Source organism: Buteo buteo, chromosome 10 (genome assembly GCF_964188355.1).
Source record: "Buteo buteo chromosome 10, bButBut1.hap1.1, whole genome shotgun sequence".
NCBI lineage: Eukaryota > Metazoa > Chordata > Aves > Accipitriformes > Accipitridae > Buteo > Buteo buteo.
This window is the reverse complement of record NC_134180.1, coordinates 7,281,842-7,561,605: the sequence shown is the minus strand read 5'-3', so window position 1 is coordinate 7,561,605 and position 279,764 is coordinate 7,281,842. Positions and strand designations below refer to the sequence as shown.

The following is a 279,764-nucleotide window of genomic DNA, read 5'->3' as shown; positions in this document are numbered from 1 at the left end:
GAGTGCAGAATTACCTTTTCATCTAACCTGCAGCTATGGATCCTTGTAGCTCTAAAAATCAGAGTCCAGCATCTCAAGTCAGAGAATGAGGAATGTGCAATTAGCAGCCACTTTCAAAAGGTTTGAGTTTTGTTATTTGCTTAACATCACACAAATATGCTGTTGGCAGAAGAAGGGACAAAAGTAAAATGATCAAATCATCCCTAAGTCATCTATCTGTAAGGTTACCATCCATCAGCTTGCAGTCTTCTGTTCTGTGCCCCATGTATGTCCCAATTTCTGTAGCAAATACAACAGAACTTAGATGGACTAGATCTTCCTTTCTTACAGGATCAGATCCACCCCTAATGGATGTAACTGCTGTGCAGAAAATGAGACCTGGTGCTGTGAGACTGTGCCATGACATGTCTTGGTGCACATGCACACAAATAGCTAGAACTATGATTAGCATTTGCAAAGCAGTTTACATTCTGATATTTTCTAAACTTTGAATACTTGAGCTGATGACATGAAAATACTGCCTTTTAAAATGTTTTCTTTGTGCCCCTCTGTTAATGGTGAAGGGAGGCAGAACAGGACTCGGGTCCTGAGGCATTCATTAAATTGAAATAAGGTGTCAAAATCCCAAAGTGGGCCCCTGAAACTCTTTTTCTGCAGCCTCCTGCAGTGCAGGGAGGGAGAGGCTGCCTGAGCCAGTCTCCAAACTGGAGGTCCCCCAAGCTCTCCTTGGGTTTGTGCCTAGGGTGGCCCAGTCTGGACAATATTCGGCACAATGCTGCATTGCTCCCTGGCAGTCCTGGGGCAGAGGAGAACCTGCCTTCTGGCTGCCAGTTTCTCCAGTGGGCTTCATCCAGTCAGTATTTTCAGGATCTTAATAGAAGTGAATTTTGGCCAAGTGAAGAGACAGCAGCTAATTCTGCCTGCAGTAAAAGACAGCAGTGGCCCTCTTTTGCTATCAGCTCTGCTCTGGAAAAGCTACACAGTCACCACCATAAGCCATGGCAAAAGGTGAACAGGAAAGCCCCAAGAAGGCACATCTCTAGTTCAGTGCCTTTTCCTCACTTGTGGGCATTTTTGTTGCCAATGTGAAACAGCCACAGGCATTCAGAAGAATTGATTGTCCACTTTAAATTATTTTCCTAGGAAAAATTATGAGGTAGACTTACAGAATCTCTTGTTTATATGCTTTGCTCATAAAGTTCAGCCAAGTGGAAACAGACCCATATATATGCTTAAGTAGGAGTTAAAACTGGGAAAATCTGATGACTTATTCCAAACACGCAGCCCCAACAGACTGTGCACAAAGGTATGTAATGGTAACACAGAGATGAAAAGGAGACCCAAGCACTGCTCTGAAGGGACAAATCATCTAAATGTCTTTATCACAAGGGATTTGGGTCTTCTCAAAGCAGCTTGACATTCCCACTCTGCTAGTTTTGAGTGCCACAGCAGGTGGCAGGAAAGTCACACTCTGGAAGATGTGGCCTTTGTTGCTTAGTATTATCCAAAAGGGATTTATGGCTAGGCTAGATGCAGGGTGCTGCAGCGATCACAGCTTCTGTATATTCATGGCTATACCTGAAAATTGGACATCCACGTTATTTACATGTCCCCATATTTTTCTCCACCTCCAAACAAATGAGATAAAGAATCATGTTATCCAGATCTTTGAGGGGAAGCGGACAGAGAGGGGAAAGCCATCCTCATATCATTAAAGTCCTGGTTCAGGAATCAAGGCAGAGGTACTGTAATCCCACATCTCTCCCAGGCTCATCTGACTTTATGTTCATCACTTAACCACTTTGTGCTTTGTTTCCCTGCATTAATAAACAACTAGTGGTAGAGTAACCAGGTGGCTTCATGTGTGCTCTGCAAGGGAAATAACTTCCCACAAAGCACGCTCCCTCCAGGCACATCAGGAACTGTTCCAGGCAGAGCTAATATGAAGTATGTAGGTGAATTCCAGTAATGGAATAGTACTTTCCTGAGCACTCTTTGAAAACATCTCCTGGGTCTCAGTTCTCATGTTAATAGCATCTGTCCGAGTTCATCGGGGCAGAGCCAGGAGAGCTCCATTGTCCTGTGTTTTGGGATGCATGGAGGGCTGCATGACTCCAATAGGATTCCAGAAAATAACGACAAAGTAATCTGAATCATATTTTTATTGCATTTCTTTGCTGATCTAATTAATGATAACAATTAATTATTTAATAGTTAATACTAAACAATTAGTCGAGCCTTTGTCCCTAGAGGCATACTTAAATCCCTGCTCCTATTGAAGTTATCCAAATCAACTGTCAACAGAAAGCTTAGGATGATCATTGCTAAGGGCAGGATGGTGTCCTCAGCCCCCACATATTAAAAGGTCAAATGACTAAGCAGGAGATGTTACTATATTGGACTTATGTCCTCGGTCTCCCCCACTTACAGAGGAGTTACTATAAACAGTTAAAGATCAACTGTTTATTGGATTTCCCCAACAAATAATATTAGTATATAACTGGACTTGTGTTTTCGAAGCCAAGGCTGTTGTGCAACCATCTGAATTTCAGCACATAAACAAAAACAATATTTAAAAAGCATGCATATAAACATGTTGACAGCTGGCAAAATATTTCCTTATATATTTTCATCAACAGTTAAAACAAATTGTTTCACTTATACTGATGATAAGCAAGGATAAGCCAGCCTGTTCTGATTCCTTGTTATTCTCCCTTTCCTTCTCAGTAGCCCAGCTGTGTGTTGGGTTGAGGTCCGTACTTGGCTAGCTCCAGCCCAGCAGGGTTTGGATGTCCTCCCTATGGTTGGAGCCTGAATGTTTTGAAAGCCTGTGGCACCTGGTAGCATTTTCGTGTCCATAATAAACAAAATCCATACTGATTTGGATCAAATTCTGCTGTAGGTATGCTCCCTAGGGTGGTCTTTTTTCAGTGCTGTTTTGTCAAAATTGTTTTGTTGTCTCTGCTGATCTTATGCAGGTATTGGCCCATCTTGGAGGTAGAGGTTCCATCCAAGGGAGGGCATAAGCAGGACTGAATTTCTTTTGAGGCTCATCTAATGGCTTGTATCTCTGTTGTCTGATGTAGCAGCTTCATCTAAGCACATTCTTTGTGGAACACTCCAAATGAGGGATAAGAATCTTATCCCTGAACACTGGTCATGTCCTTCCAGAGAGGATGCAAACATTTTTACTGTGGTCTCCTGTGTACCTGCTACCACTGCTGGGCAATATCACAGTATCCTGTGTACAGCACTGAGGTCCATCAGGTGGGTGAGAGACAAGATCTGCTCTTTTTCCAGTGGCAGGAAAAGCTCATTGCAGAGGGGTTTCAGGTCTTTGTCCCAGTCTGGTTTCCAACTTAGATTCTTGTCTAGACCATTATCTGCAGTGAGAAGAGAGTGAAGCTGACTTCTCTGGATCCATCTCTGCTGTGTTTATCAGTAAACTAAGCAGTTGTTCCAGTGGCTCTGGGACAAAAGGAGATAGCACAGAGAAGCTCTGTGTCATGGGATTGAGACATTGTTAAGGTAGATAGGACATATGTTAATGTACGAATACAAACGGAATGTAAGTATGGGAGAATATAAATATGATTGTGAGCAGCAGGACTGGAGCAGAGTGACTGCAGGTCATTTGAAGTCTTCCAAGCCAAACAGAGCTTCTCCAGAGGGGCGAGATGACAATTGCTTGCAGGGTTTTTGTTGCAGACACGGAGCAACAAAAGGAATTTATTCTGAAATTGATGTGAACTTTGCTGTTAATGTTAATCAGTCTTCAGACCGTAATGGAGGCTTCATGGAGCATTATGTTTAACAATAAATAGCTAACTTCCTGTTCCCACTGATAGGTGATCCTGTGCATGGTTCCTAAACGTTGTAAAGATTTTGTACATTTTGTCCGCTGTTGACTTGAGAGGTTATTCTGACATACGGAGTATGAAGATGGTTATATTCACTTCAATATACCATGCAGTTTTGCCTGAACAGCAAAAGAAAATCCCATACCACAAAACAGAATAGAACAGTTCATCATAAAGCATGTGGCTGAATAATAAATTTTGGTAAATGTTGTTCTAGACCACCAAATGTTCTATCTTTTGATGTGTTTCTTCATGGCCTATGGGAAGGCTAAGCTACTATAAATTGTCATCTTTCCAATGTAAAGGGGAACATCAGATCAAAAGGCATATGTATGCTGAGATTAAGATTATAAAAGTGTCAAACTGCCAGGAAAGATTTCAACACCAGTTACGTGAAAAAGCTGCTTGGGGTTAATTCTTTATGGTTAGGAAAAGTCTGAGATCAGGCTGTTTCTCTGCATGCATCTGTGTATCTTCTGTACCCACACTAACCCCTCCATCTGTTTTGTAAAGCTAGTATCAGCTAAACGGGGAAGGGAAATCATCTCAAATTACTACAGTTTTGATGTGGGTGGGCTGACTAGTACAAGAGAGGGATCAGGGAATGGTTGAACCCCACCACACAGGACAGTGTAAGCTCCAAGCCCTGGGAGGGCTTCTTTCAGAGCTGTATCTATTTTCAACAGTAGATTATCCAAGCACAAAATCAAGGTTTATGGAAGAAGTAAACTTTGTTCATCTCACTGCTTATCAAGCTGTGTGGCTATACCCGTTCAGTGATGGCTGTAAATACTGGCAATAAACGGGAAGTTCTGAGTTACTATCCCTTCTCCTGAAAAGCAAATACTGAAAGAAAGAAGAGATCCAAGCTGCTGTTGCCGCAGTCCAAAGCTTCCCCCATGCCCAAAGGGGAAAGGATTCAGCCATCTCTAGTTCCTCACTGCGCACTGTGAGATTTTCCAGCTTTTTCTTGAAAAGAGTAGTGCCAAAAAAGACTTACTGTTACAGATTCACCCCTGGTTTCCATCCCCACTAGTTTTCCCATAGTCCCTTTTCAGAAAAGTACCTAAACACATACCTAAATTTCCACTCTGCTGTTTAGGCAAATACTTAAATGAATGGCTAGTTCATCAGGTGCTGTGAGCTGCATTTCCACTTATGGCCCTGATCTGAATAATGAAGGAGGAAAGAAAAGCTACAAAGATGAGTTGCACTAGAGACCTGCAGAAAGGCAGAGTTTGAAGAGCTGCCTGCACCCACTCTAACTTTCTCAGATTAAAGCCTTCAGTACTCAAAGAAAGCTGCCTAAATTTATAAATAGGAGCTGCAGAGGCCTGTCAGGGTTCACTAGTATATGGTTTGCTTCCTCATCCGTTCAAAGGCCTTTTCTTGACTTACAGCTCAGAGGCTGCTCAGGTGGTTTGTCTCCCTCATATGAGAGAGTACATGTTGCTGCTTCACTTCACTTATCATGGGTGTATGTGAAGGGAATGTCTAGGAGGGTCTCTCCCTTTCCTATGGGAAGATATATTGGATACTATTGATATTGGAGAGAAATTTTGCCTTTAAAGTTTACAATGACCCTTCAGGAGCAGGGCTTCACATGCAATTAACTTGATGTGAAAACATTTTAAAACTTTGAACCTGATGGTCATCAAAAGCCAGTGGTGTTAATCATCCTGGCTTTGAGCTGCAAGTTTAGGGATCAGCTTTAGATCTGGAATTTGAAAGCTCTTCCCAACATTCAGCTCCAGCTGTACAGTTTTGACTCACATTTGAAAGCATTTGAGATAAATACCAGTCATGAAAAAGAAACAAGGTCTTCTCTGTAAGTTCATGGGCTGCTGAGATGAGCACAAACCCACCCCAAATTGGAACTTGCTGTTGTATTCCTCCCCACCATGTCATGCAACACTTCTTCCATGCATCTCAAAAGTTTGTATAGGTTTTCCTAAGTTAAATCTCATAATGTGGTCCACGGCATGTAACACAAGTAAACTGTGGCTTGTTGACAGTGCTGTAATGGCTTCCATACAGCTCAGATTGTTAGTATTTTTTTAATACGGTTTACTTGATCTTCCATTATTGCTAGTCTCAAATATTAAAAAAATTTGACTGAGACCTCAAATATTTTGAAACCGGCTATAAAATCTGAAGATTAACAGAAGCAAAACGCTTAGTTTCTTTTACCTTGGAACTTTTTGATACCTTTGGTTTCTTTTTATTTTTTCACTTTTCCTCCAAAACCTCTCAGGAAAAGAGCAAACCCTTTAACTGAAACTTGCATTTCTGGTATCTGGTGCTGTGAGAAAGCCACTGGCAAGGCTTGTGATGAAAGTTTTGGGGCACTGTTTGAGGAGAGGTGGCAGTGAGCTGTCAGTATTGTAGGAGAGTTAAGATGAGGGAGGGAAAGGAGCACTGGGAGCAAAAGCCTTGTATGTAGAGGAAAGGCTATCAACCAGTCAGAACTTATTTCAGGTTGGAAATGTTTGAAGGGCTTGAGATGACCCAAAGCCTTCCAGAGGAAAGATGAGTGCCAGGGAACCTACAGGGATGGGGCTGGAGGAAGGTGTTGCCTGTGATAGCAAGAAGTGAGGTTGGGATTGCAGGATGAAACAGCACCCAGCTCTCACCTCTTAGGCTATCATGTAACAAAATACTTTGTGATTTTATACCAGGAGTGAGTCATACCCCTGTGACTTCCCTTCCGCGGCTCTTCTGTGAATTGTTTACTTTGCAAAGACAGGACTTGTTGCTTCCAAATCCTTCCTACTTCTTCAGAGGTTTGCCAGAGGGCCACGCAGGGTGCTGGGCAGCATCAGCAAATGTCTTCTGCAGCAGCATGGCCATACCATGAGGCAGTTTCTCCAACACCATTTGGTGGCTGAGTCCTTGTGCTGTTTATCAAAAGGTCTAAAAGCAAATGTGTTTTCTGCTTTGTGCATAAAGCCTGTGCTAGCAGTACCCAGTGATTGCTCTGCAGGCACTGGGAGCTGAGGTGCTATGGGATCTTTCTGTGTAGGGATGGCATGAAATCAGAATTTTTTCCCCACAGATTAATGTTGTATGTCAAAGGAAAAAAATGCTGTTGTGTTCTTTCATCTCAAATGAGATGAAAGGTGGGACTTGCCAAATTTACGCTGCAGGGCTGTTCAATACAAAATCCTATTTCAAAAGACATAAAGCAGAAATGGGTTTCTGCTTTCCAGCTTGCCAAAGCCCAGGGATCCATAGCACAGGCAGGTGTCCAACAAGGCCAAAGGAAACGGTAGGTGAGCACTGTGCTGGCCAGCTTGCTAACGCCACCGTACTCTGCACCACAGTCACATTTCTGGCATTTGGAAGCTTTTTTTTTGTCCACTTCTGGGATATTGTGAATGTATTATATTGTTTTCTTCAAAAGAGGAAAAAAAATAAATTGATAATTGAATCCAAATGTGGCGCTTTCTGGGTTTATTTCCTCACTGCTCTTACCGCTGCTTCTACTGTCTGCCATGAGGATGTTTGGTTTATACCTTCCCCTGAGTCGCATGATAAATTCTCAACTCTGTGTGTCTAGACTTCTGGTAACCCTAAGGAAATCACATCATCTTGCTGTGCCTTTCTTCCCTATCTCCAAAGTGCTGATAATACTTTCTTCAGCTCTAAGATATATTTGGTTTATTAGGCTAAAATCTGTGATGATACAGGCTGTCATTTGCTATATGTGGAAGTGAAATGCCCAGCAGAGTGGACCCCTGAAATCAGGAGGTACTAGAGCACACAGAAACCTGGATATGGATGGGGGCGTGATTCTTCCCAAAGCATCTGCTAGTGCCACCTCACATGGTGAGGCAGCCTTTGGTGTGCCTGGGAGGTGAAGAGGCTGGGCATGATGCAAACTCTTCCCTAACTTGGAAGAAGAGAGCAGGAAACCAGAGTGCTGCACCTCAGCTGGGGTGTCTGACTTGTCACCAGAAGCCTGGTGCCTAAGGCCTTTTGAGTTGCACCATTAAATCTCCACCCAGCTGAGAAACAAGAGGGGTAAGACCACCACAAGACCCTGTCTCACTAAGAGGATTTATGAGAAATATAACTGTAAAAGCAGTTGTCACTCTGCAGGGATAGGAATAACAAAAATACTTCTGTACTGGTTCTCTTGGCAGACTGTTTTCAGCAGTTTTGAGCTTCCCGTGCACTCATCTTTAGAGCTGAAATTGCCAGTGCAGAGGTTTTGTGCCAGGCTGAAATTTTTCCCTAGAAAATTTCCATCAGGACTGTTCTTTCTTGCCCAGGAAGCACAGGTTATGGTGTCCAGAGGAAAGGCTTTTCGGAGCACCCTGCTTAGGTAACCATCCTTCTGCCAGGACCAAAGCCAGCTTCCTTAGCTCCAATGTCCTAAGCTGCATTACCTCATTGGACTGATTTGCAGAAGTCTTGAGCACTGGAAATTACAACCAAAATTAATGATAGTTCTGCTCATACAATAGAAGCTACTCTGAAAAATGAGGTCTTTATGTAGCTTGCTTCAAGCAACCCAAATTAAAGGTTGTTATTTATCTTTCCTCCGTGATTGGTCTCCCTGTTTGTGAAGAGAGGACAGCATCATCTACTCATTTCACCAATCAGAATGATTACCTTGTTTTTGAGATGTATGCATATATACTATATAATGTGTACCTCATCTTCAGAACAGGGTTCTGCATGACAGAAATGAGGACAGAAAAACTCTCAATGCACAGTACATTTATTAACCAGCACAAGCAGAGAATGTGTGGGAGCTGTGCTGGGGCAGGTTTTCAGGCACTACTACTGCATGTGGTATCACCTGTCCTCAGACAGCCAGTGATGGCTCTGGACATGGGATGCTCTCAACATATCGTCAGCTTAGGCAGAAGCCACTGTGTCTTTGGGCAGTTCAAAACCGGGACTGCTTTGCCCCAAGGTCTGCTGGCTACTCCATCTGACTGGCCAGGCCCAGTAGTGACTTTCAAAGCAGCCTGAGAAGCCCCTGTAATGGTGGTTTTCTAAACAATGTGTGCTTGTGCAACATCATCTGAAGTGTCTCTGTGCCTGCTTAGAGGAAAGGCCATGCTGGTTTTGATGTGCTTTGTGGCACGTTTTGCCTGAAAGTCCAAATTAAATTTTCAAATTGTGCTAGAACAAAAAAATAGGCAACCTCTGTTGTCTATGGAGAGCATAGTGTACTGAGGTGTGGTGATGATAGGTGGCTTGTGGCTGTTTGTTGGACAGAAAAACTGCTGAATACATTGTGGTTCCTTGTATTCAAGCTTTGGTTTTGTGCTTTTTTTAATCTGATTATTCCTTTTATAGGGCCACATTATGGCTGATTTCTGAAGACACAGAACTCTGTACTTCAGGGGCCATTTGCATCTCTGATCCTGTGGGGGGCTGTGCAGTGTACTAAGCTTCTGGGAAAGCAGAAACTCCCCGAGTCCCGTAAAAAAAAAAAAAAAAGGCATTTTTTTCCTGGTTGAAGGCACATGACTAGCTATCTCATGATGCATTCACTCTCCTTTAAATCATACTTCCCGTAGATTATAAAGCACATGTAATTAAAAGGCATCATGGCACAGAGAAATATATGACTTTTTCATAACCCCAGATCTCAGTGAAAACACTCTCCAAGTGGCAAGTGATTATTTCAAAATGCCAAAAAAAAGGAAAGTTTTTTATGTAAATGACTTTTTGACACTGCATTGATTTGATAATTCTGTGTAACAGTTTTCAGAAAGGCAGGATGTCCAGCCCGAGGGAACCTTGTCTTTTAGGTCTGCTACACATTCCTGGGTGCCAGGGGCAAGGCAAGGAGACACATTTAAATTTTCAAGGAATCTGAACAGTTTGGTTACTGGCAGGTTGGGGAGGAAGGGCTGGAGCACTCCTATTATTTCTTGACATTCATGATGCTGGCACCATTGAATATGAGTACCATTGTGTGAAGGGCTTTATAGGCATGTCATGGGCACAGCCTGACTCAAAGAGGGAAACAGACTGATTTTCCTATTTATTTCTGAAGTGTGGGGCAGGGCTGGGAGGACCAACAGCTTGCATAAGAATCCATGGGAAGCACTGTTGTGGTCATCCATCATCTCTGCTCTGAGCGACCTTCTGATGGGCATGTTGAAAACATCCCATGGAGCAAGGAGGCCTCCAGGCAGTTTCAGTGCAGTGGCATTTCCACATCTGTCTTCTGCTTTCATCCCTGTTTTGGGTGCCTGGGTCTTGGAGCCGGATCTTGAGGCCAGGGTGTTGCAGGGTCTGGGATTTTGCTAGTCGGACATGTAGAACAAGGAGTCCTTCATCCCCAGTGGGCCATTTGGGGCTTGTTTTGTGTCTCAGAAAGTAACTGGGGAGGGTGGTGGGGTGTGTGTCTTGACATAACAGCTTCTGCCAAATGCCGAAGCTTTATTGCTTGCTTCTCCTGCCTGTTGCTTTTCTTGCCTGCATCCAAGGCTTAATGTGCTTTGGTGTGTGGCGTGCCCTGGGTACACACATCCCCCCTCCTCCCCATCCCCATGGGGTTGGGCCACATGCAGCTCCCCTGCGTGCTGGGAAGAGGACTGGGTTCGGCACTGCCTCAGCACTGTGCAGCTCAAACTAATCTTACTCCGTGCCGATACTGCCAACCTCTCAAAGCAGAAGAGGCAGTTTAGTGAAAGTAGATGAAGGGTAGAGAAATGTGTCAGTTATCTTCTCGGTCTGTATCAAAGAAGTGAGATACACTTGCGGTTTGTAAGTTTTTTTTTATTATTTTAAACTAAGGGAAATCAACAAAGCGAAGTAAGAACAAGAGTAACATTTTAATCGGTAGCAGCTTGTATGAAGCAAAACACAAAACTGCTGACGTCTCTGCAAAAAGTTGACTCCAGTTCTTTAGAGTTACAATACACAGAATACAAAATTATAAGAGCAAATAGCACCCCTAACTGCCCCAACCAAGACCAAATCACTATTTATTTCCAGACAGCTTCTCAGTTGCTTTGCTTTCCCATGAAAATCCATCCACAAGGCTGTGACGTGCTCTGAGGAATGGTGGAGGAGTTTTCACCCATGAAGGTCTGGGTGGCAGGAAAGCAAAGCACAGGGCCCTTGGGAGAGCTTGCCCAGGCAAGGGAGAGGAACCACGCCATGGTGCAGCTGGGCTGTCCTGCAGCCACAGCAGCCTGCTTTGCCAAGAGCACTCTGCCTTTGCTGAGGTCTTGAGACCTTCCTGTGATCTGCAGGTGGTTCAATGCTCATCCCAGGAAGCACAGCAGATAGCCATGGCCTTGAAGCAAACAGCATTTCAGTACCTGCTGGTTCCCCAAGCTGGTGAACGGTGTGCTGCTCCACTGCTAGCTCATGTTTTCCACCTCCCTGCTGCAGTACTGGCACAGTTTGTGCTTTGTGCTGGATATCTAAGCTGTGCCTGTTGCGGGGAGGTGATAGGGAGGGATGCTCAGCCCTTTCCCATTTCATGTCAGGACTGTGTCTGCCCTGCCCTGCTTGCAACACCCACTATCCACTACAGAGCATAGTAAAAAATGCTGGCAACCGTTCTCCAACTCTCCATCCTCTGCTCTCTACTCCATGCCCACTCTCCTCATGTGCATCTTTCTATCATTATCTCTTCTCCACAATCTCTACTTACATACACAACTTTCATTGCATTTCTGTGCTATTCGGCCAGCAGTGATGCATCCTTTATGGCAGCTGTATGCGAAGCAGCTGCATTGGCTGGATCTACAAGCTCACTGTGGTGTGCGTGTCTGGACCATGGCAGGGAGCGGACATGAATTCACAGAGGTGCAGTGCTGCTTGTGCTTGACTGGAAAGGCCCTTGTGCTCTGAACTACCCATGAAGGTGAAGCTTCCCTGGGTAAGCTCCTGCATGGTGTTTCTTTTGCTAGTGGCAAGGCTGTGGATGGGGCTGAGAAGCTTTCCTTCCATCACAGACTGCTTCTGAACTATTTTGTCCCTCTGCTCTAGACACATCGGTTCACGGGCAGGTTGTGCAGGAAGGATATAGAATACCTTAGCTTTACATAGCACCTTTTGTTAGAAGAGACCCAAGGTACTGACGTACCCAGCTCTGAAATGCATCCTGCTGCAGAGCAGAACTCCTCCCCAGCTCAGAAGAGACTGAATATAGTGACTTGGTTTTCCAGGATCTCAGAGTCAACCCCATAAGGCATCAAGAAATTTTCCTCCCAGAAGCATCTTTCTCTCCTACTTTGTGATGATCAGGTGTCATCCATTATTACCAAAGTTTGCTATTCGCTTTGTTTTACACCTTAATCTGTCACTGCAGGATACCAGCCTACTATGGCACATACTCTAGGAAGTTGAAATTCATACAAAGAGAAATTGCAGACTCTTCACCCATGCCCTAAGGTTTCCTGTAGAGAATAAGGGAGGAGATGACTCGGAGCAGAATCCTGCTATATTTTATACAGACCCCAATAAGTCTGATTCCCTACCAGCGTATAGTTAAGACTATTCATTCCCTGGCAGTACAGCTTATCTCCCTTCTGCAGGAAAAAGGGTCTCCCAAAATTTACTGTGCCCTTGTCGTCTCCCATATTTGATCCCACAACCTTGTTGAGGAGGATTTCTGGCTCTTTCCACAGCATCAGTGTAAAAGACTCTTTCACAGTTTGTTTGCGGTAGACCTGAGCGTAGATGAAGTAGTTGCCGCTCTGCTTGATTATGAGGTACTGGTCACGGTCCTGCACAAATCCGTCGCAGTGCTCTAAGTTCCACTCCCAGCTCATGGTACCTCTGGTGTTTGGTGTAGAAGACTCTTTTACTGAAGAAAACACAGAAAAAATGGGTATGGTGATTAATTATGTTTAAGGGCAACCTTGTCCTGTATATGAGCCTGTTTTTTATGGTTTCCCATGGGTGCATCTCACTCCTCACTCCCTTCCTAACTTGTTTTGGTTTTTTAAATTATAATTATTAATCTTTTTGAGTTTACTAACTCCTCAGAAGTGCTAGGAAGGGGTCTCAATCTGCCAGGAGAGGCTGCGAAGGACCTCTATGGCCATAGGTAGCTTGGAAGGACTCCCCGCCAGGACAGGTTAGCTGCTGAAAGCACCCTGGAGACGGGGAACCATCAGGGCTGAGCATTGGGTCCGAGCTGGTCTCTAATAAGAAAAAATTCATGGGCAGAACTTCAGCCGGAACTGCGGATGATGAGGGCGGTTACAGTAATATTCTGCTCACTGGCTGCTGTGGCTATAGCCCTTCACGAGAGTTGAGCCTGCAGGATCTTCCCAGATTTCCCCCCTCTCTCTGTGCTGGATGAACAAATACTGTCATCATTAAAGCTAACGATGGGTGGCAGCTGTCATACCCCTTGCTGTGCGCACTGACAAACTAGGTAAGGAGACAGCAACGCGTGACAATGTTAGACTGTGCATGCCATGAGGGCATGTGTATCTATGGTACATAATGCGGGTCTCCATGCAGAATGGATCAAATACCATATAATGGGGACACCCAGCTCACACCACAGTGCTGGTCAGTACCTTCAGCCACTGCGTCTGCCTGGGGGAGCTTCTGGCTGGTTAGAGTCTTGCAAGAGTCAGCATTCATTAGCTGAAGTTTTATGCATGCAGTTTTTCACTGATTTAATTAAATCTCTCTGAGGGTCTAAGCTGGTATATGGGGCAATACTTTAGGACTGCCCTAGGTTGACCTTAGGCAACTGATGACTAACACTTGACAGCAATAAATCTGACCCTTATGACACTGATTTTACTGGCCATTTTCAGTGAGGTGCAGGTGGCTGATTCAGGCAGAGACAGACAGTTGCTGGCTGACAGCCCTGGATGAGGAGCTGAGGAGCTCCATTTGTCGTAGCCACAGTGCCCTATGGGCTCTATATTTCTGCAGTCAGAACTCACGCCTGTCCTTGGAGCAGTTGTAACCAGGCATGAGGGCTGTGACACAGTCATCTTTGTCACAGTACAAGTCTGACAAAACCAGAAAGCGGGTCTATCATCTCCATACTTACAAATTCCATGTGCCCAGCACAACCCTGGTGCCTGTGGAAAGAAGCAGTGCTTAGTCAGTGTTTTCTGCTGCAATTTTTCCATCTATCAGTGAGCTCAACAGAGTAGCATTATCATTACAAGAGCACAAAAGCATTCTCCCAGGAATGGAAATAACCTTTTTATCCATCATTACAAACACAAAGAATGATTTGTTGTGAATTGTTCTCCAACAAAGTTTGAAATGTTTAAAATAGATCTGTATTTTTCATATCTATTTTGGTGGTATTTTCACAAAATAAAAAAGACAACCATCAGCAGTGCCTAGAGGAGATCTACGGTCCTCTTGGGTGACAGGACTTCCATATCATCCCTGGACTCAGCTATTGCAGACTGTCAGAAGTGACGTCTCTGTGGACAACTTAAAGCCAGTGCATATACATAGGGAACTGCAATGTTGTGCGAATTCACCCTCCTTAAAACCATCAGCCTTTCCTCCTGTGCATCATAGTTTGAAATCATTTAGCACTGATTCGGTGCATGGCAGAGCCATGTAGTAGCCATGCAATGCAACACTCGCACATGCTGCTTTTCTGTGGCACTTTGTGCTCTGGGAGCAGCAAAGGCATGCTGACAGTGGTCACCTCTTCCTTGGAGTCGCTCTCAGGCTTTGTAGCCCCTGTGCAAGGAGGAAGAAGGAAACATGGAGACCTGAAGTGATGCCCTCCAGGTCACACTTGATAAGCAAAACGGGGAGGACAGCTTCTAACTTCTAAGCCTACTTTTCTTTAACTGCTACACCATGCTTAGCTTGGGGTGACAGGCACGGTGCTTTCTCATCCACTAGTCAGACCAGCTTTCCAGTGCCCTTCCAGCCAAGGGAAGGGCATTTCTGTGGGTGCCCAGGTGGTAAACTCTCAGTGGCAAGAGATTTCAGTCTGTTCCTGTGACTCATGGCTCAGTGTTTGCTTATGGAGGTCATGCTCTTCCTACACAGCAGCTGTTCTCTCTCTGGCCAGAGCCCATAAAAAGCAGACTTGGGATCAACTTGCAGACCCAATTCTGTCTCACATCTTAATGGATGCAAGCTCTGAAATGCCTAAAATCTTTATTGAAGCACAACCTTATCTGTTTCTTAGGAAGTTGCTGTCCTGAGTGCTGGGGAGGTCGTCAGCTCCCTTGCGGTGAAAGGCTTTCATTACCGGGTCCTGCTTTCCCCAATTAATATGAATCAACAGGACTAAAGGCAGTTCTTTTATCTTTCACTTACTAAAGTAACTTTCTGCAATATGAAAAAAAGAAGGTGAGGAATGGAATATGTGTAAAATGCTGCCTGCATCCGTGTGCTCATTGCCATCAGAAAGATGCAGCTGTGACTGCAGGTCACCAGAGCTGCTGCTTCACAGCTCCCAAATAGATGAAAAAGGCTGTGGGAGCAGGACTAAAAGTACCAAAGCAATTAATTATTTTTTTTATATTGCCTGCTAAATGGTAGTGTTGTAAGGTGCAGAGCAGGCTCCTTTCTTATGGCAATTTAGCAGTTTTCATATTTTACAAAAACAATCAGTGCCTTGTAGGATCAGTCCTCAGAGGGCTTCCTGGCGTCATTATGACACAAGAAGCTAGCAGACCATGAGTACAAGCCATCCTGCCTCTTAACAGAAGGGGACTTTTTCCTTGTCCCCTTCCTCCTCAGAACTGGAACCAGAGGGACCTACGTCACATCGGGATATATAAACCGGCATACCAAAATAGCACTTGGATCCTCCAGGAGACTGATTCACAGTTTGGAAGCCAGAAAATAAAAATCTGGCCTTCAGCAAATTAGTCACATGTCTCACTCCTGTATTTCTGCTCAATACTACACATACAGATATAAACAGAAAAAGTCCATTTAAATCTGCTAATGAAACGCAGAAGACAACTTGACTCCGTAACCGCTATTTGGGCTAGATTGTATTAGCACTTGGTAAAACCAAGACTGAAAAGACTTCGTGCCTGGTGAAATACCAGGACTCCTCAGCCTCTCCTGTCTGTACAGAACATCATCAGTTGATATTACATTAGGACAGCGTATATCATTGGTGCAGGAGAGGAAACAAAAGAGAAATAAAAACTGGTTGGTTTTTTTTTTAAACTTACAGAAATGAAAGCAAAATGCTGAAGACATTTACACAAGGAATTGATGGAAATATTATCAGCTGAAATCTTGGAAAGTAAAAGCATTAGCTGTCTCCAAAAGAGAAAGAATGACTAGGTTGCAGTTAGTTGATAGCATCAACACAGCAATGTTAATCATTAGGAATAATATGCGTGTTGTATACTCCAGAGTTAGGAATTTTGCTTTGTCCTTACCTGCTTATGATGGAGCAAACAGAAAACTACAGAAACCATGGCTGAAATAATAATCAAAACAAATATTAAAGTATAAAAAGCCACTTGACAAGACGTGACTTTCTTTTCCTGTGGAATATTTCCATTCTCCAGCAACTTTGGTGCCTCCATGATGGTTATCCTCGAGACAGCTAGGGGTGAGGATGCCAACAGCACCACGGTTGAGAAAGGTACTGTCAGAATTCCTGAGGTCCGTATTGCCACAGCGGAGCATGGACACGATTATATGCTGGAGATTTCCCCATGCTAATAAAGCCAAGAGGAGGAGCCATGGTGTGTTTCATCACCAGCTGGGGCTAAGAGGCAATGAGCTAACATTTCCTCATGAAACTGAGGCAGAGAACTTTCATTTGGCTCCTGGCCCAGGACGACCAAAATGAAACTCCGGCAACAGGCTGCAAGGGCTCTGAGAAGCACCTTGGACTTTCATGCAAGGAGTTAAGTTTACAAACTCTCCAGCAAACACAAAGTGAAGGGACGAGGTGCCCAAGCACAGGAACCTCCCCATGGCTGCATGTGATCAGCTTCTGTCTATGGAGGTGCCAGTGTTTTTTATGGCTAAGTTGGCACCAGATTAAATCTGCTTCTCATTTTGACAGCACAGATCTGAGCACTGGCGATGGAAGGGCATTTTTTTTGCAGTTCTCTGAGGACATGATTCATGCAGTAAAAGTGAAACTACACACACTTAAAAATGTGGCTGCGAGCAAGCACTGATGTGGAGCCACAAGTATAGCCTTAGCGGCAAATGGAAACAGTTGCATGCAACCGCCAGCCTTGACTTCCACACTGATGCCATATGAGGAGAAGGAGGGAGAGTAGGAGAAGAGTTGCAATTTTGTAAATAGCTTTCAATTTGCAGACTCTCAAAGGCTTTTCAAAGTCTTCCCAAAATAATTTTTAGTTTTGCCCTTTTTATTTTTTTACCTGCCTTTTGAATTCCTTACTGTGGGAACAAAATTGTGATTTAGGAGCTGTGTGTGGGAGGCAAAAAAACCAAAAAGGTAAGAAAAAGCAGATAGGCATGAGAAGTAAAAAAACAAGGAAAACTAAACAACACCTAGGAGAAATATAACTTTAATTGTCAACCATTAAAGTAGTTTTTATTTTTACATTCTGCACATTCTTTTCAATTTTCTTTCAATATGAAAAAGTGTTCTTTGTTGGTGTTTATTTAAAAAAGAAACTCTGACACATAGGGATGTCACTTAGAGATCTCTGCCAGCTCTGCTGCACTCCCTTGCTGGGGATGGGATGCATGGAAAATGTCCTTTATAACTTTAGTCTCACTTCTGCTCTTCCCTCTCCTCTTCCCAACCTGTGGAAGAAGCCTCAACTCTTCCAGCTGCACAGAACCAAAGTTAAATATCTGTGTGTTGCAGAGGGGTGGGATGGAAGCAGAAATTTGGAAGGGGCACAAGAACAAAACTAAAAAACCTGAACTGTTGTTTTAATACTCTGCTTCATCTTTTGAATTCTCACTTAGTGGTATAGTGGGTCTTCAGCACGCATTTAATTCAGGGTGAGATAGAGGGAAACCTGCTTGTGCTGCCTCCAGAAAACTGCTGAGCTGAGCTGCTGGGGAGCTCCTAGCCATGCTGCTGCTGGTACAGGAGGACACGCTGTCCTGGTTTCAGCCGGGATAGACTTAACTGTCTTCCTAGTAGCTGGTACAGTGCTATGTTTTGAGTTCAGTATGAGAAGAATGTTGATAACACTGAAGTTTTCAGTTGTTGCTCAGTAGTGTTTAGACTAAAGTCAAGGATTTTTCAGCTTCTCATGCCCAGCCAGCGAGAAGGCTGGAGGGGCACAAGAAGTTGGCACAGGACACAGCCAGGGCACCTGACCCAAACTGGCCAACAGGGTATTCCATACCATGTGATGTCCCATCTAGTTTAGGAACTGGGAAGGGGGGGGCAGGGAATCACCGCTCGGGGACTGGCTGGGTGTCGGTTGGCGGGTGGTGAGCAATTGCCCTGCGCATCATTTGTACATTCCAATCCTTTTATTACTACTGTTGTCATTTTATTAGTGTTATCATTATCATTATTAATTTCTTCTTTTCTGTTCTATTAAACCGTTCTTATCTCAACCCAGGAGTTTTACTTCTTTTCCCGATTTTCTCCCCCATCCCACTGGATGGGGGGGAGTGAGTGAGCGGCTGCGTGGTGCTTAGTTGCTGGCTGGGGTTAAACCACGACACACACCATTGCCAGCTCAAAGCCACCCACCACTCTCCTGGCTTTTTGCAGTCCAACCTGGAGCTTCTCAGAGGAAAGGTAGGAGGGAGTTACTCAGAGTAAAGCCAAACATGCAAGGGCAGTGATGGAGGCAGCAGCAAGCTGCCTGCTCGGGGCTGGCCTCTGGCAGTGTTGTGTGCGTGCCCCTCGGGGCACGCTTTGGGGCAGGTTCAGGGCAAGAGGCAGGAAAGCCCCAGAGAGCCTCAGAGCAACTTTCCTGTGCCCCCCTCCCAGAGCCCCTATAGGTTTTCTGCCTGCCTTAGTAGTGACTCCACATGACTAATGTCAAGGAGACAGGGTACTTTCCACAAACTGCTTCCTAAAAAAAAGCGATTAAGGTCTTGGCCTGTGTGGAGAGACCTATTAGCCTCTATGACACATGCCTTCCTCTGCACCCTGCCCTGGAGTGACACCAGGGAAGAGGAAATGGCTGTCCCTGCATGAGCTCCTTTCCTCTCTCCCTTAAATAATTGCTTCATTTAAGCCATGTGTGTAAGAGCCCCTAATGATCCAGCTGTTCTTCTGAGCTGGACCAAACCCTGCAGTCACCCTGAAATACAGCAATGCCAGTATGGCAGATATATACCACCAGCTGCAAACAGGCATTGTTTATGGACAGAGACCCTGCTTCTCCCTGCGCACTCCTGCAGGCTGGTTTAGAAGCCCCGTTTTGACCCCAGAACAGCATTGGCCTGCAGTTCCAAGCCCACAGCCCCAGATTCTAAGCTTGCCACTTGTTATACTCCCGGCTCTGACCACAAAAAAAGACCTAAGCAATCTTCATTTTAAAGCACGCAAATGAGACTTCCTGTAACATCCCATATAGCGCAGAGGCAGCAATGGGTTGTTGTGGTTTAACCTCTGCCAGCAACTGAGCAACACGCAGCCACTCACTCACTCCTTCCCCCTCCCAGTGGGATGGGGAGGAGAATCAAAAAAAAAAAAGTAAAACTCATGGGTTGAGATAAGAACAATTTAATAAGTAAAGTAAAATAAAATGTAATGCTAACAATAAAATATAGTAATAATAATAATAGTAGTAGTAGTAGTAGTAATGAAAAGGAATATTAAAAAAAAACCCAACAAACAAACAGACAAACAAAAACCCAAGAAAAGACAAGTGATGCACAATGCAATTGCTCACCACCCACTGACCGATGCCCAAGCCATGATCAGTGCCTCCTGTTATATACTGAGCATCATGTCCTATGGTATGGAATATCCCTTTGGCTTGTTTGGGTCAGCTGTCGTGGCCATGCTCCCTCCCAGGTTCTTGTGCACCTGCTTGCTGGCAGAGCATGGGAAACTGAAAAATCCTTAACTTAGGTTAAGCACTACTTAGCAACAACTAAAACATCCGTGTGTTATCAACATTATTCTCACACCAAATCCAAAACACACTGTACCAGCTACTAAGAAGAAAATTAACTCTATGCCAGCCGAAACCAGGACAAGGGTCTAAAAAGAAGTATATTTAAAAAGAGCCAAACCCAAACAAGAAAATACCGCAAGAAGATAAGATGATCTACCAACAGTAATTTCGGCAATTTTTTTTAACCTGCAAAACAACCACTTTTTTTGTTCAAACAAAAAATTATCATTACTACCACAAATAGAGCTCAGGGGCAGAAAATGTCAGTCCTGGTACCCAAAATTTGCCAGTTACTTAGATGAATACAGGGTTAAAATGGGAAGGATCGTACAGGGGAGGGATTGTACAGGGTCAGAAAGGGACTGGAGTTGAAAACTTCCAGACTTCAAAGAGGCATTTCACTTGGTGGAGGCAGAGTCCAGCTAGTACTATGTTTATTTCATGTTAATTATATCATATTTATATTATGTTAAGCATGGATACGGTGGCTTGCATGACTCACTGAACGACTGTAAATCTGCCTTTCCATCACGTTATCTGTAAATATACTGCCTGGTGCATGGAGGGGAGAGCGCCCCAGCGCTGCAGTGCTGTGCCAGGATCCCAGTGATGCCGCAAGCCCTGTGCAGGGCTGGAGGAGCCCTGGCAGGAGTCAGCAAGCGGCAGCATTTTGTTCTGCAGTTCCCACCAGCCTCAGCCAGGCTTGGGAGCAGTGAAAGTAATGTTTAAGTTAAGGCTTAAAAATGTTTGCAAGAATATTTATGGCTGCATCTCAACTGTATTTTCCCTATAGACCCCAGCAGTTTTTGTTCAGCCAGTGTTTAACCATGTTACCCCCAGTTAAAACACAGACTCAGACTAAGCCCAGGAGTGCAGAGAATGCAATCACCACCACATTTGGGCTCATTTTCTTCCTCATTTCTCAGCACTTCTCAAAAGTAGCCTCAGCTCTCGGAATATGATTTTGCAATGAATGTGTTTATTGACAAGGCGCTCACTGTATACTGGTCTTGTCCTTCCTTTTCTTTCCTTTCTCTCTCCTAACAGCCTGTTAGGAAGGTATGGAAACAAATCCAGTGTAGAAGCAACCATGCTTCGTATGAAGGAGCAGGATGTGATTCTTGCCTGCCTTTTCTCCCTAGCTTCCCTTCCCTGGTTTCTTTAAAAGGCAAGTGTTTGACAGGCTTCACACTAGCAATGCCGCAGCTCGAAATACAAAAAGTTTATAATCTCTAGCCTTTGAATTTCCATTGTGTGGGAGTGCACTGTTGGAGGCATTTGACTCTTTGCCAGTTTTTAAATATGAAATATCTGTTAAGACAAAGCAGAATGGGAATTTCACATGCTCAAGTGCTGTGCAGTCCTAACTGCATTTCCTCTGCCTAAGCCTAGCCCTGGGGACTTTGGTAATTTCACGGCTCAAGCACAGATTGGGATTTGCAGATTTACCACCCACATATTCAGGCAGGAGCTTTCCTTTACCCTGCTTGACGCTATGTGACGACTTTCGTTAGCATGTTTGTCCCAGCCCCTCTCACTCAGACACCGGACTGTGCTTTGCAGCCTGTCCCTGGGGAGCTGCTTTTCAAAGTCTCAGCAGTCACAGAAGCCTGTGCATTTTTTGTCATCAAATATAGCACCACCCAATATAAGTATGAAGTTTGCTTTAACCCTGGGGAAAGTTTTCCAAGTCCTGACGAGCTTGTTTTCAGTGACAACAAAGGTTGCCCCATCTTTACTTTGCAGTACAGCCTTTCTTTATGTGTGTTTGTGGGAGGATTGGCGTGTTTCTAGTTGCCACAGCTTTCCAGGGATATGAGAGTCTTAAGAAGCATAGAAAAGCCCTAGGAGGGTTTCAAACCCAGTCTGCAGGAGTAGAGAAAAATAAAGATTGATTCACTTGAATTCCAGATCTATCTGTTGCACTGTGTGTCCAGGCATTACTGCTGTCTTTGTTTCCCTCAAACTGAATGTCGGGGGGGGCAAAAAAATCAATGGGCAAAACTGGAAAAAATTGGCTGCCATTGGGAAAAAGGCAGTAGGCAACCGTGACAAGAAATGCCTTGTTGGGGCAGCCCATGGGCACTGGTCAGTCCCACATCTCAGGGCCATGGGCTCTGCAGTTGGCATGGAGCCGGAGCAGGGACCATGGTGGTGAGTCCTCCAGAATGAATCCCTGGCATCAGGCACAAAGGAAGCGATCAGACCACGCTGGCACCCTGTCCTGGCAGCCAGTGCAGGCAGCTGCCAGTGCTGCTGCCGGTGCTGCTCTCGCTGAAGCAGGCTGAAACGCCTGCATGGCTTGGTGTGTGTTGCCTTCTGGTACCTGCAACCACTGCACGCCAAAAGTACTCTTCTAAAATGTGAGCGAGCTGCAGTGAAATCTCTAATGTTGGGTAGCTGCCACAAACACCTAATGCATCTCTCTGATTCAGGCTTCATTTGCTCTAAGGCCTAAACATTGCTAGAAGTGCGTGACTCCACGCCTGACTGAAAATACCTTGCTTTGATTAGGCTGCACTAAGGGTACACACCAGAACCCACGGAGGCTCAGTGGAAAGCTTGCCTCTGCAGCCATGTGCTTCAGACCCCGCCATGCGACAAACAGCCACTGGGTGGTCCACCCAAGCTAGCACAAGCCAGGCTCCACAACAAGGGTGCAGAGCAGGGAGGTGGGGGTGATAATCTGACAAGGAGCACTTTTTGCACCAGTGTTGGCCAAAGGCCCCAGCTGGTGTTGGGAGGACAGCAGTAGTTACCAGAAAAGCCCTTAGTGTTTCCTGCTGCAGGTTTTTTCCAAAACGCAGTTCTTTGCCTGAGTACAACAGACTAATTCTCAACCTAGCAAACTCTCTCTCCTTAAATGCTGCTTGCAGTCTCCCTGGGGCACAGCCTTCTCCCAGGCGTTTGGGAGATTCCTCTGATTTTGCCTTATGCTGTCAGCAAAGCAGTGGCGCTTCTGAGATTGACGGCAGGGCTGAGCGCTGCAGGAGGGACCACGACGCCCGTGCAGTGCAGCTGCCTGCAGAGGAGGGGGAGATTCCTCTGGGGCCTTGGAGGGAGCCCAGGCACATGAGCCTCCCCAGAGCACAGCTGTTGGAGAGATGCCTGTGCTTGAGCTGAGGACTACAGGCTGTGCCAAATTTGTGACATACCTACCTATGCTTTTCCCTCGGAAAAGCACTCTCAGTGTTAAAGACTTGTGTTTTGCACATTGTTTGCCTTCAGTTTCTATCCACTGTATTTCATTTCACCACTAGCTGCCAGGTTAGTGAGTGGTATGATCTGAAGAGTGACTGATTTCGGGAGGGGATGAAGCAATGGCTGCATAATAAATGGGAGCTTAGACAGAAAGTTGTCCTCTGTGTAGTTGATGCTGTGACCGGTGATTGGAGCCTTAATCCAGCAAAGCCAGCAGCTCTTGGAAGAAGGCTGAAGGCAGCTCCAGGCCATGAGGTCATGGGCAGTGTGCTATCCTCTGAGGAGAGCTGTGGGAATGGGAGAAGCGTGAAGAGGGGCCAAGTCCAATCCCAACCTGACATCCACAGCACGTTCTAATAACTCCAGGGGGCCTACTGACACAGAGAAATGTTTTGTGCTTGAAACGTTCCATTGCCCAACAGATGCTTCTGGTTTTAGCTTTCCAGAAGTTGTGATTCCTTATTCCCGTTCAGAGCTTTTGATCTGAGGTCACAGAGCATTTGTTCTGACGCACAGTATCAGCACTGCTCCTACATCTTTTCATGGAGCCAGAGCAGGTTAAGGGCTGGAGGCACCTCCCAACAGCAGCTGGGCTGGCCCAGGGTTTTATCTGGCTCCCCAGCCACGCTGAGCTCACCTCCTTGCTGTGTTGTTAGGTGTCAGAAGGGCTAAGGCAGAAGCTGGCTGTCAGTTCAGGCTGACTTGCAGTGTTGACTACAAGATGGCAAAGTCATCTTGTGTTAGTGGTAAGCTCCCAAGAATGCGGGGAAAGGGGATGGCGGTGCGTGATGCCTTTTTGCATCAAGTAAAATGTCTCACTGCTGCAATGTGAGCAAGGTGGGCATGCCCTGCCTGGCCTGCCTTTCACCTGCTGGCAGTTGAATATATCACAAAATTTGCAAGGTGCAGCATATGTGGGTGGTGGAAAAGGGAGAGCATTATGCTGGCCTTTGACAAACTGCATTTATTTGTAACTAGGAACGAGCTGTTGCGGGTCTCCCAGCTTCATGCAGTTCATCTGTCCCCTGCGTTTTCTCTTTCCACATCTTTTCTTTTTACTGGTGCCAGGTGTGAGTGTCAGGTTGGCCAGCTCACAAAACAGGGCTGCACTGCTGAGCTCACCCCTCTACTCCTGCACTCATCATCTCTCCCAGTAGCCTCCTTCACTTTCCATCTCTGCACTATCATCTCAGAGTTAATGTTCACTTCCTCTTGGTCTCCCTTAACCAGCAGCCATGTAGGATGGTGTTGTCATACATAAACACCACAGATGACATGTCCTCTACCCTCCTCTTCCTTTCCTTGTGCCAACTTTCCTCTGCTTTCCCTCCCAAACATTTTTCCATTTTGTATTTTCCAGTTGTGAGCATTTTAGCATTGTAAAGCCAGATCTGCCAATGGTGCTCCACTGAAGGTAACCACTCTCCTCTGATGCAGCTGATAGAGCTACCATGATGAACTTGTGTGAGGCATAGGTGGTCCCATACCATGGTGTTTCCCAGCAGGGATTTCACCAAGTGGTGGGAAATTCCATGTTCTCTATTACATGTGCAGGCAGATCAGAGTGCCAGCTTCTGTGAACCTAATGTTTGCTGGTTGTCAGTACTTGTGCTGATGTGGTGAGGTTCTCTTTGATATACATCAGTGTTTTGTTTCTTTAAGAGGTGTTTGTACTGGGTCGGTTCCTCCTGCTTCTCCCAAACCATTATGCAGCATGCATTTTGCCAGGTCACACACTTACCTTGGGCCGTGTGTCCAGGCTGCTGTGATTACTCTTCTAGGTAGAAGTGAGCATGCAACAAAACCAAGAAGAAAAGTTTTCTGCAGTAATATGTTCAGGATAAGCAGCAGGAGTGCAGGCTCTGCTTCCTCCATGCTGCTGTAGGCTTTACTCCTCTAAATAGCAGAGAGAAGCAAGCCTTGCTTTATACCTGCTTCTAAGTCTGGACTGAGCATGTAGGGTCCCTGAGATACAGTGGTGTCACCCAAAGCAAACTGCAAGAAGAGCAGCCCTGTATCTCTTCTCCATAGGAGACCAGATCACTACCACTAATGCAATGACTGGTGTGAAGACTAGGTCTGTTCCTCCCGGGTCACCTCTCTCAGAGTCACTGGGCCAGGCTTTCTGCAGAATCATCTCCATTCATCGCTGAGACTCTTCCATGACCACAGACATTAGGGTTTCTTTTTCTTCCCTGCAAGTCCAAAGGTAAAAGAGAGAGATGCTTGAGAGGATCCTGTCTCATCTCAAGCATCCTCACCAGTTTCCCTCTAGGCTTAAACCAAGAAAGTGTCCCAGCAAGTCTCTGGGTTTCCTACTTGCTTCTTCAGTTTTCTCCCCTCACAGCAATCATAAATGTGGCCTAAATGCTGGAAGCCGACTCTCCTCTTGCACCATTTGAGAAGAGATTTTCAGAAGTGCTTCTTGTGATCCTTGCAGATGCTAGCTGAGAGCTGAAGGGCAGACTTAAACATGCTTGCTGGTCTGGAGCTGAAAAGCAGCAAGCTCTGCTTGGCTGCTCTGGAGCTGAAATATTTCAGAACTGAGTAAGCATTTTAAAACTTGGGGCTTTTCACCAGAATTTATTCAGGAAAATTTTTCAGAAACATCTGGAGTCCTGTGGTATCATATGAATTACTCCAGAATCACATTGTATATAGGTACACAGTCTGTTGGATTTCTGTGCAAGAGGCTTCTTGCATTTCCTTGTATGGTTCTTGACTGCTCTGTGCATGTTTTTGAATAGCGTAGTTAAGCATTAGTAATTGACAACTTAGAAACTTATCTGAAAATTAGACTTGCTTCTGATATCCTTGAAAAATCTAAAAGAGTAAAATAAGAGTAATCTGAGGAACACTAGAAAATCTTGGTTATAGTGTCTTCTCTAGAATTATCTTTTCTCATGTGAGTTTAGAACCACTTTTTTCCTGGTGTCTGATGAAATTACGCATTGTGTGTTGTGACAGATAGGATACCCTCCAGCTGTGATGCTTTTACCAGAAGCCACTAGCCTGCAAAGCCTTCCTCCGGAGTGACAGCATTTTGCTGTCATCTTTCCTTCCCCTACCAGCTTTAGTCTGATTCTCCCTGCTCTGCTTCCTGCTGAGTGCAGCAGCAACAGCAGCTGTGCAGGAGCCGAAATGGAAGCTTTTGAAGGAACTTTGCCACAGATCCAAGTATGAGGGGGCATGGCTGAGTCTGTCCTAGACTGAGCCCATGAAATGATGCCAGCTTTCCCTGGGAGCTGTCTCCTTCCCCCCACACTTTTTCCCCCCTCAGCAGCCCATGGTGAGAGGAGTGTGCTAACCTGGAGCTGGGCAGTATCCACAAATATCCCCTAGCAGCAAGATAAAAGATGTGTCTGAGGAAGAGAAGGAGCCTGTAACTCTGACCAGTTTCCATTCAGTAGGAAGAATGAAAAGCACTTGCGTTGTTTCATGTCCACTCTGTTCTCCTAGTCTTTCATGTGAAGATGTCTGATGGTGGAGTTATATTTAGCCACTTTCTTTTCCTTGTTCTCTAATTAACTCTTCTGTTTCCTTCAGTGGTAATGCCTGTAAACACTAACTGTTAAAGTAGCTAATTTGCAAGCTATCAGAAACCATAACAGGAAGAAATCTCACCAAAGGAAGCAGCACAAAGGCAGTGGCAGCACCATGTGGTTTGGATACCACTACATTGCGACAAGGCTTGAGTGTCTTCATCAACATAATGAAAAGGACTAAAACACAGAGAAACCATGGAGCAATATTAATTATCTTTGAATGTGTTTTCAGTGTGTGCCAGTAGTTAGATACTGGTAAGTGTTGCCCTTTGGGCCAGGGATGCAGGTCCAAGCTTGGTGATACACCTTGTAGGGAGACGTCTCCAGGGCCTTGGAAGTACTTGCTCAGAGCTAAGGGTGTCGGGGCCATCTAAGCTGTTGGTGCTCTTTGAGGAGGGCTGAAGGGATAACAGTTTGAGTCTCATGTTGCAAATGTTATTTTGTGAAGAGATCGAGAGTCTCCATCACAAAGCCCACTCATTCCCCTTGCCCAAGTCCTGCATTCAAACCAAAACACGAGCAGGGGACTCCAGATAGGGACATACTTCTCTGTCTGAAACCCTGTAGTAAAATGGTGGTTTGTCTAGTTCAAAAGGCTACAAAGTCCTTCCCGATCCCTCAGCTGTTGTCACTTGGATTGGAAAAGGCGGTGCAACCTCACTCTCCGCTCTGCTTCCTCTTGCTGCAGAAGCTGGGCAGCTGTAGCTTGAGACTGTGAGCATTAGCAGAAATAGCGTGAATAGGACAGGGTGAAAGAGTTCTAATTACAGCACAAGGGCTTCTAAAGAGGCCAGATAGAGAAGTGTTGATATCATGTTTGTGCTATCCTCACCCAGTGAGTACCAGTGGTTTTGGTTTAGCTAGAAAATCCCAGTGGTTCTGCACCGCCCGTGGAAAGACTGTTTGACTCAGTTCTTTTGCAGACAGATGGGTGAGTTAGTTTTCAAAGTCTTAGTAAAGCTGTCCCCAAAAGTTTGTGCTTGTTCTCTCCTTCAGATGTAAGCATCGCATGCTCCAGGGAGGTCCTCTGCCCCCTCACCTCATTCCATAGCAGGAGCACTGGTACTTGCATGGTACCTAAAAGGAATTTATCTAAACTGCTCTTAAAGACCTCAAAGAGGGTCTCTGTTCTACAGCTCTGGTCTCCTTAAAAATGTGGAGCCTCTCCTCAGTCTTCCATGGGCTCCCAGATTAAGCCTGTGGCCTCTTTCATATCCACCATGGGCACAGAGAACAGGTTATTCCTTTTTCTTTGCATCAGTCATTTACAGAGCTGAAATCTGTCCAGAGGACAACAGGACTTCTTGGGAGATGTTTTCTATACCTCCAAATGTCCCAGTTTTCCTTTGGATTATGTGTGCCTGATTCATGCCCTTTCTGGAAGGGGGATATTTAGGACTAGACACAGCCCTCCCATGCATGCCTTCAAGCTTTTATGTACAGCATGATGTCTGCCTTTTCCAGTGAGTGTCATCTTCAGCCTGGTCACAGCACACTGTAGCCCCCAGATGCATTTCTCCCAAACTGTTTGTTCCTTATTGCATTTCTACTGCAGATCATTCTTGCTTAGGCAGAGTATAAACTTGAATGTTCTTCTCTCTGAATTGCATCTCATTTTTTCAGATCCTCGCTCCAGACATCCAGATCACTTGAACTTCACCCGGCCCTTTCGTAACACTCCTGGTTTTGTGTCAACGCTTGAGATCCTATACTTGTTCTTCTATACCCAGCCCCTCACATACCACAGTAATCTGAATCAATTGTGGGGTCTCACTGTAGGAAAGCATTCACCTTGGCTCCAGCGGGACTTAAACTAGGCCCATGTGAAACTCATGAGGTTCAACAGGGCCAAGAGCAAGATGCTGCACCTGGGTCGGGGTAACCCTCAGTATCAATACAGGCTGGGGGATGAATGAATTGAGAGCAGCCTTGCAGAGAAGGACTTGGGGATACTGGTGGATAAAAAACTGGATATCAGCTGGCAATGTGCACTTGCAGCCCAGAAGGCCAACCATATCCTGGGCTGCATCCAAGGCAGGGTGGCCAGCAGGTCAATTCTTCCCCTCTGCTCCGCTCTGGTGAGACCCCACCTGGAGTACTGTGGCCAGGTCTGGGACCCTCAGCACAGGAAACACATGGACCTGTTGGAGCAGGTCCAGAGGAGGGACACAAAAATGATCAGAGGGATGGAATACCTCTCCGATGAAGAAAGGCTGAGAGAGTTGGGGTTGTTCAGCCTAGAGAAGGCTCCAGGGAGACCTTATTGTAGCCTTTCAGTACTTAAAGGGGGCTTATAAGAAAGATGGGGACAGACTTTTAGTAGGGCCTGTAGCGACAGGACAAGGGCTAATGGCTTTAAACTAAAAAAGGGTAGATTCAGACTAGATATAAGGAAGAAATGTTTACAATGAGGGTAGTGGAACACTGGAATAGGTTGCCCAGAGGCGTGGTAGATGCCCCATGCCTGGGAACATTCAAGGTCAGGCTGGATGGGGCTTTGAGTGACCTGACCTAGTTGAAGATGTCCCTGCTTATTGCAGGGGGGGATTGGATTAGATGACCTTTAAAGGTCCCTTCCAACCCAAACCATTCTGTGATTCTATGATTCTGTGATATCAGCTTGGTCCATATTCATTACTGGAGCTGCTGGGATTTCTGTCAGCAGAGTGGTCAGGTGATTGGTTTAGATGGATTCACTTCAGTTACAGACTTGTCCCATCTTTTTTTTCTTTTTTTTTTTCCCCTCTTCTTTCACATGCTGTCTCTTTAACAGCAGAATTTGGCTCCTTTGTGCAAAATTCAGACGCTCCTGGCGTGGAACAAGTATGGAGCAATGTTCCTTCTAGCAGCGTGGGATGTTGCGTACAGAAGGATGGGATCTGGTTTTCATGTGTAATCACTGAGCCCTTGGGGATGCTATGGAGTGTGTGGAGTAGTCCCTGCGCACTGGCATACCCAGAGCACGTTATAGGAAGGAGCTGAGAGAGAGGAGTGGAGGAAAAAGAGCAGTTGTTATCTCATTCAGCTCTTTCACTTTCCCCCGAATTGCTTTAAGAAAGTGAAGTGCTGTTTGTTTACTCATTCATCCTACTCCTCATCTGGCAGAGATCCCAGCTCACTGAGATGTGAAAGAAGAAATCCTTCCGAAGGCTGTGAAACATTGGTGTGGTTCTTCCCCAGCCCAGGGCTGGGAGGCTTGCATCACCCGCCCCCAAACACTGAAATTCTCCTTCTAATCCTTCAGAGAGACTTACATCTTGCATTGCGTCACCATCTGGCAGCCTGCCTCTCTCCGCTTCTGCCTTCACTAGTAAAACGAAACTATGGCCCTCCTGTTGTCTGTTGCCCAGCTTGGAGCCACGTGTCCGTTCTGGGCCAGCCTGCCAAGACACCCTGCTCCAAAAACCTTGGCAGTGCTGGGCTGCTTGTTAGCTCAGCAGTGGCAGCGTGCTACACAGCGTGAGCCATGCAGGCTGAATGACCCTGTGTGAGAGGTGGCTCCTGCCTTCCCCGATGCTTCCCACTGGGCAGAGCCTAGCTGTGAGCAAAAGCCCCCCAGCCCCTGCACTGCCCACCCCTGCCCTGGTCTGTCCCTGCTTCCCACAGCATTGCTCAATGGTGGCTGCGCAAATTGTATTCTCATGGCCTTGTGCATGCATGTTTTTTAAAGTTTCCCACTCCTGACTTCCTTCACATTACATTGTCAGGCACTGATTTGATTTCCTCCGTTCATTTGAAGAACCACTGCCTTACCAGCAAAGCCATTAGGAAACGATGGAGACAGGGCTGCGCGAGCAGCCTCTCATGCCATGCCTTGCACAACTCCCTTCCGTTGATCACATGAGCTTTGCAAGAGGGAATTTCTTCCTCTGCAAGGGCAGCGGGTGGCTAGTGCTGCTGCAGGGGCAGCCAGCCCCAGCACACCAAAGTGAGCCTGCCCACACAGGGCACGTGGGCACACAAGGGGAGGCAGCCTGGGCTTGCAGTGCTGTGGTTTGGGTACTAAGCTCTGGGGACCTGATTTTCAAAGTATTTACCTTTCCATTCAACCTTGTATAACAGCGGACAAGCTGAGTGGGCTCAGAGGCCCATCCAGCATGGTAACCTGCCTTACACATCAGGACTGCAATGTATTCTGTTTCTTTGTATTTAGTAGTTTGTGAGGGATTTCTCTTGTGTGAATCTGCTGCATTCTGAGCCTATCCAACCTTTCAGCTCCCTCATATGGCAATGACTTCCACAAGTCATTTACCTATTGCATGAAAAAAACCTAGAAGTCCTTGTTTTCCATTTAAACCTGCTATCTGTCCATTTAATGAGATGCTCACCTCTACCTGAGCTTGCTTTGTAAGGAGCAGTAAGCATCACTCCTAGCTCACCCTCCTGCCACTCATGGCTCCGAGGGTCCATGCCAGGTCCTGCACCTGCAGGGCTCTCTGTTCTTCCTGGAGTGGTGCAGCTCAGGGTATCCCCTTTTTCCTCTGACCATCTGTGATCCTGGGACGGAGTCAGGGATGTGGTGGAGAAAAGCCTTCTGAGAGAGGAGTTGCCAAACCCCTATACCACTTCTGAGGATATCCCAGCGCAGGGGTTTTTGAGAGTTTGTGGCATTGAGCCAGAAAAGCAAATGGTGTCTCCTGTGTAGTTTGTGGTGAGCAAGCCAAATAGTAAATGTCTGCTGCAACAGCAGCCACACTGTGCTGCGGCCCACGCATCCACAAACACACTCCAAGAGGACCGCAGGCTTGAGCGGGCATGTGTTGGGCGCCCATCCCTGGACCTGCCTCTGCTCCCTGGGGACAGGATGCACACACGCATGGCCAATAACTGAGATGCCGTGACCTGCCCCTGGCTGGCTCAGCTAATGGGCCAGGACCTGCAGCAGCCTCTCCTGCTAGGATCTGTTTCTACTTGGCGGTTTGCAAACCCACTGTGCTGCTAGAAACCCTGTGGCTCTGTATTGAAAGCTCCTCTGCAGGAATTTCCTTCCCATGTTTACTTAGCAGATGGTTTCTGAGTTCTGTCCAGAGGAAGGGGAGCAGGGTGGAAATGCCATGAAGAAAAGCAGGCTGAGGATCTCCATCGTGCATCCAAGGCAACCCTTTCCCCTTTCATGCTGGGCTTGTCAAGAAGCTGGGGGAGCAACAGCCAAGCGCTGACCTAGGGCTCAGCCAGGGGCCGGTTCTGCCATCCAACACCCCACAGCCTTTCCATGGAGCTGGGTTGCTGCCTACCATCTCCATTTATTTGCTTTTTGCCTTCCCAGAGCTGAGCTTCTGTTACTGCTATCTCAAGCAAGGTTTAGGAAAACATAAGTCATCCTCAGCCTGGACCAGAAGTGAGTCAAAAATGCAGCCCTCCAACTCCTTCATGCATTATCACTGTCAAGTTCCCTGGGTTGTGCTTCCTCAGGCAGACTTCCCAGTGCCTGGGAGATGTCCTGGACAGGCCCCGTGGCTTGTTTGAAACACCAGTGGAAGGTTCCCTGGAACCGTGTGAGTGTCTGGTTTATTAATTCACTGAAAATTTGTAAAGAACAAGAAGGAAAAACATCTTCCTCTGTTCCTCTTTGCAGACAAAAATATCAGAAGTTCAGTCATCCCCATATGACATGTTTTGTTTTGCTCTCAGGGTCTTTATTTATTTGGCTTTGAAACAACCACTGTTAGTTTTGAAATGAAGCCTTATTTTGACATGAAACATGGAAACATTTAATCTTGAAATGAATTAACAGAAAGTTACTGCTTGTGGGAATATGCCTGCTGTAATTTGAATCCAAATTATGTTAACATGACTTGGTCCAACCCCTTAACTGATTTTATTGAACCACAGAATTGCATTCAGGGGGAAGAGGTTTTGGCAGAAATTAAGGGATTTTCACCCAAATCAAGTATGTTTGCTCAGATTAAGAACAGTCACAAGCCTTTTCCTACAACCTAACCCTGAGCGGATCTTTCAAGGGCATGATGCTTGAGAGACTGCGTCAAGAGCCGCCACTTCCCATATGCTCAAACCCCTGCTCACAGCCCAGCACACCCAGCCTCTCCCTGCAACTGGGCTCATCTCCCTCCACTTGCCAAGTCCCAGGCCCCTTTCCCCATCACCTCCTCCGTTGCCTCTCTATCGCTGTATTCACCCTTATTGTCCCATCTGAGCTGCTCCACAGCTCTGTAGCTCAGTGTGTCAGGACTCCAGTGGGGATTTAAACATTTGAATTGCATGTTTTCCAGGTGTGCTGGGAGCTGCTGTGTAGGACACGGCCATCTGAAGACTGTCATTTTGGCGGTGTTAGCATTGCCGAGCTGCAGTGTGGGTGGGTGATTGGGCAGCAGCAGTTAACAGCTTTCTCCTGAGGTTCACCCCCAGGAAAGGCACACCGTCCTATCCCACCGGCTTTTATTTGATAGGTTTTAGCTTGCAGTGTTTAGTTGGTGGGACAGAAGGGTACAGAGATTATGTGTCAGGAATGTCAAATGGATGATCAGTTGAACTTTCAAGTTAATTGTCCTTTTCCCCTGTGACAGCAGTCACAGCAGCCCGTGCTTGGCTTCTGCATGCCCTTACCACGACACAGGCATGAGTGAATTTGTTTCAGTAGAGAGCTAGGAAAACAAGGCAATTCCCTCAAGCACAGCACACGAGAGAATACAGCCAGTGGTTGAAGCGCAGCTTACCTGATGTTTCACAGCCCACTGGTGCGTGGAGGGTTGAGAGTGAAAACTGACACTCTACTTACTTATCTGCCTTCTCTGTTTACTTTCAGAACAGAAAAGCTGATTGAGAGAGCCAGAAATAAAAAGACTTAAGTCAGTTTTGTAGCCATAGTGAGGGTTTTTTGCCCAGCCCAGAAACTGATGATCTGGCATTACCAGTTGGCACCTGCTGCATCCCTGTTTAATTATTAACCTCCTTTGGAAGCCTCTCCCATCAATCTCCCCTGGCAAAAGGACAGAAACCTCTTCTCCTGCTCCCCTTGGCTAAAGGAGATGTCATTTATGAGCTCGCAGAAGTGGGCAGGTTGCTGACAGATCCCAGCTGCCCACCCAACACCTGGCAGGATGATCTCATGTGGCGCAGTGCTCTTCTGAGGGGAAAGCAAGGAGAGGAGGAGCAGGCAGGGAAGGTGCAGCCGGAAGGGGGGCGTATTTTCGTTTGCAAACTTTCTGACTTCAGGGCATCCCAGGAAAATGATACGAGAAAGGTCTTGTGATGACAGGGCAGCCTTGCAGGGCTGCAACATGCCCCCTCACTCCTGCTGTGGTGCAATCCCTCAGGAGCTCCTGCCTCTGCATCCATGTAGGGCTTATTTTCTTTACAAAGATCCAGATGTTTCCCCCACACATACGAGCTGCCACTCACCATGTTTACACCACCTGCCAGCATATCAGGCAATATCCAGTCCTCATAAATGTAGGGACATCCCATGCATCTTTTTCCCTCATGACTGTCCGAGCTCATTGGGCCATATTGTAGTTAGGAGCCTCTCTATTCAGCCTGAAGCTCTCTAATTTTCTCATCCTGATGTGACTCAGTGTGCCTGTTCTCAGAAAATGCCTGTTTCTTCTCACCCTGTTCAAGTTCTGTTGCAATGCAGATGGAGGCAGGAAATCACCTAAACCTCCATCTCCAGGGAAGCTTGAAAAATCAGGGAAAGACCAGAATTTAGCTAGTGATATTGGCTTGCTTTTGCATGGTGATTTACACTGATGTGGAAGACAAGCAGCAGGCATCACTCAGCCTGTGAGAGAACCTGCACGCTGAATGAGGCCTCCCTCACTGCTGTATGACAGCTAGCTGCAACCTTTCTGTTGAGTTCATGTCACCATGCAAAGGTGATGGGACAGGGAGAAGAATAAACCAGAGGGACCCCAACTCCAGCTGAAAGGCTGTGATGGGTGGGACATTCTTCATGAATTTTGATTTAGGCCCTTTTTTGGATAAGCACCAAAACCAGGTCCAGGAACAGAGACCAGAACTCCAATCCTAACCTCTCCTTACTCATACCTCTTAGCTTAGGGCCACAACAGCATACTAGGTAGCAAGAGGAACGCTTCAACATGGCTTTGCCTGCAGTATCCCATGGCCTGCTGGTTGGAGATGACTGACCTCCAAATTAGTAGGACCCGAACACTGGTCTCCAATGGTGTTGACACACAAAGGACGGGCACCCTGAAGCCCATGTGGCCTGTGGAGATCTTGAGGGCTGTCTGGGGAAGGGAAGAAAAGATGATGGCTTCCTCCTGGCCCTCTCCAGCCTCCTAGAGGAGAAGGAGTTGTGGGAGCAAGGCAGACTGGATTGCCCTCTGCAGGGCTTCATAGGCACCTACCTCTCCATCACTCACAGAGGGGGAGCAAGGTTGCCCTCTTGGGGCCAGGGGCCTGGCGTTTGGGGCAGAATGCCACCGAGAAGAGTCTGGGCTCCATGGTCACCAACTCGGTTGGGAGACCCCAAGTTAGGCAGAAGTCCAATGCGCTCCTTTAGTCCTGTCTTCCACCTGTCCTACCCTGTGGTCCCAAAGTCCTAAGCACAATTCATGGACCTGCTATGAGCATCACATCTCTTCTGAGCTCTCCTTCTCTGTGCTTGCCTGGGCTTTCTGCCCAGTGCCCTTCCCTGCACTCAGCTCCCCACTGCCCCCTCCTGCCTTGGCCTGTGGGTTTTCTAGTCCTGAGGCTCCTGCTGCCTGGTGCGGTGAGCGCAGTGAGGCCTTGCTGGCACAGCACGTGGGGTGCTGCTGGGATATCTTTTGCCTGGGGATGCTAAGCAGCTGCCAGCAAGTGAGCTCACTGCTTGGCACCTTAATGGGGAGACATGCCTTCAGCCTCTGCTCTGCTTGCCCGGGTTGCTAGCTCTTTACAGCCTTCCTCATCAGCTTAGAGAACTGAGCAAATAAGCTTTCCGATCCTCCCTAGCCTTAGGGCATACAAGGCTGCTAATGGCAAACGACAAATCCTTCTGCAGCTCTCTTGCCACTGTCCCTTTCTGGTCTGGTACCAACTCCCATTCTCCCAGTCCTCAGTGAGTATTACTCAGTTTGGTTCACTTGGTGGATCACCACATAGCTGGAAGCAAGCATCCCTGGGGCTGGTCTGGATCACTTGGAAAACAATAATCATCAGCTCAGAGAACAGTTCTACTGGCTGAAGTTATGGATGTTGCTGAGAAAAGTCTAGTAGGTCAAACTTTCCCAACCAGTTACTGTAGGAGACCATTGGATTTTGTATCATACTTTCCCATTTTGATGCTTGAATATGGAAACTAAATTCCTGTGCTTTCTGCCGTCTGAGCTGGACAGTGCTAGCTTTACAGCAGTGGGATCGATTGCACTTTGCTAAGCACACTCCAGCTTTCTTGTTCTCTCTTGTTAGTGAAGGGGACAGGCAATAGCTGTGACTCATGCTTGCTGATGACATGTAAGTGGTATCTAAAAACCACAGGCTCATTATCCACCATTACTAGTAACCATTTGTGGTAGAAAAGGAGATGACTTTTGAAGGGACGTGAATGGAATTTAAATTAAATGTTTCCCATCATTTGTTCTTGTACCCGTGTAAAGAAAAGGAGCCCCCATCCATTCTGCGCTGCCTTCAGTAGTTTCTTCTCGGCTGGAGAGCAAGAGCCCTCCGGCTCTGATGGGTGCAGTGAAGCCAGCTCCTTCACCAGGGGTGACCATGGCTCTTACATCAGGTTTGTCACCCTGTCCCCTTGCTTTACATGAGTGGGGAGGTTGGAAAGAGGAGAGAGAAGGGAAGGAATACACCATGGCCACCTCATGGTAGTTTATGCAGTAGCATGTGTTAAACACAAGTCACAGCAGCAGTGGAGATTGCTTTAAAATCATGGAGGAGTCAGTAATCTCCGGTTGACTACTGTATTCTTTGAAATGGGTCTTGTGAAAAGCCCTGTGAGGGACAGACCATGAGGTCCTGTTTCAGTGGCCGTAAGCATGGGAAGGGGAACACACTGTCCCTCCAGAGTTAAGGATTGTCTCCAGAAACTGCCTAGTCCAGCCTTGCACTTCAACACCTCCAGCTGTAATGAGCTTTGAGGGGTGACCTAAAACTTCAATGCACTGACCTGGTTGAACAGAGCTGTATGATGTGACTTTAGCACCATCTACAAGCTCCCACAAAGCCTTAACAACTCCAATAACAAAAACTAATGTTTCTCATATCAAAGAGACTTTTAACCTTGTGGAGGAAGGGGTCACTAAATACAAACAGAAGCTGATAGTGTGGAACCTTAGTGGTGAGGATAGTCAGTCCCAAAGGTAACTAATCTCAGGAATTGAATTATTTCAAACTTTATTTCAAGACAAGTGCATGATGTACATGTATATGTGTAGGTCAGTCTAGTTCAGCCTGAAAGTGCAGGGGAATCAGTGTGTGAAATGCCCTCTCCTGCTCTAAGCAAGAAGAAAGGGTGCACCCTTCTGAGGTACAAATCCATTTGTGTTGTTTAGGTTTAATCTTTCTTGCTGTCCTGTGCACCCCTGTCCACACCACTGACAGGGCCTGCCCTGCCTGTGTTAGCCGACATTGGGAAGCACCAGCCCTGCATGCCCTTGGGGGGAGCTGAAACTGAAGCTGAACTGTAAAAAAAAAGAAAGTATTTGAAAATTTCATTTAGCTTTCATACCAGTGAAAATGTCTGCAAACACAGACCCCTACTCCCGAGGGACACTGCAAGCCTGAAGGTTACAAAGGAAAGTTTTATTGGCTTTTAGGAAGGGAAACACATTCTCACTTCAGCTGGGGAGTGTGACAGTCCCCAGCTTGGGGGCAGGGTCCAGCTGCCTTCGATCCCTGTGGTGGACAGAGTGGCCAGAGGTAAAAGCCCAAAACGCCCCTTGCAGCTGGGGAGGAGCATCCTGTGGGTGCAAGTCAGCCCACAGCTTCTCAGTCCTGAGATGAGAAAAAGCTCCTTCTGGGCACTGCATGAATAACTGCTTCGGCCACGGCGGTTTCCCCTGGGGCTGTGGCCTGGCCCCAGGTAGGGAAGTTCATAAAGCCTATAACAATAGCATAAAGCATATAGAAAAGCTCACCAAGGCCTGAAAGATTTCCTTAGATACCTTTGGCACCTGAGCCCACAGGAGTGCTCAGCCCGGAGCGGGTCAGCTGGGGAGCCAAGGCAGGCGGCAGCACTGTGCCCATGTACCAGGGATGCTCCGCGGCATTGGGAGCATCTGCAAAGAGGAGCTTAGTGCTGACAACCCAAAGTCTGAACCCTTCGCAGTGTTTCTAAGAAATCTGAAGTAACATTCTTATGCCTATAGTATAAATACATAAATACTTTTAACAAAAGCAGTGAGAGGCTGAAATGTTGCTGGAGTTCGTTGGAGCCAGGTAGTCAACTTGCCCTTGAAATCTACCGCACTTCAACCAAAAATACAACAGTTGCTGGCTGTGCTCAGGTCACGTGCTGCCTGCAGCGCAGGCAGAGCAGGACTTGTCCTCAGCAGCCACAAGCTGTAATGAGAAGAGGGATGCACAGCCCAGGATTGCTGAGAGCAGTCTGAGTTCAGCAGGAGCCAGGCAGGGTGTGCATGGGTACACAGGTGCATCGTGGAGGTTGTGCCTGTGAATCTCTCTGTGGTGCATACCTGTATGACAAGATCTACTGCGAGGCTCATGAGAACCATCTCAGTCCTCCCAGAGGAAAGGATGCTCGGACCTGCAGGTTTCACTTGGTCCATTAGAGAGAACCCACCAAATCCAGAGTCTTCATGTTTTTCCAAATTTTCGTGTGCCTGGATCATTTTGGGGTCAAGCCAGTCTGTGTGTGTGCGCTTGAAGAAGATTCTCCTTCAACTTAACACCGCCAAGAGCTTGTGTCAAGATGTAAATGTCCCACCAGATATTCCCTCAGCTCAGGCTTCAGTAGCCTGCAGATAGCTGGAACAGCCAGTGGGCCTCTACTCTCAAAAGCTGCTCCTAAAAACCTCATAGTCACTGCAGGACCTGTGTTTCTGCTGTCCAATGCAGTCCTGTTAGCTCATTTTGAAATACCACCTTCTTTTTGTGGCCTTTAACTCTCAGAGAGCATTTATCTGGACCACTGCAAAGGAAGTTGCTTGCCGCCTCTTCCCTGTCTTCTGCCTTGCCAGGCAAAGGGCTGTTGAGCAGGTCTGTTCTCCTCCTTCTCCAAATGGCTTCAAGACACTTGAGGTATCTTCCCAATTTACCAGACTTTTATTTTAGCAAATATACAGCGCATTTGTACTATATACGGATACTGTCAAGTAAGTAGAGAAATCCAGGGTTTCTCTGAATATGAGCTAAGCTTAGGTGATTTTCTTTGGCTTTCATTTCTGTTCCCCTCAAGGGCTTCGCGCATCCCTTTCTCCACTGTTAGAAAGATCCATCCGAGGTAGCAAAACAGCTGCGCAGAGCTCCAAAGAGATGAACACGGCATGCACTATATAAAGCCCATTTGCACTGTGATTTATCTGCACTCCAGCTGAGGCCTTCCGCAGCCCCAAGGAGGGAGGCTAGAGCAGTCTGCCTGTACAAGTACAGCCTGTGAGAACAAGCCTCCCACATGCAAATGGATTGGTAGGAAAGGCTATAATTTACATGTTACATTTCATACATCATCTTCTACGAGCAAATGAAGGGACTTAGTAACACAAGGCTAAACGACAAATCCCCAATGGTGGCATTGGAGCTGGTCCCCAGGGTGATGTTATCTTCAGAAAACAAGTAGAGCACTATGGTGAGATTTACTGCATTGCCACTGACCCAGACAGGTTGCTCCCAGAGAGCCGTGCTCCTCATCTTGTCCGTCTTCCACAGTGTCAGCTTCAGCAAGTCCTTTTCTGAGTCAGGCAAAAAGATAATGCCCTTCAAGGACAATAGGTAGAGGCCATCACAGGTGATTATGATGGAACCATTTCTGACCTGAATAGAGCCTACTTCAGCAGTGAGATTCACAGCTGCTCCTTTGATGCTTTCACCTGGAATGGAAGAAAGCAAAGATGATCCCATGAGGACAAATGTCTTCTTGGAAATGGGTTGTTTTATACAGACTGACTGCAGGAAAGGTGGAAAAATATAGGAAAGGAAGAGAGCGAACTAGAGAATAGGGCAGACCAGAGCTAGAATATCATCTACTCTAGACAGGCATCATCTACAGTGGAAGTTTCCAGGTTCCCACTCCTGAGCGAGATGTGCCTTTTGGACTACAACTCCAGTTTATATGAATTATTCCTCCAAGTTTCTATTTATGCTTGTCTTTCTTAAATGTCTTTCTTAAAATACAGACATGTGAGTTTAGGAAGAACAGGTTTCTAAAGAGAACAGATAATAAAGACAGTAAATAAGAAGAGGAAAAGGTGTTCAGAGCTGGAAGGAAGAGAAAAAGTGCTTTCTGTGGAGATGCTAGTAACATAAGTCCTTAACTCTGGGTTTGTTTGGGGGTTTTTTTAACAGGAGACAGCATAAAAGAGCGGCGTAGAGACAGAAACAGAAGAAACAAATTAATACAGAGCAGGGTCAGGAGAAATTAAACTAGAACTTAGCATGAAAGATTTCCTCTTGGAACGGGCAGTAACAGTTGCCAGGGCTATGGTGGAAATGTTTCCCTGCCATGCTCCCGGGTTTTCAGCACACCAGCTGAAACCCCTGGGACCAGGGGACCCAGAAGGTCTCCTGGCAGGCAGCACAGCCCCTCCGGGCTGAGGCCAAATTTCTCAAGCTTTTTCTCTAAGAACATGGGTTTCTATTAGGTTACACTAATTGCTACCTTACAATATTAACTGTAAGTAAAGCCGTCAACAATATTTTTAGTACAATTTAAAAATTTTAGTATTTGCTTCTATCATTGAGATATGTCATCGGACAAAACATCCGACGTAGTCAGCACACAAAGCATTGCTATTTCTGCTACCGTGTGTACGCTCACTTGCTCTTCCCCAGGAAATCATTTACATTTTTCATAAATCAGGAAATCATTGACTTGTTTCAGAAATACCCCAAGAGCACACCACACGTATTCAGTAAATTCTCAAAAATACTTTTCTCGTTCTTTCGCAGAGTGAAAGCTTGGTTTAGTAGATAGGTAAGGTTTGCAGAAATCCACGCTGGTTTTCAGGTTTTTTCTTCTGCTCTGGGAAAACCCTTTTGTTTGGTTTTGGCACCTTGCAGCACTGGGTCAGATTTGGCCTCTCTCCCCCAGACAGCTCTCCTGGCACCTTCCTCCACCAGAAGAAATAGCCATTGCAGTAACACAAAGCGCGTTATTAACAGCCTCCAGCACTTTAGGGGCCACCGGCTGCCACGACAGTGCCCGGGGACCGCGGGTCGGTGCGGGGCACGGCGAGGAGCCGGGAGCCCTCCCGGCTACCGGGGGGAGCCTTCCGGCGGCACCGGAGTACTGGGGGGAGTTGCAACGTGGGGAAGCCGGGAGCCGCCGCCGGGTACCGGAGGAGCCTTCCGGGGGTACCGGTATCCCGGGAGCCCCCCCCCCCCCTCCGCAGGAAACGCTCCGGAGAGCCAGCCGGGAGCCGCCCGGTAAGCGGCGCAGCGCTCCGGCGGACCCGGGAGCCCTCCCGGGGTGCCAGGGCAACGTAGCGGCTGCTGTACGGGGGCAGCGGGCCGAGGGTACCGGCGCTCGTCGAGGGGCCGGCGGCAGCGCTGCGGGACCCCGGGAGCCCTCCCGGGGTGCCCCCTGCCCCGACGCCCACCCACCTGTGTAGCGGATGTGGGTCCACAGCACTTGGTCGCTCCGAGGCTGAAAAAAACAGAAGAGAAATCCTCGTTAACGCACCCGGCGAGCCCCTCGCTGCTGCCGCGATGGCTCTCGTTTCCCGACCGGGACCGCGCCTCCAAAAGCACCTCGGGTAGCCTCAGCTGGCACGGCTGCTGCTAGCCAGCTATGCTCTTTACCTGCTTTTATATCATTATTCTAAAATATGATTTTAAAGTGGTTCCTAGCTCGTCCGACTTCCAACCCGGTGCTGAGCCCTCCAGAGCACGCCAGGTAGCGTTTGTCCTGTTTAGAAAAACATCCTGGTGAATGTAATCGAGGCAGACCAAACAGTAAGAAAGGACCTCGGGGTGCAGAGCCTCTTCTGCATGACGCCCTCGAGTCTGACTTACAGCTGGGGGTGCCTGTTTGCAGAGCTGGGACCCACACATGCCCCCGCTGTCTCACTCTCCTCCTGCAGGGCACTAAGACGTGGGTCCGGCTTTATGGTTTTCTGCACTTTGGGTCAGGCTGTTACTGCATGTGTGGCTCCCTTAGAAGTGCATTAAGACACGTTTAAGATTGATTTGCATTTTATGAGTGTAACAGAAAAAGTGAATGCAAATACAGAAATGTGTATCTTACTGATCAGATACGCCCAACACCAAGCTTCTGTATTAGATTTTTAAATCTGAACTTTGCATCTCAAACCCATCTCTCATCTTAACCACAGGAGGCCCAAGTCTGCAGTCTCTTCACAACCACAAGTCTTCAGCAATTTGCCTGATTAAAGAGTGAAAGGTTAGGCTGGCTGCTCCGTGTTCTTCTCTTTACCTATGCCAGCGGTTTCCTAAGGGAGAAGGTGAGATGATGAGATGTATGTTGGGCTGACTTTCATATATTTGGCTTTGTGTTACAGGAGCAGAGCAGCCCCTTCACTCTGAGCACACAGAAAGTGTTGAACAGAGAGTGAGCACAGACATGCAAATCTGCAGGTTCAGTGCTGCGCCCTGGTAAAGGCAAGCCGCAAGGGAAGGAGGTTGGAGTCGGGCTGCCATGTGCAGTCTGTGCCGGAGGGTGAGGTGGGTGCTGCGTGCTGGTGGTGGGAAAGGTCTGCTCTGGCACCCTCTAGTGCTGTCACAGCTGATGCTTTGCCACTTGCTCCACTGGCAAGGGTGGATTCTTCTATCAAATACAAGCCTTTATTGCACACTGGCTCTGGTGCAACTATCTATCTCCCCCAGCGTTACTGATCCTATCCTAAGCCTCAGCAGCTTGAGTTTTACACTTACTCTTTTTCTAGACACCTAAACTCACGAGCATTTCACTCTTTGGCTCAGGCAGCTGGGATTTCCAGGTAGTTTCCCAACAAGTTGATAGTTAAGCATAGGACCCAACGAGATGATAGCTAAGCACAGGACTGCTGAGCTTCTGAGGTCAAACGACACCTACCGCAGTATGTCCTGATCTGACCACTGGTGGACATCTTAGGGCATCTTAGACACAGACAGGTTGGGTGACAAACTTGTAGCAATGGTAAGAATATCAGCCCCGTTGTCACTAATGGACATTACCCATTTTACATATCTCTGCCAGTTATTGCACAATCTCAAAGCACTTTGCAATTCTCTACTAGTAAATTCTGCTGAGGAGAGAACATATCAGTAGGACTGGAAGGATGTCTGCGAGCTAGTAACAAAGTTAGTCACCCTCTTTCTCTGTTCTTATGGTGTGTGGGAATGGATGCCAGGAGGGCTGAGGGCACAGAGGTGCTCCTTACTTACCGCTTCGCATTTCCCCATATCATTTACATGCAGTTTCTACATCATTTTTGCCTGTTCTGGATTCCCAAACATGAATCATAGAATGGTTTGGGTTGGAAGAGACCTTAAAGATCATCTAGTTCCAACCCCCCTGCCACGGGCAGGGACACCTTCCACTAGACCAGGTTGCTCAAAGCCCCATCTGACCTGGCCTTGAACACTTCCAGGGATGGGACATCCTCAGCCTCTCTGGGAAACCTGTTCCAGTGCCTCACCACCCTCTTTCAGTTTGAAGCCATTAACCCTTGTCCTGTCACTACATGCCCTTGTAAAAAGTCCCTCTCCAGCTTTCTTGTAGCCCCTCTTTAGGCACTAGAAGGCTGCTATAAGGTTTCCCTGGCGCCTTCTCTTTCCCAGGCTGAACAACCCCAATTCTCTCAACCTGTCTTCATGGGAGACTTCATATAAGACTTCCTCCTATCTGGGACATTGTGTCTAGAGCCATGCCACATGGCAGAAGTTTCAGGAATAGGTTTGCACTGCACAAAGTGCACATCTCAGGGGACTGTAGCAATACATGCTGCTTGAGAGGACCGTTACAATCATGTGCCTGACTCCCTGTGTCATACAGATTGCAGATGGCTGTGCACTGGAAGTGGTTTGTACCATCTCCACACCGGGAGATATTAAGATTATGGCCATATTTTCCTTATCTACATTAAAAATGCACGATTACTCCTCCTGCACCTTTTCTTGCCCTGTTCAGCCAAAACCTTCCTGCAACATATCATTAGAAGCCTTTGAACTCCCAACAGCTGCTCAAGGCTTTTACCTCCCATGTGTTTGCCATTGGGGGGTTGCACAGCCCCTGATCACACCTGTAAGTGGCTTGCCCGTGGCCTGATCACAGCCAGTGTGGCAAGAGCAGGTAATTCCAGCAGAGTTGGGAACTCACAAGCCTTGCAGATGCAAAAGCAGACTAGCACTACGTTTTTTTAAAACTTGCTCATTTGGAAATGAGAGCTGAGGCTTGCTTTCCAGGCAGCATGATGACAGAGACTGGAACATTGCCCCTTTTTGTTAAGCGTGGTCTGGGCTGCAGATGCTAACTTTCCTGAGCATGTGCCATGATATTATTTGCACTGTGTTTTCACAGAACGGGCCAGGTTTTTTCAGGAGCTGTGAGGACCATGGAAAGTAATCAAATACGGTCTTGCTATTAAAGTTAGTGTGGCACTCTCCAGCCCTGGAGAGCAGGAGGAGACTCATCCCAAGAACAGGGACAGCCTCTCAGTTGCTCCCATGGACCAGCGCTCCCAGCCTGCTGCTCTGATGCTGCTGTGCCCCTACTTCCATAAAGTCTGTCTCCCTAAACTGCCCCGAGAGTCAAGTCAGATTAGCACTGCTGCCTCTTCTGTAGACAATTATATGGTCAGCTTATGGTTATCCTACTGAGCCCTGTAATTCCAGTGCAATGAAACCCCCCCATGTACAGCCTCTGAGACTGCTCCTGCACAGCATGGTGCAGTCAGAACAGGACACGATAGTTATCTGGTTAAAATAATATAAACCAGTTCTGAGCCTGCAGTTAGCAAGTGTTTAAAACTGAAAAGGTCCTCTGGTGATTCCCAGGGCCTGGACTTTTCATTTGCTGCAGCTGCTGCTCCTTGAGCACCCTGTTTCAGTTGTTTCTGTTGAGGAAGGGAAACTCCAGACACATACTGTGTCCCCTGCTCAGCTGCTGCTGCTCTCTTGGGTTTGTAAGGCTCACAGGCAGCAATGCCAGCCCCTGCCATCTTCCTCTGGAGGAGAATTTGAGTTAACATTTTTACAGAAGAGAGATACTAAGAGAAGAGGATTCACAACCCGAGTGTGACCCAGGAGAGGTTTCTGCATCTTGAGCAGTGTGATAGCTTCCCCTTCTCTGTTGGCTTCCAGTGGGACTTCTCTCTCCCAAAGTAGTGGAAGGAGAAGAGGACTGAACTGAATGAAAAGTGTTATCTTTCAGTGTTATCAGGGTCATCATTCTGCAGTTTAATAACCACTGTAAGACTCAGGTCGGTGAAACTTGTGCAGAGCACGAGGGTTTTCATTAAACAGCAGAGGACCCAGAGCACGAGGCCATCCCCCCCTTGCATTGTTACATGCCTGGCTTGCTTCTCTGCCAGGTCAAAGTGGGAGGAAAGAATGAACTCTGAAAAGATGAAGCACAACAAGCTTTAAAGTAGTACACAGCTCCTGGAGAAGATGTGGGAGGAGAAGTAGCTAGCGCGTAAGTGGCAGTGAAAGGTTGTTGACAATCCACCAGCCTGCAAACACGTGAAAGAGGCAAATGTATTTGCTGCAATTTTTGCTAAAGTATTCTGAGTTTCAAGCATCTCTGTTGCTTATATCTTGTTTGCAGTGCTGTTAATATGTACACAAAACTCTCTCTGGCCACATCAGTCTTTCTCTCTCTCATGTACGCGTGCACACACACACACACAGGTTGTCCTCTGCAGATATAGATGACTACTCCTAAAGCCCAGTACATGTGCAGACTGAGAGTGCTGAAACATTTCAGGGGGTCTTGCTAGAGTTGTCACAAGCTAGCTTGCTTTCTCACATGTCTGCCTGCACATGTAGTATATTTTAAAAGTTTAGGAGGTGTTTATGAGAACCTGGGTTCTCATTCTTCCACATGCACTTGTTGAAAGCAAACATGCACCCAGATGATCCCATTTAATTAAATGGAAATACACAGGAGTCACTGCAAATAGGGGAGGGAGCAGGAGGGAGGCAGACCTCCGTCCCCCAGAGGCCAGTGCAAAGAGCATTCTTGGAATGATCCCTGTTCCAGACAACCTGTCCCCAAACCCTGCACTGGGCAATACTGGATGTTGTTTTGAGGACAGGCAAGGTAAAAAAACAGAATGACAATCATTAAGGAAAGGATTAAAAACTTGTGGTTTGAATAGGGATAAACCTAAATGCTTTTTTCTTTTCTAAAAAGATAAATAATAAAGCCCATAGAAAGCTTTACAGGCCAACAGACAATGGGTTGAACATGAGCTCTTACCGTTGAGGGTTGCAGAGAACCTATACCAATGTAAATCAAGCAGGCAAGCAGTAATATCCACTGAGCAGCCGCGGACACGAGGTGCAGCGTGTTCCTAACCTGTCGTCTTTGCCAGCTCTTCCACTCATCCTCTGCATGTTCCCTATTGCGATCCATCTGGTCCTGATTTCTTGACTCTACATCTGGCTGTCTTTCCATCTCAGCTGCACTGCCAGCAACTGCTGGGGAAGGGGCTAGGAGCACAGCAGGAGCCTGGAGGAGCAGGGGCAGATGAGCTAGGTGCTCCTGTCCCGGGACCAGAGATGAAGTGAGGACAGTGCCTTCAGGAGACCGCTTTATGCACACAGAGAAGCAGGCGGGGGAACTTCTTTGTGACTAATCTGAATTTCCCCTTTCTTCCTTTCTTTCTTTCTTTCTTTTCTTTTTTTTCTTTTTTTTTTTTTGTATGTGTGTGTGTGTGTGAATGTGGGGGCTGATTTATTGCATCCCAGTTCAGTTTTGAGTAAGGGCCTTTGAAAGTAGATGTGTTTATGTCTTTCATAGCTTCAGCTGTGGATGTCTTGGTATGTGATGTTTCCAACAATAGCTAAGAGTTGGGTGGACAGGGCTTGTCTTCACTCAGTCTTTTGTCAGTAAAAGCTCTCATCTTTCTGTTCAGCCTCAGGTGGGGGCTTTACAGGGCTAGCTCCCTCCCTTGTTAGCAGCATATAATGCTGCTGAAATCTGTTTTCTGTAAAGAAGCAATGAATAGGAAGGGATGTGGGACAGGTGGACAGCATAAAGAGCTGGAGAGAAAACAGGCATTTTCTATTTCTCTTCCCTTTTGACTTCTGGCTTTAAAGCCATGGGAAGCTGCATGAAGCCTACGAGGGAGAAAATGGAGAACTGCTCAAGGAACATCCTTTTTTGCATACAGTGAAACCTGCGGTCCAGGGAATGCACTTGGAGGGGCACCCCCAGGCCGTCCACGCTTCCCTCCTGGAAGAGGACTGCCTGTCCCTTGGGACACCAGCACCTCCCTTTCGCTCGGTCTCCTTGTGACATTTGCTTGTGATGCACAGAGCTGCTAAATGTCAGTTGTCTGCAGCAGGGACCATCTTCTGTGCTTATTTTGGGTGACAGGCTTTGCATCCTTTTCGGGGGCAGTCCAGCACTGCTCTTTCCACCGCTCTTTTAGCCAGAATTTTTTCTGTTGCAAATTAGCATATCATGACTGAAGTCAAGCGCTGCCTCCTCCTGGTCATGATCGAGCCCATTGGGAGTGTTATCGTCTGTCTGTCTTTCAGGGATGAGTTGTCAGAAAGTTTCCCTTCCCCAAAATGTGCTCTCTCAACCTGTCACAAGGCACATGTCCTGACAAATATGCACTCTGCATGCAGAGGAGGCAAGAATGATGTTCTTTCATGTGTTTTTCCATCTAGGCAGGGATATTTCCTATAAGCATAACATAAACCAAACGAAGCGGGGGGGGGTACAGCAGCTGGGCAAGCAACCTTCTATGAGGACACCCCACCTTCACCACCCTTGCTCTTGAAAAATAACCTTGAGTTGCCAGTACCTGGTGGATTGAGTCAGGAATACACCCTGGTGTTTGTCTCGAGAGCAAACCAAAAGTCATGGAAACTTACTGAAGAAGGTTCAGCTTTCACATTTTTCCATTGGCTTTTGAGTCCGTGGTCATTCTCATCCTGTTTTCACCGGTGGCCACTTGCCAGGGCATGCTGGAGCCCCCAGCTGAACTCCAGCCTGATGAGAGGCCCCGGGAACAACCCTAACCCTCCTTCCTCATCCAGAAATATGACTGGAGCAGCAGCAAGGAGAGTTTGTGCTGCCTCTGAGCAGTTCCTTCTGACCTAGACCATGAGTGTGGAGGCAGGACTTTGATGCCTAGTGGTCACACAGCACCTGGGAGCCCGTGTGGCCCCACACCAAGCTCAGCATCAGCTGTGACCAGGCTCAGGCTTGGCCAAGTACTGTAGAGGAGTGAAGTGATGCCTTGGGGTGCTGCGGAGGCCTGCTGAGGCTGGGGGATGTAGGGAAGGAGATTGTTTGCTCTCGTGGATCTGCAATATCTTGCCATGTCTAGGTGCTTGCTTAAAAGGTCCCCAGAAAAACATTCAGCCCTGGTGTCCATCCATAAGGGGCTTGGTGGTGTGTGGGAGCCCACGGAGACTCTGGAGACGAGGAAAGCTCAAATGTGGCTTCAGAGCAGCTTCCTGGTGGGGAACAAATCCAGCTCTGGGTCCTTCCCCCATGGGCAGGGGCTCCTGCATTCCTACCTGTAATGAGAGCAGCCAGCGAGTGACTGCAGAGGCAACCAGCTGCAGGTCTTGCACAGCCTGCCAACGAACTTGTCAGTGTTTCAGTGGGGAATCACAGAACGAGAGTGCGCGATCATCACGCCACAGCTGCCTTCCTGGAAGAGCAGGCAGTGCTGTGTATCAGAGCAGCTCTGTTGAGCGCAGACAGCCTGGGCTGTTCTGCCCTGCACCCTTCCTCCCTTGCTCCCTCCAGGAAGGGAAAGTTGGTTTTGCCGTTTGCTGCTTAGTTTCTGCAAAAATACCAGGACACTGAGCTAAGATGTTCCAAACTCATGTGATCCCAGAATTCTCACATTTTGAGTACATGCCTTTGAACCAGACACAAGCTCTCACCCATCTCCATCTCCTCCCTCTCCGACTCTGGATCTTGTGCTGGTTTTGTTTCTAAAACCCTAAAAAAAAATGTGGGTGGAAGTTGTGCATATGTATTTCTGAAATTGCTTCGTCATTTCTGTACTCCCCCAGTGCAAGTGTTGCTCAGCCTGGATTAACAACACTGGTAGCACTGAGGATCGAAAGCTACATTTCAAGTAATGTATCTGGCATTGTGTCCGAAACAGGAAAGAGGACAGCTCATTCAGAGGCATCATAAACACCTATGCACAGACTGTCTTTCGCAGTTTTAATTGCCTTCAGCTTGTCCTCCTGCCTTGCATATGAAAACCCAAGTGCACGCAAATTCATTGGCTTTAGACATGTGCTGTCTAAATTGGCTTTAGACACGTGCTGCTCTCCCTCCTAGAGGAAACCTTCCTGGCCTTCGAAACCCCGCCGCATCACAGGCTTGCTGGACACATCCAGCAGTTGCCAGAATTTGCTGCATTGATCAAAATTATTTTGGTCCCTCTTCCACAGGGACCCTAAAGCTGGAGTCTCTTGAGGCTTTTCTCAGCCCTTTGCAGTCATCCTGCCATTCTAGTGACGGGGCAAGCAGGTAGGCTGAGGTGGCTCTGTGAGCCTGTTGGCGCTCTGCAGCAGACCCTGATTACTTGGTCATCTCAGTAGTTTTCAAAAAAAATGCCTCTCGGTGGCACATGCAGCAACATTATTCCAACAAGGACTGAAGGAAACCAGAGTTAGTTGGCAGTATGTCTTGCTGGTTTTGGGGTTTTTTTTGACAACAGTATCTCTTACTTTAGGCTGTCATTTCTGGGCTTTCCCAGACTGGGGAGCTGAGTGTTTTAAAACCTTGGCTGAAGAGTGTCAGTCAAAGTCCAGGCTAAGTCCTGCAGTGTCATTGCTGTACCAGCTCAGAGCCCCATCCTGCTGGTGCCCCTGTGCCACGAGGCTGCTGCGCTCCAGTTGGCGGGATGGGGCAAAGAGCATTCTCACCAGGGACCACAGCCCCTGGCCCGCAGGGAGCACCCCGTGTGTGGGAGTCACAGGGCAGGGCCTCTTGCCTGAGGCCTGGCAGCCCTTGCTGGCACCCTCCTCGATTTAGTTCCCATTTCCTGGGAAAGTGTCCTCACCACCCCAAAAGGAGGAATTGGGGAATTATATAGGCGAGTTTAACTTTACTTCTCAGAAAAACGGTAGAACAACTGATTGAACTGTTTGTAAACATCTAGAAGGAAAAAGGAAATGAGTAGCAACCCGTATGGGTTTCCAAGAATAAAACCTAATGTCTTGCAGGGCAAGGAAGCCTCTTGGGCAGAGGAGTAGCTGTGGGTATTCACTGTGCCTTCAGTAATAGCTTTGACTCTCTATTTCATAGTATTCATGAAGCATGGTCTGTACAAAACCGCTGCTCAGCAGAAGCTGAGCTAGTTAAGTGATTATTGATGGTTTGTTGTCAAAATGGAAGGACATACCTTGTCCTCCTGGGGCCTGCCCTTCTGCAATGTGCCCTTCACCTTGGGGATCCTCTGGACCCTCTGACAAGCCAAGAAGGAATGAGGACACTAATGTGTGACTTCATAGGCTCCCCGCCCCGGCTTTTGCCAGCTCTTTGGGATGCACAATGGGGACAGATGTTGCTTGCCCTGGTGGTGCCTTTGGTGGCCAATGCAGTGGAGCTTCTCCTGGGAGCTGGGGTTTCGTGGCTGGCCCCTCACACCAGGGCATTACTTGGACAGGCAAACCCAGGCAGTAACACCGCACACCACTGCTGCCCGAGATGGCTGCCGCTATCGGCAATGGGAGCTGGAGGGCAGCTGCGACGGTCTGCGTACCCTCTCTCCACAACCACCACAGGCAATGTTGGAGCACAAGCGCCATGCTCACAGGCGAGATCTGGCCTCTTGGGTCTTGCCGGTAGTCTTTGCCTGTAATTTAAAGGTTTGGCCTCCGTTTGGAATAAATTACTAGGAGAGCAGTACTGTTGCTCTCGTGGCTGCAGTAAAGTAATAAAACTTACACCTGGTGTTGGGCTGTCTACTTGTGTGTGGTTGCTTATTTTCCACAAAGGCTGTCTTTGCCTCCAGAATAACTGGTCGCATGGTTTGATTTAGTAAAACAGTGGGTAATAGCAAAGGAAGCCTTGCAGTTATGTAGGAGGGGGAAAAAAGCAAAGTGTTACAAAGGCAAGATTTTCATCCAGGTCCTGCTGCTCAGTGTGTGCTCCAGCTATTGCCATTTAATGTTTCTATCCATTCCAGAAATAAAATATTTGTAACTAAGCCAGATTTATTTATCAAAGCTAATGAGCTGTGGACTCCTGCTCGCTCCAGTGTCTCTGAACCACATGGACTATTTCTCACCCTTGATTTTAATTCCATGTGGCTTTTTCTTGCTCCTTGCTTACAGGCACTCTTTGGCTGATGTGTGCATCAAGGATTTCTGCCAGCAGAGGCACAGAGCCAGTAGGAAGGAGTTACGTTAGTCAGGCTACTTTTGGCAGTGTAAAATATGGAAGGAAATTGTGAAAAAGCTGTGAAATCACAAATAAAAATATTGACATTTATGTGGAGCCAGGATTTTGTGGGGCGATCCCAAAAGAGGAATGTCAGCATCAAGTAAACCCCGCTGTGCCTCATCCCAGAGTGCTGCGCTGTGATTTTTCTGAGCGAGCTCCTTTATGGGAGCAGTGGGGTGAGCGGCAGATGTGTTCCCCGGGGCACACATCCAGCAGCTGCTGGTTCCTCACTGCTGCACACAGAGTCATTTTCCTCGGCTGTCACCATCCTCGGGCCAAGAGGAGCTTTTTTTCCAAGATGACCCAATGCTGCGCTCCAGCTGCCCTGGGCATGGCAAAGCCAGGCAGGATTAGGAACTGCCCCTCTCATAGTGGTGGCAGCTTTTCTTGGTGTTCAGGGACTGCGGCATGCCCAGCACCCTGGGACAAGCTAGGTGGCATCTGTAAGCAGGTACAGTGACTGGCAAAGAGCTGTGTGTTTAATGGCAGGTTTTAACGGCAGTGTCATGTTGTTCAGCACAGACCCCAATGGGCAGCAGTTTTAGACCTCTGAGCAAGCTGAAGTTGGCATTCCCTCAGCTGGCAGCCACTGCATTTCACACCAGAGTTGTTAGGTTTCTAAAGGTCAGCTGCTGCCCCCTTTTTGACGTAACAGATTTTCCATTGGTGGTGGTAACCTTTGCCCTCAGCGTTATCTCTTTTCAGTGAGCCCCTGTGGACTGTGCTGTTCTGTTCCTCAGAGTAGACTTCATTTACCACGGTATCAGCTGAGTGGGTAGGGGCTAAGCGTTCGCTGTGACACATTTAAAATGTCAAGGTGAACTTAGTCATACCAATCTCCCTTCCTTTTCCTCAGTAGCTGCTTCAGTCAGAAATCCTACCATACCATACCATCACACCATAAGATATCAGGAGAGAAAATCAAATACATCTTTTGCCATTTTTCTGGTAAAGAGGAATAACAATCTACGAAAAAACTGAAGTAATTCTACAGCTGACATTCTGAAATGCAGCTTATCTTGCAGAGCTCCCTGGCTCAGCCAGCTCCATTCCCAGTCACTCCTGTGGCATTAGAAACCCCTGGGAGGGACATGAAGCTAGTGATACTCCACATACACCTCTGCCGCGCATTAAGGAAGTGGTTTCTCTTGCCTATCTGGCACTGTCATCATTGACCTGTCTCCTTCCCCTCACAACCCCCGTGGGAGTTTTTTGGCCAACAAAGATGCTCCCAAAATCATCTCTCCTGAAAATGAGATTTTATTGCAGCTCTCGATTATTCCTGTGGTTCTCTAACCTGTTCACTTTTTTTAAACATGATGATAGGAATTGCAAGCAGGGTTTGGGGGAAGATTTGCAGGCAGAGGTACTACCTCTTACTAGCTCCCTTAAATAGCTGTAGTGGAGCATGAGCAGATGGTCGGTGGGCAAACAGAGACTGCAGTAAGAAGGGGAGGCATTAAGAGCTGCTGACCTTTCTAGGACAGAGACAGGATGGAGATTACAACAGCTCTGTCTACAAACCCCAGCCTCTACCATGTGTCCCTCTATCTTGGGGTGACTTGTGCTTTTTAAATCAGTGGTGATGGTCTTACATTTACTTCCAACTGTTGCATTAAAGAGGTAGAGAAGGGTTAGACATCATTCCTGCCACAGCAAGCCCAGCAAGAAAGACCCACATGCAGCACCATTTCCTACTTGATGAGTGAATTCATCCCTTTGCAGGTGTTTTATTGGGATGACATGCTCATCCTTTTCTAATCAGGATGATGCATGCAATACTGCTTCCCCTGCCTCTCACATCAGCTTCATCAACAAAGATTTATCCATTAGTTATAGAACTCCAGAGACTCAATGAAGATCTGTTGTCAACAAAAGCACATTGACCAGCATGATGTTTCATAGCATCTCCCTCATAGACAATATGAACTCTTTTGTTTTCTTGTTTTCCGAATATTGTTTTCTTATTTTTTAACAGCTATCAGGTTAAACTTCTGGTTAAATTGTTTCCTTCACTGTTTCTTAAACACTTCTTAAAGAGCTCTTTAACTTTCCATTCACAGTCATTTAGTTATTGTTTTTTCCACCTGGTCAGTTTTGCTCATCATTTCCCCTAATTTCTATTAGCCCTTTTGAAACATCTAATAGCTGTATTACTGGCTGGGGCTGCCCTCTGTTTGCTCATACTGACTATAATCAGATTGTGGTCACTACTCCTCAAGCCCTGACCATTTCTTCAACAATTAAATCATATTTACTCACTGTAAAAGCACCAAATATAGCATTTGCATCGAGCTTAACAGTTTCTATATCAGGAAATGTCCATCTGAAACCTTTGGAAACTCTCCTGACACTCACCCTGGTCACGCACGAGCCCCGATAGAGATCTTCCCCACAGCATCACTGTTTCCTTCTTTGGACCCTGCGTGAGGGAGGTTGCTGGGACCTGGTGGCAATCTCTGCTTTAAAGTGACAGACAGAAACAACCTGCTCTCAGTTTTCTCTTTTTAGTCTTTATTCCTTTTGTTTGCAAAAGACTGAATTGTCTAGATGCAGCTTGAATGAATGATTGAAAAGTTCTTATTACAACAGGGTTTCCATAGGTTTAAACTTTTACCTTTGGGTGAGATGAGAAAAGGCCCATATCTCCAAAATACAAGCAGTCCTTGGCCTGTTCTCCCAGGGTGCCCCAGCAGATAGTCCTTGAGGCTTTCAGCCCCATCTAATGCTGATTGCACTGTCTTTGTGACATGAGCCAGTAACACAGCAGGGGCAGGAAATGTTTCCCAGCTGCTGTATAATTCTCCTACAACTAAAAGAAGCGGCCAGGCCCTGTTTACCTAAGGGCTGCACATCGTAGCAGGCAGGAGGCCATGTGCACTTGCAGGAGCAGCCAGCCCACGGGTGCCGTGGATGGGGACACTCACAGCCATCATGCTGCATATTTCGGTATGCGCAGGGGCTCTACAGATGAGTCCGTCCAGCCTCTCCGCAGCGCCAGTTCAGAGGGCTGCGAGGCAGTATCGAGAGCCTCAAATGACTAACCCCGGCCGGAGGTTTTCTCTGTATTACACACAGCAGCACTTGTGCTCCGTCAGGCTTTAAAGAGGGGGACAGCAGGATGGCTGTGGATGCAGCCAGAGCCCCCAGAGACTCTGGCTCCCTGCCCTTCCCATGCAGCCATCACACTGCCAGCCCTGAGGGACGCAGGCAGAAGTACAAGGGGTGCAGCAGTGTGAAACCCAGGGGGCCGAGCAGTCAGCCCCTCAACACCAATATTTGCAGTTGACCTGTTTGTTTTCTTTTTCACCTACCACTTTCACTAGTCCCTAAATGAAATATAAACAGCCCTGCCTAGTTTCTCCCATAGACATATGAACACAGCTGGGCTTCAGGGGCATGTTTGGGGCTCCATTGCCTGCAGCCAGCACCCCCTGGCCACCCTGGGGAGGGGCTTGAGAGGGGACACTTCTCTGAAGGCAGGCAAGCAGCTATGGGTTCATACCAATGTACCGCTGGAGAAGCCTGCACTGAGGTTGGTTTGTGCTAGGGTTTGCCAAATCTGGCAGCACGACAGAGGTAAGGCTGCCACAGCTCCTACTCCCTGGGCCCAGCTAGCAGCAAGGCTGAGTGCGCATGCACACAGTACATACGTACATGCACCCACCCACAGTACGTATATACATAAACACATATACACGTAGTCAGCCAGGCAGATCAGCATGGGCAGAAAATGCCTAGCCCTCGTGCAAACAGCACCAGTGGGCTCATCCTGTTTCCTTCCCTGGCTAATCAGGATGAAAGCCCATTAGCAGAAAATATATACCTATATACACACAATATAGATTCCTTCAGCTGCTGGTCTCAGACATACAGTGACTCCAGTCTATCCTCCAGATTCCTGAGCCTTTTATCCTAGTGTCCCGCTGGCCTGGCTTCCTGTTTGCTAGTGATCGCACACACCAACATACCCACCCTCACCACCATCTCTCTGGCTGCTGCCATCCCAGCACACTAGCTGCTGGGCCCCATGATGCCTCTGCCATCACTGGCACTCCGACATCCATAGACACCTGTGCACACCAAGCAGACACCCTTACCAGGAAAACAGCTAAAGAGAGTTTAATAAGCAGACAGGACACACCACAGTGATCAGGCACAGGGCATGACCAGACATCCAAGCAGTCCCTTTTGTCCCCTTTTCCCTCTGTTTTCCCACACTGGTTCCTCCCCAAACTGCTTTGATCTCTCCCTTTCCCCCGTTTGCTCCTTCCCCTAGACATCCCACAATAAGTCCTGTACAGCCTCAGAAGGCTCTTCCCAGCATCCCACAGTAAGCCGCACATGCCTTTGGGCAATCACCCTCTTTGCTAGGCAGATGGGGAGAGTCTTCCAGATCCTCACCAAGGCAGATAAAGTAACCCACAGGGTGTATGACTACCTGCCCCCCCCCGAGCAGCATCATCTCCCCCTCAGTGCCACCAGAGCTCACATGTTATACAGATACTTGGAGCTTTTCATTTTCTTTCAGATACCTACAACCCTCCAGACAGGCTCCCACACTGCTGAATATTTTCACTGCAAGACTGCAAAAACAGTAAGGTATAGCTCATGCATTTGGTGACATCTTTTTCTTGTTAAATCATCTCTTCCTCATCCAGTGTTTAAGGATTCTTTGCTTTTTTAGTGTATGCAATTTTTTTAGAACCTTAAAAGACTGATTTTTTTCAGTTGCATCTTCAGTACATATCCAACAGGTAACTCAGATCTGAGCAAGGAAGAAAGTTTATTCCCCTGAGACTACTTTTCCTTGCCAACATGCTCAGCTCACTTCAAGATGATAGGGGAAAGAGCCCAGATTACCTTGGTTTTTTACAGCATTTCTTCTCCTTTTGCAGAGTCTGTCCTGGGCATGGTGGGAGCTGTGGTGGCCGATCCACCAGCTCACATGGAAATACACAGCAGCATCGCTGCTGGGATTCACCTGCAGCACCTCAACAGGTAAAGTCAAGTCTCACTGTCCCAGCTCTGCCTTGGGCAAACCCCCAGGTAGAGAGACCCCCAGGTAGAGAGGCCCCCAGCCCCGCTTCCTTTATAGCTGGAGAGAGCCTCAGCTGGCCCCAGGGATGTTCCCCTGATGCATAATGAGCTGAGGCTGTCTCCAGCCTCTGCAGCCCTGCCCTGCAGGTCCAGCTCTTAATGCTGTTTTCCAGCCCACAACATGCCAAACCCGAGTCCAGCTCTCCCATGTGCGGAGGTTTTTTCTTTTTGATCCTCTTCTCTGCAAAAAAAGGTCTGCACACAAATAAAAGACTTTTCAGGAAAAAAAAAAAAAAAGTCTGCCAAATAAAGCCTGCCTCTGCCTTTCTGTCCCAATTCTGAGTAACCTTTAGTGCCAAAAATAATAATAAATCTGTATTTTCCCCAAGGAAAGGCTTTCTGTGCCACAGCCCGCCTGAGGATGCAGAGAGGGCCACAGCCAGTGGCAGCACTGCCTGCTTCCCACTGCTCTGGGTTCAGCAGCCCCGGGAGGACGGTCAAACACATGTCCTGACCCCATGGGGCTCCCCAGGTCTGCCTGGGATGGTTCCCATGCAGGGGCAGTGATCAGATAAGACACACCAACTCAAGCAAGAAAAGCACTTGCAAGCAGTGAACTCATCTGAACACGCTTAATGTGTCTGAACTGGCGTTTAGCACCCAGCCAGGTCCCTTCAGGAGCTTACCCAGAGCCCGTCTCCTTTCCCCACCACCCAACCTGTGCCTTCAGCTTGTCCCATCTCTCCCACACATCAGCTGGGAGAGAGGCACCAGCAATGTCCCTTGCTCTGGCCAGAGGAAGAGAAATCAGCTTTTCCCTTTGGACTGCAGCATGGAGAAAAGGGCCAGGCTGGCATGACATGGGTGTAGGCGAGAGCCAGCCCTTTCCACCGGCCCTGCCTTGGGGCACTCACCTCTTGGCCCTGCTCCCCCTGCCTACGTGGGGCAGGGACCGACCCTCAGGAGAAGCACCTTTTTCTCCCCGGGCAGTGTCAGTGCCAACCACAGCGCAGGATGTCTCTCACTCACCATCTCCCCGTGACTCAACTAGGTCAACTGAAGGCAGGCAGCAAGCGAGCAGGGAGGCAGCCGTGGTGCAAGTGGGGTTTTCTCTTCTCTTCTCTTAATGCCACAGGCTCTCATCAATTTGGGACATTTTCCAGCCCCAGTTTGAAGACAGGAGCGATGGGAAATCTGTCCACACTGTCCTGGTTTCAGCTGGGATAGAGTTAACTGTCTTCCTAGTAGCTGGTACAGTGCTATGTTTTGAGTTCAGTATGTGAAGAATGCTGATAACACTGATGTTTTCAGTTGTTGCTCAGTAGTGTTTAGACTATAGTCAAGGATTTTTCAGCTTCTCATGCCCAGCCAGGGCACCTGACCCAAACTGGCCAACGGTGTATTCCATACCATGTGACGTCCCACCTAGTTTAGGAACTGGGAAGGGGGGGCAGGGATTTGGCCGCTCAGGGACTGGCTGGGTGTTGGTCGGCGGGTGGTGAGCAATTGCCCTGCGCATCATTTGTACATTTCAATCCTTTTATTACTACTGCTGTCATTTTATTAGTGTTATCATTATCATTATTAGTTTCTTCTTTTCTGTTCTATTAAACCGTTCTTATCTCAACCCAGGAGTTTTACTTCTTTTCCTGATTTTCTCCCCCATCCCACTGGGTGGGGGGGGAGTGAGTGAGCAGCTGCGTGGTGCTTAGTTGCTGGCTGGGGTTAAACCACGACACACACTTAGGTCCAATCTTGCACATACCCTTGACAGCTCCCCACGGGCACTGAAACCCACATGAACCCCAATGGGGGCAAGCCCACCGGCTTGCCAGGCTGGGGTGCTTGGCCAGGCAGGCTGGGACAGAGGGGAAAGTGGACCACTGCCTCCAAGCTGGTGTCCCATCCTGCTTTGATGGTGGAGCATGGAGGTACCCGTAAGAAACCTAGCTGTGAGGTACCATCAAATCTCAAATGGTTTGTGGTGTGCTTTGCCAGGTTTCATGCCCACTTTCCCATCTTTCGGGCAAAGGTTCTTCCAGTCATTTTTCTACTTCCTCTGCTAATTTCTCTGTGGTTGTGTTACTTCTGGCAGGCTTAGCGCTATAATTGTGCAAATGGATAAGTAATATTTCTGGTTATGACTCATCAATTGTACCATTACCGTCTACAAAATTAGTGTAGATCTGGGTAAAGATGCTGGCTAGTGCTGGAAAATAAAGCCCCTATGGCTTTATGCGGCACCCACACTTGTCTCAAAGTTGTGATGCACTAGCCCTGCCTGGTGGGCCCCCCTCTCCTGCAGTGACACTGGAGTGAAGGGGGGACTTTCTAAAGCCACTGTCCCCATGGCATTTCAACAGGCCAGCAGGAGCATTTGAAGAGATGCCTTTTGATCCACTTCACTTTCCATCATTTGCTTGATATGGGTTTGTTGTAGTTTAACTGCAAAGAAATCAGCATTTTTTCTGGAAAAAGACTTCTGGTATTTGGTGGCTGAAGAAAAAAAAAAAAAATCCCAGAGAAGTTCAGCTGATAACGTGGTGGAGTCATCTGCGTAGTGCTAGGAGCGAGTGCAGTCATGTCTCTCCACCTAGCGATATTATCAATACTGCTATGACTTGTGTAGAATATAGGATGGAAAAAACAAAAGTGCTCGAGTCAGCTGGAAATTTTCAGGTGGAGTGTGTGTCTGCAGGCAGCGCCACTGCCCACCAGGAGCCCACCATGACCGGCAGCCCCAGCCGCACAACGGCCCCCGTCCGAGAGCCACACTCGGGTGCAAAAACTCCCCCAGCAGCCAGAGAGAGCCCCAACCCCGACACAGTGACCCTGGCATGGAGAAAGCAGAGGTGGAGGGGCTGCTCCAGCCTCCGAAATGGAGATGGCTGGTTCTCCTTCAGCCGTGTGGCCTGCTGAAATGGGGGCTTGGGATTTGTGGGGCTGGCTGAGAGGCAGATCCAGGGCAGGAGCTTTGTCAACCTCCGGCTAGCTCCAGTTGCAGGTAGCTAAATGAACACTGCTGTGCAGAGCTCCCCGTACCTTCTCACTAAAATTATTGACCCAGGCTGACTTAGACACATAGTAGGAGCCTGGGAGCCTCTACACCTGATGTCCCAAGCCTGGGGCAGCGTTGGTCCCCTAAGGCAGATGCCTCAGAGCTAGTGAGTGCCGGCCGGTCCCTGTCATCTCGGCACAGGGTCCCTCAAGATGAGCAGGGTTGTTTGATGCTGGGCATTGTGGACTGGTGGCTCTTCTTCACCCCACACAGAGCCCTGTGTCGGCTTTTAATAATACAGTATGTCTGTACTCAGACATGGGGTAAAAATGCACTACTTAAGATTGTCCCAGGGTTAAAGCAATCCGACACTTGCATCCCCAAGACTTCTGTAACTCTTCTAAGATGAATAACCAACTCTTTGAAGATGAATAACCAAAACCCCAGCTATCAGAGGCTGACAGGCTCCTAGGGTGGAGGGTTGCTCTCAGTGCTGGACACCAGGTCCTTGAGAGGAGCACTGCCTGCAGAGCAGAGACACAGCCTTGTCCCCGGGATTCCATCCTCCATCCCACCCTCACTGCAGGAGCTACTCGAGGGTAGCTTCACAGCCTGGCTAGAAACCCCAGCACTGCTCTGAGGCTGCAGAAAGGAGCCAAGCAGCTGAGACAGTTGTGTGTCCATGCCTCAGAGGATCGGAGAGCTGAGAGCACCCAAGCTGCAGCTCTCTGGCACCATGGGCAGCTGGTGTGCCACAAATCGCTAGTTGCTTGGGCAGATCTTATTTTCGAGCATTTCTTGCCTTTGCAGGGAATGACAGTCCCTCTGTCTCTGTGCTGGGTTTGTCAAGAGCCGTAGGGAAGATAACAAGATGGTTTCCTCGATGGGCAGTTTTGCCACGCTGATAGGAAGCAGGGAGGAATTTCTCTGGAGTCATCACCCGGTGTCATGGTTTAACCCCAGCCAGAAACTAACCACCATGCAGCAGCTCACTCACTCCCCCCTACCCAGTGGGATGGGGGAGAGAATTGGAAAAGAAAAAGTAAAACTTGTGGGTTGAGATAAGAACAGTTTAATAGAACAGAAAGGAAGAAATTAATAATAATAATAATAACAATATTACAATTACAATAATAATAAAAGGGTTGGAATATACAAGTGATGCACAATGCAGTTGCTCATCACCTGCCAACCGATGCCCATTTAGTACGCAAGCGGCGATCCCTCCCAGCCCCACTGCCCCCAGTGTCCCATGTCCCATGGTATGGAATACCCCTTTGGCTACTTTGGGTCAGCTGCCCTGGCTGAGTCCCCTCCCAACTTCTCATGCCCCTCCAGCCTTCTTGCTGGCTGGGCATGAGAAGCTGAAAAATCCTTGACTTGGTCTAAACATTACTTAGCAACAACTGAAAACATCAGTGTGTTATCACCATTCTTCTCATACTGAACCCAAAACATAACACTATACCAGCTACTGGGAAGACAATTAACTCTATCGCAGCCGAAACCAGGACACCCAGCAATGCCCCTAAAAGCAAAACAGAGATCGCTGTGACAGGGGAAACCACTGGAGTGAGCCCTGCAAGCTGTGTCCCATCCATCTCACCACAAGCTGGCAGTGAGGCAGTGCCAAGCCTGCTCCAACCACCACCTGTCTTCCCTTCTCCTCCCCGCCAGTACAGATTTTCAGGCATCTTTTAGACCTCTTTCAAACTGACGCCTTCTGGGCTCAAAAAAATCTCTTGGCAATCTGCTGGCTGTCAGCTAATCCAGCGGATGATAAGTTTAAGCAAACTTAATCACTGCTAAGTGCTGCAAAGTATCACTCATCGTTGGGAAACCTTGGCCATGGGAAGGCTGGATTGCTTGCTGGGCTGCCTCCCTGCCTGCAGCCTTCCCCTGGCTCAAAATCAGCCCCACTGCAAGCTGCTAAATATTGGGATCCTGTTCCCAGCTTAACTCGCCTTCTGGTGACTGCCTCGTCAGCGAGGTGTGATTTGCTCCAAGAGGCCATATGGGAGGAATGGAGGGAATAAAGTTAATAAATCGGTTTTCAGACTACTGGGAGCAGGGAAGCTAATAGATGGGAGCTACCATTTGGGAAGCCAGCTCATTTATAGTAGATCTCTGCAGTGAGTAATGATTTAAACCCCTAAGTGAGCAGCGTTTCACTGCTCTTTGATGCTTATGTATGCCATCACTCAGCGTTAGGCCACATGGCCCAGTTGGTGCCGACTCCAGGAGAAATAAGTTTGCATTTCTCAAGTTTCCTGTGGGTTCCTGCAACATTAATTCCTTTGAGTTACTGGATCTGAAGTTTCTCTCAGTCTTATGCTCTCATTTACAGCATGCAAGTCATCCAAAAGAGGATAAACCACAGGAAATGCACGTGCAGAGAGGCTGCGGTGGGATGGCAACTGCCCTGTCATGCGTCTGCCTGGTGAGATCTGCTATGGACCATATTCATGGAGGTCAGGTCAGTGAGGGTGCTCCGAGTGCAGCCTGGGGTAGATACTGCTTCCCATGCACTCCCCATGTTACTGGAAGCAGTGGCATGTTCCCATATTAGCGGTGACTATTTGCATGTGGTGCAAAGCCCTAACCAGCAGCGAGGGGCTGGGGACTACACTGTACCGTTGTGCTGAAATTGTGCCTCTCATCAGGCTTTTACATGGGTTTCTTTTCTTTTCCTATTTGACAAGATCCTCCCCACCATAAAGTTCCTCTTGCCATTGCAGCTGCCTTTGGGAGTCAAGAAAATGATCCATTAAGACCCTTTATATTTTTTTTTAAAAAAAGGAAATTGTCTTCAACCATATCAGCTGCAGGGCACAGCATGTGCCTCAGGGCAGACAATGGTCACAGGATGCGAGGTGGGGACACAGGCTGGAGCTGGTCTCACCATCATCCCCCCTCCTCAACAATGTGCTGCCCAGAGCGGTGCCAGCCCAGGGCTCCAGCCTCCTGGCTGGGTGCGGGGCGCTTGGAGAAGCTTTCAGCTGCATGTAGCATCCCCTTTTCAGCCCATTCCCCCTCAAGTATCCTCGCCGTCACTTCCAGCTCTCTGCCCACACACAGTTGCAGTGAGGTCCTGGTGAGCTGCATTTAACCTTGTGCTCTAGAGATGGGCTGCAAGAGTGGGCCAGAAGGAATCCCCCCATTATCTTGCTGGTATTTGCGTCATTGCTTCATCAGGCTTTGGAGGAGTGTTTCCTACTGCGTGTGGCTGCCCAAGGGCTGCGTGGGCACCCACTGGGGGCTGGGACCGTGGCCTCAGCCAGGCTGGCATGGGGCTGCAGTGAAGGATCTCCTGTGCTCCGCTGTTCTCTGACTCACCAAGATGAGTCTGAACCAAAGTGCTCACAAAAACTCTATAGGAGGAAGCACACAAAAATCGAGATCTCCTTTACACCACTGAGTCCTCTCGGTTTTTCATGGACACATAATTCACTGGACCCAACCCACAACAAGGGGAAAAGCAGCAACCTCGTGCCGAATGAGACCCCCGGACCCCCTCCCCAGGCAAGCTCTTAGCCGGGGGCTGGTGGGGACTGGGACATGCCAACGACATATATCAGAACTTTGTGCTCGAAGAGCGGTGCGCTTCTGTCTGGTAATCCCAGGAAGGAATTAGACTTTAGATTATGTGCTTTAAATAGAAAACTCACTTCTGAAGTGAGCAGAAAACCACAGATAAGAATGGTGCAAAGATGTGGCTAAACTAACAAGGAATTCCCCCGACAGACCAAGCCGTGGCAGCAGCCCCAGCCCTCCCCTATCTCCCCGCTATGCCCCAGCCTCAGCCAGCCCCACGCAGCCACGACAGATTAGCTGAGGCACCAGGGGCTTTCTGAAAACCTCCCGCAGCAGTGCACCATGGGCTGGTCCCATGCCTGGCCCATGGCACCACAGCCATTTGTTTGCACAGAGGCAGTGATGGTCCCACAGCGCCCACCCAGCAAGCCACGCACAATGGGGAGTGGACACTGGTCCCTGGCTCCCAGCCATACGCCGGCATCTACAGGGCCTGAGAGGAGATGGAACGTGGTGTCGGCATCCTGTCAGCTGCTTCTTGGCAGTCATGCTCAGCCTGTATAGCCCAGTATTTCCCCCGCTGTTCAGTGAAGGCAACAGGGCAGCTGCTGCGTGGTGCTCCCTCCCTCTCCCTTTGTGGCCAGCTGTGGTGTGCGCTTGGCTCGGGCTGGGCTCCCTGCTGCTTCCCTGGCCCCTGCAGCTCTGGATTTGGTAGCGATGCCAAATGGGGCTGCTATGCCCCTCCCCAGGCTTTTTTTGGGTTGATGCAGCTGCGAAGCACTGCCCAGCTGCTGGGAGCCCCAGGGACCGCAGCTGCGAGCAAGGGCAGCATTGGCCCAGCTGAGGCCTGCGGCTCTGGTAACACACCTGCTCCACAGGGACAGGCTGAGCCCCATTTCCCAACTGGGCAGCGCAGCAAAAGGGGGTTTTTGGACCCCCCCCATCTGTGCCACAGGACGATGGCCACTGCTCCCCAGCCCCCCAGCTCTTTGTGAGCCCCCCAAGAGGCATGGAGACTGGCCACAGCCTTTTCCTGTATGGCTGCAGTTCTTCCTGCTCACCTGGCCCCTTCCCGGCCATGCTGTAACACTGAATTTCTCCAGACTTTAAGCAAGCCAGGGAACAGCGTGCTCCTGCCCCACTGTAGTAGGCAGGCAGGCAGCACCGTTACCCTGGCCTGAGGGAGCAAACGTGCCTCAGACATGCATCAGACATGCCTCAGACATGCCCCAGACATGCCTCCATGCTCTGTTCTTTAAAATAAATCCTTAGTGCTTCTCTCCCTCCCCAGTTTCGATTTGAAAAACAGCTACAGCTCCTCTCGCCTGTGACACCAACAGGAAACACGGACCCGTGGCCAGGGCATGCTCGTGCCCCAGGGCACCAGGCTCACACGCGCACAGGGCATGCGGTGCCCTTGCTGCCTGGCCACGCGGCGAGCCTGGCCCCGTGGCACAAACATCACACAACGAGGGGAGCACAAGTCTGAGGACAGGTTTCTGCAGGGACTGGAAATTTTCTTACAAAAATCTGCGATTGCCAGAGTCATCCCCACCGCTTCAGCTCAGCCTCTGGCTAGGGACCACTTTTTCACCTGTGGTTGCCATTTTCAGAAAACATTAATGAATAAACCAGCAAAAGCCCAAAACAGAAGCCATGACTAATGGTCTTGGAGCTTCCCCCAGGTTTAATATCAGAATACCAATACAGGAATGGAAGTGACACCAGGCAGTGAGTAAGCAGTCACTGGGAGCACGAAGCTGCTCTTCCATCACCTGGACAATGTAGTATTTGGGCAGTCAGGCCCATGCTTTCATTTTTTTTTTACATATTCCCTTTTACTAGTAACAAAAGCAATAGCCATTAAGTGCCTGGGGAGCATTAATGTGTTAGGAGCACCAGGAGGGTGCAGTGTGCCCTTGCTGTGATGCCAGCAAAGGTACACATGGGAGCCATGCTCTGCCTGCTTCTCTCCTGGTCTCCAGCAATGCCTCAGGACCATGGAGGACATGCTTCCACAGTGCTGGGCCCACGCTTGACCTGACAACCCCTGCCCCGATGGTGAGGCCAAAGCCGTGGGGTAGACCACACAAGCACCTCTGAGCTGCTACAAGAAACTTCAGAAAGGAGAACCATCGGCTTATTCCCACAGCACATGCAAAAGCACAGCTGTGGTTAGGCACCAGCTCTGAGGTATTGCTCATTTGCATCATGCACTTACCTCAGCCGCTTTGATGTCGCACATGAGGTTATGGTGCCCGGGGTGCCTGGAGCTCCCGTTTACCCCAGGAGGACATGTATGCCCACACTACTCTCTGATGAACACAACCACCACCATCCAGGCAGCCTGGCTAGCTGCAGGCTCATCCCTGCTCTTGCTCTGTCCCCGCCGTGGCCAGCTGAGCCAGCAGCAGCATGGCACCCAGGGGACCTGGCCCCGCTCGCACATCACCACCTTCCAAGGAAGGAGCAAGGGCTTGCCAGGGTGAATGAGGGAGGACGCAGGCCAGGAGGGTGCCTGCACCTCTTTAGGAGGCTGCTCTTGCCTTTGTGTCATTTCTGCAAGATGGGGCACGTCACTGTGTGCTACATGGTCAGTGCCACCACTCAGCAGCCCCTATACCATCAAAGCTGGCAAGTTTGCAAAAGGCACCTCTCGGAGTTCGCCCAGCGCGATGGCGAGGTGAGCTCAGGCTGCTTAAACCTGGCGGCACACAGGGTGAAGAAGCAGCCACCAGCTGAGGGGCTCCTTGGGTGACCGCAGCACATAAGGGCAAGACAGGCATTAAGGGGGGTGATGCCAGCAATGCTGATACCTCTCTGGGGTGAGAGAGACAGAGCTGACCTCGATGGGCCCCAAACAGCGCCCAGACTGGGGGTTTGTCCCTTGGCATCACTGCAGATGCCATTAGGTATAAGCCAGCTCCACTGGCTGCTTACCAGGTGACTGGCTGCTTAAAGGTGTGATCTCCAGATGGCTGTGGCTGCTCTGTATTAACGATGCTCTTCAGCCTTTGCTTGCTTGCTTGGTTTTTCTGGTTGCAGATGCAGAAGTTTAGTTTTAATGGGATCAGCTGTGTGCAGGGGCCAGCACCTCCCTTGAGCATCGTGGTGGAGGAAGCCAGTTTAGATAACCCAGGATATAGACTTGTTCTCTACAATGCCAAAGCCACAAATATATCCACTACTCGCACACTTGGGAACTGGAGATAGGTGACTGGGGTGAGCTGTAACACCCACCAGGCAGCAGGGAATAGCCAGGCTGAGGAACAGGCTGCAAAAAGCAACGCCTTCACAGTGGCAGCTCCCGGCATGAGCACGGTGGCCATTTGTCACCAACAGCCAGCGACTGTGGCTGGGCTGTGCTCAGGTAGTTTATGTATCTGTGTGTGCACGCTACTGGGTGTTCGTCTCTTTTGTTTTTTTCCACCCGTGGGCGTCCTGAAGACTCAAATAATGCAAATCACCCCCGTCACTGTCCAAGTGGGGCAAGGGGAGCTGGAGCCCACAAAACCTCAGGGAGCACGCAAGCCCAGAGGGTGCAGCTGCCCCAACAGGCACCAACATGTCCCTCCGGCACCGGCTGCACCCACTGCATGAGGCTGGCCCAAGGGATCTCATCCAAAAGCTCATCTGAAAAAAACACCACCACCTAAATCAAGCCCTGCATGTTGTTTTTTACCAGAAAGCTCCAGGAAAAGGCAGGAGGGCTGTTCTGGGGCCAGGGGGGAGGTGTGTGAAGCCTTGGCAGTGGTGATGGGCTTCCTGGCTGTCCTGGTTTCAGCTGGGATAGAGTTAACTGTCTTCCTAGTAGCTGGTGCAGTGCTATGTTTTGAGTTCAGTATGCGAAGAATGTTGATAACACACTGATGTTTTCAGTTGTTGCTAAGTTTAGACTAAAGTCAAGGATTTTTCAGCTTCTCATGCCCAGCCAGTGAGAAAGTTGGAGGGGCACAAGAAGTTGGCACAGGACACAGCCAGGACACCTGACACAAACTAGCCAGAGGGATATTCCATACCATGGGACATCACATCTAGTATATAAACTGGGGAGTGGGGGCAGGGAATTGCCGCTCGGGGGCTAGCTGGGTGTCAGTCGGCGGGTGGTGAGCAATTGCACTGCGCATCATTTGTACAGTCCAATCTTTTTATTATTGCTGTTGTCATTTTATTAGTGGTATTATTATCATTATTAGTTTCTTTTTTTCTGTTCTATTAAACCGTTCTTATCTCAACCCACAGGTTTTGCTTCTTTTCCCGATTTTCTCCGCCATCCCACTGGATGGGGGGGAGTGAGTGAGCGGCTGCGTGGTGCTTAGTTGCTGGCTGGGGTTAAACCACGACACCGGCCATCCCCATACCCTTCAGGGGGAAGGGGCTCATGGTGCCAGGAAACCACAGGAGCTGCTGCACAACCACACACTGCTCCCTGCACCCAGCTGGCTGAACAAAGGCTGTCCCCAAAGCCTCTTGGGATTTGGAGACTGCGTTCTACCATTCCTTCCTGTTGGATTCCCAAATTGGCTTTTTTCTCATTTAAAAAAGAAGGGGAGGGGAGCATATGGGAATATTCCCACCCTCCTGTTTTCTCCCCTTCTGCCTTGCCTCTCAAGCTCTCCATGTTTTCCCCTTGGGAACAAAGATGCTGAAGACTACGGCATTACACTGACTGTTTTGGAAACAGGATGCCTGTGCTCGGGTACAGCGCAAGATCTGCTTGACTGCGTCAGCATCGCTGGCTTTTGCAGCCTGCAGGAGTGAAACTGAGAAAGCTGAAGTGGAGGGATAACACAGCCAGCGTACGAACAGCCCCAGGACGTACGGCTCAGCCACGCATGGGGGCGTGGGGACAAGTGGTGGTACCCCCCTTGCCATTCAAATGTGGGTTGGCAAAGGGAGCTGTACCTCAGCAAGGCAGACAGCGAGGGGGGTACAGGCTGCCCCACGCGGGGCCTCGTACTCCAGCCACGCTGGCAAGGGTCCACAGCCACAGGCAGATGTGAGGCAGTGGCAGCTGGCAAGCGGCAGCCAGCCAGCACAGACGCAGCAGCAGCAGGAGCACAGGGAGCAGTGCCACGTGCAGCCAGCCCACGCTGCGGTATGCCACAAAGGGCCCTGCTGCCCTGGAGCAAGGACAGGGCTGTTTGCCTCGATGCCAACATGATTTATGACTCACTGCATCAGCATGTACAAGTTGGTTTTGGGCAGGAGAGTAAATACTTGATTTTTTCACCCCAAGGGCTTTTTTTCCCCTTTTTTCAGCACCAAGAGTTTTCAATATCAAGAGTTTTCTGAACTGCAGCTGCTGACCCCCAGGATGACTCCCAGGGCTGTGTGCAGTGCCTGTTGCAGCTCCAGAAGGGTCGCCAAGCTCTGCTCCATGTCCCTGGCTTAGGGACAGACACACACCTTGCCTCCCTCCTCTCATGATGGATGGTCCTTGCAGACCAAGGGCCACCACACCGTGTGATGTCTGCTGCCTGTGATGGGAGTCCAGCCCCCGCTCTCGCACTTCCCTTGCTCAAAGGCATGAGGAAAAGCCAGGGAGTCCAGCTGAGACATTTTGCAGGGCAGGAGGGATTCATACAGATGAACCTCCAACACATCAGAAAGGAGAAAACCTGCTAACACCCCTGAAGCACCAAACCTCTGGTGCAAGCCATTGGCCACCTGCAAAACAGCAGGGCTACATCTCCACTGAGCACTCCCAGGGCACAGAAGCAAAGCCGACAGACAGCCTTGCTCTTGCTTCCCCTCTTCCTATCTCTAAGGAGCACAGTAGAGAGTGGATGAGGACAGAGGAGTGGCTGGTAGATAAGCATTATTCTGAAGCCATTTATTATGAAGTTAATAAATAACTATTTATTAGAGAGTTAAAAACCAGATTTGACAACTTGGAACAATCTTCTCGTGAATATTTTGGAGAGGTTGGGGGCAGAGGCAAAAATAAAGTAGGCTGAGCTGCCTTGTGATTTCTTTCTGGTGGGAAAATAGTGTTTTAGTGAGAAATGAAAGTTTCAGTGGAAAAACGTCTGAAATCTTTGCTTTTCCCTAAAGCAACAGAGAGTATCTGCTACCATCAGCATTTCATATAGTCTAATAACAAAATATTAATATCTGAAAATCAAGCCTACAGTTCACAGAAGGGCTTTGCGCGAACCTCCTACAGCACACAGACAAGCACCTGCTGATGGCTCTGCCAAACCCTCTCTGTAGTATCTGCTTCCAACATAGAAATAAAACCATCTGGGGAGACTGTTCCCTGCAGTATCTTTACCACTGCAGTCCAGCCCACACTGAGACAGAAAGACCTAAAAAAGGCTTGTCTGTAATTACCTGTGGCAGGATAACAACCTCAAGAACTGCTGGGGATGACTGCTCAGCCCCAGCCAGCCTCCAGGGATGCAAGAGCAAGCTGGCCAGCTGTGCACGTGGAAGGAGGAGTAAGGAAGGAAAAGAGGAACAGGCCCTTGCCCACATGCAGCACTGCCAGAACTTGGACAGGAGCACTGCCTCCACACTCCAAAACAAGGTCTAAAACCTTCAAAGGGTTTAAAGAGGTTACAGGCTGCTCCATGGCAAGGCCAGCAGCCCTTCCTGTGAGACAAAAGCAACCCAGCTCCTCTTTCTTCTTATCGAAGTGGAGTTTCAGAAGTGGCTGTCATTGCACAGAAGCAGATATCTGATTCTGGGAGCTTTTAAATTTAACAAAGACATAACAAAACCTACCAACGGGAAACTGGTTTCAGATATTCAAATGGAAACAATACTTTTTAATGATAACCAACAACACACCCCCAGCAAGGCAGTCACTAAGCCGATGCCTGCCATCTTTCTGAGGGAGCTCTCTTCAGAGACAATTCCTCCAGGGCTTATCCAGGCATCAGATCCAGATGGAGCAGAGCAAGCTGCCAAGCACCCTCCCAGCTGGGCACCCAAGCCCTGCTCCCAGGCACAGCTCCCCAGCAGCTGGCCCCCCAAGGCGAGGGTAAGTGCTAGACATGTGGCAAAGGGTCTGCTCACAGGATGTGTGATCGGAATGGCTCTGCTAGGCACACCTGAGCCGGCAAGGGGGCCGCAAACACTCACTGCAGTCGCAGTTTCTTTTCCATGCACTGTACCCATTGCAGGGACGTCAAGGGTCCAAGCAGAGCCCCAGGTGCTGCTTGTACACTCAAATGCAGAAACTTCTTGTCCTCACTTAAATGGCCCTCAGGCAGAACAAGAGCCCAAGTCCAGGCCTCCAATACTGCACCCGAGCATCCTCAGACTGAGGATACTCCGCAGTCATAAAACCCCCATTGGCCAGATGTTATCTGGAGACAAACTCATTTCCTGGCAAGAAATGAATCAAAAAGGCTACAAAAAGCTTCACTTGGATGCAATTCTTGGTGAAAAATTATTCTTACACAAGTCTTCTGTCCAGTTACCTCTGCCTTTTGTGATCTAGGAAAAAAAAAAAATAATCATCTAATCAGGACCTTGGACCATAATCAAACTCAGGGCTGGAAGTGGGTTACAGCAGCAGCTCGGTGGTAACCAGCAGCCTGTGCTTGACCCAGAAGAAATCTGCACCATGTTCCTGTCATTGCTGTACAACCCCACCCAGAGCTGGGGCTGCATGGGGATGCCCAGGACACTTAACAGGACTCCTCAGAAGATGCAAAGTCTTGGAGGCAGCTGAGGTGCCCTGATCTCAGTGTGAACTATGGTCTCTGTACACCTGAGGAAGGCACACAGTAGTGTTTGTGCCCTGACTTTGCAGGCATTGTTAACCGTTTGCTGCTGGGCAAACAAGCCCGAGGGGTGCCAAGCCTGCAACAGTCCCTTCAGCCTGCAGTGTCTAGAGCACACAGAGCTGTGCTTGCCTCAAGGTTTGGCGAATACTGACCTCAGGGACACAAAGGGTGCACTTGCCTGAGCTGCCTGGTTTCCCTGCCTGCCCCAGGCTACAGCCACAGCTACACATAAAGCTCTTTTCTGCAGTAACTGCAAGGCAGGCTAGTGAATGCGTCCTCTCCTCCTGCCAACCAGACCAGACCACACCAGTAACCACACTGGTGAAGAAAGGCAACGCCACAAGGAAACCTTTCGGCTCTGAGAAATTATTTACTTCTTAGGAGCCTGTTGAAGTTACACTGCCGAAGCCCTCCTCTAGCAGCACGAGCCGTGCCTCTCACTGGGAGAAGAGCTTGCTGGCATCATGCTACTGCTGCAGCACTGCTGCAAACCCTTCTGCACATGACTTCAGGCCAGCAAGACACATCCATTATCACCTACAAGTCCCTGACAGGGAACAGCCACTACCACCCCTCTCTGCAGCTGCATTCTCAGAACTGGGGAGGCAGCCCCTCTTCTGTGGAGACTTTCTTCTTTGACAACATCAGACTGCAGCAACAGGTCACATGCTTCCTTCCACCCCAGGAGCACAAAAGGAGGTCTCCTTTCTTGGTATTGTTTTCGCTTGGCTGGACAGCAGATCATTTTTGCAAACCCAGTTTGGGGCTCTTGGGCATTCACGGTTAAGGACAGAAATGCAGTGCATGTGGTTTCTTCTTAAATGCAAGCAGTCTCATTTCCTCATTTTCCTCTCTTTGCCAGAAGTCTCCTAGAGGTCGAGTAGGAAGAAGGTGGTACAAAGTCACTAGTTTAGATTTTTCTCTATTGAGAAACCAGAATCTGTATTTTTAGGCACTGCTGGCACACAAGTTTCTGGACCTCAAACAGAGGACCCACTCTTTGCATCACACCCAATCCCAGCTTCCTACAACAGGGGGATTTTCTGCTAGGAAGGAAGAACTGGGACAACAACCAAAAAAGTCCACCTCAGCTGCAGAAGAGTGGGAAGGCTGGGAAGGGATACATGAGCAGTTAAGCTAAGAGAAAGGCAGTGCAGTCCATGTTTGATAGCAAGTGCTATGCTCCAGGCTTCTGCTGTGAACCAGCAATGAGAAAAATCTTTCCTGGTCACCAGTCTTGGCAGCAAGAGTTTGGTTATTTAGGGGTGTTGAGGAGGGCTACATTCACATCTCTAGGATCCTTGGCACCCAGTTGTAAAGGCTTGGTCAGACTTAAGCCAGGTCTGACAGCTGGAACTGTCTGAAAAGTAAAAATAAGAGATTGCCTTTCTGCATCCAACACTCCCAGAGGCATTGACCACATCCTGAGATCAGATGGCCATCTTCACCCAAACTCAGCCCATGAAGTAAGCCTGGTGAAGCTCTCAAGCACTTTTTTCCCCTCTCCATGTGGTGGCTAATGGTTTTCCACTGCAAACCTAGAAATGGAAGCTAGAAGCACTAGAAGCTCCCGAGTGGCAACTTTCAGTACATTGCATAGTTCCTACTGGATTAAGAACATAAGATGCAATTCTTACTACTACGGATGTGACAGATGATCTCTCATTCCTTGCCTACTCTCTCTCCATACAATACTCTGGGGTGAATATGACAAGGTCTAGGCCTAAGCCGCCACAAGAGGCACAGGACTGTGGAAAAAGCCTTCAGTGGTGAAGACTGCTAAACAGCACAACAGGTTGCCTAAGAAAACTCTGAAAGCTTCCATTTTAAGTTTTTCAGGCTAACATCTGTCAGGAAGTTTTGGTCAAGCTCAGCTTGCCATAGACCTGGCAGGTTCTTGGTGGATCTTGGGGTAGAAAACAGACCCTTCCAAACTAATTTCAGTGCTACTTTGAGCTGCTGCTTTGAAATTCAGTAATCTCACTCATTTTAGAGGGCTGATCATTGTAGTGAAGACAGACATATGTCATGTCGCAGTGAAAACCACCAGCCTAACAGCAATAAGTATCAGTACCATAACCCTGCTTTCAGGGCAGGTCTCCAAGAGCACTGGTCAGCAATTCAGAGTCCAGCTGGCTGCTGGTTACTAGTGGCACTCAATACTGGGACCAACACATAGGAGTCTAAACTGGGGCTTCTTATGTTTTAATATCTTTGCTACCGACCTGGATGATAGGATGGACCATATGGGCAGCAAGTCTGGAGATGACACCAAATTGGGAGGAGTGGTTCATACACCAAAGGGCAGAGCTGCTATTCAGAGGAACCTAGACAGGTTGGAGAAACAGGCTGAGAGGAACCTCAAGAAGTTCAGTGGCAAATGTACAGCCCTGCCACTGGGATAGAGTAACCCCCTGCAGCAGAACAGGCTGGAGACAACAGGCAAGAAAGCAGCTTCACAGGAAGAGACCTGGAAGTGCGGGTGGACAAGCAACCCAGCAGTCAGGAGTACACCCGTGCAGCAGAGGCCGAACGCTAGCAGGAGTACAGCCAGCAGGACAAGGGGAGGGATCCTGCTCAGCACTCGTGAGACCATCTGGAGAGCTGGTTCTGGTTTGGGTTCCCCAGCACAAGGACAGTGACACACCAGAGCAAGTTCAGTGGAGGCTATCTTGATAATAATTTGGTATAAGGAGAAGCTGAGCAAGCTGCGTTTGTTCAGCCTGGAGAGAAGGCAAAAGGGAGATCTTACTGTTATCTGCTACTCTCTGATGGGGAGCCACAGACAGACTCAGGAAAAGCTGAAAGGCAACAGGCACAGGCACAACATGAGAAATTCTGACAGGATGCAAAGAAAACCTTCACTGTCAGCATGGTCACACACTGGAATAGAAGATGTCACCACTTCTCTGGTCTCATCTCCGGAGACAGACAACCTGCTCTAACTTTGAACTTGTCCCCTTCTTTCAGCACAGGGTTGACAAAGCAGCCTCCGGACATCCCTTCCAGCTAAATTACCCCAGAAGAGACCTCAGACTGTGGGAAAGTGCATTGAGAACGTGTGCCTTTCAGTTTTCCGATCTGTGAAATGGGGCTGACAGGATTTCCTTATTCAAGACTTTGTTGTCTAGCAGGTGTCCCAAATAACCCACTTTTTTCAGTGTGGAATAGATGACTCAGCTCTTCAGAATATGAGGCTCCGTCTGCAGAGCCTTCCCCCCCAGCACATGCAAACAGAAGAAAGAGGCACTTCTTGTGCCATACTTAGTATTTTGTTTCAGAACTCACTTGTGATGCTGTCGGAGGCTGCGTGCTTTCTTCAGATCTGAAATCGTCAGAGCTGCCCCAAAGTTTCTAGCAAACAAACTTAATGCTTTCATTTTACACCAGAAGCATAACAATTATCTGGGAAATCCCCCTCCCACACCCCAGAGTCCGTACTTTGGGTGACTTGATGATCTTACCACATAGTTACTCAGGTTCAATGTTGCTTTTAAAAACTGTCATGTAGAAGCCACTGGGGTCAACTTTAAAGCTAAGGCTTGCTCCGAACAGCTATGTATGCTTAAAATACAGGAAAAATGGCAGTTGAGAGAAAGGGACCAAAAGAAATCTTGCATCTCCTCTCTCCCATTTCCCTCTTAACCACACACTGCCATACCCTAAGAGACATGACTTACCAAGTACAATTGCTCTCATCCTGCCAGGCCCTGCTGTAGCCTTTCCCAGCTTCTTCACAATCCTAAAATGGTCTTCTCATGATGAGAGCCACTGATATCTGCACGGACACTGCCTCTTGCTATGCCTAACTCCACAGCACATCCCACAAGGGCACGCAGGACAGCCAGGAACACAGTGACAGCTGCACAGCCCCTTGCTACAACACTGATCCAAAATGAACAGTCATGGGGGTCAAGAAAGGAAGTTATAAAAAAAAAAATGTAACTGGGAGGAAACATCAGGGACCTGCACCCTCTTCAGTCCTGGGGGTGCAGTAGAGACGGAAACTGCACAGGAAAGGGGAAAGATGACAGCTCTCCTATCCAAATACTTCCCAAACAGAGGAAAACTAAAATGGAGGGGAACCATGAGCTTCCCCTTTCATATTGCCTCAGAGGAAGCTGTTTCAATTCCACTATCTGCAGGTACAATAAGCCAAGTCATCCATCAGCAGGTACCTCCACAGGTGTGGTTAAAACCAGGTAATATAGTAATTAAGACACTTTAATAGAATTCTCGTGTTATAATAAGCCTGTTCCCTTCAGCATCCGAGGAGCACACAGCTGACAGAGAGACAGTAGAGTACCTGAAACACAGCAGGTGGAATTTCCCCTTTTACAGCGATCTGCACGCCTCCCCATGTGGAAAGGGGTGTGGCTGCATATTTTTTACAGTGAAGTAATACGAGACATCTTGCTCATGCTGCAAATCCAAGGAGTCTGCAACACTAAAACAGTTGATTAGTATCTGTATTCGGGAGTTGCTGTCCCACCTCAGTGATGGTCAAGCTGCCTGCTGGGATGGCTAAATCGTTAGCTGTACTGACAGGCACAGAGGTTGCCTCTTGTCATTGGTCCAACAACTCCTAGAACATCTGATCGCTACTACTACAAGACAGAGGTGAGTCAAGGACTAGGCTGATATGAAAACATTACTCACGACCCTGATTTTATTGCGCATTTTGGTAACTGGTGAGAGATTCCTATGACAGTGCACACCTTCATGTTTTGTGATGCAAAACAGTTCAAAAGACAGGCTAGAAAGGACTTTTCCCTTTTTACCTTGTTTTCTCAGAGTTTCTAAACAGAAGTTCCCCTGGTAGAAGAGGAACAATGTCAGCCTACAGAATTGGTCATCTTCACAAGAGCCCACCCTGTTTCCAGTTAAATGAATGGAAAAGGATCCCACCAACTGCAACAGAAGTTGGACAAGGCCCTTGGAGACTGAGCTCAGAAGGGAAACTACCAGAGGGGAGGGCGAGGAGGCAGATTCCCCATGCTCACAAAAGAAAACACAAATACACCTTATTTAAAACCAGCGCTTTCCACCCTCACGTTTATTTTTCCTAAAAAACAGTCTTTGCAAACAAATCTTGTTTCTCCTTTCCAATTCAGTGGGATTGCTGCAAGCACTCCATGGCACATGACTCTGGGGAAGCAGAGAAAGCGTACCACAACTCAGTCATATTTCCATAGGAAAAGTTGACTCATAACTTACGTCATCCTTGAAATGCTGACACAGGTTTGCAAAAAGCATCTGAATGTCAAGTCCAAGGAATAGCACCGTAGCCACCTGAGGCCTGACACAGCTGCCTAGCTCTAGCAGAGTAGAAGGCCCTCCTTTGCTGCCAGGCGCTGGCGATGGATTTTATCCTGCTGTAGCTCCTCGTGGTTTGGATGCCAAAGTTTCATGACAATTCTCTCAATGTTTAGAGCATAGACAGTGTGCGCAGGAATAACTTCTTTGTGCACCTGGAAATACATGTCAGAAAACAAGTTTAATGCTTTCATACACATTTCCCCATATTGCCCATGGAAGAACCTCCCTCTACTACAGGATGATCAGAGCACCAGCCCTGCAGAGCAGGGATGCAGGCTGTCACACATGAGGAGAGCTGCAACTTGCCAGCACTGCCACAGCAGCCAGCACAGAACAACTGCCTGTTACGCCATTTTGTAAGGAAGTGGCACGGTAAGGAAACTGCCATTTTGCTCTTGCGATGACAAAAAAATTGCCATCAAAATCTTACAAACAAGTCTATCCGACTAAACACGTGAGATGAATGCTTGTTTACAGCTCTTACAATGAATGGTCTGCCCCTGCAGCCTTGAGACAAAATCTCAAGGCCTGTTCACAATAGCAGTGATCAAGGGGCAATTTCTCACAGCTAATTTTAGACATTCTAAGTAGCCTGAATGTCCCCAGAGCTGCCAGAGAGGGAGGGAACCACAGGCACACATCTCCACAGGAAGATTCATCCAGCCTACCTTAAACACCTCCCCAGGGTTAGGGTGATCCTAGCTAACCCACCACAGCAGCCTGCATGCCAGGACCAAGTATTCCTCCAAGTACCCAGGTGGAATGTGACGAGTAAGAAGGGACATGCGAGGCAAGTCATTTTGCTGCATCACTGTCAAAATCTCAGTCTAGCTCAAGTTCCGATATAATTGCTGCAGCCTTGCTAGAGAGGAAGAGTTACACAGCCTTCTTACATAGTGAGAAGAGACGGGGATTTCCTCACCAACTCTCTGACCAAGGGGAGAAGAACAGGCATTAAATGATGAGCTGACCATATATTAACCATTACCTAACAGTGGGATCAAGTCAAAGCCAAAGAATTGTACATTTGAGAAGGAAAGAAGGAAACAGACTGTAGGAGGAGAAATCAAATCCCCCGCCATGCATGTAACCAAATCTGAGACTGGTAGCTGGTACTCAGGGCAGCGCTGCCTGTGACACGACAGTGTAACATGAACAGCTTACCTGTAATGCCTCAAAAAGGTCATACATGTTCACTGGCGGGAGAGACGCTGGCAAGGTGTCTCCAGAGCACGCTAGGAGTAGAGCTGCCTGCTGCTCAGCATCATCAGGCGGGGGCTGGGGAGTTAGACTCTGACCGGCAGAAGGTGTCGCACAGTTTGGAGGGCTATAGAAAGAACAGGCAGTAAAACTTTCCAGTCAAGAAAACAGCACCAGCTTTGGAAGTCACAGAGCAGGGGCTTAGCCCCAGAATTTGCTTTTCTGTGTCAGTTGACTTATCCCTTCTGTGCATAATATTATTTCAGCTGTAATTAAAATATCTTTAAAATTCCAGTTTAATAAAAATAGTGTAAAATGATCCTCAACATGCTTCAAACCTGCTTAACTGATCTCAATTGGGCAACTTGTGTTATTTACAGCTGACAGTTTCTACCCAGCACAAAAATTAGGGCACCCACAACATTAAATTGAAAGACATTAGCCGTTACGCAGAGTTGTTTGGAGTGGATTGTGTTTGTAGTATTTGTAGTGCTACAATCAAATCTCAGAACACCCACGACCTCCTGTCAACTTCTAGAAGCTGCCATAGACAAACACAACTGCCTTCTCATACGCACATTCTACCAGAGGCACAGCACAAGCTGTTTGACATTGAGACTTTGGAGAACAAGATGACCCTGAAGCTCTGCTAGCTGTAAAGGCATGCCAAGGAACCATAAATACATTTGGATGCAGGAAAAGACCGGGATGGCAGTGTCCTGCAGGTCCTCACTGACATTTCACTCCTGTGGCACAACAGCGGTGCCCCCACAAAAGAAGGGCTCTTCTGCCTTTCAGGCAGTTTCCCTGAGAGCAGCAAAATTCCCATGTCACTCACTACAGCTTCCAAAAAACAATAATTACTGAGGACATTCAGAGGGCCAGGGGTAACCTTCATGAATTGATGGACAAGCACAGGCAAGGAAGAGAGACTTAACACTGTCATGAACTCCACTGCTGAGAAATCCCCATATTCTCCCTCTCTGTTTAGCCATACACTCCTCTGTACTGATACCTTCCTAGTGTGTGAAAGCTAAACTCCATTATTAACAGATTCTACTAAGTAAAAAGAGAAACTGAACCATGGAGTGACTTCGGGACTAGCAAATTGCATTTGAAATGAGCAGTGTGCTGAGAGCTCCTTACCACTCAATTAAATTGTTATAAGCCACAACACTGTTCTTCAGATACGGCTGCGGGTTAACATTGCTTCCAAAGGCATACTTGAAATGGCCATCTCTCAGACGATAGGCTTTCCGCCTGGATATCACAGATGTCAGAATATCCTTAAGATGGTTCTGCAATGAAAAACAGTCTTATTACACATGCCGATTTATTCACTCTACCAAGCCACAGCTGTGAGAAGTGCCTCACCTATTGGCAAGACAGAAGTAGTGCTGCTACAACCACAAGGACCTAAAGACGAAGGGAACCAAGATCTGGACAAGTTACAGTATGTTTTCACATACTGTATCTGATATAGTTGGATACAGAGAACATGGCACTGTGCAAGTACTTTTATGTGTTAGCCTGTGAACTGTACTTTAATATGTGATGTGATGCGCTGCTTCAGATGTCAGAAGAGGTTTCTTAAATGCTAGGAAGCTCCCAACCTCTGATCCCTTTGATAAAGACTTAAGAGATTTCATAACTGGCACTAGATGGTACACCTGTACTGAAATACTGGCCCTAAAACTACAATGAAAAGCCACTCACTCCTCTTTTTCAGACTGTTCAGTTGCCTGGAAAGTGCTGGAGAAGCAACTGCCTGAAAAAACAAGCAGACAACTGCTTCTTAATTTGGCCTCACCCCCAGATGGGGAGTTCAGGTTGGCCACCACATCCTCACTCCAAAAAAACATCCACACATCAAGGCTGCAAGTCATGGCTGTATCATTCCTGGGATATGTCAGGTAATGCACCACTGATGGCCAAAACCAGCAACAGCACGCACTTCACCTGCGGGTATTACCAGATTCTGTCACCTCACCCCCATGCCAGATACTTGTGCCTATAATGGATTATTTTTCATGGAACTGTTTAAACTGGAGTTCCCGTTCTGTCCCTGCTTTTAAGTGACAAGAACAGCATTTTCCAAAACAGCTACTTAAGCATACCTGGAGTTCTTCATATGCAAGTACTCCAAAATTAACACTTGCAAGCAGAAATCCAAGACTTTACATCTATAACGCCACCAATCTGGAAGCCCTTTGGTTCTCATCTTATTCCTCCCAAGGCAAACGGGCAATTAGAGAAGCAGGTTTCCTCTCCCCACTGAGGGACGCTACCCCATGCTGCACACAGATCCTTTTGTTGCTGCTATAATGAGACGACCACTGCTGCCCAGCCCAGTCTCACCTCCACAGCATAAACAACTGCGGTCACTGCCTCCTCTGTGACATTGTCTAGGCCGTGCTCATACGCAGTTACAATCATCCTTCCTTCTAACTGGCCACGTGTAGGAAGCATCATGGTGTGAGAACACAGCTTCAAGTCATCATCCTCCTGAGGATCCTTTGCCACAAATTGCTGGGCTCCAGAGAGCGGATTCTGAGGCTGGAACCGGTGCTGTTATGAACACATTAGAGCATCAGCTGATAAATACTCAGTCAGACCCTTTGGTTCATCAAGCCAAACATCCCTTCTCCAGTCGGAAAGCAAACACCTATAAAAACATATCACAGTAGGACAAGCAGAGTGATATTCCTCCCCAGGATACTCTCCCAACCCCCAACAATTTGTGACTGAAGAAATTTCTGAGCCAGTGTTGGTGTCCTTTCATTAAACAGCCCATTAACTTGTCCAGTAGCACCCTGAACCGCCTAAACCTTGGGTCTCCACAACATCCTGCAGCAAGAAACAACACACCACATGAAGAGTCACCTCCTCTGGTTTGCTCTGTACTTCCCACCTGCTAGATTCTTTTGATTCTCCTGTACGTCTCAAGTGTGGTCAGTCATTGTCCCTTTTATCTCTGTTCACGCTATCTGGGCCAGTGATGATTTTATGGACTTTCACATCTCTCATTCACCTCCTTCTACACTGAAGAGTCCTTGTCTATTTAGTCATTTCTTGTACAGAAGGGTGTATTTTTAGTTACTAACTGTACTGTTTCCATCAAGATTAAAAAACATGATCCTAAGCTTGTGTGATGAAGTGCTTCTTACATTTCTTTAAGGCTTCAAATGCAACAACTTAGCCAAATTCCTGTTCTCAATTTCATACTGTAGTCTCCCCCATGCACTTTCAATACTCAAAGCAGAGCTGTGTTACTGAGCAGCCACTGATTCTGAGATAGATTATGGCTATTTTTCAGAACTGACTCAGTTATTTAGAAAAAAAAAAAAAAACCATCACAGAACAGGAATTCATACCAGAAGGTGGCAACCCCCATTTCCCAGAACATGGTTATTCCAGCACAATTCCCTTGCTGTGCTGGTGTCTCAAGCTCTGAGTGCTTGTGGTGACTCCCGGAAAGCCTCAGTCCCCAGGTAAAGGGGGAGGAAAAAGCAGACAGGAATGACTGATCCTTGAGCCCAGACATGTGCTTGGCCCAGCCCCAACCCACAAGGGAACAACATGACCCTGGTTCATCGAGTGCTCCCACAACTCCTGGACAGTCCCTCAACTCTCCAAGCCACAAATCCAGTGGCTCTGGAATGAAGATTGCTGCAAGGCTTTTATGGGGCATCAAGACAAACACATACTTTAAATATAAACAATGAATATACAGCAAAATGGATTTCTCACATCTTCGTTTCAGGAGAGGAAGGGGGGCTGCTTCATTCAAAGGACAGTGTGGCATTTAACTCAGAGTGAAAAACCAATCCACCCACTAATGATGTGAAAACAGTTTTCCCTCCCCGTAATTCTGAAGACTTATGTTTTCATTACAGGAAAGCTGGAAAAGACAACCTTCAAAATGTAAGCAACTCAAGAGGAATGTGGTTTGGGACAGCAGAAGCCAATTGGAATGAATCTGTGGTCATTCACAACTGTTACTCTGACCAGTGAGGGAAACATCAGGAAATATCAAGGCACTTCAAGTTCACACTACTCAGGAATTCCACTAATAATAGACAAGCTTGTTAATCATAACATACACTTCATACAGTACTTACTATCAAGCATTCCAGGAACACATGTATAAACACACACTAGAAATGTGGCGTAACACAGGGGTATCTGAATAAACCAAATTCCACGACTTCCACTACATCACAACTTGCTTCTCAAACTCTCCTCTACTTGGTACTGAAAAGTTATGGTTAAGTTTGAAAACAAAAAGATAACACAGACTGCCAGCAGAATTCGGGTTGCAGCTGTGAACACTGCAAAGTATTTCAGCAGTTTCTAAACACAATGAGCCTTCAGCTGGACTTGCATCCCTTTGAAACACTGCTCTCTGAAGCACACACACAGTGCCTAATTATAGTCCCTAGGAGCGCGGTATGCACTTCGGCTGAGCCAAGCTAACCTTTCACAGCGTAAGAGCGGGAGGTTTCACAGCCCCACCTTTCTCCCCTATCCCCAGCCCCTTCTTCCTTTGTGTTGGCTTTGGCATTCATCCAACCGCAAAGAAAGCTGATCCAGCTGAATAAACCAGCAAGAAAAACTTGGGGTTTGGGGTCTTTTGTGATTGGTTAGTTTTCTGCCTTGTCAGAGAACTGAACTGGATCACAATGTGCTCAGACACCTGATAAATCTGGCTCAGTAAGAGACAGACACTCTCCCTTTCAACAAACTGTTACTTCAGTTTGAACAGTCTTATCAAACTCCATCCCTGGAAGACAGTGCCCCACCCCAATCCTCTTTCACACCAGGCCCCCTCCACACCGGTCTGGCAGCACAGAAACAACTGTAGAACAGATGCATGACAGTACCAGATCCACATACAGAGCCTTCGCTGCAAAGCGAACCGGATCTTGCGCATTTCTCTGCCACCTGTGAGAAGACAACATCTTTGCAAAGCTTTTTCAATTCTGAAACAACTTGACCCTCTAGAACATTCCAGCCGAGGAACATCTTCTAACACTTTGGACTGCAGTCATGTGGAGGGGTTCATACAATCACGGAATTCTGCCTGACTGCCTGAATAAATAGGCAATCACTTTTGCTTCAAGAAGGCAGCAGATGTGTGAAGTGAACAAGATATTACAGAGAACATGAAAGGTGAATGAGACCATGAAAGACCTGCCCAAGCGTTACTGCAGTGACCACAGAGCTAAAGGTACTCCTCGATGGTCCCAGGAACACAAGCTTTTGCAACTTTGACATTTAGATGTTCTTCCATGTGTTCTCTGGTGTCTAACAAAGCCAGGTCACACCGTAGCCTTTCTCCCAAGAGGTTTCCATGAGACAGACAGCAGCCACTAACCCTCAGCTCTTGCCCCAGTGCAGAACTCAAAACAAATATGACGTACATCACTGCACGTGTTGAACTTCCATCATCCCTGGTAGTAACAAAAACTACATGCTGTGCAGAGCTCTTCACCCCCAACAGAACATCAGAGAGCCATGACTATTTGACTGTGGAGACTTACATCAAACTTTTGTCGAACCGAAGAAATCTTTTTCTTTCCTTTGGGTTTTCCAGGTTTAGTTGCAGAGCCACCTGGCCATGGCAGAGATCCAGCACCTTCTACGAATTGAAAAGAAAAAAACCCACTTGATAGGTGTTGCTGATTTAGGGCCAGGATGAAACTGTCCACACAGAAAAACCCTTAACATTTGGCCTCCTGCTAAGCTTTAACCCAAAATCAACAGCCATGGCCCAGAGGAAGGACTTCTCAGGGGAGAATGCTTTTGGCAGCCCTTCCCTTCGTCAGACCCCTGCTAGCTTGACTTACTTATGACCCATTACTTAAGTAGAACTTTCCGTCCACACACCACACAAAAACCCATGGCCGAAGGAGAGAGATAAGCACAGCCTCCAAGGAAAGCCACACAGAAGGAACAAGTCATTTGTTCCATCAGGAAGACGACAGCAGCTTACCTGCAGGGGGATTCTCCTCCCACCAACTCCTGGATCAGATCAGACATTAACCAGCAGGATCAAGCAGTCTGACTCATTACATCTGCCTTTACAGTCCTCATCAGCTTTAGCAAGCATTGTCTCAGACCCTTGTTAAACATCATGACTGATTGTTCTCGTCACACTGAGGGGAAAGGCGAGGGGTGAAAAAAGTGCAAAGCTCCACTGAGCCCAGGAGCAGGACAACACCAACATAAGCAGTGAGCTTGTGACTGACCAGAACTGACAAGCAGCTAAAAAAGAGATTACTGTGTAGTACCAAGAAATAATTACATTTGGCCATATCAGCTTGAGGAGACTGCTCAGAAGTCCACTGTATGCTGTTTTGACAGCTACACCTACAGTAGGCCAAACCACATCCTGATAATCACACAGCTCTTGGCAAGGACAGCCTAGCAGATTTCCTGCCAACGGGTTTACAGGATCCGTGCACAATTCCTTTAGGCACACTAGGGCTTAAGATAACACTGCATTGGATGCATATGCACTTGCTGACAGTGAACAAGAAGTGCAACCCAAAGACTGGACAGCCCTCTCACGGCTACAGAGGCAGCCTCTGCTTTGTGTCACCAGTATCCTCCTTCCTTGGTTTGGCACAGCAAATGAGTTATACTACAGCCCTCTTTACAGGGAACGAAGCTGGCTGTAAATCCTTGGCTATGGGGAACTTCCCACACTCATAGCTGGAGCATGTGCGCAGTGTCCTCTGCCATGAAAAAAAACTTCTAACACATGACTTTATGGATCAAGCTAAACCAGAGAATTCAGGTGAAGTTTTTGAACGGTCAGCTGCTGAGAAGGGGTTAGAAACAACCTACATTCACACAGAAAGATGGCATATTCTCCTTATAAAAAAAGTTTACCAAAAAGTTTAGCTACATCCTGTTAGTGAGGTGAAAACCAATAGTCTACAACAACCCCTGTTATCAAAATCCACTGGTCAATTATAGGAAATGAAGAGATAATAAAGCCTCTCCAGAAAATCATAAAGCTGGTGTCACTACTCATGACTACAGCATTGCAGTAGAGGCCCTAACAAGGGGGTGTGGGAAAGAACCATGAACAATCGTCTCAAGGACAACTCTTGCCCTTCATCGAGATCTCCAGACCTACATCTTAGATGTATCAAAATAATGCTACTTCTCCCACAAGATGTTTTGCTTTTTACAGACGAGTCCTCTCCTCCTCTTCCTCCTCTCTTCCATAGCAGGTCAGACCCCTTCCAGGCAGGAGGGGGATTAGGTGTGTTAAGGACAGACACAGAAATCACCTGGCCCATTTCAAACCTTTCAATAAAAGCACATCTCTCTAGTTTGCAATGTCACCCCACTTGAGGCCCTTCCTCCTTGTCAAAAGTGTCATACAGCTCCTTCGCAGCTTCGCTTAACAAACATATCCGTAGTTAACTATGTGACCAGCTGGTGGAGACAGAGAAAGTGGAACAGATGGAGACAGAAATAGTAAACACTACCCTTTTATCCAACAATGTATTACAGATTAATAGGTTATAGCACATGCTGAATTTTTTAAATGCCTTATTTTAAAATATAAGATAGTAACTTTTAAAGTAAATGGCAGCTAAATTTGGAGGCTTTGACAGTAGTTCTGAAAGATGCAACTCAATTGAATCTCAACCTGCACATTTAACAAACTTAGCCAGACTTGGCTTAGAACAAGGAAAAGATGAGACACTATCTCCTATTCCCCATTATAACGAGCCCAGAGCAGAATTTTTTTGGCTCCTTTTCTAGGTTTTCATATTAGCAAGACTGACTTGCACTACATGAAGAAAGCAAAATTTCCCTCTTGTATTCTAAGAAAACCAATACTTGCCTTCCTGGCCACAAATGACAAGGCTGGGTTGGCTCAGACATGAAACTTCAGAGACGTTAGCAGCTTTTATTTAATCTTGCTAGTAAGAGAATTAGATGTTAACAAGCCACAGCAATGGCTGCTGATAGGCCTTCAAAGATGAGCAACAGATAAGAATGTTTTTCTAAGAGCTGCCACATCCCTGCAGTGATGGCACCAGCCAGTCCAGACAGTGTGTCAGGTTTTCCTGACGTGCTGTTCCAGCACTGCACAGGAGGAAAGGACAAAGATACAGAGAAAGTCACGACAGAGAAAAGCAGCCAGGCACAGGAAACATGCATGTTCCCACCCTCGTTTATTTATCTTCAGTTGTTTTGGTTGGGTTTTTTTTTAATCTTCTTGCAGGGACAAGGGTTTGGTCAAATATATTCTGAAGACCCTCCTCTGTCAACAACTGACACTTCCATTTTCTTCCTTTTCCTCCCTTCCCAGCTCGCTAGAGAGAAGTGGAACATGAGCAACCTGATCCCATCTCACAGCTGGCAGCCCTTCAAGCAAAGTCTGTGGGCAACCCTGATATAACAAAATGCTCCTGCTATCCCAGCAAGAGTTCTAATTCGCTGAACCATCTCTTAGTTAGCTCCAGATTACTAGTAAATAAATTAAATCCTTACAGCACTAACTCAAGTGCTTGCAATTGTCTTAGTTTTGTTGTTAACATTTAGCTAAGGAGGGAAGTAACAGTTCAAGTAAGATATGTATTAACTCAAGAAACCTTGCTACCTTGACTGCTTGCAATCATCCAACAAACAAGATAAGCTTAGCAAGCAAGTTCATGCAAGGTTAAGAAAGGCTTTAAACTGGAGTTTCTCTTGATGGAATTTTTTGGGGAAGAAAAACCCCAGATGCAAAAATTCAGAAAAGCACTTCTGAAAATATTGGTAAAAAGAGAATACCAAGAGAAAGCCATTTTCTTGTAATGGGAAGTGCACCACTGCTCAGGCTGGTACAGCCAACCTAAAATCACCATTAAGGCACTCTCTAGTATTTTGGGTAGCATGTTTCTGGGAGGTTCCTCTCTTCAGGCACTTTCACAACTTCCCAGCTACATTACAGCTGGGTGCCACTCGAGTACTTATGGATGTCTTTACAAACATGACTACCAGAAGGAACATCATCACCCATTTTTAAAAAGGACAGAGAATTCAGATTTAGGATTACTCAGGATCCTGCTGTGCCCTCAGTGGGAGCTCAGCAGGAATTAAAGCAACTGGTCATTCTTCACATCGGAACAGATATGAACTTCCTTCCCTCTCCACCACCAAGGCCTAAACATCCTGTACCACACAGGCTGTTGAACCAGAATTTGAAGTTTGTGTGACCAACAGCCTAAGCAGATGAGAGCGGGAAATGGAAAGCCTTCTCACAAAGGGTCACATTCACCCTGTCTTCCCCTATAAGCCCAGGTGGAACCACTACTACCAGGGGCAGCAAAATTTGAATCAGATGGGTTTGTTTGCATGGTTCAACAAATGTTATAATCACCCCTTAAAAATACCTTCCCCAAGGTTTCCTATTCCAAATGCCACAATATGAAGTACACTTTTAACACTGACCACACATTTTGTTTTTTTTTTTTAATACAAAATAGCATTTTAAAGATGGTTCTTTACCCCTTGTCTCTCTCACACGAAGGTGGAAAGTACATGCATCAGTAACCCATGTGATGGCGTGACAAGTGCATGAAGCACACTTCTTTAAAGTTACTTGTTTCCATGAATCATGAAGTAAACACCTTCTACCCAAAAGACAGTGGTGGAGACAAAAGCCTGTTAGCTTTCCATTCTTACATGGGGGGAAAAAAAAAAGAAAAAAAACAACAGAAAACTAGCAGGTGTCAGACTGGCACCTAGGAAGAAAAAAAGAAATCTAGACATACAATCTAGTATTCCACCTTCCTGGGCTTGCATGTACAATCCGCTATGCCACACACAGCACACTGGCAAGTAAAATGCATGTGTAATAGATCTACCAGTCAGTGGCCCAGAAAGACGTATCTCCTTACAGATTAGCTCCAAAATCATTGGGAGACTCTGCACTGATCTGAGGAGAGCAAAACAGACTCTAAAAGGGACTAGCAGTACGTACTGTTAGCTGTTAGAGCACTAAACCATGTCTTTAAGAACACACACACACAATTAAACTGATTTTTTTCAAGCTGGCATATGCAGATCTGTGGACACAGAGCCAACAAAAGCCTGCCTGAAAGCACTGAAGGTGACCAGCTGGTCAGCAAGCACTCCGTTACATGCTGTCACAGATCTGCACCACAAAGAAGGGTTCTTCAAAGGCTCTTAAAGAGAATTAGCTTCAATGGGACAAGAGGAAAAGTCCTTACAAGGACTTGAAATGAAAAAAGCTCAGGCAGGAAATAACGGGCATATGGAAAGCAGCTGTGGAGCACCACACTGCTCTGTGTTGGGGCTCATACTTTTAATACATTCCTAGACAGCCTTGAAAAAAGGGGGTACTGGGGAGCTGTCAGAGTTTGCTGACAAATCTGAGCTATTCAAGCTGGGAAGATGAAGCCTGACTGGACGGCTGCAGAAGAGCTGCACAATACTAAGTGACTGGATAAAGAGACAAATGAAATTCAACACAGTTAAGCACAGTGGTGCACATGGGAATAAACAACCCCAACTTTAGTCACACAGCGATGGGCTCTAACCTGACTACTGCTGCGCAGAAGCAAGACCTCTGAGCTATGATCTCTGCTCCAACATGCACATCAGCTCAGTGCTGAGCTCAGAGAATGCAGGTACTCTCTCCCTCCCCCTCCTAATTTAGACTCTGCTACTTCAGGTAATACTCACAGGGGAATCACTGCTCTTGTGCTCTTTTTATAATCCAGCTGTAAGTACTCCAAGTCAAAAGCAAGGAGCAGCAAGATTTAGACATAAGTCTTCCAAATTACATGAGTGTAGACCACTAAAGAGGACAAGTCTGGGACTCAAAAGGTATTTGTAAAGTTCAAGACCAAACAAAGCAAGTTCAGAGGTGGGGGAGGTTAGCATTTAATTAGCACAGCTGGTATAGTTAAGGACCTGCTACGACACAAAAAGCTGTGGTTATCCATAAGTTTTGCACTTTTTCCTTCCTCGAACTACATCAGGTACCCTAATAACAGGTATTCTCTCCTTGCAAAAAACTCATCTCTCCGGTCTCAGCCCTTCAGGGCAGTAACAGTTTTCGTTCCCTTACTACACAGCAGTTTCATGTCTTGAATTGCAGCTCAGTTCTCCTTCCTATCAGATCTCTAGATTGAGAGTGCTTCTGAAGACCAAATAAAACATACCTTGCAACCCTGACGACAGCCTTTCTAAATGCTTACAAAGTTAAAAGGTTAACTATCTGCAGAAGGTTGGGTTAATTGGCCATAGCTCAATCAAGACTCACGTAAGCATTCCCAGTAAGCATCTTTCTATGATATACATACTCGATTTCAAGATCAGTCAGGAATATCCATCTCCTCAAAATGATATCCCCAGCAGAGAGAAGAACAAAGAGTATCACCAAGTTCAGAAGAGAGAGGCACAGCAGTAAGCAAAGCAGATCAAAGACAAAGCAGCATCTCCCTTTACACTTCAGCTCACAGCACGCACCCAGTCCAGAAATCAAACCAGCTTATCGCACGCAGCAATCCAGCGTTAGCTTCTAACCAAGCACATGCAGCTTGTTGATAAAGACATCTCTGCTGAAATCAGCTGGATCGCTACTTTGCTACCCTTTTGCCTATGTGGCAAAAAGAACATGAATATTAAGGCCCAGAAAATTGGAGTGTTTTGTACAAAACCCACCAAACACACACGCAGCAAAGCGTTACTACCCAATAGTTTTTCATGAAGCTTCTCAGGACTTACCTGGTGCAGAAACCAAGATCTGGCATCGGGTAAGAATAGCCAGGAGGAAATCATTGTGAGAGTGGACTGCATAAAGACAGACAGTTCATTAGCAACACGTCAGTGCCCAGCAGCACCCCCTCAAAGCGATCTTAAAGTAGCTCACTATGCCTTTCCACAGTCGTGTTTTCCCCACGTGCTTAGCTACATACAAACTTTCAATTTAAGTTTTTTTGAGAGTTTTCTTCTACTGGACCCAGAATCTGCTACTACCACACTAACAAAAAGGATACTACATCTGGCATGGAAACAAGTTAGGTCACTTCTCAGCATGCCACACACACAAACCCAGCCCTACAGCACACAACGTGAAACGTCTGGTGTATTAGGCCAGTCCAAGGAGGATCAGTTGTCCCTCCTGCCATGCAGACTTCTGGTAGCAAGACTTTTGTTTTTTCTAGAAAAGGACCAGTAAGAGCCAGCCTCAGGAAGGTGAAGTTAACTCAAAGAGGTTCTAGATAAAATGCAACTTCCTCACAGAAGGGTTACAGGAACACAGAGTGAGTAATTGCACGTTAGAAAGAGCAAAGACAAACTTCATAAGCAGGGTCAGAGGGTTACAGGATGCCCTTTGGCCTTTGAGTCCAAGCACCAACAAACTCCCTGCCCCTCCCTGCAGGGATCACAAATGTGGAAGCTGGGAACCTCCACAAAGCTCCCAGCGATGCTCGTCAATGTTTGCAGACCCATGCGGAGGCGATACGAAGGAATCTCACCCTTCAGCGCTCCAGTCTGCCACCCCCCGCCCCAAAGGCCAGGAAGGGGATCTCCCGGCTGCACAATCACCTAGGTGAATTCGGGGGTCCCTCCCCCACTTCAGCCACACCACCAATTCAGTCCCAACCAAAGGGAGAGCGCAATACAGAAAGGACTGGGTCTCTACGGTGACATAAAAAATGGCTTTTTGGTTGCTGAGACAGCATATTTTACCTTTTTAGCGTATTTACACAGAGCCAAATTGTCTGTCAGTGCCGGAGCCACAACGGTACTTCCCCCTGCAGGCCAGGGCACCTCCCACCTTTTTTAACTCTACTGCTGCTTAACGGAGCCCCGGCCATTCTTACTTCCCTCACTGCAATTTCCCTGTTCGGGAAGCAACATGCAGCAGGGAGGAGCTCCCCACAGGCCTGGCTGGGGCAAGCGAGCACTAGAACCGGCAGGAAAACAAACACAGGATGGCTTTTTACCATTGTCTTGCGTGAGAAGCCTGCGTGCTTCCAGGTCAAACTCCTCCTTACTGATCTTTTGCTTGAACCAGAGCTTCAAGTTGGCCCAGTACCTAGGGAAGAGCAGAGAAGTGCAGACACCAAACGAAAAGCGTTGTTCCTAAAACCACTGCTTTCTCCCACCAGCGCAAAGGGGCCCGGGGCCAGGCCAGCGCTGAGGCTGCCGCACAGACACGACCCTTTGAAGGCCCGGAGGAGAGGAACGGGCCACGCAGCAACCAGGCCCGGCCCGGCAGGACACCGCTGCTCGGCCTCGGCCGCCCCCCCCCCTCGCACTCACTGCTTCACATTCTCGCCCAGCGCCTCGCTCAGGCTCTTCTTGGCCGCCTCCAGCTCGCTCACGTACGTCGCCATCACCGCTCCCTGTGAGAGCGACAACCGACACACCCCCCCCCCAACGCCGCAAAGCGCGGCGGCAGCCGTAAAGCACGACGGGCCTCCGTCAGGTGACAGCCCGCTGGAGGAAGGGGGGGGGGGGTGGCCTCACGCATGCGCAGAGCCGGCGGCGGTCCCGGTAGCGAAGGGGAGCGGGAGCCATGCCGGGGCTGCTGCTGGGCGACGAGGCGCCCAACTTTGAGGCGGAGACCACGCAGGGCCGCATCCGCTTCCACGATTTCCTGGGAGACTCGTAAGCACCGTAGGGGGGAGCCGGGGCGGGGGGAAGGGGCCGCTTACCGGGCAGCAGCGAGGGGCACGGCCCCCGGGGGCCGGTTGTCCTCCCGGGCCGGGCCGCCGAGGGCGAAGGCTCTCCTTCCAGACGAGCACGGCGGTGAATTGCGTGTGGGAACCTTGCGGGCCGTGTCACTCCCACGGCGTGAGGAGGCAGAGTCGGGCCAGTCCGTGCCAGGGGCTTGTTCCAAAAATCGCCTTTTTTTTTTTTTTTTTTTTTTTTTTTCCCCCCTCCACTTCGAGGCGCAGCGGCAGCCCCCCCGGGGGGACACACTGCTGTTTTCCAGGGGAGTGCGGTGGCGAGGTGGCCGCAGGTCCCTGCGAGCGGGCAGAGCCCCTCTCCCCATCGCCCCCACGGTCCCCTCCCGGGGACAAGAGGGCGAGCCGAGCTGGCTGCGGGTCAGCCGAGCCCTGGAGGGGAGGGAAGAGAAGAGGTGCTCTGGAAAGGGCAAAGCCAGGCTTGCCAGAGTCCAGGCCGGTCGCAGAGATCAGCCCGTGTGTCACGTACGTCCCTCGTGGGTGAGCCCAGGCGTGCAAAGGTGTGTAAGGGAGCGGTGGCAAAGGGGTCTGGTCCTGTTTGAGCCTCATGTGTTTCCCCCCAAAGCCTGTCGCTTCGTTTCTGGTGCAAGCAGGAGGGTGCTGGCACAGCATGTTTGGGACTTGGCAGCGTTTGGCAGGCTTGAATCGGTGTTTGAGTCCGCTTCTGTCAGCATTGTGAGCTTGGGCAAATGGGGAAAAAAGGATCCCTCTTAGTGAGAAAATAAGCTGCAGGGCTTCTTAAAACTGGCTGTTCCAGCCTGGTCACCCACATGGCAGCTTTCTTGGCCAGCTTCTACTCCGTGGTTTGCTGCCTTTTTATTCAAGTAGTATACTTATTGTATAAAGAGGCTTGTAGCACCAGTGGCCAGGTAGCAGCCCCATAACTTCATGGTGAGCCGTGGCAATCACACGGCTCTGGCAGAGCAGCAGGGTGCCTCACTTGATCCCTCCAGCTCCGTTCCCAGATCTCTAAGACAGGACTTTCCCCAGCTGCTGTGCCATGTGGCTGTATTTACTGGGTGCTGGAGGCCAGGTGAAGAGTGGTGCAGTAAGACGAAAAATGGTGCAACAAGTCCCTCGCAGGGAATTTTAAGGCTTTGCATTAGCCTCTGGAAACTCCTGAGAGCTGGGAGCCATTTTGCCATAAGCCCATCTTGCTGCTGGGCTGCCTTTCTCCCTGCACCAGTTGCCTTACCTGTAGAGTGGGATGACTAGTATTTGCCTGCTCTAACGACTGCAGGATCCACTGATGGGAAGTGGTGGGCAAAAGCGAGGTGGCAGTATTGTTGTAACTGTAGCCATAATGTGATGTTAACTTCTGGCCTCCCCCAGTAGTTGATTAATTCTTATTTTTTCATTATGTTTGGCAGCTCATGGCAGCGGTTGGGTTAAGGCTTGGTCCTATCCCATTCTTTTAAGCTGCATGCTATGCATGGGTGTTTCTCCTCACGGTAGTTGATGAGGTGATGGCAGGATAGTGAATAGCCTTGTAAATCAGGAACGATCTCCGCAATAACGCAGCTGGCAGGTTGGCGTCTACATCCCCTCGCACCTGTGGTCTCTGGGGTACAGAGTGTACATGCAGCTCCCCCAAACTTCCTCACGTGGCATGGTGTCTACCTCCACATCAAGAACCGTGGGCTATTCCAGCATCCCCTTGGGATCCTGGAGGGAGAGGGGGAGTGAGGTGCAGGGAGTTTCTCAGAGCATGATGAACAGGGCTCGTCTCTTGAAGGCTTCTAGTGATAGCGAAGGAAGAGTTCCCAGGACAGGATTTCCACTTAGAGAGATGAGCCGTTCCCACACTAGTCTCCGTGCAGTGCAATCCATACAAGTTTTTGTCTGAAGCACAAACTGGAATGACATCTCACCCTAACGCCATCTCCTGCCCTCTTCTTTCAGATGGGGCATTCTCTTCTCCCACCCACGGGACTTCACACCCGTCTGCACCACAGAGCTTGGCCGGGCAGCGAAGCTGGCGCCTGAGTTCAGCAAGCGCAATGTGAAGATGATCGCGCTCTCCATTGACAGTGTCCAAGACCACCTCTCCTGGAGCAAGGTACGGCGCATGGGGAGGCGCAAGGGGAGCTTGCACTGCTGCCTTGCTCTGAAGGCCAGAGGAAAAGCCCAGACAGAACAGAGCACAGGCTTGGAACTACATATCTCGAATCCCAAAGTGTGTAGGATAGGAGGTGCTAAAATTCAGAGCAGGAACAGGAAGGTCTGCTTCATCTTCATGGAGTGCTCCACAAAGTCCAGGGCACTCTGTGCACTGACACTTTGACACAAGAGGAAAACAGTACTACTGCTCTCCTACCAACACCTGAAAGGGTAAAACATATGTGAAGGTGGTGCTAAAAGCTCAGAGGAAGGCAGTCTATCCACAGACGCTCAAAAAGTCCGGTAATAAAACAGGAAAGGAAAGGAGGCATTAGAAGGGAACAGGCAGTCTTCAAAGGGTGCGATTCACGCCCAGGCAGGAAAAAGAGAACAAACATATTAAACGTAAAACCACAAACAGGAGAATATTCAATATAAAACTATCATGAGGGAGTATAAAAAAAGATCGGAACAAAACAGCTTGCTGAACTAACATAAAAGGAACTAATGAAAAAGTTCAAATGCAGTCTCAGCAATGGTGTGCTGCCAGGGAGTATGACTCCAGGGTTCATAGGTGGTAGGGGTGTAAAAAGAGCATTTCAGACAGATAGGGCCAGAGTGTAAAAATCCCTGGGTGAACTTTCTTTGCTGGGCCTCTTTCTTTGCTGTTAAAATGAGGAATGCTTTCATGCATTTTCCAGGGGTGAGACATGCATGCATTAAGAAGTAGTAAAAGTGAGAAATTTCCACACTCAAAACATTGTTTCATGGCTGACTGGCTTTAGAAATTACCCAATTGCCTTATTGCTTAAATTGACCTCTGTACCTGCCATGCACGGCCGATGTCCCACGAAGCCTCAGAAGGGCCTGGGAAAAACAGTGTACAGATGCCACACCAGTAAATGTCATTTCTGTGCTGGTCAAACTGGCAGAAACTACCAGTCAAATTAGGAGATAACATCCCATTAAATATAACAGAAAGTCTGGGTTGTGCTTTTGTAAGGCAGTCTCATCTCCTGGTTGGCCAAAGCCCTCTAAATAACTATAGGGTATTGCTGACTTGTACAAAGTCCTTGAATTTCCAAGAAGCTTTTCAACAAAATCAGCTCTGTGAAGGGCAGGCTCTTTTCTGCAGGGAGACAGGAGGAAGCAATAAATTGTGTCAAGGGAGGGAAGCAGTGAGCTCCCTTGAGGGTCTGCGGGGATGTGTGGGGTTCAGCATACTCAGGTGATCTGGAAAAGAGGTAAACAACAAGCTGACTTTGCTGATGCTGTGGAATTATTCAGCGCAACCTCACATAAAACCAGAAGCTGCAGAACAGCCTCTCAGTGCTGACGGGTGGGAGGCAGAGTAGAACTTTTGGAAAACCTTCCAGAACAAACGTGGAGAAAGGCAGAGGATAGCAGTCGAAACTGCAGTGAGCTTTCTGTCAGGCTGGAAGAGGCCTCAGAGACAATGGTTTGGAAATGTCAGCTCAGCATCTGTCAAAAAAACCCCCAAAACTGTGAAAGTCCTCCAGGGCAAAAGATCCAACTGGTGAGGACAAATCCATAGCAGACTGGAGTCTTCCATGCAGCCTGTGTTTGAAATCTGCCCATCTCACACACTACAGGGGAACAAGAAGAGGTGCAGAGGAGGAAAGAGGTTTGCTTCAGTGCAGAGCAACTGGGGCTCTTCAGCCTGGGAATGAGAGGATGTGTCAGGCTGTGACACCATGAGTGGTGTGGGGAGCATGGAGGAGCAATGAACACAGCATGCATGCATCATGGAGGACATAAGAGAGGACAGGGATGCGATTGCTTGGCTCTTAGACCTTGCCTATACATGTGATCCTTTTCCTTTGTCCTTGGCAAAGCAGAGAAGAACTTCAGATAACGCAGAGAGCTAAAGAGCTGAACTGGGAAGGCAAGTGTTAGGGCCTGCTGCAAGTCTGAGACCAGGGGCACCAAAGGTTCTCTTGCCCAGCCATGGGGGAAAAAAAAAGAGCTTAAACAGAGATACCAAGCCTTGGTAGAAGCTGCCTGTCTGGATAAAAGCAGTCTTAATTAATGCTAGATTGAGATCTAGAAACTGCAGTTCCATTCACTAGATCTTAACTTAGAGAGAATTCCTAGGAGTGAGCAAAACTTTGGGCAGACCTCTCTCTGCAATGTTGTTTTACATACCTATGCTTTCTCTTTGGATGAAGCTCCTAGCAGTAGTGAGAAGATGAAGCTGTTTTTACCTGAAGCACAGCCTGTGAGGAAGCAAGTGGGCAGGAGGGATAGCTGAAATCCTGCATGAAACAACAAAGAACCTTCTGCTTGCTTTGCTGCCAAATTTCAGTGGGCAGATGGGGCCTGGAAAGGTGGGACCAGGTAGGACCAGAGTATAGCCAATAATTCTCATGTCACTTTGCTCAGCTCTGCTTTCCCAGCCAAAGATGTCACTGCTGTTCTTAGCCATCCCTAGCCAAGACCCAGAGGCTTGCTCCAGGACCCAGGAGCAAGCCTGTAGCTCAGCCAGGGATTGATCCCACTCTCCTACCTCCCAGTCTGTCCACTGCTTCTCCAAGGGTTGGATGAATGCATAAGCTCCTTAAGCAGGGATGACTGGGATGTGCTGTGCATGTCAGAGGAGGTTTCAATGCTCTCTTTGGCCACTGATGCCTTTGCCTTGGTGAGTCAGGGGTGAATAAATCACTCCAGTGATGTCTGGTTTCAGCTTGGGCTCTGGAAAGAAAAATAGTTCATAGGGAAGTGAGTGAGTCTTGGGTATCTTATTGCAAAACAGGGTGGGGTTTGTGAGGCTGTTTTGTACAGAGGACCCCAGGTCATGAAGTTGCGTGCATTTTGGAACGAGTTACAGTCCACAGGATTTGGATATTGCTTCTCAGAAGTTCTCTTCATCCTCCAGCCCCCACTCTGAAGGGGGGGGGGGGGGTGTCACTGTCTGACCTTCATCTACAGCCTCCTGTGACTCTGTGAGGCATTCAGAAGCATTTTGGTTGGGCTGGCCTCCTCAGCTCTGCTTTCCTTCCCTCTCTGCTTTGACAAGGCAGGTCTGCAGGGGAATAGAACTGATTCCTTCATACCAAGGCACGCCTGACCACAATGCAGCCGAGATAAACAGCCCTTTTTTTGCAGTGTAGTGCTGACTCAGAAAGCCCTGGGGAGAAAACAAGCGAAGAGAAAAGCTGGAAAGGAAACATCTTGCCACGTGTGCACCACTTGACCTGTTTGCAGCATCCTGAGCAGCCAGGGCACGGTTACAGCCCCTGTCACCACTGGCAGCCTAGGAGGGCTGAGGAGTGGTGCAGGGCCTGCTTGCTCTTGCTGCCTCTGTCATGCTCTGAGCAGCAGTGGGTAGTGCCAAGGGGCAGCATTTCCAACCCTGCCCTCCCCGAGTTCCTTCTGAGCAGGACACAGCCTGTTCCCCACATTCAAAGCCCAGGGAAGGCAGAGAGACTTGTACATTCAGATTATCAGCTCAGCTGATAACACACCACAGTGGTATGTGGGAGGCTTGCGTCAGCGCTGGAGGCAGTTTTGTCCCCTTGTAGCATAAGGAGGATGGAAGGAACAGGCAGCTTTGTTCTGGGGCAGAAACCTTGGATTAAACTTGCTTTAAAGCTGGCAGCTGTTCTCTTTGTGCTGCCTTGAGCTGCCTCCTCCCAACCCTGCTGTGGCTCAGCATGACCCATACGGGTGGTACCGCAAACAGCAAGGATAACTTGAATGCTTTGACCAAGTCCAGACCAGATTTGGAGACACCCAAAATACAGTTTCACCATGAAGCAGGTCAAGTTTGGACTAGCACAGGGAGCAACCTCATAAACTGTGGTCACAAGGGAGAGCCTGCACAGCTGTGGACGGGGATGGTTTTCTCTTCTGTTCCAACTATGGTTCAGAAAGGAGCATGCAGTGTCCCAGCACCTGCACTCAGACTTTCATTCTGTTTTCAAGACCCTTTAGTTAAGTAAGCTAGGAGTGATGTGCAGAATGGAGCTGGTCCCTCGCACAAGACCTGTGAAGTGTTCGACACTTGACCTTTATTAGCTGTAGAGTTGCTGGTTTGCTCTGCCACTAGAGAAACTTTTCCTTAAGAGCACAGTCCAGTTCAGGTGTGACACCAATACATCTGTCAGTAGTGCTAGATCACTTACTGTGAGAGGGTTAGAAGAGGGACACCTCTCTTCTCAGGGAAGGGCAGGTAAATCTCCCTGTGTCACTAGCACGAGCAGGACTTCCCTATTTCTCCGTACCCACTGCCTGGGCAAAGCAGCTGGTCCACAGACAATTCCAGAGGTGAACGACAGAGTGTGAGCATAGACAGCCTAACAACTAACCTCTAAGAACAAAGCAGAGTCTGGCCTGGCATGCAGGTTTCTCATTTGTCACCTGGTTTCTGGAAGCAGAGGAACTTAATAGAAGGCCATGAGCCCCTGGCTGTGCTGCCCCAGCCTGAGGCCTTGGGGCCAAGCAAGTCACAAGCTCCTGTAGGGCAGCTGCTGAACATGTTTCTGTATGGCCCCTCTGCAGGAGCTTGCCCCACACATGTAAAGCCTGCACAGAGGTCTCCCTGCCTGGCCTCTGTCTCCCACGGTGGTACCCACAACAGGGAGCATGAGCATGCTGATGGTTTTGTCTCTGCAGGACATCAACGCATACAATGGGGAACGACCCGAGGAGAAACTCCCCTTCCCCATCATTGCTGATGCGAACCGGGAGCTTGCTGTCAAGCTGGGCATGCTGGACCCAGATGAGCGGGACAAGGATGGCATGCCCCTGACGGCTCGCGTGGTGAGTAGCTGGCCCTGGAGCACTGCTGCATGGTAGCCTTCTCGGCAGTAGTCATTGCCTGCCATCCTGCCCTGTGTCCATGGGGCTGGGCTTGAAGATGGGGGCAGCTTACCTGAATGGACATGACCATCTTCAGGAGCTAGGTTGGCTTCCTTGGGCTAGATTCATGGGTTGTGGTGCAGGAAGAGGCTGGTGCAGCACTGGCCTTCTGGCAACAGCTTCATCTTGCTATTGCCGCCAGTTCATCCTGGTTGTGCCCATCCTAACACAGAGGGGACAAAAGTGTGTGATCTGCTGGACTTCCCCTCTGTCCTCTTCTGCCTGCGTTAGAAGGGCACAGGTCAAGGGGAGGAAACATTTCAAGTAGCAAAACAAGCTGGCATTGGAAACAGGAGCTCCCGGAGCAAACACCATGTTCCCTGTGCTTTGGCATCACTTGTTGCTGTAGGAAATCCCCACCATGGCATCTCCCCTGTCCGGACACCTGCGATCGAGCAAGCCACCCCCCAGGAAAGGGAGGAGCAGCAGGGCTGAGCAGTTCCAGCAGAGCAGTTGGACAAACACCTTCTGCCCAGCCCCTGACCCTGTCTCCCTGTGCTCAGGTGTTTGTTTTTGGCCCGGATAAGAAGCTGAAACTCTCCATCCTGTACCCAGCCACCACTGGGAGAAACTTTGATGAGATCCTGAGAGTGGTGGACTCGCTGCAGCTGACGGCGTACAAGAAGGTCGCTACCCCTGTGGACTGGAAGGTGAGGAAGGGAGCAAAGCTCACAGCCAGGCACTGAAAACGTGCATTGAAATGTCAACCAGCCTCCCTTCGAGGGATACCCACAGGGTGGGGAAAGCTGCTGAGGTCCTGGGATACGAGTTGAATCTCAGCCCAGGACCCAGGGCTGTTGCAGTCTGGAGTCAGCCATAGGAACCTCCTTTCCCTGCCCTCAGTCCCTGGTGCCAGCAAATGCTGGCCTTGGCCCTTCTGGCTATCAGTACTTGAGCTTTGGGTCAGGGCAGGTCCTGCCCTTGTTGTCTATGATAAGGAAGGGCATTACCAAGTGTCAGTGTGCCAAATTCCACCCAAAGCCAGCAAAGCAGGAAGCATGGGACACTACTGCCTGGGCCAGCTCCCTGCTCGCCTGCCTTTGAGCCAGGAAGGGCCAGTATGGGCATGGCCCCACTTTGCCCAGCACATACACAGCTGAGTCCTATCCTTGTGGAAAATTACTAGTTGAAGTTGCTTAGTTGTAGCCATCCCTGTTTGGTAGCATTATTTAAAACTCCCCAAAACAGTTTGGGCAGCCAAGATAAAGCAAGAACAAGCAGCACAGTCTGGCTGCTTTAGCTAGCCAGTGTTTCCTCAGCCCAGCAGAGCTGCTTAGCTCCTGGACCTGTCCTGCCACTGGCTTTTACAGCTGTTCCTGGGGAAGCCTGCCTGTCGGGAGCCAGAGGACACACTCCTGCTGTTAGAGGGTGTCCTGGAGAAGTCCTACTGTGTTATGAGACAGGACCAGCCTCCCAGAGCATTGTCCCAAACACCCACCCGCTCCATCTGGGCAGGAAGGCCCCGTAGGCACAAGCCTCAGAGGTTGAGTAACTCAGGCTATTGGTACCCCTCAATACCAGTGTCCGTGTGGTGAGTGTACAACAAACTGCACCTTCACTTCCTGGGGCAAAGCAGAGCGTGGAGGCAGCCTTGCCTCTGAAGACTCCTGTCTCCTGCAGCATAAGCTCCCAGCAGTGTGGGGCCAGCTCACCCACCAGCCCACCTCCCAGGGAAACACACCTTTCCCTGGGGGCTTAGCACGCCAAAGGGGAATCAGCGTCCCCTGTCCAGGGGTGCCTGAGCAATAGGAATGGATGAGCACACTCAAGCAAGCTGTGCTCCCTCCTGCATTGTAGAGATGCCCAAATTCCCCTCTCGTTACTCCCTGTTCCCCTGGGAGTGCTGTGGGGAAGTTGGGCTGTGGGATCCCATTGGCAGGGCTGGCAGATGGCACAGCTCTCCCTTTCGACATCACCCACGCCTCCTGGTGTAGCTCCCAGTCAGTCCTCACTGCCGGCTCCAGGCAGAGCTGCAGTGGACGTGCCTGGGGCACTGGGGCCAAGTGTTCACAGGGAGGCAGTGTCACCTGCCAGCAGGGACGTGCCACCTGCATCCAAGCCTGCCAGCTCTCACAGTTCTCATCTGCTCCCCAGCCTGGTGACAGTGTCATGGTCGTGCCTACCTTACCTGACGAGGAAGCCAAGAAGCTCTTTCCCAAAGGAGTCTTCACGAAGGACCTCCCGTCGGGCAAGAAGTACCTGCGTTACACCCCGCAGCCGGAGTGAACGGGTCTGCCCATCCATCCCGCCGGGCTGCAGGTCGTTCCACATCAGGAGCCTTCCCTGTGCCCAGCTCTGGCCTCCCTGGCAGCATGTGATCAGCAGCCTCATACCGTCACCCTGATGGTGCATTGCAATACTAAACCAATCCTCCCCATCCCTTTCATCCCCCACTTCCCCTCAAAACTAAAACCCTGGGTGTTTTCTTGCCTTGAATCAGCCCCACAAGGAAGTGGTTAGCAGACCAGTCAGGGCTCCCGGGCTTGCACTGTGGAGTCTCTCTCCTGTTTGGCTCTTCCTAGAGGCACAGTGAGAGGTGTGGTATCAGCAGCCAGGCCCCGGAGGGGTGTTTTGGTGGGCTCACACGCCTCCCATCACGGAGCTTCAGGGGCTCCAAACTGCTGCGTGCCTTTTGGAGCAGCCGTCACTAACGCATTAACACCTTTGTCTGGTCTCGTGCGTGGGGAGGAGCTGCAGAGCCAAATCTCTCACTTGTTAACTGCTTTCTCATCTCTTGCTGGAAGTTGTTTTCAGGTTTTATGGAAGAGGGAATAGAGCAAATAAACTGATCTTCAGTACTACTTGCAGTATCCCTCGTCTGCCTCTGCTGGTGTCCACGGCACCCTGCACGATTTACTTTGTTCCCTGTGGCCGTGCAGCTGGGATGTGTGCCCATGCTCCTGGGTGGGTGGCAGTGGCACAGATTGACCCTGTTCTTGCTCTGTAAATAAGGCACTTTGGAAACATAGGGCACATAGTCTCAAAACAGGGCAGTTCTGCTGCCCCTGCTTTGCAGCAGAGCCTCAATGGTGGGAAGGAGGCCATGTCTGCTCAGGGAACATCCCTCAGCCTGGCCTGCCATTAGCTGCAGCATCAGGAGTCCTACCCTGCTTCCCAGGGCACAAGCGGGCATCATACAAGCCATGCAAACTCCCCCCTGCTCCTCTGCACCTACATCTTGGGGATCTGTCAAGAGATGAGCGATGCTTTAATAAAACACTAGGAAAGAAACCTGCTTACCGAATAGCTCATAGGCTGCCTGCCAGCATCTCTCGGTGCCCAGCACAATCAGCAACACTCAAAACGAGCAGCTGTTAAAGAAATTGGCTGGCTCAGGGCACAAATGCACCCCACAGCAAGCAGGGACTAGTAGGGTTGATGTTCATGGTAGGCAATCCACTGGATGCAATGAGCTACCCTCCAGCATCCTGCAGGGCCTAAGCCTAGAGCAGCACCCACACTCACCTAGGATGTGTCGGTCCTCGGACAATGTCCAGAGCCACTGGCTTCTCCCAGCACTCATCATTGTCCTCCTTCACCCCAGTGTGCAGGCCAGGACTCCCTGCTGAGGACATCCTTCCCCAAACATGGCTGCATTTCAGAGACCTCCCTCTTTTGTTATCAAAAAAAAAGTACAGATTGCCTCCAGGAACTATACAGTGAATATTTGTATTTTTCCGCAAATGACTTTTAAATGAACCTTCGTTATGAAATTCTGCATTATCCCCATGTATTATTTTTCCTATAAGAAAAACCCTGGTCTCTGGGTTGACTCTTGTTCCCTTCTTTCACTCTACAAGAAGTGGGAGGGAGATCTGCAGTTTCAAAGGGGAACCATCCCTTTTCTGTATAGTTTTTTCAGCCTTATCAAGGTTGGCAGCTTCCCTAGTTCCCCACAGCTGGCCTGCATGAACTCCTGGGTTTCTTGCCAGTCCCTCAGCACAAAGCCCTGGCCTTGATCTGGTTTCCTAAGGGAAAAAAGGGGTCTGCCCCTCCACAAGCTTTCCAGCCAAATGCCCAATTTTCTGGAAGCTTGAGGACACAGCCCTACAGCACGCTTTATGCAAACAGGCTGCTCTGAGCATCCCCGAGGAAGGGGCACAGCAGGACAAGCACAACCTCTCCGGGACACCAGAGAAGCCACCTGCAAGTCAGGACAAGGGGAAACGAGTCCCATCACCAGACCTGGGGCTTAAAGCCAGCAGGGGCAGCTGCTGGTCCTGCCGCTGAGCCAGGCAGGGGCTGACGGCCGAAAGCCCATGAATTTCTTCTTGCTCCCCCACACCACCACGGCCCCAGAGGTGCAAGCCAGCCAGACGGACTCAAGCAAACACAGGGTTTGGTTCCAGTACAGCTCGAGTGGTTTTCTTTTAATCCCAGAGAAGTGAAATGCAACATCTGTTTGAGTTGGTAATAACATCCAGAGACAGAAGTCCAAGCCCCCTACTCAGTAAAGTCATTTGTGTTTAAGGCACTCTGCAAAACCAGCTTTCCTCTTCTCCTTCCGATTTTCCCCACATGGCAGCAGAATACCTGGTTTGGTCTTTTCTCCATAGCGACACCCACACGTCCTGGCTCTTCTCACCATCTCCGGAAATTGGCAACAGCAAATCCAGCAGGAGTGGAACAGAGAAATGCCAGGAGGCCGGCTCAATAAATACAGATGGGCACGGGAGGGAGCACAGCGCCTGGGGAGGGGGCACGGGGGGCTTTGAGCTTCTACGGGAAGGGGACAGGCACCGGGTGTCCTCCCTGCAGGCACCAACATTATTCCCCTTCCTTTCTACCCTCCAGCTCCGAAAGGGGATGGGAGCGCAGGGGCCCACAAGATCCCTTCCCAGCGGCGCTCCCAAGCGTGGCAGCACCCCAAAATGCAGGGGGCTGGGCAGGGGGGGAACCCAGCTGCCCCCACCGTGCAGCAGAAATGACACTCCCCCCCAACTTCCAGCCATCAATAAATACCAATAAATAACTTAAACCTTAAATAAATAAATAAATAAATAGATAGATAGATAAATAGATAGATAAATAAATAAGTGACCCGAAGACAAGGACGGAGGGGACGGGGCACCCCGAGACTCAGGGCAAGGGGAGTGTGTGGGTGGGCATCTCTGTGACCTGCCCCTCCCTGAGATAATGGGGTGCTGGTGCAAAAGGGGGGCACAAGGAAGGTGTCCCGCGGGGCGGTTGGACAACCGAGCCCAGGGGTCCGGGTGCTCGTCCCTGGCATGGGCTCTGCAGCTGGGGCGCCCACTCAGGGTCCCCATCAGTACGGCTGCGGGCCATGGGGACGTGAGCCAAACCCAGACTTGCACGCAGGAGCTCTCACCCACCGCCTCCCTCCCTCCCTCCCCTTCACTTCAGCATCATGAGCCCTGCACCCGGGCTCCACTGGTCAGTGCTACTGGCAGACACTCACCCAGCACCTCCACCCAAGTGTGAACACGCACCTTTTGTGAACATGCAAAATGCCTGCAAATTTTTGCAAACATTGTTAGCAAATTATTTTTGCAAACAATTTTTGCAAACTTTTTTTTTTTTCTTTTTTTAACCGGGAAATGCCCACGAAGACAACCCACGCATCAAACAGAGTCAAGTGAATCAAATTCAGCCGTCGGAGAAGGAGCAGGCGCAGAAGCCCAGCAGAAGCCCGAAGAGATGAACATGGGCATGGCCCGGGGGCTCAGCCAGAGCCTGCCTGCAGGCTGGGGCAGCCCTGGAGCTCAGGCACACAGCTACAGCCAGGCACTGAGCCCAACACCAGCACCAGACAGCACCGAGCACCTCCCTGGAGACGTTGCAGACACGCATGGACAGAAACAGCGGCCACTGCTGTCTCAGTGTTGCACCAGACGATGTGCCAAGGCTCCGGCCGGCCAGCAAATCCCAAAAGACGGCAATGAATTCAACAGCATCCCTGCACCAGCATCTCCACTCTCCCAGCCAGTTGGCACTGCGGCAGTGCCACAGCAGCTCCCTGGGCTGACAGCCGGCATGCAGCCCCCGAGCGCAGCCCCAGCCCTTCCCTGTAGGTTTTGGGGAGCTGGCTCGCGCAGCCTCTCTGGACGCAGCATCCTCTCCCAGCAGGGAACCCATCTCAGGACTACCTGTTTGTTGGGGAACCCCTTCCTCTGGCTTTTTAGCTCTGATGCTGCCAGAGACATTTCTGTCCCACTGGGTCCAAAGTATAGATCTGCCTAATTTCAAACTGAAAGGTACTTACCCCTCCTCCTCCCCCAAAAGTTAAGGAAAATTGCATTTAAAGTTTCTAAACCCTCTCCACACATGGTTTTTGAGAAACGAAACATTGGTGACAGCAAAAGCTGCTGTCAATCCCATACCAGGACAAAACCATGGGCAGAGTCTCACAAGAGCAGGACATCTTCCCATGCCAGCAAGCTCCCAGTAGTTTTGTTCCAGAAAACACAGCAAACCAAAGTTCAGAGCCCCCTCTACCTCCAAACCTTTCTCACTGCAAGGCTGTAGCCCCTGGCAAAACCCAGACATAGGCACCGAAAGCAGCAGGTTCCCAGCCCACCGTGAGGCCGAGCGGGAGGAGCAGGACCACTGGCCCCGGCACAGGGAAGTGTGCGTCAAGGCGTCAAAATGCAACACTCCCAAAGGAAAAAATAAATAAAGAATCGAATCAGCAGCAAACACTACTGAGAATAGTAAGTAGCACGGGGATTTCACAGGGATTTTTGGTCTAAGATGCCTAGGGAGCCCCTTCACCAGCAGGGACCGGGGTGCGCATCCCACCCTGGAAAAGCACAAGCCATGGCTGAAGAAGCTTTGCAGGAGCTCAGCCACGCTCTGCAGAGCGATGCCGCGGGGATGTGCCAGCACACCCTGGGGAGCAAAGCAGCACCAGGCTGGGTGTCCCAACGGCCAGGCTCAGGGCAGCACTGCTAATACCGCAGGAGAGGCTTTGCACGGAAGTGCCAAATACAGCAACCCTCCCCAGGCTCTTCTGGTAGCGGGACAGAAGATGGGACCCTCCCAGCAGGAATAACCCGCATCCCCAAGGCAGCGCAAACCTCCCGTGGTGCGAAGGCAGGGGTGTGAGCCAGAGGAGCCACAGGGCTCATGCCAGGGCAGCGGACGGAGCAGAGAAAGCAGCGAAAACCGTAACCGTGTGCCCAGGAGCGATGGGGCACCTGGGGCATTGGCAGCATGGCCGTGGCTTATGCCTCCACTGCATCTTGAGGGCGAGATAGTGGGAACTACAGGTCGCAGCCCACAGCACCGCACCGCCCCACAGACCAGATGATGCCAGCCATCCAGGCAGCGAGGGGCGAGGAGAAAGGCAAATAAAACCCCATTATCCCCCAAGCACCTGCAGCAGCAGGAGGCAGCGCCCAGGCAGCATGCTTGCCTCCTCCTTCCCAGGCAAACCCCGGCCTGCCCTGCACAGCCTCTGCTCACATCCCTGCCTCCAACCCACAGAGAGGAGAACCCCTTCCCTGCAGAGCCTGAGGAGTTACCGCAAGGCACGCCATCCCCTCTACCGGCATCCCTGCCAGTAGCCACCCTGCTCCATGGGTGGCTGAGGAGGAGGAGGGTCTCCACATGAACCAGCATTTGCATGGAAAACAAGCAAGCACCCAACTTCTTGCAAGAAACTTGGGGCTGCAGGGGAAGCGTGCGAGTCCTGGGGTACCTCCAAGCTGGTTTGGGTACCCCACACACACAGTCAGCGAGCACCTGGGCTGGGTGAACGGGAACCGCTCCCAATTTCTCACTCGCTGAGAATCGGTTTTGCTTCCGTAAAAGAAGGGTCAGAGGGATTTGGGGGCAGGGGGAGGTTGAGGAACTGCAAAGATTTAGTGCACCTTAAAACGAAAGGACATCTAACCTGCCCTTAGATCTCACTCCAAGACAGAAAAGAGCTATGGCATCTCCTACACTCACAACTACTCCAAACACACCCAGACGCATGCAAAACGTGTCCCGCTTCCCTCGGCTGTGAAAAACCCCTCCCGGGCAGTGGCACCGGCCAGCACCGGGCTCTGGCTCAGCACCCTGGCACTGCCAGCTCCCACCCCACTCCCAGGCCCTCCCGCCCAGGCCCAGCAGGCAGGGCGAGGGGTCGATTATCAATCCAAAATGCATAGGTATAGACACCATGGGGACACCCGTGCCCCAGCGGGAAGGGTCACCGCAGGAGCCCTCCACATCCAGCAGGCACGGTCTCCACTTCTACCTCCAGTTGGGTGGAAAGCAGCATTTGCCACAGGCACGGTTCGATCACACTCACGCTCCTTGCATTGCCCTGCAAGGAAAGACGAGTCGTTTAGGTCAGACAGCCTCTTTGCCAGCCACAAGCCCCTAGAAGAACTCAATTCCACTTCCTGGGAAATCCTCCATCTCAGCGATCCCTCTTCTGCGCCCCTCTGCCAGCCGGGCTCTCTTTCTGACTAAGGAGGAGCCACATTTCCAACCACAGCTACAAAGGCAGAAGAAGCCAAGAGGTCTGCTTTGGCTCAGAAACCCCGTTCGTTTGCAGCAGGCTGACAGCACCCAGGTCCTCACACACGCGCCCCGGCGCCGCTTTACTTGGGAGGTATCACGACTATAGGCTGGCCTCGCTTGGGTCTCCACATGAGGACTTGGGCATCGTTGGCATTGGGTTTCACTAGTGCGTTTGGTGGGATGGGCTCCATCCTGCTGAGGATCCGGGGCTGCTCCTGCTGAGTCCTTCCCACCAGCCGTGCCCGCTGCCCCAGGAGCTGCATGGGATCAACCTCAATGTCCACTCGCATCCTCCACTTTATAGTCTGCAGGATGATCTTTTCCTTGGTGGTGGTGTTCATGGCCACCAGCCACGTGGTAAAGCTCTGGTCCCTTTTAATCCTGGTCAGCAGCGGCACGTTACTGTTGCTCACAGGGACAGCCCACGTCACACTGGGGTAGAAATTGTCATTCATGCTCACCGAGAACCTGGAGATCTTGTTAGTGGGCCCAACCAGGGTCACAGTTTCTGTGGTGTTTCCATACCAGGGGTAGCTCACGCCATCCGAATCGCTGATGGCTTTTACTCTTCCTTCTCGCAGGTCGGGCAGCTCCCAGCTTGACCTAGTGAACGGGAAGAGAAAGGCCAGGTTAGCAGGGAAATGGCAGCAACAGTGCCCAGCGAGAGTCGGGGAGGCAAGCAGCACGGGGACCCTCTCCCGGCCTGCAGCAAGCTCTCAAGGACCTCCTTCGAGAACAAATTCAGCTTCAGTTCCTTCGCCGAGCCCCTCACGGCCAGCTGAAGCCTTTGCTCTGCCAGCACAACACTATTTTAATTAACCTGCCATCAAACCAAGTGGGCCAAAACTTATTGCTGAGTCTCTCTGGGGTCACTCTCTCCTTAATCAGCTCCCGCACTGGAGAACAGCCTTCCCCATCCACCGGCTGCAGCACCACGACCACAGCACTGGCCAAGCCTGTCAGCAGCCCCCTCCTGCGATAAAAGTCTGTGATTTTTATGCCTCTAAATACACACGCCTGTACAGAGGCACGTACAATAATTAAATACCACAATTACGCCTGCCGCTGGTGCGATGAAATCCCTGCAATATGGCTGGGGGGGGGGAATTCCAGCCCAAATGTTGGCTGCCGACCACGTTAGCAACACTGCGCGGCTACAGCAAGGGAGACAATCGCCACGTGGCAATTACAAGCAGGGAGCTTCGGTGAAGCCTCCCACCGAGTCCGAGCTCTGGCTTCAGATGCATCTGGGCTCTGGAGCTGCCTGTGAGTGGCAGGGGGACACACGGCCGCCATCACCCTGACAAGTGACAACCTCCGCTTGCTCCAACGTCCCCCAGCGCTCCAGTGCCACATGCAGGCGAACCTGCCGTGACGCAAGGATGCGGGCAGGCAGGATGAGGACCCGCTGCTCCCCCGACCTGCCTGCTGCCCCATGCCGGCACCACAGGGCACCGGCGGCAGGAGCCCACCGGTGAGCTGCGGGACAGACCCCTCTGGCCATCTCCAGCCCAACTCACGCATCACCCCTTTCAAACGGGGGCAGACGACACAGCGCCATGGTCAACAGCTTTGCCCCTCGGCATCCCCTCCGCGTCACCTGCGCCCTCGGCCTTGGGAAAAGCTGGTATCCAGCAGCCACTTCGGCCGAGCGCTGCAAAGCTTCCCCCTTTTAACACAAGCCGAGGGGGCAAATCCCCCCCAGCACCGCCCGCGCTTGCGACCCAGCGGCAGGAGAAACGCTACGAACGGCGGTTGCAAAGCCCTCAAACGAAGGAGCTTCGGGCCAGCCGGCCGGAGCGGGAGCCGGGCTGTGGGACGAGAGGAGCGGGCGCTGCCCGGGCCTCAGGTCCGAAGGGGCCGGTGCCGGTGCCGGGAGCGGGAAGGTGCAGACACGAGGTGGGGGTGCGACGCCCGGTACCGGGGAGCTCAGCGCCCGCGCCGGCTGCTGGGGTGCCGGTACCGTACCCGGCCCGGTGCCCACCGCACGGCCTCCGTTCCCACCCACCCACGCCGCCCCGTTGCGGTGCCGGGTGCCGTCCCCCCCCACCCCATCCCGGTGGCGGTGGCGGCGCCGGTGCTCACACGCCGAGGTCGCTGTAGGTGTTGTAGAACTCCATGTGGTTGCAGGCCTGGATCCAGCCCACCACCCAGGTGTGCCGCCGGGCGATGGGCGGCATGAGGACGCGGGCCGAGGCGCGGAAGTAGGGCGTGCGGTACCGCAGCACCACCGGCGAGCTCTCCTCGATGGCGGTGGCCGCCGGCTCGATGGTGGCCGACACGTCCGACACCACGATCTGCTCCCGACGCACCCGCGCCTTGCAGGCCACGCTCTGCAGGCACCCCATCGCCGCCGCCGCCGCCGCCGAGCCGTCGTCACCCGCCGCCGCCTCCGCCGAGCCGCGGGGCCGGGGGGGCGGCCCGTCCCCCCGCCGCCGCCCGCCCGCCGAGCATCGCCGCCCGCGCACCGGCGCCCGCACCGGCGCCGGCAGGGCGAAGGGCGCCGCCGCCGCCGCCGCCCCTCTTGCGGCCCTCGCCGGCTGCCGTACGCCGGCCGGGGCGGGCACGTGCGCGGGGGGAGGGGGGCGGGGGGAGGGAGGAGGGGCGTGCCCACGGATCCCCGCCCCGGGGCGCGGCGGGAGGGAGGAGGGAAGGGGAGGGACCTCCGCGCCGCCAGGGGGCGCCGCAGCCCCGCGCCGGGGGCGTCGTGGCTCCATGGCAACCGGCTGCGTCACGGCGGGCGGCGGAAGAGGAAGCGGGGCCGCGCCGGGACCGCTCTTGGTACCGGGGGAGCGGGGTGGGGCGCGGGCACCGGAGAGACACCGGGAAGGGGGGAACTGGGCCCCGGAGGTGCGGTGGCGGGAGGCGCGGGGACAGGCCCGGGGCTTGCAGGCAGCGGGGCCCGTAGGCGGTTGCGGGGAGGGGGAGAAGCAGGCCCGGGGCCTCCAGGGCGGCTCGCCCGGGTCCCCTTGCCAGAGCAGGCCCGGCAGCCGGTGACCAGCCCCCACCTCTCCCAGGCCAGCCTCCTCTCGCCATGCCGAGCCCCCGGAGCAGCCGCGAGCGACGCACCGGCAGCGGCAGCAGCCGCCTGGAGTTCCTGTCCCTCGTCAGCCAGCGCAGCCCCGGCGCCCCGGACAGCCCGTCGCGCCGCAAGGAGCCGGGCAGCTCCGCCGCGGCCCCGCTGCCCGAGGAGGACTGCATGAAGCTGAACCCCTCCTTCCTGGGCATCGCCCTCAGCTCCCTGCTCGCCATCGACCTCTGGGCCTCCAAGCGCCTGGGCGTCTGCGCTGGAGAGGGCTCGGCCTGGGGCAGCGCGCGTCCCCTCATGAAGGTCATCGAGATTTCGGGGCACGGCGTCCCCTGGCTGCTCGGCACCTTCTACGGGCTCTGCCAGAGCGACAGCTCCGCGGCCAGGGAGGTGCTGCTCAACCTGCTCTTCGGTGAGGCTGGGGGCTCACCAAAAGGCTCTGCAGGCAGGGGCTGGCCGGAGCCGAGGGGGGAGGATGGGACCTGAAGGACAGGGCAGAGCCGAGTAAACCTCAGCCTCCTACAGCCCCAAGGGAGCCAGCTGATTTTGAGTAACTGGTGCAGGCTCATCTGGGGTGCCTGGTACCCGAGCGAGTAACCCTGCAGCGGGAGGGTGTGGGGGCGGGGGTATGGCTCATCTGTCACAGCTCCAACCACACAGTGAGAAACTCCTGACCGCTAAACTGCTCCTGCAGTTGCACAAAGCTTTCAGGGAGCTTCTCTTTTAGTTCTTTAGCTTATCAGAACAGCACATTCCAGGTTCAGCTGCCTAGTGTTGAGACACCAGCCCGTTCCCTGAAAAAGCTGCTCTGGCACACAGACGTCTGCACCCTTGGCCTCCGTGCAGTCAGTACCTGCACAGATTGATCTGTATAAGCCAGTGAGGAAACTTGGTTTAAAGCACACATTTTAATCTTGCATGGTGTAATATTCCCCCCCCCCCAGGTTCCTGTCCTATTAGGCATACTTAGATTCTTCATTATTGCTCATTTAGAAACTGTAGTAGCTCCGGAGCAACAGACCTTTTCAGGTTCCTAGTTCTTAGTCTTCTAATAAGTTGCAGATAATTGGTATCTCACACTTATCACTTGAATTGAAATTTGCTTGGCGGGAAACACATGGTTTTGTGCATCTTTTTCATCTGACAGCACATAGTTAAATTAGAGTCCCAGAGCAGAGCTGTGGGACGGGACCTGGAGGCCTCCAGTCTAACCTTTGCTCTGAGGAGGTCTCTCACAGCACAAGGGCTTTGTCTGGCCCTCAATGCTCTGGGCCAGAGTCACCCCCCTGTCTGGAGCCCTGTCCCAGGGTTGCAGCACCCATGTGGAAAAGGAGTGTTCCCTGACGTCCAAGCTGAATCTCCCAAACCATACATTAAAAGAGAAAAAGCAAGTGAACTAGGTTTGCCTGTGGGAGAAAAAAAAAATATTTGTTCTTAAATGATTAACCAAAGGGAATGAACTGAAGTGACTGAAAGATCTGGTGTCCAGAAATGAGCCTTAGGACAAGCAGAAGTCAGACTCACAAGACTTTCTTGGAGGAAGTAGCCCTGGCTGTGAGCACTGTGCTAGCCAAGCTAGTGGGGATGGAGAAGGCACCCTCTGCCCTACATGAGAAGCTGCTCTTGCCAAATACTGGCTGAACACTTCTCTCGGGTGCTTTGCCTCTAACTTCTACTGCAACAGCCTTTAGCTCTCTGGGGACAAGCCACCGTTATTTAAATCATGCTTTATTAAAAATATTTTTATTATTTGAAAACAAAAGTGTGGTTAACTTTCTGGTGTTAATTCCCCCAGCAGCAGGGAGAAGCCAGGCTGCAGGAGCCCTGGCACCACACAAGCTCAGAGCCCCTCACACTGAGCTATGGCCGGGTGGTTGGTTGAAGTGGGCTGATCATTCACCCAGGTCAGTTTGACCCTCAGCCAAGAGGGTAGGCAAAGCAATGCTGAGTCAGCAAGAGCTGTCAGGAAGGGGGTTGTGGGGAATATTAACCCCTCTGTTGCCTTCAGATTAAGAGGCAGTTTGAGCCCTGAGTCATGGTGAGATCAGATTTTACGCAGAAAGAAAAGCCCTTGGGTGCAAGCCAGGCAGACCCCTGTTGTTGGCTGTGGTAGGCAGAAGGTCTGGTGTTGCATGAGGGCTGTGTGCAGCAAGAGCAAAGACTGAAGATGTGCTCATACTGGAGAAGGCCAAGTGCTGGATGAGTGCCATGCTCTCCCTACCTGGGTATTGTAGCCATGGGATACAAACCTTGGCAGGTTTTTGTAGCCAACTACTTTCTTCTTAGCTAATGGCTTTGCTTTGATTCTTGCCTTGTTTTCCAGAGGCAGGGGGGAACCACACAAAAAACAAACCTTGCTCACTCACTGTTACTGTCTCCTAGCATTGCTGCTGGATCTTGTGCTGGTAGCAGTGGTGAAAGGGCTCGTCAAGCGGCCACGGCCCACCCACAACAAGATGGACATGTTCGTCACCATCTCGGTGGACAAGTACTCCTTTCCGTCAGGCCACGCCACCAGAGCCGCCCTGGTCTGCCGCTTCATTCTGCGCCACCTTGTGCTCGCCGTCCCGCTCCGGGTCCTCGTGGTGCTCTGGGCTCTCATCGTCAGCATTTCAAGGGTCATGCTGGGCAGGCACAACATGACAGATGTGCTCTTTGGTTTGCTGCTGGGTTACGCGCTGTACAGCGTGGTGGAGCACTGCTGGCTGTCCCCTCTCAGCGCACCGGCCCTCTTTGCGCTCTGGAGCCATTGATGGCTGGGTCCCTCCCAAAGGAGAGGGGCGTGCACCTGGTTTTCTAAGCACGCGCAGGGAGGGGATACTGGGACTTGAACTCACATCCTAGACCCCACATCTATCCAGCCAAGACTTCAACACTAGCAGTGTTGGGCTCCTAGGCCCACACTTAGACATTTGGTGCTCTCTTGCCCTCCCAATGGGCTGTCAGGCAGGGTGTGCACTGGCCAAGCAGCTGCACTGACTGTTCTTCGGTGAAAAAAACAGTCCTTGCAGAGCCTGGGGAGGGCTCCGCACATTCATCTGGCAGCTGACTGCTGATACTGTGAATCTGCATGCTCTTGCTGGGCACCTGCTGTATTAGTCCGTGGTGTACGTGGTAGCTGTGGCTCTGCAGATATTTCTCTGCAATCGCCCATGTATCTGTATGCTGTAAATACACTGATCGTGTTGGTGTCGTGAGCATGCCCTGCAAAGCCTGCTCCATAACAACTGCCTGGAGGGGACTCGCTGGGGTCTGTCCTCAGGTTTATAAAGAGCTCTGCCTTCCTAAACAAAGCGTCTCTTCCCTATTGCTCTCGATTCAGTTACTGAGGCCAGACCTTAAGCAATGAGGACACAGGCACCTGGCTCCCAGTGCCATGGGGAAAGGATGGTGCAACCGAGGGTTTGGTCCATCCATACCATCTCAAAGACAGCAGGTAATGGGAAGCAGCTCCCAGCAGCAGCCTGCTCCTGAAACCCTTGTGCAGAGCTTCACAGCTCCTTTTCCCCTCAACAGGATTTTCACTCTCCTGGGGGATACAGTGCATTCAGAGTAATTCCTGTTTGTCAGCATGTTACCAGTGCTGCTGATAGCATACTGCAGAGCAAGCCCCTTCCCCATAGCCCAGCAGCCAGCATTTCACCCTCACCCAGGCTGCTGGGCAGCCCCAGGAGCTGAGCCTTACCTGCAGGTCCTGCAGCAAAAGGCCCTGGCTGTGCCAACCACGACCACAGCTCCCTGTGCTCCAGGCAGGCTGGCTCTCCTACACTGGTACCCTGTCTTTCCATAGAGGATTACTTGTCCTTGGCAGGAGGGGACCATAAGGAGCCTCTGCAACAGTCTGAGAAGCACAAACTAACCACCCTCTCACCTCTGCTGTGCTTCTCCCCACCTCTGCCAGCAAGACTTTTGGTCTCCTCTTGTGCTTGTCATTGGTCCACCAAGCATGGGTGCCAGCCCACTGATAGGAAGGAGGAGGCTGGTGCTTTCTGCTCGGTTTGTCTCGCGGCACCTCTGCCCGCTGTGGAACCCCTGAGCAGATGTGTCTGCACGTGCTGCACACCATACTGTACATCCTGGGTGCTTGCCAGGCATGGGGGACCATGGCTTTCCCACAGACATCAACAAGCCGGTCTTGACTGAAATGCCCATGGCTTGACCCTGGTGCACTTCCACAGTCCCCTGTGCCTGACGGCACGGTTCAGCCAGGCCGTGAGCCCAAACACAGTGGGGTAAAGTCCAGGGCTGTGCAGCCTCTTGTAGCTGCCAAGAGAGAAGTGCAAATTCGAAGGTAAGGTGCACAGAGGTTTCATAGCACAGTGGCAGGGTTGAGAACTGGGAGAAGTCCACTGTACCTGTTGCCCTTGGGCAGTCCCTGCAGAGCTTGCAAAAGAGCCAGAAGCCAGCTGAGAACGGAGCAGGGAGGGTAGCACTGCCAGTGCTGCCTCCTCACCGTCCCCGTGCCGATCCCCTTGTCTGGTAAGAGATGCTTTTGATGCTTTTCAACAGGCAGGCACAGAGTGTGGGTTGGCAGCTCCAGGCAGAGATCAGCCCTTGCCAACAGTGAGGGACAAAAAGAGCATTATTACACTTACTGTAAACATACTATGAGTTTTAGAAGGTTAAAACCATTCCAGCTGCAGAGCCTGGCCCCTCTGCAGCCCTGAGCCTTGCTCAGCTCTGGGACGAAGCTCCCCAGACACGGAGGAGTAAATTTTCCCTGCAGTCCCCAGGGGCTGTCTGGCTGTGAGTGTGCTGGGAGCCAGCAGCGTGCTCCCAAGCCACCTGGTCTGTGCCCCCTGCTGCCAGGGAGAGCCTTTTCCTAACCGGTCCCATCACCTCAGCACCAGCGATACCCTGGCAGCACAGTACTCCTCGCGCCGGGATCCCACTGGCCCCAGAACTCTGACAGCCCAGGAATGTGCTGTGGCTATGTGGATGCTGTGCCAACGTGCCCAGCCCAGGGGCACAGGGGACACGGGTGATGCCGTGCCAGGTGCCACCAGAGCAGCCGGAGCTGTGTGTGTCTGTGGGTACCAGCATAAACAGGGTTGGGCTGATCCTGATAGTCGCAGAGGTAAAAGTTCACAGCAGCATTTGTTTACCCAGCATGCACACCACAGGGACTGGCTGCGTCTCTGCCCCTCCTGCGAGCCCATGTCCCTACAGTGTCCCCGCATGGGGGTGCCCAGCAAGGCGCCTGGGACGGCTCCTTACCCCGCCGTCCGAGGCTGTGGCGAGAGCCGCTGCCGGAAAAGCCAAGCAGGCGGCCGGGAGCCAGCTGGGTTCTGGCTTCCTCTCCCCGGCCGCGTGGGAGGAGTGACGGAGGGGGAGGCTCTGCTCACCACTGCTGCGCACCATAAAGCCAGGCCGCCGTTCAGCGTCACGGGTCGGGGCAACCCAACAGAGACCCTCGCGCGGCTCCGCGCCAGCCGCCGGCCTTCCCTGGCTGCCGCTCCTGTGGCCGCAGGTCGGTTGAGACGCGACAGGGCTCTTCCCAGGGAAGGGAGAGGGCAAAGGGCAGGCGGAGGGGCCGTCACCCACCTGGGAGGGAGCCATCCGTCCCCGGGGCAGGGCACGGCACTCCCACACGCATCCATCGCTGGGACTTGGCGTAGGCAGGGAGATTTCGTGGCTCCCTGGCACTGGGTAGCATTTCTCCCCGTGGCATCCAGAGGCAACACCATGATGGTATAAAACCCCAGCACTGGCCAGGTCCCTGCTGGGGTGGGGATAGCAGTGACCTCGCAGCCTCAGACAAACTTTTTGGGGGCTGCCTCTCGACTTGGGACCTCTTTGGTGCACAGGGCCAAAATTTGGCACAGCTGCACCCCTCGCTTCTCAGCCCCACTCTCTGGCCCTGTCCCCAGGCAGAGACCCGGTGGTGGAGGGCAGCATGGCGAAGAAGGTGGCCATCATCGGAGGGGGCAGCAGCGGGCTGTGCGCCATCAAAGCCTGCCTGCAAGAGGGGCTGGAGCCCATCTGCTTCGAGAGGACCGGGGACATCGGAGGGCTCTGGAGGTTTGAGGTAAACCCTGACAGCCACATGTCCGCCTGGGGTTCAGCACTGCGGCAGCCAGGGATCAGTAGCGGCTGGTGGGGCGGCACACAGCCGGCCACAGCAGGGTCCTGGGGGCAAGGCTGAGGGCAGGGGGTCCAAGCAAAGGGCCACCACACCAGCCCCGGCCATCCGTCCCCATCGCTGCCCCTGGCCAGCACCGAGCCATGCCCTGCTCCCGCAGGAGCATCCCGAGGAGGGCCGCGCCAGCATCTACCGCTCCGTCATCATCAACACCTCCAAGGAGATGATGTGCTTCAGCGACTTCCCCATCCCTGAGGACTTCCCCAACTACATGCACAACTCCAAGATCATGGAGTACTTCCGAATGTACGCCCAGCACTTTGACCTGCTCCGCCACATCCGCTTCAGGGTGAGAGCCGGGGGGAGCCGGGGGGGCAGCGGCGGCGGGGCTGGGAGGCACGGGGTGCCTGATGTCTGCTGCCCCCCACACCCAGACCAGCGTGTGCCGCGTGTCCAAGCGCCCCGACTTCGCCGCCACGGGCCAGTGGGATGTGGTGACGGAAAGCGAGGGGAAGCAGGAGGCGGCCGTCTTCGACGGTGTGCTGGTGTGCACCGGCCACCACACCGAGGCACACCTCCCGCTGAGCACCTTCCCAGGTACCACCCCACACCCCAGCACGAGGAGAGACCCCAGAAAGCTCAGCCGTGGCAGCCCCTATTCTCCCTGCTGCTCTTCCTCCCAGCCCCAGCATTTCCCTGCCTTGCTTCGGCTCCAGGAGCGCTCCCACGCTCCCCAGGAGTGGTCTGGCAGGGCCAGGGAGCGTCCCCACTTCAGTTTTTGAGGAGGTGACCCTCCAGACGAGCGCCAGAAAGCCAAGCATCCCTCCTCCCTGCCCACAGGAATCGAGAAGTTCAAGGGCTGCTACCTCCACAGCCGAGACTACAAGGACGCTCGGGATTTCACAGACAAGAGGGTCGTTGTCATCGGTATCGGGAATTCAGGGTCGGACCTGGCCGTGGAGATCAGCCAAACGGCCAAGCAGGTGAGCAGCAGGAGTGGGGTCCCTGTGGGCAGGGCAGCCCCCCATGGGACACTGCTGGCTCCACGAGGACACCAGGACCAAGGCACTGGCACAGCCACTGCTCTGTCCTGCACTCGGCTGCATTTGGCAGAGCTGGCACCTGCCAATCCCAGCCACCAGACAGTGGTGGCAGTCAAGACTTGATCCCATACGGATACCCTGATTTCCATGCCCGAGCCCCAGGCTGGGGCTGCCCCTGTGGCTCTTCCCTACCTCTTCCTGCTAGTTACTGACCACCTGCTCTCTCTGCCCTCGGGGTCTTTGCCCAGCGCTTCAGCAGCAAGAAGAGCAGCAATCCTGGGGCAAGGACATGTTCCCCCCAGGGCAGCCCCCCAGGACTGTCACAGTGTTCACGAGGCAATGCTTACTTCCCTGCCCAGGTCTTCCTCAGCACCCGCCGGGGAGCGTGGATCCTCAACCGCGTTGGAGATCAGGGCTACCCCATAGACATCGTCTTCACCACCCGCATGAAGACATTCCTGAAGAAGCTGCTGAGCGTGTCCATGGTGAGCAGCTTCACGGAGAAGCAGCTGAACATGAGGTTCGACCACTCGCACTACGGACTGAAGCCAAAGCACAGGTGCCAGCAAACACTCCCTCTGCCCAGGAGGGACCCTCTGCCTCCCCCCGTGTCCAGCCCCACTCGGCCATTTCCATGCTCCCTGTGCCTGGGCTGGGACCAAGGCACTAGCCCTGGAAACCTGGGTAATAGCTGTGTTGTGCTCAGGCAATGCTCAAGGGAGCCACCGCTGCCCCTTCCAGGGACCCTCGGTGGCACCATTGCAGTGGCAGCTGCCAAGCATCCCTGGGGGACCAGATCCACTGTGATGAGCATCCCTGGGGCTGAGCACCCCTGGAGACAAGCATCCCCAGAGCAGGGAGCAGTGGCTGGAGCAGGACATGGAGCAGAGACACCCCACCCCAGCACCCTGATGGCTCCTTGTACCTTCCAGGGTCTTTGACCAGCACCCGACCATCAACGACGACCTGCCCAACCGCATCATTTCAGGCAGGGTGCTGGTGAAGCCAAACGTCCAGGAGTTCACGGAGACGTCTGCCATCTTCGAGGATGGCACCAGGGAAGACATCGACGCCGTGGTCTTCGCCACAGGATACAGCTTCTCCTTCCCCTTCCTCGAAGGCTGTGTGAAGGTGGTGGAGAACCAGATCCCCCTCTACAAATTCATGTTCCCCCCTGGCCTGGAGAAGCCGACGCTGGCTTTCATCGGCCTCATCCAGCCTCTGGGTGCCATCATGCCCATCTCTGAGCTCCAGTGTCGCTGGGCCACCCGTGTCTTCAAGGGTAAGTGAGGCAGAGCTCCCCTATGGCTGCAGCCCAAGCCTGCACCCCCAGAGCCAGGGCAAATGGTGCCCAGCCATGTTCGGGAGGCAGCATCTGGCTCTGCCATCCTGGCCACGGGCGATGGCATGGCCACCTTGCAGCTGTCGTGCTGAGCCAAGCTTTTGCCCGAGCGGCACAGGGACATCTGTACCCTGAGCCCCACAGGCTGCTCCTTCCCATCCTGAGGGTCTTGGACATGGCTCGGGTGCCAGAACACCTGCCACGGTGGTGCTGGTGGGGGCACAGCACCCAGGCAAGGGCAGCACTGCAATGGCCACTGTCAACAGCAGGGTGCAGCACCCCCATGCTGTGGCTCATCCTCCCTAGGGCTGAACAAGCTGCCCCCACGGCACGACATGGAGGCTGACATCAAGCAGAAGAGAGAAGCGATGGCAAAGCAGTAAGAACCTGCCTGGGAACAGGGAGGGGGCTGGTTTGGGCATGGCTACTTGTGGGCACCCGTCCTGTCCGGTGGCTGCGTCCTGGCACATTTGGCCATGCCAACAGACAGCAGGGATGTGCTCGGCCACGCTACCCCCATCCTGCTGATCCTACCCAATGGCGGTCCATCCAATACCGCCTTGCTGGTGCACGGGCCACCTGCCGGCTCTGCCACCAGCACCCACCTGCCCTCCCTGCCCGCAGGTACGTGAAGAGCCGGCGGCACACCATCCAAGTGGATTACATCCCCTACATGGACGAGCTCGCCTGCCAGGTGGGGGTCAAGCCCAACCTGCTCACTCTCTTCCTCACCGACCCCAAGCTGGCGCTGGAGGTGGCCTTTGGACCCTGCACGCCGTACCAGTACCGCCTGCAGGGCCCGGGCAAGTGGGTGGGCGCCAGGGAGGCCATCCTCACCCAGCAGCAGCGTATCATCAAGCCCCTGCAGACACGACGTGTGGAGAAGCAAGCATCAGGACCTGCCATGCCCCTCTTCTTCAAGCTGGTTGGGGCTATGGCCATCCTCGCCATCATTTTTGCTTACTTGTAGGTGCCCTACAAGTGCGGGAAGGGAGGCTTTGTGATGTGCCAGGGAGCTGGCCAGCCACCCCATGCCCTGCAGCAGCTTGTGCATCCCAGTGCTGGCAGGAGCCCTCCTCCTGCCCTGCACAGCCCCACTGTGGCCACACTGCAAGCTCTGGGCGCGTGGAGCCTCCCTGGCTGCCGAAATAATGCCTCAGTGCCTGTTCTGCAACTCCTTCCAGGGAGCTGCTGCCAGGGACGGACGACGAAACCTGCCCACATGCAGGATAAACTCTAGTCCCCCCTCAGGCAGCGCTTTAGATGCAGCAGGGACGTACCAGCTTTCCTGCCGCCTATAATCCATGTGAGCCGCCACTGGCACACTCACATGAGAGCTAAGTAGCAAAGGCACAGCAGACTCCCTAACTAGATAAAAGCATGTTAAACAGAGCCAGGCGTCCGTCCCATCACTGACACTACCACGTCGCCCTGCGTGCTGGGGGGACGCACACGGGTTTGAGTTGGCCTCATGCCAGCGGTGCAGCTCCAGCTCCGCAGCAGCACAGGCTGCATGCACACACTTGCATGCACGTGCATGCACATGTGCATATCCACAGCAAAACGGCCTCGCCCAGGGCGTGTACCGCCGGAGCGAGTCACGGTGGTCACAGCGGCACAGCGCAGTGCCACCCTCATCACCTGCACGCAGACCCTCCAGAGGATGGCTGGGTGGGTAGGGGACCCGGAGCGGTGACAGGGGGTCCAGGCCATCACAAGCCAGGTCTGGCACAGCTGCCAGCCACCAGTGCCCTGAGCATCCCCCCGGTTTTGTTTTCCACGCCATGACCTGTCAAAATCGGGAGCACAGCAATATCTCATCCCCCGTGCCCAGGATGTCCCCGGGGCTGCGTCAGCATCGTTAAGCACTTACAGAACTTAAAAAGCCCCTTGGAGAGGGCAGGCGTGGGCAGGAGGTGTGGCATGGAAGCAGGGAGAACCTGTAGATCATGTCTGGAAGAAACACATCTTGTGACACCCCACCTGACCTCAGTCGCCCATGGGAAGCATGGGGACGGCCATCCCCAACCGAGCAGCACTGCACATCCCCCCCCGGTGTGACCTGCCAGGCTCTGCACCCCTCCAAGCGTGTTTTGCCCCAGGCTGAAGCTTCACCAGCATCCCTGCCACCACTGCACCGCAGGACATGGCTGCCCGGAGAGTAGCCATCATCGGTGCTGGTGCCTCTGGCCTGTGCGCCCTGAAATGCTGCCTGGATGAGGGGCTGGTACCCACCTGCTTCGAGAGGAGTGGGGACATCGGGGGGCTCTGGCGCTTTGAGGTAAGCCCTGTGCCATGCCTGCAGCAGCAGGACAGACGGGATTGGGATTGGTCGTTGGCAGCTGATGAAGCACCGCTCCCCTGCTTTGCACGCAGCAGGCAGGTTTCCAAGGAAAACCAAAAGAAAGATAAACTGCTACAGCAGCGGGAGGTGCCCGTGGTGCCAGCTGGTGTGCCGGCCACATGGGACCCATCTCCTTCCCACCAGCAGCAGGATCGACCCTCCCCAAGGACCCTACCCCAGGGATTGCTCCCTCAGCTCAGCCTTCCTCCTTCCCATCCCTCCCTTCCTGGTCTCATCCATCCCTTCTCCTGCTGTTTTGCTCTTGGTCCTCTCCAGCCCTTTCCTACTCATTCTGGTCCCATCTGACCCCACTGGCTGTCCCACTCCCTGTCCTGCCCAGCCCCTCCCTGGAAGTCCTGGTTGCTTTTCCCACTGCTTCTGTGCTGCTTGCCCACATAGAGGCACCAAGTGCTGCCTCCTCTGTGCCTTGACTCTCCCTGCTATGGGGGAAGCCCCAGAGCTCATTTCTGCCCCCACCTAATGAGGCTGCTGACTTTTCCCCTGGGGACCCACCGACAAGAAGAAAGCCTTCCCACCGTGCCCTGATACGCATGTGGGAGAGCCGAGCAGGGGACACACCACACCATGCCAGCGTGGGGTTTGGGGTGACTCGGTTACAGTCCACTGGTTCTGCCTATGGTGGGTCAGAAATGGGCTGGTGGAGCAGAGCCAGGGCAGCAGCGCCCAGCTGCCGGGGCAGAGACCCAGCGAGCAAGAGCGGCCACTCAGCCTGAAGTGCAGGAGCCAGCTCAGCAACCAGTGAGACAGGATGTGGCAACCGGGAACGTGCCGCCTCATCAGGGCCAGGGGTGGGAGTGGGGAAACTGAGGCACAAGACCGCCGCCATGACCCGCTGGCACCACTGCATGGCCCCCACCAACCCAGAGCTTCCTCTTCTGTTTTGTGGGGTGGGCAGTCACAACCGTGGGAGGGTGCTGGGCCCAGGGACGGGTGCTACAACCACCCATGGCTTAATCCTGCACCCACAGGCATGGCGAGGTGCCAGGCAGGGCAGGCAGGCAGCCCTGGGGTCCCCGGCCAGCACCGAGCCGTGCCCTGCTCCCGCAGGAGCATCCCGAGGAGGGCCGCGCCAGCATCTACCGCTCCGTCATCATCAACACCTCCAAGGAGATGATGTGCTTCAGCGACTTCCCCATCCCTGAGGACTTCCCCAACTACATGCACAACTCCAAGATCATGGAGTACTTCCGAATGTACGCCCAGCACTTTGACCTGCTCCGCCACATCCGCTTCAGGGTGAGAGCCGGGGGGAGCCGGGGGGGCGGCGGCGGCGGGGCTGGGAGGCACGGGGTGCCTGATGTCTGCTGCCCCCCACACCCAGACCAGCGTGTGCCGCGTGTCCAAGCGCCCCGACTTCGCCGCCACGGGCCAGTGGGATGTGGTGACGGAAAGCGAGGGGAAGCAGGAGGCGGCCGTCTTCGACGGTGTGCTGGTGTGCACCGGCCACCACACCGAGGCACACCTCCCGCTGAGCACCTTCCCAGGTACCACCCCGCGGGCTACTCGCCTGGTCCCTGACACCCCTGGGACCACCCTCCTCGCTGGCTTAGCCCCCACCCCACTCTGGCTGCTGCCAAAAATCCCTCCACGGGTTAATGCACCAAATGGGATTGCACAAGCATGTTGCTATCCCACCCATCTTGATGGTCTGTACTTGGTGGCTCTTGCCGTGCCATCAGCGCCTGACCAAAGTGCACTGCTGACTGCCAGCTCACCTCTCCCACCAGAGACAGGCTCCCCAAGCTGCTGGCCACACAACCACTGGGCTCTCCAGCTCCCCGGCAAGACTTGAGGTCAGCACTCATGGTAGCTCCCTCCTCTGGGTGTCAGACAAAAATGCCTGCAGGGCTTTCAGCTGTGGAGACCCTCTTTCAGTGGGGAACAGGCTGGAGCACACTGTCACCAGGGTCCGGAAGGATGGCACAGACCCCAGCTGCTCCTCTGCCCCCAGCACCTGGCACCAGGCAGGAACTGCAGGATTTTGAGATGGGAGCGTGGAGGTATCCAGTCCAAGCCCTGCTCCAAGCCAGGCCAGCCCCAAAGCCAGAGCAGGATGCTCAGGGCCACACTGAACATCTCCCAGGCTGGAGATGCCACCACCTCTCTGAGCACCATCTCAGTGCTCCATTGCTCCCGTTGGTCATGCTGGTCCCAGCCTGTCCCCAAAACACACCAGCAGTCCAAGCAGGGAGACAGCCACCCCCTGACCCACATCCCTGCCCAGCACAGCTTCCCTCTCTCTTCCAGGGCTGGAGAAGTTTGAAGGCTGGTACCTGCACAGCCGGGACTACAAGAGCCCGCAGTCCTTTTCAGGGAAGCAGGTGGTTGTGGTTGGCACCGGGAATTCAGGCATCGACATTGCGGTGGAGCTGAGCCACACAGCCAAGCAGGTGTGCTGGGAGAGCTGCCAGGGCTGGGGTGCTTATTATTTGCACCCCAGAGGGCAGCAAGCAACCCCCCTCCATCCCCTGTGGGCTCCCCTCCCTCCAGCACCCAGCCATGAGCACCCCATCCCCTCTCAATGGGGGTTGCTGTTGTGGTCCCAGCAGCCGTGCTGCCATCCCTGTCCAAGGAGCACAGCGGGGGCCCAGCCCGGTCCCAGCGATGCTGCCATGCCACCACCTCTCCTCTCCTTCCTCCCAGGTCTTCCTCAGCACCAAGCGCGGGACCTGGGTGCTGCACCGGGTGGCGGATGGCGGGTACCCCTTTGACCTCTCCTACCTCAGCCGCTTCATGCAGCTCCTCCACAGCCTGCTGCCTCAAAATGCCAGCAATTTTCACCTGGAGAGGAAGCTGAACGCCCGCTTTGACCACGCACTCTACGGTCTTCAGCCCCAGCACCGGTGAGCACCCTGGCAGGACCACAGGCACATGCCCCGGTGCTGCCCATCTCACTGCCCAAGCCCCACACGAGGTCTGTCTGTGCCTTCCAGGATCCTTGACCAGCACCCGACCATCAACGACGACCTGCCCAACTGCATCATTTCAGGCAGGGTGCTGGTGAAGCCAAACGTCCAGGAGTTCACGGAGACGTCTGCCATCTTCGAGGATGGCACCAGGGAAGACATCGACGCCGTGGTCTTCGCCACAGGATACAGCTTCTCCTTCCCCTTCCTCGAAGGCTGTGTGAAGGTGGTGGAGAACCAGATCCCCCTCTACAAATTCATGTTCCCCCCTGACCTGGAGAAGCCGACGCTGGCTTTCATCGGCCTCATCCAGCCTCTGGGTGCCATCATGCCCATCTCTGAGCTCCAGTGTCGCTGGGCCACCCGTGTCTTTAAGGGTAAGTGAGGCAGTTTGGGGGGATGCAGCTGGGCTCCCCCAGCCAGGGGCAAGCCTGAGTTATTCAGCTGGTGGCATACCCTCACATGCTGTCTCTCTCCACTCACCTTTTTATCCTCCTTTTGCTCCTCCATGGGGACAAAAACCAGCGCTGCATTTTGCAACGAGCCTTGCGCTCATATTCTCTTGCGGGGGCCACCACCTTCTCCCTTTCCTTTCCTGCCGTTACTTTCTTTGTCCATGCCTCCCGCTTTGCTCCTGATGTGGTGGCACGTCCCCCCAAAGGCTTTCACGTGCAAGCAGAAGCCAGGCTGGGCTGCAGAGCCAGCCAGACCACGGCAGGAACGCAGCCCCCCCTCCAGCTACAGCCTCCTCTTCCCCAGGGCTGCAGGACCTGCCACCATCCGCTGACATGCTGGCTGACATCGCACAAACCAAGGAGAAAATGGCCAAGCGGTAAGGACCCTGTGCAGGCATTGCCCCCACCACTGTTACCCCCGCACCCACGTGCCAAACCTCTCTGCCCTCCCTGCCCGCAGGTACGTGAAGAGCCGGCGGCACACCATCCAAGTGGATTACATCCCCTACATGGACGAACTCGCCTGCCAGGTGGGGGTCAAGCCCAACCTGCTCACTCTCTTCCTCACTGACCCCAAGCTGGCGCTGGAGGTGGCCTTCGGGCCCTGCACGCCGTACCAGTACCGCCTGCGGGGCCCGGGCACGTGGGTGGGTGCCCGGGAGGCCATCCTCACCCAGCAGCAGCGTGTGGTCAGGCCTCTGCAAACCAGAGCCAGGGACCGTCCTGCCCGCTCCAGCACCGTGCCCCACATCTTCAAGGTCTTCTTCAGCATCGGTTTGATTGTGGCCACCCTTGTCTATGTCTCGCTCCCTCGTTAACCTAAAATGAAGGAGGCAGCGGGTCCTCCTGGCAACCTTCTTCCTTTCCTATGGGCTTGGGTGCTTCTGTCGTCTCTTGCTAGGTCTGCCGCCACGTCAGGAGACACGGAGGGAGTCCCCCGTGCCGAGGGGACCAGGGACCACGCTGCGGGGTCTCCAGTGTCCATCCTGAGGCGTCTGTCCTGCCCACGCAGGGCCTGGCCGGCCCACGGGCAGCACCCTGGCCACTTGCACCCCACAGCCGGCCTGCTCACCGCCTAGCCAGCCACCTCACCTCACGGCCCACCCCACAGCCACCCTGCCTGCCCACGCCGCATCCCGGCAGCCCAGCCCCGCGGCCACCCCTGACCCCTTCCCCTCCATCCCCGGGGCCTCAGCCTTCGCCCTGCCCTCAACCGACATGGCCGGCTGCGGCGCGGGTGAAGCCGCGGGGCCCTCAGCCGGCGTCTCCGCGCCCCAGGCCGGCCGCCCTTAACAACAAAGGGCGAAGCCGCCCTCAAAAAACATGGCGGCTGCCCGGCAGCGGGGAAGCGGGTCCGCGGGGAAGGAGGGGGGGGAGGGGGGGCGCGGCCATAGAGCGGCGTGCGGGGGCGGGCCAGAGCGCCCCGCAGAGGCTGGCGGTGGCGGGTGTCGCCATTTTGGACGGAGGCGGAGAGCGGGGCGGCGGCGGCGGCCAGGTGGGGCCGCGGTCGGGGCCGGGGGGTGCCGGCGGGGTGTCACGGCTGGCCGGGCCGCGGGTGGGCGGGTGGCAGCTGGCCGGGCGTTGCTTAGCGGGAGACGGTGGGTGAGGCTTGGCTGGGCGTCCGCACGGGTGACAGCGTCCCCACGCGTGACAGTGCGGTGGGTAACGGTGGCCTGGACACCCCCCCCCCCCCCATTTGTGGCTGACCGCAGCCGTGCCCTGCAGCCGGCTCGGAGCCCCTCAGGAGGGCCCTGTCCCTTGCCGCTGCGGCCCGCTTCTCCTCAGGGCCGTGGGAGACGCCGTTTCACCGTGACCCGGCAGGGAAGGGGAGCGGGCGGCCGTGGGCCGAGCCTGCCGTGACAGCCCTGCCACCGCCGCTGCTTCGCTGAGCCTTCGTCCCAGCCGTGCCTCCTTGGCACGAGTCCGGGGGAGGGAGACTTTCCCCGGCTTCCCACCTCATGCCCTTAACCGTAGGGCAACCCTCAGGGTTGAGCTCTGGTTCCCTCCTCCGAAAGAGGGGGAGTCCGGGTGAATCCGGCTTCCCTGGGTAACTCCAGCACCAGGAGGTGACAGCCAAGCAGGCTGTGGGCAGCTGAGGGTGCTGAGACAGAGCCCCCCATCTCTCCAAAATAAACCCTCTCAGGCCGGCTGCCGGTGGTTCCCAGTGCGGGTCACTGGCCGGGTGGGAGAGGCAGCAAGCGTGACACATTTCAGGGGGACCTGGTGTATTTCGCTTGTCATTTTGCAGAATCAAAGTGGGGAGGTGGGGCTGGTTGAAACTGAAGGGGCCTTGTGATCCGGCAGGCAGGCACCCACCTTGCTGCAGACTGCAGCTGGCAGCGGCTCGCTGCCAAACGGGGAGCAGGTGCGCTGAGATGCTGCGAAGGTTTGCTTGGGCTTTGGTATGGGCAGCGTTTCCATCAGTGACTTGGATGTACTTGTGTCACACCATCAGAGCATGCCATGCTACAAGGGCTTGTCTGAAGACAGGAGGGTTTGAGCTGTAGAAGTTCATTCAGTAAAGCCAAGTACCTCAGGCTATGCTCAAAGAGCTCAACGTAGTGCAGGGGCTTCGGATGCCACATGCCGCAAAGGAGCCACTGCTTGGAAGAAACCTCAGGAGGCATTGGGAGAGCGTGACCTGTGAGGGACAGCCAGAGGGACTGGATTCCTTTTAGAGAAGAGAAAGGGAAGCTCTCACATCTGTTAACACCTGCACGTATCTCTCAGGTCTGTCTTGGTACAAGAGGATGTTCAGCCCTTCCTACCTTCCTCCCCGTAGATGAGAAGTAAGGCAGCCTTAGCGGAGATACGGGGGAAGAAGCTCCTCAACAGCAGGTCTAGTGGCACAGGGGCAGGAGCCTCCTCCAGGGCAGAGGGGGAAGATGTCAGAGCAAGTGGTGCAGCTCATCTGACCTGGATCTTCAGGTACACTTGATCCTCACTGAGAGGGGGTGGGGGTATGGGTTAGCTGTCCTCTCGAGCTGCCTTTTAGCCCTCAGGATTTAAGAAATACTTCAGTAATTGCTCCGTAATGTTCTAAAGCCTGGCTTTGGCTGGCAGCCTTGCCTGGCACCCTTCGTATAACTTGATCTTCTAAACAAATCTCCAAATGTCACAACTAAGCACATGAAGCAAGGCTGGCTGTCCTCTTGCTTGGCCCTGCAGAGCCCGTGATCAGCACGGTAAGCTGAAAGCTGCAAAATAATCCTGGGAAGGGGGCAAGAACCCCAATCCCATCTCAGCTGCTGGAAACTGGGTGAGGCCTAAAGAGTCCCATGTAGCTTGTGGTGGCTTTGTTTGTCCTAAGAGGTGTGTAGTTGTTCATGGCTTGGTGCCGTATGGCCAGCTCCTCTGTTTTGCCTTCTCTGCACTGGGTGAGATCAGGGATGACAGCCCGTCTCCAGCTGCAGAGTGGCACTGAGGCAGCTGGGATTGCCCTTCCCTCATCGTGTGCCTCCGGATGGCCAGGCAAATGCCGGAGTGCTCGGGGTGGTGCTACTCGTTAGGGTCACAACAAGCTGTGCTGCAGCTGACATGGTGGCTTGCTTGGTGAATCATCAGTGAATGCTGTCGAGAGCTGAGCTTTTTGCAGGCACCACGACATTAGCCCCACACCTTGGCCAAGCTCCAGCCTGGGCGATTCCACTCGGACACTTTAAATGTTCCCTGTCGCCTTTGCCAGGCGCAAGGCTCCTCTCTTCTGCCCATGAGCTCTTGGAGACTTGTTGGGAGCTGTTAAACAGCTGCTACTTTCACTCTCCGGCTGTTTTCTTGCTGGATGTAGGGGATTTGTCTGTAGAGCCTGACGGTGGGACTGTGAAGGAGTCTCTGTTAATGCCAAGCAATTGATTTGCCAATAAAGGTTGGCTTTATTTTTCCCAATTGGCCCCTCTACTATGCTGGCTGCTGAGGGCTTTTGTGGGACGCAGTGTAACTAGTATTGGTTTTGGAGTGTAACAATTACCAGCTTAACTAGAGTGATGGTTCATAAGGATATGGCTATAATTAGGTCAAGCTGTCTTGTTTGTTAAATTCCCATTCAGGTCCCAAACTTGGCAGTGGGAATGAACTTTGGGCCCTTTTTAGGATTGCTGTCAGTCTCCTCTGGCAAAGAGCAGTGGGAAACGGTGCCTTTGCTCCTCTCCTCGCTGCCGGAGCCCGTGGGCACAGGCACACTGCTGTCCTTTCTCTCTCACAGGGGCTGCTGAGCTGTCATGGGGAACACCACCAGTGAGCGAGTGTCTGGGGAGCGCCATGGCTCCAAGTCCCACCGCTCGGATGGCTCCGGTGCCCCCCCCGCCACCAAGGAGCACCCACATAAGATCATGGTGGGCAGCACCGACGACCCCAGTGTTTTCAGCTCCCATGACTCCAAGGTAGGGGCTGACCGCTGCCTTCCCTGTCCTACCCTCTGGGGCCCTTGTTGGGGCTTCAGCTACCTGGCTGTGCAGGGCTGTGCTCCCAGCCATGTGAGGGGTCTGTGGAGAGCTGGGAGGCTGGAGGAGCTCTGCAATGCTCTTGTCTGGGATGTGCAGGTGGGCTGGTAGAGGCCAGAAGGAAGTGAACGTGGTTCCGGTTGTCTCTGTGTCTCAGTCAGGCTCTGGTTTTCTTTGCTCAGATTCCTGGGGACAAGGAGTTTGTGTCGTGGCAGCCAGATCTGGAGGAGTCAGTGAAACCATCCCAACAGGCTCGTCCCACTGTCATCCGCTGGGCCGATGGAGGGAAAGAGGTCTTCATCTCCGGATCTTTCAACAACTGGAGCACCAAGATCCCACTCATCAAGAGGTAGCCAGTCCCTCAGGTCACTCTGTGTTCTCTGCTCCATCGCAGGGAGTGTTTTCCCTTCTCTGTGCTGGTTGCTGTTCCCTTTGCTCACCTGGCTTTTCTCAGTTCACCCAAGCTGGAGGGTCTGAGCACAAATACATAGTCAGCTTCTTCCCTGGGTGGTGCTGCGGTGGCGGTGGGAAGTTGTGAAACAGAGGGACAGGACAGGATGGGCCACTTTGCTTGCCCAGCTGGATGTCATGCAGCAGCTAGTCCTGGCAACAGAGCCTTGCCCAGGTATGCGGCAATCTTCTGGAAGTTGTCAGCTCTTCCCTTGGCTGTAGCCTTACCCCATGCCTAGTTGTGTTGTTGCCAGCGGGGTTTTGTTTGTCCCTCACGTGCCTTCCTGCCCTAATGATGTTCTCGCTGTTCTGCAATACATCTGTGATTTCCATGGCAACACTGTGTAGGACTCTGGGCATAATCCCAGCAAATCATCTGGAATGGGTTTATCTCAATTGCAGGCTTCACAAACAGAGCTGCTATGCTTGCTGCCCCCGTCCTGCAGTGCCAGCACAGGGTTAGATGCTTTGCCCATGCGTCCTCCCCAGTGTGTCTTGCGCAGGGTGTCTGTCACATTGATTTTCTGTGGGCATGTAGGGCTGGACTGCCTCTTGTGCTTCTTGCAGCCAGACTCCTAGGGGTTTGAGCCACGCTAGCACTCTGAACGCTCGTGCCTGTTGTGTCTGTGCCTCAGATCACTAACGATGAGCAAGCCTAACCCTGCATGAAGGTGTTGGGGTAGACGGGCTGGGCAGTGCATGAAAAAGTGCTGTTTTCTGGGACCCCATGGAAAAGCAGCATCCAGAGCATTAATAGGGTAATGCTGTTGCATGTCTGTTCTCTCTGCACAGCCACAACGACTTTGTCGCTATCCTGGACCTCCCAGAAGGAGAGCACCAGTACAAATTTTTTGTGGATGGCCAGTGGGTCCATGACCCATCTGAGGTAACACTCAAAGCTTTATCCCTACAGATCTTGTCTTTTTCAGGGGACTAGACATGATGTAACTGCAGTAGAGGGGGAACAGGAAGAGCAGAGGGTATCTGCCAAAACGAAAGGGGCACCTCCATCCTTCTGAGTCCTTTCAGAGGCTGGTTCCTCTGGGCTTAGACATGCTGTATGGGGGAGTGTCGGGGAGGTGCTGGGGGGGAGGGAAACACCAGGAGGCCATTAAGTCCCATTGAGAATTGGCTACATGGGACAATGGTCCACAGGATCCGCACTCACTTGCAGGTTCTCCTCCAAACTGAATCACGGAGTAGCAGCATGGGAAGGAGAGGACACTTACTCATCAGCATGTAGCAGGATGGAGGATGTAAATATGAGGTGGTGTAGGAGCCTGAGAGTAAAGGGTAATCCTCCCAGGGTAAACAGCAGAGATCTGCAAGCGTAGAGCAGAGCTAGACACTGGCCACCTGTGCTCTCGGGTAATGGTGCAACAAAGACAGCTTGGGCCGGGAGGATCTAGGAAGCATTGAGTGTGCTTCGACTGGAGGTGAACATAGGAAGACTCTTACCTCAGTTCTTTCCAGCCTGTGGTCACCAGTCAGATGGGGACGATTAACAACCTGATTCACGTCAAGAAGTCTGACTTTGAGGTGTTCGATGCTTTGAAGGTGGATTCCCTGGAGAGCTCAGAAACCTCAGGTCGGGGTGAGTTTTTGTGGCATTACAGCTTTGCATGTGCTATTTTCCCCCTCCTCTGCTCTGAGACTTGCTGCTCTGGGGGTGAACAGGCCCCCTGAGCAGAGGTGTGGGCCTGCACCCGAGGAAGGGTAGTGTTCAGCAGCATGTCCTCAGCAGCCCACAGCTGAGGCCTTGTCTCTATGGAGGGGCTGTGCTGGTGTAAGTTGTTTTGTGCTAGCACTGTCCCAGAGCAGGGTCAGTGCCTGTGTGCGGCTGAGGCAGCCATTTCGGACTAATGAACGCCAGGAACATCAGCCCTTTCTGCTCAACTGTGAGTAAGTCATTGGATCTGGGGTACAAGCTAGGCGAGAGCAGGATCCAGGTTATTTTCAGCAGCTACTCTTGGTTTTCATGCCAAGGTAATCTGTACTAGTGCTAGCATATCAGAAACCTCCCTCTCCACTTGTCTTACAGCAGCAGCTTAGGTTACCATGCAGACGCCAACAGTGCTGGCTCAGTGTGTCATGCTGGCAGGTAGCTCAGTTGTGTTTTGGTCCAGGATGCTCTGAGTGCGGCCTGCCATCCCTGGTACAAACTCCGTCTCAGATATAGCTCAGCTCCACATCCCTGCCCAGCCTGGGCAGGAGATACTTCATTGGAAAGAAGCCAGCAAGCAGCAGCAGTTCCAGGGAGGTGGAGCCCTCCTGGGTGCTGGTTGTTCCAAAATGATCAGGTCAGATGTGGCCAGGAGATACAGCCAGTCCAGCTTCCAGTGACCACAAGCTCCTGTGGTCCCTTACACGGGTTGAGCAGCTGCTTAGTCTAGACTTCCCATTTGCCCTTTCCAGGACCTGCTTGTCAGGCAGTCCTGCAGCACTGAGAGCGTGCAGGCATGCTGCGCCCCTGCTGCAAAGGGTACAGCTCTGGGGCAAGCTGGCTGCTTGCTACGGGGAGAGGAACCCAGCTGTGCTGTGAGCTGTGTGCAGGGGTCTTGGGGTGGATACCACAGGGTGCTTGTGTTGTGTCAGTGCACATACCAGCTTACAGCCCTGCTTGGAAATGCCCAGAGCTCACCTGGCTGCTTACTCTGCTGTGAAAAGGCTGAGCTGTTGCTATAGGATACGTGGCCATGGCTTGTGGAAGATGTTTGTGCCTGAAAGACCCTGCTGGGTCCTTCTCAGCTTCTTGGGAGCTGCTCTGTGCTTGCCGGTCCTGCTTCAGCCATTTCATGTCTCCTCCTTTCTCTTCTCTTTAGACTTATCAAGCTCACCACCCGGACCTTATGGCCAAGAGATGTACGTATACCGGCCCGAGGAGCGCTTCAAATCCCCACCCATCCTCCCTCCTCACCTCCTCCAGGTCATCCTGAACAAGGACACCAATATCTCGGTGGGTACCAGCATACTGGTGGCACACAGAGAGCCACACTGGGGTTGGAAGGGGAGCCCTGTCTGCAGGGAGCCTGGTCTCCTCTTGGCTGGGGCCTGGCCCTTGGCATTTCCTGGGAAAAGCATCACTTTCCCATTAACCATGCTGATTTGGCCCCTTGCTCTGCCTGGTGCTTAGCTGAGCTCTGTTCCTGTTCAGAACAGCCAGAGACACCAGCAGCTCAGATTGCCTGAGGTGGCAGCTCCCTGTGATGGCTGGGGCTGGGGGGTCAGGGCTCTGCTGTTCCCCTGTGACACTCCTCTTCTCCTAGTGTGACCCAGCACTGCTGCCCGAACCCAACCACGTCATGCTCAATCACCTCTATGCACTCTCCATCAAGGTAAGGGCAGGTCCCGCAAGGCTGCTGGGTGAGGGAAGGGGAGCTGCTGTGGCTCCCAGGAGCTGGCAGCACCTGCAGGGAGCAGAACCTGGACAGCTGGGGGGTGGAGATGGTGGTGCAGGGATCGGAGGACCCATGCAAAGACAGCTTGGCTGCTCGGTGAAGTGTGGCACGTGCAGGGGCGTAGGTTGCGGTTTCCTTACAATTCCCTTTAGCTGCCTCCCTGCAGCGTGGTGGAGTTGAGCGGGAGCCGTGGGCACTCCTGCTGTGTACCGGACCCTTCCCTTGCTCTGTCCTGGCTCCCTGTTACGGGTGTTAGACGTGTCTCGCTGGCTCAGGCTGAGACTCGGGACAGCAGGGATGGGCTAGGGCTGCTCCCTGAGCCCGCAGAGCCCTCTTCCTGACGGCTGCCTTGGGGGTGCTCCGCTCCCGGGTTGGCACAGCCAGGCTGTGCTGAGCTCTCCCACCTGCTGATGCTGTGCCTCTCGCAGGATGGCGTGATGGTGCTCAGTGCCACGCACCGCTACAAGAAGAAGTACGTCACCACGCTGCTGTACAAGCCCATCTGAGCCGGGGCCTTGCTCGCCCCCCACACAGGACACGAAACGCCGCTTTGTCTGCACACACTGGGCCACAGGACTGTGTGAGAACTGGCCGCTGGCTCCAGCCTCGAACCTGGCAGGGACTCAGACCCCTGGCTCCAGCCTCAAACCTGGCAGGGACACAGGCCCCAGCGACGAGCCCAGGGCCACTGGGGCCTGTGACACTGTCCCATCCTACTGGTGTGGTTTGATTTAACCCTTGGTTTCCACCCACCTACAGCTCCCCTTGGCTTCTGTGAGTCTCTGGGGCCACTTTGCTGCTCACCAGAATAGCCTTTCCTCATGCCCACCGTGGAAAGGGCTTCACCCTCCCCATCTTCTCCAGCCTGCAAGGGCCCCAAGGCGGTCCTGGCACTGCCGCCGGCCCAGGCCTCCAGGAACGTGTCCTACCTGCTGAAGGTTGCCGTGCTGTCCTCGTGATGAGCCTCCAAGGCCACCTTGACCCCTAGGAGCCCTAGGATACCCCAGACTGCCACCTGCCCCCTGTCCCGCAGCCCTGGCTGTGGGGCTGCCCCCCTCCTTGTGCTCCCCAGCTTTGAGGAGGGCTCTCGGCTCTGTCTGCAGCCTCAGCCCTCTGCCAGGTTCAGCGTCGAGCCAGCGGGAGGGAGGGTACAGCCGGACGCAGCCACGCTTACCTGCCGCCGGGACAGCACCGTCAAGCACTGAATGCCCCGTCCCCAACATCGAGTGCTTCTGTGGGGCAGGGCTGACTTCGTCACAGGCAGAGGAGCACCCACGCACACCCATGCTGGAGGGGGCCTGGGGAGAGCGGAGCAGGGCAGGTACCCCAGGACCCCGGCTACACCGTCTGCTGCCGGAGCAGTGCCACATGACAGGATTTTCTCTATTTATTACAGTATTTATTGTTCTCGGTGCTGCTGGCCTGGTGTTGGCAGGGGGCTCCGGAGTGGGGAGGGAAGGGAGCACCCAGTGGGGTGCAGAACTGCTCTTGGGGTGCTGGAGTGGGGCTCAGAGCCAGCCCCTTGGGGCCAGCTGGTGCCTGTTGCCACCTGTGCTGTGGGTAGCTTGTGGAGGGAGGGTGCACTGCTACAGAGACGGGCATGCTAGAAACACCAAAACCCAAAGGAAACCTTTATTGGGGACTTTCCAGCCACTGAACAGAACATGGCATTTCTTACATCTTCCTCCCACACCAGGGCCCCGACATGCCCGGGGAGCCCCTGAAACGCAGCTCTGATACCTCTATCTATATACATATACATACACCCACGAGCAGGGACGGGTACGCAGCAGGCTTACAAATGGCACCAAGTCCTGGGGCAGGAGGTGCCCAGTGCGGAGGGCTGAGAGACCCCACACTAAGCACCGCAGGTGGAAGGGGAGCAAGCGCTGAAGCATGGAGCAGGCAAAGCCCAAGCCAGCAGCTGCTGCTGCGATGCCAAGCAAAGGTGGGCAGAGGGCACACGACCACCACGGAAGCACAAACCCACTAACTGTGCGGCACTGGGCCCCCCAGATGCCTGTCCACCCCAGCCCTCGGCAGTAGCAAGGACGGGGTCCACTGCAGCCCTCCGGCGTGGCACAGCTCGGCAGCCAGCGGGGCTGTTCCGCGGCCGGGGGCATCGCTCCCTGTCCTGCCTGGGGCTCAGGCGACGGGCAGGGCCTGCTGGGCCTTCACCTGGCGAGAGAGCAGGCGTGGTGGTGAGGGGGGAGCGCTGCCATGGTGGGCCAGCATCAGGGTGCTGCTGTGCTCTGGGGACAGCCAAGGAAAACGGGTCCCTGTCTCCCATACACACACGCTGCACCCAGTTGGCCCCTCAGCACCTCCCCGTCAGCCACCACTCTGCCAGAGGATGGGGTGTCTGCCATTTGTGCCCATCACCAGGGCAGGGGCACCCACCCCTATCCCGCACTGGCTGCCAGGACAACCTCACCTCCAGGTTCGTCCTGGCTTTGCGCAGCACGGTGTGGGTCCTGGTCACTGTGAAGGGGAGAGAGAGATGGGCTTGGTGAGGTCCCTGCGCCGTGGAGCCACCCCAGGAACAGGGGGACCAGGCCGGCTTGGCCATGCCACCCCGCAGCAGGACACCACCCAGGCCACGTACGCTGGCTCACGATGAACTGCTCCATGCTGTCCTTGAGCTGGGTCGTGCTGCGCAGCCGCTCGGCTGTGCTCTGCAGAGCATCCTCCCTCTCGGAGAGCTGGGCCCGCAGCGCTGCGATCTCACCCTGTAGCACCTGCTCCTGGGATGAGACAAGCCCGATGAGCAGCGAGCATCCAAGGCCCACTGCCCCGCTAGCCCCCAGCCCCGTGCTTACCTTGCCCTGGTGCTGAGCAGGACCGACAGGCAGCACGGCGCTCCAGAAGGCGGTAAGGAGAGACGCGCACTCCTCCAGGACACGGTGCAGGGTGCTGGCGCTGCCCCAGAGGTGCCCTGCGCCCGTCCACCCCAGGGCCTGCGGGAGAAGTGTGCGGGAGCGGGTGCTGCCGGGGCAGCTGCATCCCGCTGCACCCAGGGACTCGCCGTGTCCAGCCGGACACAGCAGGGCAGTGCCGGCATCAGCCCCCGGGCAGAAGGCTACCGGCCGCTTGCTAGCCCTGCAAGCCTCGGGGCTGATACTGGGCTCAGGAGCTGCTTTATGCGTGGTCCGCAGGGGGTCTGGCCCCCAGCAGCTGCCAGCCCCATCCTGCCCACGCTTTACCTCCTTTCCTGGGAGCGGGCAGTTGGGCAGCCCAAGTGCCGGGCGCGTGAGACACATCAGCTCGCGGGCCAGTGCCTTCCCCTCCAGGACGTGCTGCTCCAGGGCCTGGTAGGTGTCCAGGCGGCCAACGACGTGAGCCCCCGTCGGTCCCTCACTCTTCCTGACCAGTGGGTCTGCCCCACGCGGCTCTGTGGAATAAGCAGGGCTAGGTGAGGACCACTGCCTGCTTCCCCTGCGGCCCTCCCCATCCCATCCTGGGGACTTGGCTCTGCCCTGGGCTCTCCATCCTTGTTCAGAAAGGGTGCTGCCCCGAGTTTTTCAGGTCTCAGCAACTCCTGAGGCGCATGTCTGTGCAGGCTCTGGTACCCACCGTCCATCTGCCGGGCCACCGACGTGTCAGAGGGTAGTGGGGAGAAGAGAGGAGCTGCTGAACTTGTGCCAACATCCCGCACTGGAGGAGATGGGAAGCAGCCTGGAACAAGAAGTGTCTGAGCCCCTGCAAATGGCTGTGGCTCTGCGCCTGGGGCTGCTGGGGTCCTGCCCTCCCTCTCTGCCACCACAACAGGAGAGGTGTTTGGGACCGCCCAAGGGTTGCAGAGGGGCCAGGCACCCCAAGAGCAGGAGCTGGGCAGGGGGGCTGGGGCTAGTGGCAGGGTCTGGGCATGGGTCCTGCACCTGTACGGCTCTCAGCAGAGGGGCCAGGGAGGCTCTCGTAGACGTGCAGCTCCGTGCGCAGGGTCTGCAGGAGCAGGCGGTGCTCCTCACACTGCTGCTGCAGGAGCGTCACTGTGTGTTGCAGCCTGCAGAAGGGTGACGTATGGGTCTGGTGCCAGCCATACCGCCCACCCCTACTAGCCCCAAGGCCACAATGCCCCAGACCTTACCTGTTGTTGTCCTCCTGCAGAGAGCGCCGCTCATCCCGGAGCTGCCGGACACTGTCTTGGTGCTCAGCAAGCTCCTCTGCCAGCCTCCGCTGCTCCCCACGCCTCTGGCCCAGCTCTGCTTCAGCCTCCCGTGCTCTGGAGCAGGCAGCCAGGAGCGCCTCCTGCACCCGCGCCAGCTCTGGGGACAGAGAGCGTGGAGGTGTCACCGCCACCCCACTCAGCCAGTGCCTTCTGGGACTCAGACTGGGGATGCTGGTGGCCCAGCCCTACCTTGGGAGAGGTGGTCACGCTGGAGCCGCAGGGTCCGGTTGTCCTCGCGCAGAGCCTGGTTCTCCCCACTCAGCTGCAGCCCTGGCTCTGGTGTCTGGGCATAGACATCGCTGGGCAATCCTGCAAAGGGGGACTGGTGCTGAGTCTCTCTCCCCAACATCCCGCCGTGCATGGGGCGAGTGCCCTCCCCATGCAATGGCTCCCGCAGCAGCCCCGGCCCCAGTGCAGCACCGTACCACTGGCCTTGCTGGTGGAGGCCAGGCGGCGTTCGAGCTGCTCCCGGAGCCGGTCGTTGGTGCAGATGGACTCCTCGAGGCGCTGGCGCAGGCTGCGGATCTCCACCAAGTGTTCCTCCAGCAGGTCTGCCCCTGCCACCGCCAAGGAGACGGCTCAGGGCAGGGATGGCTGTACCACCTGCCTCATGCCATCCCCACTATCCCGTGCCGTACCAGAGCCATATCCCACAGCCATTCTGGTGCTAGGTCTCCTCCCTGTTCCCGCACACCCAGCCAGGATGCCCCCGTGCTCTGCAGCATGGACCTTACCTGTCAGCTTCTGGCCAGAGGGGTACCCTGACGGCAAGGCCCCGTAGAGTGGCCGGCTGGGAGGGGGTACGTCCCAGAGGGCACGGGTCTCGCTGGCCCTGGGGACCTCAGCCAGGCTCTGCAGCGCGCCGTGTCGGCAGAGCGACGCTGGGGCTTTGCTGCCCTCTCCGAAGGGGCCCAGTGGGGCTGTGGGCTTTGCTGATGCCATGGGCAGCGTCACACCTGCACGCACAGAGCAAAGCAGTGAGGAGGAGGAGGGCAATGAGCAGGGAGGAAGAATGGGGGTAACACATTCTCGCCACGTACTTTTTGCCCCCTTCTCGCTCTGCCCAGCAGTGCAGCCCAATGTCCCCCCATGGTGATCCCCCATCACTGACCTTCTGCCCCAGTCAAACCCATTCCCCCTGGAGCAGAGGCTCTCCCAGGGCTTGCTGATTATGTGACACAAGTTGGAGGGGCTCAGCCCCACTCCTACACAACAACTAACCAAACCAGCCCTTTCTCAGAGGCCCTAGGATGTGCAAGTGCCCACACTAAGAGCTAGCGCTGACTCAGGCTGTGTCCATCCCACCCACCAGGTCCTCCCTACATGAAAGCCACATGTCCCTGTTGTCCCCCAGCCAAAGTGATGGGACCCAACCTCGAAGCAGTAGCCCCAGGAAGCAGGAGAAGGGCAGGGCAGGACAGGCAGATCAGAGAGGGTGGGGGGCCATGCGGCACAGCACGGCACGGCACGGCACAGCACGGCACGGCACGGCACGCAGGGCACGCAGGACCAAACCCATGCTGGAGGCAAGTGCTCACTTTCTCCCAGCTGCCTCCGGAGCACCTGCAGTTCCTGCTGCGCCTCAGCCAGGGAGCAGACGGGGGTCCCACAACAGCCCAGGAGTGGGGGAGCTTGGGGAGCTGCAGGAGGGGGGGGCCCGGCAGGCAGGAAAGGGGGCAGCCCGGGGGCCAGTGCAGGCAGGGGGGCACTAACAGGTTTGGACAAGGAGTCAAAGTGAAGGCCTAGAGACGGGAGAGAGATGGAGAGAGATGTTAGTGTGGCTCTGGCTTAGCCTGGCAGGGACCCCTCCTCCCCAGGGGCACTGGGGACCCTGGCATGCCCCGAGCAGCTGAGTCCCTGTGTCCAGAGATGCTGCGGGCTGGGATAGCCCACGTGAGGCCAGTCAGGTCCCAGCCTTGCAGGGCTGTGGTACCATGGCAGGGCTCCCTGAGAGGGTCCCCTGTGGCCCCAGGTGCTGTGTGCTCAGCCCCCCGAGGCTGGCACTGGGGCATGATGCCACACAGGCAGCCCCTGCCCAGGCCTGATGGGCACCTACTGCTGCAGGGACACACACACTACAGAGGGGCTGCACGTCCCCAGCCCACGGTTGTGGCCCCCAGGCACCCCGCGGTACCTGCGAGTCGGGCGGGCTCCTCGCGGCACTGGCTGCACTCGCTGGCTGCATCCCCATCGGAGCAGGGCTCCAGCCCCTCGGACACAAAGGAGGAGCTGGTGGCAGAGCGGGATGACTCGGAGGGCAGGTGGCTGCTGCCTGGGGACTCACAGCGCTCCTGCAGCTTTGCCTCCAAGCTCTCAATCACCTTCTCCTTCTCCTGGAGTTCCCGGCTGAGCCTGCGGAGGTGGCTCGTCACCAGGGCTGGCAGGGCAGGATGAGCCCCATCCTACAGCCCTTCCCTGCTCCAGCATGACACCCCACATGCTGCATCCCACCCGTGCTGAAAGGCTGCCCCAGGGCACCCCCAAACCCGAGGCTCCCCATCCCCAGAGCACGGGCAGCCCCAGGACGTCCACCTGGAGCAGAGAACCCAAGGGCACCCCAGAGCCCCACCCCAAGAACAGTGATAGCCCTTGGGGTGCCCACACAGAGCAGGTCCCCCAAGCCCTCCCAGGGAACAGGTACCTCAGTGCCAGGAGTTCATGGCTGGTTTTATCTTCCCCATCTTGTCGATCTCCTGAAAAACCAAGCCAAAGAGGAGCCAATCAGTGTCTCCATGCCCCAGGCTGCCTGTTCTCAAACAGAGGCATAGCAGAGCAGGACAGGACAGCCCAGCTCGAAGAGCGTAGCCCACATGACACAAGATGTCCGAATGGCCCCAGCCCATCAAAGCATCCCTTCTTAGCCCACCATGCCCCACGATGTCCAGTCGCAGTACCCCTGCCAAAGGTACTTACTGGTGCCCAACTTGTCACTGAGCCTCTCGGCCAGCTGCCTGCCCTGGGCCAGCTGCTCCCGGAATCCCTGGCCCATGTAGTAGTCGATGTCGGTGCCGCGGAGGAGGTCCTCAAAGGACCGCAGAGCATCGCGCAGGTGCTGGGCCAGGCTGCGGCTCACCCCGCGGCCCTCCCGCAGCGTCTGCCGCAGGTGGGAGAGCTCCCGAGCCTGCGCTTGGATCAGCGAGTCGTACTTCCTAGGAGGGATCAGCAAGCGGGGGGTCCACAGGGCTGCCGGACCCCCCAGAGAGCACAACAGGGACAGTGTACCACGAGTGGAGTCTGAGCACTGTCCACTGCTGGGGCTCTGCCCCACTGTGCAAACGTCCCAGGAGCCCAGCTACAATAAAAGCATGCAGAAAGAAGCCACCACCCTTGGGCAACCCCTGGAGACCTCTGTAGACCCCTGTCTGGCTCCAACGTCCACAGCCATACCCTGGCCAAGTGGCAGATTGCAGCTCCTTGGGCAAAACGCCTCCAGGTTTGGTTGTGGGCAGCTGTGCCTCGAGGAGGGTGACACGGTGCACCAGGCGCTGCAGGTCGCGGTGTGCCTGCAGGGCTGGCGGGCAGAGGGTGCCGTGGCTGTCCGACTGCCAGCCCTCATCCTCGTCGGTGAGGCTGTGGGCTGGGGAGGTCAGGGCCGTGGGACCCGGTGGGGGCCGCTCGGTGCCCGAGGTGTAGCCACTGGTGACGGAGATGGAGCGGGCACGGCGCTGCAGGCTCTGGATCACCTTGTTGGCATTGAGCAGTTGTGCTTTGAGGTCCTGGATGTGCTGGTGCAGGGCCCCCACATCGGCCGGAGCCATGGCTTTCTGGGCAGCCTTGCCCGCCTTGGGCATCCCCGGCCGGCACGGCGACCCTGGCTCCTCGCCGAGGCTGGGCTCGCTGAATACATCTGGCTCCTCACACTCTGCAGAGGGGACAGGGCATGATGTCACTTCACCATACCAGGTGGGCAAAGCACAGGAATCCCTGGAGCCCTAGCTCTCCTTACCGGGGCTGGTGGTCTCGTCTCGGTCAGCCTCAGTCTCACTTCGCCCGCACGTCTCATAGCCCAGGTCCTGGAAGTCCACCTGCACTTGCTTGCTGAGCTGCTGGGTGTGGGGTTCACCTGCTGGGCAGCCCCATCAGCTCAGGGTCCCCCTCCAGGCAGGATTCACCACCCCTGCCCCACGTACAGCACAGTGCACAGGGCACGCCAGGCTTGGCGCAGACTCCCCCCATCCCGCCTGGGGTTTCAACTCACGGAGCAGGACGTGGTACTTCTCCAGCTGCTCGGCTTGTGCCCGCACCGTGGCCTCCGAGGCGGCAAGCTTGTCCTGCAGCTCCTGGCACTGCCTTTGGCCCTGTGCCACCTGGGAGCGCAGCTCTGCACCCAGCCCCGGCCAGCCACTGCCGGGGGCTGTGCCCTCCACCTGCCAGAAGGAATATGGGCTGTGAGCTCCCCATTTCCATCCCCATCTCTACCTGCATCCCCATCCCGGTCCCCTGTGCCTAGGGCACTTACGTGGCTCCTATCTCCTCCGCCCGGGGTACCAGGGCAGGGTCTCTTGGGCATGTCATCCTGGGATCGCGCTTCCAGCGCCGGGCGTTTGGTGGGCACAGCTCCCCTCTCTGCCAGGACCCCCTGGCCATCCCCACTGCCGCTGGCCGGGCGGTCCCCGAGGGTGTTGCGGCTCTTCCGCTGCAGCCTGCGGGGCTCAGGTGCCAGGGGGCTGCCCAGCCCAGCCTCCTCCTGCTCCCCACTCTCCAGCAGCGATGTGGCTTCACCCATCCGCTCCTTCAGCTCCGCATTCTCCAGGCACAGGCTCAGCATCGCCTTCCTGGGGGCACAAGGCACTGTGAAGGGCAGGCAGCAGCTGGGATGCAGGGTATCCCCTCAAGCCACTGCCACTCGCTGGCTCCAGCATCCCAGGGCTCTTGCCTGATGTGGGAGACAGAGGAGAAGCCGGCTTCCTCCAGCTGCGCCTTCAGCTCCCGCAGCTCCTCTTCTGCCCGCAGCTCCCGCTTCGGCACAGCAGGTACCGTGCTCTCCATCGGGGTCCTTTCAGTGCCCCCGCTTTCCTTAGGGGCCCGGGGGCTGCTCTAGAGGGACAAAGACAGAGGGTGACAGGGGACATTTCTGAAGGCACCAGGACACGGTCTGGCAGTGGCGCAGTGCCCAATTCTGCCGCTCCTATTGCCAGTACCACGCTGCCCTGACTCACGTGCTGGGTTGCCACACCATGGGCTGCCTCCTCCTTGATGCTGTCGGTGAAGTTGGTGCTGGCATCATCAGCATCTGTGCCTGTGGCCTGACCTAGGGGACAGCACAGCACAACAAGGCGCTCAAAGCAGTGGCAATGGCAGCACTGCCTCTGTCCTCTCCTTCCTGGTAATGCCCGTGGCCACTGTGGGCAGCCCTGGGGAAGGTGCCTACTCTTATACGTACCTGGTAGTGGGGAACTCCCAGCAGGACTGAGGTCTCCCCGCTGTCCCTGTGCCCTACCACCCTCTCTCTGCATGCTGGAGCTCCAACCCAGCACCCTGTGCTGGCCCTGCACCCAGGGACAGGACAGCCCCAGCTGTCTGCAGCCCCAGCAACGGCGCCTGCCCCATCCACATCTCTGCCTTCACATCACCTCGCGCTTTCTGCCCCAGCGCACATGCATAGGTGCCACCCACCCTGCAGCCACTTCACAAGCCACAGCCAGCAGCAGCAGCACGTGCTCAGTCAGGGACCCCTGCCAGCACTGCCCCAATCTGGCAGGATCACCTACCTGGGCAAGGGCAGCTCATGGAGGACACTAACAGCCACCCTGCCCGCATCGCCGAAGCCCTGCTGTCACGCATGGCACTGGGCTCTTTGCAAGCCCTGCGCTGGCCTTGCAGAGCTGCAGCAGAGCTAAAGGGACACTTGCATCCCATACCACGGCACGTGGGGGGCTTGGGCCCACCCTGCCCCACAGAGCTGAGCTGGGAGCACGTTTTTCTGCTTGCACGCAGCTCTGGTCCTGGCTCCTTGGTGCAGAACCCCGGGCGAGGGCTTGCACCCCTCGTCTGGGCAGCTTTCCTCCCACCCAGCTGCAGGGCCCTGCCTGCTCTGCTTAGGCTCAGACTGCCTAGGCTGGGAAATAGGTGTACCCCCAAATCCCTCTTCTGCCCACGGAAAGGGGAGCTTAGACAGGGCCCAAGACCATCCCCTGGGGCTGCGCAGGGCCAGGTTTCGCAGCTGCCTGTACCCCACAGGAGATGCAGCTGCTTTGCCTGTGGCCAAACGCATCACCATCAGGTCTGGAGCTCCCAGGCAAGGCTGCACACGGAGTATGAGAACACAGAGAAATCCTGGCAGGAGAGAGGCCAAACATCGGTGGTGAAGGAGAAGCCAGCAGGGAAGCATATGGCTCCTGGGAGGGAGAGCCAAGGACCAGCCGGGAGCATACCTTGCAGCAGGGCAGGCGGTTGCACAGCACAATGTGCACATAGATGGTGACACACTCAGGAGACCCACTCATGATAAGCAACAGCCAGGAGGTTGCAAAAGTCAGGCCCACCTCACTGCTGAGCCTGGGGAGATGTTACCCTGCATGATGGAGCCTTTTTGCTGAAGCAGCCATGCCCCAGGCAGCAAGGACAGCCATCATGGAGAAGCGCTGTTCCGGGAGCAAAACACTTAAGAGGCAGCTGGAAGTGGCAGCAGCACCCCAGTGAAAAAGCAGCTTCCATGGGTGGTATTCAGCATAGCCAAAGCACAGCCCCTAGGGACACAATCTGACAGGTGACAAACTGTCTAGGGCTACAGCTCAATCCCTGCAGGGCCCCGAAGGGTAAGGGGACGTAGACCCTCAGCTGCAGGCTTTGCTGGGGAGCTGAGGGCCATGTGCACATGGGTCTCAAGCTGGGTGACCATGGCTGAGAGGCCAGGGCAGGGTGACTCACAGCCAGCACACCTCTTCTGGGGACATGGGAGAATCACCTCTTGTGCCAGGACACAGCACCCCACTTCTCACCATCACCCACAGCTCCCAGCGCTCCAAGACTGGGGCAGAAAAAAGGAGCACATATCTCAAGGAAAAATACAAAAACAGGAAGAGGATGAAGTTGGTGCTGGAGGAGCAGAGAAGTGTGCACATAGGGCAGACTGTGCCCAGGCTGCTGCTCACCAAGTGGTTGAACCATCCATCACAGCAGGAGCACACCAGGGTACAAATTTGAAGGGACAGGGCTGCTCAGCTCTCTGTGTATTACTGGCAAAGGAGACAAGAGATGCAACCCCAGCACTATTTTTCACAGACTCCTCTTTCACATCTAGCCTGAAGGCAAAAAGAATTAGTTGCATGGCTTGAAAATTGCACATGGTCCACAGGAACAGGACACCCAGTTGCACTGGCTGCGCTGGAAGTCTTCACGCTGCTGGGAACAAGGGAAAGGAAGCAAGGTCCCCAGGGAAACTGAGAAAAGGAGAGACATCCAGAAAGAGCTACAAGACAGCACAAAGCACTGCACAGTTTGACAGAGGGTGCTCTCAGGCATGGGATCTCAGCCTGGTCCTCCCACGGGACAGAGGAGTGCACAGCCAAGGATACCAGGGATGAAAGGAGGCCCTAAAGAACAGAGCAGAAAAGTTGGGACACCTCACCCTATGGGGCACTTTACAGCAGTGATGCTAGCCAGGGACAGATCTGCAGCAAACACACACACAAGAAGAGATGGGAGCTGTCGGAGCACCAGCCAAGACTTCCATCACGCCATGCCAATGAGGCTGTGCTGGGTCCTGGGCTCCATGGTACCCAAGGGACCAGGGAGGCAGCTGGGCATCAGAGCCAGGATGGAGGAGGGAAGGTGGAAAGATAAGGACAGGGAGACAAAGGCTCCTACAAAGTGAGAGGCAGAAGGACAAAGAGAAGATGGTGCTACACAGAGAAGTGAGAGGAAGGGAATGAGATGAAATACAAGAAAGGAAAAGCTAACCCAGTACCAGAGCGGCCCAGCAGCCACCAGCTGCATCCCTTCAGGCCACATGAGAACTGCTGAACTCGGCACGCAGCTAGGTGCAGACCCAGAGGAGCAGTGCTGACCTGCTGCATGCGAAGGGAGAGCTGTGCTGCCTCCTATCCCCACCTGAGGCAGGGAAGAGAAGACCTCAGCACGGGTGCAAGGCCTGGGCTAGGTGGTGCCATGTGAAGCAGTCACAAGATGTGCAGCAGAGCAGTCTCAGGTCCACGTGGCGCAGCCCAGCAAGACAGAGCTCTTCCGCTCCACTTGCTCCTAGTTCAGCTTCCCCAGCAAGCAGAAACAGATGCTCAGAGGTACAAAATTTGCTCCTGCCACCTTGGGAAGTGATTGAGTATGAGACAGCTGATCCATAGCCCACTGCGCATGAGAAGTGCTGGTCATCGGAAAGCTGCTGCTATTGTTTTTCAGCTCTCACGCCAGCCTCAATGCTCCCAGAGGAGGTAAAAGATGCCCTAGAAAAGGTATGCAGTGGTGCCAAGTGGGACTGCCCCCAGCAAAGCAGAAATAGGGCCCTGCCCATTACCCAAGGGGCATGTGGAGCCTGTGAGATGTGTGCATACAAATGAGGGAGCAGACCCAGCCCAGACCCTGGGAGCAGGGACAGGTCTCAGTCACCCCAAACCATCTATCAAAAAAACAGTAGGAAGCTCTCCCTTGAAGGCACTTGCAGGCTAGGCTGAGACAACTTACAATTAGGAAAAAAAAAAGTCAGTAAAGCCATCAATACTGGAGTAGGATTTGCTTTAAGCATAAAATGAATCATTGGTTCTACACTCAAGACTCCTGTAAGAGCCCCAGGCAAGTGCCACCAGGTCTTGCGGCCCTTCTCAAATTCTCTGGCTCTGGAATCCAGTTTTCTATATACACCTTCTCCTTTTGGGCCAGCCACCATCAACCCAAGAGGGGGATGTCACTGGGTAAGAAAAAGGGTGAGGGAATACAAAAACTCACACTCATGCACTTGGGAGATGACAGAGAACATTTGGTGTTTCCTTCAGAGAAAGGGAATCTTTATTTGGCCCATGGGGGTGGGAGGATAAGGGGATAAAGGGAAATCAACTAAAATGGAATGATTTGAATGTGCAAATACATCAGTGGCCACCAGGGTGGGTCAGACAGGAACATACACGAGACACAGGTGGATTGCACTGATTGCCGTTTCCAAAGCAGCTCAAAAATAAAACAAAAAAGCCCTGCACCAGTTCTATCGTACCATTACTAAGTACCAAAGCAACCCTCCCAGAGTCAGTGTGACAGGCTCGCTTGGTTAGTGAACCGTTTCCGTGGCAGGCGGGCGAGCGCCAGTGCTCAGAAGGCATGCTGGGGTAGGACTCTCACACGCTCCTGTTCCCCACCTCCTATGGCGCCCTGTGTCTCCAGCCTGCTCAAACACTCCAAGCTTCTTCCAAGAGCTTCTTCCAGCTGTCCCCGGAGCTCCTGGACCCCCTCCAGCTCCACCTGCAGAGTGTGGTCTCTCGCAGCGCTAAGCGGACACACCGCACAAAAGGGAAGAGGGTTAGACAGGCTGCAGCAAGCACACACTGAATTGGCCCCTCCATCCAGGACTGCCACTTATTCCAGGCGCAGGACCTGGGTACTCCCCAGGCAGCTCGGCCACCTCTTGCGCCTCACCTCTAAACCTTCCCAGAGCACAGCCATCCCCCCAAAAGGCTCCAGCCCATGGTAGGGGACTTCTAGTCACAGCTGTTCTTCAGTACTTACCCAAGAACTCCACTTATGCACTCTCTTGCTATCAGGTAGCTCAAATATCCCAGAGGCTGCAGCCCCATGAAGGGCAGGGGATTAGTGCAGAGGACAGAGAATGCAGGCCATACTGCGTTGCAGGATAACTGCCTGGATAAGCACCTAGACGGATCCTTATCAACCCAACAGCTGTTTGGGAATTTGACAGCAGCCTCTGAAAGGTGGCCAAGTGTGGGTGGGAAACTAAGCTGGGAAGGGATAAGCCAGGGAACAGAGATGGAAATCCCAGGGCCTGAACGAGAGGTGGCAATGGGGGCAGTTGACATAGCTTTTAAAGCTGGCCACTGCAGCCTCTTCAAGGGACGAAGGCAGCCTAAAACTTGGACTCCCAAAGCCGCATTTGTCCGATTCTTTGCCCAGACTCTCTCCTTTCCACTGAGGCCTCTCAAACTTACAGAACAATCGCTGCTTCAGGAATTGCCCCACTGGACCACCCACGCTTGCCCTAGCAGCGGAGCAGGGCAGCACAGAGCCAAGGCAGCCTTGCTTACCTGTCCGGGTGCGTGTGAAACTTTACCAGGCTGCCGTAGAGCTGCCTCTCTGCCTGGAGAGCCTCATTTAACCGATTCCTTTCAGCCACCAGCCCTTCCAGCATCAGCAACAACTGGTTGGAGAGAAGAGACAAGACACAACACTTAAAAAAAGAGACAGAAATCAAAGGAGGCATCTGGCTGCTTCAAAGAAACAGGGCCTTCCCCTTCCTCTCTTGCTTGTGTCCAAGTGATGAGGTTGATCAGTGTCACCCCTGGACTCTCAAAAGACTCTCCCTTGAGACAAGTGCTGAACGGAACCAATCCTTTCCTCTGTATTCCCCCTATCATACAGAGCCAGGTTCCAAGAACAAGCACATCTCGGCATATCCAAAGGCTGAAAACAAAGCCTCATAACGGAGCCCCAGCAGAAATATAAACACATGCAAGCTTGCCCCACATGGCACACTACCTGCTGCCTTCTGTTTCCAGTAGCCTCCTGTCCTCGTGACTCTGCTACGGCCACTTTCTCCCGAAGCACCAGCACTTCTTGCGTCAGCCTTTCCACGGCTGGAATTTCTTCGGGATCCACCAGCTGCATCTGCAGATCCTGAAAACCAACAGCAGCAGAGCTCAATGAAGAAGGGATCAGTAACAAGGACAGCTGGACCTTCATAATCCTCTCTGGAATGCAACTGCCAAAAGTTTCCAGTGTTTGGGAAGACCCAGGTCTCCTAAGAAAGAAATGCCAAAGCACCCAGAGTGTATTAGGCACAGACAACAGCCTGGAGCAAGAACTGAGCAGGTACACAATACACTCTGTTCAAAGGACTCTCAAAGAAGGGTGTTTGGTACACATGGAGCAAAAAGCCAGATAACATCACTCTGAGGGTCTGAGGCCTTTGCCTTCTGGCCAAAGTAACACAGAGGGCTGTAGGCAAACCAGTAGCAATACCATCCACGGACAGCCAGCCACATTACTCTGAGGATGGGGGTGGGGGGGAAGAGACTCCTCTGCAGCCTTCCCCCGCAGAACTGACCCAGCACAGTGTGTTATCTCACCTTGATGAGGTCCTCTTTGATCTGGATAGTCCTGGTCAAGGACTCTATATCCGAGGCCTGCACTTGCAGCTCTTCCTCCTGTGCGGCCACAACAGACTGGAGAGCAGTGAGCTCCCGCTAGTGAAGGAAAAGAAGTCCGTGAGATACTTCAGAAAGCCAACACCCCACTGCAAGCTGCTGCCCCGTTTCTCTCACTGGGAGTACCCTCACAATACAGGGGGTCCAAAACCTTCAGTGAGGGGCAGCCCAACGGTCTCCTGTAAGCAAGGGAGATCAGCACAGGTTCCATCACAAGCTCACCCTGCTTTCCCTTTCCTTCTTTGCCATTAGCTCCAGCTCCTCTTTGGCATTAACAAGATCCTTCTCCAGTTCTGCTGCTGACGTCATAACTGCAAAGACAGCTTGGTTAATGCAGGGATACCGTGTGTCAGTTCTGACCCCAGAATCAGACAGAATCCCTCTTTGGCAAGACAGGTCCACAATGCTTGCACTTCTCATCACACTGCCTCTTTAGAAAACACTCTTCTTCTCTGCTTGATCCTTAAACAGCAGCACAAAGCAACAGCAACATCCCAGGCCTGCTGTCCCACCCCTGGCAAAGTTCAGGTGTCCTGGCCACAAGGCAAAACCCAAACCAGTTGCACTTGTCTCAGCCCAGCCTGGATCGTAGTCATAAACCCTTCACTGGACAGGGTCAGCTCTTGCGTAGAAGCACCTCACCTCAAACCTGACACCAGCCTTTCTTTTTTCCCCATACTCCTATCCTCAGACATCCCTGAACCATCACCCAAAGGGGAGGCACAGCTTTATTTCAAAATATTCAATTTTGCTTAAAGCTCTTTACTCTCTCACAGTTTCATGTAATCATGTTTCTCCCACAGCAAAAAGCCCTGGTCATGTTTGGGGACCCTGAAGGAACCCGTCACCACACTCACCTCCCTCTGTCCTGCAGCTGCTGTCCCCCTGTGGGGGTCTGGCAATGGCTGTAGCTCCACAAGCTCTTTGCAGTATTTCCTGAAAACATAAAAGCCTCCAGGTTTGCACCTTTATGAGGAACCTAGCACTTGCAGCTTCCCCAGAGCTCCAGGACGGCAGCAAAGCTGCTGGCTGCTTTGTTGATGCCTCTGATATGTGAGAAACCAATGAAGGGGATCTAACCAGGCAGCAGGGACAAGTGAATTGCACCCAGTCTAGAAGCTGTATGTGTGAGCAACAGGGCACTGGCCTTGTTTTATTTGGGACTGGGAGGTTGCTGGCAGTGAGCGTCTTCATAGTAAGGATTAAACAGGTTTTACTCAACTGCAGCAAACCCATCTTTCAATTGAGACTCTGCAAAGACCTACATCTTCATCCAAAGATGCGGCCCAGAGGGACCATGCAGGAAGGAAAACACAGAGCTTGGCCCATATACATGTCTCTGGAAGTCTCTAGAGTTCACTTTGATCCTGGGAATAGAAACGAGCAACCTGTTTACAGCTGCTTAAAAACATTCAACATGTCAGCTCACCAACAAACCATTAACAGCTGCTCAAGTAGGAGCTTGGCATATGTAGCCTTGGAGTTGTGTTCAGCCTCAAAGGGGTTTTTAGCAAAGCTGCTTTAAAAATACCAACTCCAATTGTGGAAGAGACAGCAAACAGCCAGCAGGCTCTGCCAAGAATTAGTGGGACCTAAAATTAGCTCCCTTGTCCCCTCCAGAATGTGACAATGTCAGGGAGGGGATTACAATACAGCGAGGCAGCCCAGCCCAAGGAAGGACTGGGTCAATGCTGGAAGGTCAGAGGGCAGATTTCTTTCATACTCTCACGTGCCCCAAGGACTCAAATACTGCCTGATCAAAACGAAAGGAGACACTGAGTGACAAAGGCTGGTGGAATCAAGATCAGAACATCCAGGCAGCATTTCTGTTCCTCAGTTTCTTCTCTTCCTCCTATAGGAAGTCTCTTCCCTAATCCCACTTTCATTTCTATCATTCTCTGTGGTGCTCCACTCTCTCCCATTTCCTTCTGCGGCAATCAGTTCCATCTGGAGCACTGAGGCCACAGGCAGTGAAACACAGTGCATGATTCTTACTTGTATGGGCTGTTTGTCCTGCTTCAACAGCCTGGTACCAGCTGACTGGGTCCCGACAGGCTCCTTCCCCAACACATGCTGGCGTAGGATTTGTAATTCGCAGCTCCTTTCAGCCAAAGCATGTGCCATCTTCTCAGCAGCTGCCTGATTGAGCGGGAAAAATAGGGGAAAGCAGGTCTGTGACCAGGGGTCCCTGTCCCTCACCTTCCTTAGAGACTAAGGGAAACCATCTCAGTATTCATCTGTCACTTGAGACTAGAAGCACTCTGCAAACCAGCCTGGGAGCTACTGCTCCTGGCCACTCACAGTGACTCCACTGCAGCCCTCCCATCTCTACTTGCCAGACAACTGCAGCAAGGCTTGGCCTCTCTACCTAGAGAGGAACAAGCTCCTCAGTTTCTCTTACCCCATTCAGGAGGGGAGAAAGACAGATGACAGACAACAAGGAGGAGATAGTACCTGGCCTTTTAGCCCCCTTTTTATGAAAGGAAACTCAATGCAAAGTATCTTGGGTAACACTGAACTGCACCCAGTGTGCAAGAGTAGGCAGAGTAGGAACTGTAGCTCTTTAAGGGGCATTTACATGCCCAGGACCACGCACTAGTTTGACTAACGTGTAAGTTAAGAGGCAATGAGCAGAGCTTCCTCAGGCTTCTGTGCTACAAAAGAAAACACCCATCTTTCTTTCTGGTCTGCTAACACCCATGTGAGGCAGCAACCCTCCCACAGCCCTTCTGCTGCCCCAAGCCCAGGAGCATAGATACCTAGGAGAATCTGCACCTCCCTTCCTACCACACAGACAAACCCTGCCCAGTCCACTTGATGACAGGGATCTAACACGTGAACACTGCTGCCAGAGCTGCTGCTTTGTAACTGCTCCAATGTGATGGGATGAGACCAACCTAGAAACAGCTCATGGCATCTCCTGTGGTTCTTCGACACTCAACAGCTCCACCACACTACGCCAACAGCAGCCAGAGAGCAGCTTCTATCTGCTTAATGCAAGGCAGAGCCATCCACCCCAGCCTGCCCACTGCAGCACTGCACACAACTCACTCTGCTCTGCTGCTCCTTGGTGCTCACAGCCTGCAGCAGCTCCCGGATTTCAGCATCATGCTCTATGGTCTGACGGTTCCTGTCACTGAGGAGATCCTGCAGCATTTTCTCCTTGTGCTGGAGACGCAAGCACAGCTCCTCTGCTACCTCACTCTGTCCTGGGCCCAGCTTGCACAGCAGAGTTGCTGTAAGCTCCTGAACAAGGGGGAGGAAGGGAGAGATGGAGACATTGCTACCATCAAACTGCAAGCTATTCAAGGACGAACAGCCCTTCAGCCTGGGTGTAGCTGAGAGAGCAGCATCTCAGCAAGCACAGGTGTTTACAGGTACCAAAAGCAGCTAGCTTCCAAAGCACTGGGCACAGGTTCGAGTGCCCTCCTCAGAGGCAGGCAGCCAGGAGGCTCTGGTTCGGGACCACCCTCTCTGCAGACAAACTGGCTGAAGGCTCAGGAAGCCAAGCTAAGGTCTTACCTCCACTTCCTTGTTCCTGTCATGCAGGCAGGTCTGCAGCTGCTGGATGATCCCCTCCTGCTCCTTCTGCCTGCTGCAGGATTTGGCCTCAATCTCCTCCTTGAGCCAGCGGAGGTTTTGGCAGGTTGCTGAGACCTGCTCTAGTTCCAGAGTTTTGGCTTTCAGGAGGCTCTCCAGGCTCTGGGGACCACAACAGAAGCAGCTCAACCAGGGACAGAGACTTTATCCTGAATTAAGCAGAACTGGAAACACCAGTCTCTCCTACTAATGGAGTCACATAGATTCACTCACCCCTGTCCTCTCCAGACACCACACTCACATCTGCACCCAGCCCAGAAACACAAGCAACCCAGGAATGTACCCTGCACACAGGGCCAGAGGAAGGCCAACACCCTGCAGCTGCTCCCCAGCAACGACCAGAGCATTTACAGGAAGCTTTGTCTAGCACCACACCACAGCCAGGCTGGACTCCACATGCCCAGGTACAAGGACTCACGTGAATGGTAGTCTCGTTGCTGGACAGGACATTGCGCAGTCTCTCCAGGTCACTTCCACGCTCCCTTATCGAGAGATGGAGCTGTTGCAGCTCTTGCTCCTTCTTCTCCAGTGCACAGAACTTCTCATCTACTGCTCGCTAGGGTGAGAGGAGGTGATCCTTCAGAATGGGGTAGCAGGGCTCTGCAGCCCACCACACACTGTGTGGGGCACCTCAGCTCTCCCTTTCAGAGGACTCCTCTGGAAGGCTGAGCCATGAAGAGCATGTAGAAGACATGGTTGCCCCTGGGGTCAGCCTGGGGCTGCACCACTGATTGTAACCCAAAGGTTGAGCCTCAGGGAAAACTGAGACATCACCAACATTGTGCTCACCTCCAGAGCAGCATCCCTGTCACTGACTCGCTGCTGCAGTTTCTCCAACATGGCATTCATGGCTGCAGGGCTCTTGTCCAAGCTTTGCTGGCATTGCAGAAGCTCCCTTGATTCCTAGGGGTCACACACACACACTCCTAGTCAGTCCAGAAACCCCCCAGAGAGCAACACAGGAGAATCAGGCCTAACTATCTCCACCCCCCACATCAAAGGACAGTAGAGTCCCAGCACCTGGGGCTGGTTGACTAGCACCTGCCATTGCTGTGGGCTGACATACTCAGATACCTGTGCTTTCTTCCTCATCTTGGAAGCCTAGAAGCATCTCTCTCCATCCCTTCTTCAACGGGCATGTGTGAAAGCTACAGACTGACTTTTGCATTGCCAAATACCAAAGGAGGAGCAAGGGCCCTGGCTAATTATGCTCAACTTGAATCTTTCTGCATCTCACCTGCAGAAGCTGTTCCTTGCGAGCCAGAAGCTGACTCAAACGCTGAACTCTCTGCTCCTGGGCCTGCAGCTCACGGCATTTCTCCCACTCCACAGTCTGGAGCTGCTGAGCCTTGTCCTGCAGCTCTGTCTGCAGCTGCTGTACTACAGCACGCAGCTCCTGTGAGGGAAAAGCACATGCCTTGGCAGTCAGTCCTCAACAGACCTGTGAACAGCAGGCCAATCTGAAGAAGCCAAGAGCAACAAGGGCTGTGGGAACAGCCAAAAATGCTCTGCAATGCTACAGCTTTCCCATCTTAAAACACACTTCCACAGTGATGAAGTCCGAATTCATTTCATTCTCCAGGGTATCCATCCACCTAAACCCCTTGCTCTGGCCACAGGCAGAGCTTTACAGTCAATCACAGCTAACCTGTGCAGCACTGGACATTAAGTTCATAACACTGTAAAATGAGATGGGACATTTGCACCAGCCAAAGACATATAAGTGACAACACACCCACTATCAAGTGTCTTTGCTGATTCTAAATCCTCAGATATGAAGCTAAGAAGGCTGGAGAATTCTCCCTGCCACATGTGACAAGGGATTAGCCAAGTATGCCCAGACTGGTATAGGCAGAAATGATGAATGAGAGTGGAGTACTGACTACATCAGTGCTTATTAAGTTGTGTAAACCCAGAGACTTCCAGGCTAAGTACTTGTCATACCTGGTTGTGTTTCCAGGTTGCCTCTTTCTGCTGCTCTTCCTCATGCACCATGGTCTCTAGGAGCTGGGTTGCCTTCCTGGCTTCAGCCAGTTGATGCTCTTTCTGGCGCTGAGCTCTTTTCAGCTTCCGCACCTCCAGCTTTGTGCAGAAAAGTGTGTTCTGAAGATCTAGCAGTGACACTTGCTGCTCCTGGGATGAGAGTGGGCTCTCTGACATCTAACAAGAGTGAAAAGCAGAGAAACTCAGAGATTCACTTCACAAGAGGGATTTAAAAATCAAGATCCCTGCAGAACAAAACCTGATGTATTTGAGGCTTTCCAGGGACATACCTGCAACTGCCCCAGATGGCTTCTGTGTAACATGTCCCGCAGCTTGGCTATTGTCTCATTCTGCCCTTCAATGATATGGTACAGCTCTTGTGTCTATGAATCAAAGGATAGGAAGCCCAGTCATTGGCAAACCAAGCACAAACTCTCCCGTCCCAAGCCTCCAGCATGGATTATGACACGTCAGCATTGCACGAAAGTAAGAGCTTTGCAAGAAATAGTTTAATGAGATCCAGGATGCCTAGCAAAGGCTTAAGCGTTCCTTTTCAGTCACTGGCTACAGGGCTAGCATACTTTCCTCTTTCGGTGAGCACCACCCTGTCCACCCAAAACTATTACCTTACTCTCTTTGCTCTTCAGGGCCTCATTCAGACTCTGGATTGTACAAACTTGCTTCTGCGATGTTTCTTGGACAGATTTTAATTCCAAATTCAATTCATTCAGCTTTTCCTGTAACAACTGAAGACAGAAATATGTTGGTTTTTTCAATCCTGCCTAATGCTCTACAAAAACACCCTTAGGACTCCCTCCACTCCTTACTCAAGTCCATACAGCCCAGGTGTTCACCAGATCAAGATCAACGTGGCTCCCTCTAGAGTCTGTAAATACTGTTTGAGCTGGGTGGAGACCGATGAGTAAACACAAAGCCTTCAAGTCCCTCCACAGGACTGTTCCAGTGCTTCTGGCCCCTCCAATGCAGCCCCCATGCACAGGGCGGAGGTTCCAGGCTTGGGTTCACATATCATACTGCCTCCCACATACTCCAGGAGAGTCTTGCTCAGACTGCCCAGCAGCCTTCCCAGTTTCTATCATTTGTTTCTGTTCCCTTAAGAGGAAAGGGGCTGCTTCAGCCCAAAAACCTCCCAAGAGATCTGAAAAAAAAATAATCAAAATGGAGAAGCTACACATTCTAAAAACTGTCCCCTTTGCATCTGAGGTCCTCCAGAGCATTGCAGCTGCCCCTTTAACAATCTTCCAGCCGCTTCTCTAACTGTCTCCTTTGACCACCCAGGCACTCTTGCAGCAACTGCTGGTCTAGGTAATTCTACATTTGATCAGATCAATGGCTTATTTAGCCTCAAATTCTGGCTTCAGCACAAAAGAGTCTAGCCAGTGCTAGCACGCCAACAGCATGGCTGCAAAGCAAAGGGGAATGTCTCACTAGTCTCTGTGGCTGGTTTACAACCTGAGAAACTTTTGCCATTCACATCTTCACCCTAAAGAGGCTACCATCTCAAACAGTTTAGGACAGTTTTCTGCTTTCACCACAACGTTCGTGACACAGCACATGTACATTTAAGCAACTGCTTGTTAGCATTTTAAACATGCTGCCTCTTGGCATTCTTAGTCTTAGATGATACGCATATTCCTTGGAACTTACTCAAGCCTCAATTTCTTAAGGAGTGGGTGCTGCCACATGATTTCCTCTTGTTGTTCTAGTTTACACATCTGTCATGTTTTCTCTTCTCTAAGACACACTCCCCCTAACCTGTTTAAACACTTCCAACTCCATTTCCTGGGCCTTGGGCCTCTCTTTCCCTGTCAACCTTTGTGGTCCAGGCAGCTCCAACAGCTTACAGCTGTCCCCACATTTAAATAAAGATCCCATCCCAATGTTTCTTCCCATTTAACCCCTCTGTTTTCCCAGTGGGTATAATTTACCTTAGAGTTCAAGAGCATAACTAAGAACATCTACCCCTCACTAAGAACATCTAACCCTCACAACACATGTTAAATTTGATCTGCCTCAAGACAGCTCAGATGCATGTTTCTTTCCTAAGAAAGCCCTTAAATTGAAATGAAAACAGGACCCCCTCTGCGCTGATCTCCCTTACTGCTTGAAAAAAAGAAGGCAGCTGTCTCAAAAGGCAGGTGCCCTTCTCTCCTGCAACAGGCTCAGCCCATGCAAATCCAAGAGACAGGGAAATAGCTCTGTGCATCTCTCCTTCACCAGCTCCCAGAAGGCTCACCAGACAAGTGGGAAGTTCTTCCAAAATAATGGTTTGCAAAAATTAACATGGAAAATTTACACGGCCCAGCTGCAGAAAAAAGTAAATGCTTTTAACTCAAGCTGGCAGACAACAGCACTGAGAACCATGCGTCGGCGCACACCCTTGCTGGAACAGAGGTGTAGATGCCTGCCTCTGGCCAGGCTAGGAGGCATCCTCCAATACTAATTACATCAGACTCACTAGGCACCAAACTTGCTGTTCATGAAGAAATACCTTGTTGGCAGCTTCGAACTGCTGGATTTTGCCCTGCAGCTCTGCAGCACACAGATCGGACACATGCTCCCCTGCTGCAGGGTCACCTGGAGCCAGCTGCTGACGTTCATCCTGCAAATTCTGAAAAAAAAGTGAGATATGGCTCAAGTCTTACAATGGCTACTTCTATTCAGCTGTCAGCCCTCACAGACCTTGCAGCATGGGCTTGAACATGGCCCACTGTGCTTTTCTAACTGTCTCCAAAACATCATGCTGCCCATGTCTCCCTTCACCTGGGGGGCAGGCTGGCACCTGGCAGCTCTCTGCCCAACATGCCAGAAGCACCCTGCTGCCCCGAGGCTCTGGTTGGGCTCCCTGTCTCTCCTCACTCCCATACCATGAACCCAGCAGCTTGTCTGGCTCTAACCACTGCCTGCAGGCTGATGATGGATCTGATCCCCACACCCGAGCCACATTCCTGAAACTTCCCCTCCTTCCCATGTGCCCTGCTGGCAGCTTCAGAAAGCTTCAAAACCAGCACCAAACCAACCCCCTTCTTCCCACATTCTGCCAAGCTTCTCTGTCTTAATCAAGCCCACAACCTTCAACCCTTCCCACCAGCTACCCTCCAGCCATGATCTAGTAGTGAGCCCCTGCTCTGAACCCCTCCACTTGTGATTCTCTGGGCTCTCCTTTCATGCTCCAGCACCCACACCGTGTGTGATTTCCTGCAGCTCCACAAACCATACCAAATTTAGTGCCACAGCTGAGATATTTTTCATGACATACACCCATTTATTGAGAATGGAAACAGCCTGCTTTCTGATGCATGGCCTGCCAGACCCTGCTGGCTGAGCACACACTAATCCCTTGTCATCCCTTCTTACTATTTTGCTACCTCCTGCCTAGTGAGTTGTTAACTCCTTAGAGCAGCATTCAAACCCAGCCACGCACCCCAGCCCTCACAGGACTCGTTGAGTATTCCTGAATATTATCGGTGATACGAGATTGATTGTACTGGTGTCTTGTTTTAAGTGGGAGCCCTGGCAAGTGCAGGGTTGCAGTGCAGAGGCTACGAGAACACAGCAGAGCTCTTCAGAGCACACAGGAGCACCAGCTCCAGGCAGCACAGGGAGAACAACCACCAACTCTGACTAGCCCTGTCAGACTGAATCCTCATCTTCAGCAGCCACAGAAACACTGTCTCTGGGAAAGACAGGCAGCACAGGGGAGCTCCCCCAGACCTGTGCATTGCCTCTCACATATAGAAGCAATGCTTCCCTTTACCCTGATGTTTTGTTAAGATTTTAGTGAAAACTTAAACAGTCACAGCAAGTAATTTCAAGTTTGCCCAGCCAGAAGACTTCAGATCAGACAGGGAGAGTGGCTGGAATCTGTCACACAGCAGCTATTTTGAAATAACGCTGACGAAAACGGGGGGGGGGGGGGGGGGGGGCGGACATGACACCTTTCCTCACAATTTGCACATTCCAAAGAAAAATAAGCAGAAAGCCTGCAACGAGCTAAGAGCAGGGAGGGGAAAGGCAGAGCCACCTCCAGAGTCCAAAGTTCCAAAGCCCAAGCTGCCTCCCTCATGCTTCCCTGCAGCCATGTCAGGAGCACGGCTCCCTGGTGGTTTCTCCTACATCAATATTTTACTGACAATCTCTCCTCAGTACAGCTCCAGCAATGTCAGCACATGCTAACCTAGACAGAACACTTCTTTAAAAAGTAAGAATAATAATCATGGCATTATCTAAGCCTGCCAAGCTCACATCTGCCAGAACAGTGGGTAAAAGACCAGCTGTCAGCAGGGCAATGCTTCCCTTGCTGCCAGCACAGCACTGCAGACAGCTGCAAGAGTATGTCTGATGAAGGCTTAGTTTGGTGGCATTTTCCTGGGGCTGCAGTGATGAAGGGGAAAAATTGTTGGTTCAAGAAGACACCCAAGATGACAGTACCTACAAGGTCACGTACCCTGACACCAGATTGCTCTTGGTCATTGTAGCTTACAGCAGTAAATTTAAAGAACTGCAGTTTCCCAAAAGCAATAAGGGAGCTGTGGTCCTATATATCCTATACATTCCTTTCACATTACCATGAAGGCATTTATGCGTATGAATCGCTAGACAGCAGTTCCTGACTTATAGAAAGAGTGTTGCTTGTACAAAGAGAAAGAAAAATCATTTATACAAGAACTATTTAGTCTACTAGCTGCATCTGACTTCTCATTTTTGCCGATAAAGCCATCCAAAGGATTAAAGTCCTTTCCCCCTTCTGCCAGGACCTGCACCAAAGACCACAACTGCTGCTGCCATGGCCAGGAACAGGCAGTAAAAAATCCTGCAGCATGAATTCCTGGCAGGGACTATCAGATGGCAGAGGCTGGAGGTTGGAAAAAACCCTCAAACACAGCTCCCAGACAAGGATGGTGATGCATGACACAAAGCCAAGCCGTAAACACGCCACGTCGATTGCACCACGTTCTGTTAACAGAAAGCCTATTTTTATGCTGTAAATATATCCCTAGCAGTGAAAATTAGTAGCAAGCAACACAGACTACAGCAGCAGCATCAACGCCCTGCTTCACATCTGCAGTCACTGGCTGCCAGCATGATGCCTTTGTGCACCAGATGAAAATTAGTTCTGCTACATCCCTCCCTAGCACCATTTCTTGAGCAGGCTTCTATGGGAAAAGCACACAGCTCTGGGAAACGCCCAAGTAGACGGGACAGCAAGCAGTGCTGGCTGAATAGGAAGCGTAATTCAGCACAGCCACAGTTGCCATAGTGATAAACAAGCATTTTTCTAATCCCCCAGGCTACCTAGAGCATTAGGCAACACTAAGGCTGCTAATGGAAATGCAATTAGGCTGACATGGATATTCCTGAATTGAAGCTGACTGAGGCCTTCTATTCATTAAGGAAAGAGGTAAAGGAGTTACAAGTTCAGCTTTTTGACTGCATACTAATGAAGATTTCTTTAAAGCCAGCAAACCAGAGGCAATCTGGAGCTACACGAGGACTACCATCGAGGCAGATAACGGCACCAGGCAGTCCCGTGAAAGCAGGAGCTTTCATCACCTCTCAGCAGCACCTGCCACTAATTGATGAATCTTTTCAAAGGATCAGAAAATAAACCAATTATCTAGAATACCAACCCTAAAGTCATCCTCTGGCGCAAATCCACCTGCAAGGAAAACACCTTTTCCTCAGGGCACGCGCCACAGATCCCTGCGCAGATCTGCACGTTAGGCAGGTTGGACGCCTGATCCGCAGGGGCAGGGCTCTGGAGGCAGGCGTTCCTGACACTGAACCATTACCCAGGCACAAAGAAAACAGATTTGCTGGAAAACACATGCCCGGAAGCTTAAAACACTCCCTTTGGTTGTAGGTAAAAGTCACACTGACTTCTTAAAGAGAAAGTTGAAGTGAAACTGGTGTTATCTCAGCAGAAAAATGACAAAGCATGCAAAGAGCTTAGACCCATCTAGCAGGCTGCATTGACAAGGAGAGCTGATGGAGGAGGGGAAGGTTAATTTCTCAGAACACAAGGAGGAAACAGATGACAGGAGCATGACAGAGGAGAGAGGCGGCACACCTAAAAAGGACCAAGCTGCCTATTCTTAGTCCTGGGTTCAGTGACACGTGGCTATCTGTATTATCTCAGCACAGAAGAATCCCTAGCGGGCTCAGTGTCGGGCCACAGGGACGCTGCTCAATTGAATGGCGGCACAATGACCTCTACCTGTACCCGCAGCGGCATGTAATCCTCACAGAGGTCATCCCACAGCTCCTGCAGTTCAGAAATCTCCAGGGGAAGACCCAAAGGAGCTCTGGAAAAGGATTTTCTGTCTGCATTCAGGAAGGCAGAACCAGCACACGCTAAGCCAGCAGAAGCGCTGCCATCTGCCAAGTCACGGCTGAGCTTGGGAGGGGGCAAGCTGGACTTCACAGGAATAGGTAGCCTGCTGCCTCGGGGGCTCTGAAGGGGTTTGTAGTCCAAAGCCTTGATCAAATTGAGGGCCAGCTCCAGCCTGTTGCCGCTCAGCGAAGAGTTTGGGGTCATGCGGTCATCTGAGAAATCGTCACATTTCCCATTCCCTTTCACCCCCTTATCTGCATCTTCATCCTTCTGCTGTGGAGGGCTTGCCTCCACAGTCGTGTCCAGAGACTCAACAGAGGATGCGGGCGTGCCTTCCTCCATGCTCTCCCCATCCACAGGCACTCTGGCACTGGCAGACTCCGCCACATCACACATGGATGACTCCTCGTTGCCCACACTGGCCGACCACCGGCTGGACAGCCCGCAGGAGATGCTTCTGGCCACCTTTCGCGGCACTTTGCAAATCGCTTCATAGTCAGCATCGGCCACCCGCAGCGCGGCACAGCCACGGCAGCGCCGCGGGCGGTTACTTGCTCCCTCTGAAGAATGGCAGCTGTGTGGCTCCAAGCTGTGCTCTTCTTGATCCGTCCAATATTCATACCCAGAATAAGCAAAGTCCTCCTGAAGGAGGGCAGCGTACCGTACATCAGGCAGGTTAGAAAGGTCCACAGTCCCATCCCCAGCTCTGTCATCTGTGCTAGAGTCTTCGTTGTTCCTGCGGTACATACTTGCAATGCAGAACTTGAGGCGGTCTTTCTCCAGCAGCAGTTTCTGCAGGCGCTCGATGGAGAGGGCTTCGATGCGCGCGATGACAGTGTCGAACCTGTAGATGCGGTCCAGCATGAAGGCACACTTGCTGCAAGCGAACTCGGATTTGCCATCCCGGCACAGCTCCCTGCCCAGGACGTGGGAGAGCAGCACCTGGAGGTTCAGCTTGGCTGCCGTGTGGAAGATCCATCGCCGCTGGTTGCCGCACAGCTCCCGGGCACAAATCCGGCAGGTTTCCTTCATCCTCCCTCCTGACCAGCACCCGAACCTACTTCTGGGGGCTCTCAAGAGACCTTCCTGAGGCCTCTCCCACTCACTCTGCACATCTCCCAGCGTACAGCTCCCTCAAGCCCTGAGCCCACTGGCACTTCTCACCCCACCAATCCCCCCTTTTTAGGGCGGTCACACGCCGGGACTCCTGGTGCTACAGAAACATCCCACTCTACAACATCTTCACACCTCAGCCCAGCCACAGCAGGGCTGCCCCCCTCTCCGGGCTGCCCCCCCCCAGCCCCCCTCTCCTGCCTGCCCCCCGCTTCTCACAGCTCCCCCCCCCCCTCTCCTCACTGCCCCCCTTCCCCGGGGCTGCCCCTCACCCCGGGCTGCCCCCCTGCCTCACAGGCCCCGCCACCCCTCCTCCTCCCCCCGCCGCCGCCGCCGAGGATGCTCCTGCCACGGCGGCGCCCGGCTTGTGGCTCAGATTTCAAGATGGCGGCAGGCGACAGCCCCCCACGCATGCGCGGCGGCCGCGGCGCCTGCCGGGATTTGTAGTCGCCACGCCCAGGCGCTACGCATGCGCAGTGGGCACACGTGGGGCCGGCACGGCGACAGCGACAGCGACGATGACAGTGCAGCGCCAGTGCCCGGCCCCAGCAGGCAGTGCCGGAGGGGCATGTCCCCGCATCACAAGGCCACCGAGCACCCATGCAGCAGTACCTGCGTGGCACCCCGTGCCACCCAGTGGGCACACACCGGCGTTGGTGGCCCGTGGCTGCTGGGGACAGGGCTGTGCCACCCAGACGGAACATGGCCGGAGCCGTGCGGCTGCCAGGAACACGCTGCTCTGATCCTTCGCAGCCCCGAAATCCCGCCTGGCACCACGCCGGGCGTATTTTAAGACCCGGGATTTAAATGGCAGACGGGCGCAGAAGGACTGCGCAGGCTCCCTTGACACCCCCTGTCCCCTGTTGTCCCCCCCCAGCACCGCGGCACAGCTGCGCAAACGCTTGGGCTGGACGTGGCATGGCCCTGGCCGCAGCCCCAGAAGGGGACAGGGATGACAACTGCCAGCCGAGCCCTGGGCGGCTGCGCTCCTCCCCGGGGTGTCAGGCTGAGGTCCCCCCCCGCAATTGCCCACCCACCTGGCCCCCCACAGCCAGGGGCTCCTCCAGGTGCTGCTGCAGGTCACGCTTCTCGGCTGACAGCGTTTCCACGAGCCGGTTGCTGGCGGCCAGCTCTTGGGTCAGCTCTTCGATCCTCCTGAGAGGGAGGGAAGGGCAGGGGATGCTTAGGCACTGGGATGGTCCCAGGATGGCATTGGGGACAGCTGCTGGGGGGGCAATCTCTGGGGCAAAGCAGAGCAGTCTCAGGGATGCTCCCCCTTCCCCACAGCCCAGCTCTCTCTCTCCTTGGGGTGACCCCTCCACCCCCTGGATGCCCGCAGCCTCCCGACCCTGCACAGCACCAGCCCCTTGGTAGTCCCCAAGGATCAGCACAGGGCACAGGCTGGCAGCATAGAGGGGACAGGTCCTGGGCACCCACCTCTGGGCCATGGTACCGCAGCCATCATCGCTCCTGTCCTCCTCCTTTGTTCTCGCAGCTTCCTTCAGCTTCCCTGCCAGCTCCCGGCACCGCTCCGCCTCGGCTTTGGCCAGCGCCGTGGCCTGCTCAGCCTCACTCCGTGCCAGCCTGGCCTCCTGCATGGCAGTGGGGTGAGCCCCCAGGCACTGACCCCCAGCCCCCGCCCTGGAGCACACCACCCCTGGGCTCACCTCCTGCAGGAGCTGTATCTTGTTCTCCAGGAGCTCATAGACATGCTCCGACTCCCGCTGCCGTTCCTCATACTGCTGCCGGAGGGCTGCCTGGCTGCGGGTTGTCTGGTTCTCCGCAGCCACCCTACCAAGCATAGCACGGCACAGCATGGCATAGCGTGGCATGGCACAGTGCAGTATGGCACAGCACAAAGTGGCATAGCATGGTATGGTATGGCATGGCATCTCACATGACATAGCATGGCACTGCACAGCATGGCACAGCACACTACGGCATGGCATGGCATGGCATGGCACGGCATGGCATGGCACAGCACGGCATGGCTTGGCAGGGTGCAGCATGGCGTGGCATGGCACGACATGGCATGGCCTCCCTTTGCAAAAGCCCCCACCCCAAAACAGCTGGACTGGGTGAGCCATGCCACCCTGGGTGCCCCCAGCCCAGCTCCCCCCATGCAGTGGGTGCTGTTTCTGCAGGACCCCCGGGCAGGGCGTACTATAATCTCCCAGTGCTGCTGCCCTGGGGACACGGCTTCTCTGGTGGCACCAGGTCATGCTCGGGCTCTGAACCACCGAAGCAGTCCCCTCACGCTCCCAGAACCAGGGGCGTCCCTGGCTGCCGTGCCCCAGGCCCCCCTGCCCAGCGGTGCCCCGCTGCGGGACACCCACGCCACGGCCCCCAGGCATGGCGCTGCCCTCCCCTGCCAAACAGGTGCTGCCCTTTATTTTTGGCTGGCGCCAGGGCTGTAAGAGGAACCCTGCGGGTGCCCAGCCCCATTGCAAACACCTCCAGCCCCACTGCAGCCGCTCCGCTGCCTGCTGCGGGCAGGGCGCAGGCAGACAACCTCGGTCCCCCTTGCCCACGCAAACACCACAGATGGCGTGTGGATGCCATGTCCACCCCAGGGTGAGAGGCTTGGCCGGCCCCGCTCACCATGTGTTGTCCAGGGCTTGTTGCTTCTCCTGCAGCTCCCGCTTCAGGCTCTCCACCTCTACTTTCAGCTCGATATTCTGTGGGGAGGGAGGGAGGTGGGTAGGATGCCCCCACGCCTGCCCGGACCCCCCAGTGCCACTTCCCACAGGAATGCATCAGAGGTGGCATGGGGGTCCCCCACCCCACGGCAAGGCTTCGGGTGCCCATGGCACTGAGTGGCACGGGTGGTATTTTAGCCTGCTGGTGCTGGGATAGGGTGTACCCGCTCCACCTATCTGCACCCAAACTGGCACCGCCACTCACCCTGGGGACCCCACCAGGTTGGGGAAACCCTCCCCAACCCTCTCCCCGCTCCTGTCAAAGGCAGCAAGGGGCAAACTCCTGCACAGCAGCTCCCCCAGCCCCAGCGCCGTGCCCGATGCTCTCCCCGGCATCCCCACCGGCTGCGCTCCCCTGGCCCCATCCCCTCCGGGCAAAGAGAGGGCACTGGGAGGGAAACCCTCCTCAGGCACCCATCCCCGTCCCCCACGGGCGCTCACCCGCCGGTAGACATCGTCCCGGCTGCCCTCGCCCTTCTGCTGGACGCGCTCCTCCAGAAAGTAGATGCGCAGCTTGAGGCTGAAATTCTCCTTCTTGAGGTCGTTGAGGTGCTGGGAGAGCGTGCGGTACCCGTTAGCCATGGCCGGCGCTCCATGGGGGGGGGCATCCCGGCACCCCTCACATGGCGCCGCCGGGGACACGGCCCAGGGTCCCTGCCCGCCCGCAGCTCCCGCCGCCGGCCCTGCCGCGGCCCCTTTCCTTTTTTTTTTCACCTCCCAGAGCTATTTGAGGAATCGCCGGAGCGGGACGTCGAGGACGGGAGGGTGGTGAAACCCGAGCCCCCGCGGCCCCCGCGCGCCTCAGCCAGGAGGGCGGCGAGGGGGAGCGTGGCGCCCGGGGGGGCTGAGCCCCCTCTCCCCGTCCCACCGCCGCTTGCTCTGCGTCCCCCTCCCGCCCTCCGCACCCCACTGGTGGACCCAGGGGATCCGACATGTATCCTGCAAGCACAAAGTAGTGCTGGGGGGGGTGGTGGGGGGGGGTGTCTTGGTGGTGCCATGGTGGGGGTTCCGGCACCCTGGGGTCTCACCTGCTCAAAGTCCCGCAGGGTCTGCGTCTGGGCGAGGGGACCCATCTCCAGGTCCCGGAGGAGACACGTTTGCACCAAGGGACCAGGTTGGGGCTGAGCACCTGGGGGGCCATGGGACCCCCCCGGCTCAGCCGGCGCGGGGTCCTCGTCACCCTCACCCCACGGCCCATCTTGGGAAGCTGGGAGGGAGCGAGGGCGAGCGGCAGTCAGAGGAGCAAAGCGGTTGCTCCACACACCGCCTGCCTCCGAGATGTCACCGGGAAGGACGCCGGGACGCCTCGGGGCCGGCAAGCTGCTGGCCATCCCCTGGGCCAATGCATGCTGCCGGGGCGCTGGGCACGGGAACGGGGTGTGCGGGGTACAGGGGGGGCTCTTGGGGTGTCTTACCCGCCATGCAGCTGGCTCCGGGGAGCACGGCTGGCCTGTCGCCGCTGCAGGGGTCCCTGCGGAGAGGAGCACACGGCCATGTCACGCATGGCATCGGGGGTCCAGCCCCCAGGGTCCCCCATGCACCACCCAGTTGCTGTGCCAGAGGGGCCAGGGAGGGCGGTGGGGGATTTTACGATGGGGGATTTTACCAAAGGCTCTGCGTGGCGGCGGCTGCTGCAATCTCTCCCACCCTGGGTGGGTTGCAAGCGGCTGATGGGCACTGTGGAGGGGGGCGGCAGAGATGAGCTCCCGACATCAAACGGTCACGCAAAAGCCTGCCCGGGGTGGGGGGCAAACTCCAGGCAAGGCAAAACCCTTGTGCATCCATGAGGGTGCATGGGGGGTGGGTGTGCATGCCTGCGTGTGCGTGCACAGGGGCACACGGGTGTCCGTGCACACGTGGGGTTGCACGCGTGTGTTCCCGCAGCCGGCAGGCATCTGCTCTAAGTGCAAAGACACAAGGCCCTGGGGGCCGTGCAGATGGCGCTGCCCCTTTAGGAGCACTTTAGCCCCATTAGCAGCCCTGGCAGGGCCACCTGAGCCCCCACAGCACACACCCCCAGCCCCGGGGTGGGGGTCGGGGTGCTGGCAGCGAGCAGGGGCTGCCTAAGGCAGGGCTCGCCCCGGTTGCTCTCCGAGGGGGCCCCATGCCATCACAGCTTGCCAGCTCCCCACCGCAGCCGCAATCAGGTTTATTTTCAGCTGAGAAGCATGAGTCATTTCATAATTTAAAAGAAAGAGAAAAAAACCCCCAACCCACAAATAAAAAAAAACCCACAGATTTTTTTCCTTTAAAAAAAAGAAGAATATTTATTTTCTAATGTCAGCATGACAGCTTTTTGGTGGGGTCCCGTGAGCAGGGAGGTGGGCACTCGCCCCCAGCACCACGGTGGGCACAGCGTCCTGCCCACATGCACAAGACTGAGTCCCAATGGCCAGGCAGGGCCAGCACGTTCCCATGGCACAGGCCACGGTAGGGGCCCTGGGGCCACGTCCCCAGAGCCGGGCACACCACACCAGCACATTGCAGGCAGGGGACACAGCACTGCCAGCCTGGGAGGGAGCAGGGGGAGGCAGCCACAGGCTGCCACAGCCCCGGCAGCAACAACCCATCACGAGGGGAAACTGAGGCACGATGGCTTTAAACACACCAGTGCTGGCCAGGCACGGCCCTGCGCCCTGCCAGGCACCATAACCAGCATGATACCCAGAAGCACAGTACCAGAGCTGTGGTGCCCAGAGGCACAATAACCAGAAGCATGATGCCTGAGGAGACCCAATACCCAGAAGCACAATATCCAAGGAGGCACAATCTCTGGAGGCATGACACCCCAGGACGACCAATACCCAGAAACAAAACATCCAAGGAGCCATGATACCCAGATTCAAGATACACAAGGATGCACAACAGTCAAGGAAGCACAGTACCCAGCGGCATGATATCCCAAAGCATGATATCCCAGGAGGCAAAATACCTGAAGAAGCACAGTACCCAGTGAAATGCCATCCAAGGAGGCATCACACCCAGCATAATACCCAGAGACAACAATCAAGGAGGCATGACAGCCAAACGCCTGATACCCGAGGAAACGCGATACTCAGAGACACAATACCCATGAAGACAGAGTACAAGACCCGAGGAGGTACGGCACCTGGGGGTGTGACACCCAAGGAGGTGCAATACCAGAGGAAGCACAACACCCGACGAGATGCAACGCCTGGAGGGGTGACACCCAGACAGGAGGGTGACCAACCCCTGCAGCTCCAGTGCCGTGGGGGCTCCTTGGGGCCACCCTGAGGCAGGGCCAGCCCCACATCATGGCTGGCTATGGGCTCTGGGGGGAGTGAGCAGAGCACCCAGTTTCCTGCAGCCCAGCCAGCACCCCCCAACACCAGGACTGGGAGCCCCGTGCCAGGCCATGGGGATGCTGGGACCAGCAGGAGCCCCGGGCTCCACCGTGGCCACAGCCGCCTGGGCTGGATGGGGGCTCCCCCCCTTCCCCGACCGTGTGCCCAACACTGGGAATTTGTTTGCCGCGAAGGAGAGGCCGCCGCGGTGCTGCCGGGGCTGCAGGAGGACAAGAGCCCTTTCATGCTGGCCATGCCACCCCAGGGCACGGAGCAGAGCCGCCAGCACAGCGTGGAGCTGGAGGGGGGGCACAGCCTCGTGACCCCCCACCCGCCGGGCAGCACTTCCCACCCCGATTTATCTTCAAGCCCTGGCACGAGGGGTGCCACACGGCCCTGACTCAGAGCACCCGCTGACTCACAGCATCTCCGTGGCATTGCACCAGGGCCACCGCGGCCGCCTGCCGGCACCAGCACCCCAGGGTGCTGCCGGGGAGAGGGGAGAACGCAGGGGTGGCTTCCAGGGCCGTGGCATGTGGGCTGCGTGAGGGTGGCCGCTGCCCCACACGGGAGAGCATTCCCAAAGCGCCCGGCACCGCTTAGCGCACCGACGGCAACTCACCTCCTCCCGCTGCTGGATCACCTCCCACGGACAGACAGATGGACAGAGGGATGGATGGAGGGATGGAAGGCAGCCCCCAGCCCCGTGCTCAGCCACAGCCACTCCGGGTGCAGGTGACAGTCTCCAGGCTGGCAGAGGGGCCACGGCGAGGGCCGGGCAAGGCCAGGGCGAGCGTGGCAGCTCAGTGCCAGGGCCGGGATGCTGAGCGAGCGTGGCACAGCCCGGCTCCCCGCTGACTCGTCGGCACAAATGTTTCAGCAGGGGCTGAGTGCCGCCACGGGGGAGGTAGCGCGGGGGACAGCCGGTCCTGGGCGTGCGTGCACGGCACACGGCACGGCCGCCCACCAACTGCCTGCACACGGGGCAGGGCAACAAGGTCTCCATTGAGCGTGGCAGGACGGGGGGAGCCGGGGGCTGGCGTTACCCACACTTCTGGCGATGACGGCTCCCAACGCTGCACCGCACGCGTGGCAGCCGGCACAGCTCCCGAGGGCCGGCAGCCCTGGCCGGGTGCCGGGACAAACGGTCTGGCCAGCGGCTCAGGGTGGAATTGGGGATGGGCAGAGCCAGGGGAAGAGCAGGGAGGATGCAAACAGCGCTGGGGAGATGGGGGAAGCCAAGCTCCCCATGCCGGCACCCTAAACCACAGCCCTTCCCCCGGGGGCCACCCTCGGCCCAGCACCTCCCAGCAAACCCCACCTGCCCAGCGCCCCGAGGAGAGCCGGTGCTACAGCCCCACAGGACTCTACAGCTCCTGCCCTCTTGCTTGGCACAGCCCACGCTGCCCTGGCACCCCTGGGTCCTCACGGCACGGGGCAGCGAACACCCGTGTGCCCCCGGTGCTGGACGAAGGGTCCCTGTTCCTTTCCTGGATGCCCAGCAGCGCTCCCGGCCTTGCCCAGCGTGGGGCCCAGCTGGGAGCAGGGTGTCCCACAGCCCCGCCACCGGCGCCAAGCTGCGGGACCCCAGCAGCAGGCAGGGGACACCCACCGCCCAAGGGGGACGGGGCTTGGGACAGCCCGTGTCCGGCCCCACACAGCCCCGAGGGAGCACACCCGCATCCCGGCCACGCCGATGCCGCTTGGTACCTGGGCCTCAACCTGCCGCGGCATCGCCACGGCCCAGCGTGGGCACGCGCAGCCCCCCACGGGCGTCCCGGGGCACACGCAGCCCCCACGCGTGCCCGGGGCACACGGACGCCCCGACCCGCATCACTCACGGCCCCACGGACGGATGACACGCGCACCCACGGACGCGCTCCTCACCTCCGCCGCGGGGCTCGCAACCCGCCCCGCCGGGCACCGGGCAGCACCGGGCCGGGCAGCACCGGGCCGGGCACCGGGCCGAGCCGGCGGGCCTCCGCAGGCGCTGCCGGGCCACCCCAGCGTGCGCCGGGGAGGCGGCTCTGCGGCACCGGCCGGCTCCGCCCGCCGCTGCATCCCCTCCTCCTCCTCCTCCTCCTTCTCCTCCTCCTCCCTGCCTCCCTCCTTCATCCATCCCAGCCTCCCTCCATCCTTTCTGCCCTCCCTCCCTCTGACGCTCCAGCCTTCCTTCCCCGCTCCCCCCCTCCGTCCTCTCCCTGCTCCCTCTCTCCATCCCCCCCTTCGTCTCCCCAGTCCCCCCGCCCAGCAGCCAGCCTGTCCCGGCTGACACGGCCACTGCCCGCCCCAACCCTCCACTCCCCCCAGTCTCTCTGGGCTGAGCCCCGACCCTTCCCCACCCTTCAGTCCCCCAGGAACTATCCCTGATCCCTCCCTGCCCCCTCAATCCTTCCCCCAACCTGCCAGCCACCCCAAAAGACCCCCAATTAGCCAAGATCCCCCATGGCACCCCCAACCACTCATCCTGACAACCCAGTTACTCCCAGTCCTCCTTGTCATCCCCTACCACCCTGGTCTTCCTTGGATGCCTCCACCCCAGCCTGACACCCCCAACCCCCTTTGTCACCCCCAGAGCCCCATGAGCCCCCCGGGTACACTTCCAGCCCCACAACACCCACACCTGCTCTCTAATTTTCTGTGACTTCCCAGTCCTGCACTGGGACATCCCTAGCATCCTCAATCCCCCTTGACCCCACCATCACCCTAACCTGCCCTTGAACACCCACCATCCCAACCTAACACCCCCAATCTCCCCCACCCTTGCCCCTCCTTTGCCACTCCCCATCCCAACCCCAATAACCCCAGTTCCCTTTGACCCCACTAATTCCTTTCCCTGCTTGATACCCCAGTTCCAGTGCTGCCCCTGCCCTCTCCCCCAGCCCCATCCACTCTGCAAGGACCCCCCCAACACTCCCCCATTGCCTGGCCCCACTCTCCTCCATCCTGCACCCACAGACCCTTGGCCAGCTGTCCCCTGTGGCTCCCCCACCCACCACCAAGCAGAGCCCATCCAGGACCCTGGTGCTAATGGGGTCAGCAGTGGGGTGCCATCTCCCTGTAACCCCCACACTCCATCCCCATCACAGCCCAGGTCCCCCCGGGCACCCACTCCCCTGGCCCTGCCAGCTTTGGGGTCCCCTCCAGCCTGAGGGGCCCTTCCTCAGGACACAGGCAGGGACCGGGTTCAAGTCTCTCCGGCTGCCTCCCTTGAGGGCCAGGAGTGGGGGGACATGCCTGCCGGCACCTCCACCCCACCAGCACCGCTCACGTCCCAGCAGCTCCCCCGGCGAGGGATGGGGTGCAGGGGTGCTGGGGTGCCGTGGGGCTGTGCCTCCAGTGCCGCTCCCCAGGAGAGGGCACCAGCAGGCTGGGAAAAGCCAGCAAATACCACGCCGTGGCTCTGCCACGTGTGGCCTCCGCGCAAGTGGGCCACAGGTGTGGGAGAGGGGCCACGGAGAGGGGCCACGGAGACGTACGGAGGCGCTGGGCAAACCCAAGTGGTACCGGCACAGGGAGCAGGGTGCTGGGATGCCGGGTCGGCGGGCGCTTTGAGCAAGGTCTTAATGGTTAATGGAGGCCAGGGCCGGCAGCAGGGCTGTGCCAGGGGCTGCAGGGCCGTGTCCCAGCCACGGCAAGTCCCAGAGTGTGGGTGCCCCTGGCCCATGCCATACGCGAGGCTGTGGAGAGGGAGCCCTGTCCCGGTCCCTGGGTCACACAGCCCCACCGAGGGGCAGTTTCGGGACCCCGCTGCAGATTTCACCAGCCACTGCCCTTGACCGTGTCTCTCACCCTGTGTTGGTTGCCCTGGACTTTCCTCGCTCTGGCGTCACGGTTGTTCCCTGGCTGCGGCTGCAGTGTACGCAGGGAATAGGTAGTGCCAGGGTGTACGTCGCACCGGGGGGTGGGCAGTGCCAGGGTGTATGTAGTGTTGGGCTCTCCCACTTCGGTCGGCCGTGCTGCCTATGGTGAGGGCATCCCTCCCGGCCACCTCCTGATTGCTGGGGCAGATCTGTTACTTGGGCTCTGCTCTGCTCTGGGGCCACCCCAGGTTTCAGACAGGGCAGTTTGGTCCAGCCCTGCTGCTTGGGGAATGCACAGTCTGGGGAAGGGCTCAGTCCCGTCAGGACCCTGTTTGGGAGCGCCGTGTCCCTGATGCCCACCCGCAGCGCATAGAAAGTGGTGGGCAAGGAAGGGCCAGATCCTGGCTCCCTGATAGGCAGGACCTGAGGCCTGTCCAGTCCAGCTGCGCTGTGAGGTTTTGTCCCCACGAGCAAGGGGATGCCCTCCATCCCTTGCCATCCACCATGCCGGGCTGTGCCCAGCCCTGTGGGGTCCCCCCACCGTCCCCTCTCGAGGGCCAGCACTTTTCCTCGCGAGGTCACTGGATGCAGCCACGTGGGTCTTGCCCCACCGAGGGCGTTTGCTGGGCGGCTCCCGTGCACCCCACATCATTGGGAGCCGGTGGCCAGGGCTGGACCCGTGTCCCCGGCACCTTATCGGGGGCATTGCTCAACAGCGGGCGCAATGTTGGAGGAGGGCAGGGGCCATGGCACTGCCTCACCTCTGGGCTGTGGCATCCGGGGAACCCCCACTCCTGGGCAAGCTGGGGGGCGGCATGGCCGGGCTCGCCATGGGCTGGGGGCCGGGCTGCTCCCTTACCAGCGGCACCCCCACCTTTGGGGGGAATCACCTGCAGCACCGTGGCTGCCACCACCGTTCCCCTCCAGCCTCGCCGTGCTGTGATGTGCGGCGCAGGGAAACTGAGGCACGGCCGGGGTGCGCGGGGTGGGGACACGCTGCCCCCCGCTCCCCCTGGTTTCGTGGCTCCCCGACCCGGGGGCGACGGGGTCCTGCCGGGGCACCCCCTCCCTTCGCTCTGGGGCTGCTGGGGGGCCAGGCACAACCCCGGCCCCCCTCCCCTCCGCCTCCTCCCTCCCGGGGTCGGGGGGGGGGACGGACACGGGACCCGGGCGGGCTGGGGCGGGGAGGGGAAGGGAAAGAGGTGGGATTATGGAGGCGGCACCCAATGAGCCCGAAAAACGTGCCCCGCTCGCAGCCCTTTTAGCGCGGCGGAGGGGCGGCAGCAGCCTCCCGGCGGCGTGCGGAGAGAGCCGGCACCCCCGTCCCGGTCCCGTCCCGGTGCCGTCCCGGTGCCGTCCCCCGCCATGGCGCTGGGGAAGCTGCAGAAGGTGCTGATCAGCGACAGCCTGGACCCCTGCTGCCGGGAGATCCTGCAGGCCGGCGGTCTCCGGGTGCAGGAGAAACCCGGCCTGAGCAAGGAGGAGTTGCTGCGGGAGATCCGGGTGAGCGCGGCGCGGCCGAGCTGCACCCACGGGTGGGTGGGTGCGTGGGGGGGCGGCTGTCCCGCGTGGCAGCGGACCCCCTCCGCCTCGGCCAGCGGGGCCGGTTCCCGCCTCCCGTCTGATGCAAGAGCCCGACGGGTTTCGCACGGCCGATCCCAGCCCCCGGCAGCGGCTGTCCCCCACCCGCGACCACCCCGGGACCGCCAACCCCGTCCCCGTCCCCGGTCCCACTCGCCGCGTCTGTCCCCCCCCAGGACTGCGACGGGCTCATCGTCCGCTCGGCCACCAAAGTCACGGCCGACGTGCTGGCGGCGGCGGAGAGGCTGCAGGTGGTGGGCAGAGCGGGCACCGGCGTGGACAACGTGGACGTGGAGGCAGCCACCAGGAAGGGTGTCTTGGTCATGAAGTAAGAGCACGGGGACATCCCTGCCTGCGCTCCTGGGGAGACAGGGGAGGGGTCCGCAGGGTGCCCTCCCCACCCGTGGCACCCCATGGCACCACCCCGCGGGTCTCCATCCTCACGGGGTGCAGACCCCTGTCAGCCCGGGGGTGACACACCAGTGACACCGCTTTCCATCCCCAGCACGCCCACTGGGAACAGCCTCAGCGCCGCCGAGCTCACCTGCGGGATGATCCTGTGCTTGGCCAGGTGAGCGCGGGGCAGGATGGGGGGGACGGGCGTGCGCCCCACGGCCCCCTGCTCCTGCGCTGACCGCAGCCTCCCTTTTCAGGCAGATCCCGCAGGCAGCTGCCTCCATGAAGGAGGGCAAGTGGGACCGTAAGAAGGTAGGAGATGGGCACAGCACCCCAGGCGCGATGCTGTGGTGGGTGCCCGTGTGGGCTCTGCTCGCTCATCTCCGCTTTTCACCCTAGTACATGGGCATGGAGCTGAACGGGAAGACGCTGGGAGTGCTGGGACTGGGGCGCATCGGCAGGGAGGTGGCTACCCGTATGCAGGCTTTTGGCATGAAGGTAAGGAGCCGGGGCAGGGAAGAGCAATGGGGAGCACGGCCCCCCCGGCCCGGCCGCGAGCATCGTGCCAGGCTGCAGGACCGAGCGCCCGCTTTGCCTCAGACCATAGGCTACGACCCCGTCATCACCCCCGAAGCCTCGGCCACCTTCGGCGTGGAGCAGCTGCCACTGGAGCAGATCTGGCCCCGGTGCGACTTCATCACGGTGCACACGCCGCTGCTGCCCTCCACCACAGGTACAGGGCAGGCGCTGGCGTGGGGGGATTTGGGGGGAGCCAAGGCAGCCCCTCACCGCTCACAGCCCTCCCTCCGCAGGGCTCCTGAACGACAGCACCTTCGCCAAATGCCGCCGCGGCGTGCAGGTGGTGAACTGCGCCCGTGGTGGCATCGTGGATGAGGGTGCGCTGCTGCGGGCGCTGCGGTCGGGGCAGTGCGGTGGAGCCGCCCTCGATGTCTTCACGCAGGTGAGCGGGGCTGCAGGGACCCCCCAAGCTCAGCTTTGGCTCAGCATCACCTTAACTCTGCCCAAGCCAGGCCAGGGCAGCCCGACAAACCCTGCGGGACCGGGATCTGGCACAGCCCTGCCCCAGCTCCCCTCCTTGCAAGGGAGGAGGGGGTAAATGCCCCCCTTGGGCTCCCAGGTGGGTGCTGGGGGCTGATGGTGGGACGGGGCTGTGTTGGCAGGAGCCCCCGAAGGACCGCGACCTGGTGAACCACCCCAATGTCATCTGCTGCCCACACCTGGGTGCCAGCACGCAGGAGGCGCAGAGCCGCTGCGGCAAGGAGATCGCCATGCAGATCGTGAACATGGCCACAGGGAAGGGGCTGGCTGGCACAGTGAGTCCCCCCGCCAGGAACCTGACCTCCGTGCCTCAGTTTCCCTGTCTGTAAAGCATGGATGTGTTGGGAACGACCCTGTGCACTCGCCGGTGGGTTCCCATCACACATCCTGCTCTTCCTTGCAGGTCAACGGGCAGGCTCTCAGCAAGGCTTTCGCGCCCCAGACCAAGCCCTGGATCACCCTGGCCAGGGCCCTGGGCACGGTGCTGCGCATGGTGGGCAAGCAAGCGCAGGGCAGCATGCAGGTCTGCACCCTAGGTGAGCCGGGCAGGCTGCGCCCCGTGTCTGGGTGCAGGGACCCCGATGGGTGGGCAGTGCAGTGGGGTCCCACTGGGCTGGGTGGATGGGAGGAGAGATAGGAGGGCAGCCAGAAGAAGGGATGGACAGGAGAGTCGTTGATGGAGGGATGGGAGGATGGTGGGAGGATGGGGGCATGGGTATATGGGTGGGTGCATGGATGGGTGGGAGGATGGGAGTAGGGGGGGGTATACGGATGGGTGGCTGGAAGGACCAGCCCCAGGCTGGCTGCTCCAGTGTGGGACTGACCTCTCTGCTGCTGGCCCATCCACCCCCTGCCTCCTCCCTCCACCCCAGGGACACCCCTGCGGGAGGCCGAGAGCTATCTGACACCCGCCGTGGCCGCGGGCATGCTGGCCGGAGGGGCGCAGAAGGACGTCACCCTGGTGAACGCCCTGCTGCTGGCCCAGGAGGCTGGGCTGAAGGTGCGTGGACACCTGGGGCTCCACACATCAGCCTGGTGCACCCAGGCCCCATCCTTCCCGGGGTTGCCCTGTGGGGCTGCTAATGCAGCTCTCGGGCTGGGGGCCATTCCCTGGGGTGGCCTCCAAGGACATCCCTTCCTTCCCTGTGCCCTGCCACGCACCTGGACACTGAGCGGCCACGTCTCTCTGGCAGGTCGCGACCACTCATGGCGATGTGGCCCCTGAGCCCGACGGCAGCACTGGTTTGCTGCAGGTGTCCCTGCAGGGCACCCCGCACCGGGCGGCGGGGACGGTGCAGGGCAGCACCCCGGTGCTGCGGGAGATCAATGGGGCCACCTTCAAGCAGCCAGCCCCACTGGCCGGCTCCATCCTCATCTACAGAGCTAAAGCCTCCGAGTCCAGCACCTTGCCTGCGCTCACCGGTGAGCTCCCCAAGTCACCCCCAAGGGGGGGGGGCAGCCTGGGGGAACCCTGCATCCACCCCTGAGCTGAACCCCTGCTGCAGCAGGGAGGGGGCAGATGTTGCACGGAGAGACAAGGATGGGGGGACTTGAGCAGAGGGTTGGGGGCTTGGAGCAAAGGACATGGGGTGGGGGAAAGAAATGGCACTGCAGACCTTATGAGGGGTGTTGGGGTGGGCAGAGCCCTGCTACTGCTGGGTGCTGGGGCAGCCTGTGGCCCCTAACACCTTTCCTCTTCTCCAGGGCTGCTGGGGAAGGTGGGGGTCCAGCTCCAGTCCTACCACAGCTCCAGCACTGTGGCAGGGGAGCAGTGGAGCATCGTGGGGCTCTCGGCCCCCCTGTCTGACCTCAGCGAGCTGAAGCCACGCGTCACGGAGGTCTTCCAGCTCCAGCTGTGAACCTGACTGCCAGCAAGGACTCTCCCCATGGCCGCAGCACCTGGACCCCCCCCCCCCAGCCAGGGAAGCGTTGCACCTGGCTGCCCCTGGTCCCCATGCTGGGCTTGGGGTGGCCCTGTGCTCAATAAAGGGTCCAGGAGAAGAGTGTGTGATGCCTTGTCTCTGCAGTCCTTTGTCCTCAACCCCAAAGCTCCTGCAGGCTCTGTCCCTCCTGCCCGCCCACCCCGGCCCCGTCGGTTGTTTGCTCAAGGGTGCAAAGGTCTCCCTGGTTGCTGTGGCCCCACCGAGGTCCCATCCGGCCACCGTTCTGTGCTGGGACGTAGCCCAGAGAGCAGGCAGCGATCCAAGGGGGGCTGAGCCCTCCCGTGAGCCCCTGCGTCGCCTGCCCCCTCCTGCCCCCTGGGTGTTCCCATGGGGATGTTTCAATTTACCCATGTCACGGGGAAAATGGCACCTTACCACCCCCAAACTGGAGACTGGGCAGTACTTGGCTCCCCCAAAACGTCAGGGCATGGGGAAAGGGGGGTACTGAGGCATGTCTACAACAGGGCAGATGGCCACGTTGGGTACCCATAGGATAAATCCTGTAAGGGGCTGCGGTCTAGCCCCGCAGTGGTTGAGGGGACCACTAGTGACCAGGAGCCAGAGCCAGGCTGCTGCCCCCTCTCATCCGTGCCTTTATTCCCCCACGCCGCCCAGGCGTTTGCAGAAAACACCAGCCACTGTCTCCACCAGTTCCAGGGCCCGAGGTGCCGCTGGCCACTTCCCGGCCATCCAAGGTGAGGTTTGCCGCAGAGGCCAGCCCTGGATTTGGGGGTGAGCAGGGATGCCAGTGGGGAGGAGAGCATCCCCTTCTCCAGGGCTTACCGCTCCGTTCCCCCCTAGACGGGCTTCCTGGCATATTCCCGGCGGTACTTGGCATCCACCCGTGTCAGATACCAGGTGCCGGGGAAGAGATCCGCCTGAGAGCCATGGGGAGCGTGGTCGGCTGCAGGGAGAGGGCGGTGATGCTCAGGGGGTCCATGGGGACCTGACGGGGGCGGGGGAAGTGTGTCGCATCCCCTCGCCCCAACTCACCCAAGTGATGGGTTTCCTCCCGCTGCTTCATGATCTTGGCGAAGTCCTGCGGGGCCACGCGCTTGCGGGCATCCAGGCGAGCTGGCAGGTCAGCCAGGCTGGAGACCAGCTTGTCCAGGGGGGAGCCTGGCGATGGGCACCCGCCGGGTCAGACGGCACTGCCGGCGGCCCTGACCCCACACTGCTCTCCCTTCCCGGCCCCCCTCACCCGTGGGGCTCACCTGGGGCCGCATCCTGCGAGACGCGGAGGGAGAACATGCTGGCGGCCAGCCCTGAGCCGTAGGAGAAGGCGCCGATCCGGGAGCCAGCCAGGTCCTGCGCCGAGGACCTGCAGCAAGGGGTTAGGGGGATTAGAGGAGATTTGGGGCTGGAGGGGGGGGGAGACTGTGGGGTTGGTGCAGGGGGCTGCCTCCTGCCCCCTTTGCAGGCAGGGGGGTCCTGGGACTCAGGGCTGCATGGCCCTGGAGTGTGGTGGTGCTGGGGAGCCCCAGGATGAGGCTTTTGTCCCCCCCCCCCAGTGCCTGGCTGTTCCCACGGCTCTTTTGCTGCAGGGTCAGCCATTCTGCCGAGCATGACAACGGGGTTTTCATCCTCCCGGTGCCAACAGAAGGGCTTTATGTGCCAGCCCAGCTCCAGCGAGCTGGTATGAAAAGGCTGGCAGGGAGATGGCGTGGAGCGGGATGCATCGACACCGGGGGTTATGTGCGATGAAAGTGTCAGGTCTCTGCTGGGGGCAAGGGATGAGTGCTGGCACCTGCCCCCACAGCTAGCCAGGCCAGGGGCTGCCCTCCCTGAAATGACCTCCTCCCCACCCGAGCCAGCTTTTTTGGGGACTCACTGCGCCAGGAGGGAGGCCAGGCAGCCATACATGGAAGGTGTGTACATGTTGCCATTGCGGGAGGAGAGGAGCAGGGAGGGCTTGGTCTTCTGGTTGAAGATCTCCTGGCTGGCCGCCTGGAACGCCTTCTCCACCTCCTTGCTGGTGTAGGTGTCCTCCAGCTTCACACCGCTGCCCAGAGAGAGGCCGGCTCGAACCCCACATGGGCACGTCCCCGGCTGGGCTAGGGGATGGGGGACATGGCGTGGGGACCCACCGAAAGGGCTGCAGCCCCTTGTAGAGGCCGGTGGCAGTGTCAGGGTTTGGGGTGGCCAAGAAATCATTCAGCAGCAGCCGCCCCACAGACTTCTGCACCAGCTTGCAGAAAGGCGTGTGGAAGATGATGAACTTGAAGTCATCGAGGGTGAAGGGCCGCTGGATGCCAGCTGGAAGGCAACGTGGGGCCATCAGCATCCAGTGGGATGGCACGGGCACCCCAGGGGTGCCACCGCTTACCCTGCTGCCACTGGCTCTCCGCCTTCCGGCGGTACACGGCGTAGCAGCGGTCCAGCGCCCGCAGGTAGCACTGGATAGAGAGCTGCCCGTCCACCACCGGGTACTCGGAGGCCAGGTCTGGCTTGTAGAAGTCATAGGCGTGCTCCATGTGAGTTCCCCGCAGGCCTGGGGAAACAGGGAGAGCCAGCTGTTGGGGAGCGTTGGGGGGTCCCAGCCGGATGGCAAGCACCCATCCGCCAGCCTCCCTGGGTCGCTCCGTGGTGCCCAGAGGGATGTGGCCAACCGGGATCCTGGGGTCCCCAGCACCGGGCAGCCACCAGGGCTGGCAGAGCCAGTGCTGCTGGAGCTGAGCAGCTCCGGGGCTGGGACAGGGATGTACGGTACCCAGAGACAGCACCCCTCAGCTCACCATCCCCAGGGTCTCATGACACTGACCTCTCTCCAGCACCAGCGGGGCATTGGGTCCCACCAGCATGGCGATGGCACCGGCACCTCCCGTGGGCCGCGCGTTCCCCGTGGCATAGACAGCGATGTCCCCACATACCACCACAGCGTAGCGACCTGGGGGAGAACAGGGGGGCCAGCGGGGCCGTCAGCAGGTGGGAGCCTCCATTCCATGGCCCTCACATACTCCCATCCCCATGCTGCCATGTGTCATGGCCAAGGTGGGCAAGAAACAGGGGTCATGGAGAGTTTGGAGGGGCAGCAGCTCCCTTTGAGGCTTGCCAGAACATCTTTGGGCTTCAGGCCACCTCTTGCCTCCTTCTCCCATCCCATGGAACCCACCCAACATCCAGCTGCCCCATCCTCACAGCACAATCCCTGTCTGCACCCACCATCCCAGGCGCTGGATTCCACCCAGGCGGCCGCGTTGAAGAGCGAGGCCGTGCCCCCGTAGCAGGCATTGGTGGTGTCGATGCCCTCCACGTCAGTGTTGCCCGAGTCGTGGAAAAGCTGCATAAGGACGGTCTTGACGGCCTTAGACTTGTCAATGACGGTCTCGGTGCCCACCTCCAGGCGGCCGATGGCATCCCAGGAGAGCCGCCCGCGCTCCACCAGCCGCTGCACCACCGTCAGGCACAGGGAGTTGATGTCCTCGTGGGCAGCGCAGAAGCCCATCTGCTGCTGGCCCAAGCCCCGTGTGTACTTGCCGGCCTCTACACCGTCGTACCGCTCCAGCTCCTCCTGCTCCACGTACTGGGCGGGGAAGTACACTTCCAGCGCCAGGATGCCCACATCCTTGGGCCAGGTGCCCGTCCCGGCGGCGCTGGAGAGGCTGCGGGGCAGAGGGAGCGGCGACAGTCCTGCGGTGGCCCCGAGCTTTGGGGACAGGCGGTGGCCCTGGGGAGATGCCACCAGCGAGCACCCCAGGCCGTGAACATCCCAAATCCCTGCTGGTTCCCTGTGCCCAGCAGCGCTGCGGGGAGGAGGGAGAGCATCCCCTTCCCCAGCAAGGTTTAAGAGCACTACCAGCTCCCCGACCGCCCCTGGTTATGCCTCCACCCCACCCAACCCGCGTGGATGCTCACCATGCCCTCTGTACGGCCATGGGGTGCTGGGCCCCCCTGGGTGCCCGCTCTGGCCCTGGTGGTGCCCGCCTTGCCCCCCAGCAGCGTGCGGCGCGGCCGACCAAGCGCAGCATCTTCGCCCCAGCCGCTGCACGAACAGAGGGACAGACGGCAGGACGGACCTCGCGCGGTGCTTTTATAAACTGCGCGGGCGGCATGGCACAGCCCTCCTGGCCCTTATCAGCGTGCCGGACCCCGGGGCTCAAAGGTCACCTAGCGCCAGCCAACGCGACAGGGACAGCAGAGTAAGCGCTGGCTTTGGAGGGGGAACTTGCAAGACGTCTCTGTCTTATGCCCCAAAGCCTGGGGACGCGCTCGGCTGGAGCTGGGGCTGAGCAACGGAACGGGCTCTCCCGCAGCCCCGGCTCCCCGTGCCGTGCGGCAGCGGCAGCTCCGGTGCCCGTGGCTCACCGGCACGGCTGCGGTCGCTGCGCGGCGTGCGAGGTGCCGTGTGGCCTCTCTGACTGGCCCTGTGGTCCCAGGGAGGGAGCAGAGGGTGGCTGGGGCTTTGGTGCCGGCACCATCCATGCCGTCCGGGACGCGGTCCACCTCTGTCACATGCTGTGGCTCCGAGAAGGAAAAAACCCATGAGCTGGGTGGGGGCAGAGCCATCTTCAAAACAGCCGAGCAAACAACCACGTGATGCCTGTGGCAATACTGTGGTGACACAAGAAGGGACCTTTGGTCCCGGTGCTGCTGTCAACATGGCCATGGGGCAGCATCGCACCCCCGGGACCCCTGTGGAGCTGTCTGCACCGAGGGGGGCACCCATCCTCACGCCTGCACACGCACAACAGCTCCCATCCCCACCCACGTCTGCGCCCCAGGTCTCCTCCATGCCTGCACCGTGGGCACACTCCTGTCCACCCTACCTGTACCCCAGGGACACCTGTCCCATTTGGCACCAGAGGGCTGGGGATGAGCAAACACGAGCGGCCGGCCGGGAGAGCCACCAGCCCCACGGCTCCCGGGGACTCACCCCCAAACAGCTCCACCAGCACTGGCAGCACTGAAGCCCCCAGAAGCTGCAAGGCTTGGGGGGCCATGGCAGCACCTGTCTCTCCCTCACCTAGACCGGCTCAGGGCTTTGCACCAGCACCAAGCTCACACAACACTTGCATGCTTCTTTTTTTATAGATGTATTTTTAGGAGGTGGAGGGAGAGGAGCGGAGGTGGCGAGGGAGGAACATGGCCCGTGTGGGGTCACCCAGGGGCTGTGCTCAGAGCAAGGCGGTGAACTTGCAGACGTAGTGATGCTGCTGGGTGCAGTTGGCGCTGGACCACAGGGCGAAGCCTGCCGGAGAGATGGGCCAGGGGTTGGCGGGGGCCACGGCGAGGACAGGGGCACCAGCTCTGTTTGCCGCAGCCCCTCGCAGGGATGGGACCCGGAGGAGGAGGAGGGGGGGATACCGGCGAAGACTGAGCGCTGGAGATGGACTCAGGGTCTGGGCACTCACCGCTGAGGTGGTTCAGCAGGCCACAGGTCCCCCCGTGGACACTGTTCCCAGCCAGCCCACTAGTGATGCTGTACTTGTTCCCACTTGCCCACTGCCAGGTCTGGCTCTGTGGAAGGAGAGAGGGGGGTCAAAGACATGGCCCCGCTGCCCCCCACCACCCCCTGCCACCCTCCGCCTCACCTCCTGCCTGTAGCGGAGGCCGAGCCAGACGGGCTTCACGCGCTGGTAGTAGGAGATGATTCTCCGCAGGGTGGCCACCTCCCGGGGCTCCTCCACCCAGGCCAGGTGGGCACCAGGGTGTTTGCTTTGGCACTGCCTCTGCGGGGAGAGCCGTCAGTGCCGGGGCACCCCTGGGAGAGATGGGGGGTGCCCGACCGCCTGCGTACCCCGGTGGGCTTACCTCGGCCTCGTCCCAGCTCTGGGGCTGACGGAAGTACCCGAAGCAGCTGAGCTTGTAGTAGGACCAGCCCTTGGGGCAGTAGCTTACGTACCGGGAGCCTGCGAAGGGGAGAGCGTGGGGAGAGATGGGGGACAGCCGGTGTCAATGGCCAGAGAGGAGCGCGGCTCCCTCCTAACCCCGCTGCGGATGCGGCTGCCCCCCCAAGTCGTGGGACTCACCGGCCGGCTGCAGGAGCCCCACGCAGCCCAGCAGCAGGAGGACGAGTCTGGCCGCTGCCACCATCCTCCTTGCTCCTGGAAGTGTCCCCTGTAAGAGCTCGGGGGCTCACACCAGGTCCCTCAGGGACAGGGGGTGCTGCTTGTGCCCAGAGGCTGCAAACCCACCCTCCTGTGGACTGGATCTGGCCCCTTTCAGCTGTCTGGAGAAGATGGCAGCCCCGGGGGCCGTGCCTCCCTCTCCCCTCCCCGGCACAGGTCACGGCTTCGTGCCCGCATCCCATCCTCCAGGCACGGCTTGGGGTCCCCAGCCCACAGGAGTGCTGGGGTGTCCCGGCCCCACCAGTCCCAGCCTCGGTGGGAGGCATCTGGGTGAGCCAAGCTGCTCTGTGGGGATATGGGGAGAGCACTGCCATGGGCACAGGTGGGGGGACCCCAGCCCTGCCCTGGCATCGGGCAGCAGCAGCAATGGCACAGGCAGAGCCGGGGCCGGTAGGGCTGTGGGGACTACGTGCACAGCATCGTTTTTGCTCCCCGAGCTCGTAGCGCTGCCAGACCCAGGCAGGGGAGGCAAATCGGCCACATCAGCGCAGTTCCCCTTTATCTGGGCTAATCCCTGGGCACCGGGGCCGATTTGCAGACTCAGCTCATCTTCCCCTCAAAGAAGCAGCGACAAAAGTCAACACAGGGCTGAAAAGTGCATCGTTGCAGCCTGCCCCATCCAGCAAGGGCAGCGCTCAGCTCCCCTGGGAGCTGCCAGGGCTGGGACAGGCTCCTGTTCACCCACAAGCCACCTCGGAGCATCCCGAGGCCCCAGCCACCCCGTGAGGGTCTCCTTCCTCACCTGCTGTCCGGAGATTGGGAAGAATAACAGCTTCTGGTGGGTGACCAGGAGAGGAGAGGAGAGGAGCTGCCCTTTATAGCCCGGTACTCACCAGCATCAGTGTTTGCCCAGCTCAGGTGATTCCCACCATAAAAATCTTACTGCGGGTTCCCCTCCATCCCCTCCACTTTGCTGGAAAGCTGCCCAGATCTCCGCTCTGTTTGCCTTCAACATTTCTCCAGAAAAGGCAGGAAGAACCTCTCCTAGTTGGTCAATAAACCCCCTGCAATTAGTGTTAATTACTAATGCAAACACAGAGATAATCTTGTGGCAGAGAGCAGCCTGGTACCAGGCAGGGATGCCCACTGGCCCAGCCCTGGCTGAACTGGGGGCTGGCAGGGGTAAGCCCCAGGGCAGGCTGCCCTGATCCCGGCCGGAGCATCCCCGTGGCGAGCGGCCAGGCTGTGGGTACCACCCATCGGCGTTGCCCGCATCCCCGGCCGAGGGATGGCAGCCAGCCGGGTCCCACACCCAGCCCGGTTCCGTGATGCGTCACCCACACACCGCCCTTGTTTGAACTGCCTGGGGATGTTTGTCAGCAGGATGCAGGACTCGGGGATGTGGGAACAGCCTGCGGCCGGGGGCTGGCGGGCACCATCAGATAGCGGTGGGGGTGCCCGGCCCCCGCGCCCAGCAGTGACGCAGGGCTTCGTCAAGTCTGAGTCCCTCCAGGAGGAAGGGGCAGGCCCTGCAGCAGCAGCCCCCCGCTGCCCCTGCCCCATGTGGGGTACACCTGCAGACCTGGCCCTGCGGAGGCTGCTGCTGGCACCGAGCTGCAGAGGTGGGCTGCCCCTGGGCCCAGCAGCCGGAGCCCTCCATCATGGTCCTCGCTCCTCACCCCGGGCTGAAGCTCCTCTACCCTACTGCTTCCACCACACTGCTCTGGAGCATCGCTTCGCTGACTCCTAACATACCAAAGCAGCTTTGAAAGCTCTGCCCACCGCCTGTCCCGTAGCCTCCCGCAAAGCTGCCAGCTCCTGCCCAGCGCCCTGCCGCTGCCAGCTACAGCCAATGCCAGGCTCTCCTTCCCCCAGCCCTCTCCAAAACGCTTGGAGGAGACCATTGGGAGCTACCCAGGATGCAGCTACCCGCAGAGGATCCAGCCCCAGAGCTTATTCCTGCTTCCCCAGACATGGAGGGCTTGTAGCTGGCTGAAGCTGTTACTTCTGGCTGTCAGGCTCAAGCCACGTCCCCCAGGGATCTCCCACAGCTCCTTTGTGGCAGCATTTACCAAAACACGCAGCCAGTGAGTGCTGCTACACCCACAGAGAGCAGCCCCACACCAGCGTGCAGAGGCAGGTCTGGCTTTTGCCCTGGGGAGGGAGGAGGACCAGACCCTCCTCTGCCCACACAGCCGGGATACAGCTGCTGCCGCTTCCCGAGACCTCTGAAGGCTCAGCCAGCTTGCTAGGCACCCTCCGGGATCAAAGGGATAAGCCGTCTTGTGTCCAAACACAGCTGCCGCCTGCTATGGTTTCTCCTGAAAGAAACAACCTCACAGAGGAGATCAGCCACTCTGACTAATGGGGAAACCCTTCAAACACAGCAACCCCCCAAAAGATGGGACTCCACCCTTGTTTATGAAAAACCATGAAAATGTTCCCCAAAGGAGCCTGAGGCTACTCCATTACTCCTCAGTGAGATAAGGGATGCCCCAGCTCCCTGCCTGGCCGGTTCAATTAGGCTTATTTGGATGCAACACAAGTTTTCACAAGCCCCTCGTTATCCCGGGCATGGCAAGAGGCATGTGCCATCCCTGAGGAAAGGCAGTTTCAAGTCTTAGCCTGAGCACCAGCAAACTTGATGCAGCTGTGCCAGAGACACAGCAGAGTTCGCTAAACTTTGGCACAGAAGTGCAACCTGTGGTAGAACATGGATGAAAACCTCCCGGAGGTTTCTATTTGCCAAGCTGGCTCTACTAGAAGATAAAGGAGCTGCGCTGTTTGAATATTAAACCCTTAAAATGCCCCCAGCAGCTTTATCCCTGCTAGATATCGTAATTCAGCTACTGGCTCCATCCAAGTCTGCAGTGAGAGCTGGAAACCGGCCAGGTGAGCACTAGTGGAGCCCAAGGCTTCAGTGGCACCTCCCTGCTCAAAATACAGGACGGGAGCCATTGTCAGTTTGTTCTCCGATTGTTCAAGTCAAACTTTTCAAGTCTGAAACCAGCACGGAGGAGCTGTGATTCCCTGTTTCAGAGGCTGCAGAATTGCACATCTTCATGCATCAGCTGCCAAGCCAAAGCCAGGGAGGCAGCCTCAGCTCCACGGATTAGGGTCTTCCTCCCAGCTGGAAGAACAGTAGTGAACAGCCCCGGGAAGCAAGCAGGACCTGAAAGGGCAAGTGAATCCACGGCTCCACTAATCACCGCCTGACCCACACTTGCTCACCTTTCTAAAAGCCACAGAGCCCCAGCCCTTCTCTGGCTCTCGGACTCCCAGGAAAGTGAGAGCTCTCATTCAAAGCATCTCAAAAAGGCCCGAGGTAGCAACACTTCATTATTTGCAGTGAAACACGGACCTGGACAGACCTCCAGGAGCATCGCTGAGCCACAGCACAGAGCACCCTTGATCCCCAGAAGCTCTCTCCTGACAGGGACTGTGGAGGTCCTAACAAGTCCTCCCTTGCCAGGGGTCCAAAGAGCTATTGAACACCGATGATTCGTTTATAATCCAGTGGCTGTGCCACGATAGCCAGGAAGACAAATGAAAACAGCGGCACACAGACACTGGGCACATACTCTTTATTCTGGGGATAAAAATTGCTTATACATTTTGCAGCAACTATTTTCATAAAAGACTTTTATAAAAAATGTAAAAATAAGCAAATATTTTCCATTATTAATATAGGAAAATGCTGCTGTGTGAATGGTTACTCTACAACTTATGAGATAAAATACCACCTTAAGGAGATATTATCTTTACAAGTAGTTAAAAAAAAAAAAAGGCAGGCAGAGGGCCATCGTATTAACACGCCAGGCACGAAACTGGCTTCATTCCATAGAAAGCACTCATCTTGTAAAAGGTAGCCACATATATAAAAAGGCACTTGGTTATTTGGGGCTAACGAGGAAAAGCCCTTTGTTTCTTTAGCATCAATGTAGCAACACTTCATTATTTGCAGTGAAACATGTACCTGGACAGACCTCCAGGAGCTTGCAGGCTCCTGCCTGGAGATCTCAGTCAGTTGCAGCTAAACTTCACAGGACACACTGCAGCGAGCGTGCTGGAGAACGCTGTGTGCGTCATAAAAAGCAGTAACTTCAGAATTAAAAACTTCAGCCCGAAACGACAGCCCCGGGAACCAGCTCCTCCTGAGGCTCTGCCTTCATGTACCATTGAGTCGCATCAAAAGAAAAAGCTTTTATGCTTGATTAGAATGGAAAGAAACATCAGAAAAAATACTGTACATGGTAGGATGCTGAGTGGCCGCTGCTCAGAGGGGAGCGGCCTTCTCTGTCCTTTGGCAGCAGCCAACAGCCCTGATCTCTTTGGAACACGTGTCTGTAGGGTTCCCCCGAAGAGGTAGGAGCAAACCATCCCCAGAAACGTTCACTTTGGCTGCTGACTGGTTCAGAGCCCTTCAGGGAAGCATTACTCTTGCGGACAAAGCAGAAAGAGCAGCTGTTTGTCTAAAGTCAGCGACAGCTGGCTTCCATAACTCCAAAAATATCGGGGGAGCTGCAGTACAAATGGCACTACCGTCCCACAGAGCACGTGGGGCACCTCAGCTGGGAAATCGCGGTGCAGGCTGAAGTTGAGAGCAGAGGACAGCCCCAAACCTGTTAATCAAACTGCATTAGGCAACCGTTTCTGAGCTATTTGGTCTGCCGCTTAAGGCCAGCTCCTGGCTTCAGGCACACTGCTGCTGCTGGAAGCCTGCTCGGGAGTCAGTGCTTGCAGCCTCCTCGCTGGGAGGGGAAGACAAGGCAGCCCTGTCCCAGGGCTGGAGCAAAAGGGACACTTTTCAAAGGGCTGGACGCTGTTCCTGATGGAGAAGGACGCACACTGCAAACATGTAACAACGTCCTTGACACTTTTGATAATACCATAAAGAGGCAGCATATGGTATATGGAGGACAGGACACACAGCCACCCTTGGATGGAGGGGAGGGGAGTACTGTGCAAGAATGCTGGGAGCTTGCGTTACCAGGTTTTGAAACACTCATGCTCATCCCAAGAGCTTCCCAAAAGGCCTGTATCAGTTGTAGGGCACCTCTTCCGGCATGGGAGCCCGTTAAGGCGGTCACGGACACACCTGACAGGACGGGGGCACGGGGAGGGTAGTGTGTCAAAATGGTCAGGCGTGTCTCAGGGAAGACATACAACACGGGAGAGATGTGCCTACAGGCCACCAAAGGGGGAAGACCAGGTCAGACCAGCGTTTTTGGGAGGGGGAATAAAAATAACAAACCCAAAACCTAAGAGAAGGCTATATGTATATATAATCTCATAATACCTGGGGGGCAGGCAGTGAGAACACTAAGGGGTGTTAGTGGGTCTGTGTAAGACAAACTCTTGAAGAGGTAAAGGGTGAAGCTGCGTGACAGAAGGTGTCACTTGACCTGCAGGTGTTTTGGGAAGTCCAGCTCGCTTGCTGAGCAAGAGAGGCCGAGGGAAGGAGGGGTCTGGGAATGTGGGTGCAGCTCTGAGCTGTGTCAAGACAAGGCAACTTGAACTCGAGGAGAACTAGTAGAAGGTGCTTCAGAGAGAGGTTACGTGGGTAACAGGAGGAGTAACAAAATAAGGATACAAAGCTGGTTTTGGCTAAATTTCTGGAGAAACGACCATGAGAGGCATTAAGCTGAAGAGCTGTCTCCCCAGAGAAATGGTGGAACATATTTAAAAGCAGACTGGAGTCCAGTGCAGACAGCAATCACACCCAAGGTGCACGGGAGTTGGTTAGAAGTGACCCAGCTGGTCGTCTCCATCACCAGCTTCTACAGTTCTCTGTTTAGCATAAAAGCATACAAGCCTACAGCGATCACAGTCCCTCCAAGGAAAGAACAGCCTGGGCTCATTAAGACTCTTGGATACTAAAATGGTTCTTCATTTCCATCCTGGAAGACCTTCATGAGTTCTGGAGTCCACTTTAATCGGGCATCACCTTGGCCAGCCTTCAGGCATACACCTGCATGTTGTTCCGCTGCTGCTCTGTCATGTGAGCGGCCGCCGGCCCGCGCTGGTTGTTACTAGGACTGGTTGCCACATCAGACCAGTCAGAGGCCGAGTGCGGGGAGGAGCTTGACCACTGGTCTGGAGATTCGGGCGATGGAGTCAGGTACGGGTGCTCCCCTTGTAAGTGCCGGTTGTGGCTAGGAGTCCGTTCTGTGGCCGAGGAGTAGCAGCTGTGCTGTGAGGGAGGCGTGGGGTACTTCCCCATCGAGCTCTGGAACTGGTGGTAGGCCGGGAGGACCGTCTGAGCCACTTGCCCGTCCTGCTGAGGGATGGCAGCCATGGAGAACGAGGCGCTGGGCAGCTGAGCTAAATCCGGTAGCTGGTACATGGAGCTAAGAGGACCAGCCATGTTCTGAGCGCAGTTTGACTGGGCCTGCTGTGGCAGTGCTTGCTGGTTTATGCCGCCCTTGGGAACCAGCTGGAAAGTCATGATAGGGGGCAGAGACTCCCTGGACACTCCCATGTGCTTTGTATCTGCTTGAACCAAACCGCTCTGCTGAGAAACACTGGGGTGTGAATGCATCACCTGCGGCACCATGCCAAACATCTCATTGTACTGGGACTCGTTCACCTCCATACGGTTCATCCACTCGGTGGAAACATTGGCTGGCCGGAGCCTGCCAAGCCCACTGTTAGGAGGGGTGGTTCTGTGCTGCGAAAGCAGCTGGCTGACTGACGGGAGCACCGTGCTGGATCCACGCCCTAAGGGCTGCATCTCATGGAGGTTGGAGAAGGACATCGTGTGCGCGGCCTGCACTGACGGAGCAGTCAGCAGTGAGCTGGGCGACGAGTGTAACACCCCCGGCGACGGCATCACAGGAGATGATGTTGGCTCGGATGCAAAAGCATGGGGCGATTCTAGGGAATCAACTGGTGACAGGGTCACTGAGCTCTCCGAAAACTGCCCTTTGCTCTCACTGAGGGACTTCTTCCTTCTCCTCTTCGCATCTTTGGTGAGGTTCGTGGGCATGATGCCTTTGGCATTCGGTTTTCGTGACTTCTTGCTTAATGAAGCATGCTTCAGATTGAGGAAGGACCTATTCGGGCCACAGATGACTGGGGAGAGAGCAGAGTTCAGCATGGCACCAGGGTGCCCAGCGGGGCTGTGCGCCACATTGTACTCGTTGAGAAGCTGCACTATGTCGTGGTGCATCCGGTCCTGGGCCACATCTCGGGGCAGGCGGTCCATGTGGTCCGTGATGTCTCGATTGGCAAAATGGTCCAGCAAGATTTTTGCTGCTTCGAAACTGCCTTCCCGAGCAGCAAGGAAGAGCGGTGTCTCTTCCTGAAAACGCAAAGAATAAGTATTTTACCGGTTTTGCTGTGGGGCGACTTACTTACAGCTAACACTCCCTTAATGGTGTGGCAACACCTGGAAGCACTGTTTAATGCAGTGTTGCATTAATTGTCTCCAAGAACGACCCACCCTGACAGGTGCCCATTGAAAAAGGCAGATTACAGGGGATGATTTCATACATGGCAGTGGAGCACATAGGCTAAACTATCCTACCAGGAGTGCGCTATTCTGCCATGGGTCCTTGGAGGTACTGTGAAAGCACCTAGTGCCTTTCTCCCATTGTCCCCTATGGGAGAAAGGTATAAAGGACTAAACCAGCCCAGTAAAAAACTGCAGCTTGTTGATAGCTCTAAAATACACTGAGCAATACATAATAATCCAAAAAATAAACCCCAGGCAGAGGAAAGAAATCAAGGACGAAGACACAGCAAAAACTAACAGTGAAGCTACAGGAAGTCTGCACAGTGCAGACTGTCTCTCAGAGGGGCCTTTCCCCCATATCCACCCTTCACTGACATCCTTGGAAAAGTGACAGGATGTGACTGCTGCTGTGCTGCCAGATCTGTGTCTCTGCTGACCAGAATCCAGCTGCTTGACACCAGCAGCACTTCACCCTGGTGCTCTCACACACCATTGACTGTGTACTGCATTCCTTTTCTGCCAGAAAAGCAGGACAGCATTGACGCCCAGGACTTGGCCAAACAAGGAAGAGAACTGCTCTCCTATATCGGAAATCCTACAAGACATCCAGCACTTGGGGAGAGTTCCAGTCACAGTCTGGGTTTGGAAGACCCGCACTGAGCACCCAGTTTAGAAAATCTGAACTTAGTTCACTATCAACAGCAAAGAGATGCTTTGAGTTAGGAAGCACAGCCATGCTGAGCACACCCAAACTGTACCTTGTTATCCTGCATGTCTCTGTTGGCTCCATTTTTCAGCAGCACTAGTGTTGCTTCCACGTTGTTGACAGCAGCAGCCCAGTGAAGAGCGGATTTACCTGCAGGGAAACCCAACAACTTCAGTAACAAACCCAGGAGCTATTTTCTAAAGCACCAAGATGGACAGAGTACACTGAGGGAAGAAAGCAACTGCAGTGCAGCTCACAGCATATGAACATGTCCTGAAGTCATGTTAACACTTCGGAAATCACCATGCTGTGGCATACCCCTATGTTACCAAGATGCAGAGGGACTTTTGGCACTTGCTCTGGGATTTTTTTACTTTTATTTTTTAAATAACCTATCCACAGAGTCATGTCTGCAGTCCAGAAAATTCCAGCATATCCAACCCCGTATTTCTTCTGCTTCTCTTCCAGGACTGTCTAGCCAAGCCACCATGCAGCAGCCTGCAGTCTATTACAGATGGGAGGACTTCCGCAGGGGAGCCTAGTGTCTGATTTAGCTACAGAATTTACGAGCAGCCCATGCTCCGGGAGAGCAGAAGCCCACCCCTCCTTGCTTGCACCATGACAAATATTTGCCTAGCCCAGTATGTTGTGTTCACGTTACCGTGGTCATCTACGGCGTTCACATCTGCCTGGCAATTAATTAGCTCGGCCACCATTCCTTCCACAGCCAGACGTGCAGCCAGAATCAACGGGGTTGTTCCATCATTCATCCGAGCATCCAAGTCTGTCACTCTGTTTCGTATCAGGATCTGGACAACAAGGGAAGACAAATTTTCTTCAATACTGCTACAGACCAAAACTGAAGATTTGGCAGAAACTGAAGAGAAACTTTATAATGAAAAAGCAGCCTGAGCACTGAAATGCAAGGACCCAGATAATAGGTGACAGAGGCAAAATAAATACATGCCAGATGATTCACGCATGCTGAGTTCTTCAAGCTATTAATACCTGAGGAAACTGGATGTAAAACACAGTTTCACCTGGCCATCACACTGTGGAAGGTATGAGAGTAAGGCTGTGAGTGGACAGAGCGCAGCTTGGGCAGGCTCATATAATTAAAGAGCACAGCTACTCTAAAAGGGGTTCTTCAACTGCTGTACCTGGAAGACACCCTGGGCATCAGCAGCTACAGCTGCATGCAGGGGAGTCCGTCCCATGTTGTCCCGTGCATTAGCATCTGCACCAGCATCCAACAAACGTTTCGCAGCATCTGCTCTTGAGTAACGGGCTGCTAAATGCAGTGCCATCTCCCCAGTGCGGTCTGTTTGGGCCTGCAGGTTGGCACCTTGATAGATCAAATCTGTTATTATATTCGCTGAGGAATCTTCTGCATCCTCATCATCCTCGCTGATATCAGAGCTGCCCACACGCAGAGATGCCAACATAAGCGGAGTACATCCATCTGCAACAGAAGAGATGATATCATAGTAACCTGGCGGTTAAAGCAAAGGAAAGGAAACCCTCTCACAATTCTCTCCCCTTGAGCACCTACAGCTACAGACAATCCCTCCAGACACTTTAACCCAGACCTGGGTTAAATCCTGCCAGTCACTTTAACAGAGACCCTGTTCTCTTATCTTAAACCCAACAGAGTTAGCAAGTTGTTTTCCTTCCAAGCAGGACTTTAATACCTGCTGCAACCCCAAGAGAACTTAGATACTTCTCAATTAAGTAAGATCATTATAAAACAAAAAAAGCTTGCTGCTAAAGTGGAAAAATTCCTCAAAATGTAAAGGCTAGCTAAATTCCTCGAGAGAAGCAAGGTCTATAAAAATCAAAGACTTCAGATAACTAAGTATAACTATTCATGTGGATGTTCGAATCACATAACTGGGGAAAAGAAACAATTGACAGAGAAAAACTATTTGACCACTAGCCACTGACCGTTGGTGGTATTTTGCAGATATTAACCTGAAGTGAAATGCAGACAAAAGCCTTCATATCTTTTACACACCAAGGTCTTCATGAGAAGGACCCTGAAGTTGTGACAGTCAAGCACTGAAAGCTGAAAAATGCCCCAGGATGAGTGCCTGAACCAACCTCAACTTGCTTTTAGTAAAGTCCATGACCAGAGCCCTAAACAAACTGATCAAGCACACTCCGTACTTTCAAAGAAGTACACCACATAGGAAGGGACCATGGAACAGGATCTAATCCAGTATTATTCACTGGTGCACCAGTAGCATCCTACACATGCACAATGCCTTGTTCCCCACGCACCCCTCCATCACAGCATGGACTGCCCACAGATACAAATTGCTGGAAGTCTCACACAGTCTGAGTGCTCTGGAAGATACTGGGCTTATGTCTCTCCACAAGTCTCCAGTGATGGGTTCACACTGATGGGACATCCACAAAGGCTAAATTCACATTCACCCAACGAGGATCCTTGCATTGTCACTGGAAGGGGAAAGGCTTCTCCAAACCTCTAATTCAACTTAGCTCCCTTGGACAAACTTCCCTCTCTGCTGATCAGAGAGGGCGGTCCAGGAAGACTAGCTTATGCTGTTGATTTTTCACCCTTACTAATACCCTCCTTGATGCAGTGTAGTCAAGATTTAGAACATCTCCACATATTTTTAGCTACCCACTAAATGCCAAGTGCTTCAGTTTCAGCAGACTCTGAACATTACAAGACATTCACTACCTAAAACAAAGGACTTCAACTGTAGATGCTAACGCTTGCTTACTGATTTTACTACTTTACTTCACACACATCATAGGCACCTAGAAAGTAAGAGGGACTAAGATGGCAGCAGGAGTGGACCACTCTGTGCTAAGCACCCCACTGCAGCTCTGCAAAGGTGAACACAAATTTTGCTTCTCCAGTGTGGCTTGTTAGCAGAAATTCAAGACAATCTTTCAGCAACTGTCTGATTTATTCCACAGACAAGCAGTCAACCTTCCCAGACCCTACAGACAACAGCTTCCCTGCCTGCACAACTCTCGATCTACAGTGCATTATCTGCACTGAATGAAGTGTGTAAGCCCTGCAGAAAGCCATATGGCAGAATTAGGATTCTATGCAGATAAACAAGGTGATGATCTCCTACTGAAAATAATATACCGAGCTCTAATGCTCTGCTCCCATTTCCCAACTTCTGATCACCTAGCTTTCCTGACTCTCTATTTTAGGGCAATTCCAAAACTTGCTAGAAATCTGTCGTACAGTGTCGAGCACCCGCAGAGATCAGGGCTGTGGCCTCCAGGTCTGCTCCCCAGGCAGGCTGGCGGCGGCAGCAGCAGCATGCACGCTCCTCCTAGTGGCTCACAATCACAGGACACACAGGTTTACACTGAGCTACTTTCTCAGGATTTGTTGGACGGCAGCAAAGTGTTGACGTATGGGCCTGGGTTCAGTTCCAAGATCCAGTCCCGTCTACAGACCCTCTTGCCTGTTGTCCATGGCTATACCTCCTTTTGTGCTTCTCCCTCCCACTGCTGGCTCTGCTTCCTTGTCCCAAATGAATACTTCTCAGTATTCAAGTCAGGCTGTGGTCTCCTCTGTACTGCCCTGACACAAAGAGCAGAGAGACGGAGCACAGAAAGGAGTTTTCCTTTTCTCCAGCACCACAGCCCTGGGAAAACCACTCGCAGGAAAAGTCTTACTTGCTCAATCACTGCAGTCGTCCTGGACAGATCATGCCTAGCTGCTCTTCAGGGACACGGCAATAGTATGCATTAAACACTTGGAAAAATTAGCTGTCACCCTCCAAAATGTCTCTCAGGTATGTGCAGCTCTTTTCAGAGCTTTGTAAATTGGCCACACACGGGTAGTTTTATAAGGCTAGCAAAAAGCACATCCAGCTAGACCGTCACAATTAAGTGCTTGATGGACTACTAGAAAAAAAAGCTGCGGACACAATGCCTTTTTGCCTCCTTCTAGCTTGTTCTCTGAAATAGCTGGAAAAGAACCCAAAAGGATCCAGCTGGAGGCAGACACACAGCATGGAAAATTCCAGTCTGAACCACTGAAGTTTTAGTAACTGAAAAAGAGGGGCATATAATAGGGACAGTTCATCGGTTTTAATTATAGGTGGTGTTACCAGTTATGCCTATGATTGCATTACCCTGGTTACACACTCACAGTAACTCCAGTGAAAAGAATGTCCTCACCACTCTGGGGCACACAGAGAAAGAACAGTATAGGGAGACAAAGGTGACGGCAGCATTTTATAAAACCTCTTCTGTTTGCTGTCTTTCAAGACGACAGCCCCTGAGTAAATGTAAAACTCAGAGCGAGATGGTAAAGCCAGAAGTTCACTAGACAGGTACAACTGAAGGACTCATACAGGCACAATATACTGAAAGCTAGGATGTAAAGAACCCACTGGCAAAGTCTCTAGGCAATAATTCTATAGGAGGCTGGACCTCTTGGATACCCCTAAACTCGAGAGACTGCAGAAGGTGCTGGATTAAGAGACGGAACAACCCCTTGGTACATGGAAGCGTTTCAACTTGCCTCTCCTCTCTCTAGAAAAGATCTCTACTGTTCTACCTGCCACCTGCACCTGTGGCCAGGATCTAACTCACCCAGATTCAGATGGCTCCAGTCCAGACACCTGCACCCAAGTCAGTTAGCCTCAGCACCCTTCGTAATTAGGGGCAGTGAAGCATTACTGGAGTGTGAGCCATCTAGTCTTCAGGAGGCTTCTGCTTGAGACAGAGATGAACTGCCTCTCAGAAGTGCCTATTCCCTCTGCCTGCAAAGGAAGAGGAAGGTGGCTAGGGCAGATGAATAGCTACATTAACTGCAAGGAATATTACCCCTCCTTACTAACCCATTACTCCAACACTTCTCAGACTTTTAAAATGATTTCTTCCCCTGACAATAACTCGGCTGCTTGCTTCTGATGCCACAGACAGGAATAGCTTATAGCAGCTTGCTGCAAGCTTCCCAGTTGCATCTGAATGGGAGGAAAGCAACTCACAGGTCAGTATTATTCCATTGCTATTGTTGGACAAAGCTTTGAGTGAACGTGAAAATAAGCAGTCTGAAGTCTTAAGAACGTTATTGCCTGCACTTGGAAAGCTTTTACCCTGCCACACAACTAGAAGCTTCAATAGGGGAAATAAAGAAAAGCTTGAATTTGGCAGAAACTGATGGTTTATGTTCTCACACTCGTTACACAGAAATCCCTCCTTCCCTGTGCTTTGCATTTAGGAGAGCTAACGGGTCAATGAGCAGAAAAGACAATAGAAGAGAACAGAGAGAATGGGTCCAGTCATCATTAAATTGCATGGAAATATTCCCACAAAATCCAATAAAAAGCAATTGCAGCAATATCATCAAAATCACCTCTCTGCATATGAACAAGAGCCATGCTTGCAGCTCTTCTGACCAGGATAAAGTTCTTGGTCAACTCTCTCCTCTCGGAACACAGGAATCAGTTATTACCAGATAACCCACCCAGTCCCTTACCAGGTTACGCAGCCTTAGTGCTACACTTATAAAAAGCAGCATTCTTACTGCATCTAGTCATTTGAGACTGAAAGAGAGCGAGCCTGTGTGCACATGTGAGTGTTAAGGAAGTCTCCTTCAAAGTTCACAGTTGTGTTACGAATTAAATGAGTTGATCACCCTAAGCTGAGGATATAAACCAGTGAATAAAAAAAAATAATTAACAAGTTTGCTTGCGGCTCTGTTCCAGCACAGGTGTCTCACAAACTGCTAATCAGAGTATACCGTCTGCCAAAAGTCACCTTATTCAGGAACAGGCTATCCTTGCTTCCACCCCAGATAACAGACACCTAAGGTATAAACCCTGCTAAGTTGGTCCTTAGTGAAGTCTGGCAAAAATCTCTGCAGTGATCCAGCCGGAGAAGCTGGGTGTTATTTCCAGCACAACTATGTATTCCAAATTTCTGCCACAATGGCATTCTGACAATATCTTTTAGTCATGCATTGTTATAAAGGAGATCCTATAGCTGTAGTTCCTACAGGTGCTTGCTAAGTGAACTCTTCTTCTCCTGGTTACATGATATTCCATGTGCTACAGACCATGATCCAATCTCTCCAGCTTTCTTTTCTGGAGCACACATGAGCTTTCCTTGAGTACCATAAAATTTCTGCTGGTGTTTCTGTATGCTCCATATAATTTTTAAACGTTAGCAGTCCCAGTCATTGAAGACAGGGGAGGTCGGTGGCTGGCTGGCAGAACACATGGACACTTAGAGTACTGACCTGGCCCTCTGACATTGACATCCAGAACATCCACTTCTTGATCCGCTTGAGGTGGTGTAAGGGCTAGTGACGTGCTCCCACAGACGTCTGCTGCCTCCAAGTGCTGCTGTGTCCACTGGCGCTGATCTATCTGCTCATCACCTTCTGGGAGCAAGGCTTGATCCTCAGCCTGAACACAGGAAACAAGCAGTTGCTTCAAAATGCTCATCAAGTGGCCAAAGACACTGGAAGTTCTTGGGGTTTTCTCAGTTTTGTTAGGGTTTGGTGGTTTTTTATTGGGTTTTTTGGTGTTTTTTTCATTTGTTTTAAGTTAATGACGGTGTCCGTTTACCACTGCTTGGCATTCTCAGCTTTCACACTCCCACCATATGTTATGAGGCCTGAACTGCAAGACATTACACTACCATTAACCTTCTCTTCCCTTTTGATGCAGCAGGGCCTGGATAGGGAGGGGACACTGGAACAGAAGTTACCTGGTTTCTCTTCTGGCTTGTGGTGGCAGTGTTAACCCGGGGATTTGCTCCTCAGGTATCATTAGTTACAAATCCCTAAGCAAAGGGAGGCTTTGAGCAAGGGGCATACTCTGGAAGTTAATGCAGCTGTTTTCCTCACTAGCAGTTTCAGTTTCAGGCAATATTCAACTCTTGAAGCTCCTTACCTTTGCTCTCTTTGGCTGAGGTCCACCATCACCTGCCCAGTGTTCACTTGGTCCAGAATCTGCCAGGTTACCCTCTGGTATCTGGACCGACAGATTTCTAACAAACAAGGAGAACACATCACTTTTCAGGCTGACCAGGTGCTACTACTGCTACTTACACTAGCCTGCGGAGACCAAGGATGGAATGCTTGCAAGTTTGGTAGCTTGCAAACAGAGGGACCAAGAAATTAGAAATCTCAGGCAGCCAACAGTGGCTTTAAATGCATTTAGAACTGCTAACTCGGTTAATTCAATGGAAAGCCAAAACCGCATAAATGGGATTCTTCTTTTGAAACTTTCCATTATTTCGGAGTCACGTCTTTAACGCATTGAGATAGATGTATTAAAAGCTCGCTGCCACCTATCAACCTAAAAATGTCTCACCTATTCCAGGAGGAAATTATGCAAACAGTACCCAACTGCTGAACTAAACAGAGTCAGAAAACCAAACATAACCAGGAGATCAGATTCCTTACTAGCATTTTATAGATTACAGTTAAGTTCTTCTGTCCAAAACAGATGTATTAAAATTTAGAGAAATAGCCTAAGAAAGTTCTAGCTTAACAGGCAGCTTTCTCTATAGACTTACGTGCCTTTAGTGAAAGATTTATACACCGCATTCTCAAAATCCTCTAACAGGCTAATAAACACAGTCAGTGGCCTAAATGCAAACTTACTTGAGTCCAACAGCATCTTCCCCAACTGGCTCTCTGCGCTTATGATTACTAGGATCCCTGCGCAGAATAAAGCCCTCTGGGAGCCACAGTGAACCATGTTTGCGCTTACGCTTTGCCATCATCACACCCAAGAGAAGGATTAAGAGGATGATCAAAGCTGCCACGGCAAGTAGGTAAAGCAACTGGGTCTTCGGTGGTAACAAGGGTTCACCTAAAAATTCCAGTTAAAATACAATGAGATTAACAAAGTAGAGACAACAATCTTAAATCTACATACTTTCTTTTCTCACTCAGTCTTCCCCACAGAGACTGTATTGTCTCTATACTGTGATGCATTTAAAGCAAAGGCTTGAGGAAGTTTAGGCTCTGCTGCAATTGTTGTAAGAATACATCCCGTCTTTCTGGCTTCCCCTGATCTTGTTTCTCAAAATATTTTTTAGAGTATACGACTGCTGAACTGAAGATCCTGCTCCTTCCTCAAGGGTCCTGCTGGCTGAAGACAGCCACGCTGAATCAGTGTAGAGAGAGCTGATCTACATAAAGATATGAGCATGAGCCAACTAGGAATAGTGGTATTGCCAATCTAGTACAAGGTTGCAGCCGAGCCTCAGACTTAGGGACAGGGGAGCAGAAGGGAAAGGGATTACGTATGGCCAGAGGAGAAAACATCTGGTAGGCTGAGAAATACCCACCACGCTTTCTAATGGCACTTTTTTCATTGAATCCATGGCTTAGAGCACATGAATGGTTTTTAGTGCAGACAAGATCACTGCAGTGTGTGGTGCACTGCTGCAGCACATGACAGACTACTGTTTCGACAGGTATTAAAATGACTAGGCTCCAAACTTAAATGCCCTGCCTTACTAACCAGATGTCCCCTCAGAGCAGAATAAGCATATTGCATATACATACTTCCATAACTGGGGATGAAAAAGTTAGCTCCCAGAAACCATACCGACCAGTGAGACATATTAAGATGATGATCAATAATCTGAGCATGAATTTTGAAAGTCCAAGTTTTCTGACTGCCTTTCTCCACAAGCAATTTTCCCTTTGCAATTACTTACTTTGGACAGACACGAAAGGATAGGGCAACATGCCCTTGATGGCCTGAGCAGCTAAGAGAGCTGCAGCAGCTTCCGTGTTCTGAAAGCACTGCTCCGAATCCTCTGCACACTGACGGTTGTCAATCTCCAGGAACACCCTTGTGCTGCAGAGACAGAATAAGAGGGCACAGAAGTCAGCGACAGAAACTTTTGCCAAAGCACTAGGTTAAAACGCAGCTTTTTCAGTTAATCTTTCCACCCCAGCACTGAACTTGGCAGTTGCAATAGCTTTACATTTCCTCATAAAAAAGACTACAGCCCTGGAAGGTCCAGAATGCCCCAGACACCTACAAGCAAGAGCTACCAGCATTACAAGGCCAGCGGAACACAAAGGCATCCACTCACCCAATGACCTCTTGCTCTAGTTCTCTGTGCTTGCGAATGACCACAGGTGATCGCCGACTCCGTGCTGCCGATTTCTCCCCATAGTATGGGAATACCATGGGGTTTCCCTGAGAGTCCAGCTTGATTCTCAGATTGGTGTGCAGGAGAGTTCCCAAAGTGCGCAAGAAGCTGCGAACATCACCCAGTAGCTCGTCAGGGGGCATCAACACCACAATGATTAGGGTCCCTTCTGCCAGCTTCTCGGCTTTGTCACCAGCACAGTCCAGACCGTCCCAGCCACACTCCTCACTATTACAGCCCTGGTCACAGCGGCCATCTGCATAGTGATCTGCACAATACTTGTCATACCTAGAACAGTGAAAGGGTTACAGGCAGCATATAGGACATACACATTCTGTACAGTATACCTGCAGTCTAGGGGCCAAGGCCTTACATTCTTCACAATCATTTGAGGTAAAATAACACTCATATTCAGGATATAAGGAGAAGAAATATAACCCCAGGATAAGCTTGCAATCTGGCAGGGTGGAAGTAGGAAGCACAGAACACCCCAAGAACACCTGGTTCAATTCTGGTACCAGTGGAAGAGAACTGCTTATTCTGTTTACTAAGACAAACCTATAACACCTCCTGCCTCACTAAGGGAGAATCATCACAGCAAAGCTGTAGCGTTTATCACAAATAACTGAAGAGAAAGAAGTGCCATGACAAACAAGCTAGAAAACACATTTAGAGGTAGCAAATACAGCTGGGATAAAAATACAGGTATTGCTGGTATGGAGTGAAATTCAGGATAGGAGGCAGTGCTATTAAAATCTAGTACAAGGTGAAATACCTCCTATTTACATTTCCACAGAAAGCAGTGTACATCCATCAAGCAGGTTAACACATTACCATTGCTCAGGCTACCAACTTAGTTCATAGCATACAAAGTCCAGAACTTCTTTCCAAAAATAAGATGAGAAGTATACAAAGCCGCAGAAACTCCTTGATGTCAAACTCTCAGCAAGAGCAAGGACCGGCAACAGAAACAACGGAAGAGATGGGAGCAGCAGGCATGAAGCATACCAACTACTGAAAGCGCTAGCAGGAGATGTATTAGTGACACAGAGAAACCATTCTCAGAATCAAGCCTTACTTGCATGTTTTGCTATTTTGCTGACATTCAAAGTTGTCAAACAGGCACTCGGGTGTGTTGCAGAACTCATCACACTGTCCATTGAAAAGCATCCAGCAGCGCAGTGAAGAGGAGCAGTTGGCCCAAGGATCTTCCATTGTCAGGGAGCAGTCGCCTCCATCCCACTGGCAGGCATGAGTGTTACAGTCTTCATCACAATAGCCATCTTTTGCTTTTTCCGCACACTGGGAATCCAAACATCCTTGGGGCTCTGGGCTGAAAGTTACGGGCTGTTCACACTGGCTGCCTTGGGTGTGAACAGGGCACTGACAATAATAGTAAGGAGGCTGAGAATGAGGGTGGCAGCTTCCACCATTCTGGCAGGGGGCACTGGCACAACCCGTGTTTGTCTGGCATTCCTCTCCCACAGACAGCTTGGGGCAATAGCACCGTGGACCAGAAGATGTCTGGATGCACTGCTCCCCCTTCTTGCATTTCACTTGTCCACAAGTACTGTGGCTGCTGAACTCACATTTTGCTCCAGAATAACCCTATGGGCGTGAAAAAAAAAAAAAAAAAAAAAGGCAAAATAATCAGGCTCACAAACCTATTCTTCAACGCTCCAAAGGCTGGAGGCAGGCTGTCACGTGCAAACCCTTTGTCCCCCATAATTCCTCTAGCCTCACTGCAAGAGCCATGATTTTCTGGATCTAGCCTCAGGGGCAAACTAGGAACTTATAAGGCTGCATTACATTTTGAAATGGACTTAGAAGAGCCACGAACAAGGCGAATCTTGCAGTAAGCACAGAGAACACAGGATAGCAAAAAAACTGTTGAAATTTAATGCCAGGTTTAAGACAGAAAAGCCAGCTATCCTGCCTCAAGAGCAGAATTTTTTGGGGTAACGACAGGCAGCATCATTCTCCTAGAGCACCTGGAAGCCCTGGGTTTCCCAGCTAAGAAGATAAACTAGAAGATGTGGGTAAAGAATGTCCAACGACACAGCTTTGCAAGCAGTACAGAAAAGATTACCTTTACCTACTGTGGACCAGTGAAACTGATGAAACTGTAGCTAGAGAACTCTACAGCTGAGGCAGGCAATTCAGTTTCAGGATACGGTGCTTACCGGAGGACACTGGCAGATGAACCCATCTGGCATATTGCTGGCAACAGCACAGGTACCTCCGTTCTGACAAGGCTTCCGGGGACACACATCTATTACACTCTCACAGTGACGACCTGAGATGTAGACACACGGGGAGAAGAGAGCAGAGAAATGTGTGGGTGTGCACATCACAAAGCAAAACACTCCAATGAATAGCCAATGAGCCAAACACTCCAGTGAGACCATCCCCTCAAAACAGGTAAGGCACATGTCTTCCAATAACACATGCTCTCTAAGTCGCCGTAGGGGAAGGCACAACCCTAGAATCCACAAGGAGTATTTGGAGAGAGCCCACCTTGTCTGCTTCATCAAGAATATGTGTGACCCAGCCCAAAGACAGAATTTGCTGCTGTCACCCCCAGGTCATCCAGGCACAGAGGCTGAAGGTGCTGTACCACATCAATTTGGTGGTTCCTAAGACTTCTTTATTTTTTGGGAGATGCTCAATGAGTCCAAAGGCAAATCACACTCTAACCATGAATGAACAACCCTCAGGACTAGATGCAATATGAGTGAACAGGACAAGCAAGCAGTCTGTCCTCAGACTGATCAGCTAGGCAGAGGTCTTACTGCACTGACTAGCATTTGCAGGAGCTCCCAGAGTCAAACTCTGACACCAGACTTTAAAAAGAGGAGGATGACCTAAGCATGACTTGGACCCCCTAGGAAAACGTTAATAGAAGTCTCCACACATGTGCAGCCAAGACTGACTGCTCGCAGACAGGAGCAGACAGGGCAGGATACCCCACAGAGTCCTGGCATCCTATCAGTCATGAACCACAGCAAAGCCACCCCCTCCCCTCCCAGGCAGAAGGGTCAATGTGGAATGTGCAGAAGACGAACAGCTAGAGGAAGAAGCATGCACCCCTCTGTGCCTAACATTTCCAGACAGATTTCATGTCTGAGACGCGGCAGCTCTCCCTGCTCCTCCTAGGGTGCAGCAGTTCTGCACTCCCCACACCGCAAGTTTCAGCAACCCTTCCATGAGAGCTGGAAGCAACACGAGGCATAAAAGCAAGCTTAACAGACAGGCTTAAATATAAACCTGTCTGATGACCTGCACCAGTGTCCCACTAGCTAGCCTAGCTCCACTTCTTCCCTCATATGTTGCTCTTTTAGGAACTTCTTTTGTCAGTCTAGGTAATGCTACTACATGAATTCTTCAAATGTGTGTCTGTGTGATTTCTTTGCATCTGACAATCACAAATTTAGTGAAAAATCACAGCATCTTTAGCTTTTAAGAAAAAAAAAAGAGCAAAAACTACTGGTAAAGCATGCAGGGAAGGTCACTGGCAAGCAGGGAAAGTGAAAGGTTTTAATGGAGGAAAACTGAATATGTAAGAAGTTAAACTGACATGGAAACTGGTAAGCTGAAAGTTAAGACACATCTGGAGACTATCAGCCCAAACTTATGCCCAGTGGGAGGCAGAAAGCAGAATAGCAGAAATACTAACAAAGAAGAGATCTAGAGAGAGACATAAGTTTGCGCAGTGTGAAATTCTTGCAAAGTTGTGATTCAAACTTGGATTGTGAAAGGATCACATCATTAAGCTAGGAATGTACAGTCTGTCTATGCACAGAATATTCCATCCTGACCACATCACCAATATAAGGAAGAAAGGGAGCAAGGAGTAGAAAAGAAAGCCAAAAGCTAATTATGGCTACCATGACAGTGATTTATAGAGAAAATTCATATGCTGCTTTGTAAAAGGAAAAGCCATGGAGAAGCTGACATGTGAATAGTTACACTTCCAGTATTAGAAATATGAAATTATGAAGGAGAAGTACCACAGAAGAAAAATCCTGGCAGCCAAGTGTCTCAAGAGATTCCTTTGTCTGAGACAGCTCTGGAAGCCAAATTTCTTAGAAGATTTAAAAGAAGGATTGGTTTACAAACTAAGACATGGTGTAGGGAAACAATCAGCTATTGTAAAGGGAAGTGACTAGATAACACGACTGCCAGAAAGGGAAAGAATGACCATTTTTCAAGATATTACTCTGAAGTTGGAAGTATGTTTATGACTACTCACCAGTAAAAGCACTACGACAGACACATGTATAATCATTTATCAGCTGAACACAGTCCAGACTTCCACGAGGGTTACAAGGATTAGAGAGGCATTCATTGATATCTCCCTCGCATCGCTCGCCTGCAAAGCCTGGGAGACAAATACAGCTGTAGCCCCCGATCTGGTCAATGCACTGCCCTCCATTAAAGCAGCGGGGTACTCCTGAGTCTGAAACACAGTCATCGACATTCTCCTCACAGAAACGGCCTGTCAAGACAGTAAAAAGCAACAATTTGAGGATACGGTGTCATGGCCTCATTTCCTACTGCTCATCAAGTTTTAAGACCATGTCACACACAGTCCCAGATATAAACAGGTAAAGATCCCAGCTTAATGCAATCCATACTGTCTGCAGACAGACAGCCTCAGATCAGACCTAGGGAGCATGTGTTTTAGATCCAGGCTGTTCTCAATGGTAGGTCATATTGGTATTTAGCAGCTTTCATGCTTGACTTAAATTAAGGGCATAATTAAAAACACAAACCCAACACAAAACCAAAAAAGATGCACTCAATTTAGCCCTGTGACTGAACATAGCCAGAGAGCCCTGTGCTGCCCTTGCAAGGCTGCAAGCTTCCCACCATTCATTTAACTTGGCGGTAACCCTGAAACTTGGCAAAGTGCATCTGTAGCGAAATCATTAAAATAAGCTACAACAAACCAACAGAAAAGCAACTGTGATAAGACACAGATTCCTGGCCAGCATGCCATTCCTGCAGTTTGACTTCTGGGGACCTACAGTAAATTCTCAACACCAGCTAGGGATGGCAGTTTCTCCCTCTGCCTACAAGGTTCCCTTTCAAGAGACAATGTCTGGTACTGGTTCTGCCCTCACTGCACAGTATAACAAATAAAAGATGACAGAGAGGGCAAGTTGAGCAAGGAGTTTTGTCCCTTAATACAGTTGATTCATCCAGAGCAAGTAAAGCCATTCAACCTAAACATGGAGGATGCTTACACTGGCATCAGTAAAGTACTCATTTCAAACTGGGCCAGGGACAAAAGCTAAGTCTTGATATTATAAGTAATTATATGAATCTTTTCTAATCCTTTCATTTACAAAAAAAACCATCCACAAAGTAATTAATCTCAACAAATAAAGACTGAAAAATTAAAAGCAATACATTCAGAACCTCTCAAAGGAGGATGGGTGCTTTAGTACAACACAGAAATTCTGGCAGTGCAGAAACTGGTACATAAATACACACTTGGATGTAGAGACTGAGAAGCAACTTTTTTTTTTCTTTTTTAAATTGAAGGACCAAATTAAGAACAATACATGAAGAACTGCTACTGCAATGATTTACAATGAAATAAACACTTATCCAGACTGGGGAGAGGTGCTGACAGCCACACTAAAGTGAATGAACTGGTAATATGCATGGGCAGGAGGCAAATACATTAGATTATTTTATAATTTTACTTAAATTTACTTTATGAACCAAGAATTTAGTTCTGACACACATCTGGAGATTTTGCCTACGTTGAGATGACACCCTTCAGAAAGAAAAAGTAGTTCAGAGAAATGCAAAATCTTTAACTGTCTTGAGAAAAAAAAGTCAAGTGAGAATGCATTCACTGATGGGTTAAAACGTGCAAACCTGAGTATTTTGAATGGTAGAAATCAGGGCCATCAGGTCAGATATAACAGGGAAATGGAAGGTTAGGTTTCAAGAAACATGACATTAAATAGGCTGTGGAATCATACTTACTGAAAACTACCATTATGTAAGTGTGAATTTTTTTTTTTAAAAAAGAGCTTTCAATAAAAGAGTTCAAATTTGCTTAAATAGTTTAAGCTAGCCTAGAAACACTGAACTTTTCCACAAAAGACTCCAGGACAGAGGAACAATGCAGGGCCAAAATTTAAACAAGGACACTGGAAATTATGCAAGAACTAAGCAAGTTTTCTGTATATTTCATAGCATCTTAGACAAAAAGAAACCTTGGATTTACTACATCAAAACAGACAGGATTGGGAGAGACCTTAACGGTAATCTAGTCCATCCCCATTGCCAAAGACGGATCATACATTCCCAAAGAACACTGTCACGACCTATGCCTTTGAAAGAAAAAAAAGGAATAAGAAAAAAAGAAAAAAAAAAGCAGCATTTATTTTTTTAAAGAGAAAATATGTATCTCAAGGGATTCAGCACGCTTTGGGAACATTCTTCAAAGAAAATAATGCATTCCCTTTAGACTCTGCATCATGAAACCAGTAGTCAGAAAGGAAAATTCACTCTTGTAACATTCACTTAATTGTTGAGCTTCATACCCCGGGTTCCTGGTGGACAGGAGCACTTGAAATGATTGACGAGGTCTATACATGTTCCTCCATTCTGGCAGGGCTGAAACTGGCACTCATCCACTTCATATTCGCAGTTGACACCCTGGTATCCAGGCACACACTGCCAGTATAAAGATAAGTGTGAATAATCTTCTCCTAACAGATACATTAGTAGACATCTGAGAAAGGCTAACGCAGACAAAGCAAGCCCTCAATGGGACAGATTATGACTGCCTTTGTAGCTATACAACTGCAAGTGATTTCAAGGGCTGCGCAGCCAGCCAGCTTAAGCACACAACTTGACCATGTGACTACTCAACAGCACACTGCATGTTTGAATTTGAGTGACTTTATTCCTGCAAAATACAGTGACCAAATCCTGACACCCTTTACCACCGAGACTGGCTTAGTAGTTTTGACTTAAGTTTTACATAAAACTCCTTTCCTTCTGGGCACAAGCTTCCAAGGTGTTCCGCCATTCTGAAAAGCACAGGGAGGCTGATATACCATAATCTCATGGTCTACACTGCTCTCTGCATCAGCTGTAGGAAACAGAAAGCAGTGGATGGCATCTCCCACCCTGAGAGCCAAGGCATAATTTGCCCATCCAATAGGGAGAATACAATATTCCTTTAACGCATTCTATGTATATTTTAATATAAACCACGCCTCAGGCAAAAAATCCTTCAAGATAAGAACTCTGTCTCCAAAGAGGCAAGGAGTTCAAATGCCCATCAACCACACCTCCTTACACCTCTAATTCAGTCTTAAAAGCCTCTCAGGAGCACTGCTGCTGCCACGGCAAAATTAAAAATTCTTACCAGGTGCAGGTTGCTTTTATCCCTTCTTCGAAGCTATTCTACCACTTGCATGTGTTTCTGATTTCTTTTGATTCCTTTGCATTACAATGCTTTAAATATTTACACCTCTTCCTACTAAACCACTGTGCATTACCTCGCACTGGTATCCACCCAAGTGATCCCGGCAGGTAGCACCGTTCTGGCAGGGGCTGGAGTCACACTCATCCAGCTGCACCTCGCAGTAACTGCCAGTGTAACCCACCTGGCACTGACAGTGGTGCGTGTTTCCAACATTGAGGCAATGACCAGAGTGCTGGCACAACTGGTCCACTGTGACTCCTGAAACAAAGTAAGTAGACATGTAAAATGCACTTGCCGCCAGTGTTGGTAGCGCAGCCAGGAATGAATATGGCTAGACCCGAGGAATTGGAAAGTTGGAACTCAAAAACTGAAGAGTTACTTTTTAAATTACAGTCGGTCAGAACCACAACTATCTTCCAAATGAAGTCATTGCTCTGTCCTCTTTGGATCATCAGCATAAACACTGGCATGAAGTATTTGTATTGCTCTATTATTTTACCACTGGCTGGTAAATACACATCAGAAGTACTACTGTTGCAGTACAAAGGTTTGATGTTTGTACCTAGAATGTCTGCAAAAGCTATGGGAGCTTGACACTCTTCTTCTTTGACACTGAATCTGCTTGTTTGGATTTCCTGGACTGAAAATGGCATGACAGTGTCCATCAGCCTGGGCTACAAGCCACCTTCCAGGAAGAAATGAATTTAAAAACCAAATCTTTTATGTGTACATCATCTGAGGCAGGAAATTACTACTTTGGAGGGCCATGGTATTACTTATATAGCTAAATAGCTCACTTAGTAGCCAGTATTCTCTGTAAAAAAAACTTACAAATATCATGAGTTACAAGATGCCTTTCTTGTACAAGGATATGTCTTAAACCTGGCCTGCCTGGGACTTAGCAGAAAGGCATAAATAGCTGATGTATTTTCCAAAAAGGCAAGTCCATGTAAAACAGTATTACTGAAACTCTGAGACTTCATAAAATACTTAATTCTTCTTTTCTAATATTTTTATGGCAGAAGCTAGCTTCCTATGTCAGGAGAATCAAGAAAGCCTTGACTCCCAAATACAACCTTGCAGAGAGTTTTTTAGCTTAGAAGTGATCATGATCGACGACCTAGAGGCAAAGCTCTCTGGGATTTCCAATATATGCTGTGTTCACAGGCATATGGGGAAAGGAGTCGCAGATTAATGATGCATGGGGAAATGTTTTCAGTTAAAGCACAGAGGATGATTATTTACCCCTTTGTGAAGCTGCCACTTGACACGAGACATTGGGCACATCACAGTAAGCACCAGCCCAGCCAGATGGACAGACACATCGAGTCTGGGCTCCACTCTGAACACACGTGCCTTTATTCTTACAGGGAGACTTGCTGCATAGATCCATAAGAGCCTGGAGAGAAAAAAAACACAACATGGTATATGGCAAGCACAGTAGGAAACACTATTTGGAGTACAAGTTCAAGAAGCAAAGAAAGGAAGCTCTGCAAAACTGGTTCCATGTGCCACTGAAAAGGACAGTACTTCCCAAGTCTAAGTCAGGTGTTTCACTGACAGTCTCAAGAGCTCCTACACCTAGGAAAGCGCAAATGTAGAGAGAAGTAAACCCCAGATAGCAGCACCATTTCAAGAGTAAGCTGATCCTCATGCCTTGCTATGCAGAGGGATCTTTGGCTGGCTGGGTCTGAGCAAATTCAGTTTTATTTCAGATTAGGCTTCTAGTCCCACATTAGTAGGAGGCTTCCAGCTATCAACAGTAACAGGTTGTACCTTCTTCTCCCAAACTCCCCCCAATCTTCACTGCTTTTTGAGCATGACAGATGCATCCCACATTTTGATCTTTGCTTTTCCTTTTTGTCATTAGCTCACTGTACCTGCTTTTGGCCCCATTTGCTCTGGTATGGTCTCACCGAGTTCTCCTGTCTTCTGAGATTCAATTGAAACCCCACAACTGTTTTATGAACTGAAGATGGGCCCAAGTATACTGCTTTAATTGATTCCTTATATAAAAAAACAGTTTCCAAACAAAGAGACTAAAACTCAGTAAATCATCATATGAAAGTGGAGTGAGGACCCAAAATAACTGTGTGACCTAATATAAACCAGCCACTAACCATCATTTCCTTTTTGAGCACTTAGTCTTCAAAGTAATAGAGCTATTTGATTGATTTCAAGCTGACTTGAGGGAAGGATGAGGTTTTTAAAGCGAGTAGTACTGAATTTTGGCTGTAAAATGCAATTTCAATTGCAGAAAGTTCTGCTTTTCAGATGCAAACTGTCTCCTCACAAAGATTAAAGTAGAAAACTCTGTGCTTTCACAGGCAACCAAAAAGAGTCTTGGAATTAAGTTTTATCACATGTAGTTGAGCGTGAAGAAGAAAAACACCGAGCCTCTTGCTTCTGCATTTGTAATGAGTAGCTGACTATTTTACATGCAAATTCTATAACTTATGAATCATTGTCTGATTTTGTGCTGCTTATTTAGCTTTGCTAATTAGGTCAAGCCAGTTTACCACTAAGACAAGAACTACAGTGTAGCTGTAATCTATAAATCTCTACAATACAGCTTTGAATAGTACTTATAAATTTAGAAAGTTCTGATTCCATGTAAAAAATGAGTAATACATTATGATCAAGCTTCTCTGAACATAAAGCAGGCTTTCTGAGAATCCACAACATTTAATTTAGGGACAGGAACATTAATCCTTTCCTCAAGTAAAAACAAAGCAAACATAACAGAAGAGGAACTACTGAACTTCACACTACTGTACGATCATTCTCAATGCTAATTCTCCCAATGAGGTTTAAGTGGTGTGCCCAGAATGCATAATTAGGGTAGCAGAGGGGTTGCTTTTTTATATCACTTCATTACTTTGCATTCACTTCCTCCATTAGCAATACCTAGAAGCAGACCTGACAATTTAATGTCTAGCAACATACTTCTGGAAAAGCACCTCCCCCACTGCCACTAAAATATTCTTCTAACACCCACTGCTTTATAAAGACACATTGGCACGAAAGACAATTGCAAAATTCTTACAAAATTGTAGTGTTTTCCAGTAGTTTAAGAAATTCACAGATTTATTTTTTTTTTAAATGGCAGCACTCAGACTGCTTATGAAGGAAGCCAATACAGTTTTTACTGTTCCAAAGCTATAAACAGTCTCAAATCATTCTTGCTGTTTTGATAAGCATAGAATAAAAACGAAAAACTGATTTGAAAAGTTAAATCAGCATTCTGTTTCCACTGTGATATGCCAAGTTTCAAGTTTTTAATATGTACTAGTCAGTCATTTACAGTATGGGTTTGCAGCTCCTACACTCAACTGTGGAAAACTGTAAATTGCCTGAACTTAAGTCTGCAAGTAAGACTACAGCTTTTTATTGAGGCTGTGAACAGGACAATCACGATGGTTACTGCCTGAAAACATTTTCTGACTTCTTATGGAAAAAAATCTACAATCAACCCAGAATAGCTACACCTCCCTGTAAACAAATAAACCAGTTAAATCAAAGTCCTGCTAATCAGACTGATATTCTGCTTTTTGTTTTGTGTTTGTTTGGTGTTCTTTTAATGCAGGACTCTGCCTTCAATCAGGACAATTTTATGCTTCAAATGAAATGCAGCCATTTTCAAAGTTAACAGCTGTTTTTCATTTAAGAAGAAAACTAATCTAGAAGGTTCCAATGACACCTGTCCTCAGAAATAATGAGCATTTTTCTCCTCCTTGCAAATAGACACTTTAGATTTCCAGAGTTGTGAACAGGGGCACCTGCTCTGTCAGACAGAGGCACTGGACTTATTCTTCCCACGGCTAATGAGCCAGCCACCTCTTACCAGAACTGAAGGAACAAGAGCTCTGCCATGTTTGGTACCTCACATCTAACCCAGTCACTTCTGCTGTTGGACAGTTCAAATAACAGTGCCCCATGCAAAATGGGCTAGAAAATGTCACTCACCTGACAGTTCTTGCCAGTATAACCCAAAGGACATATACATCGATATGTGCCTAGGCTGTCCACGCAAGAGCCTTTGTTCAAGCAAGGATGTGAATCGCACTCATTAATTTCTGTGAGGCAGAAGGGTCCTGTAAACCCCACTGGACACTGGCAAGTAAAGGAATTGATCCCGTCCACACAAGTACCTCCATTGAAACAGGAGCTGCAAGAGAGTGTCAACAAAGGTAAGCTGAGACAAAATGCAATTAACTCACAGCCAAAACAGCACATAAACGTTACTGTAATGAGACAGAAAACCAGGTTACAGGATCTTCTGACCACTGGTAAGTTCCTGCTAAAGAAGCATAAATCGGATAACAGCAATTCAAGGGAACTCCAGCTCACTGTCTTTTACCTTGGCAGGGAAACAAAGTAAAGCAGGGTTTCAATGAGTCATTAGCGATGGAGGTAACTTATTTAATGAAATCTTCCCAGCTTCAATGTGACCACAAACAGTACTGTACCAGGTAGGCGAGTGGCTTGCTCAATCTGATAAATTTTATACAAATTTTATTACAAATTACAATTGTATCACAAATTATGAGAAACAAAACAATTTGCCTTTTTTTTAAAGCTTCAAAGGAGTCACAGGTATGTTTTCTCAAGGAAAAAGTTCATATAACATGCAAAACACAAGCATGTTCTTCACTGAAATCATGTGAAAGTATTGGTATTGCTAAATCCCTTCCCTCTCTTCTCACGAGAACTACTCATACATGCCCCAGCAGAATTCAGATCAAAGGAATTATCCCCCCCGCCCCAATCTTCTGATTGTAAGAAATTCTGCCAGATTAGGTGTCCTATGGAGAAGTGACTGGGAAAGTTAGAAGTGATGCCTCATGCAAAATTGACTCCTTTTTCCTTCTAAAGAAACGCCTGCCAGTAAACTCCTGCTCCTCTGAAAACAACCCTAGATCAGACTCAAGATAATCAGTTTGATAAAGTACACAAAACGAAATCATGCTTGTTAACTGTTTTGTGCACTGTCAAAGAGTACTTCCATGAGAGAAGCCACTTGAACTTCCAGTGCAAGTTTTAAGTATCTAAATTCTGACTGTGATTACAGCAGACATGTCAACAGTAACCTGTTTATCAGAGATGTTCCTGTGCCTTGTGGGCTGAATTCTGTTTTACAGGCAGCAGAAACTGCTGTTTATATCCATGGCAAAATAAGGAAGAGAAGACAGAGGAACTGTCAATCACTTGGCATGTTGCACTGAAATCAGGTACGCATCTCCAAAAGAAAATGGCACTCTCTCATAGGCAGCTTCTCACACAAGACACAGAAGAATTATTTGAACTGAATTCAAATTAGCCAACCATCACGGTGCTCTTAAGTATAGCTCAGTAAATTTTGGTTGGGAACGTGTGACTGGTTTAGCTTGGCAGAGCATTGAAAACTGCTACATCCTTCATACCTGCAAGACTGGTTTCTGTCCTAACTGATAACGAAAACAAAACCAGGATGAACCTCAAGGAAGAACCAGGCATTCTGCTAAAACAGCCAACATACTTCACTTGATTAAACAACTGTTGGGCCAATTAAACACACCCTCACCAGTGACACAATCCTGTTCTTAAGCAAAAGATGTTAAAATTCTTCCTCCCCCACAAATGCAATTTTATAAAAGATAAGAAAGATCTCTTCCTTTGTGTGCAGAACACACATGAGAATACCAAGAACTTCGCATTTAGGCACCTTATTTGCTTCTGGTAACTAGACCAGAAAAGACTGGGTTTTAATGATTTTTTTTAACCATTTCAAGCTTTACTAGAAATTGCTTCCATTTGAGAATCTAAAGTTACTTACATCAATCCTAACAAAGCTTAAAATAAATATGCAGGCAGATGATGGATACACAGGGTTAACTCTCAAAGAGCGTTTAAAACTACCAAGTGAACCATTTATGTAAGCACCAGCTGTTGAGCATTTTAACTCAGTTCCACACCTCCCCCTTAGAACTACCTCAGGTTTTATCTCAGCACTGCTAAACCACATCCAATTTGTGAGCATTAAAAGATCTCTGATGATCAAACCTTTCCAGTAATGAATTTGTGGATTTAGTGTTCCTCCTGGTTGCTTCTTCATATTATTTGCAGTCAATAATTCAACTCAGGGCTAATTTAATTTTCCTGCCTTTCTGAGGGTTGGCTATCGCTTCCATTTTTGCAGCTTTTCTATTTCTCAACACAGTAACTGTTCATAACCAATCAATTATTTCCCCTCCCCTATATGATAAAGGTCTTATAAAAATATAAATTATTTATGTTTTAAGAAGCTAGCATCTGTTACTGTCTTAATGTTTGTTAAACACTATCACATTCCTCCTGTAATGGAACTAAGCTTCTAACTAGTTGTGCAAACTGAAGGCCAACTTTGACAGGCAACTGCCTTTCAGCTGATATCCTGCACAAGGTAAGCAAGTTTTCCTTGCATGAATCACAAGTATGTCTCAGGGACAAAAGGCAGGAAAACAGATCCACATCATTAAAAACTGCTTCTGGGTAGGACTGACTTCAAGCCATGAGCACACATTGTGTGGCTCCTTAGTGCAGCAGCACAGTGAAGATATCTCACCTCTCAGTGCACTCATCAATGTTGTTCTCGCAGTTAGTTCCCTCAAACCCAGGCGGACACTTGCACGTGTAGCTGTTGACGTAGTGGGTGCACGTGCCTCCATTCCTGCATGGTTCACTCAGACATTCATTGGTATCTGTTTGACATTTATCTCCATGGAATCCAGGTAGGCAGATGCATGAGAAAGAGTTTATCCCATCCACACATGAAGCTCCATTTTGGCAGGGATCTAAGACAGAAGCATTACAGTAAGTGTTAAAATGGATAACACTCAAAGGCCAGGCCTACCATAGTAGCTTTTAGGAAAAAAAGTATCACATAGCCCAGAGCGTGACAGACTACTGACAAGTTTTTCTGAGCCACTTTATGGAAGAGATAATCACAAAGCACTATCAATAACGAATTCACAAGAAGGTGTGGATCAAGACCAAGCGTCAAGGTCTAAAGGTTCCTCTGCTGGGATTTGTTCAACCAAAACCAACAAAACCAGACCCAGTCTCTTGGTTTAAAATTCAAACTCTGCTTTTTTTGACAAACACCTACTGATAAAGACAATATGAACAGCACAGCAACTGTTTCTTCTTCCTTACCAAGTCTTATTCATAAAAGAACTTGACCCATTCTCTCTTTTCCAGACACTGCTCAACACAGGAAAGAACTTGCGTGCCTAATGTTAAGCATGAAAGCAATCCAGTCAAATCAAATGTGTATGTGTATATTAGTATATATATGAGCACTTAAGCATTACTGAGCACTTAGCATTTTTCCCAGTATTAAAGGCTGATTGGGGAAAGGCTGGCAGAAAAGCTCACAAATTCATACACCGCCTCTTCATCTCTGCATTTCTTGATATTTTCTTTATCCCTACCATGGTCTTGCTACTTGTGTGTCACCATTTTTTGGTCTAAGCCACCCCCTACTAATGTATTGCTTCTGCTTCCACAAGTACCAGTCTGCCTGAAAGATCTCTGCCAGTAGTTTCTTCCTGCTTTGCTCCTTCCACTGTTGGATTTAAGACCCGCATTCCTCTGTCGGATACTGCCTCTGAAGCCAGATTCCTTTTCTACTCTGCATTCCCTAGACCAAAAGCCTACCTATATGAAGGCAGGGTGGGAAATTGGGAGGGGGGAGGAAAAGGGGAGACAGGAAGGGGGATGAAAAAAAGGTCATGGAGCAGGCTTTTTTGATCTATGACTATCTTTAAGTACTACTAAAATACAAACTTTAAAATTTAACACCAAAAATTTGCAGTTCAACATATATACAAGATCATTCTGTTCACTGGAAAATGAAGAAAACAGATGTGAAAGGTAATTAAAGCTCATTTATCAACTGAGAAATATGCTCACATGATAAAAATTTGTGTTAAGAGACACACCTGCATCCATTTAAAGGTCATCTGACTACTGCAGAGAAAAAGCACATTCAAAGTGAGACCCCTGGCAGCTGTAAAATGTTGTGTCTATGGCAGCCAGCCATTTATGACTGAAGCCAAAAGCTGCGCATTAATTTTCTGTGCCGCACATTTACTGACAGAAAAAGGAGACTTGAGTATCAACTTTTCAATAAGTTCTTGTTGTTGGAGGGTTTGTTTGCTTCATAGATTAAAGACATTTGGCTCAAGCTGTGGAAGGTTTTTGTTATGCTAAATGAAATCAGCTGCAGCAGTAATTTGAAATTCTTCAACCTCATGGGTGTGCTGCCTAACAGACAACATGGCATGAATCTCACAGCTCTCAGAAGACTTAGGAGTAGAGAGAGATCTCCCAGCTGTTCAAGAGAGAAAGATGAGCACTTTAAAAACATTTTTTCTCTTCAGACACCCACATAAAAACTAACAGGACAAGCAATGATTTTGTTGGCTTCAGTAAGCAAAGCTCTGAGTCAATGCACCAATGTGACTTTTTTTGTACTGTACCTGTTTGCTCAGAAAGAGGCAATCAAAAGCTCAGGCTAAGCCAGATGTCTTATAAGTTCTTTCAGCAGTGCTGCTTTGGGGTCTCCCATGGTAACTTTTGCTAATAGACTTGTTTGGATCCTTCTCTACAGCAGCCACAAATTTATATTTTTTTCAATGTAAAACACAACTCTCTAAATTCATACCTAAAACCTTTAAGACTTAGGTATGTTTTTAAGCTATTCTAATAAAAAAATTGAAGTTTGTTGTTTTGTTTGGGTTTTTTGTTTTGTTTTTTTTTTTTTAAGGAGCCAGCCAATTAAAAAATTACAACATTGTGAACTCCTCCAAGGTTTGATAAAGCACTTTCCAAATAGTAATAGATGAACTCTTAAACACATGACACTTCTCAGGAGACTCTGATTTTTACATGATGATGATAAAGAACATGCCCAGGATGAAAAATAAGTTACTATGTATTTAGTTCCCTTGTAAATAGCAGTGTCAAGGGCATGAAATTAACATTTGCTTTCTTGTAATTTAAACAATTTCAGTACTCATCAGTGTATGTGCTATCCTCCTGCAACTGATACGTATTCCAGAACAGAGTGCCTTCCTGCTACTTAATTTGCTTTCAAATATGGATTAACTGGAATAGCAACAGGACCCACTCCTTCCAGAATATTCATGTCAGACAGAGACACTTCAGGAAAGACTGCTATATCCCAGATTCCCACCACACCCCAATCAAGCTTAATGTTGAAATACAGGTAAGCCCTGCAGTGTTACTTTAACTTGTTGTATTAAAATTTCAGGCAAATATAATTCTTCATTTAACAGTGCTCCTTGTTCAATTATGTAAACTCTAAGGACCTTTCCAAGTTAGGAATCTGGGAACAACTCCTGCTATCAGTTAAAACACAGTAGTCCATTACTAGCAGCTGAATGTGATGGATTTGACTGCCTCAAACTTGCAAGTCTTACAAAGCTGAGGTCTGGGGGTTTTTCTTTTTGGTAAGGGATTATAAAAGAACTTTCAGTGTCTGTCAAATAGCAGTCATCAATAGTGCAGCAAAATTATTTCTAGGAAAAAATGGAAAACACAGAACCATCTGCTCATACTCACTTGAAAGACAGTCATCAATGTTACTGTCACAGTCTCCTCCAGTGAAGCCTGGCCGACATTCACATAGGTAACTGCCTTGAATATTATGGCACAGAGCATGATTTTTGCAGGGCTTTGAGAGACATTCATCAATATCCACTGTACATCTCTCCCCTGAAACACAGAGAGTCTGGAAGTAAGACCCCTCGTAAGGCAATGGTCAAAAGGCTCAATGCCAATACTGCTCAGCATTGAAAGTACAGTATATTCCCCATTACCTTCCCAGCCAGGGGCACATTGGCAGGTGTAGCCTTCAGAGTCAGGAGATTCTTGGCAAATTCCTGAGTTCTCACAAGGATCGGGAGAACAAGGAGCAACCACTACCTGGCAGTTCACACCTGGAGAGCAGAAGGGGAAAAACCAGGACAGTATGCTGCTAAGAGCTTGGTGCTGCTCAGAAGAATGAATAAAGAGATTGTAACTTGCATGATTATCCTACACAGCAGTGGACAGCATTTCTGTATTTGAAAAATCTCAGCAGAAGGAAAACAAGATCAGAGCGCTCCTCATGGGCTCAGTGGGTACAAGCAGAAAGCAGCCATAGTAATTCTGAGTTTAATGCCCCTTCAATTCTCAGTACATTTATATATCTCAGTCTAACTTTCTTACAAAGAAAATTAAGCTCAGCTACCACCAAGACATTTCTTAATGAGTCCAAACAAGGCTTAAATGTGGTCTTACTAAGTATTCTACTGCTGTATCATGTCTACATGAGCTGACTGTAATTTAACTTCATACAAGCATGGCATTTCCCCTCTTGATTCCTATTTCCATGAAGTTTAATGAAAAGATTAAAATGGCACTAAGGGTGCAATGAAGTTGAAAGGAAAAAGAGAACAGAAACTTCTCTCTGAATTTTCACCTTTGAATCCTTTCCTACAGGTACATCTATATCCATTCAACAGATCTTCACAAGTTCCTCCGTTCTGGCATGGGTTTGATTTACATTCATTCCCTTCTGTTGAACAGTAATCTCCTATCCAGCCTGGGTCGCAGACACACTTGTACCTTTAAAGGCAAAAACAGCAGTAATTTTAGAACATTCTGAAATAACTCCTCTACCAGTTTCTCCTGCAGATTAGTTTTGGAGAAAAAACCAAAAGACCTCTCTTTAAGAGAGCCCTAAGTTACGTTTAGATTGCTTACCCCAGCTGTACAGTTCTGAAGATACTGAAAATAAACCCTCCCTTAAAACCACACTTCCCTCCATTACTGTTTTCACAAAGCGCTCAGTCAACCAGCAATGTGTTTCTGCTTTGATAAGATCATCTCAACATATTTAAACAAAGACAGAAAAAAAAGATTTAAAAAAGTGGAGGGGAACAATAGGTTCCAAAGATAACTAGACTGATTTAATACAAAGTAGTGGTTACAAATGAAAACAGCTGGCTGGGAGCAGGAGCAATCTTCTCCATCATGTTTCAAAATCTGAAGTAGAGCAGCACTCCACCCATATGACATAGAACCAAGGACTCCATGAACCACCCTGGACTCAAGCCACGCAACACACACACTGGCCTCCTTCCCTGTCATGCAAACAAGACTTATTTTATCTGGCACCGAGCGTAAGGTGTACATGGGCATAAATATGAACGCAGGTGACAGATGATGGACAAGATGAACCAAACCATTTGTTTTCCAAGCTTACATGGAGGCTGAATTAGCAATAAGGGCAGCCTTCCTGCCAGCTCCAGGGAAAGTGCTGAATCCTGCCCTACAAAGCTACCCACAGTGGTAAATCACTTCCTTGCACAACTGCTGACAACACTTTCCAGGACGCAGCACACATCTCAGAGGCACTGTTATTCCACGTACAGTTGGGAAGTTTAACAAACACAAGCCCTACCTCCCCAAACTTGTTGACTCCATAGGCCCTGCATTCCCAGACATATCATTACAAAAAAGAGGTCTGATTCAGAGCTCCTGAAATCAGCATTTGGTCTTCCTGGATGGGAAGATTCAGAAGCAACTACTGCCATCAGAATAGCCGGAAAGAGCTTTTCTTTTTTCTCTCAGGCATGCAACAATGTGACTAAAGCTGAAGAAATCTCAGCCTTGGACAAACTGTTCTAAGTCAATTATCACACTATCTCCAAGTGTCAAAAGTTGTCTGCCTGTACCTTAATACACAGTATTTGGGTAGCAAGAACAGCACTAGCCAAGTCTCCACACTCACCATTTTAGAGTTTGATGGAATAGATAGATAGCTGCTGCTCCCCAAAGATTCAATTCGGAACAATCTCTTTATTTTAATTGCATTCACTCGACTTACTTGAATTGCCAAACCCTCCCTTTAGACAGTGGCAGTCCACCGTGTGCTACACGCCCATGCAAAGACAGCAAAGAATACAATGCAGGACAGAAAAACCTATGTTGAAACAGCACAGACTGCAGCTGGTGACTAAAGGTCTACACCTTACTGTAATTAAGTCATGGGCAGCACGTAAGTCTGGATCCTAATCTGAGAAATCAGCGAAAAATCAGAAACATCAAGTCAAGATGGAACTCCGGGCAAAGCAAGGAAAAAAGTATAGAAGGTAGCAGGTAAGTTTAATGTGACAATAAGTACTTACCCACTAGCAATATGTGTGCAGTTGCCATGTACACAGGGATTACTAAGACACCCATCTGCCTGTGACTGACAGTGAGGATGATGGTAACCTTCAGGACATACACACCGAAAGCCATTGACTTCATTTATACATGTTCCACCATTATGACAGGGGCTGGATGTGCATTCATCAATGTCCACATTACAACGTGGGCCTAGAAGAAAAAGCAATACTTATTAAGTAGTATTTCTTATAAGAACATTTGCTTTGTACATCTGTGAGAACATACACTGAGGCACAACTCAGTAAAGCCAATGCAGCAGGACAGAGCTTGCATGCCTCTGTGCTTTAACTGAAGTCAAGAGAAGCATTTTTAAAAGATGCAGCACCTTTCTGTGCCTGGAAAACACACTCAACAAGTATTTACAAACCACTCAAGAATCTCAACAGAATTCCACTACAAATCACTGGTTAATATTGATTAGGAAGGCAAAAATCACTCAACCATATCATGCTTGGAACAAACCTCTTGAGCTCCACTTGTCACAGACCTGCTCTTCTGCTTTGAAAGTACCTACCCTTTGAACAACCAATACTGCCATAATGTCTGCAGTAAATATAATTCTGGTTGTTTATTGCATGAAAGATTCTCTAAAAACCACCGTTTCCTGTTTTTGCCTGCCTCTGATTACAACTGCAAGATCCTTGAAGTAGTGACCATACGATCTTGTGAGGCTGGAAAGCTAAACAAAGTGAACGTTGCAGTAAGTTGAAAGCATTTTTAACATAAGGAAAGGACAAAGTAATGAGACCCCATGCAAGCCATCTCTTTTAATACTGGAATATGCAAATTCATCATATTACTGAATTATTTTAACAGCATAACAGTAAGAAGTCCAGTAGGATAACAAATACGATATGCCAGCAACAAAGAAGACTGAAAGGCAAAAGTTATTAGGACCATGCCTCTTCCTGTTCTGGGGACTAAAGAGTACCACCATGCCAGAGCCAAAGGAAGGAAGGAGCATCAGAAGTTTAGAAAGACGCCAAGACAAAAGCACAAAACACATGAAACCTCTTAGTGCTATTTCTAATGCATTTCAGATCAATTCTAATTAGAATCATTCAGTAATAAACAGTAACAAACGTGATGAGAAAACTGTTATAAACAGTACCACACTGTCTTACAACAATTATTTTACGAGCGTATTACCCTACATGGCTCAAAACATATTAAGTCCGTTATAAACAGTGTTGAGATCTGCTTTAGTCATCAGAAATAGTCCTGATATAGATCTACAGCTCTAAGCGTGGATCCAAAACTGCCTAAGAGCTTATTTTTTCAGCCCTACTTTTACTGTATTAGTTAAGTCTTTATAATTTAAAAAGGAAACAGAACAGACCACACTATGAAAGAGAAGTACTGAAAAAAGCAGGTTATTCAGTTGGAGACTTCAGAGTGGAGAGCAGCTCATTAGAACACTGAGTTAATGCTTTGCTTTCACAGAAAGAGAAACACTGTTCATGGTCAAAGCACCAGGTACTGTCTAATCAAACACCTATCTATATTGTCCACAATCTCTCTGTCCCTGGAAAGAAGCTGTAAATAATAAACCAAAGTCACATGGTTTTTTTTGTCATAAAACCAAGAACCATGAATTGGACATAATTACCTAACAAGAATGGCATTTCACAGCACCGATTAGGCCATCTTTCTGCTTGGTAGAACTTGCTGTAATGCAAGACGCTGAGATTCAAAGATTAGGAGGATTTACCGAGATACTAACTGAATCCCTTGCAGTCAGTATGCAAAGAACAGCTCCCTTAGCTACCCGGATAACTATTTTCAAAACACCTCAAAGCTATTAGGTAGCTGACTTTACCTGTAAATCCAGGTTTGCAAGCACAATTGTAGCGATTAATGCCATCAATACAGTCCCCGTGAATGCATGGGTTACTTGCACAGTCATCAAAGTTATTTTCACAGTTCACTCCTGGAAAAAATAGTTAGACGAATAAGGAGGCCAAATCTTGCAAAAAAGACAAAAAAACTATTTCCCAGAAATAGCCAAATTAAGAACCCCACCTGCTTCAAAGTTACACATGCACTGGGGCAACTGAAACAGGCTATGATACAGCAGCACTGCAACACCAAGGAATATCACCCGAGTCACTGGGTGCTGACTGAGTATGACCCTGAACTTGTACTAAATGTTTCAACAAAAGAATAAACCATTTTGAACACCATGCCTATTTTTTTTCTGCATGCTCGAATTTTGGGAGTAAAGAGGAGGTAAATTCTTCCAAGACCAGTTGCAGTACCAGTGAGGGTTAGGCAATCTACACAAACACACCAAAATTCAGTAAAGAAAAGTAATGTGAAAATGATACTCTCATACCACAAGCTTATCTCTGTATGCAAATTTAGCACACACCAGAGCACACATAGGAAATAATAAAATACTCGAATTCTGTTAGAATCCAATCCTTCCACTTGTGCTTTGTGTACCTGAAGTGCCCAGCAAACAGTTGCATTGGTAGCCATTCACCAAATCAATGCAGCGCCCTTGATGGAGGCAAGGATTGCTGTGGCATTCATCTATCTGCTCGCTGCATATGGCACCCATGTAGCCAGGATTGCATATACATGTGTATGAATCAATTCCATCTTGACATTCTCCATGGTGGCAAGGATCAGGGTCACAGTTGTTGATATTCTCCTCACACAGAAGGCCAGTAAAACCTAAGGAAAAATGATGAACAGGAGTAATTAAGAAATTAACTGGTATGATGCTATAGTGAATATAATGCAAATATAGAAAGAATCGTATTAAGAATCAGCAAAGTGGCAGACAGCACAAAGGGTAACTGGGCACCTCAACTGCTGCCCATTTTGCAGCCCTGGAAAACAACACTCCTCCACTGCTCACAGCATTACAGAACAACATCTTGCATGGAGAATCCCAGCATTGGAAGTGGTTACCTTCAGTTTATTCAGAACAGTAGCAATGAGAGGAAACATGTAAATCTCCATGAGAAATATTTACTCACATCAGTATAAACTATCTGAAGGCACTCTCCTGTCATTACTTCCTCTACACAATACCAAGGGGATTGACTTTTCCAGTGTGAGGAATTACTACAAAGATGCTGCAGAAACCTTCCCAAGTGAACTCCCTTGGCTCACGTCAAAGCTTCTGCAGCTCTGCTTTTTTAAAAGTTTCTTGCCCCTCTCATTGGGAGGAAACCTTTCAGTAACTCCAGTCAAGCACCAACTCCAAATTTATGAAAGACTGCATGCAACCTCTTCAGGAGCAATGAAACAAGCAGCGATTTGGCCTGTTTCATTCTGCTTCAGCTGGGAAACATCCTGAGCAACAGAGAAGGACAGAATCTATTCACCAGAAGGGCTAAAACAATGGTTCAGGAAGGTCAGAGCAGCAACCAATTCCCTCAAGAGCCCTGTTTTCCATGATGGAGCAGAGTTACATGAAACAGGGACAATTTAAAATAAATGGTTTTCAGAGATGAGGTTTTGGAGCAACAGTTCAAACTGCCTTCCAGCAGCTGGAGATTAGGAAGGTAGAACTTCAAATTTCAAACACCAACTGGAGACTGATACAAACCAAGCTGCAGGGAATTTCAACAGCTGAAGAGTGATTCTCACCTGAGTATTATAAGTGGATAACAGGCTCCCCATTTTTCATACACGTTTGTGGTTATTTCTCTGGTCAAACATACCAGGTGACGGCTAACATTTCCAAGTTCTGCGAACGTATGCATGGATGAATGGGTGTGGAAGTAGGTGGGGAGAGGGAAGGGAAGCTAGTTAGAGAGATGGATATAAAAAGATGTTAGGGAAGGAAGAAAAACAAACCGGGAAGAGGACGAACAGTGGCAAAAAAAACGAGGACAGAGGCAAAGAAAAGAGGAAAGACCTAAGACAACTTTAGAAAAGAAAAGCTATGATCTACCACTGGGAAGGAGAAGTGGAATAATGCCAGAAGGGAAAGAAAAGACAAAAAGCAAGCAGTAAATAGAGCTATCTGTACAGCATTTGGCCAAACATTTTGCAGTTTTCAATCACTTCGGCAGCTGGCGATTACCATTCAGGGAACACATATCACTCATAATAGGAGATTAATAGAGCAAGAACATACCCAAACATTACTTTCCAATAACTGACCTGTCCCAATGATGAATTCCATATTTCAGTCTTATAGAAGGCTGTCAATATTAAATATAATACTTAGCATACATTAATTCAAAAAATTAGTACCTTGCACTGAACCACATGAATATCAGGTATCTTTATCAATCTCTTAACTGAACATACCTTACTGAGATATGATTTCCCTCTTTATGGACAAGAGTTAGACTAGAAAAAAACCACTTGAATATAGAACATAAAAATGCCTCAGACAGGATGGAAAAAAGCCCTAGCACAGAGTCCCTCTTCCATTTTCAGCCAAAGTACTAACCAAGGATTTTACCAAGAGCTGCTGGTTCAGTAACATATATTAGGTTGCTTCCAGCCTGTTCCTTGAAAATGCTCCATACATCATGTGCCTTCATGGAAGCAGTAGTCTTCCCTCCTCATCTGGGAAACCTAGGATTTCTGTACTTCGGTGGTTCCAGCAGTTTCGTACCCAAATTCAGAATACATTTTTCAAGGCTCAGCTCTCCACACTATCCTCTACTACATAACCCAAAACCCTCCTAGGCCCAATAAGCTCTGCACTCTCAGTGAATGAAAGCAACCAGACCACACACCAGCTTAAGAAAGACTTTCTAAGACAGTTTCCAAGTTTGGAGAAGATTTGAGCTGCTGCTTCTTTTTGCAAGTGTGAGCTTATTCTGTCACATGCAGTAATCAAAAGGAGAATTCTGTAAATAATTATTCCTCTCCTGATTAGAACTACTGCATTCCCCTACTTCCAACAAATTCATTGTTTCTTCAGGCACTTTTGGGAAGGGGGACAGGATGCGTGTGAAAAGACTGGGGAAGAATTTTTAGGCTAATCTCTGCTATATTCTGTCCAGTGTAGAATAAATTAGGGAAGTCGAATTTGCCTTAACAATTTGATTACTGGAATGATTCAAAATGAGAAAAATTATACATAAGTCTAGCCAAACTAACAACACATTTCTGGGACAAAGGTAGCTCCAGGAATTGTTCAGCCTCTTCCCTAATGGAAGAGCTAAAGCCAATGCATTCCATGCCTGAATCTGCACCATGAACAATGCATCAGGCACCATTAACTGAAAGCAACCAAAAGTCATTCCTTACTGAGAATTAGAGTGTAACTGCTCTGAACTCTGTTATTTGACCAGATGTAAAAATTAAGATAAAATATATCTACATCACTCTTAGAGGTCTGAAGGTAAGAAAAATCCCATAATTAAACCTGATGTTTCTAAATGTGTAATTAACCAAGCAGTAAAGGAATTCAGCACATTCAAAAAAAAAACCACCTCAGTTCCATCCACAGCTCTGTCAAAATTTCTGTAGGATGCTTGACAAATCATTTTAACTACATTCTGGCAGGCAGCTACTGTGCGGTATTTCCTGCAGTGGGCACAATTTTTACTGCATTTCTATCTTCCAGTTTTGACATAAAATAGCCTGATGCAACAGAAATCAGAATACACAGCAGTACTGCTCTGTTCATCTCTTTTTCTTCAACTGTATACTATATAATCTGGCTTGGAAGAAACAAAGGTAAGCCACAGATAAAGGTCTTCACACTGCTGTTTTTCCACTCATGTATTCCATAGTCAATATGAAAGAAGCTGTCACCCTCTGGGAAGCAAGAGATGGGGCTGAAAGAGGGATGCCAGAACTCCCATTAACTGTGAACTTACTGCTGTCACAAGTGAAAGGCTTTCTGTACTTAAATACTACTTCTCTGCCGCAAAGGAGTAGACAAAGCTTCGCCACAAACAAGCAGCATTTCAAAGAAAGAAAGAAAGAAAGACCACTGACACTTCTTTGACCACCCCTTTATGTATTTACGTTACATGCAATCGCCAGTCCAGGGGTTCTGAACACAAGACTAACCTGTGGCGCACTGGCACTCATAGCCATTGGGATGGTCGATACATTTGGCTCCATTGAGACATGGCGTGCTGGAGCAGTCATCTATATCAATCTGACACACGGCACCACTGAATCCTGAAAGGCAGAAAGAAGATGAAAATCCAGAAGTAATGTGAAGTAGTTAATCTAAACAGCTGCACTGTCAGGAATTATTTATTAGCAAATCCTTAAAACCACCCAAATATAAGCTCAGTAAATCTAAACTCAATTGCATCACTAAGCACACACACCACACCCTGGGTGGATTGGTTCCTCGTCCAAACCACCAGCCAAAACACAGTTTCTATCCTCCAGGTCAAAGGACCCTCAGCTTGAAAACTGAGATGGCCAAGTCAAACAGAAATAAAGCTGATGGAGCACAAGTGGTGTCCACTACTGGACAGTATGCCTGTCTATAAAACCGAGAGGCCACCAATAAAAACTTTCAAGCAATCAAAGCAAGTAACTTAAAATGAAACAATAATACATACATCACTAGAGCCTTCAGACTAGAATTACTACAGCAGTGTGGAATGTGGAATACAATACAGCACTGTATCTTTCAATACACTTATTGAAATAGTTAATGAACTATCAACAGGTTATGTCAGATGATACAGATCCTTAGGCACTTCAATAAAAAAATAAAAAATGCCAGGAATGTTTCTTGGAGGAAGGAACCAAAGGAGGAGCCAGAACATCATTAGTCAATAAGAAGGGATGCAGAGCAGGCTTTTGTTAAGTATATTCTGAACTCAAAGCAGCTTGTAGGCCATCATGAAAACAAGTGACATTTACCCTTATAGCTAACATTGATCCCTCAGCTCAGCATTTATCCTTCTTTTCTAAAGTGGAGACCCAATCCACCTCCCTCCTCATGCAAGCAACATAAACTATACTGATGCAAAAATGGCTTCTGCCTACAAACCTCAGAAAAGGACAAAAAGCATGCAGAGGCTCTGATTTTTAAAATGTATTTATAATTACTCACCTATATCTCACTATCCTACAATAACAGAAGTTCATGCTGCCAACTACCATTTAAGATGAGACGTCCAATCATATATTTCTCAACACTTACTCAGTTACAGGCACAATACTATTGCAACCAATATATGTCTACTCTTATTAACCAGTGATTGCAATTCACTCATTCAAACAGATGCTGCACTAAGACAACAAAACTCACAAGAAACATACCACCCGCAATCTCTCACTGGTTATCTATGCAGTTCTTGGTAAGGTGAAGCAGGAAAAGGTTCCAGAAATAAGTACTTACCAGGAGGACAGACACAGAGGAAGCGGTTGACTTTATCAAGACACTCTCCATTGTTCACACAGGGATTACTTAGACACTCATCAATATCTTCTTCACAGTGAACACCTTTAAAACCTGTTTAAAAAAAATAAAAATAAGAAAGAAGAGGTGACTGAAGGCCTTAGAAAGTGCCCTCGAAAGTGTAACTGCCTCTTATACCAGCCCTGAAAGTCTAAGCCTAGTTTCATTGCAAGTTTGGAGTTTGGACAGAACCTACAAGGTAAGAATATACACCAGAGGTTAAAAAGGGATGTTGAATGTGTATTCTTCACCATTGATGAACGTGCTCACTTAATCAGCAGTAACAGAAGTTTGTGCTGAATTCACATCTAATGTTTTCTTCCACTTGATAAGGAGGGGTTATGTTTTAACACTTTAGAAAATACCAATAAATTTGGATATGCACCAATATAAGGTAAAAGGTAAAGAAACAAACACAGAAGATAATTTTAGCTCAAGGCTTTTTAGCTAATGACAGGGTAAAAGAAAAACATTAAGAAGGGTGAAATACTTGGGACTAGAGTTCCAGCTTTCAAAACAGATTAGACATTAATAAAAACTCATTCTCGTTTTCATCGTATCATTTGATCACCTGCAGGGGTCACAATTCTTTCACTATACTTATAAGACTGTGCAACTAGCAACTTGCACCCTTTTCTTTTTTTACCACTTTCTATCAGAAAGAAAAATAGCAGACTATATAGGTCATTGGTATGGTGGACATGTAAATTTTACAAACACGATTTCAGTCAAGTAACTTTTTTACAGTTATTTCCTCAGGTCAATGGAAGCCTGCATCATTTGAGGTATTTTAAGCAGATAAAAAACCCAACCACTATTATCCAGAATCATCATATACAGATCTCAAAACACAGCCACCCTTTTCAAGTTTGCACCTGCTTTACTTTCGCAAACGTAAGTTTCTGCACATGCACTTTACCAGGCATAGTAACAAATATGTTCACAAATACTCCAGCTCAGAATGCTAACTTCCTTTGCTGATGTACAGGTTGGTTTCCTTCTCAGTCCTCTAATTGCTTTCTCCACCCCCCCCCACCCCGGCAAATGCCAAGTCCTCCTGGCTGGTGCCGCCACAGCAGGCTCTCTCTCACCATTTCATTTAGCCTCACCCCTTTGCAATTTTGTGTTCCACCTCAGCAGAGCTGGCAACCCGCCCTGTGCTCTGCCTCCTGACTTCTTCCTTTGCTGGAAGCCCCATCTTTGTCAGAAACTCCCCTCACCTGGCATACAGAGACACGTGAATCCTCCAATTTTATCCAGGCAGGTGGCATCGTTTTGGCACGGATTTGAATGGCATTCATTGATGTCCATTTCACAGCGAGGTCCTGTGTAGCCCTTCAAACACTCACAGTGGAAAGAGCCTTCTGTGTTTACGCATTTCCCAGCATGTTCACAGGGATTGCTGTTTGCTGCAAGAAAAATGTATATGCGTGTGTGTCAAAACCTCTCCTCGGAGCAGGAAAGCCACAGCATTCTTTATTAGTCATGGTCTTTTCCAGTGGTCATTCATTTCTGGCAAGTAATACCAGGGAAAGACTGTTCATCGTTCTGGGGAAAGGCTACTGTGATTGAAGAAAACATGTAGCAGTTACTTGCCTGTCAGAGGCAAAAAGAAGACTGCTGTCCTTACCAATGGACCAAAGGAGCAACTGTGGTCCGTATCACTAATGACAGTTCTTAAGAGGAGAGTATCAACTAGCAGGGATTAGCAAATTAACAATGCTTTCAAGGAAGGCCTTATCTCTAGATCATCTTTTACATTTACTTCGCTCCTGAGGCTGACAAGATGCCGCCACAGCCACAAAACAACCAAGCTAGCCCTTCATGTGTTTTCAAAAAGGAACAGCACTCTTGTTCAAGGCAGGCTGAGGAATGAAATTCAAAGAAGTGCTTCTTACAATACTTCATGAGTGCTGGTTAGGTATTACCTTCATGCATCACATGCTAGAACCATGAACCTGCACTCACAAAATTATAAGCAAGTCTGTGAGAGTCCAGCTAATCCCCAAAACAACACAACAGCATGATATCAGAGAACTACAGCTTTAAAAGCCCATTTGGTCACCAGTCTCTGAAGGCACTCAAAAGATCCAGCCGTATTCTGACTGTCAAACAGCCTTGATATATTTCTACCAAGGCAGGAGCTGCAACAACTCCCACAGAAACTGCGGTACTTTCTTTGTACACTACAGTTCTAAGGGTCAGCTTAATTATCACATCTGTTTGCGTGCACTCCTCACACAATGCTAAAGCCTTCTTGCACAATGAAGAATGGTTAAGCATCTCGCTGCTTTTCATATTCCAGAGGCTAACAGTTCAAACATGGACAGCTACTCTGACTCAGCCCTTTGCCCCAAGTCTCACACAAGATTTAAAACTCATCTGAAGACACTGAAATGGAAGGGGGAGAACAGCAAAGGAGTCGCACTTTTGTTGAGAAGCTATAACGAAATGTGTATTCTTGCCCCTCTATTAGTTCACAAAGCTAACAACCCAACTCCTTGTTCATGTACTCATAAATAGCAAATAGAAACTCACCCATTGCACATTCGTCCACATCCTCAGTGCAGTCTGCTCCCTTATGGCCTTGAGGACAGGTGCAGATATAGTGTCCATTCACAGGATTGGTATCACACAGAGCACCCTTCTGGCATGGATTGCTAACACATGCATCATCCAAGTGGCACAGAAGACCTAGAGAAGCAACCGAGAGTTTATTCAAAAAACTGAGATACAGCAGTTGGACTGTATGTTACACAATCAAATCCTCTGTCCTGATGTTTCAAATAGAGAATCCCACAGTCAGAAGCTTGAGCAATAATATCTTACAGGCTTCAACCTATAGACTACCACAGGGATTTCACCACACACTTACAAAACGTTATATTTAAATATAGATTCTGTGACTTCAGAGGTGTCTCCAGCACTTCTGGAGCAATACAATGGCTTACCATTACCAAAATCTCCTCCTTGGAGTAGTTAACTGACTGTTCTCTAACCAGCATGATGATATTCCTAACAGCTGAAAACACAGGTCCACATGAAGCTCACCTTCTCAATTCAGATATGCTGATCACTTGTATTTCCGGGTAGCAGTTAGGAAACCTTCGTATTTTTACCTACCCTACAACAGCAAATTTTCCACTATACCAGTAAGGGCATCCTCACTCACGCAAAAATATCTGAATTTGCCTTCTAGACTTGTAATCACAATTATCATAAGTGGCACAGAGCAAGTCACCCTCATGCATAACTTCTCAGGCAAATACAGGTACTGCTAAGTGCTAGAAAAAGAACTGCTTTCTTTGCGATCTAAACTACAAGTTTGTCTTCCAGCCTAATACACATACTTCATTGTCCTGAGCTACAGAGGTTAAAAGGTCTTTGCTTGTGGACAGCACATGTTTCCTTTTGTTCTTCCAGGTTTGGTCACAAAGTGTGTAAAATTAACACACGACTTAAAGCAAATGCATAAACTTAAGGAAGTATCTTCTATTAAGTGCCAGACCTATGCAAGTTTTCTGTCCTTACCTGCCTTTCCTTCTGGACAAATGCATGAAAAAGAAGCCACTCGATCAATGCAAGTAGATCCATTAGCACAGGAGGCAGTGAAGCAATCATCAATGTTCTTACTGCAGTCGTCCCCACTCCAACCATTGACACAGACACAGGCATAGCCACCATTGTGGTTGGTGCAGGTACCTCCATTCTGACAAGCGTTTGGCTGGAGCTGACATTCATCAACATCTTCAGTGCAAAACTGGCCTGATGCACAAAAAGGAACATGTTTAATAAAAGTTCAGACACTTGGACACAAGAGGACTCTTGCACAGAAAACATAACCCAGGGACACGCTGTAGTCCAACTTGATTGCCACTTCTTATTTCTAGGACATTCAAGCCTGAGAACTTCTAACAACACTGTCATCAAATTAGGCAAAAGACAACTGGCATCCATACATGACCCCAATGCAGGAGCTGAACTGTAAATAACTTGGAAAGGTACAGTATGAGAGCCAGCAGGCAGCCTGCAGTATATGAAGATAAACCTGTGAGGACGTGAGAAGCAGAAAGAATAAAGGTCTGCCTGCAGAGCAGCCAGAGGAACTAAGAAGTGAGGAGATGGCCTCACAAGAAAATCTTGGCCAAAGACATGTCAGCAGGCCAGCAGCAAAGTAATTCTTGTCAGTAGAACTTAATTCTTTCCTATATAATTATGCAATGAATATTACTTGATGAGGAAGAATAGAATTCTTGAGACTCCTCTACCTAAAATACTCATTTTTCCTACCCCCAGGTATTTCCACAGATAACCACAAATAGTTGGGGTTTTTTTGGTTGTTGGGTTTTTTTTTTTAGAGACAAAATAAATACTCCAGTAAAATACTTTAATGACTGGAGATACTGGAAGGAAGAAAATAAATGTACACTGTATCGGGGAGTTTTAAGGAAAAGGACCACTAGACCACTAAGTATAAAATCAGTTTCACAGGATACTGAATTTCACAGTAACATCTCTAGGAAGCTCTACAATTCACATTTACTAAACTATTTATTTACCCAAATCCTTCTTGCTTTGACATCAAGATCTGGAGAACCTACCACTTGCATCAATATTTTGTTTCAACACTTATTCATCTTCCTGATTAAAGCTGCATGGTTTACTTTTAAGCTGAAATTGTTTAGCTTAAGTTTCAAGTTATTCATTCTTATTTGGAGTTTCTTCAACAGATAAAACCTAAAAGCTAGTTTCTCCCAGTGCATACGGGTGCACATGTGCAACCAGAGTACTGGTCACAGTCCACAATCTTCTTTTTGATAAACTATTTCTCCCCTTTCCATTAAGAACTCTTTAGCACTGAAAGCAAAGCAAGCTTTTTTTTTTTTTTTTTTTTTACACTTCCTTGTAACTTGCTTTTACCACCCTTCCTAAAATGTTGGTACAATGTACATAGCACCAAAAGACTGCCCTTTATCAGAGAACAAGATTAGATTTATTTGATGTGACCTCCCCTGCCCCGCCTCCAGCTGACACCATCAACTCCCTCACTAGCTTGCAGCGGCTTTCCATTATTTGAGTCAAGACTCTTAAGTAACTGTGCTGCTACTACCAAGATCCTCCCTCCCATTTGTCCTCTCCAGCTTCTGTATCAGCTGCACACTTACATTTACCTGGAATTCCCCCTGTATTCTAAGAAGAAGAAATTCAAGAGCAGGCCACAGATCTTCCCTGCCAATTTGCCTGGGCTCCAGTTTATTCAGGTTTGCCAATTTAAAAATACTTATTAGATAGTGCTTAACAGTCACCTTGTTTACTAATGGCCCAGAAATTTTGATGCAAATGCACACACACCCCCTCTTCCAATACACAGAACTGAAACATTTATTGTGGGCAAGAATGTAAAAAAGTTCAATCTTAACCATCTCTATCTACTATACTCAAATCATGATTCCTTTGGTTTTAAAAGTACTTAAACCTTAGCCTTTGGTCCTGTGAGCTCTGGATTTTTTTCCCTTAGTGACAAAGATATAAAATTATTTTTTAAAAAAAGTCGCTTTGTTCTGTGCATGTGTTCCTTCCATCAGCAGGATTACTTCAAAACATGGATTTTATCACTTGAAAAACCATAATAAAATTTTAACAGTAACAATAATTACAATAAAGTTTCCAGAATTAATCTTCACTTCCCAGTTTACTTAGTAAAACAGTTGTGGGGAAATCTAACGCTTCATATTGTTATCTGCAAAACATAGCTCTCTACATTATGAAAAAACAAAAGCATACATTTGTCATAATAGAAGTCATTTGTTCATTAGCTTTTGATATTAGCTTATCAGTAACCAAACTGAAAAGTCAGTTATCTCAGACTGATTCCTAGTAGTCATGCATATCTTGCAACTCAACATAATTGACTTCCTTTAAAAAAAAAAAAAAAAATCAAAATGTTATTTGCTTATTATAAAAGTGATTTTCCTTCTTTTCTTGGAGGGGGCCCAACTCAGATCAAAGAATGTACTCTCTGACACACACTCATCTGTAGCACGATCATTTTGCAGAAACGTTCTTGCAGCATTTACATCCTCCTTTTGAGTGCAACCAATTTAAATTGGTATCACTAAAGCCTGAAGAGTTTTCAGGGCTGAAGTTGCCACACCACTCCAGAGCGCTATGCCTCTCTCAAAATCACTTGCCTTGTGAGTGGCTGAATACAACTCCTGAAATACAACGTTTTGTGTTTTGTTTGGTGTTTGTTGTTTTGGTTTTTTTTTGGGTGGGGGTGGTTTATGGTGGGGTTTTGTTTTTGTTGCTTAAGCAAAGATGGGCAAACTACTCCCTCATATAAAGTCTCTGGGTTTGTTTTTAATTTCTCATTTCAAGTGTCACCAGTACCATCAACATTTGTTTGAGCTCCTTAAACTTGATCTCCACTTCGCTTCCCAGATTTCCAATACACATTTTGCAGCTACCATATCACAATCACGTTTGTGTTTAATTATGAATATGAATCAAACAGAGCTCCACCTTAATGCAGCTTGTTTTAAAACCAAAGGAAATTCAACTCAATGTATGAGGGGCATAAATGAGCAATTAACTATTGCATTGCACTATTGAGTATTTTAATGAAAAAAACTTGTTCTTTACTGAAGTTAACTGAAATCCAGACTCAACTTCTAGGCAAAAATACACAAATCAAAAGCAACTTAAGGCAAGCAGAGCGTATCAATCTAACTACATTAATGAGTACTCAGTCTCATCACCATTGGGCAATATAAGCATAACAGTTTTTGAAAGATTTTAGGACCATGTCTTAAAATACTACAAATCCCAGACTAAAGTCCAAGGCACTCACATTTCTTAACGGGACCTGGTGAATTGGCAAGAATGCAAAGCAATTTCAAGTTCACTGACAATGTTTGAGACCTTATTACTGAAGTGGGGCTTGAGTGGCTTGTAAATGAATTATGTAGCCCAAAGTCTTCAAAAGAGAGAAATACAGGTTTTTTAGGTGGGATGGTTTGGTGGGGTTTGGGTTTTTTAGATAGCCTATGGTTGCTTATACAGTGTTTCTGAATATTTAGGTATTAACAACAGGGGATTCATGGTCAATATTGTAATTCTTCAACACAGGTTTTTTGTTTGGGTTTTTTGGGGGTGGGAGGGTTGGGGTTTTTTTGTTTGGTCCCATCCCGTGTCCCCCCGCCCTGCCAAAACCAGCACACACATTTGTAAATGGCTTTCACAACTGCCCTCCCTCAAGGCAGTATCATGACTTAATTCTTAGCAGGACTGTAGGATGGCCCCAACCTCTCATTCTCCCAAAAGGGCTGATTTGCCCTCAGTAGAGACTTCAACTCCTTGTGCAAATGAAAGAAATAGATTAATATTTTGGGCACGTGCTACAAAGAAAAGATTTGATACTTCTGTTGTTAGCAACCTAGATCTTCAATGTAGTGTCTGTCCTGGGAGCTTCCCGAATTATTTTTTCGTGGCAGAAACAGAAGTATCTTTTGGTGTCAGACATAAACCAGGATTCAATGCTAAGACTTCTCAGTGAATATTCTGCACAGGACTTCTCTCTGCCAGGTTAGTTAGGTAGATTTAAATCAAATGAGACAAAACATCTCTGAAACAGTTTACTTAAGGGATGCTGCTTTGACTCAATTGTAACTGAACAAAGTATATTTATTTGTAGCCACGTACTTGGTAAGCTTGATTCTTCCTAAAACTCTTAACAAGCAGAAAACAAGTCTCTCATTCACAAAACAAACTGAACTTCCAAGTACGAACTCTGTTATGAATCGTACAGTGTAATACACATCTTCATAACCCTAGTGTTTCTGAATGCCACAACCACTTCAGCTATGTGTTAATCCATTTAGCTGCAAGTTTCTGTAGGTATTTCTTTTTTTGTGCTCTTGCTAGTTTCAATTACAGTTCTGAGAGAAACACAGTAAATAGAGTGAACAAGTGAAGGCAAGCACAAATACACTAACTGTACAATATTTTAATGGAAATGTAGAAACATACATATAAAAGACAACAAGAAAGGAAACACAAATTACTCCAAGAAGCTAATAAAAGCGTAACCTGACCTTGATATTTGCAGAGCCTGGGAAATCAGCAAAATGCCGACTCAGGTTCTAAGTGACCTTGTACAAAGTAAACAGCTAGTCCATGTGGTATTTCAAAATTGAAAACTGGAAGTAGAAAAAGGGAACAGCCTTCAACTCTTAGCACTTTTTGCCCACTATGAAACTGAGTTACTTCCTGCATATTTCCCCTCAGAAAAGCCATATGGAGTAAGACAGACATGTTTGCTGCTTTGATTGCGCCCATTTTCAGACCAGCAGGAGAAACTGGACAGGAACTCTGGGAGCTTCTCTTTAGGCAGACATAGGATACAGTGGTTCAAAGCCCCTCAAGCAGTTGCAGCAGATTTCATTGATGAGAGAGCCAGCTCCTTCTCCTATAGGTCTTATGTTAAAAAGAAAATAAAGCCTGATTTATAAGGGTAAGGCAGATAGCACATAAAATGAGTACAATCCTACACTGAAAAAAGTAGAGCATTAGCTTGAGCAAGCAAGAAACCAAAACAGTCACCCTGGAAAGCAGCAACATACCAAAAGGTGATCCTACTGAACCATGCAGGCTTTGCATTAACCCCAATTCCAACTGCACTGATCCTGCAGCTGAATGCAGGACCTTCAGTCAGTTCAATCAGAGGTCTTCGTCTTTGGCAGAGCAGACTTTCCATAAAGAAGAAAGTTTTCTTGGCCTCTTAACAGCTCTCCAGCAGGAAAGTACGCAGCTGGAGTAACAGAGGTTAAAGCTCCTGAGAGGAAATCTCACAGGCAGTTTAGGGACTAAAAACATTTAGCAGGACAAGGATGCAAATAGCTTCCCGTGCCTTGAAAAAAATCAGTTCCTCGAAAACTGAGCTGGGAGGAGACAACAATGTGCATTTCTCTCAAAATCACAACCATGACAGCACTGGAAGACTGAGCTGGAAATCACAGTATCTTAAAAGTTTAGGGATACTGGAAGGGAAATATAATCCAGTGAGAATCGCAAACTGGTCCTCAAGGTCCTAAGAGACTCACTGGAAGAGGAACATCAGGTTTCAAGAAGCTCTTATGCCCCCATCCACTCAGCACCTCACCAGAAGTTTGTCACTTATCTTAAACTAGTGCTCCAGTACACAGGGAAGAGCTCACTAGCTCTCTCGATAGGACTATCTGGGAAGCTATAAACCAGAACTACAGAAACTCTCTGAAAGAGTAATTTAATTCACAAAGTATTCCAAAGATTGTTATATGGTTTTTCGAGTATGATCAGCGTAGCTAAAGAAAGCATGGCTTAATTAGAACTGTTTACATTTTTCTCTCCAAGTTTCAAAGGACTATTAAGTGAGAAGGTGAACAGCATCTTATCAAGACTCAAGAACAGGCTAAGAGGTAAGAAACAGTATTTGTACAAATGACCGAATCTAATTGTGGCAGAAGGTTAGCAGTGCCACACTGCAAGGGACCATACAGTTTCTTCCCCTCTCTAATCACCCGTGTGTTCATTCAGGATGCCAAGTGGCAGACCACATTTGGCTGGGGAAGGACATTTCTCTGCCCGGTTCCTTCTTGTAACACAAGTAAAATGTCTGCATTGACATCATAACCCAATGCATGTTGGTCAGTCAGGTCAAAGCTCAGTTTCCTCAAGCTGCTGTGTGAGTCTCCTCGGCAAATAAAAAGTAAAGGAAAAACTGCATGGAACCACAGGGCCTTCTAGTAACATGGTATTTATGAAAAATACTTTAGCTCCCATGTTTTTGAATTGTGTATTTGTAAAAACATTCAATTATTCTTTAACCCAGAGAATTATCCAGACTCCTTGAAAAAAACTAAGTTACAATTAATGAATACATATAGACACAGGAGCATTTAATTAATGGCCTGGAAGGAGATGAACAGTAGGCAGTGGTATCTTTTACAAAATAACCTTTATATTATCCAGGAAGAAGCCAAGTAATTTCGGACAAATTTAACCAAGCAAGGTTGCTGCACAGTGCAACAGCAGACAAGGCTTAATGCACCAACGCCAAGTAAAATACAAAGGCAAACAGACTTGTTGCAGAAGGTTTAGGTTAGGCACTCCTTGAGGAAACACTTCAACTTCCCTGGAAGAGTTCAGTGGGGACCTCTGCTCAATCACAGCTTTAATCAACAAAATAAACATCACTGACAAGACATTTGACTACAAGGAAGAATAACAAATGCAAACAGTGTTGTGTAATAGCAATGGCATAGCCTCAGTCTGGAATACATTTTGCAGTATTGAAGCCACCACCTCTGAATAAAGACGCTGAAAAGGGGTATAGTTCAGAGTCCAACAGACCAATGGAGAGAAGGATTTCGTAAGAGACTTACAAAGCAACTGTTACCCACAAAGGGAGAAAGACAGATAATAAAAAGTATAATACAACAGTCATGGCAGGGAAGATACAGCACATGGCAAAGTATACAAAAGAAAATATTTGATCATTTATATAATTGCTTTATCAACACAAAGCATCTCAAAGCAAAGAACTTCAGACTTTTCTGAAAGAGGCAACATCTTTATACAGACATGAACATCCAGATCAATAAGCAGGTAACACCGAGAGAAAGGGATCTCAAGTGTGATGTCCAGATGACATCCAAATTCCAGACCCTCCGACAAAGCCATCTCCACAGCTCCCTGCAGGCAATCCGATGAATAGGCCTGCTGCTTTCAGCTCCAAGGATGGCTTCAGGTACACACAGAATTCACCAGACTACACTGTCTACATCTGCAAAAAGTGCCCCCAGCTGCATGTGTCTTTAGCAAAGGTCTTCCCTGTTTAAGTAATACAGTAGTATCCCCTGAAAAAAAGGGACTGAAGCCAAATATTTTTTCCCTGACAGGAGTCTTCTAAAGAAGTGAGAGGCATCACAGCTCTCAAAAGTGTTTCTTCCCCAGGATCTCACAGCATATTTCTTCCATTTGAAATAAAGAACTACAGAGCAGCAAAGCAGTAGCAGCCATTCCCAAACCTCAGGTGTTGGGGTCTTGGTTTTGTTTTCGATAGCTCTACTGTATCTTGGGCAATGTCAAATGCCATCCAAGATATCATAGAATTTAAGAGCTTAATATAGAATTTGAACAATTGAAGATGAATCTACAATTGTAGTGAGCAGAATAAACATCTGTGTTTATTTTAGGCTAGTATGGTGGAGAAAAGAGTTTAATTTCATAACCACACTGGGAAGCATGTAGTGGAACTAATGGGCTTTTACAAGGGATTTTACAACCCCCAAATACAAAAATCTGGGCTTTAAGAGACTTATGCACACTCTGATCCATTAAATACTGCCCTAAATCACTCCCCACAGACTACTGGGTAGAGAGGGCAGTCCTGACTGAACTCTTCAGAGGCAGTAATACGAGTGAACAGAAAATTCATTAAAAATTATTAGTGATGCATAAGAACAGACTGGTTTAATATGGTGGTAGTAGTTGAAATGACTGGGGACAGCAGTAGGATAGAGAAGTAACCAAAAGGAAATACACATCACCAGGCTACTCTCCATTGTGCCATTCTCTTTACCTGCTCTAGAAAATCCAGTGAATCAGAGAAATACCTAACAAGTGAAAAGATCTGCAAGGCAAAAATATAACAGTTGGAGCCAAACCTTACAATAAAAGCTTCATATTCTCAAGCTATCTCAGCAACGCATCTTCAGTAATTATCCAAAGACAAATCACCTCATTCTAAGTACAAGGGAAGGGACAGAAACTGCCAGAAACAAGTCAGCTGCAGATAAAACAACTGTTACCTATTAGCCTGGTCTCACAGCACACATCCACCAACCCAGCCTCACCAGAGTGGTCTAGCCTATTTTGTTTTAATGCCAAAGTCATGCAAGATGTACTGAAAACGTGAAGACAGCTCCACAAGAGATTATTTGGCACACTGGATCACAAAGAGTATTTCACAGCCTGGAAAGTCACCAAAGGCGCAAGGGAAGAGGCAGCAGCGTGGTCTAAATTGGATGCTGTCATTCTGTCATCAGATCAGTTCGGCTGTTAACACCTCAGGTGTTTTATTACTGCTACCTCCTAACCAAGGCTTGCTATTGGGAAATGGAAAGCAGCATGAAACAAACAGGAGGTTGTAGTACATGTTCCAGAATCCATACTGGATAAGGTACTGACTAATGGTGTAACTTCTAATGCCTCCGAAATCAATCTGCTCTGCACAACACTGGAATCAAGTACCACAAGAGAAACAACATCCAGGATAAAGTTTTTTTATGTCCAATGCTTCAAATCATTTGTACACTCAAACTTAAAGCTGTCAGCTCCGGAGGCTGCCACGTGCTCCCTGCTCCCTTTGTATCTGCCAATTCAAACATGAAAGAAGAAAAAGAATCGTAATCCCTCCTGGCCTCTTTCGGAGACCTGTCTCTTGGAGATACTACTGTAGTGACAAGCAAATCACCAGCCAACTTGCCAAGTTTGGCGTAGGCAGGTCTCAGCCAGCACCAAAGAGGCTACTATGCTTTTTAATAAAGCCTAGAAAGGCACCAGGAAGCGTACCATTGCTACACCACCGGGAAAGATGACTGCACTTCTCACAGGAGTCTGAACAATCCTCCCTGTGCTAATACAAGGGTAAAGACTGCTCTTTGCACATTACGTATGCACATGCCAACCACAATCAGAAGACAGTGCAACCCCAACAGCACCCTCTGTCAGGTAATAATCAATACTCTATAGAAAATAGCAAGAATGCGTATTCCATCATTTAGGAGACTGGCATGTTCAACATTTATGATCTAGGTCATCTAGTGTCAGAGTTAGTTCATCTACATTTCAAGCCTCTAAGTATTCCAGCAAGGCAGTGTTTTTCTGAACACTAAGTTAACACCACTTGTTACTGTATACTTTGTGACACAGAAGCTGAGGAAAGTGGTATTTGGCAAAGAAAGTTTTAAAAAACAAAATACCAGAGCATACGATCTTACATAAAAATGTTAAACATTAGCCTTTTGATGTTTATCCTCCCTTCTTAGCAAAGAAAAGTCACGTCTGCCCAGAGTTTAAGGCTGGGATTTTCAAAGAAAACCAAGGTAGGGAGCAAATATTACTCTAATTAAATAGGAATCGAACCCTTAAGTCCCCCCTTTGAAAATTCCTGCCTAAAGTTCTGCAGAAAAAGTAACCCTTGTGCTAGTGTTTAAGAGCATATGACCAAGCTAACAGCTATTTTAATTAAAAAGCACAGCCCTGCTGCCTGAAGAGCTTTTCTGCTCAAGACAAACATTTGCTTCTTAAGCTAGCTCCCAATGCTGGAGTTATTTGGTGGAGTCAGCTGTTAGCTCACTGTGCTTCCCTTGAGACAAAGGTCACCTAGATTTTAAAATATACAGTTCACTGGAGCCCCCTTTTCAGGGGAAAACAAAGCCTAAATAAATACAACTGCCATTGGAGTCTCGCCTTGCCAGCTACAGGGACAGACGTAATGAAAGGAGGTAAGCAGGCCAAGCCTGCAACTGAAGTACTGTAACATAGGTCTTCCAAAACCCACTTGAGCGTAGACATAGTGTGTCCCCCAACCCAGAGACTCATCTCACAACTCCTGATGCAGCACTTCAGGAGCAAACTGTGCAAAGGACTTAACTCAATGGAGGATACAAAACTTAATCTCTGCTGTGCACCATCCTTGAAAGGTGATTTGGGCCAAACACAGATTATGATGATCCTCTGAAACACTGCAGACTTTCCACAGTGAAGTAGGAGTCCTTCTCAGCCAAGAAAAACGAAAGCATGTACAGCATTTTATATCGTTAATCACTTTAGTACCCAAATTCTCAAGTCATCTTTCTTGAAGCAAAGCTACATACATTAGATCAACAGAGTAAACAGGTGCATTTTAAACAAAGGCTTGTTTCTTTATATGAATTGTAGTCTGGAACAACTGAGCAGCCTTTCAATTCTCAGATGGTTTCACCGTGTTCTGTGGAAGGACACGCTAACCTTCCACATGACTTTACAGCCCTGGACTGCCATCACTTCCTCTGCATCCACTCACCCATGAGACCGCTCTGTGAATTTTAATTCCTGATCCCAGACAAAAAAAAAAAAAGGCAGCTGCACAGAATTTTTTACTAGATTAGTGAGTTTAAGTGGCACACTCCAACAAATACCAGAGTGAGCTCAGGGGAAAGGGAAGAGTGGCTGGGAATAGGGAGAAAAGGCAAAGACACCTTCCTCCTCAGACCACAGTGAACCAGCCCATCAGTCTGGTTTAACTGCTGCAGAACAGCAGCATAAAGCAGAGTCTTCACATGGCACAGACATCAGCTGGGATTTTTTGCTAATTTTGACTCAAATCACACTTAAAACACACCAAATTCTCTGGCCTGCCACACACAGAGGAAGGGACTTCAGTCTTCTACAAAAGCATCCTGATCTATTTCCAGGAAAAGGTAAGTTTCATTACACATCTGTAAAATCAGGCCTTGAAAGGACCCAACAAACACTGGTTCTGGCCAAGGATTTAGCCCGGGACAAGATAAAATCATCCTTAAACAAGCAAACATAAAATCAGTTAACATTCAGCAACAGGAAAGATATGGGGCAGTTTCACCAAAACACATCCAAGATTGTCTTGCCAGCTACAAATTTATGAGGTTGACAATCACTATAACCATATGAAATACGAGAACTTTGAAGGTGACAAAAACATTAGTGACAGCAGGAATTTCTCGTCATTGTTTCTGAAAGGCAAGATTTTATTTTTCCAGAAAAAGCAGCAAAATGAGAAAGAGAAGGCATGTGCTTCAACAAAAAAAGGAGCAATGAGCTCTGTTTGAGGAGTAGGAAATTAGATCGAAAGCAAACAGCCTCTCAAAAGCTGGATTCCAGTAGCAAGCAGAAAAAATATTTTAAAAAATGCATAGTTATGTCCAGCCTACCACCTGTCAGGGAATTATAAGAGGCAGATGGTTACCAAAAGGAATTGGGACAGATTCTGTTTCAGTAAAGGGTGCTTCAATATTACTTTACACAAAACTATTCTTCATCAGATGCAGTAGAGCTTCTTGATTTTTCTAGCAAGGAATGGGACTGATTTCTCTATGCCATGAAGCACAAACTATATTAACAAACATGCTAGATCATCATCCACAGCACAAAGATTAAATAAAGACTAAAACTGCAAACAGACCAATTTAAACTTCTACAAGATTACTTGACAAGTCAGTATTTGAAAGAAGAGACTGCAGAACTGTTATGAAGACAGCACATCTACACTGTGAAGTATTTTTAGAAAATTTAACAGCCTTTTGGTTTTGGCTGACATTTACTTACAAACATGCATCTTTGCACACACACACACACACCCCCTTTTTTTTTTTTTAAAGCAGCACAGTGTCCTCTAACCTTAAGGTCTTATTGGAAGCTTTTCATTTCCTGAAGTGCTCACTCTCAGTTTGACACTATTGGGCTACAAGTGTTTATCAGGAGAGACACAGACTCCAAGAGTTGTTTGCTCAGCTCTCCCCTCTTCATTCACCTGAGAGGTGATTTACAATGTTATAAACCATGTTTGTGCAAAGAATGGACCTGCACTTACACAACTTTTCCTTATTGCCGAGTAACTCATCTTTTATTGTAGTTTACTCCTGTCGGCATCATTTGCAGTTTAATCTTGAAAAAAATCATCTCTCTCCAAACTACACTAGCAGTCCGCCATCTACCTTCCCTATCTTGCGCCCTGCCTCAGCGTCACCCCTCATGTTTCCAAGCTGGACATGTACTGTTCGCCTGCACCTTCTTGGTCTCTAATTGAAGATGCAGGAAAAGGATTGAAGTCCATTCAGAGAAACAAACTTCTTTTAAGAAAATGCTACCAAGATGACAGAGCAGAGTCACATGGACTGGATCACATGCAGGACCACATTAGAACAAGAGGTATTCAGGTGACTTGCAAGATGTTTGTCCACTCGTACCACATGGCTGCATTCACTGTGGAGCTGGACAGGATTTTGGGGTGTCATGGGACATCACTTGCACGCACATTTCTTGGGCAAAAGGAATATTACAGACAATACGTGAATTCTTAAAGGCCAGCTGGCCAAGAGCATTTCACTGCACAGGCTTTCAAGCAAAGCAACATAGAGAAGACCCCAAACACAGCCCTCCATTGCCATCGTCAGCCTGCATCCTCCACAGGCACTCAGATCAGCAGTTACACTGCAGACAAATGGCTATTGCTAAGGCATCCTGTGGATGCACAGAGCTACTGCCCTACATGTGTCAAATATATGCCAATACAAACATGCATAGCTACTTGTGAAGTTACTCATGTTTTAGTTTGAACACTGAAACTGGCACTGTTCATTTCAGACAAGACCATTCAGTTCCCCAAAGGCTCTAATGTTCATTGTTCAAACAGCCAAGCTGCCGTTTCCTAAACGGTGAGACCACTTTTAGTTCCAAACTGACCTGACCTTGACATGTAGAAAGTCAATGGCCTTGAGAAGCCATCATCTAAAACCACTGCTACTCTGATAACCTTGACTTCACCATAAACAAAGGAAATTCTCAGAAAACCCATTCCATTAACATGTTTTAGAAAGCCATGGGAACATAAGGCTTGGGGAGTTCCTCTCTCTTTCCAGGGTTTCACCGAAGGGAAGCATCCTTCATGCACACAAAGTTTCCTAGAGAGACTGTCCACACAGAAGAAAGATAGCACAAGACTAGGCCACAACACAGGTCTAAATTTTTTCCAATGCTAGTCAGTCAAAGCCCATAAGAGGTTCAGAGAGGGAACCACCACAACTGCATTGCAAAGAACTTCAGTGGTTAATCAGAGAGACAATCTACCACAAAACCAAAGAGAATCACAGCCTATTACCACCAAGGTCTGTTCCAGGTGAGTTGCAGAAGTCATCCTTAGTTGACAGCAACTATCCACCCAAATCCTGTAAGCCAAGCTAAATTTACGATGCCTCTACAAAGCAAAATAATCCCTTGTAGATTATATACTCACACTGTACACACATGATCCATCATATTCTTTATGTTTCAGGAATAAGCCTGAGATTAATTTACAACTGAGAGACACTAGAAGCCATAACAAGGTTCATAATTTCTGTGGCATGGAGCAAGATTTTAGGGGTCACTGAAGGGTTGTTGGCTCCACACCCAAGCTCTCCATGTTTTCCTTTGCAGGTTTCACTTTCCACAGGCTTTAAGGACATATGGACAGAGAAGCAGTATAGAAGCAAGGGCACTTGCTCATTAAGGGGAAAACTCATTTTCTCCTATTAACACCTAGTTTCAAAGAGCTATGCAAGCAGTGGTTCATTTCACTCTTATGTGGTTTTAACTTCATTTAAGACGATATAATTTTTTAAAGTTAATGAGGGTTCTAACTGCAAAGGAGGCTGCCAGTAAAATGACAACCAGTTTATAATGAGAATGATGGTTTCTGAGGAAAAAAGATAGAACAACATGAAACGTCTGGTCTCTAGCAGTCAAACTCCTTGCAGTGCATTTGTCTCAACTACCAATCGCTACAGATGTTCTGGTTTCAAACATAATATTTTCTAGATACAGAGAAAAATGTGCTAAAGGTTCTTCAGAACCTGAGGAGCTAGTTCAAGCTTAGTTCCAAAAAAGTATCCCAATTTACTGTATGAAAGAAAAAAAATGCAAATTGAGTCCATAACTCAATTTCCCAGTTTTAGGGCTGGTTTTTTATCTATGATTTTGAAAGAAGGGCAAAACTATACTCAACTGAAAAAGTGTGCCAGCTAAGAATGACTAGTATGACTCAAAAAAACCCACCCCAAAACCGGAGGTATTTGTTTATTTTTGAGGTATGGAGCCATTTTGTGACTAAATATGACACTGAATTTCCTGTAAGCTGCTTCCTTACATCATGCATAACACTTTCTTGAAATTCACACTTTTTCCCCCTGCAGACTCAGAGTAAAGCACACTCATTTATGAAGCAAAAGTAGCTTTGCTAGTCAGAGAACTCCAGATAAAAATCAGTCACAGTGGGAAAATACAGTAGCAAAAACATAAGCTTCCCATACACTTCTCTTCCCTCCCTTTCTCCCACTTACGCCTCTTTTCAGATTTGCCCTGTTCCTCAGCAGCATTACTATTATCTACTTGGATCATTATCCCAGGTTAAAAATACCCCCCAAATGTATCAGCAAAGCATTGTTATATGCGCATACCTGTAATAATACCAAAGCCACATTTTGTACTTTTGGAAAACAAGTATCCTCTTACAAAGTAATCCATTCAAGCACAAGTGCAGCTCTGATAGTTGCACTACATTGTGGCTCAAGAATCACGGTACCTGTCTGCCAAACCCACGCGCACAAAAGCCTGGTGCAATGGGAAATTGCTCTCCATTGTGGTGGCTTTGACGCAAACAATTTTCTTTTAAGGGTTGCACTGACATCTGCTCCCCAGACTGCAGAACAAGGCGCAGATGCAAGCTGCATTCAGCCACATGCAACTCCAGTTGTACATTGGGTGAAGGCCAGAAGTCCTGCATTTATTTTCTGTAGTACATACCTGTCCATTGTGGTGGGCAGCGGCAATTGTACGTGTTCACACCATCCACGCATATACCCCCATTTTGGCAGTTGTGATTTGGGCAGTCGTCAACATTGTGCCCACAGATGCTTCCCTCGAAACCTGGACAAAGCAGAAACACAGCAGACTGAAATGGGCTTCCAGCCTCTTTTGAAGAGAATTCACCCTTCATGCAGATTCCCCCCTTTTTTTCTTAAACACTCTCCCTGTTAACCTAATCCTGATGAACCTCAATGTAGCACACTGACCAGAGACTTTGTTGAATGCCTTTGCTGATAGCATGCAGGTCAGATTACACAGTTAAACACTACTACTGCCAATAGATGGCCAAATACATTTTCACAACCAAAAAGACAAGGGTATTTTTTCTTTAAGTGACTAACAAGCACTGTCATTCAAAGCAAACAAAGTGAAGACCAAGACATTTATTTCACTATGAGGTAAACCTGTCACTGCCCACCAAGCAGCAGTTAAGAGCATCAGCCAGGACAAGTTTTTGCCATGGCAAAAAAGTGCCTGGCGTTCACTTCATGAATACCTCAGCGTAGTTCACATGCCTTGGCTATGCCAAAGAAAGATCTTCCATGCTTTGAAAATGAGATTCCAAATTCCTGATTTGGCCTTTTTCAGTGTTAGACAAGTCAGTCAATCAATAAATCAGCCACCACCCAAAGCAATGCTTATACACTAAGTCCTGATTGAAAAGCAGAAGAAACCAGACACCCTTCCCCAATGCAAATCAAGGCTACACTAGCCACACTGGCAAACTATCCTTGCCACATCTCCTTCTCCTTTCAAATAAGGAGAAGTGGGCACATTAGGGAAGGGAGTCATCAATAATCCATCTTCCCCTCAATTTCCCCTGCTGATTTATTTCATGCTTCATTAAATAAACCTGCCATTTCTGCTGGATGAGAGTGCTATTTATCAAAGCACAAGTGGATGCATGCTAATGTGGATGAAGTAAGTGATTCCAGAACACACACGTTAATTTAAAACATCAGCTCTGCCTCTTCACTGCTTTGGAATGTAATATTAACATGACACAGTCCTCTCATCCAAATTATGCTTTAACCCCTCTACTTTTGATGCCCTGTTCCAGACGCTTCCATAACATCTGTGTCAAGTCACATAGACCCTCTAAGCAACATCTGGTCCAACACAGATCGTGCTGTGTGGCAGATGAGACTGAGACTGTAAAGCTCTGACACAGCTTCTCCAGACTACTGCTGCTCTCAAGAAACTTGAGATGATTTGTATGCATTCCCACCTCTTGAACTTCTCCAATACTACAGGTAAGAGTCAGAAGCAAAGAGGAGTGCTGTTGCCAAGCTGTATCAAATGCATTAGCATCTATCAGCAAGGAAGAATAGACTCAAAAAAAACCCCACCCAACAATCCCAAGAAAACCAAAAATCTGCAATATTACCCTCTCCCTTCAAAGCCCTTTCCAACCTCACCCAAGATCCTGCAAAGTTCATGGTGGTCGGGAAGATTAAAACAAAGAAAAAAATATAATTTGGTTAGTCTGAATCCTAATCACAGCAGTGCCTTCCTGGCAAAAGATGCTGAGGAACAACTACGAAGGAATACAATTAGTATCAGATCACTATGTTTAAAACTGTGTAAAGCTACCATGCATGACCAAAGGCTCAGCTGTAAAACACAGGAGTGTCCTATCAGCTTGCTTTTCAGCTTGAGGAGAATCATCCCACTGACCACAGACTGCACTCATGCCAGCAACATGATCAGCATAGAAATACACCCAGAACCACAAACGTGAAAGGTTTAAGTTCTTATCGTTTCAGCTCAGACAATATGAAGGCCCACCCCACTTTCTAGTAAACAAATTCCTGACAGTGGGCATTTATTTAAAAACTATCTCACCGTACTGCACACAAATTTAAAGTGGCCCAATGATTTTGAGTAATAATAAAGCATGGAAGTCACCCCAATACTAAAACCTCACCAAGCCATTGTACATTTTCACATTTTAACCAGCTACACTACCATCTAAGAGCTGGTCCTCAAGCATCCCATGCAAATGTAGAAAACCATTAATCCCACACTAAAAGCTTGCAGGATACCACTAGTGACAACAGAATAGAAACACCAAAGAGCTTACAAAAAAAAAAACCCAAACCCAACAATGTAGTAAAAGGTTCAAGAGAAATGACACACAGCCAAGTGTGCTTAGTCAAAAGATAGCTCCAAGGGAAAGGGAATTAAGAAAGGTTGAAATGGTGAAGATGACACTATTTTGAGTGCACAGCTGAAGAAAACACAAGTTTCCTTTTTGGAAACTTCCCAACTCCCAAATTCCCTTTAAATTTGTCTTACTCTGAAGAACAACTTTGGCTTAGCTTCAGAACATCTAAAAGCTGTAAAGGCATGGCTTTTGTGTCCTCTTCAACTTACACCACAATATTGTGATCTGCTTAATTTATAAATAAAACTGTCTCAGTGAAGTTTAGCTTTCATTCTTAAAATCAGTCCCTTCGAGGCAATGTACCTATGTTTGAGCACAACAAGCATGAAGTTGCTCCAAGACATGTGAGCTTTTCAGCTGGGTCCCAGAATCTGATTCTGCAGTTACATAACCTGACTCTTTTCCAGAAAGCCAAAGAGTTCAGTGTTTTGATGTATTTGGACACCTGACACTGTTTCCTGTTTCCCCCTGTGCTGGGACTCACATGTTGTCCTTTGCCTTCTCCCTCCAGAGAACAGTTTGCAATACATATCCTGACTTTTGCTCTCTATCTCCAAGCACATCAAACTAAGGAATGAGAACCTCAAGGGGAAAAGTGTTCCCACTGCTAACAGCATATTGTTCCTCCTCCAGTACACAGACGGATACAAGCAGATAACTGTACTCCTATGTCATCTGAAATCTCTACCCCATTCCAGAGCACCATATCCAGTTCCCTCCAAATCTTAATCCTTAGCCTTATTTCAACCTATAAATTACAGCTCAGACTTTCTGCAGGACCAATTAGTTACTGCAACAGGAAATTATACCTGAATGAAAATGTCATATTATTGCCAGATTTAGGGCCTGCTGACAAGAAATTAGCGCTAAAACTGACCTGCATCATTTTAACACAGAAGTAAGGTTCTGCATACCAGGTACCCAACAGCAGTTGCCTGCATGCAGCTCGACAGTTCAGCTTCTTGAAATAAACGTGAGGTGGGCTGCTCCACAGAAGAGAGCCAGCTCACCCAGAGCAGAGGGGCACGCATGCCATCTGGTACCCCAAGACTGCTGCCATGCAGAACCTCACACCCCACAGGAAGCAGCTCATCTCTAAATCCCAGCAAGCAGGGTCTTCCCCACCACGGGAAATTCAGTGTGTCTGTTAGACCCCATTCATGATGCTCACTGCACGGGGCAACGTGACACTCCACTAGGAACCGGCATGAGGTTACTTCCTCTTCCCAGGAAGTGTTCCAGCTCTCATAAACAGCCTGCTCCAGCCTGACAGATCGTTTCCTGAACAAGCCCTTGGAATTCCCTAAGGTCCTTATCTTAGTTAATGGGTAATTATTTTGATGGATAACAATGAATAATCACTTTCCCAGCTAAGAACTTCCTCTATTGACTTGTTTAACATTCCATTAAAGGTTAGTTGCCAAATGAACTCCTTTTTTGTCAAATATTTATAACTACAAGCTCATTCTTATATTTAAAGGAGTTGCTAATGCTTCAGGTTAAGCCTCTTTCACAGAAGTGGGGTTTTTTTTACTATAACTATCTGTTATGGTTTACCTAACATGCTCACTTGTCTACAATCCCTTTATCTAAAATCAAAGCCCAGAGGAAAAATGATTACGCTAGATGGATAGAAAATAAGTTACCTTTCATACAGATGTAATACTGACAGTACATATAACTCTTCACTTAAACTTGCCACCAAATGCTGACCTCTTCTAACACATGACTTCATGAATTACCGAGTGCAGGATTTGTTTGTGTAAATCCACAAGTGAAGTGGCAACCTGAGAATTTAAAATAGCAGCTTGACTACACTGTGGACAAACAGTACTTCCACCACTGCAGAAAAAACTGCTGTGACATGTAACGCCAGGTTGTAGGCTTTTTCTGTATTTTCAGGCTCTCATTCTCATGTATCTATATTTACAAAAAAAGAAATTTACTCAAAAGCAAAGAAGAAAACATCTACAGGAAACAAGAACTTATTTCAGGGGCCAGTCCAGGAGTAACCTAATTATGCTTAAATTGCTGCTTGGGCACAATCAGTTTCTTCAAAGCAGTTTCACAGGTCACAAGATGCAAAATCGTATCAAAAACCACTCCAGCAGTTCAAGAGGTAACTGCCTCCTGCCTCTACTGCCATAACGCTGCTACAGTAACATCTTAAGGCAGTCCAGAAGGAAGGGTTAGAGCAATTCCATTTATAGTCACAGTATTGTCGGCATTGCTCCAATTCAGAGAAGGAGGCTAAAGAAGAATTTCTAGTCCATACTCTTGGCACTCTCTTCCAGATGAGCAGGCCTTGTTCACATCTTCCCTGGGTGTGACAGACCACCATTTCTCTTCTCTCTCTCTGTTGACCTTTCCTTCCCAGACAGAACCTTTTCCAACACTTCAGAAATTTCATGCTGCATGCTTGACTGTAAGGGGGAAGAAATGGCTGGGTGCCTTGCCTTTATCCAAGAGTTTAATGTAAACATTTTGGCCTCTCCAACCTCTCTCTTTGCTGTTTTTCAAATGACTAGTTTTTAAAAAAAAAAAAAAAAATCATCAAGCTAGCAAAACAACATGGCCAACTTAAATACAGGAAATACAGAAGTGAAGGCTCTCAAAGCCACATCAACTCACCCCCACTATACACATTGTGTAACAAGTCCAAAAAAGCAGCTAATAATCCAAAACGTGTGTGAGCAGTGTGGGTGTATAACTGTTACTATAGTAATCTCATTTTCATTTCCTGACCATAGTTTAGCCAGCCCACACGCTTGTCTGAGGGAAAAATGTGCTCCTACCCAGCCTCCTGCCCCTGTAAGAGTCATGGAAATCAAACTGTCTTATCAGCTTTACAGGATCAAGTCCTTCAAACTTCAGCTCTTCTTTGCCCCACCACACCGCTTCTGCATGAGATCTTAAGACTCCTTAAACTGGCTAAACAGATCTAACTTTAATAAAACTCTGAATTTCTGATCAAGCCTGTTAATCTAGAGATACTTACTTTGCAATTTCATTTTAAAAAGTTGCAAAGCAGAGAAGAATAAACCCCCTGAGAGCAACTGTTAGTTCATAGAATGGTTTGGGTTGGAAGGGACCTTAAAGATCATCTAGTTCCAACCCCCCTGCCATGGGCAGGGACACCTTCCACTAGACCAGGTTGCTCAAAGCCCCATCCAGCCTGGCCTTGAACACTTCCAGGGATGGGGCATCCACAACTTCTCTGGGCAACCTCTTCCAGTGCCTCACCACCCTCACAGTAAAGAACTTCCTTTCATCTAATCTAAATCTACCCTCTTTCAGTTTAAAGCCACTACCCCATGTCCTATCACTACACACCCTTGTAAAAAGCCCCTCTCCAGCTTTCCTGTAGGCCCCCTTTAGGTACTAGAAGGCTGCTCTAAGGTCTCCCCAGAGCCTTCTCTTCTCCAGGCTGAACAACCCCAACTCTCTCAGCCTGTCTTCATAGGAGAGGTGCTCCAGCCCTCTGATCATCTTCATGGCCCTCTAGACCCACTCAAGCAGGTCCATGTCTTTCTTATGTTGGGGGCTCCAGAGCTGAACACAGTACTGCAGGTGGGGTCTCACGAGAGTGGAGTAGAGGGGGAGAATCACCTCCCTTGACCTGCTAGCCACACTTCCTTTGATGCAGCCCAGAATGCAACTGGCTTTCTGGGCAGCAAGCGCACATTGCTGGCTCATACTTAGTTTTTCATCCACTGATATCCCCAAGTCCTTCTCTGCAGAGCTGCTCTCAATCAACTCATCGCCCAGCCTGTATCTGTGCTTGGGATTGCCCTGACCCACGTGCAGGACTTTGCAGTTGGCCTTGTTGAACTTCATGAGGTTCACACAGGCCCACCTCTCAAGCCTGTTGAGGTCCCTCTGGATGGCATCCCTTCCCTCCAGCATGTCAACCGCATCACACAGGTTGGTGTTGTCAGCAAACTTGCTGAGGGTGCACTCAATCCCACTAGCCATGTCATAAACAATGTTAAACAGTTAAGATAACAGCATTTTCAAAGACCCTGTATGTTCAAGCACTGAAACCAGGACAGTTTCTTTGAGCATAGTTAGAAATGGTTGCTTTCACACAAAAATAAAGATGATACATCCTTCTGTTTTAAGATCGACTTTCCTAAATACTTCAAAGTCACATGCTTGCTCAGACAACCTAGAAAGTTGTTGTACAGGCACTAGCTAAGGCTGGCAATGTACATTTAAGGTCATTTGAGCCAACAGTTCAAGACAAAGGTCTCCAAAGAGAGAACATTTTTTCACAAGTTCTAAATGCTCTTTCCACACATACCCATGACTCCAGACGATCCTCCTGAGAACACAGTCACTCTACATTCATCTTAAACAGTATATGGCAGCTACACCTTTCACATAAATAACAACAGAGAAATGCTTAAGGGTAGAGTTTACTTTTCTAGATTACCACACACCAAGTGTTCATGTGCCAAACTGCAATACACTTAAGTAGGAAGTCTAGTCAAAAGCATTTCCAAACAATCAGTTTCCCATGGAGTTGAATTACTCAGTAAAAAAATATCAGCCTAAAAAAAAAAAAACCCTGATACACAAAGACGACTAGTACTGCTCCGTGGTCAGTATGACAAGTGGATGGGTAGAAGCAGGACAGGATGAGACCACCAGGTTCACAACCAGGTGACATATGGTCATTTTAGAGATGGATGCCTTGGTGATTGGAGCCCAGCTTGACACATAAAACCAATACAGCCCATGATCCTGAGTAAGCACATCACCCCTGCTGTGGATGAACTCAGGGCAGCGAACAGCATCAGGAAACAAGCAAGCATAATTTATCTGGAGGTATTACAGGACAAAAAGGGTGTGGTGAGTTGGAAATGGTATCTTCTAAGATTTGGAGGAGCTAGAGAAGAAAAAGGAAAGTAATAGAAACCAGAATGTTTTAAGAGTAAAGACTGAGAAGGAAAGACAAATGTTTGTCTTCACTCAAGCACTGAAGTTAACTGTGGCCTTTACTGAAACAAACCCATGTATTTGTTGGGGTTTATGTTCATGGAATTTGGCATTCCAAATGGGCATTAGGAGATACCACCTTAATCTTGAACCTACCTTGTAGTTCTTACCTATTTGATTCTCTGCCTCCAACTGGGTTCCAGACATCTCATTTCTAGCCTTCTTCCCTTTTCTTCCCTTCCACATTATGAAATACAGAAACTCAGAAATTAACATCCTAGCAGAGCTTCCTGCCTTGCTGAGATTTCTCCCTTCAACCTTACATTACACGAGCATCACACAGAAACTCCAAGAGAAGTTTTCAGAAAAACACAGACAGGAATGCAGTGACAAGACTACAAAACCAGACACTTTGAAGAAGCAGCATTTACCTGGCAGACAGTTGCACTCAAAGGTGAAATCACTTGTTTGATGACAAGTTCCTCCATTCATACACGGTGATGGGGAACACGGCACATATATGCTCTCACAGCGATGCCCTGTATAGCCTGGCTTGCACTGGCATCGGTATGAACCAGGCAAATTGACACAGGTCCCACCATGTTGACAAAGGCCCGGTGTGGCACATTCATTCACATCTATCTCACACTTATGGCCAGTGTAGCCAGCCAGACAGATGCAGGTGAACTTATTTCCAGATACAGTACATGTGCTTCCATTGGCACAAGGTTGAGATGTACAGGCATCAATCCACTGGCAATCCTTTCCTGTAGGATCAGACAGAGCACTATATTAATAAGAAGTTCTTTCTATGGAAAATAGTATTTCCTTCACGCTACCTCAAAATGACTGGTGTACTAAATCTTAAAATTATTACAGGAAAATTTATGTCTGCATTTTACAGTAGTATATTTGAAACAAAAATCAATTTGCTGGTTACAGTACAAAATTATTTTATTTACAGGGTAGCAGCAAAATATAGAATATTGTGATTTATAAAAATAACCCATGACCTGAAATTATACTACACACTGACAGTCACTCTTCTTCTATGTTCCCTTCAAGAATGAAAGGAGTGGGTTTCCATGCTTCCCCTCAGGCACCCAATTATAGTTTTCCCATAGAAAGATTTTGCTGGCCAAATTTACTTCATTTTTTCTAGAAGGTAGACTCTGAACTCAAAGTGCAACAGCCACTCCAGAGTAGCTCCTGCAGTCAGTTTTCCCACATGGACAACGCCACAAGATCTGAATGTCTTTCTGCTTGCGTGTAAAGGGTAAAGAGTTCGATTCCCTACTCCATGACCAAAAAAAGCAAAAGGGAGTGATTTAGACTTCTTCTCATTTCCTGTGCTGGAGCTAGTAAATTTGAGCACATATTATGATTGCCCCAGAACATTCCAGGATGAAGTAATTCACAAAGGAGGGAGTCTGGAGGTACAAACACAGAACCCCACCTGTGTAACCTGGAGGACAGACACACTCGTATGTTTCCTGGCTGTGGGGATGACAAGTTCCTCCATTCCGGCAGGGCTGGGACACGTAGCAGAGGTGCGATTCAGAGTATTGACAATCCTCTCCCGTGAACCCTGGAGCACATTTGCAGGTAGCCTTTCCTATCAGAGACGTAGTTTCACAAGTTCCCCCGTTCTTACAGGTATTGCTTTCGCAGGGGTTTCTGTACTGACAGTAGTCTCCAAGAAAGCCTTCTCGACACCTGCAACAGAGAAGAAGTCACATGCATTACACATTCATCTGAAGCCTTGCTGTCCTGGGAAGATACCAGGAATGAAGTCCCATGACCATTATGAATTTGTCATAACTAATGGTAACACTAATCTAAATGCTAATGTCATAGATGTAACGGGGCCTTCCTCTGGGATTGTCCCAAATGACACCACTGAAAACTTAAGTTCAAATTGTGAAATTGCTCATTACAAAATAAATAAATACTGCATACAATCAGAGTTACATCAAATGCAGGACCTTATTCTCGCACTTCCCTTCTGAACTTCGGTAAAAGCCTAAGTGTTAAAGAACTGCTGAGTAAAAATTAATTCCTTGCACCCAATCCCATTCTAGTAAGCATCCTTTTTTAGAAGAAAATCAAGCAGTTTCAATAATAGGTATTAACACCAGGTATTATCCATCTTCCAAAGTATTTATAAAACCTTATACAAATGCAGCATCTGAGGGCCTGAAAATCTGTAGCAGATCTTTCTCCACAACACTCCCGTGAGACAGGAATATACTGTTATCCTCATGTTGATAAGTCCATCTGGGACTGTGACATGCTGAAGCCTGCACTCAACTAGCAACACAAGCACTCAAGTCAGGTCTCCCACGCCCCTGACTAGCACCCTAACGACAAGGTCATTGTTCCTCTGTCTCCCACAGAAAAATGAGTACACACGCACACTATCTACAACTAGGGTAGTATTTTATACACACACACTATCTACAACTAGGGCAATATTTTATACGAAGATCTGTGATTGCAGAATAATTGCAGTTATTTCTCTCTAACCTAAACTTATGTCAATACAGTCTGACTACACTTGTCAGCTGTAATCCATCTTTTAACTGGCCTTTATACTATGAATTTTCCATTTAACTTCCAGCAATACAGGACCCAGGCAAGCAAGCCTGCAAACCCCACCTTTGTGTCACCCACAGTTCCACTTGCTGCTTTCAGGTAGCAGAAAGCTGCAAGGGTATATGCTGGATAAAAATAACACCTAACATACAGAACAGAACTGTCCACTTGAAGTTTTTCTATAGTGCACAGCTGCATGCTTTAACTGGTAAGTAACCCAAGATACACACAGCTCAAGAAAACATCTATTTCACTACAAAAATTTCAGAGATAAACATTAGATATGTTTTGCTCCAGAACAGGGTAGGTGCAATTATTAAATCAATGAGCTACTCAAATCCAAAGGGAAGAGATTCCAACTGCAAGAAATACAGTCTCTAGTTTGCCCCCAGACAAGAATGTAACAGTAAAGAGACTGCCTTTCCCTTATGCACTTGAAAGTGTATGGTGGATTGAAAAACAAACAAACAAACAAACCCTAACCGGATAGGCCTTAAAATTCAGTTTAAAAATCAAAGAACAGTCATGAAGCTGTGTTTTACACAGAATACTACAGGGATCTGCCTTCGTTCCTATGCTACTCAACACTTCCATCAATGAATAACAACAGAAAACATCAATGCTGGTCAAACACATAGGTAAGAGAGAAGGCAAGTTCTTGATAGAGAGTAGTAACACAAACTGCTTAACAAGGCAGTCAGCATGCAAAGTGCACTTTAAGCACTGAGAAGTCATACATCTAGAAACAAAACACATACAGCATCCTCACCAAAACAGGAGACTGATCTGGGAAAGACAGACTTGCTCTGGGGGTTCCTAACAGTCAGCTGAACATGAATTCCTAGCATGACAGTTTTGCCAGGAATACTTCAGATGTACAAACAGCATATATCAAGCAGGAGTAAATGAGATTATGCTACACCTGATACTTGCACGGCACAACCATTACATCAGTTCTGGTGTCTGCTCTTTAAGAAGGAAGAGCTGAAATTAATTCAAAGCAGCCAACAGTAATGATTAATAGAAAACTCTTGACACGATGAATAGCTCAGGTGGCTCAGTCTATTTATCAAAGGGAAAAGGGAAGGAGACAGTTAATCAAAAGCTCCAAGTACCCACAAAGAAGCTCAGATTTAACAGTAATTCCCAATCTAGAAGGTACAGGGATAACAGAACTGAGCAGTTAAAAGTTCAAGGTAGATAAATTCAAATTAGAGATAGGGTAATATCTTTATCTTCAGACAGACTTATACACAGTATCTCAACAGTGGAGAGAAACAACTAGAACAACGCATTTAAGGTTGCAGTGGAATTTCTCCATCACTCATGCTTGTTTAAAAGAACACCAGGATTGGCTGTTTCAGAAAGAATATGCACGCTAGTTCAAACACTGCTATTCAGAGAGGTTATTATCCGAGTTACGCAAGGGGTCATTACTAGATGACCACAACTGTTTTTTCTCATGTTAAAATTTATTAACTAGCTTTAGCCATATGTCTGAAAGCAGGAAAGTCATATAATAGATGTGCATAATCACAATTTACCATTCCCCACACCCAAATTAGGCTCCTTTCACCATACCTTAATACTTTCAACTTTGTACCCAAGAACAGACATGAAAGAAGAGTTTTTGCAGGGCAAGGCAGGATTAATAAAGTTACAGAAAGCAAATCCTGAGACAACACCATTTGCAGAATATCCTCTGCCTCTTGTGCCATCCTCGGTATAACAACTGAAGGCTGTCAGTCAGCGTGAGCTGCTGCCACATCACCCAAGAGGCAATCTCCGGGTATTCTGGGCCTAAACCAGTTCTATAGGCTTCCTTTAACATCCCAAATCCCTCCTTGATACGGGTTAGAAATCAGTCCAAACGCCAGCAGGCTACAGCACGGCTGCGTAGGAGCTCGACCATATAGAAATCTGGCACCCGGCAAAGACAGCTTGTGCCAGAAGCTGGAGGACTGCTTGACTCCCACGGCATTCAAGCCTGCACACAGTGCACTGGCTAGCTCTGCTCAGAGACTATCTGGATAACTACAATTAAATCATGTTTCTGGACATCTCTATGCAGCTGATGAATGTGTAAAGTCAAATTGAACTTCAGTCCCAGAAGACTTACAAGCTTTTGTTACAGGGATCTCTTCTGTTTTCACCACCGCCAGGGATGGGGGGTTTGGGCAGCTCAGCTGCCTTCGTGTCAGCAGTACACCAAGCTCCTCAGACTAACAGCAGCAGCCGCAGACCATGCACTTGTAGTTCTCTTTAGAGAACTCAGACAAACAAGAGGTCCTCCAACACCAGCCACCACTCCAAATACAAAATAAACCAAAACACACCTAAAAGATAAGTCCCAAGGTGCTTCTTCATTCAAAGGCTGTAAAACAAACTAGAAAATCTAGACGACCATCTCACATTTTGTCCACAAGCAAATAAACCACCAAAATACACCTTCTCTCCCACTCCCCCCCCCAAACACTGAGGGATACTGGAAGGTACATTTAACAGTTGCCCCTAGGTAACAGGGAGGAGGGAGCTTAACAATGACTAAAAGTATTGCTGTCATGATTTAAAAGGAAAGCTGAGACCTGTGCTCTAAGACAACACTCACAACCATCACCCACAAATGGCCCAGAATTTTGTACACAAACGTTCTGGTGCAAAGTTGAAGAATGCTCCAAGACAAGGCTTGTTCTGGTATCTTCTGAGGCTAATCAGAAAAACATGAGGGAGCACTCCAGCAGGGAACAGCAAAAGCTCTTTTAACTTTAGCTCTTTATATTTGGAAAGACAAAGCCTTACAGAATATGCCAGAGGGAACGTGCCTGCCTGTGGAAAGATGGTAAGTCAGGTATACACAGCCCTTGTACCCACCATTTTGTTCTCCTCCTGGAGAAGTGCTTGGTCACACAGTTATGCAATTTTCCCCTCCAGCAATTCCATGCAATCCTTTTTGAATGTTAAAGAACAAAAAAACTACAGTCCAGATTTTCAACCATGTCTCCTGTCATCAACATTTCTAGGCACAAATACTAGTAATTTAGTTCTAAATGTTGGTGTAGACAAAACTGCAAATATTTGCCCCTGATTCATGTTGGGCAGCACATTGTTTCTCTAAAAATAGAGGCAAACACTGAAAAAGCAAGGTCTAAGTCCAGACTTCTTTAAAGGATATGATTATCCTCAACAGCAACTCCAGCTTCCCACCACCCCTGCTCTGCTCTCATCCCAACCTACTCTTTCAAGTTCTCTTTAGAAGAGAAAAGAAAAAAGAAGAAAAAAGCCACTTGTCTACAGAGCAGCTTAAAATTGTAGCAGCTTGTGTCAGCTCCAAATGACATGCTCAGAACAGGAAACCAAATCTTTTCCAAATAAAAGCCACTGTTTCTCCTCAGTTTTCCATCTAACACTCAGAAACAGAAACAGGAAGATAAAGTTTGTTCTGGCACTTTCTGGAAGCACATGAGGTCTCTTAACCTACTTCAACAGGAATTTAATCTTTTAAGAACAAATTTCACATACAACTTAATTCAAATCATGATTTCTGAAAGCTAGGAGTTTGAAATGGGAAAATGTCCTGTGGGCTGCATCAGCTATGCAGCTGCTTCTAATTAAAGCTTCTCCTTTACTCTCTCTGGGCTACTTTCCAGCACAAATACTTTAGTCAGAGCTCAGCCCTTTTTTTTTTTCCCCTCCTCCTTTTCAGCTCCAGCCTGTGTTTGCCTTAGCTCAGGCTCTCATGGAGCTAAACAAGAGACATAAAAACAAGATGAAGGTATTTATCCAAATTTGAAGTATCCACAAATCCACAGAGCCGCATTCACTCTAACAACCTAATTCTACAAAGTGAAAATCGAAAACTCACAAAAGCTGCATTTTTGGCTCTTAGGCCACAAAACTACATTGACGTTACCTCCCAATACTTAGTTCTCTCCTGCTTTCAAAAGACTTCTGGAAAATATGTCTGGCCTGTTGGAAAAAACTCCGCATCTGCCGTACTATATTTGCTTGGGCACATTCATAGGACAGTCTCTTCAAATGCACCTTATAGACTGTTTTAACCAGTCTTCCAGATGTTTGATTTTCATGGGAGTTTCCTATTCAGGCCCAGTGATATCATCTGGAGATGCACAGAAGGAAGCAGATGGTTTTAATTTAAAACACGAAGGGAAGAATTTCCTAGTCATCTTGCTTCTCCCCCCTTCAACCCAACATTCCCTTTCCTTTGACTGGAAGATGCTTCAACTGGGGGGGGGGGGGGGAATACAGTCTGATGACTAACGTGAGAAGGGTCTCAGCTATTCTGCTACAGATTTTAGCCAGACTTCCCTCTGGCTCCCAGGTTCAGACTCCCACACCTACACCTCCTCTCAGGAGGGAGAACAGGATTCTCTGGTTAGCTTTACAAATGCTCCTTCCCATGTCTCAAGGCTCTCATTTATGCGTCATACTTTGAATGCAAACTATGGGATGGCCTCTCTGTTGTGCATTTAAAGCAGTACACAGCTATTGTTTCTAGTCCACGGCAAGCACTTCCACAGTGTGCCACTCCACAGATACCAAGGAGTAACAGCAACTGAAGCCTGAACAGGCAAGGTTTAGTTCAGCATTTTCTGACCATCAAAGCTTTCGGTCTGCACAGATAAATCACAATAAAAAATTTTGGTTGAGTGACTCAAATTACCACTCTGTTCCCAGATCTAAAGCTAAAAGTGCGCATACTCTCCCCTTTTTCCTCTGCCCTGATCTCTAGGGTCTCCTTTAACTTTTGAAAGGAGACAGAAGGAAACAGGAAAGGGCAGCCCATTCTCAGAAAGGGACAACTTTTCAGCTTTTGCATTTAGCCTCCTCTGGAAAACTCTCAGACCTCATCCTGCTACAAGGTCTCCTATGGGTATTCCCCATTCACTGGTCTAAGAGTGATTAGTCTCTCGAGATAGATCCTGAGAAGATATCTACTGCAGTCTCAGAAGCAGTTCTGCAGTCTAGGATCTTGCCTTAAGACCCAGAAGTCCTCTTAAATCCAAGTTAAAATTCATTTATGAAGATCCGGCTGGAAAGAAAAGTAGGTCAAAAACCTGGCAAGGGGTTGGAGTTACTGGGGGTTAGATTTGGGATAAAAGCCCCTTACTGCCATGCTGTTGCTGCTTTGAGTTTAGCACACTTTGAGGTCCTCCTGGTGCAACCTTGCAGATCAGAGGAAAAAACTGTATCATGCACTGTAAAAGTGTGCACAAACTTCTGCACACAGTAAGAAAAACACTGCTCACTGATGAGGCACAGAAGCACACAAAGCTGCACAGATCCTGACAGCTTTGGGGATGAAAGGATGTGCTGAAGGAGACTGTCCTTTTGGCATCAGCTAACTTCAGCAGTCTTCACTTTTGACCAAGCACAGCAAACAAGCCATGGTTGCCATTGTACTTTTTCTTTTTTTTTTTTTTTTAACCATCCAGACCCAACAAAAGACACTAGCATTGAAGCAGTATTTTGGTTCATACAGAGGTACTGATATCCCTTCTGGGCACACAATGTGCAACAGTCCTAAGGTCAAAAAATCCACTCTTAAAAACCTACAAAGCACGAGAAGTAGCAAGGCCCAGTTTCTTCCCTAAACCTTGGAGCACCCCTACCCCAACTCCCTTCCTTCTCACTTCTGCTTCTCTCCCTGGCACAGTCTTGCTTCTGCTCCCTGTCACTGGGGCACAGGGAAGGGAAGTTGGGAGAGGCCACAGCTGCCAAACATGGGGAAACCAGTTAAGATACTCTCCGCTTCAGGGCCCTGCCCCACTCCAAGCACAGAGGGACTGCCCAATCCTGCATCCACCTGCAGCAGAGCAGACTCTCGCACTCAGAAAGCAGCAGGCAGCATTGCCAAAAATCTCTGCTCTGCTTGCCCTTGAAACAGTTCCCTGTACGCACGCCTTCTCAGTCTGCTTGCAACTGCAGAAATACTGTAAGTTAAAAGTACTATCACTCAGACTCTTCCTACTACTTTCCCAGTCATCTAGCAGCAGGGAGATGAGAAAGGGTTCTCCTGTGACATTCACAGTTACCATTAAGCAACAAGCAACTGTTATCCTGCTTCTCAGCTGGGTATGAGAGCATGCAAGAAGGCTCCCTCATGCTTAACACCTCAGTGTGCAAAAGGCTGCCTGGAGATGCTTTGGGGCAAGGAGGGGGGGGGAATGACACCCTACAACAACAACAAACCCCCCACTACAGTGCAACACAGCCAAACACCAAACTGAAACTGCCTTTTATCAAAGCAGGACCCAGAAAGCTTGGGATGACAGGTTCCCTTCATACTGCTACTGCAGATATGGCCATATTCCTTGGAATAAGGTCTGCGTCCTCACGACATTAGTCACTGAATGGGTGTAGAAAGGTCTCTCAAACAAAAATTCTGACCTTGGAAGACGCAAACACAGGAATGTGTAATTTTCTAAATATAAAATCAAGGTCAAAGAAGGTCAGTAATTCTATCAAACAGTGCCACAAGATGACAGCCATAGGCCAGCAGCGTCACCAGGGGAACAGAGCTACTTAAAGGGCGCTCGCAAGAGCAATCTGATAAAGATCCAACTCCGATTTCCTTGCAAGGGTCACAATCACTGTTCCCATAACAGAAGCCAGATGCACCAGAACAAAGGTTTCTTAGCAGAAAACTAGCTTTCTTTTTTAATGGAGTAGATGCTACAGGATTTTCTGACAAAGAAAACCGTTTCAGCAGTCAGCTGCCACTTACTGCTTTGCCAAATATCGAGACTAGATGTTTTGCTTATCAGTGCTTACATTACTCATGTCTTATTCATCACATAAGATTAACTCTGATGCAGGTTCTCCCTCAGCTGTTCACTTGTTTCTTAGAGAGCAGGATTGACTAGATGGACTGACCACAGGCTAGAACAAACACCTTGGCCAAGAGGAGGTACAGAAAGAGGAAGAGAGCCTATTATAATAACTTATTGCCCAGCAGAGGAAGTACTGCAGAAAACTTGAAAAAAGTGGAAGGGGTGGAGATTTAGCTAATCAGTGAGTGATCCTGCAGAGCTAGAAGCCAAGCCACTTGCTTTAGTAATAAGTTCAGTTTCCTGAACAAAACATTTCTACTCTTACAGCCATCAAAAATTCAGAAAGTCATTTAGGTTACTATACCAGACAGAAAAGTTCCCCTATTCAGAGTTCCTCATAGTGCAGGAAAGAAAAAAAAAAAGTTAAAACCAAAACAGGATGCTAAGAATCAGCCTGCTAAAGGTAGAGTCTCCACAATTGAGGGGTTTTTTTGCTATTTTTTCCTTCCTTTCTGCAAAAAAAGAGTTCTTGAGCCAGAATTAGAAAACAAACACATACTAATCTCTGTACACAGGCCCCTATTAGCCTTTCCAATTACTCTGGCACCTGCAAAGGGACTGAGTTGTTACTTGTAGGAGGGGTTGGCTTAAGACCTGCAAGAAGACTTTGCACAAAAAGGAAGAAGGCAACATTAGAATTATAAATAACTCTGTGTGCTAAAAAAATGTAAGTGTGGTCAAAGCTGCGACTGTGATAAGGGAAATGTGTCAAGATCTGGACTACAGTACAAATACTGAACCAATGTTAATCAGATGAACCAACTAATTTTTTTTTTTCCCCACAGTCTAATACATAGTTAGGAGGAACATGCAGGTTGGAGAAAACATCCTTAGGGAGGTACAAGTGGCACTAACATCAATACCAGTCTTGTTTATTACCTTCATCATGACCCACATACTTTGGCTCCAGACTGACATGCTTAAGTATGCATCAGAAGGACCTACTAACATGACACAATTTCTTGTTTCAGTCTTAAAATACAGGTAAAAAGCAGGAAAAGTTCCAGCTTTCTTTTCAGAAGGGCAGCTCGTTTCTGTTGACAGCAACATAAAGCCATGGAAAGGAAAAGACTAGGAAGTAGTAGTAGTTAAAAATGTGCAGAAAACAACAGGGAATAACAAATGACATATTTGCCTTTCTATGCCCTTTCTATGCCCTTTCTGCACAACAGGTATTGATTTGAAACTGAGAAGAACCTCAAATTAGATTATGATTTCCCCTTTGTGTGCCACAGGTGCAATTTAAGTATACTGAGTTTTATGTACCACATTAACAGAAAGAACTAAAGGTTGTGGCTAGGGAAGATGGATGTGTAGAAAAGGGTGGAGCAGAGCTGTGTATGTTAGCCAAGCTAAACCAACAAGACAAAACTGAATAATATTTAAAGAATGTTAGTATTAAGAAAAGACAGATTTAGCATGCTAGAAAATGGCACAACTTGCACTGGTGAAGTAAACATGGTCTAGAAAAATAATCTATTTACTCCAGATGTAGTAAATTAACCCTGCCAGACAAGGAGGATTTAATCTTTTTGCAAAATATCACTTCATTTAAAAAAAAAAATCTAAATACTGCAGATTGAAAGGTGAACTGCATTTAAATAGATGTGATATCATTCTCCAGACACTACCTACTCCACCAAAGCTCCTGCTGATCAGCTTTCCATGCAGCAGAGTGAAGGCATCATTGAATGCAGGTGTGAACATTTACCAAAATCAATTACATGATAAAGACAAAAGTGGGTGTGTGTTTGGGATTTTGTTAGTTTGTTTTTACAACTCCCACACATTACTTACTCTCCAGCATGTGGAAGGGAACTGGCACACTTCAGAGTGCAGAATAGTTCTGAAAAACCTCAAAAATATTCAAATGGGGGCTGAAGCTCTATAAAGTAAGGCAAGCTATAAGATGGAGAGCAAGTTCCAACTTAACTTGTGGGTCTGGAAGCAAGGTACAGAGTTTACTTCTATGATCACTTTGGCCTTGCTTCCTACACTGATGCAAAGAAACCAAACCGACAAGATCCAAACCCAGAAATCTGAACAAGAATTCAAGATTTCTTATGTTACAAAAAGCTAGCACATAAGAACCAACACATTATCAAAAAACACCAACTGTGCTAAAACAGTTACACCAAATGCACCCAATAAAAAAATCTTAACAATTCACATTTCCTTTCTGGCTAGGACCCTGAAAGAAAGAAGACTGGCAATTAAATTGATGAGAAATGAAACCAACTTACTTGCAATATCCTGTACCATTTTGATACGGAATGCACTTTCCCTCATTAACACACGGCTTGGAATCATCCATACATTGCAAAGCTGAAAGAAAAGAAAACGACAGTCAAATCAGTAGCCATGCATGTCCAGCCAAAGCTTCATTAGCATCTTTTGAGGAATGAAAATCTTATAGTAGAAAATTTTATATTACTGGAACAAAAACAAAGACACTATCACATAGTTTAATTTAATCTCTGGCAGCATCAAAGAAGCCAGACTTAAAGAAGAATCAAATACAGATTTGTTCATCAGGTAACTAAATGTTTCCAGAATTTCTTTTAGGGAGATTTTCAAAGCAAAGGATGCAGTAATTTCAGCAAGCTACAAAGACATTTGCGTTAGCACTTGGGTATTTTGGGTTAAGTGTCACCAATTACTACTTTCTGATCAAAATTCTGGACTGAAATTCTCTGAAACAAGAGGCAACTACTCCTAAGCCTTTGTCCACAATATTTTGCCTCAAATTCTTTCCTTCTTTTCTACTATCTCTAGGAACGCTTGGCACTGAAATAGGGGCATCTGTCCCTCATAAGCTCGCCTGCTGTACATTTCTAGCAATCCAGAATTTGCTGCGACATCATTACTGTTGTGGCACTCTGATTTCAGTCAGGATTGTGTTTGGGAGTAAGTGAAATATCAGAGATGTTAAAGACTTTCAGGAAAGAATTTGGTATTTCTAAGGAGGAGATACTCTGTAGCTCAAACTTGACATTTTCAGTACTATTTTTAAAAAGGCATTAGGTATGATACAGTTCAGGGCTGGTCAATTTTTATCCAAGTCTACTAGAAGCTCTAGTGAGGCCTGTTCTGATGGAAGCAGCATATCAGCTCCAGCTCTGACAAGCGCTCATCTCTTCACAGGGACCTGAAGCAGCATGCCGTGGCTATTTCTGAAGTGACCAGAAGGGTGAGAACTATGGAAACCCTGCAGGAGCAGAAGGCGCTCTAGAACCACAAAAATTAAGCCAGTCCACCTAGACCACAGCCTGCCATTTGAACAGCACTGAACTAGTGGATAAAGTTCTTGGAAGCAGATGATCTGGGTCCTATCCTAAACTTACCCACATACTGAGAAGTCACAAGCTCTTCCCAGCCTCCAGTTCTGTCTCCTGGCCTCCAAACACACTCAATTCCATGCCTTTACATACCCTATTTCAATAACCTTACTGCATTTGGGAAAACATTTAACCAATCTTAGTTGAAGGCACCTAGAGGCATCAATAACGTCCAACCACCAAACTGCCCACTTGTGTACCAGCTGCTGTAAGGCAGATTGCCTTTTTTTTAAGGATGGTATTCCTTTCCTCAAGAAGTATTAAATTTTCAATACACATTCAGCAACAGACATCAGGGAAAACTGGTGCAAACCACCACCAAAGTTTATATGCTGGTGACTAAAGAATGGGGCTCAGAAACAGAAGAGTTAATGCATCAGTCCCACTAAGCTCTCCCTGCAACCAGCCCAAATTCAGTCCAACAATTAGACGACTTGGAACAGACTCCAGTTTCTGCTATCCAGGGCTTAAAGTGTTATTTCTCAATAACCCTCAGTAAACAGGGAGCACATAAACAGGCCACATGTAGTACGAGGTATTATAGGAGTGTTTCATACTTGCAATCTCTATAGAGAATAGAGTTAAACTCAGTTACCCAGGAAAATTATAAATATTTCTCACAATGTGAGTATGCCTATTTCTGTTAACACGATTTCTGAAAAAGAGGCACTGGGATGGTGCTGCTTCTGCAGAGCTCTCAGGAAATGAACAAAATTCCACTCTGAGCCCCTCTCAGATAACCCCTGAGGTCAGGGTTACTAAGCGACAGAAATATTAACACAGATTTTGCATGGCATTCCCCCCCACAGCGGGCAAAAACACTTACAGTGACTTGCACCTGTCTGAATTTTTATCCCATTTAACAGCAACATCCACAAGGCTTCAACTCCAAACTTCATCTGCTTCTGTCTAACACTACAGCAGCTTGTTTTCACAGCAAAGATTAGCTCCAGTTAGCATAGTTCAGCTACACTGTGTTCAGGAGAAACAGCAAAAGGACCTGTTATGATTCGGACTTCTCTTACCACCTATGCTACTCCAACGAAATAAAAGAAGGTTAAAATGAGCCTTACCGCATTTCAAAGAACTGGGAGGGGAAGCAGACTTGGTATTCTCATCTCACTACCTTGAATTTTCATTCTTTTCACACCAATCAAGCCAGTGAAGCAAATACTCAGAGGATTATTTCTTTTGTGCCCATGCTTTCAAACACAATTTTGTAATCTCTTCAAGTACCCACATCCCCAGTGAGAACTGAGCAGCCAGTTGATTTTGTAACCCACATAGTAAAAGCTTAACTAGCCAAAAACACCTCCCAGCACAACTGCACGGAGGGAAACATGAGGGTGACTGCTTTCAGGGTCACAGTAAGGATCTGAATCAGTGATTCCTGTTTAGCTTGCTAGGCCAAATACAGACACAGGAGAGAGGCTTTAGCAAAGTAATGATTAATTTTCTCCTGGTTTTTGACAAATTATTCCTGCCTTGAACTGCTGTTTAGCAGGTCATTAAACTACTACTAGTCCTTAGAATTCTTTAACAGAGACACATAGTGAATAGGGCAATGCAAGCAGCTAAATACATATTTTGTATATAGTAATTTAGAAGTGAAAGAAGCTAAGGAAACAAAAACAAAGATTCTTTTGTACTTTTTCAGCTTAAGACTAAAATAGGCTGAATAGAAATAATTGAAATGCAACTAAAGCTGAAGTCAATGTAAATGTAACCATATTCTATATTAAAATTAGTATTAAAAAGTAACATGACCACTTCTCTTTAAAAAAGAAATCACAAGGGAAATTGAAGACTACAGTTCTCACAGTAAAATTAGCATTTCTGTGCACAAAGCACTGTCTTCCTGTATTTCATGATATCTTTAACAATTTCACAATGCATGCAAAACCAAGGCATTTCAACATGAGTTACTTCAAAAGCTACTTTTCTGCTACTCTACCATGTTGTGCTCAAGAGTTAATAGTATCAGAAACTTCACCTTCTACCTCAGGCAGCATAAAAAGTATGTTTCACTACATCCATTATGTTAACTGGAAATACTTTGGTGTGTACAGCATAAGACAGCCTTGTCTTGAAAAGATAAAGCCACTTTTCTAGAAGCCACATATAGATAGCATCAGCATGCTGTCAATGCTTTGAGTCTAACAGGCTGCTTTTGACAGTTCTCTTCAATGTTTAAAAAAAACAGCAATGGTGAATTATTTTTTAGTTTTCTGGACTTGCTCTAGCTTGCCAAAACCACCGAGACTATAAGAAGCTGGGTTAGCCCAGACCAAGCAGAAGCAGTGATGTTTCAAGCCCTTGCACTCTCGTGTGGTGGAGGGCTCGCTCCAGTATGCCAGCAGGTCTTCAAAGGGAAATGCCATGGCTTTTTAATGTATTGAACTGCCTCATGATTTTTATCAGTCTTTTTGGGCGTATTACAGGAACACTGGGAAGACACGCCACAATTATCGAAAGACTGGCTTCTTATGAAGTAAGCAGGCCACCACTTTGTGAAAGAAGTGCCCTACCTCTAGCATGCATCATAGCCAAGTTTGAAGGACTTCTCAGATGAGGGCTCTAAGCGCATACAAGATGAATGTTATTAGCTATACTACCCAGCCCAGAGTCCGTACAAACTCTTGCACATGTGTGCATTTAGACACAAATGTTAACCTGACATTTAACTAGCCTACCAGGACTATTTTCCAAGGCCAGAGGGAAAAACAGGTAGCTGCCGCTGTAAAGTGAGCACAAGCAGAAAGCGTTACTCGCAGAAACACTATAGGAATGCTGCAATTCTCAACATCTGAATCCACCAAAACTCACAATTAACTGGAGTACAGTTTCACCCAGGTTTAATCTTTTTGGCAGAAGAGACAGTAAAAGCAAATCTAGTAGGAAAAGCCATGTTTCTGCCTCATTGTTCTTCAGGCTGCCAAGATGATCTAGAAGTTGTGATTTGCTTTCTATACTTCATCTGCCCACTATAAATTCAGATTCTTTCTAGGCTAGACAATTAAAAGAAATAGGGAAGGATTAAGATCAGAAACTGTAAGTGTCAAGAGTTCAGCTTTTAAGAGAGAAGACTGCTACAGGGAAACAGCCATAACCAGAGAAAAATCTAAAAGGGCTTTGTCGTAAATACTAAAAGGAAAGCAATGCCAATAAACTCCTCAGCCACAAGTTCAGAAAAAGTCAAGCAGAAATAAAAATGCAAAATACCAAAACAATTAATGCTGTGAGGAAGAGACGTTATAAAGCTGGTTTCCTGTAGCTTTGTGGTTGATTATCCTGCATCTAAGAAGGTGCGGGCTCCGACCAAAGGTTTTACTGCAAGTAAGGGGAGAGTGATATTCTGGTAGAGACCACAGCTGAGCTGGTGGTACAGCCTTCTCCTTGGGAAGACACTATATGGGTCTCTCCTCTTTCTGTCTATAAATTTACCATTAAATTCATAGAAATGCCATATCATTTAAGAACCTAGACTTCTGTCATAATTGGTGGAAACTTGTCCATAGGTTCAAAAGCTCTCTTGTGGGAGAGGGCAGAAAACAACTGACTTGAACATAGAAGAAAAGTCAGGCTAAAAATACATTAAAGACTAGAAAGAAAACTAAAGGACAAAATAGGTTTCAATAACCTTTATGCAGTCAGTGGATTTTATGTATCGATTGACATCCTTGAGAAATAGCCTGTCATTTCAACTGTGTTACCCATTATATATAAAGAGAATGGAGGAAAAAGGATTGAAAACCCCCAAGCAGCAACAACACAGGACGCATGGGGAATGCAAGCTCAGGCTGCTTGCCAGAGGTGGATCAGCGCTGAAGAGGACAACCATCAGCATGGTCAAGAAACACCAGCTACACTACAAATCAAGAGGTCTCAAATTCCAAGGAAGCAAAAAACAGCTTCTGATTCCCTTCAGGAAAAAGAGTGTGAAAAAAGAAGCTAAGAGAAAATGCTGAAACACGAGGTGTAATTCTGGAGGAAGATCAGTAGGTCCTCAATGTTCAGAAAGGAACAAAATCCTTCCACAACAGCACCTCACACCACACAAACAGCTGCTGAAAAAGCTGGTAAGTGATAAGAAGCACTGCACATATGGAGAGAATACCCAAAGATAACCAAATTTTGGAGGAAAACCACAAAGGAGGGATAACTAATTATGCTATTCACTAACCTCAACAGATTACAGTTCCAGTGAGATTACACACCAGGGAAGAACCCACTAGTAAATAAGTGCTACCTGAAAATATGAAAATAGCTTTTTCTGGTTTTTTTTTTTCTTAAGAACAGATTGCCCCGTGGCAGCCACATGGAGAGGGAAGAAGCAAACTAGTAAAAATCCTCACTGTGAAAAAGTGATAAAGCCTTATATTCAGCTCAGATTTAGAAAATTTTTAAGATTTGGGGAATTTAAACAAGCTGACCAGTTTGCACTTCACAGACAGAGAGTAGTACTTAAGGACAAAGCTTGTCTACAAGGCATGGAAATAGTCTGTAAAGTAAAAATGCTTTAATCAGATTATTAAGACATCCCCACTGTTTTTACACACAAAAGCCTGAAATCAACTGGATAATGCAAGACTCATCAACTGAGAAGCTAAGCAGAGCTCAGAGGAGCGTGAAGGCACTTCGCCAATATCCTGTACCTTTGGGGAGAGAAAACACCAATATCTAAGCTGGTTTTCTTCACTAACTTCTCTAGACAAGTGTAAAAAAAAAATTGCAAAAAAAAATATTTCAGTGGATTTCAGAAGAACAAGCCTGTCAGAAGAAGAAATTTTGCTTTAGAAGTTCATCAGATTTTGAGTTTGAGAGTGCTAACAGCAAACCTGACTACGTTAAGCTCTCAGACACACAAAACTTGTGTCCTGCCATCATCTGTTTCAAATCTCTCCTCCGAACATCTAGGAACTGGCAAGAACTACTATTTGGCCCTCCTAAAAGCAAAGCTGGGAACTGTTGTGCAAATTCACAGTAGAGTTGAAGTCTTTCTGTTGTTGGGGTCTTAGGCCCAGGAAGCTGCAGAAGGACTGTTACTTCTATCAGATGCAGCTACAGTTCATGTGACACTGTTCCTGTTGAAAAACTACTGATAAAAGCTCAAGTTATAATACATACTGAATTCAGGATGAACTTGTAATAGAGTTCGAAAGTCTGTCAGTGACCGTATTCTCCATTTCCTTACACAGCTACTGTTCCCTGCCTTCCCCTATTTTCGGTTTTCCAAACAAAGCCAAAACACCTAAAATCCAGAACGACAACATAGAGCATTTAGTTAAGAAAAAAAAAAGTTTTCAACAAAAAAATGTAAGGAAGGCAATTAAAGAGCTGAAGAGGTATTGGTGTTTCCATGGCAATCTGGCAGACTGGAGCCATGCTTGCGTCTTCTCCAAAGTCTCCGTCATTCTCCAGCACTAAATCTTTATTAATTTGAACGTTAAGCATGCTTGCCTGTGTAGAAATGCTAGCCTGCTGCTTGTGCTGAGCAGCACTTCCACAGCCATCCAGGGTGATGTCAGAGAAACGAGATGAAGACTTGCTGCATGGAACAAACAGCAGACGCCCGTGCCATTTTGAGATACAAAGCTCTTTTTTCATCCTTGTAGCAGTCTAAAAAAAGGACATATGCCCTAGGAACAGACTATTTTCTAAACAGAACGAACGATTATTTCTGCGGCTCTCAGATGACCATGTTTAGAACGATATAAGCACTGTTTCTTCTAGATGGGCACTAACAGCCCTTGACTTCTGTTGGCAAGATGATTTCAGAGTGAATTCATAGAAACTAAGAATATAACTACAAAAGGACTTTTTAACGCAGATGCTTAGGGAAGCTCTTTTTTTCCCCCAACATGGATGACATTTCCCTAACACGTCCCAAAGGAGGGGTGAGACCTAATAAACACTGTATCACTCCTCCACTTAACAGTCATTAGCCAAGAGTACAAACTTAAAGGAAACATTACATCTGGAGTTAGAAATTGCAACTGTTTGAGTTTGCTGTTCAGTAAGATTCCCAAGTCCAGAAGAAGCAGGCTGTGAAAGCCCTGCTGCTGCTTTTTTACCTACTCCTTGTCCTGGGTTCAAACCCCAGCCACGGGTCCCCCTTTCACAGCACAGATACCATTTTTGAAAATGGGAGAAGCTGAACAGGACCAGAGCATATCGAAGAGAATTACCCACTTACTGCAACAGCAGCAAGACACCCAAAAAAAGGGAGGGAGGGAAATAGCTGTGGAAGCTGACAAAGACCCAATCCACCCACTGTAGGAGACTCGAATGCCAAATGCCACCAGAGGCATGAGTCCTCTTTTCCCAAGGATTCAAATCCTGAGAACATCAGCAAGAGGATCTTCACGTATTTCTAATCTGAGCAATGCCCTGCAGGAAGTGATGTGCTTTAGCCAGATTCTCATCATGCTCCCTTTTGAAAGTCTAAATCAGCATCTTTGATAAGAACAAATTTGATAGACAGTAACACCTTCAAAAGATCAAGTAAAACTTGCTCTTCCATAAGCAAATTCACATCAAGCAGACCGGCATTGTCAGCATTATCTGAAGTCCTCAAAAGTTTCACTGTTTGAATACTAAAGATCTCAAACTGCCATCCACATCAACGCACTACTTTTGTGCTGCTCTAGATTAAAAATGTTTTGCAACCTGTTAGAAAAATGGGCTGATAGTCAACAGCAACTTGGTGAAACTGGGCTTAGCAAAACCCAAGTGTTAATAATGACAGTGGGTAATTAGGGTGGGCTTTGCTAGTGAGGATTCCTGTTTCACCCATTGCTGTCTGATCAGAAGAGGAGCAAATCGTTCACAGCAATTATCAGGAAAGTATCCTCACCAAACACGCAGGTGTTGCTGCCCCACCCCAGCTTACTGCAACTTCAACTGCAGCCTTTTGCAAAACTAAACAACGCTCAACTGGAAAAGCAAGTTGCTACACCATTGGGCTTGCATGATGAGGCAGAGTTGAGTAGTCCAAACCGTAGCGCTTAGTGCATCCAGGAGCCTCCTATTTATTGACCAAGAGGGCTGACATCAGATACCTGCCCTCTCTTGCACAAGAGCATCAAGACAGTTGAACATGCACCTGAAAATACCCTTTCGGTGACTTCATCTTTCCCTTTCCCATTAATTCAAGCCACAGCTCCCACTCCCAAGAACCAGATGCAGGTCAATATCTCATGAACAACAAGAGTAATTTTCAGTCTAGATTTGTCATCTCTGACAACCAGCCTTTGTTTTGCACTGGGAAGAGATTTCAGCCACAAAGCCAAAAACTTCTGCAGCATGGGAGGACCTCGACCGGTCCGGTAGGTATCCATACCCAGTCAAGTGACAACAAGCGATACCACTGCTACTTCTCCTCTCAGCCCCTGTCAGAGAAGGAACCAGCAGGGCTAGCAATAAGCTGATGAGCTGCTGGTATGCAGGTACAGTTTAACGAAGTAGACATGACATTTAGTCTTTGCAAAATAGTATTCTGCCATCTTACTGGACTGCGTAAGCCATTTCCAGAAATAACAGTCCTGCTATGCACCACACCTCTACCCTACCAAGAAAACATATTTCTGAATTTATAAGACACCTACTCTTGAAAGACCCTTTACTTCTCCAGTCCTTTTTGAGCAAACCTGGCCAAAACGCATTCAGAAAATAGCTTTTTTTGACTCCAACTATCTTCTTGCAAGGTATTAGTAAAACTAAGTAAGTCAGATTTCAGAGGGGGTTACTGGAAGAAAAAAAATAAACAACAAAACATTTCTCCCGGGAGACAAATAATCACCATTTCAAAGTCAAGACAGATTGATTAACCCAACTACTCTGTATCCAAGACAGCAGTAGTGGTCAAAACTCTGCAGACAACAGCTTCCACTCCTAACCATACTAAAGAATAAAACTGCTGAAATTATCGGTGTCTCACTCAGTCATGCACTAAAACAGCTTCCACTACCACTTTCTCCCATCGCTGCACTCTTCACAAGTCATCCGAAGAGCGATACGGCCTCTCAGGAGCAAAAAGGAAGAAAGAATGAGAAGTCATGTAAGTAATCAATGACTGCTGGTCCTCGACAGCTTTAACGTGCTGTAAAGCTGCACATGCTTTTACTCTACAAGCAGGACTGCTGCTGGGAGAGGCATGAAATCCATCAGAACTCAACAGTTAAGGCTATGGAACACGTTCTCCAGCCCGGCTGTAAAACATACTGCAAATGCCAACATGCAATGGGGAACAGCGATGAAAAGCAGGAGTTTCTTCAGATGCACACACATGGCTTCATCACGCCTGGACTGATTAACAATGAAAGGAGGAGGATACATAGAAATTCTTTCTGTGTGTGTAGATATGTCCTCGACAAAGAGGCCAGGACAAACACGACGCATAGGTATTTCAAGCAATGGAAAGCAGTAAACCATTTTCTCCCGTGTTTTGAAATCAAAAAAACCTCAAGCACTCGAGCCATTTTTGCAATAGCACATATATCACTGCCGTGCACTGCCAGTAAAGGACGGCTTCCATTTCACTTTTCCGTTACGTGTAAGCCCCCACGGGAGAGCCCTGCGCCCCCACGGGAGAGCCCTGCTTCACGGGCAGGACCCTCACCACCGCCCGGCGGGGCGGCTCGACCCCGGGGAGCCCGCCTTGAGGGGGGTGGGGGGGGGGCCGCTCCACACAGGGAAGGAGGCGGCGGCCCCCGCGGGGCCACCCCCCACGCGGTGACACCCCACGCGCGGCCGTTGCGGCTCGCCCCCCCCCGCCTCTCCCCGCCCCACGTCCCCTTCCCCGGCCGGCCCGACGGAGGAAGGGGACACCGACGCCGGCCCGGCCGCGTTTGAAGCGGCGCCGAGTGAGGAGCCGGTCCTCCCGCCGCGACGCCCGGCCGGGCAAGGGGCGGCTCCGGGCACCCCCTCAGCCTCCCGGCCAGCAGCCGCCCGCGCGCCGCCTCAGCCCCACAGGCCCCCCCACAGCCCCTCGCCGCCGCCGCCCCGTCACTCACCGGCCGCGGGCTCGGCGCGGCTGAGCACGGCCAGCACCAGGCCGAGGAGGGCGGCGAGCGCTGGCCCCGCTCCGCGGGCCATGGCCACGGCCGCTCCCGCCGCCGCCACCGGCACGGCGCGAAGCGAAGCGGAGGGATCTATCCCCGCCGCCGATGGCGCCTGCGGCCGCCCCGCGCGGAGGGACACGGGCCACAGACGCTCCGCCCCCGCTTCCTCCGCCGCGCCGCCCGCCACGCCCCGCCTTGCCCCGCCCGACCGCCGCCAGGGGGCGCCCGACCGCGGACCGGAGGGGCGGGGCGGGGCCGGGCCGGGAGGGGCGGGGGTGGGCGGGGCGTGGGTGCGTGGGGCCGGGCTGTGGGTGCGACGGGCCGAGGGGCAAGGGGGGGCTGCGTGGGCCGGGGACCCGGGCCGTGGGGCTGGGGGGGCGGATGGCGGTGGAGGGCAAGGGCAGCAGGACGCAGTGGTCGTGCCTCCGTGGGGGGGTGGCCGCGGTGGCGGGTGGGTGCCCACGGGGGAGGACGACGGGGTCCCCTCCGTTTGAGGTGCTGCCCTTGCCCTTTGCCCGGACGTGGGGTGCAGGCAGCCGCCGGGCAGGGGGGACGGAGCGTCGCCCGAGAGCAAGCGCCGGTGGGAAGGGAAACCCGAAAACGGCGTGGGCCGCCGGAGGTTCACCCCGGTGGGAAGGGGGGTCTCGAGCCGGCGGGGGGGGCCCACCCCACGGCTCAGCCCCGCGGCTGCTCGTGCTGGAAAAGCCCGGGAGGAGGCCCGGGGTTCCCACGGAAAGAGGTCTTGGGAGGACAGCGGCTGAATTCAACCTCCAGATCCCTCCCAGTCCTCGGCCATCATCTAAAGCGTTAAAAATCCTTCTGCCCCGGCTCCTGCTCCCCGCGGACTGAGAGCCCTTTGTGTGCGGTGCTGACACGGCAGACTGGCCCGTGAAGGCAGGATTGTGCCGCGTTCGGGGGAGAGAGGGGGCGATGAATAAACCTCACTGTTTTCCCCAGATCCAGGAGCTCCTCCCCAAGCGTGGAGCTGGATGGTCAGTGCCCTACCGCCACGGTGATTTTTCCAGGTGTGCCGATGCAACCTGGGCGATGAATCCCCCACCGTCCCGCAGAGCTGCCGGAGCTTCCCATTGCCGCTCCGACGGCCGCTCGTGGGCAGACGATGGTGCCTCGCAGCCACGATGGCCGTCCCGTGGGGCTGCTCCGGGCACACCTCCCTCCCCGCGGCTCCTCGCCTGCGGAGGTGGAGGCCAGACCCCTCAGCATGCCCCAGACTTTCCACATATAAAATTATGGGTGGCGGTGACCCACACAGAAGTTAAAACCATCACAAAGCCAAGCTGGGAGTTGAGGAGGGACAGGCAGGAATGTGACTGGAACAAGGAGGGCTTGGGGATGCTCTCCCAAATGTAGCTAATTCAGGAGGAATTCTGGTGTTTCACCGAAAGCTGCCATTTCCAGCTCCCCTCAGGGCTGAGCTTTACTTGTTAACCCTGACCTTGAAGCGGCTGCTCCTCTGCTCTCTGTGTTTCGCTTGGCCTGAGCACAAGCTACCGATCCCCGGCACAGGGACAGCATCCGCAGCCAGCCTGGCGCAGCTCTCGGAAGCTGCCATGAGGGCAACCAGCTCCACCTGACAAATGAGGCTCGCTGGGGGAATCCAGCCTGGATGAGGGAAGGCTTCGCTTCACTCCTGCAGGGCTGGGGAACCTGCTGATTGCTCCCATCTCTCCTCTCCAACCCGGCTCTCGTGGGTGCACGTGGGCTCAGCTGCCCGTGGGGGAGAGCATCCCACAGCGGCTCCGTCGGACAGAGAAAAGGGGTGAGAGCAGCCACCAGCAGGTCTTCTACATAGTAGAGGCTGGGAGGGGCTGGACTTGGATGGGCAGCACAGGTTTTGCAGCTGGGGAGGTGAGGGCCAAGACACCCACGGCCACCCTGGCCAGGCGGGTTGCCCGTGCCAGGAGGGAATGTGTGGGGCAAAGCAGGAAGGGGACAGGGGCAGGTGCCCCACTGTGTCCCCATGCTAAAGCTCCTCAGTTAGTTCCCCATCATCCCCATGGGTCTGTCATTAAGCAGTAAGCTGTTTGCAGGGGAGTTAAAAATAAGTTTCAGCATTGCTTCGTCTTATGCGTCTTGCTACAGTCTCATTAATAACAGCATATGCAAACAAGCAAAGGTTCATCAAGCAGGCCACCCACTGGCAGAAGTGACCCTCCAGCCCTACCGCACACCATCTCACCCCCAGTTTTCCACCCACAGATGACCAGTGGCCAGCGCTGGAACTGGAGGGCTGTGGCAAGGTTTCCCGTAGTTTCCACCTGGTTTCCACCGTGCCCTGCGCCGCTTTGCCCAGGGAGTGTCTCACCTGGGTGCGGGAGCCGAGCCCTGGCTGCCGGGGGTGGCAAGGGGAGGCAGGCAGGGTGGCAGGCAGGGTGCCAGCGCCTGGCAGAGGGCTGGGTGCGCTCCGGCGCTGGAAGCGATGCCAGCTGAGGGATTAGGAGAGCTGAACAGGCTCCATATCCACAGCATTGCTAGTTAAACAGCCCCAGCAATTAGGGAAATCCTGGCACTTTGGCTGACAAAGGCAGGGAGATCAAGCCCTCTCTGCAACTCCATGTTAGGAGTCTCACTCCACAGTGATTTCAGTTGCCTGCTCCACAGAGCACTGGCACACTCGGTTTGATCTCGGCGTGTGCAGACCACTCTCCAGCCCCAGCACTCTTCAGGCTTCCTACCCCGCTGCTTCAAAGCCAGCCCCGTGTGCCGGCCCTCGAGCCATCACCGGTGGGTAGAGGTGCTGGGCTGTCACTGGCGATGCTGGGGTCCAGATCCCCCCCTTCAGCAGGGACCCTCCCCGGGTGATGCTGAGCGGCGGATCTCTGCAGACAGCGTGGCTGGCTGTGAAAGAGGGGAGAAGGCGTCCTGCCCCCGGCCTGCGCTCGCTCGCCTCAGCGAGGAAGCCCACGGGGACAGCACCTCCCCATGTCCCATGTACCTCATCACTCTGCAACCGGGTGGGACGCTGCCAGGCAGAGACGTGCCCAGGGGCTCTGCTGTGCTCTCCCCAGCTTTCCTCGCAGAAGGCAAAATGTATTTAAACACTCTGAGGTGCTTTTTGGGTGTCTGTACATGGTCGGTGAGTGGCTCAGCACTTCTCTTCCATCCCTCACGTTGGAGGAACCGCTGGTTTCACCAGCTTTGCATCGGCTCTCAGAATAAATTGTGTTTTCTTGCAATAACCTTTCAGTGACACTGCTGGTGGTTCAGGCATTCAGACCTCAGCTCGGCCCACACCCAAACGCCTGCCTTACATCCCAGCATTTTATACACCCAGATAAATGTTGCCTCATTTTTACCTGCCCCTGGTCTGGGTGTCCTTAGGACATGCTTGAGTCATATATCCCAGCTTTCTCTTTTGCAAAAAGGAGAGCTGGAATCCCGTTAAAATGGAAGCTGAAAGTATTTCATAGTTACAAGATGTCAGCAGCCAAGAGGTTTAAGAAAAACAGGAGGGAGAGAGGCTTCCAACAAAATCCTCGGGGCTGGCAGCCTTGTGCTTGCGCCGCAAATAGCTTGTCCTGTGGCTCATCTGCTAACTCTTAACATTCACATGACTTGGCTTATGCCGTGATTACCTTACCTGCCAGCTAGTCTCGTCTTAAAGAGAAGTGAAAAGGCATTCCTGTATCAAGCCCTGCAGGAATGCGCCAGACGCCCTAAGCCACCCCTGCCTTCCCTGCTTAATCACTTGGGGAATTCGTACCCTCTGCCTTCCCCTCTGCCCTCGCTCTCAGCACTCCCTGGAGTATTTATATTGCGGATGGAGCCGCATAGCTTTTACCAAAGTTGGTCTGATGGACAGGGTGGTAGTGAAGCTCCTGAAGTGCTGCTGGCTCTGGGCATGCGATGGAGCAAGAATTCACTGATTTGTGGTCACCCTCCAGGTAGCAGCTGGTGCTGTAATGATGGCTGGCATCGTGGTAGGGCCGCGACTCAAGTAAGGGGCAGCTGCTCAGCATCTCTCAGATCCATCCTTCAGTTGCCTTTTTTGGGTCTGTACCTGGGACTGGCTGCATAGATGGGAGCCTACAGCTCTCCCTCTTGATCAGCAGCCGCTGGGGAGATAACATCGGTGATTTGCAGCAGCCAAACACCCCGCTCCTCTCCCAGCGCACGCCCAGCCCTTGCAAGCCACCTCTCTGGGCACCTCTCGCTGTGAGCTGGCCACCCGGGCATGGCCCCCAACACCTGTGGTCCCCATGTAGGTAGGGGCACAGGAAAGCAGAACAGAGGCTTCTTCCTGCTCCTGTAGGACCCAGAGCCTGGCCTCAGTCACCGGCCGTGCTGTTACATCCCTCCCAGCACCGGGCAGGAGCCTCGTGCTGCTCCATGCAGCCTGCTCCGAGCCTTCTCGCCTCGATGGTCCCCTCCTCTCCCCAAGTAGAGGCTGGGGGCAAGATGCCATCGCAGCTGCAAGGGGCTCATGGCCATGCGTGGGGGACATGCAGCTCCGGGAAAGGTCCCTGGGAGCTGCGCACACCCCAGGCTCTGCGGGCTCTGGCACCACGGGGACCCACGCTGGTCGTGGCGTGGAGGACTCAGGTTCGCCGCGACTCCAGCAAGCACATTTAGTTCTGCTCCTCTATGCAAATCCTGTGCCTGCTGCCATTTTTGGGGGCCCCAACAGTGGCTGATGAGGAGGATGCCCTTTCCGCTCCGGGTGCTGTGCCGCGACGGGGCCAGGGAGCCCCTTTTCCAGCAAGCACGGGCAGTGTGCCAGGGGAGTGGAGTGTGCCGGGGCGGCTGGGGAGCACCCGCAGGGCCGGGGTGCTGCTGGGGGGATGCTGGGGGAAGGAAAAGAAAAAAAAAAGCAATGACAGAGGAAACAGGTTTATCATCTCTCTGCAGAGGGCTGGGGCTCAGCCACAGGGGAGTTTCTGAGCCATGATTCAAAATCATGCCGGGCTCCTCCATGCAGCCGTCAGCGCAGAGAAAGCCCCGTGGCGGGGGTCTGGCAGCCCCGCCGGGGTGGGCACAGGGAGTGGGGACTCCCCAACTTCTGCTTTATCCCCTCCAGTGGCTTTGTGAGCTCAGGCGTGACTGCAACCAGCCGGGAGCAGCCATGTGAGATGCTGCGAGGCTCAGCGCTGTGGGCACAGCCCCCGGCAAACCCTGGGGCATCCCTGTGCCCCCAGGGGACCCAAACAGTGCTCGAGCCAGGGGAGAAGGGGGACAGGCTGGGGAGGGGAGGTGGCACGGCTGCTCTAGGGGAAGCAGAGCCTGGGACATGTGTGGGCAGATGGGTCGGAGGCTGTCCAGGAAGCGTGGGCAGAGCATCTGCGGCGGCGATGTCGTACCCCACGTCTCCCCAGTGCCGGCTGCAGGGGCTCGGGAGTAGCCAGACCCCCAAAGGGCTCAGGTCTTGGGGGGCAACAGGGATGGAGCGAGGAGGCTGCCAGGGGCCAGGCGGGTGCCCTGTGTCCTGCCCTGGGGCTTGCCAAGTGCTCAGGGCTGGGCACCAGCCCAGCTGCGTCACTCGGGATGAGGTGGGGGGGACAGGAGGGTTCAGGGGTGACGCTGGGACGGGACGTGGTGCTGAGTCAGGCCCCTGCGGGAAGGCTGGTCCCGGCAATCAGCCGCCCATGGCCAGCGGCCAAGCCCAGCACCCTGCCATCCGAAAAGCCTTCATTTTCGGGCAGCAGAAAATCAACATCCTCCTTTCCGAAAGGTCACCTCAGCAGCAATGCAGCAGAGCAAAGCAGGGCGGGGGGGGGGGGAAGGCGACTGCCTGAGCCCCCCGGCCTGGCTCTGCTGGGCATCCCTCTCTCACCCAGGTGGGATGGAGAGTCTGCCAGGGGGACAGAGCTGCTGTGGCCCCACAGCAGACCCCAAGGGAGGGAGAACGAGGACTAGGGTGCTCAGAGGCTGAACTCCAAGCCCTGTTGCCCTGGCCATTGCTGCCCAGGCAGTTATCTGTTGTCAGCTGCCCCGGGCAGGCGCTTGCCGTGCCACGGGGATGCTGGCACAGCCCTCCATGCCGCAGGGACGTTCACCCATGGCAAAGCAGCTGCCAGAAACCAGCTGGGGTCAAACTCCCCTGGGGCTTCAGAGGAAAAGATGCTGAAAGTGGCGTCTTATGAAAAGGTGCCTGAAAGAGGGGTTTGTTTCCGAGTGTGAGGAGCTGGTTCAAAGTGGGGGAAGCAGCTGGTGCCCGAGTAAACACAGAAACCAAAACCTTGCAGCGTCTGAATGGCTGCTCCCAGGAGTAGTGATGGTGCAGAGTATGGCTGCAACCTGTGCCGAGTGAGACCCGGGTTATATGTGACATGGTGGCCGGAGCAACCTGCCAGCCTTCGCCATCGTGCCGCACTCTTCCTCTCCACAGTGCTGTGCCCCACCCATGGCAGGTTTGGCAGCATCTGGGAACCCGCTCTGCCTGTCTCCTTTTGCTGCTTCACTTTTCAGACACTCTGGAGAAAAAAACTCACCACCCAGCACCAGCATGCCCAGCAGTGTAAGCCACCCAGCGCAGCCCTGTAGAGGGCCAGGGTGGGCACAGCCACGCACGGTTCCTCCAGCAGGCACCATCCCCAACAGCAGCCTCGGCCCTGTGGACACAAGGACACCCAGGGGTGCCTAGACCTGAGCTGAGCAGTGGC

At 50.3% G+C, this 279,764-nt stretch overlaps 13 protein-coding genes across 31 annotated transcripts; 6 read left to right on the top strand and 7 right to left on the bottom strand.

Annotated features, from left to right (window-relative positions):
• Positions 1–38,500: 38,500 nt before the first annotated feature.
• TNFSF4 (TNF superfamily member 4) lies at positions 38,501–46,300 on the bottom strand. Its single transcript, XM_075037514.1, has 3 exons — positions 46,103–46,300; positions 41,284–41,326; positions 38,501–39,551 (listed from the first exon to the last, which is right to left on the bottom strand). The coding sequence occupies exons 1-3, from the start codon at positions 46,298–46,300 to the stop codon at positions 39,196–39,198; spliced, it is 597 nt and encodes a 198-aa protein (XP_074893615.1). The 3' UTR covers positions 38,501–39,195.
• A 29,129-nt stretch (positions 46,301–75,429) lies between these two features.
• On the bottom strand, positions 75,430–90,561 carry TADA1 (transcriptional adaptor 1). Its single transcript, XM_075038425.1, has 8 exons — positions 90,419–90,561; positions 90,100–90,191; positions 88,874–88,939; positions 82,651–82,748; positions 79,466–79,675; positions 78,254–78,405; positions 77,072–77,234; positions 75,430–76,059 (listed from the first exon to the last, which is right to left on the bottom strand). Exons 1-8 carry the CDS (start codon positions 90,490–90,492, stop codon positions 75,907–75,909), a joined length of 1,008 nt encoding a protein of 335 aa, XP_074894526.1. The 5' UTR covers positions 90,493–90,561; the 3' UTR covers positions 75,430–75,906.
• Positions 90,562–90,604: 43 nt separating this feature from the next.
• Positions 90,605–100,628, top strand: PRDX6 (peroxiredoxin 6). The gene is made up of 5 exons (XM_075038428.1): positions 90,605–90,766; positions 92,749–92,905; positions 97,582–97,728; positions 98,331–98,477; positions 99,922–100,628. Exons 1-5 carry the CDS (start codon positions 90,675–90,677, stop codon positions 100,051–100,053), a joined length of 675 nt encoding a protein of 224 aa, XP_074894529.1. The 5' UTR covers positions 90,605–90,674; the 3' UTR covers positions 100,054–100,628.
• A 1,102-nt stretch (positions 100,629–101,730) lies between these two features.
• Positions 101,731–108,744, bottom strand: FAM78B (family with sequence similarity 78 member B). Its single transcript, XM_075038426.1, has 2 exons — positions 108,385–108,744; positions 101,731–106,902 (listed from the first exon to the last, which is right to left on the bottom strand). The coding sequence occupies exons 1-2, from the start codon at positions 108,645–108,647 to the stop codon at positions 106,380–106,382; spliced, it is 786 nt and encodes a 261-aa protein (XP_074894527.1). The 5' UTR covers positions 108,648–108,744; the 3' UTR covers positions 101,731–106,379.
• Positions 108,745–109,046: 302 nt separating this feature from the next.
• Positions 109,047–112,615, top strand: PLPP6 (phospholipid phosphatase 6). The gene is made up of 3 exons (XM_075038427.1): positions 109,047–109,080; positions 109,317–109,739; positions 111,710–112,615. Exons 2-3 carry the CDS (start codon positions 109,334–109,336, stop codon positions 112,078–112,080), a joined length of 777 nt encoding a protein of 258 aa, XP_074894528.1. The 5' UTR covers positions 109,047–109,080; positions 109,317–109,333; the 3' UTR covers positions 112,081–112,615.
• An 894-nt stretch (positions 112,616–113,509) lies between these two features.
• LOC142035840 (flavin-containing monooxygenase 5-like) lies at positions 113,510–119,748 on the top strand. 3 transcript variants are annotated; one of them, XM_075038413.1, is made up of 9 exons: positions 113,510–113,806; positions 115,198–115,355; positions 115,570–115,758; positions 115,844–116,006; positions 116,250–116,392; positions 116,812–117,011; positions 117,385–117,734; positions 118,101–118,173; positions 118,419–119,748. In XM_075038413.1, exons 2-9 carry the CDS (start codon positions 115,224–115,226, stop codon positions 118,762–118,764), a joined length of 1,596 nt encoding a protein of 531 aa, XP_074894514.1. In that variant the 5' UTR covers positions 113,510–113,806; positions 115,198–115,223; the 3' UTR covers positions 118,765–119,748. The 3 variants fall into 3 exon arrangements, with proteins under 3 accessions (XP_074894514.1, XP_074894513.1, XP_074894515.1); XM_075038412.1 differs by lacking the exon at positions 113,510–113,806 and adding an exon at positions 114,478–114,797; XM_075038414.1 differs by lacking the exons at positions 113,510–113,806; positions 118,101–118,173 and adding an exon at positions 114,478–114,797 and having other exon boundaries at positions 118,419–118,546.
• A 43-nt stretch (positions 119,749–119,791) lies between these two features.
• LOC142035841 (flavin-containing monooxygenase 5-like) lies at positions 119,792–124,827 on the top strand. The gene is made up of 8 exons (XM_075038416.1): positions 119,792–120,075; positions 121,207–121,395; positions 121,481–121,643; positions 122,407–122,549; positions 122,803–123,002; positions 123,093–123,442; positions 123,825–123,897; positions 123,981–124,827. The coding sequence occupies exons 1-8, from the start codon at positions 119,941–119,943 to the stop codon at positions 124,336–124,338; spliced, it is 1,611 nt and encodes a 536-aa protein (XP_074894517.1). The 5' UTR covers positions 119,792–119,940; the 3' UTR covers positions 124,339–124,827.
• A 101-nt stretch (positions 124,828–124,928) lies between these two features.
• On the top strand, positions 124,929–133,220 carry PRKAB2 (protein kinase AMP-activated non-catalytic subunit beta 2). 5 transcript variants are annotated; one of them, XM_075038423.1, is made up of 9 exons: positions 124,945–125,015; positions 126,251–126,448; positions 127,722–127,899; positions 128,142–128,308; positions 129,202–129,295; positions 129,883–129,997; positions 131,232–131,365; positions 131,676–131,744; positions 132,236–133,220. In XM_075038423.1, the coding sequence occupies exons 3-9, from the start codon at positions 127,738–127,740 to the stop codon at positions 132,311–132,313; spliced, it is 819 nt and encodes a 272-aa protein (XP_074894524.1). In that variant the 5' UTR covers positions 124,945–125,015; positions 126,251–126,448; positions 127,722–127,737; the 3' UTR covers positions 132,314–133,220. The 5 variants fall into 5 exon arrangements, with proteins under 5 accessions (XP_074894522.1, XP_074894524.1, XP_074894520.1 ...); XM_075038419.1 differs by having other exon boundaries at positions 129,883–130,003; XM_075038420.1 differs by having other exon boundaries at positions 124,977–125,015; positions 126,303–126,448; positions 129,883–130,003.
• Positions 133,221–133,421: 201 nt separating this feature from the next.
• Positions 133,422–168,377, bottom strand: PDE4DIP (phosphodiesterase 4D interacting protein). 5 transcript variants are annotated; one of them, XM_075038411.1, is made up of 44 exons: positions 168,239–168,377; positions 164,462–164,517; positions 164,075–164,253; positions 163,488–163,598; positions 162,949–163,025; positions 162,015–162,138; positions 161,785–161,939; positions 161,385–161,502; positions 155,392–155,511; positions 153,506–153,625; positions 153,170–153,262; positions 152,841–153,056; positions 152,134–152,292; positions 151,686–151,799; positions 151,315–151,452; positions 150,819–150,998; positions 150,348–150,542; positions 149,292–149,435; positions 148,154–148,232; positions 147,519–147,607; positions 147,219–147,335; positions 146,629–146,766; positions 146,178–146,290; positions 145,278–145,405; positions 141,135–141,226; positions 140,852–141,012; positions 140,435–140,750; positions 140,174–140,342; positions 139,922–140,038; positions 139,363–139,837; positions 138,889–139,124; positions 138,617–138,668; positions 138,110–138,327; positions 137,514–137,717; positions 136,710–136,931; positions 136,401–136,532; positions 136,165–136,284; positions 135,895–136,072; positions 135,686–135,810; positions 135,381–135,482; positions 134,627–135,198; positions 134,413–134,551; positions 134,242–134,288; positions 133,422–133,985 (listed from the first exon to the last, which is right to left on the bottom strand). In XM_075038411.1, exons 2-44 carry the CDS (start codon positions 164,466–164,468, stop codon positions 133,953–133,955), a joined length of 6,624 nt encoding a protein of 2,207 aa, XP_074894512.1. In that variant the 5' UTR covers positions 164,469–164,517; positions 168,239–168,377; the 3' UTR covers positions 133,422–133,952. The 5 variants fall into 5 exon arrangements, with proteins under 5 accessions (XP_074894512.1, XP_074894510.1, XP_074894511.1 ...); XM_075038409.1 differs by lacking the exons at positions 161,385–161,502; positions 161,785–161,939; positions 162,015–162,138; ... (3 more) ...; positions 164,462–164,517; positions 168,239–168,377 and adding exons at positions 159,118–159,876; positions 159,984–160,078; positions 160,177–160,506; XM_075038410.1 differs by lacking the exons at positions 161,785–161,939; positions 162,015–162,138; positions 162,949–163,025; ... (2 more) ...; positions 164,462–164,517; positions 168,239–168,377 and adding an exon at positions 159,118–160,078 and having other exon boundaries at positions 161,385–161,431.
• PHGDH (phosphoglycerate dehydrogenase) lies at positions 166,769–175,196 on the top strand. Of its 2 annotated transcripts, none has more exons than XM_075038418.1 (12): positions 166,769–167,086; positions 171,912–172,063; positions 172,241–172,306; positions 172,389–172,443; positions 172,531–172,629; positions 172,732–172,864; positions 172,944–173,092; positions 173,313–173,465; positions 173,594–173,726; positions 174,063–174,190; positions 174,384–174,612; positions 174,895–175,196. In XM_075038418.1, exons 1-12 carry the CDS (start codon positions 167,012–167,014, stop codon positions 175,047–175,049), a joined length of 1,527 nt encoding a protein of 508 aa, XP_074894519.1. In that variant the 5' UTR covers positions 166,769–167,011; the 3' UTR covers positions 175,050–175,196. The 2 variants fall into 2 exon arrangements, with proteins under 2 accessions (XP_074894519.1, XP_074894518.1); XM_075038417.1 differs by lacking the exon at positions 166,769–167,086 and adding an exon at positions 171,370–171,657.
• A 516-nt stretch (positions 175,197–175,712) lies between these two features.
• Positions 175,713–179,101, bottom strand: HMGCS2 (3-hydroxy-3-methylglutaryl-CoA synthase 2). Its single transcript, XM_075037512.1, has 9 exons — positions 178,989–179,101; positions 178,296–178,735; positions 177,895–178,020; positions 177,460–177,624; positions 177,221–177,389; positions 176,965–177,135; positions 176,348–176,454; positions 176,127–176,252; positions 175,713–176,037 (listed from the first exon to the last, which is right to left on the bottom strand). The coding sequence occupies exons 1-9, from the start codon at positions 179,099–179,101 to the stop codon at positions 175,931–175,933; spliced, it is 1,524 nt and encodes a 507-aa protein (XP_074893613.1). The 3' UTR covers positions 175,713–175,930.
• A 1,047-nt stretch (positions 179,102–180,148) lies between these two features.
• Positions 180,149–181,181, bottom strand: REG4 (regenerating family member 4). The gene is made up of 5 exons (XM_075037511.1): positions 181,103–181,181; positions 180,885–180,982; positions 180,665–180,802; positions 180,485–180,590; positions 180,149–180,321 (listed from the first exon to the last, which is right to left on the bottom strand). The coding sequence occupies exons 1-5, from the start codon at positions 181,164–181,166 to the stop codon at positions 180,248–180,250; spliced, it is 480 nt and encodes a 159-aa protein (XP_074893612.1). The 5' UTR covers positions 181,167–181,181; the 3' UTR covers positions 180,149–180,247.
• Positions 181,182–184,710: 3,529 nt separating this feature from the next.
• On the bottom strand, positions 184,711–273,276 carry NOTCH2 (notch receptor 2). Of its 8 annotated transcripts, XM_075038402.1 has the most exons (33): positions 273,097–273,276; positions 262,988–263,069; positions 252,755–253,014; positions 251,730–252,065; positions 244,128–244,250; positions 229,038–229,271; positions 228,045–228,200; positions 226,727–226,915; positions 225,447–225,560; positions 224,150–224,263; positions 220,598–220,831; positions 219,972–220,082; positions 218,110–218,302; positions 216,399–216,544; positions 215,755–215,874; positions 215,498–215,650; positions 212,475–212,703; positions 209,858–210,059; positions 207,137–207,290; positions 205,965–206,149; positions 204,999–205,131; positions 202,685–202,930; positions 200,616–200,728; positions 199,511–200,040; positions 198,373–198,720; positions 197,989–198,131; positions 196,922–197,132; positions 196,206–196,302; positions 195,548–195,716; positions 190,464–190,765; positions 189,965–190,112; positions 189,356–189,453; positions 184,711–188,444 (listed from the first exon to the last, which is right to left on the bottom strand). In XM_075038402.1, exons 1-33 carry the CDS (start codon positions 273,176–273,178, stop codon positions 187,101–187,103), a joined length of 7,299 nt encoding a protein of 2,432 aa, XP_074894503.1. In that variant the 5' UTR covers positions 273,179–273,276; the 3' UTR covers positions 184,711–187,100. The 8 variants fall into 8 exon arrangements, 5 of the variants coding, with proteins under 5 accessions (XP_074894503.1, XP_074894504.1, XP_074894505.1 ...); XM_075038403.1 differs by lacking the exons at positions 184,711–188,444; positions 189,356–189,453 and adding an exon at positions 190,312–190,355 and having other exon boundaries at positions 189,972–190,112; XM_075038404.1 differs by lacking the exons at positions 184,711–188,444; positions 189,356–189,453; positions 189,965–190,112; ... (15 more) ...; positions 215,755–215,874; positions 216,399–216,544 and having other exon boundaries at positions 218,172–218,831.
• Between the last annotated feature and the right edge of the window lie 6,488 nt (positions 273,277–279,764).

Coding starts and splice junctions, on each gene's coding strand:
- PHGDH (XM_075038417.1), top strand. CDS start 171,520: ATGGCGCTGGGGAAGCTGCAGAAGGTGCTGATCAGCGACAGCCTGGAC. Junction 172,865..172,943: donor GCTGCTGCCCTCCACCACAG/GTACAGGGCAGG, acceptor CTCCCTCCGCAG/GGCTCCTGAACGACAGCACC. Junction 174,191..174,383: donor CCCAGGAGGCTGGGCTGAAG/GTGCGTGGACAC, acceptor TCTCTCTGGCAG/GTCGCGACCACTCATGGCGA.
- HMGCS2 (XM_075037512.1), bottom strand. CDS start 179,101: ATGCTGCGCTTGGTCGGCCGCGCCGCACGCTGCTGGGGGGCAAGGCGG. Junction 177,136..177,220: donor AAGGGGCTGCAGCCCTTTCG/GTGGGTCCCCAC, acceptor CTCTCTGGGCAG/CGGTGTGAAGCTGGAGGACA. Junction 176,253..176,347: donor CTCGCAGGATGCGGCCCCAG/GTGAGCCCCACG, acceptor GCCCATCGCCAG/GCTCCCCCCTGGACAAGCTG.
- TNFSF4 (XM_075037514.1), bottom strand. CDS start 46,300: ATGGAAAGACAGCCAGATGTAGAGTCAAGAAATCAGGACCAGATGGAT. Junction 41,327..46,102: donor GTTCTCTGCAACCCTCAACG/GTAAGAGCTCAT, acceptor TGTTTTTTTCAG/CCTCGGAGCGACCAAGTGCT. Junction 39,552..41,283: donor GACCCACATCCGCTACACAG/GTGGGTGGGCGT, acceptor CTTCCATTCCAG/GTGAAAGCATCAAAGGAGCA.
- LOC142035841 (XM_075038416.1), top strand. CDS start 119,941: ATGGCTGCCCGGAGAGTAGCCATCATCGGTGCTGGTGCCTCTGGCCTG. Junction 121,644..122,406: donor CCCGCTGAGCACCTTCCCAG/GTACCACCCCGC, acceptor TCTCTCTTCCAG/GGCTGGAGAAGTTTGAAGGC. Junction 123,003..123,092: donor GGTCTTCAGCCCCAGCACCG/GTGAGCACCCTG, acceptor TGTGCCTTCCAG/GATCCTTGACCAGCACCCGA.
- PDE4DIP (XM_075038407.1), bottom strand. CDS start 160,266: ATGAAGGAAACCTGCCGGATTTGTGCCCGGGAGCTGTGCGGCAACCAG. Junction 140,039..140,173: donor GAAGTACCACGTCCTGCTCC/GTGAGTTGAAAC, acceptor GCTGCCCAGCAG/GTGAACCCCACACCCAGCAG. Junction 136,932..137,513: donor CCGGAGGCAGCTGGGAGAAA/GTGAGCACTTGC, acceptor CTGTGCGTGCAG/GTGTGACGCTGCCCATGGCA.
- PRKAB2 (XM_075038421.1), top strand. CDS start 127,738: ATGGGGAACACCACCAGTGAGCGAGTGTCTGGGGAGCGCCATGGCTCC. Junction 127,900..128,141: donor TCAGCTCCCATGACTCCAAG/GTAGGGGCTGAC, acceptor TTCTTTGCTCAG/ATTCCTGGGGACAAGGAGTT. Junction 131,366..131,675: donor ACAAGGACACCAATATCTCG/GTGGGTACCAGC, acceptor CTCTTCTCCTAG/TGTGACCCAGCACTGCTGCC.
- REG4 (XM_075037511.1), bottom strand. CDS start 181,166: ATGGTGGCAGCGGCCAGACTCGTCCTCCTGCTGCTGGGCTGCGTGGGG. Junction 180,803..180,884: donor AGAGCTGGGACGAGGCCGAG/GTAAGCCCACCG, acceptor CTCTCCCCGCAG/AGGCAGTGCCAAAGCAAACA. Junction 180,591..180,664: donor GCCTCCGCTACAGGCAGGAG/GTGAGGCGGAGG, acceptor CTCCTTCCACAG/AGCCAGACCTGGCAGTGGGC.
- TADA1 (XM_075038425.1), bottom strand. CDS start 90,492: ATGGCGACGTACGTGAGCGAGCTGGAGGCGGCCAAGAAGAGCCTGAGC. Junction 78,406..79,465: donor CAGTTGTTTATGCTGTGGAG/GTGAGACTGGGC, acceptor TTTTCATTGCAG/AACCATCTTAAGGATATTCT. Junction 77,235..78,253: donor TATAACAATTTAATTGAGTG/GTAAGGAGCTCT, acceptor TTCTTTCTATAG/CCCTCCAAACTGTGCGACAC.
- FAM78B (XM_075038426.1), bottom strand. CDS start 108,647: ATGGGGTGCCTGCAGAGCGTGGCCTGCAAGGCGCGGGTGCGTCGGGAG. Junction 106,903..108,384: donor ACCTACAGCGACCTCGGCGT/GTGAGCACCGGC, acceptor CCCGTTCACTAG/GTCAAGCTGGGAGCTGCCCG.
- NOTCH2 (XM_075038402.1), bottom strand. CDS start 273,178: ATGGCCCGCGGAGCGGGGCCAGCGCTCGCCGCCCTCCTCGGCCTGGTG. Junction 210,060..212,474: donor ATTGATGAGTGCACTGAGAG/GTGAGATATCTT, acceptor ACTCTCTTGCAG/CTCCTGTTTCAATGGAGGTA. Junction 198,721..199,510: donor CAAAATAGCAAAACATGCAA/GTAAGGCTTGAT, acceptor TCACTGTTCTAG/GTATGACAAGTATTGTGCAG.
- LOC142035840 (XM_075038412.1), top strand. CDS start 114,485: ATGTCCCTACAGTGTCCCCGCATGGGGGTGCCCAGCAAGGCGCCTGGG. Junction 115,759..115,843: donor TCCGCCACATCCGCTTCAGG/GTGAGAGCCGGG, acceptor CCCCACACCCAG/ACCAGCGTGTGCCGCGTGTC. Junction 118,174..118,418: donor AGAGAAGCGATGGCAAAGCA/GTAAGAACCTGC, acceptor CCCTGCCCGCAG/GTACGTGAAGAGCCGGCGGC.
- PRDX6 (XM_075038428.1), top strand. CDS start 90,675: ATGCCGGGGCTGCTGCTGGGCGACGAGGCGCCCAACTTTGAGGCGGAG. Junction 90,767..92,748: donor CACGATTTCCTGGGAGACTC/GTAAGCACCGTA, acceptor CTCTTCTTTCAG/ATGGGGCATTCTCTTCTCCC. Junction 97,729..98,330: donor TGCCCCTGACGGCTCGCGTG/GTGAGTAGCTGG, acceptor CCCTGTGCTCAG/GTGTTTGTTTTTGGCCCGGA.
- PLPP6 (XM_075038427.1), top strand. CDS start 109,334: ATGCCGAGCCCCCGGAGCAGCCGCGAGCGACGCACCGGCAGCGGCAGC. Junction 109,740..111,709: donor GCTGCTCAACCTGCTCTTCG/GTGAGGCTGGGG, acceptor ACTGTCTCCTAG/CATTGCTGCTGGATCTTGTG.